The sequence below is a fragment of the Macaca mulatta genome, chromosome 9 (assembly GCF_049350105.2).
Source record: "Macaca mulatta isolate MMU2019108-1 chromosome 9, T2T-MMU8v2.0, whole genome shotgun sequence".
Taxonomy (NCBI): Eukaryota; Metazoa; Chordata; class Mammalia; order Primates; family Cercopithecidae; genus Macaca; species Macaca mulatta.
This window is the reverse complement of record NC_133414.1, coordinates 109,863,030-110,151,387: the sequence shown is the minus strand read 5'-3', so window position 1 is coordinate 110,151,387 and position 288,358 is coordinate 109,863,030. Positions and strand designations below refer to the sequence as shown.

The window sequence follows — 288,358 nt, the reverse complement described above, 5'->3', positions numbered from 1 at the left end:
GTACAGGTCACTTCGCTTCTACAAACCTCAGTTTCTTCATCTGTGAAATAGGCCTAATAACCTGGACGAATTGTTCTGAGGATAACATAAAATAATGTGAATGAAGGCCTCCCAGAGTGCTGAGTAAGCCCTCACTACATGCTAACTATTATTTTTATTAAGAACTGTGCTTAGTTCTGTGGGGGATACAGAGGAGCAGGAGACAGCCCTCTTCCTGCCAGAACTCCCTGTGATGAGGGGAAACATAGACAGAAACAGAAACAATGGATTACACCCAACCAGAATATAGTGTGGTCGTAGTTAAAACAGGAGCACGCCTGCTATGGGAACCAGTGGAGGGAATAATTAGTTCTGCCTGGAGAGGTCAGAGAGGGCTTCCCCGAGGAGGAGACATTTGAGCTGGGCCATTAACTGGATCACCTGGCAGAGAAGAGGGGCAAGGAGCTGCAGGCAGAGCAACCGCCTTGGGCAAAGCAGGGAGGCAGGCAAGGGCACTGGGGTTTGGAGAAGAGCAGTGATGCTCCAGCCTGCAGCCTGACAAGGGATGGGGAAGCGGGCTGGAGGGGCGTTTGCGGCCAGTCTGGGAAGGGCCTTGAACCCTGAGCTGATGTGTGTGAATGTGTTCTTGCTGCAGTGAGTGATCTCCAAGCGTTTGTAAGCACGGGGGTGACACGCTCAGGTGAGATGAGTCTGGTGGGACGCAGGACAGAAGGGAGGAGGCCAGAGCTGGTGCAAGGACACTGGCGAGGAGGCTGTGCCCCCACTGCTTCTTGTTGAGGGGTCCAAAGCCCCTCTGCAGCAGTCAGTCATCACTGGTACCCACAGCATCCAGACATCCCCTGCAGCAGGGGAGAGGTCCCTCACGCACACAGTGCCAAGATGCCGAGTGTCCATGGTTTCCCATCCACCATTCTGGAGCAGCTCCGTGAGCCCCACACTGGTTTGGGGGCTGACGGGTGGCAGCCTTGGTGTGTTTCATGGAAGGAGCAAAAGGACAGTCCCCACCTGTTAAGTTGATTTTCCTTTCCAAAAAGAGAGCTTTGCTGATGAAGAGCGATAAGTGTCTTTCACTGGTGAGGAAAGGATTTTAATAACATCTGCTGATGACTCTTGCCCTGCTCTGCCGAGATACAGACGCTCATTCTTCTTTCTTTTAATAACCCTGCACGACTGGACTGTGGTGGAGGCAGCTCCAGCTCTTCCTTGCCCCAGCGGTGCGCTGCCTGCCCCTCCACTCCCAAAGTGATCCAGGTCTGCCTGTTTCCTCAGTTTCCTTCTCTGCTCTGCTGTCAGATTCCTCTCCCACTGTTATTTTCTTCCTTCTCTGACTCCTCATTTCCCTGAGTTGGTCATGGGGCTGAAAGGGACCTTATTAACAGGAAACCTGGTCCAAAGAGATGGATGAGCTGGCCCCAGACGGGAACCCCTTGTCACTTTGACGGTGACCACATAGGCCAGAGATCTTGCCAAGGAGATTGGTGTTAGCAGAAAAAAAATGTGGTTCTCAAACTTCAGTTTGCAATAGAATCACCTGTGAAGCTGACTAAAAACAGTCTCAAACCCCACCCTAAGCAAAGAGCCCAAAGCACTGCAGTTTCCACAAGTCCCCCAGGAGACCCGGGCAGGAGGCTGTTGGCCACTCCAAGAAAGACAACGGTGAGGCGGGACAAATCACTGCCCCAGAGTCTCTGGCTAACCGCATCCGACAGCCTTTCCCCCAACTCCCCTTTGTTTTTCAACAATCCGTGTGAGTAAGTCCTGAGCCATTGCGGTGGTTTGGAAACGTGAACCATATGCTGGGTTAAAGTGGTTTTGTAATAACAGCAGCTAACATATGAGTACAAGGAACCCGAGTAGGCACTTTACCTGCCTCTCATTTCATCTCCTGCCAGGGCCGTGAGGTCAATCTTATTGTCTCCTTCATTGCCTTTATGTGACGTGCCCAGGGACTCCAGGCCGGTAGCAGCAGAGCTGGGACTGAGATCTGAGCTGACAATCTCCCAAGCCCGTGCCCCTGACCCGACTCCACACAGCTCAGAAGACGAGCACACTGGAGGGAGGCGAAAGGAGAGGAGACATTTGTTCCATGTTATGGAAACTTCTTTTTCTTGTAAGCTGTCCAAAGGAAAATGGTCCCCAAGAGAAAAATGGCCATTGCCCCAATTGTTTCACTTTCCCCCAGGCCTTTTTGTGTCTAGTCCTGCTATCCCTCCTCAGAAAAAACTCTCTCTCCCTTCCCCACCTCACTCACAAACTCAACTCACAAAATTACCCGCTTTGCCACCGTGCTCCCTGGCCTTGTACCCGATTCCATTTGATGCCTTCTCACGCTGGGCCCAGTAGCTCACGCCTGTAATCCCAGCACTTCGGGAGGCTGAGGCAGGTGCATCACCTGAGGTCAGGAGTTTGAGACCAGCCTGGCCAACATGGCAAAACCCTTTCTCTACTAAAAAAATACAAAAATTAGCCAGTGTGGTGGCACTCCTGTAATTCCAGCTACTCAGGAGGCTGAGGCATGAGAATCGCTTGAATCCAGGAGGCAGAGGTTGCAGTGAGCCAAGATTGCACCACTGCACTCCAGCCTAGGTGACAGAGTGAGACTCTGTCTTGAAAAAAAAGACAAAAAAAAAAAAAAAAAAAAACTGGACGCCTTCTCTCCTTCAGCCCTTATGCCAAACCCTGGTGCCCTCTTCATTGCAGCCTCTGGGCGTCATCTCTTGATTACTTTCTGGCCTCCTCACCAGCCCCCACTGCCACCACTATTCATGCCTAGATTTCCCTCATTACTTTCCTACCTAGAATCCAATCCCTCAACCTCCAATATTCTGAGGTATTTACTGTCAGTGACGTCTTCGTAAACCCATTGCTGTCACCTTGCTGCCCCTCCTTAACCACCTATATTGGCTCAGCCTTGCCTTGCACACTGAGTCTGAAACTCTTGCCTCTCCAACCCATGCCTCCCTCCTTCTGCAGAATAAATTCTCCTTCCCTGGAGGTCCAACTTGATATACTATGTTCTTTCTAGCCACTGGGCCTTGGCCTTTGTGGTTTCTACCATCAGACAAGCCGTTCTCTCTAATTTTCTCTAATCCCAGTCCTTCATTCCTTTACCAACTCAGGTCCACACTCTGCCTCCACAAAGCCTTCTCGAACTGAGGCTGCCTTCCTTTTCTTTTAATTCCCTGATGCTCAGTGTACACGGTTGGCATCACACACGCTCACACTTATTTATTTGTTGTCTTGGAATTATTCTAAGGTTATTTCAGGTCTGTGTGGTTTTTCTCTCCCCAGCCAGATGCTATAGGTGTTTAAGAACAATACCAGACCTTCCTGCACTTCAACACCTACTCTCCCAGAACACAGTAAGTGGCTTTAGTAACTTTGCATTGAATTGAAACAATTCCTAAATGACCATCCCTTTAATTACAATGAATGACTCTGAAGTCCAAAGCCAGTGGAGTGTGTGCTTTGTGGATGGAAATGATAGGATGATATAATGGGGACAAAGAACACAGGACTTAAAGGTAGAACACCTGCTTTATAATCTCACATTTTCTACTGTACAGCTGTATGATCTGGGGCAAGTCACTCCACTTCTCTATCCTGAGGAGTCAGGCCAGATGTGCCATGAGACCCCAACTTCTCCACATTCTATGATCTGAGCGAATCCATCCACTCTCTCTCCTAGCCAATGATCAAGGGCACACATATCTCCCTGGACCTCACCTTACTTACATGTGAAATGGAAACTACAGTAATAGTAACTGATTTATAGAGTTGTTGTAAGGATTAAATGCAACAATTCAGAGAGCTCTCAGCCTAGAGCTGGCCCATAGAAAGTGATCAATAAATGGTAGCTGTTATTAAGCCACTTGGCCACAGTTAGGAGAGTGTGATGTACCCAAGGGAGAGAAGAAGGCCATCCCCTTGTGTTCCTGTCCAAGTAGGAAGCCCCAGAGTCCATGAAGCCATTTGAGCTCTGAAGAGGCCAGGCTGGGTCCCCAGTGCTAGGGTCCTGCCCAGCAGTCTTGCAGTAGCTGGAGCACCAACTGTCCCATTAATGACAGCACTGCTGGCAGTTGGGATGATCCTGTTGTATAGTCCCATTGATTTTCCCATTACCCTTTAATGCTGCGTATTAAAGGCTTTGCAGATCCACTCTGTTACCTTCTTTCTTTATTATCTCCAGGGCCTGCCCAAATGCTTGGTAGGATTAAATTCCCTGGCCGCAGTAAACCTCTCCGCCTTGTGAGACACCTCTTCTTGAGCAGATCTTGGAGCCAGGAGCCTTGGAGGCCCTCCTAGCTTGCTCCTCAGGTTCAGGCATACCCTGATAAGGACGCTGCAGGGAGCACAGACTGTGCACCTGGGGCCAACTCACAACCCATTGCCAGCTGGAGAAGGAGATCCCAGCAGAGCCGGGTCCTTACCCCTCTGCTAGGCGCATCTTCTGAACTTAGCTGGTCTCAGCCTGCTCCTGGCTAGTAACTGCCTTTGCTTGGTCCTCTCTCCCCTGTCTTTCATCTTGCTTCCTGTTGGCCTTGTATGTCTCTACTCAGATCTCAAGATTTATCTTCCAGCCTGACCTCCCGGCTGCTCTCTTTATTCAGTGATTCAATTTAATATTCTGGATCCCAGTACATATGTGGCTTCACTAAAAAGAACTCAAGTTTGCCTTGATTTTCTTATTTGTGAAATGGGAATATGAGTCCTCTCGTTGAGACAAGAGGGCGATGAAGTCCATATGTTTCTCTGAGCAAAGGAGGCCAGGGGAAGAAGCTCTGCTGTTTTGTTGTTGTTGTTTTGAAGTATGACCAAAAACAATGAGGTTGATCTTTCATACTGCAATTCACCTATGCAAATTAATTTTCTCCTGTTCACCTTGAAAAGCAAAACAGCAATTCAAAGATCCAACCCATTCTCAGCTGGCGTCCTGGTCAGCAAGTCTCCATCCTCCATGGGTAGATTTGATTTCAGGACATTGTCAATCAGAGTTGGGCCTGATGAACAATCTAAGCACTCAGATAGACTACAGATGGTCCTCAGTTTATCACGGTTTAACTTATGGTTTTTTGACTTCACAGTGGTACAAAAGTGGTATGTGTTTAGTAGAAACTGAACTTCAAATTTTGAAGTCTGACTTTTTCCCAGGATAACAATATGCAGTGTGATACTCAATTGTGATGCTGGGCCCCCAGCCAGGCATGCAGTCACAAGTTAAACAACCAGTACTCTACAGTATACTGTGTTCAATAAATTACATGAGATATTCAACACTTTATCATAAGACAGGATTTATGTTAGATGACTTTGCCCACCTTTAGGCTAATGTAAGTGTTTTGAGCATGTTGTAGGCTAGGCTAAGCTATGATGTTCCACAGGTTATGTGTATTAAATGAATTTTCAAATTACAGTATTTTCAATTTACAATAGGTTTATCCAGATGTAACTCCATGGTAAGTTGAGGAGCATCTGTAATCCTCTCCTCCCTCTCAGTGATACAAAGTAAGCAGATGACTTTATTGTTAAATTGGTACCAAGGGTTATCTCAATGAGGAGTTCTAAAAAATACTTTGAAATAAGTGTTGCTTCCCAAGGTGACAACTTTGAAGGGAAACGTACTTACATGATGTAGCTTTGATCTACTTGTAAATTAAGCAGAATTTTTTGGTGGAAGGTGAGAGAAATCCGACTCAAACTAGCTTAAAGATTTAAAAAAATAATAATTTATTGGCTCAGTGACTGAAACATCCAGTTAAATTTTGTTTCAGGCATAGCTAGACCCAGGAGCTAAAATAATGTGATCAGGACCTAGCGGTTCTTAATCTCTTAGCTGTTTCCTGTGCTTTCTTTTCACTCTCAAGCAAGCCCTCTGAACATGATGGCCCCAGCCGCTCAATCTTCAAATGCGATGGAAAGAGAAGTTCCACTTTCCCACCAATTTCAACAGAAGTTCTGTGATAGAGGGGCCAGGCGCGGTGGCTCACGCCTGTAATCCCAGCACTTTGGGAGGCTGAGGCGGGCGGATCACAAGGTCAGGTGATGGAGACCATCCTGGCTAACACAGTGAAACCCCGTCTCTACTAAAAATACAAAAAAAATTAGCTGGTCGTGGTGGCAGGCGCCTGTAGTCCCAGCTACTTGGGAGGCTGAGGCAGGAGAATGGCATGAACCCGGGAGGCAGAGATTGCAGTGAGCTGAGATTGCACCACTGAACTCCAGCCTGGGCAACAGAGCAAGACTCCATCTCAAATTTAAAAAAAAAAAAAAGTTCCGCGATAGAATCTCATTGGCCTGACTGGTGCGATGCCTTTCCCTGAGCAATCACCTTGGCCAAGGAGATGGAATACTCTGAGTGACCATGACTGGGTCATTTGAAATAAGTGTTGCTTCCTAAAGTGACAACTTTGAAGGGAAATGCATTTACATGATAAAGCCTTGATCTACTTGTAAATTAAGCAGAACTTTTTTGGTGGAAGGTGAGAGAAATCCGACTCAAACTGGCTTAAAGATTAAAAAAAAAAAATGTACTGGCTCAGTGACTGAAACATCCACAGTTAAATCTTATTTCAGGCATCGTGTGCATTCTTGGAACCAGATTGACTTTATAGTGGTACAAAAGTGGCATGCGTTTAGTAGAAACTGAACTTCAAAGTTTGAAGTCTGATTTAACATCCACAGTTAAACCATGCAGGTGCACACCTGTGCATTCTCGGAACCAGACTGACCCGACATGTACCAAGAATAGGAAAGGGGTGGCTCCACAGAGGAAGAAATGAGGTTCTGGTGCCAGGGGAGAGACAAAGGCATGGCTGGCAGACAAGTACAACAGACATCCACTATGGCTTTTTTTAAAAAAATGAGTTTCATAGTTGCCACATTAAAGTGATAGAATCTTGAAAGGTTTTCTTTTAAATTTTTACTTTATTCCTGTATTACAGTTCACTAAATAAATAGAAATGTAGATGTCTCTAAAAAGCAATTTATAACTTGAGCAAAGTTAAAAAGAAAAGAAAAAAACTGTTTCATTCATTTGATGCATCTTATGACGTCCTTGGCCTGAAGTGTAGGGCGTTTGTCTGGAGAGGTTTTCAGGAAGTTCTAACCAATTAACATGGGTATATTTTCACTTGTTTTCCCCCTTATGAAATATCTGATTGGCCTGTTGGGCAACACTCTGTGGTTACGGAATGGAATGGTGGTTTTCACATTATTTTTAGAAGCAGAACTCTTTTTGCAAGTGCCCCCCACCCCTGCGCCCCGCCAAAAAACTTACCAAAGGGATGAAAGCAGAACTGCTCTGGTTGACCTGGGAAGAAACTCAGATCCCATCTGCAAAGCTTTCTTCTTCCTCTGTTACTTGCCCCTTCCTCTCAGCCTCTGATTCAAGACCAGAATCCCGAGGCTCCAGGAAATGCAATTTGAAAACCACTGGAATATAGCAAAGTAACTGGCTCTCTAGGACAAAGTCTGGGATCTTGGCCTCAGCCCCATAGTTGGGAGGGGCACAGAATGAACATTTCTTCACTCTAATGCTTTGTGATGGCTACAAAGGCCCTTCCTGGAGATAGGGACAGAGCACTGGGTAAGGCATGGGTTCAGAGCCAGCAAAGGCATAAGAAGAGAGATTGTGAGTAGGTGAGGGAAGTGGAGCTGGGCCTTCCCAAATGCAAACAGGGCCACTTTGTCCCCTGCCAGAAGGCCTGTCCCTTATGTTCAGAGCCTCCTGGGACAGTCCCCGTGTTCCCCAGAGAGACCTCCAGCACTTATTACCAGGGGCAATATATTCTTTATCTCATTTAATCCCCATGACAACCCCATGAGGTAGCAATTGTCCCGTTTTACAGATAGGAAGATGGAGGCTCAGAATGTCACACAGCTGGCAAGTCATAGAGCTGGTTTGGAAGCCAGGTCTTTCCCATTCAAACCACCCCATACCTCCTTAAATACTCACCAAGTTTCTACTGTATCCCAGGTCCTGTGCTAGGTGTTTTAGTGTGGACTATTTCATTTGATCCTTACACCCCCTGCAAGGGAACGAATCCAGACACCAAACAGCACACACTATAATTTCAAAAATACATCAACCTAATCAGAAATAGTGGTTACCAGCAGTGGCTCATGCCTGTAATCCCAGAACTTTGGGAGGCCGAGGTGGATGAATCACCTGAGGTCAGGAGTTCGAGACCAACCTGGCCAACGTGGTGAAATTCTGTCTCTACTAAAAATGCAAAAATTAGCCAGGCATTGTGGTGGCCACCTGTAATCCCAGCTACTCAGGAGACTGGGGCAAGAGAATCGCTAGAACCCGGGAGGCAGAGGTTGCAGTGAGTCGAGATCGTGCCATTGCATTCTAGCCTGGCAACAAGAGTGAAACTCCATCTCAAAAAAAAAAAAAAAAAAAAGAAATAAAGAAATGGTGGTTACCCTTGGTGGGGTGGGGCTGGAGTAGGGGTGGTACTGACCGGGAGGGAGCCAGAGGAAGCCCTGTGGCATGCTGGCAACGTTTGTGTCTTGGTCTGGGTGATGGTTTTGCAGGTGCATACATATGCAAAAATTCAGTGAGCTGTACACTTATGATTTCTGTGATTTATTATGTGAAGTTATGTCTCCGTTTGTTTATCTTTATTTTTAAATCCTACTATTAATATTTTTAGGTCTTGTGTAGTGGCTCACGCCTATAATCCCAGCACTTTGGAAGGCTGATGCAGGCAGATTGCCTGAGGTCAGGAGTTCGAGACCGGCCTGCCCAACATGGTGAAACCCCATCTCTACTAAAAATACAAAAATTAGCCGGGTGTAATGGCGCATGCCTGTAGTCCCAGCTACTCGAGAGGCTGAGGCAGGAGAATCCCTTGAACTATGGGAGGAGGAGGTTGCAGTGAGCCAAGATTGTGCCACTGCACTCCAGCCTGGGTGACAAAGCAAGACTCCATCTCAAAAACACTTTTTTAAAGTTTTTCATTGTTAATATGGGAAGATGATGGTTCAGGAAGGTAATCCAGGATCGTACTGTCAGGACTGGAACCTGCTAGGGAGTGTGTGATGTGGTCTCCTGGCACGTGGGCCCATCTGGGGCATTTTCAGTGATGTGTGGATGGGAGCAGGAATGTCCAGGACTGTCAGCCAGAGAGACCTGTGCTGTTCGAGATGGTGATGTTCACTTCAGACACTCTGGGCGTCTTCACCCGGCCCTCCCCTCGCTGTGGCCCCATCCTCTTCTCCCCTCTTTGACTCTGGTTTGATAGCTCCTTGGCTCTCTCTAATGCTTCACTCTAATGCTTTGTGATGGCTACAAAGGCCCTTCCTGGAGATAGGGACAGAGCACTGGGTAAGGCATGGGTTCAGAGCCAGCAAAGGCATAAGAAGAGAGATTGTGAGTAGGTGAGGGAAGTGGAGCTGGGCCTTCCCAAATGCAAACAGGGCCACTTTGTCCCCTGCCAGAAGGCCTGTCCCTTATGTTCAGAGCCTCCTGGGACAGTCCCCGTGTTCCCCAGAGAGACCTCCAGGGAACACTTCCATTTAAACCTTGCCTGGGCCCTTTGCCTTTTCCCCTACACTATAAAAGTGGCTTCTATTTTTAGGTCCCATTGTGAGGGAGACCCTGGGATTCAGGCCAGGGATCCAGGCAGTTGGGAAACCACACTCCCAGGGGCCAGATCAGCAGCAGAACTGAGTGGATAAAATGGCAGCGGCCTTGGCACCAACTAGGTGTAAATCTCTAAGTCTGATGATGAATCACTGTGAGGCCTTGAGCAAGCCCCCGGTTCCACAGACGTGTAGGCACTGGGTGAGCGTCATATTCAGAGCGAGAGGTCTGCCTCCCTCCTGCTACCCCTGATTCATCCCTATGAAGCTTTAGGAACACTCAGCCCAAACCCAAATCAGGGCAAATCACTCTTGCCCTTAAAACTCTTCAATGTTCCTTTATATCTTATAGCAAAGGGGAGGCATCAGTGGATTTTAAGCAAGGAATGAGTACCATAATAGAGCTGGCATTTGAGGCAAGTCTCAAAGGATGAGTAAGATTTCAGGAAGTGAGCAGAGAACCCGCTGAGATAGGAAGTTGGAATGACTGAGCAGCATAGATTCCCAGAACCAGGACCAGGCTAGAATGTTTGGGCTTCGTGTACAGCACTGGCAACTAGTGATTATTCCTGAACAAAAGATAACCTGGCTGAGGAGTTAAAAACAAAACAAAACAAAAAACACAAAAACTGCCCCGTGTAGGATGATCCAGAGAGATAAGAAGCTAGTGGCAGCAAGACTTATTCATTCGACGAACACTTATGGAGCACCTGCTGTGTGTCAGGCACTGTGCTGGGCTCCAAGGAAGCAGCAGCAAAGATGGTTTGGATTTAGGCTTTCTGAACTTCATTCTCAACAGAAAGAAAAACTATTGAACAGGAAATTACCAATGAGATGAGTGATATGAAGGGGCAGTGTCATATGTAATAGAGGTACTTATCAGGGAAATTTTATCCAGACTTGGAGTTCGCGGGAGGCTTGAATCCAAGGACCTGTGGGAAAGCCCACCTATGGTTTTAAAAGTCACTCTGGCTACAGGAGAATGGAAGGTTGTGGGGTGCAGGGTAGCCCTTTAGGGGGACATTGCAATACTGAGAGAAAAGTGATGAAGGCCTGAACTAGGCTGCAGCTATGGGCAAGAGTGGCTGGATTCTAGGGCCCTGGGGGAGACAGAATCTACAGGACCCTGTGGAGAGGGAGAGGAAAGAGTCAGGGAGGCCTCCAGGGTCCCTGGCTTGGAGGTGACTACAATAGAAGAGTGAAAGCCTCTTTTTCCTTTAGTCCCATCTGAACACCCAAACATGTGTTCCGAGTTTTGCTCTATAACTGCATCATAAACATCTTGAAGCAAAATACCTTGGACAGCGCCAGTCCCAAGACCTTCCAGCTAAGAGATGCTCAGTAAACGAATGAATGACAGCTATTGAGGCAGCATTTGCATTGATCCCAACGGCAGCCAGTCATAGCCAGACCTGGCTTTCCGTCCTCTCACAACCCTCTCCTCCCTCTGCCCTGCCCCACTACTGTGACAGGCTGAGCTCAGGGGCAGGGGGCAGAAGTGGCTTGTGGGCACAGTGCCACCTGGAATACTTAAAACATGAATTGCGAGTCAAGTGGCCCCTCTCACAGTTAATCGATGGCAGCATATCCTGATCGCTTTCATTATTATTATTTTCTTATGCATGTGTGATCGGGAGATTTATTGTTGAGGCTACAGAGGCAAAATCAATTATTCATGTTATAAATTAGAAAATGATTTATGTCTACAGGAGATGGGGCCTCAGCGAGCCGAGCCCATTACAGATAAGCTTTGCTGAAAGGACCAAGATTTATCTGTAAACTTCACAAATTGCTGCTCGCCACTCCAGCCCTGTTCCCAACCCCTCCCCCCAGGGCACCCATCCCTCTTCCTGAGTCATTCTGTCTTTTTCTGTTGTCCACCATCCCCTTGACTCCTGTTTCCTCTCCCCAATTCCCACTGACTTCTCTTTGTTCTTTTTTTTTCTGGTTTTTACCTTTGACAAATGCCCCCATTGCTTGCTCGTATCTCTTTTTTAGGGGGAAGATATTCTTGGAACTTCTAAATAAACTTTCTGGTCTCTGGGCATAGCCTGTCCTGTACAGGGAAGAGTTAGGTAACAGATTGGGGAAGAATTCCTCTTGGTTCAGTTCCTCTGCAAACCTGTTGAGAGGATGACGGACTGAGTCACATTTCTCAGAGCAGCTGACCCCAGCCTCCAGCAAGACAGTCATTATCCAGCACCTGCATTCTGTCTTTTGGGCTCTTCCCAGAGAACATGGTCATGAGAAGCAATGTGATGATGTGGAAAGCCCTCAGGTTTTGAAGTCAAAGAGACAGGAAGCTGAATCCTAGCTGTGCTGCCAATGGTGTGACCTTGGGCAAGTCACTGGTGCTCTCTGGGCCTCAGGTTCTACATCTGCAAAATGGGTTTTCAGCATCAGCTCTAGCTCATGGGATTGTGGAAGGTCTAAAGGAATAACAAGGATGACAGCCTCAGTGCTGTGCCTGGCACACAGGCAGTGCCCCTGACATGTTAGTTTCATTTGGGTGGGCATAAGATTGCAAGTGGAATGTTCCTCTTCCTGTCTCTCACTCCTCTCTGCAGGCAACACAGCTGCCCTGGACATTAGGAGGACGCAAACTGGGTTTTGAGAATAAGGGAGAAGTATGTCCCAATGATGGCCACTTCCAGTGAAGGCACCATGGGCAAAGGGGAAAGGAAACCACTCAAGGATTCAGAAAACAAGGGTTACAGACCTACCTCCCCTAGGAACCTGTGACCAGGGCAAGTCCAGAGCAAGACACAGCCAAACCATATCAATGGCCATAATCAAAACATCAAAAACAGTAGATGTTGGCAAGAATGTGGTGATCAGGGAACACTTCTATACTGCTGGTGGGAATGTAAACTAGTACAGCCACTATAGAAAACAATGTGGAGATTCCTTAAAGAACTGAAAGTAGAACTACCATTTCATCCAGAAATCCCACTACTGGGCATCTACCCAGAGAAAAATAAGTCATTATTCGAAAAAGATACTTGCACACGCATATTTATAGGAGCACAATTCACAATTGCAAAATCATGGAACCAACCCAAATGCCCACCAATCAATGAGTGGATAAAGAAACCGTGGTATATTTATATGATGGAATACTACTCAGCCATAAAAATAAGTGAATTAACAGCATTTGCAGCTACCTGGATGAGATTGGAAACTATTATTCTAAGTGAAGTAGCTCAGGAATGGAAAACCAAACATCATACGTTCTCACTGATATGTGGGAGCTAAGTTATGAGGACCCAAAGGCATAAGAATGATATGGTGGACTTTGGGGACTTGTGGGGAAGACTGGGAGGGGGGCAAGGAGTAAAGGACTACAAATATGGTGTAGTGGGCACTGCTTGGGTGATGGACACACCAAAATCTCACAAATCACCACTAAAGAACTTACTCAAGTAAGAACTTACTCATGACCTAACTACCTCCCAAAGGCTCCACCTCCAAATACCCTCACAAATACCACCTGTACCCCAATGACCAAATGTAACCAAATACCACCCTTACCCCAATAACTTATGGAAAAATATCTGTGACCAGGGCAAGTCACTTTCCTCTCTGAGTCTCACTTTCCCTTCCTGTCGAATGGGGATGATAACACTTGCCCTGCCTATCTCATAGGTTCTTGTATCCCATGAAAGGAGGACAATCTCAATAACAATCACCACATCCTATAGCACTTCTTACTGGATATTGTTATAGGAGAAAATTGGCACAAAAAAAAATTTTTTTGGTCACTTGGAGGGCAACCACAACAGAAGTCCACTTAAGAAGAATCAGTCTCTTTAATGATTGAGTAAATGCCCCTAGAATGCCCTGAAATGGTCCCAAAGCCTTCTGTGGCTTCTTCACACTTCACCAGGGGCTGTGATGGCCCTGCCAGCCCAGTGATGCCTGTGTCCTGGACCCACAGACTCACAGCTCTGAGGCCAATGTGATAGCACAGGGCACTCTTGTGTCTGACTTGGAGCTGTGGTGGGAAACGCGGACCCTGGAGAGGTGGGTCCTTAACAAAGTGTCTGCTACATGCCAGGCACAGGGGATGCTAGTGAGCAAACCAAGCTCAGAGGCTGATGCTTGGGGAGCCTACAGTCTAGTCGTTGAGACAGATATGAAACATACACATAAATTGCAAACTGAGAAGAACCTATGGTGAAGAAGTACAGGAAGCTGTGAGATCCAGGCAGGGGACTGGCTGAAGGCTGGGGAGTCAGGTCAGTCTCCCACGAGGAAGTGAGTCAAGGCCAAGACATAAAAGACCAAAGAACAAGTAAGGTTTGCTATGGTTTGAATGTTTGTGTCTCCCCCAGAAGTCGTATATTGAAACCTAATGCCTAATTGAGGGTATCTGGAGGTGGGGCCTTTGGGAGGTGGTTAGGTCATGAGGGCAGGGCCCTCATCAAAGGGATTAGTGCTGTTATCAAAGTGTCCCCAGAGAGCTTCTTTGCCCCTTCCCCCTTCTGAATAGACAGCAAGAAGGGGCCATGTGTGAACCAGGAAGCAACCCTTAGACACCAAATCTACCAGCCCCTTGATCTTGAACTTCCCACCTTCAGAACTGTGTGAAATAAATTTCTGTTGTTTACAAGCCCCTCACTCTGTGGTGTTGTGTTACAGCAGCCTCAGTGACTAAAGCAGGGCTGTAGGGAAAAGGACAGACAGGGCAGGCTGTGTGAATTCCCTGCAGGGAGGAGCAGAGGCATTCAGGGACCATAGCAGGCCGGTGTGGCTGGGTGCAGAAAGCCAGGGGGCTGTGATTTGAGGCGAGGTGGGGGGTATGCATGGGTCAGCTTTTGGAGAGAATCCAAAACCACCTTCAGCTCCATGCCTGAGAATCCACCTGCTTTTTGACAATTGTCTTGCTGAAGCCCAGGAGCCTGACCCTAGGGGCATAGCCCTGGCCTGGGAGACAGCCACATCTTCTTCCAAGGAGCTGGAACCCTGGTATCTGTTGGGTCTCCTCCTTGAAAGGATCTAATGTTGAAAGACAGAGCTCCCTCCCCTTCTCCCTGGAAGATCACGGGAGACCAAGACCAGATCCCAGGTTCCCTAAGTTCCATTAAGCCCACTCAGCCCTGCCTCCGGGAACCCTTTCTCTATTTCCATGGGAGTCTGCCTCCTTGGAGCCCAAGGCCTATAAGTAACTTTTCCCAGCCCTTCCTGAACCACATGGCTCATTCCTGAAGTCCTGACACTTGCTGTTTCAGCTGTGAGGAACCCTGTGAACTCCTCCTGTCCCTGTCCCCATGAGACAGTCCCTAAGCCCCCTGTCTCCTCCAGGCAAGAGCCACATCACCCAGAGTCCACTTCCAGTGCCTCTTGGAACACACAGATTTTATTATATCTCCCCTAGTGTTGACCAAGAAGCCTCAGACTTGCCCCAGCACCAAGAGCATTCTCACTGGACAAAACCACTAGATTCAACTTTAATTCTTTCTGATTCTTCAGAGACTGAAGTGTCAGATATTTCCCTCAGAAACTCCACCTACCTTAAATCTTAGATGAGATGAACCCATTTTCCTCTTAAAACTTCCCATTGGCCATGACTGTGACGAGGTTCAAAGTCATTAGCCTGGCAGAGAAAGCCCTGGAAATGGGACTTCAGCCTCCTTCCATGTCCCCTGCCTTGCTTGTCCTCCAGCAGGACCTGCTGCCACACACTGTCCCACTTTCAAGCCTTTCTCACACCCCTCCCTCACCGTCAGAACGCTGCTTGTGCATCATGGCCCAGTTCAAACATTACCCCCATGACTGCTCTGCAGAGAAAGGGAAAACACAGTGTAGCAGAGACAGCCCTGGGCTCGAATCTCTGCTTCTCTACTTAGTAGCTGGGTAACCTCACTCAGGACAACCTCTCAGAGCCCCAGTCTCTCCGTATCTTAGATGAGGGTCGCAACATTTTTCTCCTGGTAGCTGTGGAGTCTACCTATTTTGGCAACGAGCTGGGACTTGAGGTTGAAACCAGCTAAGGTGATGGATAACGTGAATCCAGGCAAGGAGGCAGGGATCAGCGCTTCAGAATGTGGTCCAGGCCCTGCAAGGACCATGAAACTCGCACCAGAACAGGGTCTCATTACTAACGTGACATGGACTAAACATACCAGATGAGAGGATGCCTGTGAAAATACATCATAACTGTTAGACTGCTGTACATATCACGGCCATCCTCATCTCTGGGTTATCAAGGAAGGAAATTAGGGGCTTTGGAGAGAGAGAAGGTGGCAGACACAGACTCATAACAGGAGCCAGCAGCTGCCTCTGGGACGTCAACCTGCTTGGATCAGGATGGGAGCTTCGACTCCTGCTCGAGAGGAGAGTGCAGGAGGTTGATGAACTAGCTTGGCAACGCTTGGTTACCTTGTCCTGCCAATAAAGTCACCAGGATTGAAAAATGGAAGCGACTCCCTCCCTTGCCCTTGTCCTCAGGTGTTCTATGTGTCTGAGCTCTGTCCTTTTTGCTGTCAAATTACCTTTGCCTCCCCTCTCTCTGAAAAGCTGGTGGTGAATGATCCCCCTATGTTGGTAACACAGTTACGCCTCAATGTATTAAGGATGTGGATGGGGCTGGAACTGAAGGTGGCTGGATGCACAGGGGAGGAGAAATGGGTCTGAGGGGAAGGGGCCCATCTGGTCGAGAGTCATCCCTGGGGAGAGACAACCTATGACTCTTTGTTTAAAGACTAAAGGGAGTCAGTCTAATGTGTTCATTAGCCCAGGTTCAGAACCAGGCCAGCCTGGAGTCAGATATGAGTTCTGCTACCGAGTAGCTGTGTGACCTTGGGCAGGTTAACCTAATCTCTCTGAGCCTCAGTGTACCATTCTGAAACTTGGGGAAACAATATCCGCCTTACAGAGTTACTGAAAGCATTAAGTTAAGTGGCTTGTCTAACACGGTGCTGGCATTTTAGTAACTGCTCAGTAAGTGCAGTAAGTAGTAGCCATGACTATTCTTACTCCTATTGTTATTGTCCTCCCTGTTGAACCCTCTTGCTTTCTCTCAGACCCATGAGAGGAGGCCACTAACCAAAGTTAAGCAAACTGGGACAAAGAAGGTAAGATTGGCATTAGCAAGATAATTATGACTAAGAGGAAAATAGGCTTGTGTGAGGAGCAGACTTTACCCAAGAACTTGAGCGCCCTCCCCCTCTCAAATTCCCTTTGGGAGGCCATCCATGAGAGGACTGGGCTTAGGACGAGAGCAGCGGCAAGATTCATCCTGCTCAGCCTCTGTGGAGCAAGCAGGGGCTTGCAAAGACTCTGACAGGCTAAGTGTGACTGGAACTGGGTCTGAGATTTTCCTCTTTAATAGATCTCTAAGCCTCTGTGCAAAAGAAAGCCTAGTACCAATGTAATCAGTGCCTAAGAAAATTTTGTTGAATGGAAGGAAAGGTAATAGGGAGAATGAGAGGGAAGAGGAAGGGAGTAGGGCAGGAAAAGGAAGTCAATCACTCAGGGAGGCAGCCAGTGGGAGCAGCGTGAGGTCTGGGCTCTGCACCTGGTCAGTACCTGCGAGGTAGGCAAGCTGCATCTGGCCAGCCTCACTGCTGCAGCTTGGCTGTATATGTTATAGTCTGCTCAGCCCCCGTGTTGCTCAGGGCCTACAGCTGTCCCACAACCCAGCTGTGCAGATTCTGGCAAGCCCTACGGCCCCCTCACCGCCAGCCCCAAGCCCCAGGCAGGGCAGCATAGGTAGGAGCTAAGAACTCCCGGGCCGCTTACTGCCTCCCTCCTCTGACCCCATGTGTCTTTTCAGCTGCCATCCCAGCTCCTTTCCTTGCTTCACTGCCCAAGCAGCTCATCAGCGCGCTGTCCCTCAGGCTCTGGAGCCTTCCACGCCTTTGTGGTGTTGGCCTGCTTCACCTTCTCAAACAGCTGCGCTGTCCAAAGCCTCCCATGCCCGCCTGCTGCTTGTAACTGCCTCTTCCCTTGCCTCTTCCTACAGCTGACACCCACTCCCCACCATCACCAAGAGTAGCTTCTCCTGTCCTCTGGATGTGGCACCGCTTAGTTTTGAATTAAATCAGAGTTTCTGTCCTATGTGAGCACTTGGACACCCAGAGTTGTGCTAGAAGATCCCTCCCAACAAGTCTCCCCACCCAAGCCACCACCAAATTTAATTATGTCCTTGGCCTGTAACATTCTCCAAGCCTATGTCATTCTCCTCCTGCCAAAGCCTGTAGATGATACTTCTGTAAGCCCCTACATTTTGCTTACCTCTTTCAATACAGATTGCCCATAGGGCCCAGCTTAAACATCACCTCCTCCCTGAGGCCCTCAGAGAGCCTGGCCATCAGAATTACTCACCAGCATGATGTGTTAACACTGTTTTATGTCACAGGCTTCCTGCATGAGTCAGTTGTATGTCTGCCTCCCCACGCCTACTCTAATTTTATGAACAGAGACCCTCTCCTATTCATCTCTGCATCTTTGGCACCTAGCCTATTGACTGGAACACGGAGGGAACTAAAATAGTGTTTATCAAGTTGACTAAATGGTGGGCACTTATGGTTTGGCTAGGTTACCCTGCACTCGGCTCCTTTAGAAGATGAAAAACTGTGTTTGTGGAGAAGGACAGCATTTCAGGTTCACAATCCCTCAGGGATGGAAAAATGACCTGGCAATTTTCCTCTCCAGTCCTGAACCCTCCGGGGCACGTGGAGAACGGCACTGTATGTGCAATTCCCACTGCTCATTGTACCTCCATATTACCAGTGTCTTCTCCCAGCAGTACTCATTTCTGGTGTGGAGTCAATTTATCTTCTACTAGGACCTCTGGATCTTTTTCATCCATATGCTTATATAGTCAGTGAGCATCTCCTGCCCCAAACTCTACACAGACACACGAACACACACCTTTTAATTCATATAGTTTATTTTTCCTTCTTTGGAGAAAAACATAGCTTTGACCCACCTTCTTGTATAATTACTAAGAAAGAATTTGTTCTAGCATTCATCTTTTTTCCTTTCCTAATTTCCTTTTCCTTGTCAATGACACCTTCAGGTTAAAAACCTCAGGCATTTTTGCTGCTTCGAATTCATTCCTTCCCCATAGCTGGTCAATCAGTTCCTTCTTGAGGATGTTTCTGGATTCATCCCTTCCTTTCCATGTTTAATGTTGCACTGTTATGTTCTAGGTTCTTCTTACTCCATACCCAAGAGACAGCCCCTATGGAATGCTAGAGGAAGAAATGACATTAGAAGAAATCATAGCCCAAACTTTGTGCTTTAAAGATGGGGAAACTGAGGCTTGAGTGAACTGTGTCACCCAGAGACAGTGGACACCCCACGAGGGCAGTGTCCTTGTCAGCCATATGCAATTCTATCCCCAGCATTTGGCAAAGTGGCACACAGCGTCATACTCAATATGCACAGGGCTCAATTGACAGAGCAGGTTCATGGCTAGGGCTTCTGACTCCTGGTCCAGGGCTCTTTCCACCTGCCAGCACAGTGCCTGCCTGGCTCATCTCCCAGCCACCAGCCCATCCTTTTGCAATCTAAACTATGCTTCAACATCCAACAGATGCTTCCTTTGACAGGCTAATCTCCTGCCTCAGAACTTAAAATGGGATCTTATTCATTTCCTGGTAATGAAACATACTTTCCCTTCTTTCTCAAATTACATGGACGTTAATTTTTTTCTGAAAAATGACTGAATAGTATACATTATTGAGGGTGATGGGAAGAAAAGAATGGGCTTTGACATCCTGAATTCATGAAAACCCAGATCTCATCTCCTGGCAAGAGAATTCCCCGCTGGGAAATGTGGAACTACTTGAACTGGCCTGATGGGGATGAAAAGGGAGGTATAGAAGGGGGTGCAGGGCCAGGCAGTAGAGGGTAGAGGACTCAGAACTGACAGAACCTTAGCCTTGTCTGGGGAAGCAGGGGTCAAGGGTCAGGATCTACCCCACACTTAGTAAGCTCTGTCCAGGGATGCATCAAGAAGGAAGGTCAGGGTGTACTCAGCCTTCAGAATGGAAACCAGGAGGTGGATTCACACAGAATGGTGTCTCCCTGCATTCTTTCCTACCTCAGGGTCTGGAGCTCTGGGCTGAAGGGAAGACTATCTCCAAGCATCCTGGTGTCTTTAGTGGAATATCCAACACTAGGCCTATCCCTCAGTATTTGTTTTCTAGGGCTGTCATAACAAAGCATCAACAGAAATCTGTTTTCTCACAGTCCTGGAGGTCAGAAGCCTGTGGCCAAGGTGTTGGAAGAGCTGGTCTCTCCTGAGGCCTCTTTCTTCGGCTTGCAGATGGCCATCTCCTCCCAGTGTCTTCACATGGTCTTCGCTCTGTACTTGTCTGTTTCCAAACTTCTTTTTCTCATAAGGACACCAGTTTAACTGGATTAGGGTTCACCCTACTTACCTCATTTTAACTTTATTATCTCTTTAAAAACACTGCTCCAAAGACAGTCATATTATGAGGTACTGGTGCTTAGGATTTCAACATATGAATTGGTAGGGTGGGACAGGCGGACACAATTCAGCCCATAACACCCTTTCAGAGGACAGAGTCAGGTGGTATGGACACAGGATAGAGGCTGCAGAGGACATCCTACCTGGTTTCTCCTTGACATACACCCATGGACAGAGAGGACTTGGAAGTGAATGGCAATTGATCAATGCTCATGGGTTTAGGAGTTCCCAGCTCAAGGGTTTTAGAGGGTACTGCTTCTGGGAGTGTCCTTGGAAAGGCAAACCCAGCCTGGATGGACCCTAAGCAGCAGAGAGCACTCAAAGCATGATGGTTGAGGGCTGGAGAAGCAGTTCACTCAGGAGGACCAAGATGGTGGGAAGTAGAGCAAGACACCAGAACTGAAGACCCTGGGAAGAGAGGTGCAGTGGTAGATTGATTGAGCTCATGGCTCCAGTTAATGGTTTCACTGAATTATGTCCTTTATCCTATAATTTGGTTGTTCTGCCCACTCTGATTCTAGACTTGGCAATGTTATTTGTTTTGGCTATGACATGTTAGCAAACATGTTTGCAAGCAGAAACTTGAAAAGTGCTGGTATGTTTCCATTCCTTGCACAGTTGAACTTGTTTGTCATGCCCCGCTGCCATACCATGAGAATATGCCTGGTCTAGCCTGCTGGACCCTTGGTAAGGGACTGAGTCATCTCATTTATTCCAGTCATCCAAGCCATCCAGTAAAGGCTTCCTAGATCAGCCAATAGCAAGCCAACCTCCCCATGAATATGAAATACTCCAGCCATTATAGGAAACCCTCCTAGCTGAGTTCAGTCTCAATAACTGACCCACAGCAAGCTAAATAAATGAGTATTGGTTTAAGCCTCTGAGCATTGGGGCAGTTTATTAGACAGCATTATTGTGACAATAGAAAACTAATGTAAGATACAATGCAAGACATGAAGAATTCAAGTGCTAGACCATACTCTATATGATCCAAAGACTCTGGGATCTGAGGGAGTCTGAGACCCTAAGACCCTGGAAAATCAGACTGATAGAGTAATGGAGGCCAAAGCCACAGCAAGACTCAAACCCTGATGTCAAGGCAGATTTCTCTTAACCTTGAATCTCCAACCCTCCCTAAGTCCTGCCTTTTACCCTGGCTTCAGCCAAGGTTATTTGTGTACTTACACTGGATTTTACACCTCAGTTTATCCATCACTGTTTCTCCCCTTCTCCCCATCTTCCATGTGTGCCAGAAAGACACACTGCACTGAGAGCCAGAAGCCTAGGGTCTAGTCCCAGCTCTGCCAATACTAAAAGTGACCTTGGTCGGCTCATCCCGCCCCCACCCCCCATCACTGATATTCACTCTCATTACCTGTAAAGTGAGCATGGGGCCAGATGACGTCTAGGGTCCCTCCAGACCCTAAATGTGACCCCAGACCTTTTGTTCCTTGTGGGTGCCGTGCCTTCACCCTCTGCACTCTAGTTGTTTTCCTTGCCTTCTAGTCTGTATGCAGTTTGTTCCAGCTACCAGGGGAATAGAGCATTAAAAACCTATGCATTTCTGTTGTCATCCATTATCAGCTTTCCCTCATCATCTATTAGGAAGAAACATTCCCCCTTATCTTTCTCTTGTTCCCAGTGTATTTTAAAGAATGTTTTTCCATTTCCTTTTATGTGTTTTGCAGGTTGCATCTCATTTCTTTCTTTGATTTTTCTCTTCTCATGCCTATAAATTCTGGCTATTTCTTTGTTCTCTTCTTGGGCAACCCAGCCAAGCTTCCTGTTTTTGCCTTTCCAACTGGCAGATCTGTTCCCTCTGCAGCTTTTTGTCTGGCCAATGAGACTTCTCCCTTTCTCACTTTTCCAATCTTGTTCATGTTGGAGTTTTTTTAATAGGACTTTAATTAATTCAGTGTGCTGGAGAGTGGATTGATAGTCACAGCTCTGCAACTTACCCAACTCCGTGACCTTGTGCAGGTCACTTAGCATCTCAGAGCCTCAGTGTCTTTACCTGTAAAATAGGGAAGTAACACTTGCCTGCTACCTGCCAGTTATTATGAAGCTCTGAGAAGATGGCCAGACAGTCTGTACTAAACTGCAGAGAATAGAGAGGTTATCGCTTTTGTGGATATGCTTATAAAGGTGAACTCTGCAGGTAAAACCAGGGACCAGAACTGCTTCTGTCCCCAAAAGTTCACTGAACAGGGCCACTCACCTTTCCCACAAACTGCTTCTCAAAGCCTCTGCACTTCCCTCTCCGCAGATAGGGAGAAGGACCTATCTGACCTAACTGGCTGGGGCTCTGCATTTCTACACAGAGGGCCAGGGTATTTACTTTTGTTTGTCCAGCTGGATTCCCCATTGTCTTTCTTCTGGTTCTTTAGGGAGCTCCTCCCTCACTTTGGGGATGTGGTCAGAGCTCTCATTCTTGTTCCCTGTATGCTCTTTTCTCTCCTCAGGTGAGGCCATGCCACTGAGGTTGATCAATCAGATTACATGCACAGGACCTAGGCAGAGTCACTCAGAATCTCTGCTGTGACTGATGAATGGAAATTGGAAGGGAGATGGTACCTTTCTGCTTGTGCTGCAAATCAGGGATGGTGGGATTCTGGGTCTCATGGCAGCCACCTTGTCTCCCATGATGGAAGCTGATCTTCAGAAAAGCAAAGTGGAAAACAAGGACTGGAGAAAGGGACAGAGTTATGATGACAGTATATAATAACACCCCTCCCCACACACACATACACAAATTCAGCATCTCTGAAGCTAGATCTACACCCAAATTTCTTAGTCTTATGAACCAATAGACTTTCATTTATTAGGCTTATTCAAGTTGAGGAAACTTATTATCTTACTGAAAGATCTCTGACTAATGCACCTCACACGTTTCAAATAGCTCTGGAGTCTCTTCACTCCCTCTCACCCCAAGCTAGTGCCATCCCAAGGCCAAGATGGTAAGAAGACACTCAGGAGGAAAAGGAGCAAAGGAGCTGACTGTTCTCTCTATAAGCTCCACAAGCAAACTGTACAGACTAGTATGTTTCTTTCTCCCATAGTCCCCTAAGGGGGGAATCATAATGATATAGGAAGAATCCGGACTTTGAAGGAACACAGGCATGGTCTTAATCCTGTTCTGCTACTTACAAGCCATGTGATTCTGAACTCATACTCTCTCTGTGTCCCTATCTTATGGAGCTATTTAGAAATAATGTATGTACAGAGCCTGGTTTATAGTAGGAACTCAATAAATTGTATCTATTATGATTTTCCTAATCTTTCTAAATACAACTTTTTAAACTTAAATAGTCTTTCTTTTGCGTTTCCTTTCCTGTTTTTCTTGGAAACCTGTGTTGTAGTAGTTTCTGGTCATTTCCTCTAAGGTTATCTTCAACTTTAAAATACTCAAAGACTGCTTCTTCCCTATTATATCTAGATGCTGCCTGCATGTAATGGGCCCTCGGAGAATGTTTGTGGGATGAGTGAATTGACGGACACTGAATTGGAAACTACATTCCATTCACCTCATTACAGCTCTACCTTCAGCACCACTGAGCTGTCCACAGCACTCTCTGGAACTGGAGAGTATGGTCAGAATTTCAACTTAAATATGGATTGTCTAGCAGACTTAAAAAAAAACTACTTCAAAAGTATTTTCTGATTGCTCTAACCTAGAAGTAGGCTCTTTTCATATGTTTTATTTATTCCTCACTCATTTATTTTTTCATCAACAAAACTTTATGCAACTTTATGCTAAGAATATATCTATTGTCCTCAGAGTCTATAGATTTCCAAAAGTAAAACTAAAATTAAAGATCCTAGCACATTTCTAGGTACATAGTGACCACCCCATGGAAACAGAAACGCATGATATTAAAGGTGGGAAAACCATTATAAATAATTAAATACCACACTCAGCACCTCATTCCACCTTCCCCACAATATATTTGTATATAGATGCAGAAACTGATGCCTTGTGCCTTTCTCAAAGCCATAGCTCTAGTTTGTTATTTTTCACTTTATCTTATTTTCATTTTTTATTTTTAATCAACAAATAATAATTGCATTTTATTCATAGGGTATGTAGTGAGATTTCATTATATATATGTCATGATCAGATCAGGGAAATTAGCATATCTGTCATCTCAAACACTTATGATTTCTTTGTATTGGGAACCTTCAAAATCCTCCTTCTAACTATTCAAAACTGTATAATATATTATTGCTAACTATAGTCATTCTATAGTAGTATGGAACACTAGAACATATTTCTCCTATCTAGCTGTAATTGTGTATCGTTTAACAAATTTCTCCCTATCCCCCACACTCCTATTTGATTCTTAACAAATTCCATATGCCTATATTCAGTATTAAATTTCTGTCCTTGGAGTTCTGAGAGTGGATAAAAGTCCTTCCTGATTTTCCCTCTCATCAAGAGCCCCCTGCACCTCTTCCACGGATCTACATGCTCCTGCTCCTCCATCTTCTCCTGAGATGGCCTGTGGCTGGGTTCAAGGTCGTACCACCACCCATTTCTCCTTTTCATCTATTCCTTGCTCTCCTGGTCTCTCAGATTCATTTGGCTGCAGAACTGGCTCAGAATTTCAATCATACACATCACATCGTAGTCACCAACTCCAGGTACCCCTCTGGGGAGGACATTTTACAGATTGCCTCTGATAAGTCAGGATTCTCCTGCCAGAATATTCTGTCCTCCTTCCCATCATCTTTGGATATAGAATATATTTACCATTCTCCTCCTCCTTGCTTAGAACAGAATAACACGTCCATCCTCCTATAGTTCATGTCATCCAGTGAGGGGTGTTATTCAGACATGGGACTTTTATCTGACCCTTAGAAAGGGAGACAGGAATTACCTGGCGGGATTAAACAAATGGGAATCCAAGTCATATTTTCAAGACTGCCTCCTACACATAGAAACCACCCATAATTCTTCAGTCAAGCACCCCCAGGTATGCCTAGAGCCCTCTCTTTTTAATAAATACATCAGCCCACATTCCTTCGTCCATTTTTGGCAAAGGCTTCCCGAAGGAGAGCTGTGCTTGGAGAAGACGGGAAGTATGTGTATGTTTGTTAGTTAACTTATGGTTGGCTGTCTCCTCCTCCAGACAGTAAACTCCATGAGGACAGAAGCTAAGCCTGTTTTGCTCACATTGTTTACTCGGCACCTGACACATAGTAAGTGTTCATTTAATACATGTTGAATGAAGACAAACACACACACAAAAAAAAGAAGAGAGAAACCAGAGAGGCAACAGAGGAGAGGCATTTTCCAGCTCTCATGCCTCTGTCTTGTAGCTAATGCAATGGGGTGGATGAGAAGGCAGCCTCTCCCTGGAGACTTGCTCAAGGGGCTCACATGCTCCCCACAAAACCCAAAGGCCAGGGTTGCTCCCTGTGATTTCTGATCCAAGGCTGACATTAGTCCTCAAGGAAGACACAATGGGCAGCTGACTCTTTCTCCTTAGCTTTGTCCAATCATCTGTAACTGTGACAGATGGTAGCCAGGGAAAGCATAGGCAGTCAAAAGACCAAGGCAGAGAAAGGAACTGCCTTGGGACTTCAGAATCAGGTTACTTTTTAAAATTTTATTTATTTATTTATTTATTTTGAAATGGAGTCTCACTGTGTTGCCCAGGCTAGAGTGCAGTGACACCATCTCAGCTCACTGCAACCTCTGCCCCCAGGTGTTCAAGCAATTCTCCTGTCTCAATCTCCTGAGTAGCTGGGACTACAGGTGCATGCCATCACACCTGGTCAATTTTTGTATTTTTAGTAGAGATGGGGTTTCACCATGTTGGCCAGGCTGGTCTCAAACTCCTGACCTCAGGTGATCTACCTGCCTCAGCCTCCCAAAGTGCTAGGATTGCAGGCGTTAGCCACTGCACCCGACTAGAATCAGGTCACTTCTGCATTCTGAATAGGCAAGGTGGACAAGTTTTTCTTTGCTTCTCTGACAGGTTGAGATCTCTCTTCAGCCCGCCATGCAGAGCTCTGGAGACATGGGTGTTCTGGCCAGTCTGTAGCAGTCTACGTGCAAGGCATTACAGACAAATTTCTTAAGGGAGGGGCCTGGATGCCAACACTTATCTCAGCTCCTTTAGAAATACCCAGAAGTGCTGTGGGCTCTGCATGTCTTGGCTGGACAATCGAAGTCTCCATCATTTGACCTTCAAACTGCTTTACCAGCCTCATGGTCCATTACACTCCTCTATGCCTCACGGCATTCCTTTCATGCCCCCTGTGATTTTTCAGGGAATTTGATTAGCAACCTCTAAAATTCACATGGAGAAATCAATGTACAAGAATAGCCATAACTATTTTGAAAAAGAACAAAGAGAGGGTCTTGTCCTACCAGGTGTCAAGACATATTACAAAACTCTATGAATTTAAATAATGTGGTACTGGCTCAGATACAAAGAGGTCAATGAAATAGAAACAGAATTCAGAAACAGACCCAAGTCTTTAAGGAGTTTGATGTATGAAAAAGGTCTTATTTTTAATTAGTTGGGAAACGATTGACAATTCATTAAATGGTGCTGAGGGGAGAAAGTATAAAGTCATATCCCTACCTCACACCACATAAAATGTATTACACATGGATTGCAACTTTTAAATACCCTCCATTCTAGTGCTTACACATCTTTAAATATGGATTTTCTTAAAACATGTACTTCCACATCTCTCTGCCTTTGCTTACATTGTTCCCTCCATCTGGAATATTATAAGTTCTAACAAAACTCCTCTTCTCTTCCAAACAACTGTACTTTGAAAGCCCAAGCTGAACTTCCACATTGAAGCCTTCCCTGCTTTCCCAATTGGATTGAAAACTCTTCAAAGATAGGAACTATATTGTACTGCTTTATATCTATTCCAGAATCCAGAAATGTATCTTGCAAGCATAAAGATCTCTGTACCTATATACTGGTGGTGATGATGATGATGGTTGTGGTGGTAGTAGTAATGAAGAAGCTTAGCTGAATGCCCTGGGAAATGAAATGAATGATCCATAGTCTATAAACAAAATCATCATCAACTCCCTAATTAGATCAAGAGGCAGGAGCTCTAGTTCAGCTCCTTCTCTGACATCTATCTATTAATTCCTCATTTGGAACCCAGAACTTAAAATGATACTTGTCAACAAAGGCCATCCTAGATCTTTAATGATTTATACTCAGGAAGGCTAAAATGCTACTAGTTGGAAATAAATAATAAAATCATAGGAATCAAATTAAGAAAAAACCCTTACCACTAATGAACTAATTAAGAGGCATTTATTGAGCTTTTTCTACATGCCAAGATCTGCAGAAAATACAAAGAGCTAAATTCAAAGTAGCAAGTTACACAGGATGTATAACAATACATGCCAAATGCCAGTTCTGGGATAAAGAACATGAGTTTTGAAAACAGAAATATGTGGGTCTAAATCCTAACTCTACCACTGACTCTCTATGTGAACTTGAATGAATTCTTTTACTTCTCTAAGCCTATGTTTCCTCATCTATAAAACAGAGATAATACAGATATCTATTTTCAGGTTGTCATGAGAAAAACAAAACTGATCTAAGGTGAGAAAAGAATGTCATGCTTCACTTAATCACTTGATATTGTACCAACTTCTAAGCTACAAAAAATTACTCCAAAGGCAGCATGAAGGTTTTGCTTATTTTTCCCTTGGAAACTCAGACACTTGTGCATGATTGATGAGCAAAGGACTCTAAAAGACCATTCTCAGCATAAGAGTTTTTTCAGAAAATCCCAAAGTTAAGGATTTGAGCTGAAGCTTGTGACTTTCTATCACTACCTTTCCTTTAGTTGTAATGACTTCCAGATGGGAACCAAATGACAAGAACCCTTCTTGATACCAGTGCTCATCCCAGGGTGGCTGTCCCACTGCCAATCCTCCAGTTTTCTCATAACTTTATTAGAAAAAAGAAGAGAAAGCCCCAAGGCAAAAACAGGTCTATCTGGGGAGGGTTCTGGTGAACAGAGACCCAAGGAAATGTTAAGGGCCACTTCTTAACAGCACATAGGGATTTGGAATCATGAAAGGCAGCATTAAGATTGATTTCTCTGCAAAGTGCCTTTTTCGTAAATGCTATCTTTGGATGTTTAAGTGAATAATCTTTATTTTCAGTAACTTTTCTGAGGGAATTGGACTTGAACCTTTTAAATGCTAAGTTTCATTTATTGAAATCCCTGTTGGTCTCTGGTGGTACAACATTTTGGTCTCCTCTAAAGTTTGCCAACTTTAGATTTCCCAACTAAAAAATTCAGGCATCTATTGGGAGGTATGGCTGAGAGGACATGTATAGAAAGCAGGGGTCAGCCCAAAGAGATTGTAGACATCTCACAAGGCAAGACCCAGACACTGAGGCCAAGTGCTCAGCCTTCCAAGCCCTGGACAGTACTTCATTCCATACACACACACACACACACACACACACACACACACACACACATACATACACACATACATACACACGGGAGGGGATTGCTTTATCATCAATTCCCAGAGTTATAGAATCAACAAGCCACTGAAGTTTAGAGAGGACTGACTCCCAAGGGCAAGGAATGAAAGTCTTAAAGAGCTAGGATTAGATCCAAATCTCCTGGCTTATCAATTAAACTCTCTCACTCGGTCATGTAGGGAGCAAAAGCTATGCTGACTCACCTTTTCCCATGAATCTCCTGATTGGTGCCAGAGTGAGGACTGGGGGAAGTCATAAGATGGAAAAGGAAGGAGACTAAACAAGTTTCCTATGGGATGCAGTTAGGAACCCTAAAAAGAGCAACTATTGACTGCTGATTCCTGTTCCATTACCCCCAGCAATACTTAAGGCTCAGGCTTATTAAATGTTCAACTTATTTCAGCCATGGAGACATCCTTCTCCTTCCTTTATACAGGAGCACGGCATCCAGATATCCAGATATAGACACTAGAGAACAGATTCAATAAATTTAACGATAGAAGAAGAAGTGGCTCCTGGCTCATAAGTTTTTAAATACTAGGTGTCCTGAGCTTGTTTGAAATGGAATGTGGTCTCTTCTGGTCAGTATATGGGAATGACTCAATGACTCAAACAGTTGGATTTACTTTGGAAGACAGGGTCCCCGGGCAGGGCTGCTCCACGAGGTCATGTATAATTATGGGATAATCCAGGATATACTGATATGCTTATAAAGCCCACTACTCATCTCTCGTACCAAGTTAATTCACCTCCATAAAAGGCAGAGTTGGAAGAAAGGTACCAACAACTTTTCTCACTAAATTTAAAGATTTTAGAAAAATGATGAAAATGGGGAATGTTGTCTCTGTTACACATTCTGAGTCCAGCCTCCTGGGAAGGCACCCCAAATTTTCATCCCTCCTCATCTTGTCTTTCCCCCTGTTATGGTTTCATGCATACCCTAAAGTTCATGTGTCAGGAAATCCCCTCTATTGGGAGACGGAACCTAATAAAAAGTGGTTAGGTCATAAGGACTCTGCCTCTTGTCATTTCAGGAGTGGATGAGTTATTGTGAGAGTGGGTTCATCACAAAAGCACTTCTCTCTACTCTCTCATGCCCTCTTGTCTTCTGCCATGGGATGACACAGCAAGAAGGCTCTCACCAGATGCCAATGACATGCTCTTGGACTTCCTAGCATCCAAACTTATGAGCCAAATAAATTTCTGTTCTTTTTAAATTGCCTAGTCTGTGATATTCTGTCATAGCAACATAAAATGAACTAAGACATCTTCCTTTGAATGGGCTTGACCTCTCTATCAAATGCCAAGCTGAAGATAATGACTTCTGTCTCCAAAATCCATCCAGTTACCTCCCATTTGCTAGTTTTGACCTCTGGGCACGCATTCTTGCTTTTTCTGGTTTTCCAACCCTCATTTAGTTCTGCATCTGATCTCTGGGTACTAATATCAGTACTCACCCACTCTTTGTTGATAATCACTGTGGATCTCTTTCCCTGGATCAAGCACCACTCTCTTCCATATAGTCCATCCTGATCTTTTCCCCTCAAGCCCTTTGCACAATGGCTCTGAAAAGATGCATATCTCTTCAGTTTGCTTCTGCACTAGGAAGCAGAATAGGCCATCTTGTTGTTCAAGGCCAGCTTGCTTAAAGTGAACACTCTTGGCATCTTTTCTCTTTGGCTGCTACAGTTCAGTACTGAAATTCTACTATGCTAGATACTAAGTATATACAGACGAATAAGACAAAAATACCTGCTTTTAGGAAGCTTACAATCTGGTGGGAGAGAGAAAGCAGCAAATAAGTAAAATATATCAATCAAGATTCAGTTTCAGGACAAGCTTAGGTAAAAAAGAAAAGAGAGGGTGTTAAGAAAGATGAAGTTATTAGTTCATTATATCATATAACTTAAAAGTTGAAAAGTAAATGTTTTTAGGCATGACAAGATCCAGGGCTTCTAATGTCCTGAGGACCATGTCCCTCTCCTCTTTCCAGTCCCCTTTTCTCTGCCTTGGCTTTACTCTCAGGCAGACTCTTGCTCCATTATGTCTTTCACTCCCACCCAGGTGTTCCAGCCTTACATTCCACCAGCTTGGCAACCTGCAGGAATACAGCTCTGTCCCAATAGCATCAGCACAATTCTAGATAAGGCCTCCTATTGGCTTGAATCAGGTAACATGCCTATTCTTGATCCAATTACAGTGCCCAAGAGAATGCAGAGCTCTGACTGGCTAAGCCTGGGTCACATGCCCACTGAAACTCCATGGATTAAGCTTAGAGGAGGGACGGTTCCCCAAATTAAAAATCAAGATCCTATGTCTAGAAAAAATATGCTGCCCGGCACAGTGGTTCAAGCTTGTAATCCCAGCACTTTGGGAAGCGAGGCGGGTGGATCACCTAAGGTCATGAGTTCGAGACCACTCTGGCCAATATGGTGAAACCCCTTCTCTACTAAAAATATTAAAAATTAGCCTGGTGTGGTGGTGGGTGCCTATAATCCCAGCTACTCAGGAGGCTGAGGCAAGAGAATTGCTTGAACCCGGGAGGCAGAAGTTGCAGTGAGGTGAGATTGTGCCATTGCACTCCAGCCTGGGCAACAAGAGTGAAACTCTGTCTCAAAAAAAGAAAAAATATGCTGGGTGGACAAAAACAACAAGACATCGCTCCACAACCAAACCGTAGCTTATCACCTGTATTCCCCAAGCTTTCCCAGGGCATCAGCTGGCTAACTTGACACCTAAAATGACTGAGTGTCATTGTGCATGAGTGCATTAATATGCTACCACTTACTCATCACCTATGTGTACCCCTGATAAAAGGCCCAATGTTATATCTTCTACTAGTGACCAATGGTGAAAAGTCACAGCCCCCAGAGCAGAATTAGGGTGGGAGGTTTTTGAGAAAGAACAGCCTTTTAGGTGCCTCTCAAAAACCATGCCCCTTTAGCAGCTCTTCTTATGATTCTCAAATAGGACCCTAGCTAAGGCCACACTCTACTTATCCTCAACATTATTTTAATTGCATCATTTAAAGGCAAACACAGCTGTTTGTACAATAAAGACTGAGGTTTTTCATCACAGGGTGTTTGTGTATTTGTGTGCATGCCTGAGTCTTATTTCAAGCACAAACAGCCCAGCTTGGATTGTTAAAAGACATTCTTTGCAGTTTACAAATATACCCCCTCTGTCTTCCACCTACCTCCACCCACCCTTGAGATTTTGAAAGCATTCTGCAAGGATTAAAGAACTGCCACTGCTCTTTCAAACACTCCCTAGAACAGAGTTAAACTCTGTGCTGTGTTTAAAGAAAACCTACAGGTTAGAAAACTAAGCCATTTGGCTTACACCAATTGTCCCAATTGCCACAACATTGGCAATGCCCTGCCAAGCAATGACTCAACATTGTCAAGAATTCAAGAGCAGCTAAAAAAAATTAAGGGAGGTCTACCTGCCAGCCAAGGATGATTCACCCAATCTGGAAAAGAACGTACTGGCAATAAAAGTCAATGGGCTAAAGGCACAATGTTTGTGAAGCCATACTCCCTCCCCCACCACTGAATCTGAATACCCTGATACTTTCTATAACCAGGGTACCAGATGAGTCCTGAGACCACCATGAGTTTGTGCCTGCACCTGGGCTCTCCTTTTGCATGAGGATAATGTGAAAGAGCCACCTTCCTCAGGAAGCTTCCTAGAATAGAAAACTCTCAGGTTTGGGGATCAGACAGGTCTGGGTTTCAGTCTTGGCTCTACCACTTATTTAATCTGTGACTGTGGGCAAGTCTCAGTCTCCACATCTGTAAAATAGGAATGATACCAACCTTCCAGTTGGCTGTGATGACTTCACAATGTTGACCGAGTACCTACTTAGCATCAGATCCTGGGGGCATAGCAGGGGACCAGATACACAGTCCCCATTATCATACAGCTCTAATTATTTAAGTTGTATAACAGTGTATGCAAAGCAATTATCCCACAGAAAAATGATAGTTATCATTATGATGGAGACCTAGAGTTAAGGAATTCCAAAACCTTACTGCTATTTGGGCAGGGGGAATGACTGGTACTGAGGAAGCATAGGAGAAGCCCCAGAGGACCCGGGGAAGTAGGCAGAGCTGAAGTTCTCTCTCAATTGAAAAAATTGTTTGTCGATAAACAATTAGTGAGTGCTGACTCTTAAGTAAGGAAAAGTCTTCAATAAGGCTTACTTGGGGTAATCAGAAGCCTCTCAACCTTAAAACCATTCTGAGTGGAAGATCTTTTGTCCTCATTTCACCGATGAGAGAGCCCTGGCACAGAGAGGTTAAGTGCTTCGCTTAAGGTCACACAACTTGTAAGTGATGGATCTGGAACCAGTACTTGAGTCTGTCTAATGCCAAATCCTATGCTATTAATCCTTGCACCATAGCACCTACTCTATAGCTCCTGGAAGGAGGTGTGAATTTCTCAAGCTCTAAAGAAGGGAGCCCTTTTCCTGAGGTCCACACAGCTGCTGGAGACACTGAGCCCAAAGATGACCCTGAACAAGAGTCATTCTTTATTCATTCAACAAATAGCTATCAGGTGCCAGGCACTGTTTGGCTTTGGGAATACAACATTGACCAGGATAGACAAAAATCCCCGCCCTCATGGAATGCTACCTTAGTAGGAAAGAGAGACAATAAACACAATAAATAAAAACATATGGTAGGTTAGATAGTGATAAGAGCTGGGGCATATATGCACAGGGAAGGAGGCATGGATATTTCATTGGACAGAAAGCCATAGTTGTTGTTTTTTTTCTTTTTCTTTTTCTTTTTTTTTGAGATGGAGTCTTGTTCTATTGCCCATGCTGGAATGCAGTCGCGTGATCTCCGCTCACTGCAACCTCTGCCTCCCAGGTTCAAGTGATTCGCATGCCTCAGCCTCCCGAGTAGCTGGGATTACAGGCATGCATGACCACACCTGGCTAATTTTTTTGTATTTTCAGTAGAGATAGAATTTCACTATGTTGGCCAGGCTGGTCTCGAACTCCTGACCCCATGTGATCTGCCCACCCTGGCCTCCCAAAGTGCTGAGATTGTAGGAGTAGCCAGGAGAGACTTTGTGGAAAAGGGGATGGTGGAAGTAAGTCATGTGGCTATCTAGAGAAGACCAGATAAAGAGTCAGAGTCCATTGACAAAGGGTAGAATCCGTCTGTGGATTGGTTTCAGTCTTCCCAATGCAGACAGGGTTATGGTGGCCATAAGAATGTGCCTGGCAGACCTCCAACTGCAGGGAGCAGAAGTGACCAAGACTCTCAGTGCTGGACTCTGAAATCCATCACCTAGTTTTCGCCGAAGCCATACTTCCTAAGTTCTGTTCCTCGCAGAAGACTAAGCACAACAGGGATACGAAGCAGGCCCCTTCCTTGGAGACATCGGACTCCTCTGATAGCCAACTTTGGCTTGAGGACTCTACAATCGCCTTGCTGAGCCTTCCTCAGACTGCAAGGCGGCCAAGCATGCCCCTACTGGACCTGTTTTCTTCCTCTTCTTCACTCGAGATTGGACTTGCATTGCTTCTTCCAGCCTTTCATAGTTCCCTCCCCATTTTCTCTCTCATAGGTATTTCCCCTAGTAAAATCCATGCTCCTTTAATCCCATCTTGGCATCTGCTTCTTGGTAGACCCAGGCTAACACAGAGTGGAGGCAAAAGAAAGAGAGAAAGAGAGAGAGAAAGATAAAGAGAGAGAGAGAGAAAGAAAGAAAGAAAGAAAGAAAGAAAGAAAGAAAGAAAGAAAGAAAGAAAGAAAGAAAGAAAGAAAGAAAGAAAGAGGGAGGGAGGGAGAAAGGGAGGAAGGAATGAAGGAAAGAAGGAAGGAAGGAAGGAGAAAGAAAGAAAGAGAGAGAGAGAGAAAGAAAGGAAGAAAGAGAGGGAGGAAGGAAGGAAGGAAAGAAGGAAAGAGGAAGGAAAGAAGGAAGGAAAGAGAGAAAGAAAGAAAAGAAAGAGAAAGAAAGAAAGAGGAAGGAAGGAGAGAGAAAGAAAGAAAAAGAGAAAGAAAGAGAAAGAAAGAAAGAGAGAGAAAGAAAGAAAAGAAAGAAAGATGAAGAGAGAAAGAAAGAAAGAGGGAGGGAAGGAGGGAGGGAGGAATAAAGGAAGGAAGGAAGGAAAGAGAGGGAGGAAAGAAGGAAGGAAGGAAGGAAAGGAAGAAAGAGGGAGGAAAGAAGGAAGGAAGGAGAGAGAGAAAGAAAGAAAGAAAAGAAAGAAAGAAAGAGAGGAAGGAAGGAATGAGAGAAAGAAAAAGAAAGAAAGAAAGAAAAAGAAAGAAAGAGAGAAAGGGGGAGAGAGAAAGAGAGAAAATTAAGAGCCTGGGCTACTTTTTTAAAAATTTGTCTTCTTTTTTATTGCTGAATAATCATTTCACAAGGCTTATGTATAAGAGCCTGGGTTTCTAGTAGGCCCTGCTCACTGAGCTAATCTTGAGTTATCTGGGATAGAAGAATCCCTGCTCTATGCATCAATTTCTAGGGTTTTATACTTTGTTTTCCTGATTTGTTTTTGTAATTTACTAGTGGAGTTCCTTTTAAATAAGTGACAACAACAATAAAAGCTCCAGTGTGTCTCCACTAACCCAAGAGGGTGAAGGCGTTCATCCACATCCTGACACACAGTGGAGGCCTTGATGACAGCTGCAAGGGGGAATTGAGATCAGATGGTGGTGGCAGCAGCAGCCAGCCCAGTGGGAGGCTGAGGAAGCCATTAACGCTGGAGGCCATCCAAGGTAAGGAGTGGGGAGGGAGGAGCAGGGGCGGCTGGGAGTACCTATCCCATCCTCCAGACCAGGGTTTCAGTGGTGTTGAGATGGCTGGGCTAATGTGTAATTGGTATTTCTGGGAGGGAGGGGAGAAAGGCAGGGGACATGGAAACCCTTTGCAGGGCTTAGCAAGGTCTGTCCTAGGCTCATTGACTTCAGTTTCCCTATTGGTTTTGAAGTCAAGTAAGTCATTTCCGGCTGTTCTGCAAACATCAGCTCCAATCGATAGCATCGGAATCGTTTCTTTGCCCCATTTGTTTTCAACAGCCTGCCACTGGCGGTCCCCACGCTGACTTCCTCCAGCGGCAGCTGTGCTCTCGGGGCTCCCTGTTGATGTATGGCAGAGATCTCCAGCCGAGCAGCAATCACAAGTTCAGACCTTTAATCTCTTGCTCAGAGGGATAAGGCCCCAGGTTCACCTCCCTGAGCAGATTATAGGCACTTACTGTGCAAGCAACAGCCAGTCTTCCTTTCTCTGGTCTGTCCTTGCTCTTGAGAAAGCATTTCTGGGTTTAGCTGGACCTTCCCTCACTCACAGACACTCCCAGCAGCTGCAGAGGAGGCTAACAAATAGGCTTCTGGGAGGAAGAGACCCAGTAAGAAGAAAAGGGCCATGCTTTGTCCCCTCATGTGAGGGCTCAGGATTAGATCTGCTCTAGCATAAGCCCTGCCATGGCCAGACCTCCCAGATCAAAGCACACCACTAGACTGCCTGGTCCTGCCCTCACCCAAACAGTACCAAGAGGCTCTGATTGTCAGTTTATCCATTTACACATATTTATTCAACAAATCTTTTTGAGCCCCTACTGTATACCCAACCCTATTCCCCAGAGAGCACACACGGCCCTGCCCCCAGTGACTCCAAAGAACAACAGAGGAGAGGGCCATGTAGACAGCTGACTGCCACCGCTCTTTATCCAAACTGAAATGATCAAGTCCTGGAAAACAGCATGGTCGGTCTGGGACCTGGGGAGGAGAGTCATTGGCTTTGCCACTTATTCTGCTTTCTTTTGAGTGTCAACCAAGTCTTACTACACCAGACAATAGAGTTGAGCCATGGTAGGGATGATTCTATGTGGAGGACCACTGATACACACATGTGTGCGTGCACACACACATACACACACCAGCCAAGGAAGAAAGCAATAAAAATAGAAACTAAATATATTCAGTGAGGGATGTGGGTGAAGGCGGGTAATTATCCCTCTAGAGGATAAGTTCCACATGGGCAGGGAATTTAGACTGCTCTGTTCACTGCTATATCCCCAACTCCTGGCACAATGACTGGCACATAGCAGATGCTCAAAAAATACTTGTTGAATGAATGAGTATTGAATAAATTGATGAAGGGGGTGGGTAATTTTAAAATTCAGATCAGAGGCTATAGGATATTATTCATTAAAAACAGAAAGTCATGGTGAATGTACTTTTATTTATGGCTAAGTAAGAGTGGTCATGGGAGGAGATGCAGGAAGGAAAGTCATCAAGACAGTGAGAAGGAGACACTAAAATGAGAGCGCAAAGTGCACCAGCAATGGGGAAAGGTCCATATTCCTTTCCTGCTTCTCTGACCCATCTGTGTTCTCTGTTCACTGCATAGGCTCTGCTACCCAAATGCTTGACAAAATCCGCCCTCAAAACAACCCAGATTATGAATATTTTGAGTTTCTGGATCCCTTGCATGGTAAGGCTGCCCAGCCTGGAAGACTGATGAACGCAGTGGAAAGGACACAGATGGAGCATCACCCAGTGCTCATTCAGTCCTCAAAACAGCCCTACAGGGTAAATATTATCATCTCCAATATACTTATGGGGAAAATTGAGGCTCTGAGCATTAAGGAAGCTGTCCAAGGCCACACAATCAATAAGCATCCAAATTCCTAGTTATTTCAAGCCTGACTTGAAATCAAGTTCTAGTTTTAGTTCTGCCGCTACCCATGTGACCCTGGCCAAGCCATTTTACTTACTTGGGTCTCAGTTTTCCCAAGTAAAATGGGAAACTCACAGACTACCCACCCAGTATAGCTCCACTTCCAGATCTATCTTTCAATCCAGGCAGGCTCCCATCAGTCCTCTTTCTGCTGCCTGGATACCCCACATCTCTCTGCAGCTTGGAACCCCAGCTAGCAAACAGTGAGTCCAGTGATCTCAACATGGCCTTTTCCAATCCCTGCTCACCCAACTCCTAGAACTACTGCCCCATCATGAGTTTCCTCTTCTCCACACCTCTTCTTCACTGAAACTACTTCCCCTCTCCATCTTTTAAAACCCAACCAACTAGGAGCCCCTTCTCCCTCTAGAAGCCTCACACCTCAGTGAGTGAAATGCCTGGCGGAAGCTGGGCCTCCTCAAGTGCTGGAGCTTTCTTTTGTGCTTCCATTAGAGCTGTTGGCCAAATAAGCAGATGCTCAGTTGAACCCGCCACTCCAAAGAGTGGGAGGCGGGCAGAAAGGGACAATCTTAGAAACACGACATCGGAGGGCTAACCATTTTCTTTCTTCTTCACTCCTTTTTCTTGTACCCTGTGTCCCAGGACCTGGAGTTTGGACTTCTCATAAGTGCAGTACAGCATCCATTTATGACAGACACTTCGACTGTGTGGCAGGATGGGGTAGAGGGCAAGTGAAAATAGAGATGGGGAAATGGCAGCAAGTGGCTAGTAGAGGCGGCGAGGATTGATTGCCAGTGTTAGGAGCTGTCCAGGGCACCTGGGCAAATATGTTGGCAAAACAGCTCAGTGTCTTGGCACATCTTTTCCTCCTGGGATTTGGGTCACGTTCTGGGCTGGAAGACAAAATGCCTTTTCTTGACTCTTCTTTTTTATTCTTTTGAGACCGAGTTTTGCTCTGTCACCCAGGCTGTAGTGCAGTAGTGTGATCTTGGCTCACTGTAACCTCCACCTCCCAGGTTCAAGTGATTCCCCTGCCTCAGCCTCCCGATTAGCTGGTATTACAGGCACACACCACCGTGCTGGCTAATTTTTGTATTTTTAGTAGAGATGGGGGTTTCACCACGTTGGCCAGGCTGGTCTCGAACTCCTGCCCTCATGATCCACCCACCTCGGCCTCCCAATCTGCTGGGATTACAGGTGTGGGTCACCATGCCCGGCCCCTTCTCTTGACTATTCTCAGGGAAAACTAGGAATGAAGGGGATCTGGGCCTTGGAAAAGCAGGTGAAGAGGTCTCTAATCACAGCTCTAGCAGAGTCACAGGCTGTATATCACCCCAAGCAGCTGAGACTCTTAGAGCTGCTCAACCAGTAATAATAATGATGATGCCTCGTATTGGGCAATACTCAGTGTTTACAAGGCCTTCACACCCAAGGGCTCATTTGATCTACACAATAATTCTGTAAGAAAGTAGCATATGAATAGTCCCCGCTTTACAAATGAGGAAACGGGCCACATTTACCATTCAAACTAGCAATACATAAATTCTGCCTTGGCCCAGGAACCTCCCTTCCTAGCAAGACCCTGGCATAGATATATGCAGAAATGTGGCAGGGCCAAGGAAATGGTGATTTCCTCTTAGAGAGGCAATGTGTGTAGTGATTAAGCCTGTGGATTTACTGAACCAACTGGGTTTGAATCCTGACACTACCAGTACTCACTGTGTGACCTTGGGCAAGTCGTTTGCTTCCTCTTCTCATGCCTCAATTCTCTTCTCTCTTAGGAAGGAGTTTTAATAGTATTTATTTGATAGGTTGTTTGGGAGAATTAAATGCATTTAATGCTGGCAAAACACTTGGCACCATGCTACATTACTATATAAATGTTAGCTATAACTGCCATGACTAGCTGGGGTTTGAACTTATATCCCAGTATGCTGGACTGTGCAGGAATACTCCTTCTTTGTACAAAAGGAAACCATCTATTCTTCTTAATATCCAAACTCAGGTGTAAGAACATGATGCTCCTATGGGATACAAGGCCACCCCACATCAAATGAAGGATGAGACAGCAAGAGAGGGAGCTTGTCCCAATGCCTAGAGTGAAGCTGGTCTAAGCCTCCTCCCCAAGGCTCCTTAAGCATGGGCAGTAATCCACGTGTGACTGCTTCGTGGAGAAGTGAAGATGGGGAAGAGATAATGGCATCGTCTGCTGCTGGACCATTATTCACTTCATTATCCTCAGGGGTGAGTGAAGAAGTGAGGTGACTAGGATCAGATACTATCATCTGACAAGGGACCCCTAACTGTCCCCAGCCTCCTCACCAATACCCCGCAGTGGCAAACAAGAGTCCTCGAATTAGCCTGTTCTATTAATCACATGGCTGGGGGTTGGGTAGGGGGAAAAGAAATTGGTCTCTAATTCAGATCCTCCAGCTCTTGTCCTGACTGCCCACGTGCTAATTCTGCTCTGCACATAAACTCTGCTGGCCACTGTCCCAAGCATTGCTGAACCCTTTTCACTGTTGACAAAGTAAGGGTCATAATTCTAAATGAACTCACAGGCTCGTTTGCAATTACTCAGGAATGGCATGAAAGGCCTTTGCAAATGGGCAGAACTATTAACAGTGAATGAATAGCTAGTTCAGGCTCATGTACAGTGCTTCAGAAACAAGCAGACCAACAGGGTAGGACCTTGAATTCCTGCGTGCTAGAGAAAGACCCAAGGGAAATGAACCCAGATGTGGAATTGTCCCAGATGGTCACAGTACTGACTATTCATTCTGAGGGACTTCCCATACCCAGACTTAACAATAATATTGGAAAACTATAGCTTTCCTATATTTTCATTATCCCAGGGCCATGTTTCCTGACCTTTTAGGGAAGATGGACCGCTTTGAAAATAGAATTAAAGTTATAAATTATCTCACCAGGAGAACATGTTGTGTGTGAATATTCACAATACCTTGCAAACAGTTTTGAAAGCATGACAGAGCTCCGTGAAGGCTGTCCCTGGATCTCTGACTCAGGGCACATCTTTGGGCTTGGTGGGTATATAAAATAGCGAGACTTTCCTACGCTATCTAAGCAACCTGTAAGTAATAATAATGTTTTATGTTTATTGAGTACTTCATACTTTGCAAAATGTTTTCCATCCCATATCCTCACAATTCTTATAGCCATTCTGTTCATGATGAAATGAGGGTCAGAGGAGTTAAGTGACTTTTGTCCAAAGTCACACAGTTAATAATGATGGCTACAGTTTATGACAACTACCTGCCAAGCATTTTAGATATGTTAAATCTAATTTTCCGGCAGTACCATGAGGTAGAAATTATTACTTCCAGTCTGCAGGTGGGGAAACTAAGGCTTGGAAAAGCTAAGTAACTTCCCCAAGATCAAACAGTCACAAGTGTCAGACCTGAGATTTGAACCCAGGACTGCCTTGGTGCAAAGCCCATCCTGGCTTGGAATATTAAAAAAAGTATTTTTGTAATAACAGGCTGATCAGTTAACAAAGGAAAGGATTCTGTTTAAAAGGAGAATTTGGATAATGCAAATGTATCGGCATTTCTCCAACACATGAGCGGGGGAAATGTGTATTTAGATGCATCTAACTGTCATAACAGCCTACCCAGATCTAGGTCTTCCAACCTAGCCAAACCACCCCAGGCCGCATGCAGCTGGCCCCAATAAGAGCAAGATCTGGGCATATCAGCCACATTTGCAATAAAAGTCCTGGCCCATCTCAGAGCATGTGCACTTCCGCTCCTTGCTTTTTCTAGCACTTACTTGGCACCTGCTTTCTTGGATTGTTTCCGACTTAGATCCCATTCCTACTTCTTGGACCTAAGACCAACAGAACTTTATTTCATTTGGAGCCCTGGCCTCTCTATCAAATGTTCTTTGGGCTCATCTCTGATCCTGCTCTTGCCCTCTCTGGGATCCCCTGTCCCTCTCCCAACACCTATTCAATTGATCTACATCCTCCATCCAGATGTGCACTATCTCCCCTTGAGTTACGGTCAGACAATAGTTCTCAGAGCAAATTAATACGTCGTATTCTGGTTTGACAATTGACCTCTTGTGAAGTTGGTTTGGTTGACATGAATCAGACATAAACTGATTGAATTCAGTTCAACTATAAATCCATGTACCAGGTCTCCTCATGTAATCATTCCCATGCCTTTACTATTTCAGTCTGAATGCCAAGGAGATATGAGATGTCCACACCCACTGCGGTCCTTCAAGCACATGTGCATCCATTTACCCATTTACTGAGCACATGCTGAGTATAAGGCCCTGAGCAATGCTGTGAGCACACAAAGGAAACTAATACTTTTTAGACTTCTACATTGGTCCAAGCTCTGGACTGGGTACTTTTCATATATTCTTATTCAGTTATTAAGATGCAGTCTTTGACTTAAGGATGGTATTTTTAAAAACGTTTGGTAACAAGAGATATAGAGCTGGCTTAAGAAAAAAGAGAAAAGATTTAAAGGTTCATGGGGGAGATAAAAATGTATGCAATAATCACAACAAATGATAGGCTATTATAAGAAAACAATATGCATATTTGGGAAAGTAAAATGATACTTTCTAGGACAGGTTTATGTATCAATCCTTCAACTTTAAATGTCTATTTTCATAGTGAATCCCTATTTTCTCAGTCATTTACACATTTATTTTTTTTCTCCGTTCCCCCCCCCCGCCCCCCGGCCAGGTAAATATTTTGCCCATTGCATGTCAGCAGCAATTCATTCACGCAGAAGATCAAACCAGTGATATGGACCCAATGTATCTTGATTCCAGCATGGCATTTGACAAATGCTTTACCCGGTGCCCTTGAGAACATGATGGGGAAATGAGAATTGGGTCAGAGGACAGGAAGTGGAGTCATAGCTGGATGAGCACCACAGTCAAAGCATGTTGATTAGTTTTTCTGTGTCAACCCGAAAGAGGTTTGTAGGGGCAGGCCATTGAGCTCTGTCCTTGGTGCTGACCTCATTGGCATTGTTACCTGTGACTCAGAAGACGACGTACAAGGTGTTCTAATCAAGTCTGCAGCCGACGCGAAGCTGGGAAGTATAGTTACCACTACAGATGACAGAATGGAAATAAGAAATGACCTCAACAGGAAGGAACACAGGGCTGAAACCAACATGATGGAATGAAACAAAGAGAAATGCAAAGTCTTACATTTAGGTTAAAAATTAATTGCACAAGTACCGGATGGGGTAGGCCTGGTTTGGCAGCAGTCCATGTGAAAATGACCTATTTGTTTGTTATTCTGTAAGTTGGCCACTAGCTCAGCTTGGTCCAACTGTGTTATGTGGTTGATACATGATACATAAAGCAAACACAATCTTGGCCCACAATTAAGGGAAGCGAATGTCTCTAGTCTAGACTACAGCATGGCCTCAGTGTGCTCAGAACTGGTTAGTCCTGTCTGAAACACCACGCTCAACCCTGGGCATTATAGGATAAGAAGGATATTGAGAAATTGGAGCATGTTCTGAGAATGGCAGCCAGATGATGCAGGCGCTGAAAGCCATGCCCATAGAAAGTGTGAGGGGGCTGGGAAACTTGGGTCCAGGAGGATGCAATTCAGGGGAATATGAGTGCTTCTGCAAACATGTGAAGGGCTGTTGTGTGGGAACTAGAGTGAACTTCCTCAGAGGATTCCTCTAGACCAGCCATTCCCAACCACATTTATTCACTGGAATCCATGTGACAGATAATGTTCACATACTCAACACATTCCCATGACAGAACCCTGATTTTAGACACCCCCTGCCACAGCATACTTGCAGGAAAGTAAATAACTTACAGTAATGTGTCATTGTCGCAACAAAGTCACATTAGTTGTGGAGACTTGGTGTTCTCCAGCAGGGGCCTGGTGACTGAGAAAATGTCACAGCTTCTCTGCCTGCCACCCCAGCTGGCATCCTAGGAAGGGCAGAGCCTGACTGGGGTGGGGATAAGTAAATCCATACAGCACACATATAGCATTCTCTTGGTCTTTGGTGCTTTCATCTACTTCTTGCTGGTAAGTGTGGCTTTTCCTCACATTGAAATGTTAAAAGCCAATAATTGGCTAGACACTTTGGCATGGACGTCAGCAGAGCAGCCCTTTCAGCTGGCCTTGATTCTAGGCTGTCCTCTTTGAAGTAAGAGTTCTCCAAGGGGTCCAGGACAGCTCCCCAGCACCCTGCACTGGGTCCCCAGAATTATAATGTGTTCCTTTGCCTCACCTTGGTCCTGTTTTATGTCCCTGGGGTCCTCTTAGGGAGAGATGGCAGCATTCCCTTATCAAGGTCCCTGGAAAAGGATTATATAAATCTCACGCCATCTCTAATTGTCATGGAACAACTAAGGTCTAACAAGATAGACAGATCTACTTACCTATCAGGGTCTTATTCTGTTTCGTTTGTTTGTTTCCCAGCTGGGTTAAGCAAGTTACCTAACCTCTCTTCTCAGTTTCCTTCCTTGGAAAATGAAGCCAATATTGGTTCCCCCTCTAAGGATTAGTGGGAGAGTTACATGAAATAATATACATAAAGTTCTTAGCACATTGCTGGTTACAAAGTCAGCCTCAATATTAGTAAATTGCTGACCCATCCATCCCTCCTTGATTGCTGACATCCCTAGGCAGAGATAAGGTATGGGTAAGCACAGTGCTCATTATGGCAGTAACACCACACCCTTCTCTTCTAATCAAGAAGGTGTCCCAGAAGGCAAGTGAGTAAAAGCAATACTACTAGAGGAATAATCCTGAGTCTATGCAAGTTAATTTAAGAGATAAATAATTTTAAAATTTAGTCACTTTATTTTTAGGAAAAATTACTGGCAGCACATGTCACAACTGATCACAGTATTAGGCACTGTGACACCAAGACTGAGAGCCCTTGCTTTTGTCTGTGTGTGTGTGTGTGTGTGTGTGTGTGTGTGTGTGTGAGAGAGAGAGAGAGAGAGAGAGAGAGAGAGAGAGAGAGAAACAGGCTGAGAGAGGGAAAGATGCAAATTCCTAGACTTTCACTCCAGGAAATGTTAATTCAGCAGGTCTTAGGGAGTACTAAGCTCCTTGCCATTTTTTTCTAGAATTTTGAAAAAGCACGGTTCCAGAAAATAGAACTCAGAGTTATTTTTAGAATCTAAGCATTCTATAAAGGGTGGCTCAATAAAAAGAAGAGTTTTCTAAAAAGTAGAACTGTCCAGCGGTGGGGCAGACAGGGTCATTGAGCTCCCTGTTATTGGAGGCACTCACACAGGAATCTACCAGAGAACCCTCGGGCAGAGCAGATCGCGCTATCCCGAGGAAAGCCAGTCACAGGCTGAGAGCTTGCCTCCCTCTCCCACCGTGGGGATCTCTGAGCAGCTGGTCGGGATGTCGGTTCTACTAAATGTGAGCCCTCATCCTACCCAGGGTCAGAACTGAGAAGTAAAAATGTGTCTTGGACAAGCTCTCTTTCCTTTCACTGCCTCTTCCAAGTTTGGGCAGCAGGAAGGAGAGTAAAGACTCAAGGTCAAAGACTTAGTCTTTGTGAAGCTCTTCCTAGACTGGTCTAGAGACAGCCTGGAATATCATTCTCTCAGAGGTGTCTACACTTTAGGAAGAGAACCCCTGATATTGACAAAACCCCAAGAACCCCCATTTAGGAGCCGGTGGTGACTTTACTCTCATATAACCTAGCACTTCAGTATCTACACATCCTCACTGCTGGCCACAGTATAGTAGGTAGCTATGAGTGGGGGCTCTGGGCCTTGTGGCCCAAAGAAAAGATAATGCAAGCCACCTGTCATTTTAAATTTTCTAGTAGCCATGCTAAAAAATCAGACAAAGAAACAGGTGAAGTTAATTTTAATAATACATTTTATCTAACTCACTACATATCCAAAATATTACCTATTTAACATGCAGTCAATATAAAAGTTATTACTGAGCTATTTTACATTCTCTCTTTCTTTTTGAAATAAGTCTTTGAAACTGGATGTATAATTTGCACTTAAAGCATATCCCAATTCAGCCACATTTCAAGGGCTCAATAACCATATCTGGGAAGGAGCCACACTATTGGACAAGACAGTTCTGGACCCTAAAAGACCCTAAAAATGTCCTACCTTTCCTACTTACTAGCCCATGGCCTCAGTCATGTTATTTAACTTTTCTTTATCTGATTCTCCTCCTTCATAAATAGTAATGATAATAATAATGTCTCCATCGTAAAGTTGTTATGGGAGTTAAATGAGTTAATATGTATAAAGTATTTAAAATAGTGGCTGGCACATAGCAATTGTTCAGAAATTCCACCCCCTCAGCTCTGTTACATACAAAGGGCAGGAATTTTCATCTCTTTTTTATGGATAAGATATGAACATTTATTAAGCACCTACAGTGTATCATGCTTGGAGCCAGAGATATGATCTCATTAAATTCTCCAATATCCCGAAGAGGGAAAGATTATTGCCATGTTTTAAGTGATGAGGCTCAGAGAGGTTGTCTAACTTGTCCAAGTCTGCACAGTAGATGTGGCAGAGCAGGGATTCAAACCCAGGTCTCGCGACCCCCAGACCATGTTATTTCGCTGAACTATGTAGTCTGAGATGAAAAGAAGTGACCTAAGGTCTCACAGAAAATAGCGACAACTCTGGGTCTTGAGTCACCACCTGACTCTTCCAGCGCTCTTCTCCTCCGCAAGCCTCCTCCCTAAGGTGGAAGTATGACACCATAACAGGACGAAGAGAACATTTTTGGTAGGCGGACCCTTCCAGGATGCCTTCAAATGACATCTCTTTGGGTGGCTCTCCTTGTCTGCCAATAAAAATGGGTCTTAGCACCTGAGCTGAAAATAGAGAGAGAGTGGAAAGAATGGGGGTTATTTGGATTTCACCAAAAATACTTCAGAACGTTAGAACCCAGTTCTCACCCAGATTCTGCACAGTTTCTATGCCCTTGAGTCCTCAGTGCTTTGAAAGAAGGAAATGGGTGCTCTGGTCAGAATGACTCTGCAAAAGGATGTGTCCAGGTGCATATCCCTGGCTGCTCCTTGCCCCAGGACACCCCAGCTCCCCAGCCTGCAGGTGAGAGGCAAGCAGAGAAAAGGACCCAAAGAAAAACAGAAGACCCAGGAACCAGGATCCAGTTACAGAGAGAAAAAGGGAGAAAGAGAGATAGTGAGAGCAACTGAGAACAGCAATGCAGCAAAAAGGGCTTTTAGTGATAATTAATAATTAACATTTCTAATGATGTCGTGGCGACAGGAAGAGGCCAGCACAGGGCTCCGGGACATAACTGGGGGTGACAGTGACCTCCATGAGGACCAGCAGCCTGAACCTCATTAACCTTCAGGAGCCCCCCACACCCATGCAGCCAGTGGGCTGCCCACTGCTGAGATGGACACTGTTGTGGCAAATCCAGGAGAAGGGGTAGATGGGGGAGTAATTTCAGGGGGAGAAGCTGTAAGAGAGGGTTCTAGGGGATTCCTTTTCTGGACAGGCAGATCCAGCTCCTTTGAAAGCCTGGCTTTTCCTTGGTCATGCCAGGTACCTGGCTTTCCTTTGGCCAGGCAAGCAGCCTGGAGAAGGCATGTTCAAAGACATACAACATTCCCAGGCAGCAGCAACATGCTAAGAGCTCAAGGAAGAGGATAAGAGAGCAAAGGCAGGGAATGCTCGTGAAGGTGGGAGTTATCCCAAGAGGGGCAGGTGCAGCCAAGCAGAGAGCCCCAGAGACTGGCTACACAGTTATGGTTGTAATGGTGGTGGGCAGAGTGGGTGGTGGTTGTTGTGGACTGAATGTGTCTCCCCCAAAATTCACATGTTGAAGCCCTAACCCCCAATGTGACTGGAGAGAAGCCCTTTACAGAAGGAGCTATAGTTAAATGAGGTCATAAGGCTGAGGCCCTGATCCGCCTTATTAGAGGAGGGGACACCAGGGGTCCTTTTATCCTTTGTGAGCAAGAGGAAAGGCCATGTGAGGGCACAGCAAGAAGGCCACCATCTACAACAAGGAAGAGAGCCCCCACTAGGAACTGAATCAGCCAGAACCTTGATCTTGAGTTTCCCAGTCTCCAGAACTGTGGGAAAATGAATTTCTGATGTTTAGGCCCTCCAGTCGATGGTATTTTTAATGGCAGCCTGAGCTGACTAATACAGTGGTAGTCAAAGTGATCATGGTAATTGAAAGGGTATTAACAGGCTCTGGGGTGACCAGCCATCCCAGTTTATCTGGAATGGAGGGTTTTCCTGGAATGCAAGGCTTTCAGTGTTAAAATCAGGACAGTTCCAGGCAAACCAGGATGGCCAGTTAGTAGTAGTAGTAATTGCAGCAGTGGAGGTGATCTAATAATTAGCCGACGCTTTATATTCTACATCTATTCTGTGTATGCGTTTATTCACTTTTAAGCTACCTCATTTCCAGAGTGGGATGCTTTTGCCCTTAGACATATACAGTGCTTTACAGATACAAAGCATGTTCACAAATACATCTGCCCCATGACTTGAGCCAGTTCTTCTCTAGCCAAACTCAAGCCTGGCCGATTTTCCTCTGAAGGCCAGTGTGGACTCAGCCAGATGAAGGGAGTCCTCTCCCGCCAAGGCCCATGGCCCTGAGGAACCCTGGCTCCCTTGCTGTGAGCCAAGTGGATGCCCAAAGCTCCACCACTGGAGCTTCTGATTCTTGTGAGCTGGGGCAAGGCCTGGGCTTCGGCAGGGTTCAGAAACTTTCCAGGGGTTCTGAGAAAGGACAGTGTGCAAAGTGCCCAACAATAGCTCTACTGGCTGCGCTTAGGTCAATTTGCTGTAAGTTTTCATTTTGGTACAATGTTAATCTTACAGAAAACTTTCAAGAACTGTACAAAAGAACTCTCGTATTCCCTTTACACCAGTCCACCAACGGTTCTCATCTTGACCATTTGCTTAATAATTTTCTTGTATTTATTTTTATCTGGAAAAAAAAAAAAACATGAAGTAAGCTTTCCTAGTGAGTATGATACAGACTGATAGTGGGGCATATATAATATATATTATATAACAAATGAATACATATATTGGGAGACATCCATATATTTTGGCAGCCCAGCAAATGCACATCAATAGAGATGTGCCACCGTAACCTTTGGTGGCAAGTGTCATGATCACCTGGAGCTAGGGATAAAGGTGGATTGACCGGGATAAGGGACAGGAAATAAGCTTTGGGGGTGATGAAAACATTCTGTATCCTGATTGCGGTGGTGGTTACACAAATACATACATTTACCAAAACTAATTTGTCTGAATGCACAATTACAACAGGTACAAATTATTACATATGATTGCTTATACTTTATAATTTGATAAAATTGATTTTTTTTTTATGTAACATTGTTTTCAAGTGTAGTGGCCTGTTCTGAAGAATCCAGCAGAGGAAAACTAACGCCTGAAGAAGTATGGATTTTATTCCCTGAATTGTCATACATTTGTATGGCATGTATTATACATCAGGCTCTGTTCTATGCATTTTGCAAAAACGAACTCATGTAATTCTCACAAGCTTATAGTGCAATGGCGTCACGGACCCCACTTTACAGATCAGGAAGAGAGGTTAGCTAGAGGCCCAAGGTGGCACAGCCAGGAAGTAGAACAACATGACTCTAAACTCTGGCAGTGAGGCACCAGTGCCCCTGCTCTCAGGCACTATGCTAAGTTAGTTCTTTCCATGATAGCCAGAGACCAGGCTCTGCCTTACCGTGCACCACTACCCCATGGCAGAAAAGCCCCCTGAACTCCAGGGACCAGCCAGTGGACAGAGGGAAGCCGATTGTCCTTGAGGCCTCGCTGCTGAGTACCCAGACCACCAGACTCTCTCCTCTGCTTCCCGCTTCCCTCCACCCTTGACTCACCAGATCTGCCAGTCCATCTCTGGAGAGTTCCAACTGCCCAATTTTAGGAAGCATCCAGAGGTGCCATATAGCCTCGCACTGGAGACAGAGTTGGCTGTCTGAACCACTCTGTCTGTCCCTGAGAGATATTCACACAAAATAAATGTGAGCAGGTGACATCCTGAAGTTCTGTGTTCCCGGGAGCCAACACTGGTTTCCTCATATTCCATGTGCTTCCTGTAAGTCAGGGGTCTGTGGCGGGAGAGCACGGGACCAGATCTCAGGCATGGACTTTGCTACTGACTTGCTGTGAGATGTAAGACTTCTCTTCCCTCCTTTGAGTCTCAGATTTCTCACCCAAAATAATGGGAGGTTAGCCCAGATGTGAGGTTCTTGGCATATGGATTGCTAGGAAGTCCACAAATAGGCTTCAAATATTCTAGGAATCCCCAGCATTTGTATGCATAGTGTTTTGTATATTTAGATAAAGGAGTCTATATCTCATTTGATTTTCAAAGGGATCACTTTCCCTCTAAAATTTCACATCACTTGCCTGCCAAAGTCTTTTCTAGTTCTAAAATTTGAAGATTCTATGTCTTAATCTAAGTCTTTGCATTACATATCAGCCTGGAAGCTTCATTTACAGAGAATGGCAAAGGAGACCCAAGGCATCAGTGTTAGAGTCAGAGCTAGGACGTGGTGTGTCCTGACTCATTCATTTATTCAGCACATATACATTATAATAAATATATTTCATTCTAATGATCACTTTTGACCATAGTCCCACATGTGCCAAGAGCCTCTGCAATGACCCAGGGCCTCACACAGGACATAGCGCATAGTAGGAACTCTATAAATATTTGATGAATAAAATAATAATTAGGGCAGGGGCCTCACGCCTGTAATCCTACCATTTTGGGAGGCCAAGGTGGGCAGATCACTTGAGCCTGGGAGTTTGAGACCAGACTGGGCAACATGGTGAAGCTCCCTCTCCACAAAAAGTACAAAAAAATAAATAAATAGCAGGGCATCGTGGTGCATGCCTGTAGTCCCAGCTACTCAGGAGGCTGAAATGGGAAGATCGCCTGAGCCCAGGGAGGCCGAGGCTGCAGTGAGCTGTGATCATGCCACTGCACTCCAGCCTGGGTGACAGAGCAAGACCCTGTCTCAGATAATAAAAATGATGAATTGGGAAGCCAACTAAGTGTGGGGAATGGAAATAGAGGAGGAACGGCAGAACCCCAAATCAGGAGATCTGACTTTTATTTTCATCTTGGCTACACACAAAGCCTCTTCTCCTCTGATCTCTCTTTTTCCACCGTAAACTGAGGGAACTGGACTAGCTAAACTCCAGGGCCTCTTCTAGATTTAAGATTCTGGGATGTCAAGACGACCTCTGGCCGCTTAGATAGAGTGATGAGAAAGAGCAGTGCCCAAGGCTCCCCATGCCAGGGAGGTCTCTAGCTAGTGCATTAGTTTCCTATTGTTGCATAACAAATTAGCCTAAATTCGGCTGCTTAAAACAACACATATTTATCATCTCATACAATTTCTGAGGGTTGTGAATCTGAGAGTGGCTTAGCTGGGTAGTTCTGGCTCAGTCTCTCTCATGAAGTTGCAGTCAAGATGTCAGCCAGGACTGCAGTCATTTAAAGGCTAAACTGGGGCTGGAGCCCAGGCCTCCAGGCTCACTCACATGACTGTAGGCTGTTGGCCTCAGCTCCTTGCCACTTGGGCCTCTCCATAGTGATGCTCATGACATGGCAGCTACCTCCCCCGAGAGCAAGTGATCTGAGAGAGAAAACTGCCAGGATGAAAGCTGCAACGACTTTTTTTAACTTGACCCAGGAAGTGACATGCTATCACCTATTTTATTAGCTATACAAACCGACCCTGGTGTCATGTAGGAGGGGCCTGTACAGGGTGTGAATATCAGAAAGTGGTAATCTGGGGCAGCCGGCTACCACATCCAGGCTGAAGTCAAATCTCTTGAGGCTCTCATTTAGATAAGGCCACTATTCACACTTTTCTGTGGGCAGGGGTCCCAGTGGGAAGAACTTGTCCATGAGCCAGCCAGTATCATCAGTGAAATGTTCTGCCTGCTCCTTTTCAAAGCAAGCCCAGGAAGTCAACAAGGCTCCTTGCTGAAGCCCCAATGCCTGTGCAGCCCTGCAAAGAGCGAGGGCAAAGATATGTGGGGGCTCAGCAGGGACCACTCTAATGACCCAGCAAAACCTCAATTACCCAGAGCAACGTGAACCAGGGCCCTCATTTAATCAGATTTCTTGATTTAACTATCCCACACTGATAAATAAATCTGTATACTGTGGTTGACGATAGACAAATAGCAGGCAAATATGTTGCCATTAAAGATTTTTAAAACCCCTTCAAGGGTCTCTATCTGTAAATTTGCATGTTCTCTGCAGCTAAAATAATTGCAAGATACTGCAAGATCCAGACTTATCAATGGCCTAACCGTGGCCTTCATTTTGCTTGCTAAGGCAGGAAAGCAGAATAAAACATTTTAGGAAGTTTTTTAAAATTTAAAAACATTTCCAACAAAGCAGCCTTTCTGCAGAACTTCCATCTAATTAGGAAATTAAATTAACCAGACCATTTCACTTCCTCAGTAAAAGCGATTGAATTTCTTGTGGCGACTCTGACCCCTTTCACCATTTCCCCGACATATCCGGCACTTTCCCACCCACTGCCTTTCATCTGCCCTCAGCCTGGAATTCTTGGTGAGCCCAGAGTTGGAATGAGAAGAGATACATTCCGCTCTCTATTCCATCACTTGCACGTAGGATGTTTGGCCTCTCTAAGCTCCCTTTCCTCACTTGTAAAAGGAGGCATTTAAAGTACGTGATTCTTCAGTTCTCTTTACTCCTAACGCTCTAAGTTGTCTGATCCCACCATCATCACTTTCTGAAATCTGACTGCTTTTTCAGGATGCAGGTAAAGTGCTATATTCACTATGGAGCCTCCCTTATCTCTGTGGACTGAAGTAGTTTCTCTTCTCTCTGCAATCCCACAATTAAGTAAATAGAGGTTAACACATGATTTTGTGGATTATGTATAATATATATGCACAGTTTTGTCTCTCCTAGCAGACTCTGTGCTCTTTGAGGACAGCTGCCTGGCCCTTCTCATCTTGATATCCGTTAGTACTGCACCCAGCACATTGTAGGAGCTCACACCTGTGGTTTGGAGGGAGCCCAAAAACCAGGTTTGTGATTTTGCAGCACACCTGTGTATTGGCTGCCCTCATCCAGCAGGGGGAGCACGTTTGCTCCTTAAATGAAGCTGCCAGCTCTGAACCGTGACACCCTCTGAAGAGCTGATGGATGGATTTACCTCGGAGGGTGAGACAGGCCCAGAGGACTAGCGTGAGGGCAGGGGTGAGGACGGATCTGCTATTTCTGACTAAGAAGCCACCACTTATTTGGTAAACAATAACATCCCAGGAACAGAGAGCACCCTCATGATAAATTCAGAGCACTCCTATCTCTAAGGCCAGGAAACTGCATGAAGTTATAATAGGGATACATTCTTGATTAAACCCTGTAACTTGGGGAATTAAGTCTATGATAAATTGGGAGATAGGGACCTGCAGCCTCGTTTCTTTTAAAGATATTTAATTACAAAATTCTGTAACGAAATTACAGCCTTATTAAAATGGTTTCTCACTGAAGAGAGGGTCTCGAAAGGTGAGACAATGCCAATAGGAGAGGGGCTGTAGGGTTTACAAGCACTCTCCCTGTGCCACTGCATTCTGATCAGAGACTAGAAAGAGGGGATAAGACACTTCCCTTTGAAAATCAGCCCATTGGAGAGGTTGGTCTCTCTCTCTGTCTCTCCACCTTTCCCCATGAGACTGCCCCCATGAAGCCTGGTCTGCCAGGCAGCTAGGATCCTATTAGAGAGAGCTGTCTGGTAGAGAAACTAGCTTCTCTTTAAAACGACAGACACTTGCTTGTGATAGACAGCTTGTCAGTCACTCACACCTTAGTATGAATTACACCAATCAGCTGTTAGGGTTTCCTCCACCAGAATAGGTTGGGAATTGTTTAATCTGAGAATGGTAAATTTGGTTGTAGATTAGAGGTCACAGTTTTTGAGCATTAGATACTCTGGGAGGCAGGCCAGAGTGATGAGCCTTTGTGGGAGGGCTTTGGGCGGCCAGAAAGTGATGTGGTGGATGTGGAGCAGAAGAGGAGGCACAAAGAGGCAGATAGCTATGCTGAGACCCATACTGATTGCAACCGCCCCTGGGGTTTTTAGAGATCCTGCTGATCACCAGCCAGTGTATCAGACCATGTGCCCCGATTTCTAATTCAGAAAATATAGCCCCTCGATTTACCTAGCGAGTTAACACCTTCTCTGCCATATAGTAGCAGAAGCATGTTGATCTTGGCAGTTCAGCCATTGGTGTACTTGTTTCATCTGTCCGAGATTGAGACCCATATCCTCAAGCAGAAAATAGGGAGAGTCATCTTACACCCGTCATAGGTGATACGCTTGTAAGTATCTTACTGTGCCCAGTGCAGAATGAGCCCTCAGAAAGGTCATTGATTGTTGCTGTTGCTGCTGTTGCTGCTGTTGTTAATGCTGCTGCTGCTGTTGCTGTTGTTGCTGCTGTTGCTGTTGTTGCTGCTATTGCTGCTGCTGTTGCTGGTGTTGTTGCTGCTGTTGCTGTTGTTGTTGCTGCTGCTGTTGCTGCTGTTGTTGTTGCTGCTGCTGTTGCTGTTTTGCTGCTGTTGTTGCCACTACTGTTGTTGCTGTTGCTGCTGCTGTTGCTGCTGTTGTTGTTGCTGCTGCTATTGCTGTTTTGCTGCTGTTGTTGCCACTACTGTTGTTGCTGTTGTCGCTACTGTTGTTGCTACTGTTGTTGCTGTTGCTGCTGTTTTGCTGCTGTTGTTGCCACTACTGTTGCTGTTGTCACTACGGTTGTTGCTACTGTCTTTGCTGCCGCTGCTGCTGTTGCTATTGCTGTTGTTAGTGTACAGCACATGCATGACCCTCAGTGAATACTGGATGGTGTAATTACAGAATCATTCAGTGTCCTGTGGGGTCAGCCTATAACGCGAGTTCTACTGCTCATTACTTACATCAAGGGCAGCTTTCACCCCTGAGCTGCCTAATTGGGAGCCAGAAGATGATGTTGAAATAAACCAGGAAATCTGACAACCCAGCTGACATCTCTCTTTCCCAGTCACTGTGTGGATCAGAGTCATGCTCCATAGAAGGTGAGTGCTACTTCTAGGAATCAGATATTCCGGAGCAGCAGGTAGAGATGGTTTTTAAGTGGCCAGATGCCTTGTGGCAAAGTAGAAAGTATGCTGGCTTGAGTGTCATGGTCTAGCTATGTGACTTTAGACATGTCACTTAGCCTCCTTTTTTTTTTCCTCATAGGCAAAATAGAGACTATATTAGCAGGGCTGCTGTGAAGATGTGATGCCACTGTGCTCAGTTCAGTGCCTGACTGAGAGAAGGAACTCGATAAACGTTAACCTCCTTTCCTCCAGACCTTCCTCCTGCTTCTACCCCCAAATAAAGGGCTAGACCATCAGAACTGCAGGGAATATGAAAGATCATCAGCTCAGTTTTATCTTTCCAGATTAAGTAGGGACATACAGTGGAACAGTGGCAGTCCAGATGAGAGGCCAGGTTTTCCAGTTCCTCACCCGCTGGTCACCCTGGTACCACTCTGCCACCACATCACAGTCGTGGCACTGTCAGCTCAGAGCTAAAATCTCCTGGTATTATTTAACTGGGATTGTGGCTGTCCTCATTCTCTGAAATTACATCAACTAAGCTTTAATGACCATTAGCTACCGTGGTTTTTCCTTTCTGAGGCCCCTCATATCTTTGGCTAGGAACTCATCTCTGTAAGCATTTGTACTTTGCTCTTGTTTTCGGCAGATCTTAAATATTGTGCCTGGGTCTGAGCTTCCCCTTACAAGTGCAGGATTCTAAATTCAAATTCACAAGCCAGTGTCTGTTTTCTGGAGCACATCCAAGTGTGGGTGAGTGAGAACAGGCAGTTTATAATCCTGAGATGCTAATCTACCTTGCCAGGTTCTGAATGTGGTGGAGGAAGTAATAAAGTTGGAAAACAGAATAGGTTCCAGGCCTGAATGACCAATTAAACCTCTTTGTAAATGGACAAGAGCAATATCTATAAGATACAAGCTAATTACAAGAATTAACAACAACCACTACCAAAAAAAAAACCCAGACTCTTCAACTATATCAAATACCAAGGACCAGAAATGCAAGCCATCTTATATTTGTAACATCTATATTCCTAGCTCTGGCCTCAGTTCACCTCTGGTCCTGGATACAAAGAGGTGGGGTCCAAAAAAGAAGGAGTCTAGGATGATACCAACCATGGGAGGAATGAGAAGGCCCCTGAGTTGTTAGTAGATGGATAAAATACCAGTCCTAGGACCTTTTCTCTCCTGTCACCTTCCTTCTGATCATTCATCCAGTACACATTTACGGCAAGCACTAGGGTAGGCACTGAGACGCAACATGGAGCTGACATTCCCAGTGGGGAACGCAGACAAGCAAACAAATAAGATACCGTCAGAGAATGCTAAGCCCTCAGAAGGACATGCAGTTAGGTAATAGGGTGGTGAGGAACTGGGCTTGGGGAGGGACAACTTGGATAGATGGGTGGAATGGCATCTTTGAGGAAGTGACCCATATAAGCTGAGATCTGTAGGACGAGTAACCAGCCACAGGCAAACCCGGGCGAATGTTCCAGACGTGCAAAGAAGTGCAAAGAAGAGCACTTGTTGTGCCCTCCACCTGGAACATTCTCCTTGTGTGAGACAGAGCCTAAAGAAGAGAGGGATGGTTGGAGTGGCTGTGGCTCAGTGAGCAGGGCTGGGGGATGGGCCATGGCCTGATGGAGTAAGGCTGCGGGGGGGTGGGGGTGGGTGGGTAGGATAAGGAGTAGTTAAGTAGAAGCAAGACCCAGAGTCAGAGAAATCTGGATTTGAAGCCCAGTTTCAAGAGTTATAGGCCGGGTGCAGTGGCTCACACCTGTAATCCCAGCACTTTGGGAGGCCAAGACAGGCAGATCACTTGAGGTCAAGAGTTCGAGACCAGCCTGGCCAACATGGTGAAACCCTCTCTCTACTAAAAACACAAAAATTAGCCAGGTGTGGTGGCACATGCATGTAATCCCAGCTACTCAGGAAGCTGAGGGACAAAAATCACTTGAACCTGGGAGGCAGAGGTAGCAGTGAGCCAAGATCTTGCCACTGCATTCCAGCCTGGGCGACAAAGAGAGATTCCATCTCAAAAAAAAAATAGAAATAAAAATTTAAAAATAAAGATTTATTAACAGCGTGGCCTTGAACTGGTTACTTCGCCTCTGAGCCTCAGTTTCCTCATCTTTGAAATGGGGCCAATCAGAAGAGGACCAACCTCCCTTGGTTAATGCAAAGAATAAATGAGAGGGAGCCCTTTAAAGTACTTAGCAGAGCACCTGGCACATAGTCAGTGGCCATAAGCTCCAACGTCTACTCTTCAGACTCACCACTGACCCCCAAGACCAATGATCGCAGGTCAGGGTCAATTTCAGTCGCCACCACCGAGAAAGCCACCAGGTGGCGGTCTTTCAAGCTTTTCTGGCTTAAGCGTGGTCAAGACTGTTTTGAGCTTGTTTTCACCCAATAGGAAAATGCAAAAACAAATCCTCCAAAGACTAGGTGGGTTTAGGGCCACTGGAAACATACAGGGAATATTTTCTGGTTTCAACAACAAAAATGTAATGGAAAGAACACCAGCTAAGAGGCAGACCTAGGTTCCCGTGTCCACTTTGCCTGTAGATCAATTGAGCTTGGTAGTAATACATTTGAGCCTTCTGGTCTAGATTTCCCCATCCGCTTACACAGAGTATTGCTGTGAGGCCCAGAGGAGGCACTGCATGCAGAATGGCTGGAGAACACCTGTCTAGAGTGTGCTTGAGTGACAGTCCCAGCTTTGCCACTTACTTGCTGTTTACTTACCCCCAGCTTTTTCACCTATAAAATGGGCATAAGAACAGAATCACAGGCTTTTTAGGATGATGAAAACAGTTAAGCAGTTGAACAGTTCTGAGCACCTGGACGTACAGTCTCAGTGTGTGCTGCCATCATCTGTAAAGTGCCATTAGGTGGATGGGCTATGACCACAGGCTGCCCTGGCTTTGGTTGAGGTGGCTGCTGGGAAGCTGCAGAGAAAGAAGGTGAATGTTTGACTAAGGATGAAGATGAGACAACTATGAATAAGCAGAGAAGGAGGAGTTCCACTTGCAGATGGGGAGTGAAGGTGCACACTAACCAAGGAAATGTCTCCTGCCCCCACAGTGCCTTGGAAAGGGAGCTCACAGAATGTGGGAAGAAGGGACATCACCTGGTAGCCACATCTCTCCAGCCCATTTCTATTCCTTCCCTCTCTGTGTGTGTGTGTCTCTCTCTCCCCCTCCCTCCCTTCCCACCCCCTCTCTTTTTGAAACAGGATCTCACTCTGTTGCCCAGGCTAGAGTGCAGCGGCATGATCATGGTTCACTACAGCCTGGACCGCCTGGGCTCAAGCAATCCTCCCACCTCAACCTCCCAAGTAGCTGGGACCACAGGCATGCACCACTAACCCTGGATAATTGTGTGTGTGCGTGTGTGTGTGTGTGTGTGTGTGTGTGTGTAGAGATGGGGGTCTTCCTATGTTGCCCAGGCTAGTCTAAAACTCCTGGGCTCAAGCGATCCTCCCACCTCTTCCTCTCAAAGTAAGTAAGTGGCAAAGCTGGGACTGTCACTCAAGCATACTCTAGACAGGTACTCTCCAGCCATTCCACATGCAGTACCTCATCTGGGACTCACAGCAATACCATGCTGGGATTGCAGTCATGAGCCACTGTGCCTGGCCCTATTCCTTATCTCTTTCAGCACAACTTGGGCACCAATTTCCTGCTGTATGGTAAGCTCCTTGAAGGCAGAGGTTGTGTTTATCTTTGTTCTCCCAGCAGCCTAACACAGAGCCCACACCTAACAAGCCCAGGACAAATGCCTGTTGTTGAGCAATCCATCCTGGGCTATCCAGTGCACTGATCACATCCCAGATAACCTAGGGCTCTGCGCTGAGCTGTGACTCCACCAGCCCAGCCACAGAATTGGATGCTCTGCCTGTGACCTGAGGATGTTAGTTACTCTGTGCTAACGCCCTTACCTGTAAATGCGTGCAGACCATGTCATAATCACAGGCAGAAGGAGAAAAGGCACAGGCACCAGCTGGTTTTCCTGGGTTTCCCATTTGCCTGTGACCTGCCCCTCCTGCCTGGAAATCTCTCAGGAGGATGGCACGTGGCGGTGAGTGCTGTGTAATTGCTTAATGGCAGGAATGGGTGTAGGAGGAATTGCAGAGATATGGAAAGGGCAGCAGGCATGACAGAAAGGCACAGCATGCCAAGAAAGACACCCACATTCCTAGCTCTGCTTTGCCCCATGAGAACTTCGGGAGGTGATGGGAGTCACCCCGTCTTTCTAGTTCCTCTTCTCCACAATAGGGGAAATACAAATACCCGCTTCTTTGTCATTAAGGGCACAGCGCCTGGCACACAGAAAGTGCTTAAATGCTTGTTGAATATCCCAATAAGATGTGGTGTGAAACAATGCTTTGTAAATACTAAAGCAGCACTGTTAAAACTTTTTACTACTCTAAACGCAAAAGAAAAGGTTACACGTATCCCCACACGGTTGGGGGAGTCTGAGAATCTTACCCAACAGGAAGCCTGGAAGGTCTTTTCAAGGCTCATGCTTTGTTTAAATTATGCTCGCACAGTTTTACATTCAGCTCCATGATATATGCAGATTTATTCAAATCATAATTAGGTATTTTTATTTCTTTTCCTTTTTTTTTTTTTTTTTTTTTTTTTTTGAGTCGGAATCCCACTCTGTCACCCAGGCTGGAGTGTGGTGGCAGGATCTCGGCCACCTCCACTTCCTGGGTTCAAGCAATTCTCCTGCCTCAGCCTCCCAAATAGCTGGGACTACAGGCATGCGCCACCATGCCTGGCTACTTTTTTGTATTTTCAGTAGAGACGGGGTTTCACCATGTTGGCCAGGCTGGTCTTGAACTCCTGACCTGAGGTGATCCGCCCACCTTGACCTCCCAAAGTGCTGAGATTACAGGTATGATCCACCACGCCCAGCCAGATATTTTTATTTCTTACCAGTTAAATTACCTACCACTCCTCCTCTTTCTCCCCACCCCTGGCAAAGTGGGTCTTCTAGTGAAAGTGGATCTTCCAGAGTGGGTCTTCTAATAAAAGTGGATCTTCCAGAGTGGGTCTTCTAGTAAAAGTGGATCTTCCAGAGTGGGTCTTCTAGTAAAAGTGGATCTTCCAGAGTGGGTCTTCTAGTGAAAGTGGATCTTCCAGAGTGGGTCTTCTAGTGAAAGTGGATCTTCCAGAGTGGGTCTTCTAGTGAAAGTGGATCTTCCAGGAAGGAGGAAAATGTGGCACTTTTATCTGGGGTATTTTGTGTTCCCAGAATACTTCCAGCATACTTGTTTAACAAGCATTGTGTAAGACTTCCCTTCAGATTTAGTTATTTGTGTTTAATATTTTACACTTGATCTTAGCCAAAAGACCAAGAAGCGAAGTGTGTTTAATATTTTGATGGCCAGCCTCGGTACCTTGCTTTACTCAGAGGAAAATAATTGGCTTTTGTCCATTTGGGTCCAATCAATGCGAGGGTCCAAAATGCACCTTTTCCCACCCTTTACTTCCACGCTGCCTCACCCACAGCCCCGCCAGCAGGCAGCAGTTGCACATGCCGGAGAACAAACAGCCTGCGCGGCTCTCCACCAGGAACCGAACTCGACAGCCTGTTGCGACTCTTGACTCTTCGTGCTGTCTGCCCCTCTGACCTCCTGCCTCCCCGGGGCCTGCTCTCTCCTCCCAGCCCTGCCCCGCCTTGCCTTTGAGTTCCTACCTGCCTCCCGCTGCGGAGGTGTCAGGTCAGGCCTGTTGCATCCTGAGCCCTCCTCCAGCTGCCTGTGCCCTCGCCTGCACACACAGCCTTCAGCCCCGCATCCCGCTGGAAAGCGAATAGCGCTCCAGCTCTTAAAGACCTCCAGGGGAGCAGTTTCTACAACCTCTGCAGGAATCTCGTTCTAACATCTCACAACTCTCACGCAGAAAAAGCCCTTCTTTTCATGAAATCTCAATTCCTTTCTGTTGCAATGAGCATGGAGTTGCTTTTATTCTCTGCTGGTTTGAGCTATACTTAAACAAGCCTAATTCCTCACGATATTCTCCCTGCCTCACCAAAGGATGGAATATTGGCTTCGGGTCTGCTCAGCCCTCATCTACGGTGTGTGCGAGCCTTGGTCCAGGCTGGGATCCTGCCTCTGGGGTGTGAACGGAGCAACACTGAAGCAGAGAGTACTCTTTACCATGGAGGTACGGCTAAGCCAAGGGTAGCTCTGAGCTCTTTTGGGTGCCTGGAAGTAAATAACTGACACTGACTAAGGGCCTCTTGTGGGACAGACCTTGAAGAGGTTTATGGGAAATGTAAAACCAGGTCTCTACACTCAATAATAGCATCATAAAAGAATCACTTGCTGACTCAACTCTGTGGATAGTGGAGAATGCACTGATTTTGGCCCAAGAGACTTGCATTTGCATCACAGCTCTTTTTTTGTTTGTTTGTTTGTTTGTTTAGATGGAGTCTCTCTCTGTCGCCCAGCTGGAGTGCAATGGTGCGATCTCAGCTCACTGCAACCTCCACCTCCTGGGTTCAAGCGATTCTCCTGCCTCAGCCTCCCAAGTAGCTGGGATTACAGGCGCCTGCCACCATGCTCAACTGATTTTTGTAGTTTTAGTAGAGACAGGGTTTTGCCATGTTGGCCAGGCTGGTCTCAAACTCCTGACCTCAGGTAATCCACTGGCCTTGGCCTCCAAAAGTGCTGGAATTACAGGCGTGAGCCACCGCGCCTGGCCCCAGCTCTGCCTTTTATTCGCTGTGCTGCACTGGGCAAGCCACTATACCTCTCTGAGCCTTCATTTATGTGTCTATCTCATAGACGTTAATGAGGATTTTTTTTTATTCTATAAAGTGCTACACAATTAAAGGATTATCATAGATTGGAGTGGGGCGAATATGAAGTCAGGGGCTCTACATGTCTGCAATAGGAAAAATGCACATGTGATGTGCTAAAGGGCTTGGAGGAAGAGAAAGGGATGAAAGTGAGTGGCATTTCACAGGAATGACAGGCAGAAGGAGGTGACAGTTGGGTACAGAGACTGAGGAAAAAGAAAGGAAGAAGGATGATAGCTGTCATTTATGGAATGCTCACTATGTGCCAGGTGTTCTACTAAGGGTTTTGCGTACATTATCTCACGTATTTCTTATGAAATCCCCGTCAAGAGGTTTTATTATCCTCATTTTACCCTTGCATATGGCAGGTCATAACATACCTCCATACCCTCAAGCTGAACCCAGGAGAGATCCATCCTATCTATAATGGAATTTGGGTGAGGATGAGGATAGGGCTTTGTAACAAATCAGAGAACCAAGCAAGAGGTGCAGAGATAGGTGGTCGGGGCAGAGGGTCTTCCACAAACCCTGGTTAATGACATCAGAAGAGTAATCAGAAATGATGGCCCTTACAAATTTCAAACATGGATTCCTTTCTCCAGATGCCATCGATTTTTGTCCAGCTTGTTAGCCCTCCACTTCTATCTTCTACTTCCTGGATGGCCCATTTCCTTACTCTTCTCTTTCTCTTTTTCCTATGTCTCTCTCTCTCTCTCCCCCTCCTCACACATGCACGTACACACAGGCTCAATTACCTTTTCCATCTTCTTTTGTGTCAATGTCTGACTCTGTGGATGACAAGCTCTCCATGCTCAGCTTACACATTGAAAACAGGGTACAGCTACAGACACTCTTCCTGCCCCACTTTGCTTCCTCTCCTGACATCCTCCCTTCCCTTTCTCTCTTCTCCTGATTCTTCCCCTCCTTTTATTTACTCCTTCCTGTTCCCCTTCCTCTTCTGTTCACTTTTCACCCATTTCTCTCTCTTCCCTTAGGATGGAAACTGACAAGGGCACTCCTAGCTCAGGAGCTCGCTGGCATTTGCTGCTAGTAAGTGTGTGCTACCACCACCCAACTGCTGACAGGGTTTTTTTTTCTTTTCTTTTCTCTTTTAAACCATGACCATAAGCTCATGTCTGTCAGAAACCTGGGTGGGTTGGCAGCTGAATATGCCAGACCTGGAAGGGCTGGAACCTGAAACAGGACCTGTCCACCAAGGCAGGGCCAGGGTCTGGGGAGGCCCTGGCTGCTGGAGACAAAAGTGAGGCCAGGTTGGGGGCATGTTAAAGGAAGTTGGCATGAGGCAGTTGGCAGAGGTTCAAGAGGACAGTTGATGCCTGGAATGTGGAGCAGCAGGTGGTAAAGACTCAACCTCAGGGAAGAAAGAAAAGTATCCAGACCCCAGAATCCTAGGCCCTGAGGTCCTGGGTCATGGAGTAGGGCACCAGGAGGTGAGAATGGGATGGAGACCCAGTGACTGGAGCTGGGGGTACCAGCAGGAGCTCTGTCAGAAGAAAAAGGTAACAGTGTGGTACTAGGACCTGAGAAGAAAGGCAGAGCAGGACCAAGGTCAGCAACAATGATGAAGATCCAAGATGAAGCTTCCTTGCTGTTGACTTGGACTCCAGGGAGCCCCTTTATCATAAAGACTGCTGGCTGAGCATCTCAAGCAGGGGTAGAGAGCTGTGTGGTCTGGGGCCCACGATGGCTTCCCTTTTCCCATCTCCGTCCCTATATCACATTCTTAACCAGCCCCTCAGATTGCAGAGCCACTCCCACGAGAGTATGGGAAAACCCCATAGCTCACTGGACACACAGGCAGGTGAGTTCCTGGAACCCAAGCTATTTTGGCACAGGTTAACATGATGAGCAGACACCTGCTTGCATCATTACCCTCAGGCTTCCCCTTGCCCCACAGCCTCTAAACTTTCTAACCAGACTTCCCAAGATTCCATCATGTCCTCCTTCCTCCAGCATCCCTTTCCTGGGACTGCTGTCTGCCTGGAAGAGCTTCTCTGCAGCATGCGCTTGCAGCTCAAGGTCTTCTGAACTAACTCTCTGGCCATCTGGAAGACTCTGTTCTGCATCTGTGATGGCTCTGGCCCTGACTGAACCATCCCCCAAGGTTTGTGACTTCTCTAAAAGAGTTCCTGCCGGGCACCGTGGCTCAAGCCTGTAATCCCAGCACTTTGGGAGACCGAGATGGGCAGATCACGAGGACAGGAGATCGAGACCATCCTGGCTAACACAGTGAAACTCCGTCTCTACTAAAAAATACAAAAAAAATAGCCTGGCGAGGTGGCGGGCGCCTGTAGTCCCAGCTACTCGGGAGGCTGAGGCAGGAGAATGGCGTAAACCTGGGAAGCGGAGCTTGCAGTGAGCTGAGATGGGGCCACTGCACTCCAGTCTAGGCCACAGAGCAAGACTCCCTCTAAAAAAAAAAAAAAGAGTTCCTGTCAAATTTACCCCTAACCTACCTCCCCTTGAAAGTCCGTCTTGTACATCTGCCACTTACAAGCCACTGTTAACACAAGTGCATCTGAAACTCATCAGCCATGTGATAAATGTGTACTCCTTGCAAAAAAGGGACAACCCTTCCATATGACTTGGTCTGAGAAGGGGTTATTTCCTCACACTCCCTTTAGCTCCTCATTTCTTTCAGTTTGTGGTTTCCCATTTTCAACTATTACTGTTTTTCCACCCCCTAACAAAAAGATTCATTTCTTTTGGGACAATCAAGGCTAAAATACACAATCCCTTTTCTACAATTCCAAACCCTCAAATCTCTGTAAGTCAAAAGGATTTTTGTTTTGCAAGTTTGATGCCAAAACTCATCTGGTAGCAAAATCTGACCTAAACTGATGTGAAGTTACTTTATCCTCACACCTGCTTAGTGTAAACTTCATATATTTTGCTGCAGAAATATTAATCTGTCCGATTTCAATATGCTGCTCAAGGTTTCATGAGGATGTTTCGAAATGTGTGGTACCTTTCTGAATTCTAAAATGCCTCTGGCTTCAAGGGCTTCAGATAAAGCTGTGAGGAACCGTACCAGCCTCTCTGTTCTCCCATGACAGACCTCTTGGGACAGAAGAATCTCTAAGATCTGGGATCTTGACTTCTCATGTGAGAAGATAGCGAAGTGGATCAGTGAGGGCCACAAGGAAACCAAGAATTGCAAATCTTCCAATGTAGAGAGAGAATTAACAAAGTCATTTGTCAATGAAAGGATGTGGGGGCTGGAGGTTGTCTTCGGTGTTTCCTACAGTTTTTGTCCTGTCCTTGACTTGTGTGACTGTTAGCAACCTGTGTAAAGTCCAACCTCTCTGAGCCTAGACTTTAGGAGAAAACTAACTCCTAAGAACTCCTGCTCCAGTGATGTTGATGATGACTAACACACACAATACGTCTTGAGTTTTTAGAAAATGAAGTACTGTATAGCTTTAATAATGTTTTTAAGTAAATAAGTTTAATTGGAATAACTCAGCAAATATCTACTGTGTGTTCACTCTGTGCCCAGTTTCATACTGGGCTCTGTGAGGTAGTCAACTGTAAGGTACAAACTCTGGACTTCAAGGGGCTCATATTCTGATAGGGAGGCCAAGTATCACTGAGTGAAACAATCAGAGAAAAAAGCAAATGTGCATACAGGTGATAAGATGGTGTAGACCTGCAGGAGAGCTGAAAACTGCTGGCCAGGGCAGTTTTGGAAGGTGGTTCAGGAGGGAAGTCTTGGTTTGGATATGAGCAGACGAGAAAACACTTTAAGCATGTTTCCTAGGTAAGAATGAAGAAGTTTGTGGGGGAACACTCTGAAGAAAAACAACTTCACTGGGATCAAAGGACCGGAGCCTGAACAAGATTCTTGGGGTAAGGATGTGCTGAAAATGTGTTTATTAGTCAGCTCAGGCTGCCACAGCCAATACCAGAGATGTGGAGCTTAACCACAGAAGTTAATGTTCTCACAGTTCTGGAGCCTGGAAGTCCCAGATCAAGGTGCTGGCAGATCTGGTTTCTTCAGAGGCCCTGCTCCTGGCTTGCAGATGGCCTCCTTCTGTTACTTACGCAGGCTTTCTCCTGAGGACATACAGAGAGAAATGGGAGATCTCTGATGTCTCTTTCTCTTCGTATGAGGACACTAGTCCTATTGAATTAGGGTCCACCCTTATGACCTCATTTTGCCTTAATTGTCCCTTTAAAGGCCTTATCTCCAAATGCAGTCACATTAGGGGTTGGGGCTTCATTATGTGAATTTGATCCGGAGAGGCACAGTTCAGTCTTATAACTGTGTGCATGTGCCTCAAGAAAGCTGGGTGTGTCTGGGCAATGTGGGAGGACAAGAGGTCTACCATGGGATAGGGAGGGTGGCAGGGCTGGAGCTCTGAACAGACACTGACATGAACTGAGCAAATGGACATAGAGGACATCAGAGAAATGAGAAATTTTCCAGCCAGGACTTCCTGGCCCACTGGGCTCAACCCTCACAAGTTCAAGTGCTAAAGCCAGATTGTATTCCCTGGAGCACTTCCTGGCTGGAACATCTCCATCATTTCCTGCATTTTTCTGTCCTTCCCTAGCACCTTTGGTCTGTTGTAACCTTACCTGGCTAGCTGCAGGAAAGTGTGAGATTATTATAGAGTTATTTTGCACAGAGCATCTATTCACATCTGGTTGGCTAATGCTGATAATTACTATGCTGGTTACTAAATCTGTCGGGTCTGGGTGAGGTGAGGCGCTACAGCTGGGGCTGCTGTGCACAGCTTTGCCGGCGGAGAGAGAGGTGAGAACAAAAACCAAGAAAGGTGTGCTCAGATGCTTGGGATTGAGTGAAACTGGTTAATTACCAGTCACTTGCTGTCTCCCTGAGTTGGAGTTTCTGGCTAAGGAATGCTCATAGATCAGACAGAATATGACAACCTGCAACTTATTTCCACATTAAGAGGGTGGCAGGGACCAAGATGCAGAGAAAGTGTGGAGATAGCCTCTCAGGTGCCAGAGCCTTGGCCAGATGACTCAGATGGCCTCAGAACAAGGTAGTGGCATTCTCCAGCAGGGTGCAGAACCAACTGGACTGCTTATGCAGAGAGCTGGGGATCAGATACTGCCTTGGAGCAGAGTCTATTTGCCAATAGATGAAGGTTCTTAATCAGGGCCCTAGATTAAGTTTTAATGATCCATGAACCGTCCTAAAGTTGCATGTCAACATGTCTGTATGTGAGTAAGCATTTTTATAAGAAACAGATCCATAACATTTATGAGATTCTTAAAAGGTTCTAAAGGGTCTGTGATCCCCAAAAGGAGCGTGATTATAAACTACTGTCCTAGACCCCTGAAGAAACAGGTTGACATTGGACAGAGCCCTAAGAGACTCAGGGTTCCTAATGATCCTGAAAGTATACTCAAGGGGTGTGTGTGTGTGTGTGTGTGTGTGTGTAAATGTGTGTGTTTGTATATTTTTCTGCAAAAATGATTTAGTAATTTTTGCCAGATTTTCAAAGGCGCCCACAACCCTTAAAGGCTTGATGGGGGTTCAAAAAGCCAGAAAGTTTGTCTATGCCTAGCTCTTTCTTTTCAGAGGAAGAGCACAGAGACCTGAAAACAGAGCCCAGAGTAGGTCCTGGTAGTTCTGCTCAAAATCCAGGGATAACAGGGGCCAGGGACTGGCTGACTGGCCCTCTATAAAAGAACACATTTAAATCATTTTAAGAGTCAAGGGCCCAGAAGCCAGACTAGTGGGTGATGGTCACAAAAGCGTCAACAGATGGGAAAACAGTCCTAGCTCCTTTCCTCTCCGATGGTGGATTCCCAAGTCTTTCTCTTCTGTAGCCCTTTACCCAGCTTTCAGAAACCCAAGACCTCACTAATGGAAACTCCGAATTCATTCAGTAAACACTGAGCGCCTACTATGTGCCAGGCTCTATTCTAGGCGTAAAATAAAGGATTTGCCTTCAGAGTGTGACCCACCAAGGCCAGTTTCCTGCCTGGACAGTGGTATTTTGAGTATTGCTGATCAAGTGTGTTTTTCTGGCGCTTAGCACCCCCATTCCCCTGGTCCAGAGAGGCAGAAGCTATCCCCCCACCACGGCAGCGGGTTAGGGGCGAAGAGAGGGGAGCAGTACCTGTGATCAAAGCGGTGAGGGAGGCTAGTAGGACGCGGGCAGCAGGAGCAGGAGGGCCAGGCCCGACCCGGCCACTGCTGGGGTGGGGACTAGGTGGGACGGGGTGGGGGCACTGCCCGTGGGGACGGGGGTGGGGTGGAAGCGGCACTGCCGGCAGCCGCCTGGGCCTCTGCGCGCCTGATCTCGGAGCTGCGCTCGCCCGCTCCCCGCCTGCGGGGTCCGTCGCGGAGCCCTGCTCTCCATACTCAGCAGTCCCCGGGAGGTGCTTGGACACGTCCCCAGGTTGGATAAAGCTCGGCTCCGCGTTAGATCCGAAGTCGAAATCTCGCCATCAGCGCGGCTCGCGCGGCCGCTATGGCCCGGCCCGGCGACGCCAGATCGCTATCCTGGGGGAGAAACGGGAAGGCAGCGACGCCGCTCTCTCCGCCACCCTTGGTCCTGAGCGCAAGCGTGGCCGCGAGGTCCTGGGGCTCGCCGCTCTCTCCTCCCCCTTCGCATTCCTTCCCTGTGCGGCCTCCCCAGGGACCCCCGCTTCCCTCCCGCCCGGGGCCCCCAATGCCCAGCCAGGCGCCCTCTCCCCTCCTCGCCAGGCCCCGCTGCCTCCTGAAGGTTACGCGACGCAGTGGCGGGGCGCGGGGGGGCGCCCGCCCTCGCCGCCGCCTGCGCCGCCTGCGCCGCCGCCCACCCCAGTGCCCGCCGCGCCGCGCCGGGCCAGCCTGGCTGCCGGCTGCTACCACCGCAATCCCGGCTCCTAAATCAGCGCGGGGAGGCGCTCCCTCCCCCCGCCCGGCTCCCCGGGCTCCCTGGGCCGCGATTGGCCGCACGGGCGCCCCCCAACCCGGGCCCCCGGCTCCAGCTGCCGCGCCATTGGTTGCGGGCCTCCGCCAGCCTTTACATAAGCCCGGGCGCGCTCGAGTGGAGTTGTATAAAGCGAGCGCGCGGCGTCGGGGCGGGAGGCTCGAGGCCAGCCCGGGACCGGGGCTGGGAGCTAGCAGGCGGCGGCGCCGGCGGCAGAGGCGGCAGCGAGCGCCCGCTTCCCACGCCCCCAGGCGGCGGGGCCGAGAGCGGGAGGATGGCTCCGAGCGCTGACCCCGGCGTGAGTACCCGCACCGGTGCCCCCCACCCTCAGGCAGGGAAAGTTTCTCCAGCTCTGCGTGCCCCCCGGATCCGCCCGCGAGGATGGCGGGGACGCCGCCCGGGAACCGGGGAAGACGGAGATCGCGAAGGCGGCGGCTTCGCTCCTAACTTGCTGGGAGGAGCTGGACTCGATTGGCGCGCGGAGCCTCCCCTGCGGGCTGGGGGGCGAGGCGGGGGCCGGGTTGGAGGTGGCGGAGAGGTGGGAGCCGAGGTGTGGGGGCAAGAGCCCGCAGCTGACAGAGAAGGTGTTGGGGGCGCGCTGGAGGTCAGCTGTCAGGGGAGGGGGCCTCCGGGGCCGGGAGGGGGCGGAGCGGGTGAGGAGGGACGTGCCAGGGTATCGGGAGAGTCTCCCAGTCAGCCAGGCTGAGATCCGGGCCGGGGAAGCCACTGGCCTCGGCCGAGTGCCTACGCTTCTAGGCTGGGGAAGAGCCCTGGGGGCTGGACTCTTCCTCCCCTGGGAAGCCCAGTTCCCGGGCACAGCGCTGGGTGGCAGAGAGCTCCGGGAGCCAGCCCCGCGCGCGGCGTAGCTGCTAGCCGCCTTGTGCTGGACGAGGTGTGGTCTTCCCTTCAGGCTGCCTCAGGCAAGCCAGCTTCAGGCATTCCAGGGAAACCGTGAGTCCTCCTCGACCCCGTGGGGGCACTTGGAGGCTTTGATGGGGCAGCCAGGCCGGGCTTGGGGGCATGCCCAGCAATGCAGCGCGCTTCTTTGCAGTACAGTAGTTGGGAGCCCTGGTTAGTCCCGCTTCTGCAGAAAGCAACTCAAGAATCCAAAGTCATACCAGCCTGGATGGAAGCCTCCCAGAGTGGCGGGGAAATTCTCCTAGGGTTGAGAGCCTGGGGGGGCTTCCTCCGGGAATGACTAATGAATATTGCTGCTGCTGCTGCCGCTGCTGCTGGTGATGGTGGTGGGTGCACCTAGTGTGGCTTCTGCACATCTAGGAGATGCTTCAGTTCTCCTGACAGGACACATTCTTGAGTCGTACTTGAGATATCTTCTCGGATGGGTGCAGGACTTTCCACGTGAAGCCAGGTGGAAAAGAAGGGAAGAGGGTTCCAGGACAGGGGACAGTTCTATAGTGTTGTCTTGAGTCAGGGGAGAACTCATGTGGGAAGAGATAAGCGATTGACAGAAATTTGGAACCCAGATGACTTGGGGCTGGAGATGTCCAAGACTGAATTAGAGCTCATTGAGAGAGTCACACAGTACCTCACCCTCAGCCATGGGGGAGAGGTGGAGGCTGGAAAAGTGGGAACATGGTGGCTGTTCCAGCATGGTTCTTGAGAAAATGTTGTCTCTCTCTCTCTCTCTCTCTCTCTCTCTCTCTCTCTCACTCTCTCTGACTTGGTTAAGAACATCCTTCTGGCAGTAGGTCCTAAAGTCAATTTAAGAGGTAATGAAGAGAGTTGAGGGTCTTGATGATGACACAGAGGACCACAATTAGAACATTCCACTTTCCGGTGGGTACTAATGGACTCTGGAGAAGGTGAAAACTGTGTGTGGGGAGTCGGGGAAACCTGCTCTGTGGCTGCTCATTTGGGGCTGAATCCTCCACCTTATCCCACCCCTGAATGTGGGTGGATGTTCAAACTCCTAGGGTACCTGCTTCAGCCTGGAGATATTTTATGGGGGCCATCAATCCATATCCCAACCCCCAGCTCCATCGTTGTCTGCCTGCAGTCAACATTTTTCTGCTGCGTTTCCCAAGACCTTCTCTCCACTGGGGATTCGTGCAGCGAAATACCTGCTTGTTGCTCTTTCTTCCCTTCTCCATCTGGGCAGCACCTGGTATTCTGAATCCTGGTGTTTATTCCTTGGCACCTTGATGTTTGGTTAAGACGTCCTATGGCTGCACAGGGGTGCCCCTGTGAATGTGTGGACCAATTGCCTGTGTAATTCTAGGGAGTGAAATAGACTCTTTTAGAAAGAATACCACCAACCAGGAAGGCAGTCCTATTAAACAGCTTTTGACAGCCTCCCATGCTCAAGCACTCCCTTGCTTCCGATGCTGAGGCGGTAGAAGCATAAAGGTGGAGCAGACTCCTTGGTGTCCAGTAGGGGGCGCCAAAGGTACCTAGCTCAGGACCACTGACTTTCTCACTTCTTGCCCTTCACTGGCTGTAGCAACTTAATGCTTTAAGGCAGCTCAGCCTACAGCCTTCAACCACCACCATCGTAATTGGAATCCTTCTACCACATGCTTCCTGGACTTCAGGTGGTCCTGTGACCTCAGGTGCAATGGGGCAGGTGCAAGCACAACGTTCCAAGGAGACAGAGCTGGTACACAGCTCCACCCTCTCTCGGGGATCATTCCTTTGTGCTTGGAGCCGCTGTGTTATTTGAACTCTTTAAGGGTTCATGGAGTTCCAGAACATGAGAGCCAGAAGCAAGGAGACTTGGAGAGCATCTCATCCAACCCCATCCCATCCCAACGCTCACATGCATTTAATTCACAGATGAGAAAACTGAAGCTGGATAAAGCCAAGGTCACATGACTATTTGGTAGAAGACATGGAACCAGGTCCTAGGATTCTCAGTGCTCGATTCAGAGCTGTTTCCACTCCAGTGGCCTGCTTCCTCTTCACTATAAAGATGGACATACTTTCTCTGTACAGTAGTCACTCATAGTTATTCACTGACCAGGCTTTGGTAAATGAATACATCCCATACAGTTGGGGAGATTCTCTTTGAATCTGTTTTTCAGAGTGAAAAGGGGAGGAGAAAATACAGTTCTTGTCATGGACATACACAGGTCATAGAAAGTCCTAATTATTCTTTCCCTCCCTCTACAATCTCGTCTCATTATTCCGAGTGGTGTTTTAAGCAAAAGCCATGCAAGTCCAGGTTTCTGTCTGTGCATTTGGAGTCAGAAATGCTGAGTCCCCCACTGTGGTCTTGGAACCCAGGTCTGGAGCACCAAGGAATGCTGGCGTGGGGTTTCTCTGTCTTGCAGTCACACCATTGCTGGTGAGACCTCCCACATTCATTCTAGATGGATTGGAGAGTTTCCAAAGAGCATTTGCCTATTTCCCCCACCCTTGCTGCTCCTAGCTCAAGGTCAGAGTGCTAGGACATTCTATTTTTGCAAAATCCTTATGTTTGGGCTTCTTGGGTGACCTGCAAGATACTACCATTTCCATTGCCCTTTCTTCTGTTCCAAGAGCCTGCTGTTGACATCTGAGCTGGGCTCTGGGAAAGAGGTTTGCTGAGTGGCGTGTGGGCTGCCCCCTTTGTTCTTGTCTCCCCACCTGGCTTCTTTGCACACTGAATGGACTTCCTCCTGGTTCTCCTTGGAGCCTCAGCAGACTTGGCGGCCTACCCTCATAAGAAACCCACTGCTGCCAAGCCAGAATTCTGAGAGGCGGAATCCTCTTCTCTCCCTAAGTCTCACGAAAGGGATGCCTGTTGCCAGGGAAGATGCTTGAGTCCCCTCCTTCCCTCATGCTCACAGAAGATGAAGTTGGGCTTCATCTTCAGCGGGAGGAGGGAGGTGGCAGGATCACATGGACTACCTGAGAGCAAAAGCCCCTCTCTTTAAACTGGAGTCTTAAGAGGCTGTGCTTGAGATCTCACCAGCTCCTAGCTTTACCTGGTGAAATGAGCCTGCATTCTCAAGACTTGCTCTAGTTCTGGATAAGACCAGAGGAATATACTTACATAAATTGTGGTTATAGCATAAGCTCTCTGGACTTTTGTTTGAATGCGGGAGTGGGTAGAGAGCTTGAGAAGTGGCATTAGATTATGAGAAACAGGAAGTTGTCCAGTGGGGCTTTTATGAGCCCCACCGGATGACTGACCCGTTCCCCTCTCATTGTAATGGTAAGGACACAGGCTTAGAATCTGGTCTGTGCTTCCTGGCTTAGAGACCTTAAACAAACCACTTAACCTCTGCAAGCCTCAGTTTCCTTCTCTGCTAAATGATGAGGCCGACAACTGTGTGATGAGGGTAGGGGAGCGAAGCTGGAGGGAGACAGTCTTTAGTATTCCTCTGCCCTTGGTTAGAGGTAAAGAGGTATTCAGTTGGAAGGCGATATTATTGCTGAATCACTGGGAACCCCCGGAGTCTTCTTTTTCCCAGAGAGTGAGCCTGAGTGCCCAGGTTTGCATATCAGCCTCTGCTCACAGCAACATCTGGGCTGATGGGCAAGGCCTTCTTCGCAGGGCTCCCTCCTTGCCTCTTTCCCTCCCCCACCTCAGGGTTTTCACTTTGGGGTTCTGCCATGCTTGGGAAAAAGAAATTTTACAGGTCCCAGGATAATTCTGAATGTGATGGAGGGCCCTGAGCTATTGATTCCTAAGGAAGGATCTTTCTGCTGGGAGAAGCCTTCCTCGGAGCCCAGTGATTTAAGAGTGCTGACAAATTCATGCTCACCGAGCCTCCTGCAGGCTGCAGATACAGGCTTCCAGGCCAGCCTGGGCTCTGCTAGGGATTTCTGGAGAGCCTGGCTGGTTGCTTAGGGGACATAAACCTGTGAACTTTCCTTAGGAGAAAGTATGAAATCAATTGGTTCATTATCACACCAAACACACCCTGGACCACTTAGGGCATTTAAGAAATGAGAGGTAGCAAAGGACTGAGAGGTTGTCTTTGAAAAGTGTGCAGAAAGGTGTGAAAGGGTTGGGGAAAAGGAAGGGAGAGGAAGACCTTTTTTCCAGTGAACCACTCATGATTTTGACCTTATCGAAGTCCTTGAATGGTGACTACAGGGGTTATTTTGTTCCCCCTCCCAGATATTTGGCAATGTCTGTAGACGTTTTTTCTTGTTACAACTGGGGAATGGGGTGCTACTAGTATTCACTAGGTAGAGGCCAGGGATGCTGCTGAACATCATACAGTGCACAGAACACGCCTCATGACAAGGAATTATCTGGCCCCAAATGTCATTGACACCAAGATTGAGAAACCCAGGACTGGAGCATCGCAGTACAGATTCACAGCACATTAGAGGTGGGAGGGATTTTGGAAGTATTCTCCTCCAATTCCCCCATTTCACAGCTGACAGCACTGAGATCCAGAGAGGAGAGGGAACCAGCCAGGATCACACTGCAAGCAAGTGGCAGAGCTGGTCTGGAATTCAGATCTGCTCTCTCCTGAGACCGTTTTACCCAGATTTCCCCAGAGTTGTTGTGAAAATTAAATGTGAGCTGTGAAAACAAAAATAAACAGAAAATTATAGAGACTATATTAATGTTTCTATTATTAAGAATTGGGAGTTTGGAAAGTTGTATTTCTGGCTATGCCACTGACTCATTGTGTAATATTGAACAAATCATTCTCTCACCCTCATGCCTCTGTGAGTGTGTGTGTGTGTGTGTGTGTGTGTGTGTGTGTGTGTGTGGTGGGGAGGTGGTCTTAGCAAAAAAATATATATATATATTATAATCATTCTCTTTAGAGAAAGGTCCAAAGATTTGCCCTTCAAAAACCCTAGGCACTTAAAAAAATAAAAATTTTCCTTGAAAGAAATCATGTTGACTTCGTAAGAAGCAAAGCATTTACTTCTTGGAAAAATTCCAGTACCCTGGCCCTGTAAGCTGGTTCCAGCCCAGGAAATCTGATCAACATCCGGAGGAGAAACTGATAGCTCCACAAATGACAAGAGGCTGGACATGTCCCCTCTCCCTCCGAGAAAAGGAGATGGCGACTTCTCCTCCATCCTTTCCTGCTCAACCCTCCTGGCCCAGAAGTTCTACAAGGAACTTCAATGAGGGATGGGAAGGCGTGTCATTAATTAGTGAAGCCTTGTTTACTTAACAGGCATATTCTTAAACAACTCTTCCAAGGGACATTTTGACATATTACTTTAATTAGCTACAGAAGAATTGAGAGTGCAGAGAGTGTAAAATGACCCTCTCTGTTGTTTCCAGTTACTCTTATCTTTGTTTGCACCCAACAAGTACAGTGACAAGGTCATGGGAATCACTGCTGAGCTCTGGGAGTGTCCCGGTGACCTGAGGAGGGACTGCAGGGACTGCTTTCTTTCCTTACATCAACCTTCACCTACCTAGGGAGCAGCCACCTCGGTGGAGATTCCTGCTTTGGCATTTCCGACCTCTATTGATATAGACCTGTCTTAAAGGAAGCATCATGTTGTACAAATTTTAACACAGCTCTTAGGAAGGGGAACAGGCCTGGGAGCTGGAATTCCCCTCCCAGAAGGGCAGAGGAACTCTTGTAGGATTGGTGGGAACAGCCTTAGTTGGTGTTTTTCACATGAGGTCTGACCCTGGTCTCGTCCTCCTTGTGCTCAGGATTGGAGGTAGGAAGTCACTTGAGGCTCCCCTGAGAGGACTGAGGTGACATCCCTTCCTTCCCACATGGGAGCGTCACTGTGTAGATTCCTGCCATGAATCTTCTACTTGTCCTGAAACAGGTCCCTTAGCCACTGGAGGTCAGTCACTGTAATCAGAGGAGCTGGGTGGCAGGCTCTTTCCATCACCCGCAGTCTCTTCCTCTAAGGGGTGGCACATTCCCTTTCACTCTAGTCTCTAAGAACAGGCTCTTTCTTAGAAATCATCATCATGCACCTCTCATCTGAGAAGCTGTGTATATCCAAAGAGGCTTTTTCAGGTGGGGAAATAAGAGTCCTCAAGGAGAAATGCTGCCTTGTAAACAGTATGAGGGAGACACTGTCATTTGTTCTCAGCCACAAATTCAGTGCCTAGCATGGCACTTGGCATGCGGAGGGGTTCAGTAGGTGCTTGGTGGGTGCACAAATGAGTAAGTGAATGTTGGTGGCCATTCTGGGGCAGGGGTGACCCTTGGTATTCGATTGGATCTCCAAACCTGCCTTCCATCTAGCTCCTTCCCAGAGCCGGCATGAGGACTATGTAAACCTCCAAAGGTCCCCTAATCAAGCAGCACTTGAAGACTCCAGACAAGACCCACTCCATGAGATGGTGGCTGGCTCTGAGCCTGGAGCAAGGCTGTTTCTCTTCCTCTTTACCTCCCTTTGCTGTTCTCCCTCTCCTTCCTGCCCCCTTCCCACCTGGCTGCTGCGGGGAAGCTCAGTGCAGGTTTACTTTGCTTGAAGCTGATAGACTACATGGAAATTTGGACTTCCACTGGAGACAAACTAGGAAGTGAATCACAAAAGGATATCTGGGAGGATGCTTTTAAATAGCAGGGTCCATGAATGCATTTTAAATTATTTAGGGAAAAACTTGACCCATAAACTATTAGGCCTGGAAAAGGATTTTGGAGGTCATCCAGTGCCCCACCCGACCCCTGCCCCAGGATGTTCAGATCCTCTCTGTGATACTCTCACTCACTCTTCAGAAACACGGTCTATCCATCCTGCACACTGCTGCTTGAAGTCTAAAACGCCCTTTCAAAAATGCAAGTCTGATCCTGTCTCTGCCCGACTTCAAAACTTCCCACATGTTGTGACTCCAGGCTCCTTACCGTGGCATGGCAGGCTCTCCAGATCCCAGCTGCTGCCCCACACAAGACTGCGTCTCCACCCCGTCCCCACTGTCCCCTCTTCTCTCTCCCTCCACCCCATATCCCAGACATTGCACTCCAGGAGCAACAAATGCATCCACAGCATGTACCAAGCTGTCTCACATGCATGTTGTTGATCCATAGGTCTCCACCATCTACAATCCAATTCACCGTCTTCAGGGAGTCTTTTCTGCCTGCCCTTCCCACCACCTCCCTAGTTAATCCCACCCTCCTATGGCCTATGTCTAGGCTTTGTACCTGTTTCTTTTTTTCTTTTTTCTTTTCTTTTCTTTTCTTTTTTTTTTTTTTTTTTTTTTAGATGGAGTTTTGCTCTTGTTGCCCAGGCTGGAGTGCAATGGCATGGTCTCGGCTCACTACAACCTCTGCCTCCCAGGCTCAAGTGATTCTCCTGCCTCAGCTTCCCGAGTTGCTGGGATTAGAGGCATGCACCACCACGCCTTGCTAATTTTGTATTTTTAGTAGAGTTGGGGTTTCTCCATGTTGGTCAGGCTGGTCTCAAACTCCCAACCTCAGGTGATCTGTCTGACTCAGCCTCCCAAAGTGCTGGGATTACAGGCGTGAGCCACAGTGCCCGGCCTACTTTGTACCTGTTTCTACTCTGAGCTTATCCCACTGACTTGTGTCTTACCCCTGATAGACTGTAAGCTCCTTGAGGTCAGGGACTATGTCTTTTTCATCATTTCTAACCTGGCCCCTAGGCATCTTCTCAATGTTTGAAGAATTAATGTGTATAGCATAGCATGCTAAGGGGTTCTGTGCTTACGAAGCAGTATTTAAGGAGTCAAATAACTCCATCAGGGTCCCCTAGACAAATTAGTTACAGAAGCAAACCTATTCCTCAAAGTCTTACAGTCCAGAGCATTCCATTCAACATCTGGCAACTACTCCTGGAAGGGGAGCACCAAGCAGGCCTGGACTCTGTCACCTGAGACGCATTCATGCATCCCACAAACATTTATCATTAGTGGTAATAGTGTGATTATTGGTACTGTTACCTACCACGTGTGGACTTTCTCTCTGCCAGGCATTACGTTCAGCACTTAACACACATTCATCTCATTTCATTCTCACAACAACCCGATAAACATTATTTCCCATTTTACAGAACGGGAAGTCTGAGCAGTTAATAGTACCTATTAAGAACCTGCTGCGACTTCTGCATAAGGCTAGGAGACTCCATTTGTCCTCTCACTTTCAGAAATACCATTTCATTAGCCCACTGGCTTCTGTGGCACTTCCTCAGCTGGGTCCCCTGAGGTTTTGTCTGCCTTTTTCTGGAGCAAGCCCAAGTCTCTCGTCTATGAGTGCTGCTGCAGGCAGTGTCTAGAACTGTCTCCAGGTAGAGGGGAGGAAGAGGAATTCTTACATTTTCTTCATGCTGGGAAAATGCATGAAACATGGCACCTTCTGCAGGGTAGGGAGTTGCAGAGGTCTGGAGTTTGTCTCTTAGACTGGCAATACAGAGGACAAGGGTGGGGGACAGGGTAGAGAAATAGAAGCATTAGAATGTATACTAATGCCATACATTACCAAAAACTTCATCTTGTTCTCAGCTGTTTTCCTAGTGCCCAGAGTAGTACCTGACACAGAGTAGGTGCACAAGAAATAATGAATGAATAAATGAATGAATGAATGAATGAATGAATGAATGAATGAGTGAGTGAATGGTGGCCTCTAGTGTTCTCGCTCACTTGGGCCACGTTATTTGCCACCTAACTGGCTTCTTTGCTTCCAGCCCAGCTTTCTCATGACTTTCTCCACACTGTATTGACAGAGAATTCCTTCTAACACACCACTCCAGCCATGGCATTCCCTGGCCCAATGGGCCTGTGTCACTCACGAGGCTTCCAAGATCTTTTCCAGCCTCCTTTGCTGCACTCCTTCCCACCAGGTGTCCTGCCCCTGCCCTGAGTCTGCCCTGCAGAGCCTCACTGCACTACACAAACCTGCGCATCTCCCATGCACCTGCTCCTCTCAGCCTGGAACACTCTCTCCATCTTGTTCCTCTGGCCTGCTTGGCATTGCCTCTCTTCGGCCTTCCCCAGCTTCCCCAGGCAGAGATGGTTGCTGCTTTCACTGTGCTCCCATCTCACTTGGTTAAGACAAGTTTGATATCATGAGAGAAACTATTCAGTATGGTGTTGAAGAATTCTGGAGCTCGTTTGCTTGGACACACATCCTGGGTCCACCAGGTACTAGCTGTGTGACCTTGGGCAAGTTACTTACCCTCTCTGTGCCTTAGTTTTCTTATCTGTAAAATAGGGACAGTCATAGTTCTTCTCTCACAGGGTTACTATGCAGATTAAGTGGGTCACTCATGTGAAGGGTTAGAGTAGTGTCTGGCACATGGTCAGCGGTAGATATGTATTATTATTGTTAACTATCCATTCTTCGTATAGTACTTGCTATGCAAAATTGCAATTACGTGCCTCTCTGTGTGCCTGGTGTACAGAGTCCATATGAAGATCCACACGACCCATTCTGAGATTTAGGAAGGAAGCTCTGACAGCATGTGGAAGTGGGAGGAGGGGAGAGGAGAGGCAGAAGCAGTTAGCAGGTATTGCTATTGTTCAGGTGAGGGAGAAAGGGGCAGATCCCCCACAGGAGGGGTGGAAAGACTGAGCAGCTTTGAGAGAGATTTGTGAAGCAGAATTGACTCGGGGATCCAGTGGGTGCGAAGAATGAAGAGGCAGCAGAGATGGTGCCAGATTTCCAGCCTGAGTGACAGTGTTGGGGTTTGAAGGGGCCCAGCGAATAGCGTCCCACTCCCCGACTCAGATTCAGGGCCAACTAAGAGAAAGGACAAGAGAGGTGGGGCGCAGGCAGGTGGAGATGGAAATGCCGCCTTTATTCCAGAGGCAACTGCCTGGCAGGCCAGGCTCCTGTGTGGGGTTCCTGGGGCTTGCTGACACCTTAGCCCTGCCCACTGCAGGCTTCCCTGTGGGTGAGGGCAGGGTGGAGCCTGCCTGGCCAAGCTCCACACACGGCACAGTGGCCCCTGCAGGGAGGCAGGGCCAGAGAGGGCTCTTCAATCCCAGTTCTTTCAAACTGGCCAGTTCTTTCAAACTCCCTCCCTTGGGAGAAGGGAGCAGAGTAAAGAGGGAGGCCCAGGATGTCACTCTAGCTAGGGTTTCTCCATCTCAGCACTGTTGATATTTTGGGCTGAATAATTGTGGGGGCTGTCCTGTGCATTGTAGATGATCAACAGAATTTCGTGCCTCTACCCACTAGATTCTAGTAGCACCTCTTCCCTGGCTGTGACAACCAAAAGTGTCCCCAGATATTGCCAAATGTCCCTGGGGCCAGAGAGCAGCAAAATCGCCGTAGTGGAGAACCACTGCTCTAGTCTGATGGAAGGGCCTTTGACTGGAAACACCCAGTGTGGGAAAATGGGTGCTGCCTCCCAGCTTATAAGCCAGGTGGTGGGGTCTGTAGATAGGGAAGGACAGATTGGGTGAAGGCTGGGTCTTCCTGACCTTTGCAGAGTCGGCTCTCTCTGTTTTTCTTTCCTTCCTGCTCCTCCTCCTGCCTCTCCTTGCCCACCTAACTTCATGGCATCCTCAGAGTCCAGCTACAACCCCTCCCTCTAGGAAGCGCTCCCCAGCTCCGCCTACTAGCTAACTTAGATCTCTCTGTGCTCCCTCCTCCGCAGCACCCCTCACCCTGTACTGCAAATGGTGAGCAGTTTTCTTGCTGTGACCCTAGCACCTAGCACAATGCCAGGGTCATCGAAGGTCTGCAAGAAGTGTTGTCGCAGGTGAAGACCCAGGGCAGCTCCTGTTAGCTCTTCTCCAGTGTTGCTTGAGTGCCAGGAGCTCTTTTGTGGGTGTCTTTGTGGAGCTGGTGGCCCAGCCTGTGCCAGGCAGAGTGTTCCTGTGGCTGCCTCTCTCCTTCATGTCTCAGCCCTCCTACAAGTGTCTGAAAGGCTGTGTTTTCTCTGCTTGTTCCCAACATCGGAAACATTTAGGCATCTTGTTTTCGTGAGAGCTTGGGGTGTGACCTTGGCTCTTTCCATAGTTGCGAAAGAACTGCTTGCCCCGAAAATTGCCCTGGAGGCCTCTCCCCACAGCTGCCTGACCTCACATCAGAGAATCCAGGTTGCTTGGTTACCGGTTTCCAGGCCCAATTCAGGAAAGTCCTGAGGCCACAGAAAACTGAGTTTGGCTACATGGAACCCACAACTAAGGTCTAAAGACTATCTCACCTTTCAGCTCTCTGTGTCAAAGAAGGGGAACATGCAAGTTGGCTGCCACCTGCCTGGCCCTGGAGAGGCCTTCCTTGTCACTGACTTAACCCTTGAAACCGTGGCTGGTCATATGATCTCCATGGCACAGATGAGGACACCAAAGACCAACAAGATCGAGGAACAGGTCCGAGGTCATGAGCTAGGCTGTGGTAGGGTTGAGATCCAAAGCCAGGTTGCTAACTCCAAACGTTGGTCTCACTCTTGTTTTTTTTTTTTCTTTTTCTTTTTTTTCTTTTTTGAGACAGCGTCTTGCTCTGTTACCCAGACTGGAGTACAGTGGCACGATCTTGGCTCACTGCTGCAACCTCCACCTCCTGGGCTCCAGCGATTCTCCTGCCTCAGCCTCCTGAGTAGCTGGGATTACAGGCGGTGCCCCTTACCACACCCAGCTAATTTTGTTGTATTTTTAGTAGAGACAGGGTTTCACCATGTTGGCCAGGCTGCTCTTGAACTCCTGACCTCAAGCAATCCGCCTGCCTCGGCCTCCCAAAGTGCTGGGATTCCAGGCATGAGCAACCATGCCCGGCCTCTCTCTTTATCTCTCTGTCTCTTCACCTTGCTGGGAATTGTTCAAAAAGTTTGCTTATAGAGCATTTTTAAGAAATTATTGCCAGGTACGATGGCTCATGCCTGTAATCTCAGCACTTTGGAAGGCCAGTGTGGGAGAATTGCTTGAGCCCAGGAAGTTCGAGATCAGCCTGGGCAACAATAGCAAGACCCCATCTCCACAAAAAAAAAAAAAAAAAAAAAAAAAAAAAAAATAGCCAGGAGTGTTAGCACCCAACTGGAGTCCTAGGCTACTTGAGAGGCTGAGGTGAGACAATTGCTTGAGCCCAGGAGTTTGAGACTGCAGTGAGCTATGATCGTGCTACTGCACTCCAGCCTGGTTGACAGTGAGACCCTCTCTCAAAAAAAGCAGAAAATAAATTATTATTAAAAAACAATTCTTCTCACAGCTTGAAACACAAGTTTTCCCATCTCTGGCCTTTATGAAGTCCCTTCTTTTCCCCCTCCGCACACCTCCCCTGCAGGAGAAGCTCACATTCCCTTACTGAGGCACCCTGCGCTCTGGCCCTGTGCCCCTCTGCCTTTGATATTTAGCCTTGCCTCGTCTGGGCTGCTTTACCTGGATAGCCTCCCATTGCCCTTACACGGGGTGTTATACCTAAGATCACATGGCTGCTCCACTGACTATTGGGAGAGCTCCTTCGAGGAAGGCAAAGGCTGGGTTTTATTCATCTTTTCACTCCTAGGACCTTCCGCATTTCTGCATGGAGTAGCATGTACTATGTACTTCTCTAGTGCTACACCTGCCGGGGAGTGCTATTCCCAGTGCTCTAGCACATAGTAGGTGCTTGATACCCAAGCATTCAAGAAAACAAAACAGTTCAGTTCAAACTACTTTTTCATTCTATTTTTAATCTTTCTACCTGTTCTCCCCAAGGATTCAGATGTTCACAGTGGTGTGACAAGAGGCTCCCTGAGTCAGCCACACAAAATGCGAGGTCACTCCGGGTGCCAGCTGCTCTTCTGCTTCAGGCAGTGTCATCCTGCTCTGCTTTTCCCCCAAAACTCTATATCTCCCCTCCTCCTCTGACACTCCCTAGATAAATAGATTTTCTTTATAGACTTCAACCAGCCGATGATGAATTTTGGTAGCAGAAACATTTCTCACTTCAAATCAGATTGCAGCTTCCCATCTGGGGACCACGAAGCTGGGGCAGTGGTTCTCAACCCAGACTGTCCATTAATATGATCTGGGCAGCTTCTAAAAATACACAGCACTCAAACTCCCACCTCAGACCAGTTCAATCAGAAGCTGGGTAAGGGACCTGGGTGGTGGCATATTTCTAAACACCTCCACCCCAGGTGGTTCTGTTAGGCACCTAGGGTTCAGAGCCGCCAGCCTAGAGTCTCGTATCACCTGACAGCTTCCTGGGAATGCAGGCTCTCAGGGGCCACCCCACACCTACCGAATCCGAATCTGTATTTTCAACATGACCCTCAAGTGATTGGTAAGCACACTGCCTTTTGAGGAGCATTTCTTTAGAGGAAGAACAGTTTTTAAACAACTATGACAAATTGCAAGCAGTTTCTGTTGATTCATGTTATCAATTGGACATACTCATTCCCATGCTTACTTAACACATATTAACAGAGAACCTGCTAGGTATCAGGCACTATGATGGTTTCTGGGAACACAAGGGCATATGTTTCTATCTTGGCCTGCAAATTCCTGCCCAGAATCCCTTCTTCCTAGGCTCTGCCTTTGATGGGAGCTATCCTTCATCTCCTTGACCTGACCCTCTCTCCAGCATCAACCCTTTCCCCTTCTCACCTCTTCATAAAAATTAGAGTCAGAATCCCTCTTTGTCACTTCTTGTCAATTGTGGTACTTTGATCCTGAGCTGAAGACAGCAAGCTCTGAGTGTGTAAAGATAAACTGAGCCTGGGCAGCTCTGGAGATTGCATAACCTAGGATTGATTTCAGCTCCTTAGATCCAGAGGCAGAGGAGAATGTTCTTAAACCAATCTTGTACCTTCACTGTAGTATATAGCCTGGTTTCAGGACTCTGGGAGCTACAGTATGGAGCCTTGCTGTTCGATGTGTAGTTTATGGACCGACATCATCACCACCACCTGGGAGCTTGTTAGAAATATAGAATCTTGGACTCCACTGCAGAGTTATTGAATCAGAATCTGCATTTTAACAAGACCACCAGGTGATTCACACACACATTAAAGTTTGAGAAGCACTGATATAGAACAGTGCTCATCAAATTTTGCAACATATTAGAATCATGTGGGAGCTTTTAAAAATCTGATATCCCATGATTATATATTAACAGCAACAAAAATTTGGTGCCCTTACTACACATCCTGTGCCAGTTAAGTCAGAATATCTTGAGATGAGACCCAAGCATTCGTATTTTTTTATTGTGATGCAATACACAGAACATAAAATTTGCAATTTTAACCTTATTTAAGTATATACTTTAGTGATGTTATGCATATTAACATTGTTGTACAACCATGACCACCATCTATCTTTAGAACTTCTTCATCTTCCCAAAAAGAAACTCCATAATCCACTAAACACTCCCATTTCCCCTATACCCACCCCATGGCAACCACCATTCTGCTTTCTGCCTCTATGAATCTGACTACTCTGGACACCTTGTAGAAGTGGAACATACAGTATTTGTCCTTTTGCGACTGGCTTATTTCACTTAGCATAATGTCTTCAAGATTTACCCACCTTGTACTATGTGTCAGAATTTCTTTCCTTTTACTTATTTTTTATTTTTTCTTTCTTCCTATATAAAAGCAATTCCTCCATGTTTAAAGCTGAACAATACTCATTGTATGCATAGGTCACATTTTGTTTATCCATTCAGCTGTTGACGGACACTTGGGTTGCTTCTGCCTTTGGGCTATTGTGAATAATACTTCTATGAACATGGGTGTACAAATATCTGTTCATGTCACTTTTTGCAGTTCTTTCGTGTATATGCCCAAGTGGAATTGCTAGATCATATGACAATTCTAATTGGAATTTTTTGAGGAATTGCCATACTGTTTTTCACAGCAGCTGCATTATTTTACATTTCCACCAGCAGTGCACAAGGATTCCAATTTCTCTACATCCTCACCAACACTTATTTTCTGTTTTTGTTTTTTATTATAGCCATTCTAATGGGTGTGAAATGGTATCTCATTGTGGTTTTGATTTGCATATCCCTAATGATTAGTGATGTTTCATGTACTTATTGAGCATTTGTATATCTTTGGAGAAACGTCTATTCAAGTCCTTTGTTGTGAGTCAGGTTGTTTAGTTTTTTTGTTGTTGAGTTGTAGTTCTTTATATATTCTGGATATTAATACCTTGTTACATATATGATTTGCAAATATTTCCTCCCATTCTGTGAGTTCCCTTTTCACTCTTTTGATAGTGTCCTTGGATGTACAAAAGTTTTAATTTTGATGCAGTCTGTTTTAGCTATTTTTTCTTTTGTTGCCTGTGCTTTTGCTGTCTTATCCAAGAAACTATTGTCAGGCATGAGAATTTTTTTAAAGCTCCCCAGATGATTCCAATGCACAGCCAAGATTGAGCAGTGTTTCTCAAATTTTAACATGCATTGGAATAATCTGAAATCTTGTTAAAATGCAGATTCTGATTTATTAAGTCTGGAGTGGGATCCAAGTTTCTGCATTTCCAACAAGCTCCTAAATGACGCTGATGCGCTGGTCTGCCGACTGCTCTGAGCAGCCAGGGTAGAGAAGAGCATTTAAATGATTTACTTTATCTGAACCCCCCAAAAAGAGGGTAAATATTATATTTACAGACCGTCTTCTAAGCTTCCTCACCATAACCATTGCCCAAAAAATACACCATCAAGACAGCCCACTGCTTATCCCTGACTTTCAAACTGGTACTGAGCAGCCCGGTGGGTGCATTGGGTGTGTTTGGCGTGGCAGAGGAATGAAATGTAAAAGACTTATTCTCCCCCCCCCAACTCTCTCCCTGGTCTCGGGGGGAGGCCAACCACTGCTCTACTCATGCTGGGTGAGTTCAGGATCCACATGATGGCTTGCTCCTCTCTGGCCTTGGCCCTTGTGAGGCAACTACTGTAGAACCCTGCTGAAAAGCTTGTCTTGTTCAAAATATGTTTCATATCCTCAGAAAGGAAAACCACATTGGTTGGCCTGAAGTTTATAGAAGCAGCTCAGGAGGGAAAAAACTGCTGAAGGTCTGCATCTAAAAAAAAATCCTTTAATTCATCATAGAATTTTAGAGCCGGAAAGGACCTTTAGAGAACTCCAAACCTTCATTTTGGAGAAGAAAACTGAGACCCAAAGAGGTTGTGACTTGTTTAAGGTAACCCAGGCAAAATAGAGGTCAGCCAGTGGGTGCATTATTTCTTTCTCATCTTGCTTTAAGTTATTTATCTGGAAACGGATAACACAGAGCAGCTACTTCTTTCGTATCTCTCCTTTTCATTAAAAGAAAAGGTAAAACTAAAGAGGCTAGATCATGGTTCTTGACTCTCAGGGCCTTCATTAGAAAGGTTCTAATGATTAGAACTTTTAGGCTCATATTACCCCAATGGGACCAGCCTCACTGGTGGCCATGACCCAAATTGCAGGTGTGGTGCCTGGGAGGAACTAACTAGTTTCTAAAACACATGTCGGATGCCACTTTTCTCTTCCATGCCCATTGCTGATGTTGTAAGCTGATCACAGCACTCTTTCCAGCCACTGCCAATCAATTGGATTTGGCCTCAAATTGAAACTCCTTTGCCATTCACTACAATAGAGGTCATCCGTTGAAAAGTCCAATGACCTTCAGATCCATGCTACATTTCGGCATGTCGACACTGGTTATTAAATACTCTTTAGTTTCTCATTTCCTCCCCCATCCCCACCCAGCTGCTCATTAATCCAATTATGAGTTTCCTTTATCCAATCAAAGTTCCTGCCAAGTTGCAAAGCTCTTCTAGTGATTCATGATGCATTTGTCTTTAGTGATTAGAAAACCCAGCAGAAGATGCTGTCTCGTTCAGACGTCTCTGTAATTTGGAATGACCTCAGTTTGGTAGTGCCACACCCCACATGTGCCCTTTGAACACACTACAAGAACCTCCTTCCCAGTTTTTGCCCTGCAATTGGAGCCTTGCCCCTGTGTCACTCCCCAGCCTCTCCAGCAAAGCATTCAAGAGGCTCCTGAATCACGTCTGACTCTGAAGGCAGTGCCCAGGCCCTTCATTTTGGTCTCTGGGTCCTTGAACAGCAAGCTCATTTGCTGGCAGGAGCATCTGTCTCCATATGGGGAGACAGTCTTCAGATCTTCCTTGCTCTTCCCTTCATTAAGACATCAGCCTCACTCAGCCTTGCTCTTGGCTGCCAGATGCACTGACAAGCCAGCAGGAAAAGTTCCATCTAGAATAGGTCTGCTACCTTCTGAAGGCAGGAAAGTATCGCTTTGCCTGCTGGGACTGGACCCATGCAGCCTTTGTGGGCCTCCTTCCAGCAGAGCCTTTAAAACATTCCATGAGTGCTGATTCTAGGCCTGCGGGGAGAGTCTCAGGGTGGTGCCATCTACAGCGTTCCAAGTGTCTCCCTTACTTTCACTCAAGGGAGGTGGAGTCCCTCCACCTCCTTGGCCATTTTCATCTGTCTCCTGGGTGTGTGCCACTGGCTCCCATGGCACCAGGCTACTTGGCAACACCCCGAGTTATGTTAGAGATATAATAATGAATTATACAATGCATTATACATAATTAATTTATAATGAAACATGCACGCAGTGGTTTAATTTCTCCAAGTGAATGATGTGCTACCCGCCAGATCCTGCTGGAATGCCTTCCCTAACTGACTGCTTCTTGGTCTGGAGGTGATGGCCAGCTGCCCTAGGGAGGGATCTTGGCTTGAGGAACCTGCCAGGTTGCATATTCCCCCTGGCTACCTCTGGAATACGTACCACAGAAGAACAGCCTTTCATTGCATCTACTATTGTTCTAGGTCTGGATACTCATGAGGGTCTCACCCAAACTGCATTGTTTGAGAGCTGTTATGTTCTTCATTCTCCCAGTCTTTCTCCCAGAGTGTGGGAAATGCCTTTGTATTTATACCTTTCCCTCCCCATCTCCCTCCCTTCCTCCCTCATTTCCTTCCTTCCACAAATATGAAATAAATGAAGGAAAGAAGTGCCTATTATGTGAACTACCCTTGGCTTGCTGCATATCAGTGAATAAAACAGAGATCCTTGCCCAAGTGGAGCTTACACTCTAGCAGAGGGAGGCACACAATAAATTATAAGTGTAATAATAAGTAAATTACACCATACGTCATACAATGATAGGTGCCATAGAAAAAGACAAAGCAGAGCAGGCTAAGGGCGATCAGCCATGATGGAGGCAGGTTGCAGTTTCAAGGAGGATGGGCAGGGTAGGGCAGGGTTTGTGGAAAAGTAGCAGCCTAGGCACTGCCAAGCTCTCCATGAATAGGAGAGAAAGGCACTCTGGGCCTACCCAGGACTTTAATGTTCTGGGGTTGCTTTGGTTACAGGTTCTTTCAGTAACGTTTGTCACTTTTGGTTTCAGATGTCCAGGATGTTCCTGCTGCTGCTCTGGTTTCTGCCTATCACTGAGGGGTCCCAGCGGGCTGAACCCATGTTCACTGCAGTCACCAACTCAGTTCTGCCCCCTGACTATGACAGTAATCCCACCCAGCTCAACTATGGTGTGGCAGTTACTGATGTGGACCATGATGGGGACTTTGAGATCGTCGTGGCGGGGTAAGTGCCTCCCACCCTCAGCTTTTGCTGTAGTAAGGCTGTGCGACAACTCCAAATCCCTGTGACTTGCAACAACATACGTTCTCGTAGGTCTGTGGTCGTCTGCTGGGCTCAGCTGGGGTTCTGGGATGCTGTGGCCTCGCCTTTTGCTACTGCAGTGAGTCAGGATGGAAGGAAGTTTGGAAGAAGGGTGTTTGATCCACAGGCTTTTCAGGGAGAAAACTGGAATGCTCTGCTTTAAGGCACTCTCTTCTCTTCATATTTAAGCCTCCTTGATTATGCAGGTATTACTTCTTTACCAGTGGGGCTGTAGGATCTCTGTACAGGAAGGCCTTAAGGGTGACGATTATGGTAGAAGGGGATGCTCAAAGCTGCCTTTGCACAGCACTTTACGTAAGACTAAGAAAACATTAATTAACCATTTCAAAGAGGGGGGCAGATGGAAATTAAGACGGACAGCTAAACCTCTGCTGCACATGCCTTGGTGCCCACGGCTCCCTTCTCTCCTGAAAACCAACATTGGGTTGCAAAAAAAGCATAAGACTAGGAATCCAAACAGCCTGAGTTCATGCCCTAAGATGTAAACGTTCTAGTTGTATGACCTTCAGTCTCTTACTCACTGAGATTCAGAGATATCCTCTGTAAAAAGGGGAATAACTGTAATGGCTTGTTGTCTTGAAGCCTTCATAGGCTATTGCATGTGACAGTGTATTGTAAATTTCTGCCAATCACCATTGACAATTACTGTGCACTGAGGGTGCAGTGGCTCACGCCTGTAATCTCAACACTTTAGGAGGCCAAGATGAGTGAATCACTTGAGGTCAGGAGTTCAAGACCAGCCTGGCCAACATGGTGAAATCCCGTCTCTACTAAAAATACAAAAATTAGCTGGGCATGGTGACACACGCCTGTAATCCCAGCTATTCAGGTGACTGAGGCACAAGAATTGCTTGAACCCAGGAGGCAGAGGTTGTAGTGAGCCGAGACGGCACCACTGCACTCCAGCCTGGGCGATAGAGCAAGACTCCGTCTAAAAAAAAAAAAAAAAAAAAAAAAAGATTGTGCATCGAGCACTGATATGTGCCAGGCACTATGCATCATCTCATTTCACATCCCTCATTTTGTTTCATTCCCAACAGCACTATGAAGTAAATGTATTGTCATCCTCATTGAGAGAAAAGGAAGGTGGGGTTCAGAGACAGTAAGCAGCTTGCTCTCTGCTAAGTAAATAGTAAGTAGATGAGTCGGGATCTGAACCCCAAGGCTTACTAACTCTACAGCTGCCAACAGCACTGTACAAAGTTTCGTTATCACTTCAAAAATCAGTCAATCAATAAAAACACTACAGGGGCCTGTCGACCTCATTCTGGGAGGCCCGAGCTTTTTTGGTAGCACTAAAGTAACTGGCGGGTAACATTATTTGCAGCAATTGCATGTAACAGTAGAAAGCTTTGACCTTGGAATTGGAAGACCTGGTTTTAATTCTAACCGTAGCCAACCCAGTATTTATAAACCTTATGCAATTTACTTTACACAGACCCACTTTCCTCATCTAAATAAAATGGGCATATTGAAATCTACAGGGTAGTCATGAGGGTTCGTGGTGAGATGTATAGAAAAGATTCTTTGTAAAGTACAGTTTTTATTTTGTCTGTTCATTTCTTCTACCCTGCAAAGAGTAGAGTTACTCAATTCTAGGCCTTCTAGCTCTAGATTGGTGTGCTGTCCAGAAGCACTTTCTGTGATGATGTAAATGTTCTGTGTTGATGCTGTCCAGTATGGAATCCACCAGCCACATGTAGCTACTGAGTATGTGAAATGGTAGTTAGTGTGACCAATGAACTGAATTTTTAAATTTTCTTTTATTTTAATTAAAAATAGTCACTTTTGAATTGGACAGTACAGTTCTGGGCTTTTAGAAGGAAAAAACTAAAGAGCTGAATATGACAGAAAAGGAGAAATGGAATCATTGCAATGACTCTTTTTACCTTGGGTGACCTGAGCAGATTTGCAGTCAATCAGCCTTGCCTGTGTCCAGTTCTGTGACTGTCCAGTTGCTCTCTGAATCAGGGAGACACCCTCCTCACTAAGTCCATGCCCAACCTGACTCCCAGAGCCATGTGCCACTCTGCCAGAATCTCTGGTTAGAGGACTTTGATGCATCTCTGAGACGTTCTGTTTGGATGGTTGCCCTGCCTCCTATTTGGCGACCCTGGCCTCCCCTGATAGACCCTGGGGACTGAAAAAGGACAGAGAAAAGCAGGGCAACCGTCCTTCTCTCCTCCTTCTCGCCCCCCAAGTTGCAACTATTATGCCCTCCTTTCATCTTGGAAGATGGTATACTCTTGTATTCCCACAAGTTAATATGGAAAAAAGTAAGACCTGAGATATGAACAGAAAGTGTCTTCACCCTATTTTCTTCTCCTTCTGAGACCTGGACATCTGGAAGCAGCTAGCCAGATCCCAGAGCATGAAAAGCCTCTCCCTGTCTCCACTGGGAAGCTGTCTCTGATTTCCGTACCTTGCACCCCTCTCCCAGCCCCTGCCCCTACACTGAGCAGCCAACGCTGCTTCTTATGGTCTGGCTTTCCCTCCTTCTCCCCTGGCTGTTGCAGGAGACCCATTGGGTCCCCCCTGCTCTGTTGCACTCTTTTCCCACGGTTCCAGATGGAAGGAAAGAAAGGGTGCGAAGGGCCGAGCACACCCCCTAAAGGAGGATGCAAAGAGCCTCTTACAGCATACTTCATTATTTTTGCTATCATTATTTTTGCTATTTTGCTATCTGTGGAAAGATCCCCTTTCCACAGCATCTCTCTGAAAGGCATGCTGAAATAGTAGGCACAGGTTGCATTGCTCTCCTCATGATTCATCTTTCAGCTGCGAAGAACAGAACTAGCAGAGAAGGTCTTGGCCCCAGGGCTGGTGCTGGCCTGGGTCTATTTGGGAAGAAGCAGAGCTGTTTGGTAGCAGGATTTTCAGTTTGCCTGTCCTTTCCAGGTCAAACGGAGTGATATGTGCCCCCATGGGCCCACTCGCTGAGGTCAATTCCCTGAGCCTGTGTGTAAATGTGGGCTCTGTGTGCAGGTCTTTATCCCGCCAGTCCTTGGATGTGCAGGGGATTGCTCCTGCACCTCCTGAGCCTTCAGTTTCTTTCTTTCCAAGTGTTGGACATTCATTTCATCTTCCTCTTCAATGAAGTCTTTTTCACGTTCTCCTTTCAATAAATGTGCCTTTGTGTACTCTGTGGCAGTGAAGCTAGACCATCATTTGCACTGACAGCAAGGTTTAGAAGTCTCAACCTTGTGTAGCTTCCTGTTTATATGGGTCCTGTAGGACTTTGGAGTCTCTGGAAACAAGAACTAGACCGTCCTGGGTCTTGATGTGGAATCAGCCATTTAGAGAGAGCCCTGTCTCTTCTAGGGCAGGGTTGAGCCACGCAGCCTCTGTCTGAGAAAGCTTGGGCTGCTGGATGTTATTCTGAAAGATGATATTTATTGCTCACCCCCAGGAAAGAACAAGAGTTACACAGAAGACAGGATGGCAAAATTGGGCAGTCTCCCAGCTCCAGGTCAGGCTTTCTTTGTGGCTGTTGTGAAGCATTGTGAATTCTCAGAGCATCAGAAAGACACATTCTAATTTGAGTACCAAAATACATTCCAAAGGCAAATATAACTTTTTATTATCTTCAGCTTAGGATGATTTGTCACTGTCTCCTTTTTGGGGCTGGATAACCAAAAATGGACTATACAGACATATTTAAATCAGGATCTTGGGAGGTCATTTGGTCCACCCCTTGCCTTACAATAAGGCCACACATACAGTATTCAGAGGCTCCATTTACTTTGAGCCATCTGAGGGAATGTGGCAATCCTATTGTAATCCAGCTCGATAGTTACTTATGTCAAGAACCAATTTGACTAATCTGAATCCCTCATATTAGAGCTTAATAAGCTATTTCTTTTAGCTTTTGTTTTGTTATTGCCTTTGAAGATATAAACCAAATGATCACTATCTTTTCAAACAATGAAAGCTAGGATCACTGCCCTGCCTTTCATCCCATGTGGACTTTTTGGCAACATTTCTGATTTTGACCCTTAGATTTCATCCACCCTAAACCTATATTTAATTCTGTTTTATTATCTGTCTGATTGTCACCTCTCTGTGTAAGAATCATGTAGCAGGAGTTGAAATTTTGAAATATTGCATTTGTAGCCTTTATCAGGGGTACCTACGGTTCAGTTCATAACAGGTTCACCCTCTATTACCTTATAGACCTTTCCACTACCTGGCCCCTGAAAGCATTTACTTTTGCCACCCCTGGTAGAACAGCCAGCTCTTCTGTTTATAAAGCACTCCGTACTTGAACTTGTCTTGAATGTGTTGACCTTGTAGTATGTCTGACTGGAGCCCTGTTGCTTTGAGTATTTACTCTTTGAATAGGTTTGTTTTGTGTTGCTTTTTCGGTGTCCTCGTTCTGGGTATTGACAGCATTGATTTTGAGCGTGTTGCGGGTCGGTTTGTGTTGTGTTTCAGATTCTTGAGTTAATTGTGATGGAAGGCGTGTGCATGTCTCTGACTCTGGGAGGAGCAGGAAATGACCGCCCTTTGTTCTGCGGGGATGGGGGAGGGCCTGGGCCGGCTGAGATCCTCTGCACATCTGGGCGAGTGCCTCCGCATATGGAGGGCTTATCTGTTAACCGGCAGGTGTATGATTGCAGTCTGCTCCCTGCGGGGTGAGGGGAAGATTTGATCACCTCTGGCAACTTCCACGCACGCACAGACCATTGAGGATCTTCAGTACTAGTTTTCCAGTAAATAGAAAGCCCAGTGGCTTCTCCTTTTCTCAGTGGAACTGAACACCCAATCTACAGTCTCACAGAGTCTGGAAAGGAATTCCTGTTGGTGTCAATCTTGTACAATTCCTTTAGAGCAGCTTTTGTTTCCTGGGATATCCCCAGAGGTCTGAGATAACACCCCTACCATCTCAGTTTCCAACAGGAGTTTGCTCAAATGGAAAGATTGTAGTGGTTGTAAAGTTTAAATCATGATTTAGATCCATTTTTCTACCCAAAGATTATTCATTTGATAAAACCGTAACACATTCTTCACATTTGGAAGGGTTTCATTTAAAGGGATGCTACATACTGTAAAGCAGTGTTTTAGGTTTTTCTTAATTTTGCAACTATGTCAGGAAACTTTTTAATTTACTAAAGTTAATTGAATTATTTAAAAGGCAAATTGTATTCAATTACCAAATTAATCACAATCATATAGGAGATAAATTTGCCATTATAAATAATAAGAACAATGATTTTTAAAAAGACACATTTATCCATGATTTAGCCAAAGCAGCATTTATGCATTTTATTATAAGTATGTATACATACATGTAGTATATAGATATATATAGTATTTATAGATAGATATGGTAAATAATAGGTAGATGTAGTATGTATATAAATATAATTAGATACATATTAAAATATATACATATATGCACACATTCACATATGCTTTTAACAAAATCAGTACAAATATTTTTGAACTTTCAGTCTTAATTGTTGTTTTGTATAACATTTTAATAGATTTGATAATCAGTTTTGATATTATCTTAAAGTGTTACATTATTTCATTCTGTTTCTTTTTTTTTACTTAAAATATATTTTACTTTTGGCCAGGCACAGTGGCTCACGCCTGTAATCCCACCACTTTGGGAGGCTGAGGCAGGCAGATCACCTGAGGTCAGGAGTTTGACACCAGCCTGGCCAACATGGTGAAACTCTGTCTCTACTAAAAATACAAGAATTAGCCAGACGTGGTGGCACGTGCCTATAATCCCATCTACTTGGGAGCCTGAGGCAGGAGAATTGCTTGAACTTGGGAGGCAGAGATTGCAGTGAGCCGAGATCATGCCTTTGCACCTCAGCCTGGATGACAAGAGCAAAACTCCATCTCCAAAAAAAAGAAAAAAAAAAAAAATATATATATATATATGTATTACTTTTAATTACACTTAAGCACATTTTGTTGCAAAAAAAAATCACACAACCTAGGTGAAGGTAAAAATCCATTTTTACCAATCCACACTCCTTCAAGACCATCCCAGCCCCCTCCCAGAATAACAACTTTTTCGGTCTGCTGTTTATGCTTCCAGAAATTTCTATGTCATGTATATGGAAAGAGTGTGTGAGAGACAGACAGAGACATAGGGAGAAAGAGTCTATGTTGTGTACATTTCTACTGTGTATATATATTATAAAATACATAATTTATGGAGAAATCACACTGATACATATTGTTCCAAAACTTGCTTTTTTTCACTGTATAATATGTTCAAACATATAGATGTAGCTTTTTTAAAAGTTGCTTAGTATGGATGTACTGTATTCATTTTGCCATTCCTCAAGTGACGTTTAAGCTGTTTCTAATCTGTGACCATTGCAAATTCCACCACACTGCATGTACATCCTTACACACGTATGCAAATATTTCTTTAGGATGGATACCAAGAAGTAGAACCGCAGGGTCAGGGATATGTTCATTTTAAATTTTATTAGATATCACCAAATTGCTTCCAATCTAATCCTTTTGTATTTACTCATAGCCTAGAAATAAAAGGCTTTGGATTATTCAGCTCAACAGCTGTTCAAGCACCTACTGTGTGTACAGCCAAGTATGTTCCAGGGTCTGAACTTTGTCAATGTAGATTTAACAATCCCAAGAAGGAAAAGAGCGCCTCTTCTACATCTGCAAAGGAAGCTGCTGCTGTTAAAACTGGATTGAGGAACTTCAGTACTTTCTGATTCAAACTGCTGAAAGGGCCTACTCGAAAGCCTCTTCTGCAAAAATATATTTCTTAAATGGGTCACCCTTAACCCTGAGATTTCATTGTTGTTGGTATCATGGAAGAATGATTGCAGTGTGCCAGCTCTTCTGCTGTGGTTTTGGATGGACTGCCCCTGATTCTGAACACTAATAAATACCAATTAAATTAAATACTAATTAAATGCTAATACATATGAATTGGAGCAGGAGCCAGGGCTTTTTTTAGCCCATTCTTAAAACTTTTCTAAAAAACGTTACTCAGCAGTGCCTGGCAGGTTTGCCAGAGCTGTCTCATTGCCACATCCATACCTCCTCCCCAGTCCTGGGCAGCCAGGAGCAATGGGCAGAATTCCACTTCCACCCCCTCACCCCAAATTACATACTCTCCTGATCAGCTCAAAGGTCTGAGGCCCCTATGTAATTACCCCAGACGCACACACAGACACACACAGACACACACACACACACACACACACAGAGCAACTGAGCCAGTTGGCGTGGTAGACAGAATAATGGCCTCCCCAAAATACCACATCCTAATCCCCAGAACCCACCAATACGTTATCTTACCTGGCAAAGTGGACTTCACAGAAGTGATTAAGTTAAAGACCTTGGAATGGGGAGAATATTCTGGATTATCTGAGTAGGCCCAATGTAATCAAAGGTCTTTAAAAGTGGGGAAAAGGGAGGCAGAAGGGGAAGTCAGAGTGATTCTATGTGAAAAGGATTCAACCCACTATTCTGGCTTTGAAGATGGAGGGAGAGGCCAAGAGCCGAGGAATGTGGGCGGCCTCCAGAAGTTGGAAAAGGCAAGGAAACAGATTTATCCCTCGAGCCTCCAGAAGAAAACGCAGCCCTGCCAATCTTGATTTTAGCCCAGCAGGACCAATGCTGGACTTCTAATGTACAGAACTGTAAGATAACCCGTGTGTATTGTTGTAAGCCATTAAGTTCATTGTAATTTTTCAAAGCAGCCATAGAAAACTAAAACACGAGATAAAAGGTTGAATGCTTGGTGTCATTTTTCAGAGAGGTGATGGCCATTACTTCAGAGAATTTTAACTGTGCTATTGTATAATTTCACAACAATAAACAAAATATGCTACCAACAAATGTATTCGTTTTAATCAATGTCAATCCCTGTCATAGAGACATGTGAGTTTTGGGCCGGGCACGGTGGCTCACACCCGTAATCCCAGCACTTTGGGAGGCCAAGGCAGGTGGATCACAAGGTCAGGAGATCGAGACCATCCTGGCTAACATGGTAAAACCCCATCTCTCCTAAAAATACAAAAAATACAAAAAAACAAATTGGCCGGGTGTGGTGACGGGCGCCTGTAGTCTCAGCTACTCTGGAAGCTGAGGCAGGGGAATGGCGTGAACCCGGGAGGCCGAGCTTGCAGTGAGCCGAGATTGTGCCTCCGCACTCCAGCCTGGGCGACAGAGAGAGACTCTGTCTCAAAACAAACAAACAAAAAAAAGAAGGCCGGTCGCGGTGGCTCACGCCTGTAATCCCAGCACTTTAGGAGGCCGAGGCGGGCGGATTACGAGGTCAGAAGATCGAGGCCATCCTGGCTAACACATTGAAACCCCGTCTCTACTAAAGAATACAAAAAATTAGCCTGGCGTGGTGGCGGGCGCCTATAGTCCCAGCTACTCTGGAGCCTGAGGCAGGAGAATGGCGTGAACCCAGGAGGCGGAGGTTGCAGTGAGCCGAGATTGTGCCACTGCACTCCAGCCTGGGCGACAGAGCAAGAGTCCATCTCAAAAAAAAAAAGAAAGAAAGAAAAGAAAAGAAAAAACCATGTGAGTTTTGTAAAGAATTCCTAAAAGCATACTTTGTTCCTCGGTGACTATCCGAATTAATTCACTCGGCAACTCACTGTTTGACACCTAGTGCTATGAGTGGCTGGAGGTGGAGAGAGGGAATTCAGAGCTTTTAAAGATCTCACTGTCTTTGGTGGGATAAACACACCCAAATTGGGTGAGGTCATAAGTGACCAGTGCCACCAGAGAGATGCAAGCATTCCTGGAGGTCAGAGGGGCCGAGAGCACTTCCAGCTGGGAATCACAGAGGTCTGGAGGTGGCATTTCGATGGCCGTGGAAAGACAGGTAGCCTGTAGATCTGTTTACCAAGGGGACAGAGGCCTCTCTAGGTCAAAGAGAGTTTTAGGCTTATTTGTTTTTGTTCGTTTGTTTTTAAATTTATTTTTTAAAAAGGCTTTTAACAAAAAAACCTGATTTTCACAAAGTAGTGAAGAGTATTTATATAAAAAGCCATTCAAAAATAGTGATATAATTAAAACGCTAAAAATGCCTCTGCTGAAAACGGCAAAGCTACATTTAGTAGTCTGAATTTTTCATCCATTTAGAAAGTAGACGTATGCCGTGTCTCCAATCGCTTTCCTTGAAGTCTCTCTTCTCCCCATTTTTTTAAGCCGTGGGCTGGCTGAAGGACCTTCTTAGTCCCATGGGCCCCACTGCAGGCTGCAGAGGCCCAGGCCTAGGGCAGGAGAGAGCTGAGGTTGACCCTCCCCGGCCTTGCACCCCGGGCCTTCCTCATTCTTGCTCTGCTCTTTGGAATATACGCAGCTCCCACTCAGCATCACTGCTGCTCTAGGGGGCGGATCTGACGCCAGCCTCCCCATCCTGTGTTTTACTTCACACATCCCTTCTCTTCTCCAGTCCTACTGACCTGGTGAGCAGGTGGTCTTATCATTTTGCTGTGATTCTGACTTAATTTTCCCTCTAAGGAAACTTTTGAGGTTATTTTTGAGGTGCGGGTATCTAGAACACAAAAGGATGTGCGGAAGCTAAAAACGAACATTCCCACTTCAGATTTGTACCATGCTCTTCCCTAGTTTACCTTCACCTGCTTGCAGCCTACAGTTATGGAGGCATAGAGAGCAGGAAAAGCACGTGTCTGGTATTTTACTGATGTCTCATTTTAACCATCAAGCAGTTCATATGAGATGCAGCATTTAATTGATCCTAAGTCACAATTTTTTTTTTTTACATTTTAATATCTCTAAAATTGAGATGGGACTTAGAATTGGCAGCCTGCGTTTACTGGCAGAGTTCTTCTTTGCCTAGAGATATGTAATATCATGGTAAGTCTTATTGCCAATGACACTTTAGATTTGACGAAAACACTGTAAATAGTGTCGTCCCTGCTTTGCAGATGAGGAACCTGAGGTCCAGAGACCTGCTTGCATTCGCAGAGATAGTAAAAAGTAGAATAATATTCTATTTATGCCCATTAAATTAAGCTTGTTAATCGTGTTATTCAAATGACAATCTTTACTACATTTTTTTCTGCTTGGCCTATTAATAACTGAGGGGCTTGCTTTGTAATATCCTACTATGGCGGTTCATTTCTCTCAGTAATTCTGTCAATTTTTGTTTTATACATGTAGAGGCTAATTTGTTAGGTGCAACTTTACCAATTGTATTTTCCTGGTGAATGGACCCATTGTCAAGAAGTGATCTCATCCATCCCTAAATACACATTTGGTCTGATAACATGATATCTATTCCAGCTTTTTTTTGGTTAGTATTTGCCAGGTTTATCTTTACCATACTTTAACTTTGAACTTTTCAAAGTCCTTATGTTTTATGTGTGTTTCTGGTATGCAGCCTATGTATAGCTTAAGTTTCTCCAAATGTTTGACCATGTCTACGTCCCTTTGCCAATTAGTTTAGTCCACTTCCATATAATCAGAACATCAATATGTTTAAACTTGTTTCTGTTATTTTGTTTTCTCAATTTCCGTGTTTTCAATGATCTTCTCTTCCTTTCTTGCTTTTTAAAAATTTGATTGGTTGAAAGTCTTTTTTATTGAAGGTGGCAGCGTTTCAGGATCTCTAGGGTGTCACTCTTCTAGCCAGACCCCTGTGGCTGGTGGCGCCTTTGCCCAAGTCTTGCTTGGGCCTGATGGGCTCGCTCCGCCCACTTGCCATGGCAGGCTGCGCTCAGCTCACACCACCAGCCTGGATCCCACACCTCCAAGGGAGACTACAAGTCAGACGTGGACTGGCAAGGGGTGTGTGAGCCAGTGCAGGGCCCAGCCACTGTGCAGTCAGACACGCTGGCTGTTACCACAGGGCGGGTAACTCCAGGTGCTGGCATGGGTGCCTGCTCTCTGCAAGGCTGCAGCTGGACCAGGTGCAGGTAGCTTCTCTGTCTGGCACTGGGGAACATGGTGGCACCTAGAAGCTTGGAGATGCCGGGAACTGCAGGGTCTCAAAGAGGGAGTCACAGCCCTGGCTCGAGGAGATCCTAGGTCTGAGCTCCCTGAAGGGTCACAGCTCTTCTCTCCTTCTCTCTTCCCACAACATAGAAAACAAGGGGCATGTTTCAGCCTTCTTTGCGTTACTGCTCTTTCAGCCTTGCCATTCTGCAGGTCCCAAGTTCTTGTCCTGTGACCAGGAAGAATGAGGTAGTCAGACAAGTGAATGGTGAGCCAGACTAAGAGGAGCTTCACTGAGTGATAGAACAGCTCAGTCTCCCATGGGGCAACTCCTTTCTGTAGCCAGGGTGTCCTGTCGACTGTTCAGCTCCTAGCAGAGAGGGTAGCTCCTCTCTGCAGCTGGTCATTCCATCATCTGTGCAGCTCTCAGCAGAGAAGAGGCCCTAGAGTGGGTGGTTTCTCTCTGCAGGCAGGCATCAGTCATCTCTGCAGCTCTCAGCAGTGAGGGGGCCCTGCAGTGGGTAGCTCCTCTCTGCAGCTGGTCATCCTGACGTATGCCCAGCTCTGGCTGAGCCTAGGGCTTTTATGGGCCTCAGAGAGGAGAAAGTGCACACCAGTTGGTCCATGGACAGCCATAGGTGGGCCAAGAAAAGGCACCATAAGTTCCCACTCCTGTCCATGGTGCTGGCAGCCCAAACCCAGCCATCAGGCCCTCCCTGGCCTGAAGGTAGGGACTAACTGTGGACCTGCCCCCTTCTTCTCAGAAACCTGTCTGCCTCCTGCTGCCATTCATGGCATGCAAGTTGTAGGTGCCAAGGGGCATTTGCAGGCCAGCGCTGAGCTGCCCTCAGCACCCCTTTGGCTTCCCTTCTATGCTTATTGGCACCCAAAGTCCAGAGGGGGAAGAGGCAGCAGGGGGCTGGCATGTCAGCACTGCCCTGAGCCTGTGCACACCTGGCTGGGCCACAACAGTGCCCAGGCTTGCCCTAACTGCTCTGAGATTGGAGCAGATGCCAACAGCAGGGAGAAGCCAGGTCTCAGGGGCAGGCACTTCTGAGCCTGTGAGGGCAAGGGGGACTTCCCAGGCCCCCAAGAGCACAGGGATGCCTAGGTCTGCAGCTGGGGTTTGAACAGCCGCAGCTGTGCTCAGGATGGCGGGGCTTCTGCCTTCTTCCTGGAGTGGGAGGCCTGGGTCTGCAGCTGCACCTCCCTGCTGCAGCCGGCGTGATGGCAGTGGCCACTCCAGATGGCCTGTCACTGCCATCATCAGAAGGTTCTTGTTTTCTAAATCCCTTTTTTTTTTTTTTTACCCCTATTGATTTGGGATTTATACCTCTACTTTTGTTTTTTTAGAGGTTTACTTTGAAACTTTATATACATTTTAACTTAACAGACTCTGAAATTATCTTAACCCCCTTCTATAACAATATAAGGACTTCAGGACATGTTAACTCTGAACCCCTACCCTTGGCATTTGTGTAGTATTTTAGTCTTTGCCCTTTGTTAGCCCTGCCAGTTATAATAATAATAATTAATAATAATAGTTGTTGTTGTTATTGTATAAAGACAATGGTTTTACCTTTTTTTTTTTTTTTTACCATTTTATTTGCTCATTTTTCCTTCTTGCATCTCAGAAAGACCTTCTGGGATCATTTTAATTCCAAAGATGTTACTTTGCTGAATGCCCCATCCTGATAAACTCAGTTTTTGTTTAATCTAAAAATATCTTTACTGTATCTTCATTCTTGAAAGAAACTTTTTCTGTATTCACAATTTCAAGTTGATGGCTATTATTCCATTGTGTAATGGTTGCCATTGTTTCTTTTCTGATGCCCATTATTACTAATGCCATTCCTTTGTAGATCTATCTCTTGTCTCTCTCTCTCATCATTCAGTTTGGCAGTTTTACTATCATGTATATGGATCTCTTTTTAAAAAAAAAACAAAAAAAAAAACCTGGTCTGTGCTTCCCAAATTGGAGGAGTCATGTCTGTCATCATTCTGAGTATTTCTCAGCCATCATCTTTTTAAGTCTTTCCTTGGCCAGGAACAGTGGCTCAGGCCTGTAATCCCAGCAGTTTGGGAGATGGAGACAAGCAGATCAGTTCAGCCCAGGAGTTTGAAACCAGACTGCACAACATGGAGAAACCTCATCTCTACTAAAAATACAAGATAAATTAGCTGGTGTAGTGGTGTGCACCTGTAGTCCCAGCTTTTCAGGAGACTGATGTGGGAAGATCTCTTGAACCTGGGAAATCGAGGTGGCATTGAGCCGAGATCACGCCACTGCACTCCAGCCTACTGTGGCAGAGCAAGACCCTGTCTCAAAAAAAAGCAAAAGTCGTTACTCCATTCTCTCTACTCTCTCCTTTTGGGACTCTACTCAGACGATGTGAGATTTTCTCATTGTAGCCTCCAAGTCTCTTAACTGTTCTCACATTATTTCATCTTCTGTCTCTCTGTGCTGCTGCATTCTGGATAATTTCCCAGTTACATCTTCCAGTTCACTAATTATTTCTTCAATTGTATCTAAACTGCTGAGTTTTCATTTCAAAACTGTTTTTTATTTTTAGGAGTTTTATGTTTTTTTTCAAATCTCCCTGATAATTTCTGAAAACGTCTTACTGCTTATTCACTTTTGTGAGTTCATCATTTCATTCTTTAAACATTGCATGCATAGTTATAATCTGTATTTGACAGTTCTAATATCTGCAGTACTTGGGTGTTAAATGTGTTCTTAGTTGTTTTCATTACCACTAACTTCTGGTGGCTTACTTCCTTATTATATTTGCTTGATCTTAAAATGTAGGAGTTCTGTGGGCCTAAATTGAAAACACTTTTTTTTTTTTTTTTTTTGAGACAGAGTCTCACTCTGTTGCCCAGGCTGGAGTGCAGTGGCACGATCTCGGCTCACTGCAACCTCCACCTCCCCGATTCAAGCAATTCTCCTGCCTCAGCATCCCAAATAGCTGGGACTACAGGGACATGCCATCACGCCTGGCTAATTTTTGTATTTTTAGTAGAGACAGAGTTTCACTATGTTAGCTAGGATGGTCTCGATCTCCTGACCTCATGATCCACCCGCCTCAGCCCCCCAAAATCCTGAGATTACAGACGTGAGCCACCGTGCCTGGCCGGAAAACACTTTTTACCAGAGAGGATTTGTATCCACCTCTACTGAGGGCCAAGGGGTTCTACTGACCTGAGAATACCCTAGCTCTCTCCAAGGGTCCTGGCTTAATGTAGGATTCTGTAACCCTATCTTGCCACCAATTCAAGGATTAGTAATATTCTTTATGATGCTCAGAGTCCTTCATTTCAGTGTATTTACCATTCATTGCTGCCAGGTCTAATTTCAGCTCTCACTTTTCTGTGGGATGGGATGGTTCTTGGAGATTTTCCTCAAGTTTGTGAACCCAGTAATACACTAAAAATATAGTTCATTGGGGATCTACGTGTTCTGTAGTGGTAGGGTCCTTCAGAGGTCTGCATATCATTGGAAACAGAAAAATAGACTTAGGAAATCCAAAGCTTGTGTTCTTTCTGTCACCAAGAAGACTTTGGAGGGTTTGTGTAACTAAAGGAAGTAGAATTTAAAAGGTCCTTCCCCTTAGCTTTTCAGAGATGCTTGAACTCACTTCTTGCAAAATACAAAGAGCTCTATAGCATGGAAGACTTGAGTATAAGACAGATGAGGAGGTGTGTGTGTGTGTGTGTGTGTGTGTGTGTGTGTGTGATTTGGAGGAGAGAAGCATGTGCAGGAAGCCCCATGTACTCAAGAAAAACCAGGCCAGACGGTGGTCCTTGGACTGTGCCTCTCTAGAAGAGCATGCGAGTTCAAGATCAGAATCTGTTTACAGCACAGATGATACCATCCACTGGTGTTTGGCTATGCCAAGCAAAGAAACATGAACTGTGCACATCAGAAGATTCCTTCCCCCTCAGCAGCCATCTTCTCATGTTGTTTATAAAATGCCTATAGCCATATGAGGTCATGGACAACTACACAGTATCCTTTGATGTGCCCAGCTGTTGCAGTCATTCTGTATGCTGTCCATGAGTGGGCAGTGGAAGGAGATTCTCCCTGCTTGGGAGCAGCAATGCATTCCAGAGCTCCTCACACAGGATAAGGTGGCCAGATCTGCTCCTTGGGCCTCCACAGGACCTTGATTCCTTCTGAGAAGAATACTCCTCCTCGGGAGAACTGTTCCAATCACAAGATCCTGTGGGGCTGCCACTCAAAGCAGCCCTTTGGCCACTAGGGATTAGTCCAGTATCTAATCAGTACCTTGATCTGAAATTTTCTATCTTGAAGGAAAGTTCTCCCTTTGCTGTTGAATCATGAGTTGAAAAGGTATATCACAACTACCACCTGTTCTGTCCCTCATCTCATGGAGGAACCTGAGAGAATGCCGATGACATCCAGAGAAAAAAGGAGAGAATCCCGGGGGCCTGTCCCTGAGGTCCACAGATCTATGCGTCCCCTGAAGCTCTCCTATAGTTCTGGGAACACCCTGGCATACGCCTCTAGTATGTCCTCTCCCTCCTTTTCTCTACAGTTACTTTCCTTATCTTATACCAAAACTTATGGCTTTTAAGTCAGACAAGAGACGCCCTTTTGTAGACCAGAGTGAGCACCCTATCTGGTGCTGAGTTGCAAACCAGAGAGTAACCATCCCTAACCCCAAAGGAGATGCTTTGGGAAAAATCTTAAGAATACATAAAAACAGTTGGCAATCTGTGATCCATGTTAACCTAGGTTTGTGAAGGATTTTTTGCTATCTGAATCAGATTTAAAATAAAACTCAAACCAAAAATATATCCCAATGTTATGTAATTAAATAGTAAACATTCTAGGCCAGGCACGGTGGCTCACGCCTATAATCCTAGCAATTTGGGAGGCCTAGGTGGGCAGATCACTTGAGGTTAGGAGTTCAAGACCAGCCTGGCCAACACGGTGAAACCCCATGTCTACTAAAAATACAAAAGTTAGCCGGGCATGATGGTGCATGCCTGTAATCCCATCTACTTGGGAGGCTGAGGCAGGAAAATTGCTTGAACCCAGGAGGTGGAGGTTGCAGTGAGCCAAGATGGCACCATTGCACTCCAGCCTGGGGGACAAGAGCAAAACTCTGTATCAAAAAAAAAAGTAAAAATTCTACATACACATTTTGATCAATAATTCTTTTTAAAATTTCTCCTCTCACATTAGATTGCAGACTTCTAAAGGCAAGAACTTTATCTTTTTCATCCGTGCGCCTATAGTGCCTATCACATAGTGTTCAGATGAAACAGGCAGGGGTCTCATGGGTGGATGGAGGATTTTAGATAAGAGGATTAATGAAAATAATAAATATTAGCTATACTCAGAAGTGACTGATTTAAGGACCTTCGTCTTGAGAGCAACATCAATCAATTCAATAAGCAAATTCTACAAGCCTACCTACCATGTGCATAGTCGTGTGCTCAGTGCTTTGGAAGATACAAGAATATGATCCCCTCCTTCAAGCTATCTTAGTCATAAGAGAGATAAGGCACATATGGAAATAACAGAGCAGAATGTCATATGTGCTACAGCAAAGACACTCATTCCATGTTCAGCACACTCATCAAGTTCATGTCCCCAGTGAATATTCTAGCTTCTTATAAACACTGCATTTCATATGAGGTTGTAATCATAAGGTTTTCCCCTCTGTGGAACTTTTCTATGATGAAAAACTTCTCTATGGGTTTGATCTTTTTTAAAGCCAAGGTCCTTATGTTAATTTCCCTTTCATTAAACTGCAATAATTTTTTGTTTGCTGAATAGTCCCAAGGGACTGACAGTATCATTGAGCCTCCAGTCCTGGTTCTTCTCCGTTCCCATCTAACACCAAGACAGGAGAGGCAGTGAAATTCTCAAAATGCGCCAGTAACCAGTTGTACTAATGTCAACCTGGCTTTTGTTTTAATTGGCAGATAAAAGTTGTATATATTTATCATGTACAAATCATGTTATAAAATATGTATACACTGTGGAATGTCTAAATCGAGCTAATTAAGATACGCATTACCTCACTTTTTTGTGATGAGAACATTTAAAATCTACTCTCTTAGTGATTTTTGAGAATACAATTCATTGTTATTAACTATAGTCACCATGTTATACAATAGATCTGTTGAACTCATTCTTCCCATCTAACTGAAATTTTTGTATCCTTTAACCAATATCTCCCTTCCTCACTCCTAGCCCCTGATAACCATCATTCCACTCTCCACTTCCATGAGTTCAACTTTTTTAGATTCTACATGTAGGTGAGATTATGTGGTATTTGTTTTTCTGTGCCTGGCTTATTTCACTTAGCATAATGTCTTCCAGGTTTACCCATGTTGTCACAAATGACAGGATTTTCTTCTTCTTTAAGGCCAAATAATACTTTATTATGTATTATCACATTTTCTTTATCTGTTCATCCATTGATTCACACTTAGGTTGATTCCTTATCTGAGCTGTTGTGAATAATGTTGCAATGAACATGGGAATGCAGATACCTCTTCAACATACTGATTTCATTTCCTTTGGATATATACCCAGTAGTGGGATTGCTGGATCATATGGTAGTTCTATTTTTAATTTTTTGAGGAACTTCCATACGGTTTTCCATAATTAGGCTTATTTTTTGAACATACATTTTTCCATCAGTAACCTGTTGTCCATATCCTTCCTTCCAAGCTAAAGCAAAGTATGGAAGGAGTAGGAGGGAGATAGCTAGCTATTTCCCTCAACCCCCTCCAAATAAGATGGGCTGTAATTCTAGTTCCATCAGGATCTTTTAAAGTTGCTTCCCTATTCTGGGAAGCAGCTGCACCAGGCTATAGTCAAGGCAGCACTCCCCCAACTCCCATCAGCTATTGCTCCATCCGGCTGGCCTGACAAGGCTTTGGTTAAGCCATTTCAGCACCTGATTCCTGGACAGCACCAGAGCCATGGAACAGGCTCAGAGATGCTGCCTGGCCTTCTTCCCTGTCTGCATCCCCACATGCAAAACATTTTGCTTAGGAAAATTTTAAAAAGTATGGTAAGTCTCATTATAAAAGTTTTTTCTAGACAATGTATTAATGTCAAAAAGCAAGAGATAGTGAAATAACAGATCTCAAAGTTTCCAAGGGTATATCTAAAATCTAAATCAATCTTTCAAACATGCCTAACATTTCATAGGAAAATAAATCTTTAATTTAAAAACCAGGAAGTAAAAAGAAGACAACCAGGACTCATTCTTGGTTCAAAAAGCTGGAGAGCTAAAGAAATTTTCAGAGAACACTGGTAACTTGCTGATGCCTGTCAAATAATAGTACTTCCTACTGTTGTGGTGAAGACAAATGAGATAAGTCATGTAAATTGCTTAGCACAGCACCTGACACATACTAAGTGCTCAATAGTTAGTGTGTTGAGTCTGAATATGTTTCTTTAATGCCTAACATAACAGGAGTAGTTTGCCTGGACCAATCCTTGTCTTAGAAATGTGTCTCTCTATCCCTCTTTTTATCAAGGGCATAAAATGACACTGTGTAACTTTTTTTGTTTTTATTTTACTTATTTATTTATTTATTTATTATTTTTTAAAGACAGGGTTCTCCTCTGTCACCCAGGTTGGAGTGCAGTGGTGCATTCATAGTTCGCTTCAGCCTCTGATTCCTGGGCTTAAGTGATTCTTTCTCCTCACTATCCCAAGTAGCTGACACTACAGGTGTGTGCCACCACACCTGGCTCAGTTTTGTTTTTGAATTATTTCTAGAGACAGGGTATCACTATGTTGCCCAGGCTGCTCATCTCAAATTCCTGGGCTCAAGCAATCCTCCCACCTCAGCCTCCTGAGCTGGGAGTGCATGCCACAACACCGAGATAATTTTTTGTTTTGGTAGAGATGGGTTCTCACATGTTGCCAAGGTTGGTCTCAAACCCCTGGCCTCAAGCGATCTTCCCACCTCAGTCTCCCAAAGTGCTGGGATTACAGGCATAAGCCATCATGACCAGCCATATTTTTTGTTTTTTAATTAGAACTATATATCTTTTGTTGGTAATTTTTAAAGCAGTCCTTTAAACATTGTTGAATACTGTGTTGTCTGCAGACATGCAACATAAAATAAGTTATCTTGTATTTTACTTAGTTTCCTATAAATCAATGTCTCACCTAGGAGAAAGTTTATTTTCCCTATTATATTCATCAGCTCTTATTCGTTCATTCCACTCATTCTTTTATTAAGCTACCATGTGCGAGGCACCTTGCTGAGCCCTGGAGGTTAGTAGTGAATGAGAGCAACACCTGCCTTCACAGAGCTCAGAAAGAGAGTCAATATGCCTGATGGATTAAAGAAATTCTTACTTTGGGAAATAACTTCAACTTCCTCCAACGAAATCTTTTATCAGAATTCATAATTTGTAACCAGAATCATTTCTCATCCCCACTGTCCATGCTTGCTAAAAGACGCTAATAGGAAATGGAATGATAAAACAAAATGGGGTTAGAAAGGAGAAGGACTCGACTTGGGCAATCCATGAATTAATCAGCCCCCTGGATAATCAAGAGGTGATATATAAAATGTAAGTATCACAGTTCATGCCTTCTTAAATAATTAAACATATTAAAGGAAGGACAAAAAAACCACATTTCAGAAGAAATTGGTAGCCTTAAGGCACAGGGTGAGCAAAAATGAGCTCTATAGTAGCATTTATAAGCCTTTTCTATATTGCAACAAGCCAAGCAGGTAGGAGTAAGAGGGATGATTATCTGGATTCTCCCATATATTTTAAAGTAGGGAATGCCAACCCAGAGGTCACAGAGTTATTACACAGCATCTGAGGATCCATCTGTGCGTGGGCATTTTATCAATAGATGCTAGTACAGCTACCATTATATGGAGATTCTTTAACATTAAAAGGTATCTTCACACCTGAAAAGAGTTCAAAACCATAGTCTTAAAATATATGCTATGTACTGTCATAAAAATGGGATTAAAAGGAGCCGGAGAAGGGTCATTGAAAGAAGAGAGAATGAGAGATTTCAGACAAGATATGGAGAAAGAATGAGAGAACAGAGGAGTGAGAAAAGAACAGAGAGAAGAACTGTATACAAGATGTAGGAGAGAAATTATGCGCTCACGCAATCTGTGGTTACACAAATCTGTGGTTAAACTCTAGCTCCTTCTCTTCCTAGCTGTGGGACCTTAAAACGAGTTACCTAGCCTCTCTGAGTTTTGGTTTTCTCTATAGAGTAGAGACAATAATAGCTAAGAGCCTACTTCATAGCACTATGGTAGTGGTGGTATTAAAGCTCTCCAATGAGAGAAAAGAACCAATAGGAGTTATAGCATGCAACGCATAACAACATTTTGGCCAAAGGTGAACCACATGTACAATGGTGGTCCCATAAGATAATAAAATTGTGTCTTTATTGTGCCTTTTTTATATTTAGATACACAAATACTTACCATTGTGTGATAATTGCCTGCAGTATTGAGTACAGCAATATGCTGTGCAGGTTTGTAGCCTAGGATCAATAGGCTATACCATCTAGCCTAGGTGTGTAGTAGGCAGTTTGTGTAGTAGGCAAGACTAGGTTTGTGTAAGTACAAGCTATGATGTTTGCATAAAGACAAAATCACCTAACAACACATCTCTCAGAATGTATCTTAGTTAGTATTACATATGACACTGTGTGTGCATTGGGTGGGGAGAGAGAGATTGATTTATTTATTATGAGGAATTGGCATGTGATTATGGAGGCTGAGAAGTCCCATGATCTGCCGTCTGCAAGCAAAAGGCTCAGAAAAGCCTGGAGTGTGATTCAGTCTGAGTCTGAAGGCCTGAGAACCAGGGGAGCCAATGATGTAAATCCCAGTTCCAGGGCAGGAGAAGATGAGAAGGGATGCCCCAGCTCTGCAGTGAGGCAGGGGATGAGGGGCAAATTCCTTCTTCCTCCGCATGTTTTTCTACTCAGGCCCTCAACAGATTGCATGATGCTTCTTCACATGGGAGAGGGCAATCTACTTTACTGAGTCTGCAGATTGAAACACTGATGTCCTCTGGAAATACCTTCTCAGAAGCACCAGAAACAATGTTTAATCTGGGCATCTGTGGCCTACTCAAATTGACACATGAAACTGACGCTCACAGTAGTTAAAATAATGCACACAAAATGCTTGGTCCTATGTCTGACATGTAGACAGTACTCAGGTATTAGCCAGCACCACCATCATAATTTCTTTTTTTTTTTTTTTTTTTTTTGTTTGTTTGTTTGTTTGTTTGTTTTAGAGACAGAGCTTCTCTCTGTCACCCAGGCTGGAGTGCAATGGCGCAATCTCGGCTCACTGCAACCTCTGCCTCCCAGGTTAGAGCGATTCTCCTTCCTCAGCCTCCTGAGTAGTTGGGACTACAGACGCTTGCTGCCACACCCAGCTAATTTTTATATTTTTCGTAGAGACAGAGTCCCCCTGTTGGCCAGGCTGGTCTCAGAATCCTGACCTCAAGTGATCTGCCTGCCTTGGCCTCCCAAAGTGCTGGGATTACAGGCATGAGCCACCACGCCCAGCCACCATCATCATTTCTCACTGTCCCACCTTGTGTGTACCCATGAGATCTTTCAGAGTCTTACCCATCCGCAAATATTTGAGTGCTACTTTTTGGGTAATCTTCATCTTTAATGAACTGGATTCATCAGAACTCTTTTGATTGCAATAGAAGAAACTGTTTGCTACCCACCCCTCCCCACCCAAAAAAAAAGGAGGATCTAGAGGAGGCATACTGGGGCACACACAGAACTCAAAGTTAAGACCAGATTAACTGAGTCTTGAGAAAGCAGCAAAGGGACAGCAGGGGCTGTCAGGACAGACAGGAGCCAGAGACCAAATGTGGCCAGGATCGTTCTCTGTGTCCCTGCCTCTCATCCCCATGTCTGTGCCTTGGCCTGTCCACTTAGTTATTTCAGAGCATCTTTCTCTATAAGTCTAGCACCAAAACTGCTGTCAATCCTGGCACATATCTTCCCAGCCTGACCACCAGAGAGAAAGTTCCAATTACAAGAAAAGAATTCTGGGTAACCACATGCCCATCCCTGTGTTTCAGGGAAATTGTGTGGTTGGGAAAGGGGGTAGGATTGATCTTCAAATGCAAAGGGGGTCTGTTCCTAGATCCAAGAAGGAAGAGTGCTGAGCAGACACATCATCATGACATAGTCACTCATTCAGCAAACACTTATTGAGCACCTATGTGTATTTAGCACTAGAGACACAGGGATGGCCAAGAGGTACATGGTCCCTGCTGTTATGGAGCTGACATTCCAATAGGAGAGACAGCAATAAACAAAGAAACAGGACATTTGAATTTCTGTAGGAAAGTAAGTGCATGTAGATGATGCACACTCGTGCACATGAACGCTGCTCACAGGGAAAATCCTGCAGCCTGCTGTTGGCCTGCCTTCTCCAGCACGGACCCCTTTCCCTTCCTTGGTTGCCTGGAATCCCCTGGTTAAATCATCCACCGCAGCACCCATTTATCTTTCCTTCTAACCCTCAATTTTAGTCCTTTTGAAACCTATTGAGATCTAGTGATGCAAAGAAGACACCAGCTAGATTTCCAAGAAAATTTGCATGCTCAGAATTATGAACTAAAGGAAGGGAGGCCTAGAGAAATGTTCCACATGAACCCCAGTTGGGAAAAGAACAAAGGAAAACAGATGAGTAAAGTCAGTGTCTCAGAGTGTGTCATCCATGAGAGCCATGGCTTATAAAGGAGCCAACCAGGGCCTGTCTCTGGGGATGAAGGGGCTACTGGGCTCCAGCCTTACTCTCTCAAATGTGAGATTCATAAGGCTGTATATACAACCATTGTATTTGTGTGTGCATGTGTTTCAAATAGTTTTTCTCGTGATATTTTTAAATGATGTGAATGATTTTGGCAACTCTGTTTTGGCATTCCTTCATTTCTTAATATACTGAGAGTCTCAGAATCTGGAAGTGACCCAGCCCTCTCTCAAACGTCAGGACACTCTGGCATTAGTATTTAATGAGCACCTACAGTGTACCAACTCTGTGCTTTGCCCTTTACACATAATCTCATTTATGATGGAGGTACTACTGTTTCTGATTTATAAAAGAGAAAAGTGAGAGCAGGAGGGCAGATCTCTCGCTGAAGGTAACCCAGTTAGTAAGGGGCAGAGTCGGGAGGTGACTGTGGCCTATTTAGCACCAAGGCCCAGACTTTTCCTTCCTGCTGCTGGTTCCCAAAGCAGGGCAGGGCCAGTCTGAATGAAATTGTTGTCACTTTGTAGCAAAATTAACTAAATAAGAATAATGTACTAATAATATTTTCATAACACTAAAATTATTTAAAGGACTAATTTTTCAATTCTGAGATTTTATAATTCTTGTTTTTCTGGTGTTAAAAAGTATCTTTAAGGTTATATCATAGATGATGGGGGTTTTGCTTTGTCTTTTATATTGTTCTCAGTTGGCAAAATAAAACACTGGCAATCCTACATGAGTGCTCTCAAGTTTGTTTTTGAAAGTTCACTGTACCATGACATCTTAACGTTGGAAAGCACTGCTCTAGATAACAATGGCATCTCATGAAGGAAGGGCTGCCCTTCATTGAGTGCCCATGGGCCCCAGGCTGGACGGTTTGCATGTGTTGTCTCTGATACATCAAACCACTAAAGGAAGGTCTCCCCTGGTTTCACAGGCTAGGGAATTGAGGCTTAGAGGACCCCCTGGGGGTGCTTGCAAGGGTCTTGTGTTCAAATGCTACAGCTCTCCTCTCCCCCGTGTGGTGGCAGGCTGCTTGGGAGCCCAGTCCCTGCCCTTGGTGCATTTCATCCCCAAGCAGCCTCCCTCCCAGTCCTGGGCCAAATGAGACACAGCCTCATTTTCCCTTTACCCTTCCTCCTTCCCAGAGCCCAGCCCTTTTCCCACACATTGCAGCTTTTATTGCTCTCAGAACCTCCACAAACAGCATTTTAGAGGCTGTTGTAGCTATTGTGGCCCCCATTGGTGCTCTGGCTTGGAATAACTTCTCAAAGATCCTCAATAGGGAGGTTGTGACCTTCTGTCCCTTGCTGGCCAGGGACGCTGAGGTGAAGTGGGTTCCCCAGAGCTCTTGGCAGTTCACAAAGTGATCTCTTATTTCAGTGCACGACGGGCTGGGATGGGTGGGCCAGCTACTGCCTCAGGACCTGGCTTACATGTTAATAATGGTCCGGATGCATGTATATGGCTTTCCCTCTGTGTGCAGGGGTTGAAGGGTGATTCTTCTCTGCATAGGCCGCGGCTGGTTTTCTTGGGAGCAAGCACAATTGGACTACACAGGAGGCCTTGGCACTTTGCAGAGGCAAGCGCACCTCTGGGATGACCAAAGGCTGTTCTCGTGCATGCCCCGGCTCATCCACAGTGATAGATGCACAGTTGGTCTCCATGTGGCTGCCAGAGGTGGCTGTGGCAGGCATTTCGCAAGCAGGAAGATCACCTGCTCTCTTCATTAGGACAAGGAGAAAAACGAAGCTGGCTCCCTGGCCTTATCAGTGATCTGAGGGAAAGGGGCGGGGTCTAGTTCCGTCTGGAGAAGATGGAGCAGCCCATAGACTGGTGTATTTTTTAGGAGCTATGCGATAAAAGAGAAAGATTCCATCAGCTCAAGGAACTGGTGATGGCTAATGAGGCCAATGTAATTTACAACATGAGAAAAATGTTGACAAATAGAGCAAAACTTCTTATACATAATATTATACAGTAGTAGGAAGAAGAATAACAGGGCTTAGCTGTGGTTCGTATTTGTCATTTTTTGGTGCCTAGCATCTACTCTCTCTTCCTTTCTTTCCTAGTAGGTAATTGCTTCTCCCCTTTTGTGGGCAGTTTCAGAGAAATGGTAACCAAGGAATACTGCCCTTTACTCTACACAAGCCAAAATGATCCCTGGAGGTTCTGGCTAAGGGATAGAGCCACAAGTCTGACATGCATCCAATTATAGTCTCCCCTGAGTCTTTCATTTTGGGGCACAGCAATGCAAGGATTGAAGAATTGTTTGAAATTTAGTTATTTTCACTGCAGTACCTGAGCTGGGCTGTCAGAAGTTTCTGGCTCCTCCTTGAGCTGCCTGTTCCTAGCCTGGTCCTTCAGCCTTCCCTTTGAACTCGCGAGCTCCCCCATAGCCCTGCCAGTCAATTTCCTTTTCACATAAATCAGACAGACTCAGTTTCTGTTGCTTACAATCAAAGAATCCCACTGAGCTTCACGTGCCCAAACAAGTTCTCTTCACAGAGGGGTCTGGAAGGTCATGTACCTGGTTCGGTGGTGCTGCCAACCCTCAAAGAGTGCAGGAGTTTTGCATTTGAGATGACCTTGGGAGCTTTGTTTCCATGCCATGCAAGAACACCAGACCCTGTAACCATGCTTCAATTTGGACCCAAAACATTACCAGCTCAATCAGCTGGTTATTCACTGAGCTTGGCTACAAATGCCAAAAAGCCTCTTGACTGTTTCCAAAAATAAAATTCAGCTCCGCAGGATGGGGATCTGCTGCCATTGTGCTTATTCCAAATAATGTGGCATCGATTTGAAGAAAATTCTCGAGAGAGGCCCCAAAGTGTCTGGAACAATGGCAGCAACCTTGGGATAAATATCTGGCATCTCTGATGACTGCTCAGAAGGGAAAGGGACACTCATTTGGACGGACAGATTCCAATATATTTACTAAGTAGCCCATCTCATTATCTAGAAGTCACACTCCATGCTGGAGACACGTTTCCAAGCCTGAGAGCTAGAGTGTTTTAAGAGCCTTTGGAAAATGCAGTCTGAGAGTCTTCCCCACCCCTCAGATATAGCCATGTAGGGATTTTCGCCTTCACATGGGAAGCTGATGAGGTTTAAGAAGCAGTGGCTATTGTCTCTTGCTCTTAAGCAAGATGTGTGTCCTCTGCCCAAGGATGAGTTGCAAATCTAAAATAAGAGAACGTGTAATGTCCATCAGCAAATCCCTGGTTAAAGCCCCTTGTATATGCATCATGTTTCCTTGCTTCTTAACTTTCTTTTAGATTAGAAAAATATTTGCCATTAGGTTTCCCAAAATAAAAAAATGTGTGTATGCTGTGTGTTATGTGCATACATATTTTTGGACGACACTACGGGCCCCAGATGGAAACACGAGAGTGGGTGGAACACACGCTACTTCACCCCCATCTTGATATGTTGATACTTATGACCTGGCCACACCCACACACATAGGCCAGAGGAACAGATGAATCTTCTGTCTTCTACCACTATACCATTGCCAAGCCTGGGGTCCTGGACCATTTCAACAGTAGAAGAATTCCACTTTCAGGCATGGGGAAGAAGAAATGTGGTAGTTCTTGATGTGTCTTTTGATAGAGAAACAAAAGAAGAATGGAGCTCTCAGAATTGATTTCTGTCTCTTGGTGTCTTGAAATTTCTATCTCTTTGTGATCAAAAGAGCACAGCCCAATGAGGGAAGGGAGAGGAGAATCTCTACTTTTGGCAGGCTCTAAGACAGTCTTGGATTATTTATTTGTTCTGTAACTCATTTCTGTCAAACATTCTTTTTCTATCTCTTGTCATAAAAAATTGAAATGCTAGTTTTTCAGTAGATGTCTTGGCTTTAACTATCTGTCTGACCTTGGCCAGATTATTTAACCTCTCTAAACCTGTCTTCTTGAATGTAAGCACAGTGCTTGGCCCAGTGTACGTGCTCGCTAAGTATTTATGGGTGAGTGGGATGACTTCTAAGGGCATTCCAGGGCATTCCATAATTCTCTCTATGGCTTCCCTGATAACTGAGGAGAGTCTACTGGTGGGCTTTCTCCAAAGGTGGGCTCCCTCCCTGTAGTGGGCATCACCACTGTCCTTTGGCATGTTTCATATTTGTTGGGTGCTTATTCTCTAAAATATTGTTTTGCCATTCTTCTGAGAACACTCAGTCACCACGTTAGCATATCAGAGTCATTTTGAGAGTCTAGAATTGAAGGTTCACATGGTTTACCCAGCAGAATTGCTAGCAACTGACCATCACTCAATGCTGTTGGCTTTTGCTCGTCAAAAGTTATTTGTTTTAAAAAATTAAAAAGTTGTTTGTTCTTTTACTCTGTGTTTTTGAAAATCTTTCCATAGGCAACAACTTTCCCACTTTCTTCAACTCTTAGTGGTCTGTGTCAGGTCATCCATAACAGGCTAGACCACAAACTTTGTTCAAATGTTGTGATGCTCCTTCAATTCCTGTTTTTCAGTTGGCCAGTACCTGAATTCACACAATTGTGGTGCTTCTGGGGTTAATATTACTCTTTTGTGACGTTGATTTACAAAATATGTCCCCTAGAGACTCACCCACTAATCTGAATTGTCAACTGGGGACCGCTAGAGATTGATGATGGGGGATTATGATTGTCTACGTGTTGCACTTTCATCCAATTTTCTGATGTGTTTTGGTAATGATGTTGACAGTTGTGTGAAGATCTGTTACTGAAATTAAAGCAGCAGCAGCAGCATTTTTGAGCTTGATGATTAGATTTGATTAGATCAGAGTGGGTTTTACTTCTCCCTCAGAGTCAGCAGAGATTTACTGTCCACCGACTGATTTAACTTCATGCTGGAAGATGGTTAGGGACATAACTTTCCACAGAAAAAGAAATGTCAAGGAGTGTTAGACTGAAACCCAACCTTGTTTGACTTTGTGTTGACCTTGAAGGGTCAGAAAGTGTTAATATTATCAAAGATTCCCGTCTAGATCGCACCATAGAGAAAATAACTCTATCTTGACAGATTTTGGTGGACATTTGTATTGATGAACATATTCTAACAGTAGATATCATTTGGTGAGTCAGAAGCTTTTATGAAATCAGATAAGGTATGAAAGAATAGGATTATGGTTTCTAAATTTTTCTTGCCACTGGCAAGAGGTGAAAGTAGCCATTTATGAGGCTAGGGGTACATGACTTAAAGCCACAGTAAGATGCTGGAATGGACAGCTCATGTGCAGGGATTTCCTGTAATGTGGTAGGTGCAGTTTCACTTTGTATATGAATTCTTAAAATAATCATAAGCAGTAATTCACAGAAGAGGAGATGCAGATGGCCAATAGACATGAAAACAATACATGACTTCAACTAAGAATTTTCAAGATGTGGCATAAAATCAGACTCTGGTTTTAATTAACAAAACTAGCAAAAAATTAGGTAGATTATACTACTCAATGTTGGCAAAGATGTGATGAGATGGACATTTTCATAAACTATTAGTGGGAGTTTGAAAATTTGGGAAGAAATTTGCAAAAGGTACAAAGAGCCTAAAAAATATACAGCCCTTTTGACTCTATAATTCTACTTCTATAACTTTGTCCTAGGAAAATAATCAGAAATAGAAGATCAGAAATTTATGTGCAAGATTATTTGTTGTGCATGTTTGTAACAGCAAAAAACCAGAAGCAACTTTAATATCTGTTAATAACAAAATGGTTAAGTAAATTATAGAACACCAATGTGATGAGATATTATGGGGTCATCAAAAATTATTTTCAAGTAATATTTAAGGACATGGAGAAATATTTATGATATCATAACTAAGGGAAAAAAGCATAATATAAAACTTGATACCGTACAATCCCAACTTCACAAAACATTTAAATATTCACAGGAAAGGGATGAGAAGGAAATACACCGAAGTATTAAACACTATCCTAGGTGGTTGATTTAGAGGTTATTTTTATTTTTTTCCTTATGTCTTTCTGTTTGTTTCTAATTTTTGTAAAATGTGCACACTTTTTCTTATAATCAGGAAAGACTTTTAATGATCATAATTATAGCATCCATAGGGCCACCCAATAATTTTTTTTTCAGCATTTCAGGTCTTCAGAATGAGAACAAGGAGAACAATTATGTGTTTCTCTTCACCTAATTGGGAAAATTTTAGCAGAAATTCCACTGGCTCCAGGTGCCTTATTTTTTCAGCTGTTTGATGATTTTCTGCACCTTGTCAAGAATCACAGGGATTCTGCAGATTCTTATGTCTGATATTGTAGGGTGGAGTTGGAAACATGTTCCTCAATAATTGTCTTAACTGAGAAGGTTTCTGAAATGTGCTTTCCAGAGTTCAGCAATGGATTCATTCTTATTCAGCCACTCTCCATCCAGGAATAGCAAGGGAGCCAGTGCAGACTTTGTGCATGTGTGTGGCACTTAAATCTATGCTTTTAAATATTCAGGGAATACTAGACACATCCGTGGGGTCATTTTTCCATCTCTTATTTGTGCCAGACTTCTCTGAGCCTCTGCTCTGGTGCATAGGTGCCCCATGTCTAAGTTCACGTCAGTGTGCTGGAAATTAAAAGCCTTCTTCCTCTACCTCTGAGCTGTGGCATGAGGAGGTTGAACTACATGATCGAATGTCTTCAACTTCAACCTGGTTTGCTTCTATGACACTACCCCCTCATTAGTCCCAAGCACCCAAGTGTGACATTTTGTGGAAGTGGATCCCAGGACTTCCTCACAGGCACTACTGATGGTGAATTAAAACTCACCCTACAGTTGGCAGGTATGGGACTCTTGGAGTGTAGAATATAGTATTAGAGGTTTTGGAGGCTTAGAAGCAAATTGTAAGCATGTCCCTGATTTAAATGGACCATGTCAAAAATTTGCCCAAAGCTAAAATAAAAGCAAGTGCATTATTAAAAACAGCTTCTCAGAACCCACCTTATATGAGGGTGGGTGTGCCAAGTAACAGTCACTGAGCACCGACTGTGTGCCTGGCATTGCCCTGAGCACTTTACATGAATCTTCTAATTTAATCCTCAGCAATCCTTTGAAATTGTTATGATTGTTTCCTCCATTTTATGAATGAGCAAACAAAGATTTAAGAAACTTTCCTGGGGTTGCTTTAAACTGCAGAGCTAGAATTCAGTCCCAGAGCTTACACAGGCCATTGGACCAGTGTGTTCCAAGCTTGGTTAAAAGAGTAACCCTGGGCGTTTGTTAAAGAGACAGCCCCCAGGCCCTTGGAGCTTCTCTGACTGGGTGGTCTGGGGAAGAACCTGGGAATTGGTAGTTTTACCAAGTGTCCCTGGTGATTTTTATCATCAGGCAAGCTTGGGAGAGATGGTGTTTGACAATACTGCGGTGCTTCTCAGCTTCTGCTGCAGGTTAGAATCATCTAGGGACCCTTCAAAAAAAAAAAATACTGGTGACAAGCTCCACCCCAGAGACATTTGGATTTAATCGGACTGGGGTGGGACCCAAGCTTCAGTAGTATCTTAAAGCACTCCAGGTGATTCTAAAGTGCAGCCAGGGCTGAGAGCCACCGCTCTGCTGCCTCACTGATTAAAATTAAATCAGCCTGACTTACTCTAAAAAAACACTGGTAAAAGAAAAATCACTCAGTGCCCACCAACTGTCTCCCACTTCCAGCCCAGCAATCAGGGGACTCATGTAAGGGCTGAAAGAAGAAAGCAAAATGACCAGCAATGTGTGTCATCACAGTCCTTGCTTCCATTCACTCTCCAGCTCCTTATGGGATACCAAAGCCTGACGCCCTTAAGGTGCTGCATAGACCAGAGCTTGGGCAAAGATGAGGATTCTCTTGTTCCTTCCCCATGGTGGTTCAGGTGGGGTATATCCGAATCACACGGAGGGTTTGTTGGAACAGATTGCAGGACCCTATCTACACGGAGTCTAACTGAGCGTGTAGAGTGGGGCTAACACTGCTCGTCAAATCACCCTTCAAGGACCATGCTTTAGCAGTTTGGGTATCATGGAACTCACAAACCACATAAGCATAAGTATGAGCCCCGCCCTGCTTCCTGGCCAGTGCAAAATAGTGCTTTGGAGCAAGAACTTCTCTGGGGGAGCTTCCAGTTGGGTCTTAGACCCTCTGATCATAACATTTGCAGGGGACACCACTGAGGCACATCCACACAGAGTCAAGGACCAGCCCTGCCCCTATCTCCTTGCTCAGTCATGGGTCATCACAAACACTTCCAGACAGCAGTGTGAATTTATCAAATCATTGGGCAAGATGCATGTGATGCCTGCTAAATGCCAGGCTGTGTTCTAGTGGCTGGAAGAAGAACGGCAGACGAGTCAGCCCAGATTCTTGCCTCCACGGAGCTCTTGTAAGGAACCACCAAACAGACAACAAATAAGCAAGATCATTTCAGAGGGGGTAAGCGATAGGAAGACAGCAAATCAGAGTGAGTGACAGAAAGTGTAGCTTTGGACTGGGAGGAGCAGAAAGGCCCTTCTGAAGGGAGGACATTAGAGCTGAGACTTGAATGACAAAAGGAGGTAGCCCTCAAGGACCTAGGAGAAGAGTCCCTATGTCAAGAATGTTGCAAACCTTGAGAAGCCATCAACTCCAGTGGCATGGGAGCCAGCAGCTTGTACAGAAATTCCTAGGGCAGGAGCGAGCTTGGTGCATGGGAAGAACAGAAAGCAAGGGTTGATATGTACACAGCAGCCACTTGCGTTTCCTAGCACTAGAAAGTTATTTACATCTGTCGTCTCATTGGAGTAATGATGTACTATGTAAGATATAAGAGGAAAGGGGGATTTATTCCCATTTTTTGTAGGAAACAAACTGAGGTGGAGAGGGAGTAAAGGAACACTACCAAGGTGACAGGGCTGGTAAAAAATGGAGCTCAAAGCCATGCTTCTGAAGCACTCCTGTGTACACAAGTCACCAGAGACCTTGTTAAAATGCAGATTCTCATTGGCTAGGTCTGGGAGTGGAGCCTGAGATACTGAATTGGTGACAGCCTCCCAGGTGATGTCACTCCTGCTGGCCCATGGGCCACACTTTGCATAGCAAAGTCTTAGGTCATCACGGGTGCCAACCATGGCCGTTAGGTCAGAATTAGGGGGTGAGGGTCTGGTGATTATTTCTGCGATTTGATCAGGTGGACTCTGTTGGAGTTGACCTTCTGGCACTCCACCCAGCAGTCCAGGATCAGAGCCTGAAGTTCTTTCAGATACTGATATAAAACCTCAGGAAGAGGTGGTAGAGGCCTCCCCTCCCCCTCAGGAACAGCGGCTGGTGTGAATCCCTGCTTTGTCTTAGGCACAGCCTCAGCTCAGGCCATACATACTGATGATCACAGCATATTGGTTCCCCGCCACTCTGATTTACACTCGTGAGGTACTCATCAATTCCAATAGGGAACTTGTTGAGTTATTTCAGGTTTCAGTTTTGATAGCAAAAACCAACTCCATAAAGCCAACGTTTCTCAGTTATGTTTCCAAGAATGGCATATAATTCCTTGCTAACCAGATCTTGTTCCTGTCTGGGTCTCAGAGCTGACATCCCTCCCCAGGGTTCTCCCAGTCTCAAATTTGAGTTGGTACCCTAGTGAGTTGCTATTGTGATTATCCCAGAAAAAAAAAAAAAATCAGCATAGACTGTAAACAGCTGGCTTTCTTTTTAACAGCAGGAATATCATTGCAGTAGCCACTGTTACCAGAGAGGGGAAAAACTGACAAGACTTGATTTGGGGGACCTTTCACAGTGCCTTGCCCCATTGGGTGAGCAGAGCTGGTCCTAAAAAGAACCTGCTGAGATGCAATTATAGCTCCTGAGCCTTGCTCCTGTCTTGCTCACGTGCCAGACAGTGTTCCTGGAGCTGCCGCTCTCCTCCCTGGCCATAGTATTCCAGACATCACAATTCAGCTCCTGTCATGATGAGCAGCTTGCCAAAGGACTTATAGAACCTGTCACAAACGATGCCTGAGTGGAGGCCCCTTTATCAATTACCCTGGGCCCTCTTATGTATCAGGGGCCCACCTGGTCCAGCTGTTCAGAACTTACCCATAAATTCCAAGCAAGCCCAATACTAATTTGGCAGTAAATAGCACATGAATACCAACTGCATAGAAATGCTTAGCAAATACTCCCATTTTTCCTGTGACATCTTGAAGGTCCAGCAAAGACTCGGAGGCTCTAAGGGAATACGTACTTCACACCTTTGGACGAGATGATCCCTGGGCCAAAATGAACAAAAATGACTGACCTGGCCTATATTTGTCTACATTTTGTTCAATTCAACAAACACTTACCGAGCTGTATGAAGGAACTTTGCCAATCACTCAAGGAGAAACAAAGATATATAAAGTGCAGTCCTGTAATCAAGAAGATTGTAACCTATTACAGTTGAACCTGCAGACACATCCACAAATAACTAGTACGAAAAATAGAATGTGATGAATTCTGGATTAGAGGCTAGATCAGAGTGGGGTGGGAAAGGATAAATTCTAACTGGAGAAGTCTGGAACAATTTTGTGGAAGCAGTGGCGATGGATCTGGTTTGCCCATGAATAGATAGAATTTCAACTGAGAGATGAGCATTTTTAGTAAAACTAAAAACTGCTGCGAAGTAGTAAGGTCTTTCCATGTATCCCACGCTATTCCAAGTGCTTCGTATGTGTTAGCTCATCTGATCATCTCTTTAACCCCCTGTGGTTTGATGCATGTGATTCCCACTTTATAGGTGAGACAGGTGAAGACTAGCAAGATCAGGAAACCTGCCTCAGGCCAAATACTACTCTATGGGGAGCTGGGATTTGAACCCAGGCAGCCTGGAGCCAGTGCCCATGCTGTTAACTGTGAAACACTTTTGCTTCTACATGCAAGATATTTGGTTTTCTTTCTTATTATCCTCACTTTAAAATCACTAATCAACTCTGTTAAGCTTTGTTAGAAGTGGAATGAGCGCGGAGGACCTACTGAAGATGTTTGTTTATTCCTCACTATGGGCTTTGGAGTCACCTATAATCAGTGAAGGTCTGGATGAGAGTAGCTGCCGCAGCCTGCCTTTCTGAGCTCTAGATGGCCAAGAACAGACTCTCCAGGCACGCAGCTCCCTGACCCTGGAGTGTCTTTCTGGTCCTCAGAGGGCAGCTAAGCTGTCTCTCTTCCTCTGGGTTTTGGGACTCCATGTCAGTGGTCTCTATAGGGGCCCTAAGATGTAAGATGTGGTTCGGCGAAGGGGTCACACACCAGGGAGATGGTTCCTCTTTCTTCCAAGGCTTCATGACCTCAAGGGGCAGCCGGGAGCCAGCTCCTCACTAAGGGCCCAGGAGCACGCTCACCGAGTGTGCCTAGCTTCCCTGGCAGGTGGAGAGGCTCTTGGCACAGAGGGCGGAGGAGCATTTAGACAGGGGCCTCTGTGTAGGAGCTGGGGGCTGGAAGCCCAGCCTTCCCTCGGCTCCCCCAGCCCTACCCCCGTGTGAGGCTGTGCAGGCCTGGAGGAAGGGGCGCCTTTTTGTCATTCACAGGGAGGGTCCATCTAGAACTATGCAGAAGACGGGCTGCCAGTTGTAACAGAAATGGTGCCCCACGTCCTTGAGGAAATGGTGACTCCATTCCGACCTGGGCCAAAGTGCGGACAGGGTACTCCTCTTTCTGCTCTTGGATACCAAGAGATGTTGAGCCTTCCAGCTACTTCTCCCCTGAAGAAGAGGAAGAAAGCGAGGTCTGCGGGCTCCCCATCCCGCCCCTTCACGCCCTATGCAGCCAGCATCTCTGTGCACAGGGCCCCGGAGGTCTGAAGTCTTTTGAACCTTCCAGCCGGGAGGCGGGTCAGGACCCGGCGCTGGCGCCTTCCGCACCCGTGCTCCGTGAGGGGACTGAGGGCGGCCGCGTCAGTCAGCCGGGCCCCGGGTCCCTCTGCGCCCTGGGATTGGGCAAAGAGCATTTTGTGTTAAATGCCGACATATAAATTTGTAGACGATCCTCGTGCGCAAATTAGATTTCTTCGCAGGGCCCTTAAATGCTGCCATTTAGCCAGATTTAATGGTAGGCTCCGGCCCCTCCGCCGCTCCTCCCGGGCCGGCCCTCCACTGCCTCCCGGGGTTCGATCCAGGCCGGTCCCTGCCCGGGCCCCGGCCTCCTCCCGCGGGCTCCACGTTCTCCGGTCTCCTCCTCCTCCTCCCCCAACCTCCCGCTCCCTTCTCCCCAGCGTCTCCCTCCGCCCGCCTCCCCTTCCCCTCCGTCTCTCCCTCCTCCTGTCTGCGCCGCGGCAGCTGCTTCCAATGCAGCGAGATGCACCAATTCATTCAGCCTCACAGACTCTTTAAGGTCGTTACTAAATATATCAAGCAGAAGAAAGGGGTCTTTTTTCCTATCTCTGAACAGGGAGCATAAATGCTGGCCTTAGGATCCGAGCCTGTCCTGGCTCCTCTGGGCTCCCAGCAGAGGCAGGGGTGACCCCGAGCGGAGGGGCAGAGGGGAAGCAGGACTGGGGCGCAGAGGGGACCCGGGGAGCAGAGATGATATCCGTTTGATATCTTCAAGGAGTTAAACAACCCTGGAGAGTCAGAGGAGAAAACAATTTCCACCAGAGCGACTTCTCCTTCTCTAGATTAGTATTTTTTTTCTTTATTTTTGAGGATATTGGGAAGCGTTGAAAGAGGCTGACTTGCCAGTCCTGGATGCGCAAATCTATTCAGATACTCTAAGCCGTGTTGTCTCTGATTTTTTCCTAAGTTGTAAGCAGGTGACCTTGCTGCTTGAGCGGTAACCGGAGGTGCCTGAGTGCACGTGAACCGCAGACTTCGGTGTTGAGATGAGACGAAATGTACAACAAAGTGAGTCCGCGTGTTACGCAGCAGGGGGGAGCCTGCTGGTTTCATGGCAGCTTCTCTGTACCCAGTCCTCCCTACTACACACCGACAGGCGCTTCCTGGGCGTCTCCCAGCCGTCTTCTCTTCCTCCTAATGTGTGTAGGCAGAACAGGCTGAGTTGTGACTTAAGAGAAAACGCCTCCTCCCCATGCAAAAATATCTCCCGCACACAACACAGCATGCAGCGCCCATCCTTTAGAAGTTCTTTGAGGGGAGATAAAAATATAAGTGGTATTTTATCTTAAAATCAAAAGTAGATGAGGTCACCAGAGAATGTGTAGGGCAGTCATTTTCATTTTTAACCTTTTTTTTTTTTTTTTTTTTTTGTATGGGATATTTTATGAGACAAAGAATGTGATGGCTGTCTCCCCAGGCGGTGTGCATACTATTATAATCACAGAATTCTGCAAACAGTTTTGGGAGGTTCGTGAACCCCTAGGGCCTATCCACAGATCCCTGACTTCGAAGTAAGAAACATGGAACCAAAGAAAAAAGGCATTTCAGCGACTGTCTAAAAAGAAGGGTCAGTGACAATGGTAAGGAAGGAGTTAGGTGGAGGAGAATATTCTAGAAAAGTTGTCACTGCAGCAGCAGCAGGCCAAAAGGGGTTCAGGAGGAGGAAGTGGTGCCCATCAGATGCCTCAGAAAACTCAGAGAACATAAGGACTGGGAAGCGTTCCCTAGAATTAGAAATCAGCCGGTTGGTGGTGGTGGTGGGGCCCTAGGAGAAAAGTTTCAGTGGGGAAGGGGAGGAAGTTTCGAGGTCAGGCAACAAGTGCTTTGGAAATGCAGAGGCTGCTCTGCTCCTTTTGGGATAGGAAGTAAACAGGAAGTCCCCACAGAAGAGTCCAGTTTTGAGATGGGCTGTTGAAACATAAGTAGGAAATCACTAGGCAGAAAAGGGAGCCAGGGATGGGGGGCATTTCAGGCAGGAGGAAGAGCATTTCCACAGAGATGATGGCATGGAGGCCCAGGAGTAATTTGTTGGTGTGTGAATGAGGGTGGGAGGGAGACACGGCCCAACAGTGAAGCCGGCCTCAGAGGCACGGGGGCTGGGGAGTTTGTGCTTTGTCCTGTCAGGCAATGAACAGCCAAGATGAGATGTTTTTAACTTACTTTTTTTCTGATTCTAAAAGTAATACAAGCTAATTATAGAAATGTCTTTAAAAATATGGAAAATTAGAAAGAAATACACACACACAATTAGTTGGCATTTTGGCATATTCCTTCCTTTAGTCTTCTTTCCAGGCCCTGTTTCATTACATCTAAGACACCATCATTTGGGAGCACATCACTACTTTCTGTGCCTCTACAAATGCACAATTACACTTGACACAGTGCTTCTTATCAGAGGGAGTGAGACACATTCCATTTCAGAGAGGTTAAAATGTGAAAAAACAATCCTTGGATTTCCATCAATGTCTTGGAATTGATGAAATATGGCTACGTTGTTTTTTGAACTTGAGTTCTCATCATATTTCAAACTTTGTGTCTTGCTTCTTGACTCAGGATAATGCCACAATAATTCTCCAAGTTATAAAAGCATTTACAAAAGCAATTTTTATGGCTGTGTAATATTTCATTACATGGATATTCTATAATTTATGCAACCAGTTCCCTATTAATAGGTACTACACTGATTTCTTTTTTACTACTATATATAGTATCTTAGTGAAAGACGCTTTGCATAACCTTTTTAATTTTTTTTGTTTTTAACATTTTATTCAGAGATAATGTAGCAGATTCTGATGACTTTATGTTGCCTTGGCATCCATTTCGAGTACAGGTTTAACTTTCTCATAACAGAAGCAGAGCCCAGTTTCCAGTCCTACACCACACCCAGAGGGCATGGGAACATAGAGTCATGTCTCCTGCCTGGCAGGCCGGGCTCCCTGCTTTCCTGCAGCTGCTTGTAATGGACCATTCAGGCATTTGCCTGTGAACTTGAAGTGACCCACACCCTGCTCCCTTATAACATACACTGCTAGTTGTAACATGCACTCTCTCTCTCTGTCTGACTCTTTCTTTATCCCTGCCTCCCATGGCCTGGAAACAGAGGACTGCCCTCCTGACTCATGGTGCTCTCTTTGCTCAGGGTCTGGAAGTAAAAGGTTTTTGAACTTGTTTCTTGTTCTGGTGGTGTATTGTACCTTCCATCTGAAGAACCAGGGGCTGCCCCAGGCCGGGTTTTCTCTGGGCACCTGGTCATTCTCCCAGTGTCAACACAACAGTCAAGTCAGACGAGAGCCACAAGGATGTCTGCCAGTAGAAACAAGTTTCCTGGGCGAGGGACCCTGCTCTCAGATTAGACAGCTAGGCATTTGGCTGTCCTCCAGGTAAAAGAAGTATCCCGTGAAAGGCATGCTGGACACACCATGTCCAGCTCCCCTGCATTTCCTCTTAGGGCAGGGTTGCTAGTCACTCTGGTCACTGAAACCTCAGTGTAGCTGGGGGCTCTCAAAACAGATAAATGTACACTTCAAGCCAAACATTGATATGATGTAATAAGACTTATCTTCGAAAAACATGCATCAAACTTCCCACCTCTCCAAGGTATATAAATAAACCGTTGGTGAACTTAGCTGCAGCTCTGTGTTCAATCTTGTAGCTTTAAAAAAACAAAATTATGGTAAGCTATGCATAACATAGAATTCCCTTTCTTAACCATCTTTAAGAGTACAGTTCAATGGCATTACGTGCATCCACGTTGTTGTGCAACCATCATCACCATTTATCCACAGATCTCTTTTCATCTTTCCAAACTGAAACTCTGAACCTATTAAATAAACACTCACTCCCCATTCTCTCCTCCCGCCAGCCCCTGGCAGCCATCATTCAACTTCCTGTCTCTATGAATTTGACTACTCTACCTATTTCTTATAAGTGGAATCATACAATGTTTGCCTTTCTGTGGCTGACTTATTTCATTTAGCATAATGTCCTCAAGGTTTATTCCTTGTAGCACGTGTCAGAATTTCCTTCCTATTTAAGGCTGAATAATATTCCATTGTGTGGATATACCACATTTTGTTTATGCATTCATCCATTGGTGTGCATAAGCTTTTATCTGAATTTTGGGCTCTCTAGAATAGATTCCTAGTTGTCAATCAGAAGGTATGAAAAATATGTTAGACTCTTAATACATATTGTGAAATTGCTTTCCTTTTTACAAATTTTTACTACCTCTATCAGAGTATAAGTGTGCTTGTCAGCATTGGATATTATTATTTGGTTTATCTTTGTTACTTTGATACTAGCGATATAGCATGTCATTGTTTTAACACACACTTCTTTGATCATTCCTAATAAAGTAAACTTTAAAAGAAAACCTTCATTAGCTGGGGTGTGTTTCCTCTTTGTAAACTGTCTTTTTATGTACTCTGATCATTTTCTTATTAAAGATGTGTTTTACTTATTACTTTATAGGCACTTGTTATAGATGAATGATTCATTTAAACAGTCACCGACATTCTTGTAGCACCTCCAGTCTGTGTCAGGCACTGTCTAGGCATTGGAGAGACTGCTGCGAACCATCAGACAGAAATCCCTGCCCTCATGGAGTTTACCTCCTAGAGAGGGAGAAAGATGTTACACAAGATATTAATATGTTACATGGCATAAGTACTAAGGAGAAAAGTTAAAGTGGGAAAGGGAGGTAGAAGTGTCAGGGGTGGGTGTCAGGGAAGGCCTCTCTGAGGAGTTTGAGGCAACCCGAGGGAGGGAGCCCTGTGGTTAGTTGGGGAGAGCTGGCCCGAGGCAGGAACACGGGAGCCTTCTCTGCTGGAGCAGAGTGAGGAAGCAGAGAGGAGTGACAAATAAGAACCGAGTGTAGCCAGAGCAGCAGACCACGCTGGCCCTGAGGGCGGGTTGCTCAGAGTCCGGCTTCTTTCTCTGAGTGAGAAGAAAGCCGTTAGGAGAAGGATTTTGAGCCAAGGGATGACATGATGCGACTTGCACTTTAAAAGGATGCTCTGATTTTCATGTTGAGAAGAGACTGAAGGAAGGAAAGGGGAAGCTGAGAGCTGTCGGGAAGTTCTCGCAGTAATCCAAATGAAAGATGATGGGCTTAAACCAGATTAGCAGAGGTGTGAGAAATAACCACGTTCTGTGTATTAATATATTGTAAGGTAGAGCCAATAGGATTTGCCAATAGGAATTGGGTATGGGATGGGAGAGGAATCCAGTTAGACTTGGAGCTTTTGGCCTGAGCACCTGGAAGCCAGAAGTTGGGAAAGGAAAGACAGCAGGAGTAGGTCTAGAAGGGCTACTGGGAGCTCAGTTTTTGACAAGTTAAGTTTGAAATGTCTATTAAACATTCAAGAGCAATGTCGAGTAGGCAGTTGGATATATGAGTCTGGAGTTCAGGGAAGAGGTCTGGGGTGGAGATATAAATTTGAGAGTTGTCAGCGGGTAGATGGTATTTAAAGCCCTGAGACTGTGTGAGGTCACCAAGGAGTGAAAAACTGATGCAAGAAGAGATACCCACTGACTAAGCCTGCTGCCTCCAGCGTCAGCAAAGATTTGCACCCTTTGCTGTGGTTTTGGCATTTTGAGGGTTACAAAGCTGGGAGTGGGTCTGGGTGGGGAGATAAGACATGATCAGATCTATGTTTCTAACCAGTGGCTCTGTGGGGTCATCCATGGTCTATCTCATTTCTCCTGAGCGTGGAGGGAGTATGAGAGCTTCCTATCTGAGGTCCCCAGCAGGCAATGGTTAATGTCTCAGATTTCCATGGTTACAGTTGACCAAAGATCAGCTAAGTCTTTAATCTCAAGAGTCATCATCAACAGGCAAAGCACATTGGCAGCCCTTTGATACTGACAGGGGAAAATGCAGACTTGGGAGAAAGAGAGGAAGAGAAAGAGAAAGGAAAGGCAAGGGGCCCAAAGGAAGGCTCGGGCTGGAGTGGCAGCCCTGTCCCCACCGGCTGGCTCCTTCTTTACAGTAGTGATTGTCAAGGGGCTGGGAGGGGACGGAGCATCAAAACACCTGGGAGCTTTGCCAATCTATTCTTCCCTGGCTCCCAAGTCCCTGACCCCAGGAGATTCTAGATCCTTCTCCTCCCCAAATGAGAAGCTTCACTTTCAAGTGTGGATACACTCTCAGATTGGAGCTGGGATGGTATAGGCATCGTTGGCCAAAAAAGATGCCTATCAACATGTGACTTCTGCTGCTGCTTGGAGACATATCAGTGTTAAGAAGGGAATGACCATATAATTTGTCACCCAAATGAAGGCACTTTTGACATGGGGGGAAAGGAAAGCAAACCAACCGGGAGTGTCTTGGGCAAACTCTTGTATTAAGACCACCAGCAGAGCTCCAAATGTGACTGAGAAATTCCAGTATCAGCATCACCTAGAGATATGATTTTAAAAATAAATCTCTGAGCTCATCTCCAGATGTACTGGCTCAAAATCTTTGGGGATAGGACCCACGGTCTGCATTTTTAGTGAGCACCCGCTAGTGTAGGAATTCTCTTTGTCCTATCATCTCTATTCCTTCCGCAAGAGGTGATTCATGGTCTTTTCAGACAAGGCTTCAGGAAGAAGGAAGAGCTGCTGGTTGAGAAAGATCATTTCTCCTGCAGTAGGGTGGCCATCCTATTTCTAACATGTCCTAAATCTGGGGCAGCACTGCCTTCCTGGGGAACTCAGCCTTGCTGAGTGTTCAGGATGGTCAATTCCTTATTACCTTCTCAAACTCTGGCCTCCCCCATTTACTCCGACTGGGCTGCTGTAGTAAAATATAAAAAATTGCAAGCTGGGCGTGGTGGCTCACACCTGTAATCCCAGCACTTTGGGAGGCGGGCGGATCACAAGGTTAGGAGATCGAGACCATCCTGGCTAACACGGTGAAACCACATGTCTACTAAAAATACAAAAAAATTAGCCGGGCATGGTGGCAAGTGCCTGAAGTCCCAGCTACTTGGGTGACTGAGGCAGGAGAATCGCTTGAACCCAGAAGGCAGAGGTTGCAGTGAGCCAAGATAGCACCACTGCACTCCAGCCTAAGTGACAGAGCGAGACTCTGTCTCAAAAAAAAAAAAAAAAAAGAAAGAAAAGAAAGAAAGAATTGCTCCTCTGTGCACACCCAGGACCTTAAGGGAGCAGCAGAATTACTTCCTCAGATGTCAACACCCTGGCAAGTGTCCTTTCCACAAACCAGCATCATTCCCCTTTCATAATCCATTCTGGCTCTGTCATCTGTGAATTTAAAACCTTTTTGAGCTTCATTTATATTTTAAGCCTGTTTTCTCTTCTTTGGATTGCAAATCCCATAAATTTCCTACCTGTTGAATGGTGTATCCTTTATTTGTCTAAATGCCAGCTCTTTCTCCTTGCCCAGATCTCAGACTTCTGAAAGACGGAAGAAAAAGAATGCCCCCGGGAAGCCATGTGTACCTTGGATGTGCCTTTTCTTATATGGCACTTCTGTTTCAACAACCACTGGGCTGGAAGGGACCTTGAGTATAGTCAAATGGGACTTTTCCAGTTGTACCCATCAGATCTCTCCTTTCCTTATTTCTTCCCAATCTGCTTGAATACACTCAGTGATGGAGCACTCACTACTTCCAAAAGCAACCAGCTCCAGCTTTGCAGAATTTTTTTTGAATGTTGTTTAAAAATCAGTCTCCCCTAAGATAGGATGATTCATGTGGTAATGGATTAGAGTTGGAGACAGTGTGAACATAATATAGATACAGATGGTTACATATAGAAATATTTATAGATAAATGTCTATACATGGGTTAGTATACACATATCTATTTCCTTGATCTGTCGTCTCAGAGGCCCTAGACGCAACTGACACTCCAGTATCAACAAGCACACCTAGCCCCCAGATCTTGGTTTCTACTACCATTCTCCAACAAAAGGAACCAAGGCTCCTTGGAGAAATGGCTGATTCTAGGAATGGGACAAGAAATATACAAGATGAGCCTGGAGCATCTGGTAGTGCAGACAGTAAGGAGGTGCTTGAAAAGCCGCCATGATGGGGTGTATGAAAGAGACAGAGGAGTTAACTGAAAGAGCTCCCAATGGCTAATGCTGCAGCAATTTGAGCAACAACATAAATAAAGTTGTATTGGATTATAACCTAAAGTATAAATAAATATCAATGAAACTATGCTGATATAAATAAATGATTGTATAAATAAATAAATGAAGGAGAATAGACAAACCTCCCAGATAGAAGAATTCCAAATAACTGATGTTAATACACCGCCCCAGAGGAGCTGAAGCGTAATTCCCTACTCCTGCGTAGGTGCTGCATAGTGACTTCTTTCTGACGTGTGTAGAATGTGGGGGGGAGTATAACTTTACAATGGAGAAACACAGCAAACACAGCCTCAACCAGGTAATCAAGGTCAACATCAGCAGGGACAAGTCATGATGAGAGTGTGCCCTGGTTACAATGTGATGAAAATGGCAAGGTGCCTTTGTGGTCTTCCTCCCGAAAACCCACTAACCCCAGGCTAACCCTGAGAAAAACATCAGACAAATCCCACTGAGGGACGTTCTGCAAAAATACCTGACCAGTACCCCTCAAAGCTGTCCAGGTCGTCAAGACCAAGGAAAGTGAGAAACTGTCATGGCCAAGAAGAGCTAAAGAGATATGACGATTAAATGTAATGTGGTATCCTCGGTGGGATCCTGGAACAGAAAAGGGACATTAGGGGAAAACTAAAGAAATCTGAATGAAGTATGGACATTAGTAAATAATCAATACATTGATACTGGTTCAGTAATTGTGACCCATGTAAGATACAAATGTAGGATGTTAATGATAGGGGAAACTGGGCAGGGCATTTGTGGGAACTCCCTATACTACCCTTGCAACTTTTCTGTAAACTTAAGACTACCCTAAACTAAAATGTGCACTTGAAAAAGAAAATCAGGCTGGACACAGTGGCTCTAATTCCAGCACTTTGGGAAGCCGAAGGGGGTGGACCACCTGAGGCCAGGAGTTCGAGACCAGCCTGGCCAACATGGTGAAACCTGGTCTGTACCAAAAACACAAAAATTAGCTGGGTGTAGTGGAGTGGCGCATGCCTGTAATTAGCCACATATAGTGGCGCATGCCTGTAGTGGCTACTCAGGAGGCTGAGGCATAAGAATTGCTTAAACCCGGGAGGTGGAGGTTGCAGTGAGCTGAGATCATGCCGCTGCACTCCAGCCTGGGTAATGGAGTGAGACTGTCTCAAAAAAGAGAGAAAATCAGCTTTCCCTACCTATGTACTGGCCTTGACTCTATCCTTGGCCTGAGTCAACTCAGAAATGACCTAGAACAGGCCAGCCTTGTGTCCCTCCAGGCCGCTCCCAAGTGGCAGCCATCACACTCACCTCTCCCCTGCCCTATCTATCATGTCATTTCCAAGTCAGTTATCTCCACCTCCATCAGAACCTCTGAGTTCTGCTTTCAGCTTTTCTCACTGACTAGACCACTCTTCTTCAGGCACAGCTGTTTGACAACTGTCTGCCCAAGTACATTGAGGTGCCCAGAATTGAACATGACACTCTGAGTATGGCTACACAGCCCAGGGAAAAGCAAGCCTGTCACCTCCTTCAGTTCATGACATATGTCTCTATTAATATAGCCCATAGAGGCTAAAGTGACTTTACTTTGGGGGGCAGTCACCTCACATGAGTATCTCCAACTCAACTATCCAGTTTTTTTGAAAAACAACAACAACTCCATTACAATCAGTATAGAGAATAACTTTCCACAAAGTAAGAGCTTACCAAAAAAGAAGAAAGAAAGAAAAAGCGAAGGGTTGCCTCTGGTGGTAGTAAGTGTTCCAACACTGGGAGTATTCAAGTATACCTGGCAGCTACAAAAAAAAAAGGGGGGGGGGAGATTTCATGGGTGGAACTGAAAAAGGAGGCTCAATCCAATTATGTTTACAGTCCCCTGAACAAGTTACTTAACTGCTTTTGCCTCAGTTTCCTCATCTTTAAAATGAGGATACTAATAGAACCTACCTCATAGGATGCTGGAGATTAAGCGAATTAATGTGTGTAAAGGTACTTGGGCTGAGTTGGCACACAGTGAGTTCTATACAAATGTTTGCTATTATCTGCTATTATTTTAATATTTGTTCTGAGGGTAGAGACAGTCCAAGAAGAGGGCCTTCCACCAGCCTGTGGTCAATCACTCCTGACTACAGGTCTCTTTTGGATCCCAGCTCTGACACCCAGCACTCTGGCTTCCTCTCCCAATTTTATGTCATGCACTCATTTGATCAGCCAGCCCATCAACGTCACCTTCCAATTCATCTGTGCACATGTTGAATAGAAGAAGACAGAGAGCACAGCCCAGTTGCAAGTGTGATGCAGTGATAAGGCCGGGTCTCCTACCCCCTGGGCTGGTGTCATGCCAAATAGAATGAAATGCCCTCCTTCTTGGGACACCAGATTAGCCTTACCACAAATCATGACAAGCGCCTTACATATGCTAATGACCATCTTCCTTTGGTTTTAAAGACTGATCATTTCAGGAACATCAGGGTAAATGATGGGCTCAGCGGCTATCGAGAAAGAAGTTAGAGGTGCTGACGTCTGAACTTAATTGGATACCTGTGCCCTTTATACGGCCTGATAAGGTCAGGTGAATACATTCAGCATTAATAACATTATCAGCACTGTGTGGTCGACAAGCCTTGCCAAAGTCAATAAGTCAAGTTTTTGCGGCTCAGAACATGTGTCCTCTTTTCACACTCAAGCTTGTTTCTTACGTGCCAACAGCTGGTGCCACATCTGGGAAGGCTGTTTCTGCTGTGGCTTTTCTCCCGTGAGTGTTTTATGGGATACCCCACCCCACCTCAATCTTTTTAAGAGAAAAGGGCTTATTCATTCATTCTCTGATGGCCTATCAAGCAGCAACCCCTCTGCATTTGCTGCAGGGGACCCACGTGAGTAAGACAAACTCACACTGCAGGGCGGTGGTCCTCAAACATTACTGAGCAGAATAACCATGGAGGAGGGGGTGCTTAGGCTCTCATTTCTCACATGCTTCCCCCCACCATGTGATTCTGATGTAGCTGATCTAAGGACCACATTTCAGGAAATACTCATCTTAGGGCTTTTAGGCCCCCACAAGCCACCCAGCAAAATGCACTGGCTCACTGGTATAATTAGCAAGTAGTTCATTCTGTCTTGGGTGAGGATCAGAGCAGTTTCAGGTGGTTCTCTGATTGCCAGGTAGGAGGAGGAAAGGATGTGCTGGAAAGAGGGGACAGCACAAGCCAAACCGTGGAGCCCTGAGACAGCATGGTAGGTGGGGCGAGTGTAGAAAGCACATCAAGATCTGATTTTGAAAGGATGTACATTTAAGGCATGAGTCCTGGAGACAGACAAACCTGGGTTTGAACTCCAGCTCATTGCTTGCTACCTATGTGTCCTTATATAAGTTACGCAACCTCTCTGAGCCTCAATTTCTTCTTCTGTAAAAGGCAGCTACCTACATCTACCTCTCAGGGCTGAAATGTTTAAAAAGTAAATAAATATCGATACATAGTGTTTACCAAAGCACCTGCAGCAATATAGATACTGCTAATAAAATGATGGCTACAAATAAAAATAGTACTAATAAGCAATAACAATCAAATAAACATTATTCTACCTTACTGAGGAATTTCTACTTTAATTTTTTATAGGCTGTGAGTAACCCTCAGAGTTTTAAAAGCAGAGGTCATATTTCATTTAGTCAGTCAATAAGCATTTATTGTACACCTACAATGTGCTAGGCTCTGCCAGGCCCTGAAGCTGGTGAGGTTTGTGTTTGAGAAGGTTGGCTCTGGAGGCAAGAGACCATCACAGACTGTTGCAACAGTCCAAACCAGTGGTTCTCAAAATTGAGAGTGCATCAGAATCACCTGGAGAACTTGTCAAAAACATGGATGGCTGGGCCTCATCCTCAGGGTTTCTGACTCTAGAAGTCTGGCGTGGGGCCCAAGAAATGTACATTTTTAACAAGCCCCCAGGGGATGCCGGTGCTCCTGGTCAGAGACCACACTTTGAGAGCTACCAGTCCAGGAAAAAGAAGAGGGCATCAAAACAAAGATGACACAAGCATCAAGCAGGGAGGGCGGGGATGCCAGTTCTAAGCAAGGTTTTAGGGGTGCACTGGACAGGAAATGACGACAAAGGACCCAAGGACACTGGAGCCAGGCTGCATCTAAGTCTGGCCTCATGCTTTGCTTGTGCCTAGATTTTGGACACACCTTTCGGGTCCTGCTAGCCAACCATCTATGGGGGAGAGGAGGAGCTGCTGTCGTGTGGCCTGGCTGTACTTTTGGAACCTTTAGTCTCATCATCCCAGCTAGGACTGAGTTTCTCAGTGCAGTCTCTTTTCTCAGTGCAGTCATCCATGGATGTTCAGAGAAGAAGGTTTTTTTTTTTTTTTTTGCTATTCTTTTCCTCCTGGGATGTTGATGCCACCAAGATGCACAGGTACCGTTCTGCAAGAGTGCCTGGGGTGTGTATTGAATTTCAGTCCTGGATCATTTAATGCGTGGTGACAGAGAGAGCGGATGTTGTTTGGATTCATGTGGAATTCTCCGCCTTTTCTATTTTCTGTACCGAGAGACCGCAGAGCCTTGCTGAGCAGCGGCCCCTGAATTCCCCACCTATAAGAACCTCATGGCACCAGTCGCCCTGGTCCCCACAGCATTGCCAAAGCTCCTTGTGAAACCCAGTGGAAAATTGGAATGTTTCTGCCGGTATTCAGAGCATCTGTTTCATTTAAAGCTCTCCACAACTCGAGTTGTTACTGAATTAAACATCTAAACAAACAACAATCAATAGCCTAATAATATTATGTTCTGAAATGTGTTCTTTAATAATGACTGTGAAGCTCTTCAAGGGAGGAATAAGGCTGCGTGCACACTAGATGGTGATCTGCGTTAATTCCTTTACAGCTGCTGGTTTTGAAAAATGGTTCTGGGTGTTTCTTACTGACGCAGAGTGTCCTGTTTTCTGTGGATCAGAAACTTCAAGGTAGTTGGCTGTGATCTCATCCCTGTAAGTCTTATTCAGGAAGGCTGCTTCAGATCTGCTCACCTTCTTCCTCCCTTTTTTCTGCCTGGAGTGTTGACTTAGAAACTGGCAGACAGCCCCAACCCTCGTGACCCGAGACCTATGCATAGACAGGCACTGGATGAAGAAGGAAAACCGTGAGCACAGAGGCTGCACATCTGAGAACAGGGATTTGCTGGGCTCCTGAGCACAGTGATGTTCCACGGCTTTCTGAAGAAGTTAAAGACATGGAAACTGTCTTCTGGGATCTGTGTTCTAAAAAAGACACCTCTAAAAAAGACAGCAGACATAAAGGAGACACAAGCACCAAGTACACATAGAAACTCTGTTAAAATTAGACGCTAGCCTGAAGTAGGTGCTTATCCTAGAGGAAGAAGTGAGATCAATGCATGGAGCATTGGTCTTGAACTCCTAGCTGCAAGCAATCCTCCCACCTTGGCCTCCCAGACTGCTGGGGTTTTATAGGCACGAGCCACTGCATTCAGTCAATGCATAGAACATTAGAAGTCTTTGCTTAAATTGAGTCCGGAATTATCTTCCTTAGCCATCACCACCCTAAGAGGAGGAAGAACTAGGAAACGGTGTATTTGAGCCTTGGGGCTTAGGGTTATAAGGCCCTATAAAAGCTAATTTCTCCAAGATCCTATGTCTTGCTCGGTCCCCTCCCTGTTCACATGCTGAGTCTCTCCCCTCCTTTCACTCTGACCCAAGATCCAGACCCATAATTTGTGTTTTCTAATATAGCTCACATATTTTGGTTGATTTTTGAAAAAAATTATGTTAAAAAGTTTTAAACATATACAAAATAGACAGAATAGGATAATGAACCCTCTGTAATTTTGGTGAGGTTTTCATGACATTTTCCCCCCTAAGTAATGATGTCCTGGGGTGCAGTGTTGTTATACTTCTTGGAAGTAACAAAGGATGAGAAAGAGGATAGCTAGGTTGTTTGGGGATGGAATATCATGTTGCTAAGTGAGAGAAAGAAGATAGAAGTTACAACTTCTGTTGACTTTCATCTTCTCCATAGGGTTGGGGGTGGGGTCTTCAAGCAGGTGTAACCAATAACCTACTAAGGGAACTCCAGCCTAAGGCATGTGAAGCTCACACATGGCCATCTGAGATAAAATTACAAGACCATTCTCAGGCTACTATTGCTAAAATTAAAAAAAAAAATTACAAGACCGGTTGCACATAATGACACAATGGTCCTGGAAAATGGAGCAACCAGGGAAGAGAACAGTCAAATTATATTTCAAACATGAAGAAAAAAAGAGTGGATCTGAAAATAAAGAACAGTGAGTTCAAACAAATGGCTTATACGTTTTTAGGACATAGTGCGGGGATCAGGAGCTAACACTGGCTGCCTAAGAATAATCTGTACACACTACCCTTGTTTCCTTGCAAGGAGGCATTTGGCTGGTAAATTGGCAGGATGCTGTGGACATAGTTTATTTTTGTTTTAGCGAAGCAGTTAACAGTCTCCCTACACATTTTACATCGAATATGTTGACCCATAAGCCAGATGATCATTCTCTTAGCCAGAATTATGCCCCAAAGGTGGATTCTAGAGCTGGAAGAAAGGCTATGTCCAGGATCCTGCCCTGTTGAACCCTTTTTTATTAATCACTCAGCTAAAGACTAGGAGGGCATGCTAATCAGAATTGTAAAAGGCAAACCAAGACCAGAGATGGAAGAATAATGATTCGACATTTGGAGAGGAAAAGATTTATTATGTAAGCAGTTAATTTATCATAGATACACACGTGTGTGTACAGAGAGGCCATCATGGAAACATGTGCTATATATACACACATGCATATGTATGTATGGAGGCTTTTTTTTGCAAGGAGGTTTCCAGTTTGACTTGGAGGGGGCTGGTGTTTATATGATGGTCTCTCCTTGCTGTAGAGAAAAGATACAAATATGTGATGCTGCCAACAAGAGGTGTTACAATTTATTGAGTACCTATTAATACTATTAATCTATTAATACTATTGCCAAACAATGAAGGAGGCTGTGCAGAAAACAGTTATAGCAGGGCTGGAACTGCTGTCCCTGGGGCTGGGACCGCTATCCCCAGAAAGACCTGCTTGCAAGGTTGCCCTTTGGCTGATGTCTGGGAACTTTGGGAGCATTCCTACCATCCCCAGAACGGATGCCAGGGGCTCACTGTACCTAAACTGTTTATCCATACAATGTGGTTCATTCTGAACACCTGTTTTCCTTCTGGGAGACAGTAATTTTAGTACATGCTAGGCAGAGTGTGCCTATGGGGCCAGTCCCCAGTAAAAACCCTGGGCACTGAGTCTCTAATGAGCCTTCCTGGTAGACAACATTTCACACATGTTGTCACAACTCGTTGCTGGGGGAATTAAATGCTGTCTGTGTGACTATTAGGGAAGGATTTTGTGCCAAACCCCTATTAACCTCAGTAGGGAAGGCACCAGGTTCAAGAAGCTGAAGAAGAGATCTAGAGCCAGCAAATGAAACATAGGGTTTTATTAGGGGCTTACATACAGAGGAGAGAGTCCAGTGGCAGTGGGCTGGACCACATGTCCGCCTTACCTATGGTCCGGTGGTGGTGAGCTGAACAGTATAACCACATGGCCCATTGGCGGTGGGCCAGGCAGTAAAACCGCACACCTTGCAAACAGCATGCACTTTATATAGCACTTTTACTTAACACCCTCCCCTTAACAGCCTCCACCTGGCCACCTTCATCCAACCCAAAACTCAGGGCCTCAAACCCCTGTACAGCCCATGTTCCGTGGGATGAGCCAGGGGCTCAGATATTCCTTATAGACAAGGAATGAATTTTCCAGTCGGGCACTCCCAGATTCCCTAGCTTGGGACACACATTCAGGTGCATGTGTCACACGGTGATTCTAAGTTGTGCTTAAGTTGTTGCTATCAGATATGTTTACCCTATAGCAGACTCTTGGAAGCTTGTGCCTGGTGACCTTCAGACTTCACCCCACATGCCTTTTCCCTTTGCTTATTTTTCTTGCTATTTTTTTACTTTAATAATCTTGGCCAGGAGTATGATTCTATGCAGACTTGCGTGTCCTCCCAATGAATCACTGTGTCTGGGGGGGTGGTCATGGGGACCCCTGACCCACATGAGTATGTGATACTTATCATATCATTTACCTATTACTGGTAACTCACAGACCTGTTACTTGAACCAGGTCTAACTCCAAAGACTGGCTTGTCCCACAGAGTCTCATAATGGCCAGGAGCTCTTTCACACTCGCTGCTCCTGCAGGCCCAACACCTGAACCGGTAGCACTCAGATTTCCAGAGTGCCCATGTCTTGTCTGTCTCATTGTCTTCTGGGATGAGAATAAACCACCAAGCAGATGGCTTTAAAGCAGCAGGGATAGAGAGTGGACCTTATTTTTTAGGACCTGTGAAATTTATCCCCATTAGTTTCATCCTGTTGGATTCTCTTCGGCCCCTGGGAGAGCAAGTGGTTGTATTTTCTGGCAAAGAAGGCGTATGTGAGCTAATCAGGGGTTAAGGACTAATATTGGCTGTGGCCTTTTATAACCCTGCTGGGTGGCCACCAGCCAGTCACCCCTTCCTTTTCCTATCAAGTAAGAAAGGGTGTGCTCCAAAACGCCTAAAAAGTACAAAATCAATAGTGAACCCTAATATTCTCTATGGACTCAATGATGTGTCAATGTGGGGTCATCATTATAACAAATTAACCACTCTGGTAGGGGATGTCAACGATGGGGGGGTATGTGGGAAATGTCTGTCCTTCCTGCTCTAAAAAATAAAGTCTGTTGGTTAAAAAACAAAAACTCAAGGAGATTCACTAGCTCTACAAGGAGATTTATACCCTACAAGTGTAGGGTATGGATCAGGGCCGTGAGAGAAGGCCACTTTCTTCAAAGGGTGACTAATTTCTAACATTCCCCACTGCTTCTCCATTAAATGCACTGAGGTATCTTTGAGAGAGATGACATTGTCCCTTTCTTTTGCCAATTGGCATGTGATGCACCCTCCCTCTCCCCCAGCCTGAGAATGCACCGAATGCCCAGTGCTGTTTTTAGACTGATTCCTTCACCTAAGGAGCCCTGGGGCTGAGGGAGCCAGGAGGTTACTGTGGGACTACCCTTTTACCCTGCGTGACTCTATTGGGAAACAATGTTGTACCAAACCCCTATTAACCTCAGTACAGAAGGCATCAGGTTTGAGAGGCCAAAGAAGAGACCTAGAGCCAGCAAACGAGATGTGGGGTATCCTGCTTACAAGACCCTGGCAAAGGCTAGAGGAAGCTTTAAAAGAAAGAAGGAAGAGACTTTCCCCTGTGCAGCCCTGCTGGTATTGGTTGGAGGAGGAGCTCCCCCAAATTCAAAGCCACGTCACATAAGTTATGATATGTGTTAAAGATTGTCACTGCCGTTTTCTGTTTCCAAGTCCCTCACCCACCATCTCCTTCGCCAACTCCCCATTCAGTGTGTCTTTGATATTTCATGCACTTTAATCCTAGCCTCCTAGGGGTGGAGGGTCCATTGCATTCCAGTATGATACACAGACAATGCCAGGGGACAGTCCCTGCATTTTTGATACACTGCATCACAAACGTGTCTACTTTCAGAAGACTGAAGGCAGGGAACGGCCAGGTGAAAGGCAAGAAGAAAACTGTGTTAAGAATGTGAGCTCAGGCCGGGCGCGGTGGCTCAAGCCTGTAATCCCAGCACTTTGGGAGGCCGAGATGGGCGGATCACGAGGTCAGGAGATCGAGACCATCCTGGCGAACACGGTGAAACCCCGTCTCTACTAAAAAGTACAAAAAAAAAACTAGCCGGGCGAGGTGGCGGGCGCCTGTGGTCCCAGCTACTCGGGAGGCTGAGGCAGGAGAATGGCGTAAACCCGGGAGGCGGAGCTTGCAGTGAGCTGAGCCTGCGCGACAGAGCGAGACTCCGTCTCAAAAAAAAAAAAAAGAATGTGAGCTCTAGGATCCTATGGGGCTGGGTTTGAATTGGGCTCTGCTACTTTCCAGCTGTGCAGCTGCAGGCAAATTCCCTAACCTTGCTGAGCCTTGGTTTTCTCATCAGTAAAATGGAGATCATAATGGGCCGTGCCTTGCCTTACAGAGCGTGAGGATTGAATGAGATCATTCAGCTACAGTGCACATGGCTCATAGTAAGCCCTCAATAAACATCAGCTTGGACTGCTCCTGTCACTGATGTTGCTGATGTTGTTGGTGCTGTCCCCGGCCCACCTCCTCTGGGCCACAATAAAAGCACACGGCTTTTATCATCACTCATTCCCTTTCTGCACCGCCCACCTCTGCACCTCAATTCTGTTACCTCTCCCTCTTTATTCTAAGAAGTCTACCATTACCCCCTCCAGAGAGACTGCCAATGCCAGACACATCCTTGTCCCAATGTCTTTTTAAAGCATTGCCCTCTCCTCCCCAAAGAGAGGCCCTCTTCTCTTAACATAAGTGCCCCAGCTGGGCACAGTGGTCCACACCTATAATCCCAACACTTTGGCAGGCCAAGGTGGAAGGATCACTGAGCCCAGGAACTCAAGAGCAGCCTGGGCAATACAGTGAGACCCTATCTCTTCCCAAAAAAAATACAAGTATTAGCCAGATGTGGTGGCATGTGACTGAAGTCCCAAATACCTGGGAAGCTGAGGTGGGAGGATCACTTGAGCCCAGGAGGCTGAGGTTGCAGGGTGCCGAGATCACACCACTGTACTCCAGCCTGGCTGACAGAGAAAGACTCTGTCTCAATTAAAAAAAAAAAAAAAAGTGCTCTGCTTCTCAGTGTGTACTTTCCAGAGAGTTCTCCCTGCCCCTGACACCTCTGAGATCATTTTTGTGACCCCAGCAAAGTGCTGTGCCTTGAGGGAAACTGTCTGGGTCTGTGTTAGTGTTTGTTCCTTTTGAGAACCTACAGTTGTAGATTTCAGTGATTTAAAAGAGGATCAGCCCAAAGATATTTTTTGTTCATTTGTTTGTATTTTGTGGGTGCTAGTAGTGGGTTCTCTGTTTTGTTTTACTTTGCTAAATCATCACTGTTACTGCATATACAGTTTATTTTTAATGAGAAGGATAAGATCCTTTCCAAAATAAAGATGCCCAACAGCAGGCAGTGCAAATTCTTCCTCAAGAACACTGACCCTAGAGTATAAGCATGTGCCGGATTGAGAGCACAGCCGCCAGGGGCTCATGCAAATCCCAGTCTGAACTGTGCACTGTCACTTTATAACTCAGTGACCTTCGGGAAGTCACTTGAGCTCTTACGCCTCATCTGTAAAAAGGGATAACAGGTTCATTTGGGAGAACATGAGAACATGCATATAAAGTGCTTAGCCCCGTGCCTGGCAGGCAGTAAGCAGTCAATACGTGCTAAGCTGACATTAGGATGCATTCTAAAATTCTATCAGAACCTGTGTGCTTTAAGCAGCTGTTTTGGAATATATGGAAGAACTTGGTGTCAGTCAACTTGCCTCCTGGAAGTCACATGTTTCATCCAATCTGGAAGCAACTGTAATCATAGGCCTTTAACAGAAGTGTGTGTGGTTCCCTTTTCTTCTTACATGGCCTTTATGGTGAGTTGTGCTTGGCCACTGAAGCATCAGTTGCTTATTACAAGGTCATGTAGAAGCCCACAGATACCAATAAGTAAATCTGTGTGATTATCAAAGATATCAAGAAAGACCCACACCTCCCTGTGGGGCTCAACCTTTGCAAGTTTAATCATCATGGCCTCTTTGGGACTCCTGTCTGAGGCAATGACTACACCTTGAATTCCTCACCGTGCACCCATGCATATGATGTGGCTCCCTTGGGCACAGTGTGGATAACAGTGTCCTCCTATATGAGCCAAGAAGAGCATGTCATCACCCTGGGGCTACCAGCTATCTCCTCTGGAAGGTCTAGCGAGAGAAACACAGCCGGAGTTGCCTGTTCTGGGTAAACACTTTAACTTTCATGACATCCCAGATTGAATATAAGAGAACTGGTCAGTAGAGGCATGCACAAGACAATGAATATGGGAGTGAAAATGATAGTTATTCATTCTTGAGCACTTTTTAAGCATAGGTGCATTATCTCATTTGATTCTCACAAGAACCTTTTTATATAGTTACTATTATTATTTCTGTTACACAGATGAGAAGCGTGATACTCAGAGAGGTTAGGTTAACTTGCCCAAGGACACAGAATAAGGAAAGAATAGAGAAGAGGTTTGGGGCCAGGTGTGTCTGACTCTAGAGACGGGGCTTCTTAACCCGGGCTCCTGCCCAAGCATTGCTAAGCAGTGCGGTGTAGAGGGGTGGTTTTAAGACTTTATTTTCTCAGTGTAACCCTTTGAAACAAAAAGAAAATCTTATGCAGTATCCTAACACAGAAATCAGATCCAAGTGGAACGACTGGACTGAAGGGGTTTAGGGGCCCAGAGCCCATCTCTTTCTCCCTCTCTTCCACTCAGGGTTCTTGAGGACTCTCTGAGAAACCCTTGGACTCCACAGGACACAGACCCAAAACCTCTGGTGAAGATGAAGGAGGGTAGACTTCAGAGCTTTTGTGTTCTCTTTGTGAAAGAAAATACAAACATTGTCCTTGCAGAGTTGTTGGGAAGATTAAGTGAGTTGCATATGAAGCATCTAGTACACTCCCTAGCTGCTATTATTATTATCCTAACTGTTAGGTTTTATGGGAAAATAGGTGTCAACCCAGAGAGGATGTAGTGGTTGAATGGTGGTCCCCCAAAGAGCTATGTCCATGTCCTAATCCTTGGAACCTGTGAACAGTACCTTTTATGGCAAAAGACATGATGAAGGTCAAGATCCTGAGAAGAGTTTATCTTGAAGCGATGCAGCCATAAGCCAAGCAATGCCTGTAGCCCCCAGATTGTAGAAAAGGCAAGGAACGTCTTCTCTCTGAGCCTCTGAAGGGAGTGCGACCTTGTTAATACCTTGATTTCAGACTTCTAGCCTCCAGAACTGTGACAAGATAGGTTTCTGTTTGAGCCAGCATTTGTGGCACTTTGTTATGGCAGCCCCAGGAGACTAATACCCGGGTCATTGCCCCAACATGGCCCCAGCTCACGCGCTATATATGGCAATTATTTCACACAAAGATGAAGGCCTAGGGCATGTGTCAGAGTCCTTGGAAGAATGCGTTCATGGTGCCCTCCTCATTCCTACACGTAGGTAAGCGGGATCTGGCAGGAATCCTCTCTGCTCTTTCAAGACCCTTCAAAGGGCAGAATCTGGGTCACTACTCAGGCTTCCTCTTTCCTCCTGAACCCCAGCTCCAGCAATCACAACGTCGAGTCAGTTATTTGTAATGCTCAGATTGGCATTTCTGACAACAGGTCTGCATTTATCTGTGGAGTCTAATGACGTTGAGGACAGGAGGTTTATTTGTGCTGTCACTGTCCCACTTTATCACCATCTACATCCAGGTCTGGGGGGTCCTCTCAAGATGAGCAATCATGCCTCCTAGATACTATTCTTGCTGCATATCCTCTTCCCTCATTTTACTTCAATATTAGCCTTCTCCAGTAAAGTAGAGCTGAACCAAATTAGTAGGAATGTGCTGCCACAGAGAGACCAGGAGGCTTGTGTGGTCTGGGGTTCCTCAGAGACTTGCCACGCTCCTCAGCTGCAAAGATGTTCCTCCCAGGGCGACGCCACGGCAGCTCGACTGTAGAGACTTCTCCACGACAGCCATCTGGCATTGATTTTTCAGCTACACCTCCCGAGAATTTGCCAGAGTCGTAAAGTAAAGAAGCAGTAACTCTTCTTTTTGGCCATCACACCTGCCGAGGGGGTATCACATGCTATTTCTGCACTCACTGGTATAATTTAGAGCAAGCTTTGCCAAAAGGAATCCCTGGTCTAGTTGAAATAATACGTTAGCTCATGAATAGGACGAAAATAACACATTATGGTTGGGTAAAAAGAAACTAGAATTTGGAATCAGGGAACCGAGTTCAAAGCCCAGCCCTACATTTTCCAGTGGTGTGACTTGGGCATATGACTCACCTCAGGCTTTAGTTTCTCATTGAAAGGTGGGGAAAATAAATAATGACCCCACTGGATTGCTGAGAGGATTAAGCCATCAATGTGCTATGCAACTATAGACGCAGACGACGACGCCATGAGGATGGAAGGAATGCTTTGTCCCTCTTTAGTTCTGTGTTTTGAGTTCCAAGGTCAGGCTGGGTTAGACCAACACAGACACTGTTCCTCTAAGGGACCTCCGTTGAGGGCCTGCTGGCCTCCTGGCCATTTATCAAGGCTACGAATCAACAGAGACCTCCGGCCAGGCTGCTATCACACCTTGTTGCATCTCTGCTTGTCGTACACTGAATTTCAAAAGATGCTGGCTGGTTTCTCTTATCTCTAAAAGAGAGTGTGATGGTGCATGCCATTCTCTTTCTGAAGGAACCAAATGCACATATCAAAAGGAAAAGAAGAAAGGTAGTGCCATCCCAAAGGACTGAGCGCTTGCAGATGCCTAGGCTTGATCTGACCCCTTTCTGACCTGTGTCTTGGGAGCTGAACTTGGGCAGAGCTGCAGAGGGATGGGCCGACTGGTCCTTGGAAGGGGTGGCAGGTGCAAGGAGGAAGGGGGAGGGCTTATAGGAAAAAGCTAATGAAATAAAATCGCTGGCTTCCTGTCTGCCCTGAGCAGGATACTAGAGTGGCAGAGGCATGGGCTTAAGAGAATGAATGGTTCCTGGGAGTGGGAATCTACTCAGCTCCAGAACTGGGAAGGATGGAGGCAGCATGTTGGTTACTCTCCATCCTCAGGGAGGACGTAAATTCACAGGTGTGGAAGGGAGAATCAAATGCATTGTGAATTGTGAATTAATCAATAATATAGTCCTTCTAGGTATTCACACCATAGCTTGTTCTCTATCTGTTCAACTGTAGTGATATTATAAACTCCTAAATGGCAGAAACAAGATTTATCCAAGTCTTTTCTGTACTAGACTCAAAGCACCATGTGTCAACTGGTCCTTAATGGATCCTGATGAGATTGGAAGGACCAGGGATGGGTCTCACATTTTGATGAACATAAAAACCACCTGGGGGTTTGTTTGGAATGCTGATTCCTGGACTCCACTTCTAGCAATTCTAATCAGTAGGTCTGGATAGCGTTCTAAAATTTGCATTTTTTATTTTTGAGATGGAATTTCACTCTTTTCTCCCAGGTTGGAGTGCAATGGCATGATCTTGGCTCACTGCAACCTCCACCTCCCAGGTTCAAGCAATTCTTCTGCCTCAGCCTCCTGAGTAACTGGGATTACAGGCGCCAACCACCACGCCTCACTAATTTTTATATTTTCAGTAGAGACGGGGTTTCACCATATTGACCAGGCTGGTCTCAAACTCCTGGCCTCAGGTAATCCACTCGCCTCAGCCTCCCAAAGTCCTAGAATTATAGGTGTGGGCCACCAAGCCCAGCATAGAATTTGCATTTTTAACAAGCTCTCTGGATGTTTTCATTGCAGGTGATCTACAGGCTATTTTTTGAGTCGGGCTGATCCAGGCCAGCCCTTCTGAAACATTAATGTGCGTGTGAATCCCCTGGGCACCTTTTTAAAATGCAGATTCTGATTCAGAGATCTGGGGTGGGGCCCAAAATTTCACACTTTTTGACATGCTCCCCAATAATGCTGGCACCACCAGTCCCCACTCCACACTTTGAGTAGCAAGAATCCACTTTTGCTATTCTTTTCCTGCAGGTGGGAGGCATAGCTCTAGCAGGGGCTTTGTTCTAGATGGATGAATCAAACCATAAAATGTGTGCTTACCTAATATCTTAGATTGTAGTCATGTACCTTTCATTTGTAATTAAAATCACTGTTTATCTTAACTGGCAGTCAGGTAGGTAATTTTTATATAGCAAGCACTTCAAAGAAATAAATGTCTAGGTACAATTTGGTACTTTCTCATTAGTACTTAACACACAACATTTTCTATCCCTAAACTTTAAGGCACATTTGCTCCAACATCCAGATTCTGATCAGTGTCCATGCTTGGCTGAGGAAATTCAAGGCAGCCTGCAACAAAGACCCCTCTGAATGACCGCTTTTAGTACATGGCAGCTTTATATATTTTTAAAAGCAAGAATCTCTTCTAGAACTATTTTCTTCAAATCAAAATGAAGAGTTTAACTCATCAGTTAACACTCCATAGCAACTAGAAGGCTTTTGCTGCTTCCTCCAACCGTTATTTCTCAAGACACAGCCCGTCCTACCCCCACTAGCTGCAGCAGGAAAGAGACAACTAGAAGGATTTTGTTGTCTTGATTTTGCCATTGGGATGGGATACCCACAGTAGGGAGTAGATCCAGCAGGCAGAAGAGGTATGGACAGAGAAGGTGGAGATGCAGGTGAGCAAAGGGTCCAACACCACATGGCCCATTTGTCTTGACAGATACAGGGCACTCAGTGACTTATATTAAAAATTCCAAGCAGATAGTCATTGTGGGGGAATTTCACTATCATGAAGAGGAGGCAGTCACCCAGGCAGAATCACCTGGCCCCCCAGCCAGCTTCTCAGTTGCTATTCCAACTTCTCCTTCCTCAAGCCGTGACTTCACACCCTTCTCTCAGCTGAGAACCTCACCACTTATGTACCTATGAGAAGGCCAAGGTCTCTGGGTGTCACTGTCTAGTCACTGTCTTCTACCTTGTCCTATCTTCTTGCCCATCTTGACTTCCTTTCCTCTTAATTCCAGGCCTACCTTTCTGTCTGGTTGGACAGAGCCCTGGGGTAGCAGAATAGGCCTTTTCTGATTTGAAAATGGCCTTTCTGTTTTCTCATCCATTCCCCCATTAGCAGTGACCAGCAAGAGCTCACCTGGTCTATCTTTATATGATAACCCTGCCCTTCACCAGGCAAGTCCTGTCTGCTCTCTGCCCCGACAGGGCCCATGACCTGTGTCTAGTGACCTGTGTCTGTTGGCCTGTCCAACCCAGACTTCAGGCCACGCTTGCTTACAGCAGCCTCCTGCACATCTCTAGTCCTGTGCTCAGCCCCAGACGTCCTCCCTGCTGGAGAAAACCACAAAGCTGCCAGCTGACTAGATCCTCAACAAATTCCCATCTTCTCCTTTAACGGGGCATTCCTGCAGCTCAATGGGCCTATCATTCAGTTCCTGTCAAATTGGGAAGAAGACCCAGGGCTCCCCGGGGCCCAGGCAGCTGCCTCTGCTACAGATAATAGCCATACACTCTCTCTCTCTCTCTCTCTCTCTCTCTCTCTCTCTCTCTCTCTCTCTCGCGCTGTGTGTGTGTGCATGTGTGTGTGTGTATGCGTATGCATACATGCAAAACCAATAGCTGTGTCATGGTTTACATATATTATCTCATTTGACCTTGGGGTAGGACAAATATTGTTAGCCCCACTTTATAGATGAGGAAACTGAATCTTAGTGAATATATGCAGGTTCCTTCATCAAACATTGTGTTAAGGGCTGGAAGAATAAAATATAGTCCAGAACTCCATGGAGCTCAGAGTCTTCTGTGCTCAAGGCTACACAGGTAATAATAATAATTCATTCTTTCAAAAATATTTTTCGAGCTCCCATTATGTGTCAGACACTGAGTATATAAGGAGAAAAATACAGACATATTGACCAGTGTTTACTGAGCATTTGCTCTGTGCCAAGCCCTGTATTCACTACTTTATAGATATTATGCTAATCCTCTGCACAGCCCTATGGCCTGGGAGCTGATCTCAGCATCCTCACTTTACACATGAGGAAACTGAGGCTTGGACAGGTTAGGTGGCTTGTCCAGGAGCACCCACACAGCTAGAGAGTTGCAGAGCAGGAATCTGCCCTCAGACGGTCTGACTGCCCAGCTGAGTGCCTCACCATGGAGCGATGCTGCCTCTCAGGCTTTATGTCTGACTTCAAGTCCAGGGCTTTCTCTGCCACTCTGTGCTACCCCCACAGAACTCACCTCATTCTGGAGAGCAGATGCTTCTACCACCTTTACCAAGCCACTCCCTAGGGTTGGGGGAAGGCAGCCCTGCCTCTGTTCCACCTCTGTCTGTGCCCTCTTGTCCAATTTGGCTGCCTGGCTCTGCCCAGGACTCTCTGCACAGATCGCTCCCCTCCTGGTGCAGGGTCTCTCTTCTCTGTGGGACCAGGGTCCCAGCACCTGTTCGCAGCAGCGTACATTCCTTGAGTTGGCCTGACTTCCCCCTCTGAGGTGGCTGATCCTGCAGGCCCTGTTTACCATGGCAAGTGGTCATGTGTAAGTCTCTCACTTGCTAATCTAGCTTCTCCTTCAACAAGCTCTCTGGGTGTGATATGGTTTGGCTGTGTCCCCACCCAAATCTTATCTTGAATTGCAGTTCCCATAATCTCTACGTGTTGGGGAAGGGAATTGAATCATGTTGGGGGTAGTTACCCCCATGCTGTCTTTATGATAGCGAACGAGTTCTCACGAGATCTGATAGTTTTAGAAGGGGCTTTTCCCCCTGTATTCGGCCTTGTCTCTCCTGATGCCATGTGAAGAACGAAGTGTTTCCCCTTCCCCCATGATTGTAAGTTTCCTGAGGCCTCCCCAGCCATGTGGAACTTCAATTAAACCTCTTTCCTTTGTAAATTACCCAGTCGCGGGCAGTTCTTTATAGCAGCGTGAGAATGGACTAATACAGGGTATTACCGTCTAGTTGCTCTCTTCCACCTCATCCTCTCTTCTTGCCCATCCTGGCTTCCTTTCCTCTTAATTCCAGGCCCAACCCGTCGGCTGGTACATGACACTCTGTTCTCCCGACCTACTGCACACCCTGCCTAGATGCCCGCAGCATCAACTGCCTCTCCTAGGTCTTTTCCTCTTGCTCACAAACATGTACAGGCCCCAGAGTTTGGTGAAACCCTTGCTTAACCACGTGTTCCCCAGCACATATCTTAGGACTTTCTGAGCACATTTTGTCCTCAATGACCCATCCACACTGTGGCCCCATCCACTCCCATGCACCCTCAGTCTAGCTCTCCTCTCCTCTCCTCTCTAAGGAAACAGCTTTCTTGAAAGTCATTAGTGGCTTCTAAATTGCCAAATACACTTGCTTTTTCCACTCCTTGGCCTTTTTGACCCTTAAAAGCATCTGACACTGTTGGCTACCCCTCTTATTTTAACCCTTGCCTTCTTGATTTCTGTGCTTTTTTGACACTATTTTGTCTTAAGAGTCATTTACTTATTATAAGGAACAGAAACCTAATCACATTAGCTCAGAAGAGTTTTTTGCAATAATTCAGGGAATGCCATGGAATCCAATTGCCATTATTCTGCACTATCATTTCAATTTTCTTCTGTGGCCAGTCCTTCACACATACCAGACAATACTCTCCGAAACAGTGTTTGACATAACAGTACATGGAATCCCTGCACGGAATCCTTCAGTAGCCCCTATTTCTTAGCAAATATAATCTTCATTTATTTCTTAATTATTATTTTATTTATTTATTTTTAGAGATGAGGTCTCACTATGTTGCCCAGGCTGACTTCAAACTCCTGGTCTCAAGCGATCCTCCCAACTTGGCTTCCCAAAGTGTTGAGATTACAGGCATGAGCCACCATACCTGGCCCAGAAAATATAAAACCTTAGTTTCATGCCACATCTCCCACAATCTTAGTTGCCCAGTACACCAAGACCACGCTTCTGTCTTTAAGTTCCCCCAATTAAAGACCCTTTACCAACAAACTGGATCTGTCTACCTCATTCTTTTATTTCTCGGCTCCTTTAACATTTGGGGAATGCTTTGCATATACAGCCCTTTCACGGAACGTGTACTTTTCCAATTTGCTTTTCACTATTTTTCACTTCTGTCCAACACACACTTCTATGTTGTCCAGCTAGTCTACCCCCTATTCCCTAAACATATTTTTCTGTTCCTTGTTCACACTATTTATTTCATAAATGCCTGACCCATATGTTTCTTACTAAAATCCTATATATCTTTCAAGTTCCGGATCAAACAAACTTTTATTAAAACTTTTACCCCTACAACTTTTGGCCCTCTTTCCTCTGAAAGTTTGAGATTAGCACCACTCTTTATTTGCTATACTAGGCTGGAGACTCTGAGCAGAGAATTACATCATATGCCATGTGCGTCCATCACAGTACCTCGCAGTGTGCCTGCCTAGAAATAGGATCCCAGAAGGGTGGAATGAAGTCAACGGCTGACTTATCTTTTTACTCTTAAAGAAGAGTGAAGCATCCATTGGCTCCTTGCCCCCACTGTTCTGTCCCTAAATTGGCCTACCTCCTCAACTGAAAGAGCGACAAAGACCAATAGCTTTTTAGCTAGAAGCTTCTGAGTAGTTATAGCATGAAGGAGAGAAAGTTTGAATAGATATTTAAAGTGTTTTGTGACCAAGCAGTTAGTGATTTGCCTGAATCCACAGCAAGTGGGTGAGCTCTGGCCAGACTCTGGGATCCACTTGCTGATCTCATCGCTGCCAACTCTTAGTGTCCTCCTGCTTCTCTGGAGTCCAGCTTTGCGGCTTGGAACACAGGGCTTGAGGATCAGGCAGGAAGTCAAGAATCAGATCATTTCTAGGACCTAGTGACTCAAACATTGTTCCACTTTCTGTGTTTACCTCTTTCTGGGGCTTCTGGAGGGGAATAGTGGGCCCTTGAGATATGTCTAGAGGACACGGTGACTTGCTGGTCCCAGGGAAGCATTTGTTGTCTTCCATCAGGAGGCCTTGATAGGTTTGTCTCCAGAATGTGCAGACCCAGATGAGTCACTCTCATCTAGAACCACATCCTTATCCTTTCTGGCACTTCTCTTCCTGCATCTGTATAGGTGGATCCCAAGACGCCACTTTCACTGGCCTTGCTACTAGTTGAAAGCTGCCAACCACAGGCTCCCAGCTCCTGCCTCTGGGGATGAACAGGTGACCCACCTTGAGCCAATCGGTGCTCTTTTCTGGGGTTTTTTACATGCAAACTAAAGAGAGAACACACTTTCCCTTCTGGTCCTAAAGCTGAGATGTGAGTCTGGGAGTGCTGCCATAGTTGAAGTCTTGGGAAGGAGGATCATGTGAGAGAATGAGGCCCATAGGCAGAGAAAAGAATGAGAAAGAAGGAAAAGGAAGTGCTCACCACATCCTGGTTCCAGTCATCTTGAAGCCTAGCTGCACTCTTGCTGTTCCTGCGTTCGGACATCTAAGCCAATACATTTCTCAGTTAGTTAACTTGCAACCAAAGAATCCTGATTAACATAGCCTCCGTCTGTCACCTGAATCCCTTCTTTGACAGTTTATGGGAATTCCTGACTCTCTGTCTTCCTCTTTTCCTAGAAACATGCATTGAGGAATGGAGTTATGGTTTTCGTCATCATCAGCAAACATGACTGAGCACTTGCTCTTTCCTGGCACTGGCCTAGGCATGATGGGGAATAGATCTGCATAGGATAGTCCCTGCCTTCTGGGTGCTTCTATGCTCATGAAAATATAAGCAATTCCAAGGACATCGAGCACATGCTGAGCACAGATCTTTTTAAGAACAAGGCATAAATCAATCAGTCTGAGTGGAGTTTTTACCGAACACAGACACTCATCACAGCAGATTATTCTGACCTTTTGGTGCCAACCATCCCTTTCTTGAAAAACCATCTGCCCCTTAGGACAAAAGGTTTTTCTCTTTTTTCTTAAAGTTACCTTCTTCAGTAGAGCACTCTATTTGTGGAGTCTTCTCCACTCTGGCCAGCTCCTAAATCAGGATCAAATCTGATTTTGTTATTGTTATTTTTCCAATCTTACCCAATTTATTCCCTAGCGGAACCCTGCCCCAGATTTCTCATCATGCCCAGAACCTTCCCATTACCAAAGTCTCCATTCCTTTAAACTAATATTTGGCCTCTGGATATATCCTATTCCAGGATACAATCTGTGAATCTCCTGTTTGAATGTCTTCCCATATGTTTTCTGGTCCTACTTAACTTAAATGGCTTTCAAAGAATAAATGTGTAAAAAGGAACAAAAAAAAGAGCATTACACACATTTCCAAAGAAATGATCTATTCTCAAGAGTGTGCATTCAAAATGGGAAACATTTAGATATGGTTAGAAAGGAAAGAAGAAAGAGAAGGAGGAGTAGAAAAACAGGAGTTTCTGGGATCCCTGTATTCTTATTACCCTTCCACTCTCAGGCTCTGCACAGTCCTTCCCATATCCTGAGATCCAAGTACCAACACAACCGGTCCAGGCCTCCCTTGGGGAGACCTGTCTACTGTGAATTCAAATAGCCATCCTAGAGAATTCCACTGATTTAGGAATAATCCTTTTTCCTACTTGCCAGGGATAAATTTTTCCTCTCCTTAGGTCTGAGATGATAGGTCATCATTATCTACTTTCTTTTCCAAAAACTTAGGGGCTTAAAAACAATTTATTATTTTTCACAATTCTGTCAATCAGGAATTTGGAAAGGGCTCATCTGGGTGGTTCTTCTGCTCCATGTGACATTAGCTGGTGTCACTCACTTAGCTGCATTCAGCTGTTGATGAGCTAGGCTAGAAAGTTTGAGAAGTCCTTGCTCACAAATCAGATGCCTTGGTGCTCTTTCACATGGCCTCTCCATGGAGCTAGCTTTGATTTCAGTGCATGGTGGTCTCAAGGTAGCCAAATTTTGTATCTGGTACCTGGCTTCCTCCAGAGACTAAGTGGAAGCTGCTAGGTCCCTTACAGGCTAGGCTCAGAACTGCTCCAACATCACTTCCACCATATTCTGCCAATCAAGGCAAATCACAAAGCCAGCCCAAATTTAGGGGGAGGAGAAATAGACTCCACGTCTTGATGAGTGGAGTAACACATGCATACAGAGAAGAAAGGAAATGATGGTGGCTATTTTAAGAGACCATCCACCACATCCTTTCTACCCCCTCACTTAGAGCACAAATGCTTTTGCTCATTTCTTAGCCTTGGGTTAAATCCCTATTTAGAGAACACTATTATCATCTTAAGCAACTCTTTTATTATTATTTTTTAGATGGAGTTTCACTCTTGTTACCCAGGCTGGGGAGCAATGGAGTGATCTTGGCTTACTGCAACCTCTAACTCATGGGTTCAAGCGATTCTTCTGCCTCAGCCTCCTAAGTAGCTGGGATTACAGGGTGTGCACCACCTCGCCCAGATAATTTTTGTATTTTCTTTTAGTAGAGATGGGGTTTCACCATGTTGGCCAGGCTGGTCTTGAATTCCTGACCTCACGTGATCCACCCACCTCGGCTTCCCAAAGTGCTGGAAGTACAGGCGTGAGCCACTGTGCCTGGCCCTTAAGCAACTCTTCTCAGTTTCTTTTTCCCCCAAAGGTTATCTCGCCTTACAGTCGCCATCCTAAGACCTAAAATCTTTCCTACATTTAACCTTCACTCTCCCTGAAATACTTGCTTCAGGAAACTATGTATTCCCAAGTACTGAACCCAAATTAATTTTTACTAAACCTTATTCTAATTTTTTGTTAAGTTATTATAATGATCATTTAAAACTTATAATATACTCATAATATAAGGCTGACAATCCTGGATACCAGGGGTTGGCAATCTTTTTCAGTAAAGCGCCAAATGGAAAGTATTTTCAGCTTTTGGCCATACAATCTCTATTGCAATTAATCACCTTCAATATTTAGCAAAAGCAGCCATAGATAATACATAAGTGAATGAGTATGTCTGTGTTCCAATAAAACCGTATTTACAAAAATGGGAGCAGGCCAGATTTGGCCCACAGGCCATAGTTTGCTGATCCCTGCTTAGACTAAGGGATAAGTTTGTCTTTCCATTTATTTTATCTAATGACTAGCTGTTTGACTTTAGAAAGTCACTTTTCTCAGAAACTTTGTGTATCTATAAAATGAGAATATCAAAGTGACCAACAATAAAATACTCCTTTGTGCCCATAGTTGTGAAAATGCAACACATCTTTAAAAACGTTTAGAGGAAATGCCCCAAATGGCCACAAGATGGCATTATTTCTCTGTGATCATATCTCAGAGTCCTGTTGATGTGTCTGTGACTTTGAGACTTTCTAGGGCTCTCTCCATTTTTCTTTGTAGATATGCAGATGCCCTTTTTCATGGGGCTCCCTTTATATGAGTAGGTGTCTTTATCTCTGTATCTATGTTTACTTAAAAGGTTTTAGGTATGCTCTGATATCATTTTATCTCTGCTTATCAGCTTCATTTTCCCTTTTTGTATATTTCCTCATTTCCATTTTTGTATATTCCATGTGTCTCTGGTCTCGGTCTTGCACTCTTTGTATATTCGTACATCTGTCTCTTCTTTCTGCCCTGACTCTCTATCTTGACTATACTACTGAATAGATATATTCTTTTCACTTTTTTTTTTTTAAGACAGCATCTTGTTCTGTTGCCCAGGCTGGAGTGCAGTGGCATGATCACAGCTCACCACAGTCTCGACCTCCTGTGCTCAAGCAGTCCTCCCACCTCAGCCTCCTGAGTAACTGGGACTACAGGAATGCACCACCACACCCAGCTAAATTTTTTATTTTATTTTTTTGTAGAGATAGGTGTCACTATGTTGCCCAGGCTGGTCTGAACCTCCTGGGCTCAAGGGATCCTCCCACCTCAGCCTCCTAAAGTGCTGGGATTACAGGCATGAGCTACCATGCCCAGCCTTTTTTTTCACTTTTTAATGGAAAAAAAATTAATGAAAACAATTTCTCTGTTAATTTTCAAATAGATAGCATATTTTCTGTATCTTTCAAATCTAAAAAATGTTTCTATGTATATAAAATGGAATGTCATATGTAAATTACTTAGCACAGTAGCTGGTATACAATAGGTGCTCACATCCTTCTATCTGGCTTCCCCTTATGTGACTCCCTAAGTGATTTTTTTCACATAGATCAATGATTCTAAGCAGAAAAGAAGTTAATCCTCCATAACTACAGCATTTGTTGTTTTCTCTCCCCCTTACCCAGGACACCAATTGTTTGGTGCTGAAAGCTCTTTTTCATGACTATGTTTGTACATGTATTAATATTTTGGGAACTGATGAAAGTGTACAGTCAAAGACCAAACAAGAGATTGGCGGCCCAATCAAACTTTTGTTCAGCTCTTTATACCTTCCACGGGCTTCGTCTCTTCCATTCGCTCTGAGGTGGTTTATTGAGTGCTCACTATAGACTGGATGATGGGGAGACAGGAATGAAGAAAACAGACACAGTCTTTAACTCAGGAAGCTTATAGTTTACTGGAAGAGACAGGCAATAAATAAGTGAAGAAACAGGAATAAGTGCTGAATGCAGTGATAAGAATACCAGTGAGGGAGATCTCTCTGAGGAGCCTCTGAAGAGGAAGCTGAAGGATGAGAAGGAGTGTGCTGGGTGGCAGGAGCAATTCCGCAAGAGGGTGCTGGGTTGGGAAGCACCTGCCAGAATTCAAGGAGCTGAAAGGAGACCCTGTGGCGGAAGGAAGCCAATGAGGTAGGGGAGCAGACCAAGCGGACTGTGAGGCCAGGAGTGATCACAGGTCTGGGTTTCATTCCCATACAATGGGAAGCCACCAAAGGGTTTTAGCTACGATCTGATTTATGCAGTAAAAAAGATGCCCCTGGCTACAGTGTAGGGGAATTAAATTAGGGGAGAGTCAAGTGAGAAAACAGAGAAGGGTGTCTGCCCAGAGATGGTGGCAGTGGAGGAGGAAAGAAGAGAAAGGATTTGTGAAACATTTTTGGAAGTAGAAACGACAGGATGGGCCTATTAATGAAAGGCGAAGACAGAGGGGAGGGAAAGCCAAGGCTGATGCAGGTTCCTGGCCTTAGTACTTGGGTGTTCCTTTGTGGGAGGGAGGGGTGGAGTGGTCCACTTTGAACATGTTCTATTAGAGGTAGCAGTGGACGTCCAAAGGATGATGTCAGGTAGCCAGTCAGAGATATGCATTTGACCTGGGACTGGGGATTTGGGTTGGAGGTATAAATTTGGAATTGTCAGTCAGGGGAATAATGTTATCCCCTAGTGAAAGGGGAGAGAAAGAAGAGAAGGCCCAGGACCTGGCCTGGGGACTCCAACATTAAAAGGGAAGGGAGAGGAAGAAGGAATTATGGTGGGGAAAGGAGAGGAAGCCAGAGAGAGAGCAGGAAACAGAGGAGGGTGGCCTCCTCGGCCTAGAGGGGAGAGTGCTTTCAGAAGACAGCGGTGGGGAAAAGGCAGAGAGAGCAACAACTATGCCAGATACAGCTGAGAGGCCAAGGGGCATGAGGACAGAAAAGGGCACCCCGAGATGTGGGTGGGGTGCTACCCATGACAGTAGCAGGAAAAGCTGTGTCAGAATTGGGGTAGGAAAGTGGATGGGGGTGGGGCAAATAGGCAGCAGGAAAGTGGAGAGAGAAGTTTGGTTTTACATGGGAATAAAGAAATATACCTGCAGGGGATGAGCTACCGAGGGTGGGATATTTGGGGACAAGAAATGCTGGAGTGTGTTTGGAAATATCAACATGATCACTGGAGAGTGAGAGATTGTGCCCCGGGTTTGTTGTTTTTCTAAATAATGATAAGAACTTCTGATTGTGTAACTCCTCACAGTTTACAAAGTGTTGTCACACACACTCTGGCACCTCATCCTCACAGCCATCCTGCGAGGTATGCAGCAGCCCCCTTTCCAGATGCAGAAGCCAAAGCTTAGAAGAACCGAGGGACAAGCTTGGGGCCAGAGCCAGGAGGTGGCAGGGCCAGGACCCCACCCCCAGGCTGCTCTCGGCAAAACCCAGGACCCTGCTGTCCCCACAGTGATGCTGTCCCAGTGAACTGGCACCAAAATGGGATGGTTCTCACAGCACGGGTCGGTTGTGCCTTTGATGGCGTCTCTCAAGCAGATTTTACAGTTCCAGTGAGCCCGTCACCCCTGCCTGCTGGCCCATTGTTTGGGAAGCCATAGCTGCTTCAAAACATGGGACTTTGCCCCACTTCCTGGCTCCATTTAACTGAGCTTTGAAATCTTCAGAATTTATAAAAGTGCCCAAAAGTCTCTGACAGGTGTCAGAGAAAGTGTGTAAGCCCACATAGCTCACACCCAGCTTCTCAAGCTCGTCAGCGTGGGGACTGCCAGCAGCGTGACAGTGGGCAAGTCATCTAACCTCTGAACCTCAGTCTCCATGTCGTGAAATGGGGTGTTAATAAGACCCATGTCCTAGGATCGTTGTGAGGATGGAATGAGACAGTGGGTACAAAGCACTTAGCATAACTCTCAGCACGCAGTGGCTGCTCTGCTAATGCTACCCATGATTATTTTTATTCATTCATTCATTCACCCACTGATTCACTCGTTCTTGCATCAAATAGACATTTGTTAAGCACCTACTCTGTGCCAAGCATTGCTCCAGGCACAGCAAATGCAGAGATGCATCCACTCCACATGCTTCCTGAGCTCAAGAAGCACGTTTTAATGAGGAAAGTGATGTTGGAACACAAACAATTCTGGCCGCACAGCAATAACCAAGGTGCAAAATGCTGTGGGTTTCCAGAGAAGAGAAGGTCACATCCAGCAGGGGCAGTCGGGGCAGGCTTCGTGGGAGGCTGAGAAGGTGGGAAGAGCATTCCCTGTGGGAGGGGACCGCTGCAGCTGAGCAAAACCACAGGAGCTGGAAAGGGCAGAGCACACTCAGGGGATGGTGAGGAAGCAAACAGGAGCGTCAGCCTCAAGAAGAAGTGGGGGAGGGAAGAAGGCTGGTTCTTCTGGTTTTCTTGGGGGATTGTGAGAGGCTCTGAGTGTTGGTCCAGCAGACTCAGCAGAAAGCAGCCTGGGTGAAAGGAGGGAGTGGCAACTCCAGGCACTACGGTGGCCTTGCACCATGGGGTGCCAAGAACCCAACCTAGGAGCTGTTGGTCTGGCTTTGTATCTGTAGTCCTGGGAGGCAGTGGGGGCTGGGGGAGATGAGGGGCAGAGTGTCAGGATGCATCCCAAGCTACCACATAGGTTTAGGGAAGCCATTGTGGCGTGTGCTCACTCTGTAACAGATCGAAGAATTTGACCCAAACTAGCAACCTCACCGCTGGAACTGGCACTCAAAACTCTTTAAAGAAGAGAGAGCCAGGGCCAACTGCCTTTCCGGGGTTACTACCATGGTGCAGGGACCTTGTGTGTACCCCAGCTACTCCAGATTCAGGGCAGAAGGACTGGACTCCAACATGTGAGGAGGCCTTGATCCCTCACCTCGCACTGGGAGCTGGCTTCAGGGGGTGGTGAAGACATTCTAGGAGACCCAAGGGGCAGGGGCACAGAGGAAGGGTGTCAGTGCTGGGTTTATGTGGTGGTTTCTCAGCCACAGCCTGGGACAGGGGGCGCCTGCTCTGATCATCTCATAAGGTTAGTGAGACTCACGGACCCACAGAGTCCAGGGGCTTTTAAACTCCAGCTCTGGAATCCCTTGTTCAAACAACGTATTGTGGAATGTGATGCATAAAACAAAATGCATTAACACACAGATGCTCTAGTTGAACAGAGCAGCGGGCCCCCGGGGCTGCCTTTTACCACACATGTCATGACCCTCAGATTTTGTCCAACTCTTGCATTTCACAGAAGAGAAATGCAGAGCCTAGAGAGAACTGACCAGCCCAAGGCCACCAACCTCATCTCTGGCAGAGCTAGGAACTTTAAGAAGTAAATGAGCCCAAGGATGAGAAAGTGCTTTGTAAAGTGTAAAGTGCTATTGAAATGTAAGACTACGGTAATCTTCGCCAGCTACATCTCCATGAAATTCTCAGGCATTTCTCAGGGGCACTACTTTGTGGGAGGCAGCCAGGGGGAAAAATGAACAAGCCTGAGAGTGCTGGCATCATAGGCAGTACGGAAAGAACTTGGGGTTTGGACCCTGAAGACACAGAGGCCCAGCGCTGCCACTAACAAGTTGTGTAACCTTGGACCTCACTTCAGTTTCCTTTTCTGGAAAAATGCTTTGCCTGCCTTCCTTCTGAGATGGTGTGGCGCTCAAGGGAGACCGTGCACGTGAGGGTGCTTTTAACAAGGCCAAGCACTCCACAAATACAGCCGTCTTACAAGGTGCAGTAGTGATGGAAAAGCAGAAGACCCCAAGGCTTGCAAGACTCGTGTTCAGCCCTCACAGGCACTTCCTGTCCCCGAGCACTGGAGCCAGCTGCTGACAGTTCTGGAACCCAAGTGCCTGTCTCCCCTGGCCCTTGGCTAGACACATCTCCATAGGTCATGCTACACCCTGGACATGCAGCCCTCAGACGCTCTTCGTCAAGGTGTCTAAGGCGCTAACTCCCATCACCGGGCGCTGACTCAGCCCCCAGGAGCTCTGTCTCTCCTTTCACACCCTGTGGGGGCCAGAAGGCGCCCAGCCAGCTGCTCAGCATCCCCTAAACCTCACTGGCTTCTGCATCTTGGGATGGTGCAGCGGGCCAGACTGGATTTGTTTCAGGAAAGAAAGAAGTGATTTCTCTTGAAGACCTTGGAGAGCTCTTCCTGCCCTCCCTGGGTGTTCCTAGCTGGGGGCCCTCCAGAGCCAGTGTCTGCATTTCCCTCTGAATGTGCACATTCAGGCTGAAGCATAGGAAGAGGTGGGGGGACCCTGTGGATGCGGTCTGTTCCATTCTTTGGGAGAATCTGGCAAGCTGGTGCTCCCAGCAGGCAGGAAGAGGCCTCAGACATTCATTTCTGTGCTGCCTGGGGTGTGACCCTGGGCACGCTGACTTCCTGCAGGGCCCTTGTTTTCTCCATATGGGAGGGTGATGCAAAGAAATCGACCATGGGACACCTGAGTTTTTATGATTCAGACATGAGCTCTGAGCTTTCATTCATTCAATTAGCCAATAAATATTTATTGAGCACCTGTTGAATGCTAGGCATGGTTCTAGGCACTGGGGAACAAAACAGACGAGAAGTTCTGCCTTCATGGAGCTGACATTCTAATGGGACCAGACAGAGAAGGAAGAGGTAAATGAGAATATGGAATTGTCAGCTGTTGGTCAGAGCTCTGGGAAGAGAGCATTAGTGAGAGATAGAGAACAGGGTGGTGGTGCAGTGGTGGGGGTGGTTGCTAATTTTTGGAGCGTGTGCAGGCAAGGCCTCACTGAGAAGGAACAGGGGGGCAAAGGTTTAAGGGAGATGAAGGTGGGAGCCAGCAGTGTGGATGTCTGGAGGAACAGCATCCTAGGCAGAGAACAGCATGTGCAAAGTCCCTGAGGCAAGAACGTGCCTGGGCTTCAGTACAGCGAGGAGGGAGTTGCAGGCGCAGGAGAGTGAGACAGAGGAGAGATAAGTAGTGATGGCTTTTAACCTTTTGTCTTGAGTTCTTAGAAAAAGATCCAGCAGGTCTGTCTAATAACTTTAGACATGTTCGTGTTCTCCCAACTGAGAGGCTAATTTCATCCCTCTGTTTAAATGCGGTGACTTTGTCAGGAGAGTTGTTCAAACCTCAACAACAAAGCCTCCTGCTCCTCCAGGGCTCATTCACACAGGGACTCGGGACTCAGGATAGAAAGGGCCTTGGTTCAACTCCTAGCACCTGACACTTCCTAGGCTGTGTTACCTTGGAAAGGGCATTCAGCCTCTCTGAGCCTCAGTTTCCCTGATAAACCTCATCGGTTGCCTCATCCATAAAACGGGTTACTAATACATGCCTACCTCTCTTGATTGTTAAATTTAAATTAATGAGATCATAAATGTGAAAGTGCCTTTTGCATTGAAATGGGCAAGATGAGCGTCAGGAAGTTCTTTGTTTTCCTCAGTGGAGCCTGTGGGAAGGGTCTGTCCGTGGTTCCCACTTCCCTCCACCACCAAGCTGCTTATATGGTGTCCCACATGGCCCCTGCTGACTATCACTGCACCCGAGCCCGAATCTGATTCATGGACACTCATCCAACACTCAGGGCTCCGTGAGGCAAGGCTGGCTGGGTTCCCCAGGAACACTCTGGGGCTGACTTGCCTCATAGCGTGTCCGGGAGGACTCCCAACCCATTGTACTGGTCGGATGGGACTGGGTGGGCCCAGCGGCTCCTCTCCAGCATCCCCTCCCCATTCCTCCTCCAGGTACAATGGCCCCAACCTGGTTCTGAAGTACGACCGGGCCCAGAAGCGGCTGGTGAACATCGCGGTCGACGAGCGCAGCTCACCCTACTACGCGCTGCGGGACCGGCAGGGGAACGCCATCGGGGTCACAGCCTGCGACATCGACGGCGACGGCCGGGAGGAGATCTACTTCCTCAACACCAATAACGCCTTCTCGGGTAAGGGCTGGGGCTCAGGTCTTTTCCTGCTTCCCATCTTCTCCCTCCCAGCACCAACTTGGGGAGGGCCGTGGGAACCCTGGCCCTTCCTCAGGCAACTGTCATCGTCCCCCTAGGCACTGCCCCCTGCTGCCGCAGGACCTCTCTGGGTCCCAGAACAACTTCTTCTCTTGCGTCTGAGCCTGTAGGTCTCATCTCCTGAACTCTGGGCCTGGAGATGGAGAGGGTGAGCAGAGACGGAGGCTCTCCCTCAGACTGAGTATCCCCACCACCACCTCCTAATGTGAGCCCTCCTCACCCCTCTCCCCAAATTCTTGCCAAGCACCTACACTATGCCAGCCTAGAGGTGCTGAGGATACAACTGTATAGAAGAGAGACCTTGAATTCATGGAGCCTTTTTTTGCAGGAGCTTCTCGAACTGAAGTATGCATCCGAATCCCCTAGAGGTCTTGTGCAAATGCAGACTGATTCAGCAGGTCTGGGTGGTGCCGAGACCCTGCACTTCTGACCCGTTCCCAGGCTATGATGACGATGCCTCTGGGTCAGAGACCACACTTTGAGTAACAAGGTCCTGCGTGCTAAGGAATGGATGAGGGAAATTGATGCCCAGAAGGCTAAATGACAGTGACAATAATAACAGTTAATACTTAAGTAGCACCTATTGTGTGTCAGACCCTGATATAAGCATTTACATTAATTATCTCATTTAGGCCTCACACACCTCGGTACTGGTAAATGCCACTGTACAATTGAGGAAACTGAGGCACAAAGAGGTTACCTGACTTGCCCAAGGCCACGCAGCTTGTAAGTCCCAGGATTCAAACCCAGGAGTCTGACTCCAGATCCATCCTCTTAATCAAGATGCTCTACAGCTTTCCTCAACCCTGTGTCCTCACTGCCTCTTGGAGAGCCTAGCTTGCAGTGCTTGCTCAGTGTCTCATGATTTGGGGGCTGTGCCCTTGTGGCAGCAGATCAAGGTGGTTTCCCATCCCTGATGCTTGCATTTTCTCAGGCTCAGATCTCAGGATCTCAGCCCAGGCCTGTGGGGCTGTAACATCTCTGTGGAAGTCCCAGGCCACAGTGTCCCGAGATAAGGGACACTGTGAGGGATGTAGGGCCCTGTGTCCCTGTGGGGCCAGGCTGAATATGCAGTGGGCTCCTCCAGAAGGCAGCCCTCTTTCGGGTCTGCTTTGGATGAAGCTCTGTGGTTCAGACTTGAGCAGTCATCATCCTGGACCTCCCAACCTCCTGGAGGCCGGTAACTGCCTGGCTATGAGGACCACCTTCCTTGTGCTCCACTCCCCACCCTGACACATATACACTGGCTTTCCCCTGAGCCACGACATTACCGTTATTGGTTGTTGAGCCCAAGCCAGGATCCAGCCCCTAGACTGCCCCCGATGTTGAGTCCTGCAGTTGCATGAATGGGAGGGGAAGAGGTTAGGGCTCATGCCAGGGGCAGGGGCAGGCAGTGCTGTCTGGCTGGCAGCCAGCCTCATGCAGCCAAGAAACAATGAGCCACAGCCCTGAGTGGTGTTTTATGGGTTTTCATCTCATCTTGCCACCAAGTGAGGCCTGAGAGATAGTAATTATCCCTACACAAATATCAGGGCATGATTATGCAGCTGGATTTACTGCCCTCTCTCCAGCCAAGCCAAGATTGGATTAGGACACAATTAATTGATGGGCTGATCAACTCTTTAATGTGGGACAAGGTCAGAAAGGGAGCAGTGTCAAGGGATGCCTGCAGAAGGGGTGAGTCCCCAGGAAGTCTCCCAGAGGCTGGGAAGCTGGAGCAAGGAGAACTGTGGAAGTGTGGGCTCAGCAAGCAGATGCCAGAGGAAGGGGACAGACCATCCCCTATTCACCAAGCACAGAGCACCTGCTGTGGCAGCCACCAGGTGTCTCTGAAGCAGCAGCCCCTCCCACGCTCTTAGAGTGCTGCATTGTGAATCCCAGAGCCCTGGTTCCCTGCCCAGGCTGCACATTAGGGTCACCTGGGGAGCTTTCAACAATCCCAGCTAAGCGGCACTCCAGTCAATCCCATCAGAATCTCTAGGAGTGGGATGCAGTCACCAGATGGTAAAGATCTCCAGGCAATTCCCCATACACCAAGATGGAAGGCCACTACCTCAGAATCATGCTAGTTTCATGCTCAGCCTCACAACAATCCTACTCATTTATTAATGCATTCATCCATTGGACAAATATTTACTGAGCACTTACTATTCTAGGGACTGAGGATGCCTCAGTGAATAAAACACAAAAATCCTGCCCTCATGAAGTTTACACTCTATCCTCAACACAGCCTTGCGTTTCTCTGGGTATCTGAGTCCCCTCTCCCAATCCCCTCCCTGTACTCAAAGCTCCTTGAAGGCAAAACCTTGTATCGTTCATGTTGTGGCCCCCTTCGGCCCCAGTCAGACATTACACATCCTAAGAGCTAAGTTAAAATTTGATAAATAAATCCCAGGAAGAACAGACAGGCGTGAGCTGTTGGGCCTGAGAGAGGGTTTGCCAACTGAGGGAAGTCAAGAAAGGCAGGCACAGTGGAGGCGCCAGAAAGGCCCTGAGCTCCTGAGATCAAGGCCATAAGTGTGCACTGGGAGAGGCCAGAGCCGGCCCCCGGGGTGGGGGTAAGGCAACAATGCCCAGCAGCCTCAGTGCTGGCCACCTTCTATGGGTTTCAGGGATGTCTGTGGGTTTGAGTTAATTTTTCAGTTGAGTGATCCCATTGATTCATCGGCAATGGGCAGGGTGTGGAGCAGGGACATTGTGCTGTGTCAGCACTTCCTTGGGCCCAGCTGGCATGGCACTCAGCCATTGCCACCCTGCCCACTCTCCAGGGGCCCCCAACCAGCCCAGGCATGCCCATGGCATTTGGCTGTGCCCCTGGCATGTGCCAGGATGTTGGAGCAACCTGTGGAAGCATGGTCCCTCTCTCCTCCCTTGGCCAGCCTTTGGGATGGTAGCATTGGAGTTCCTGGAAGAGGGCGAGCACCCTGCATTCCAACAACATCCTGGGGGAGTCATTCTGTACAAACCTGGGGTCTGCCCCTTAGTTACTGTGTGACCTTGGACAGGTTACTTGACCTCTCTCAGCCTCAACTCCCTCGTCTAAAATCACGCCAACTTCTTAAGCTCAATTCCCGCCAGTGGCTCCATATCCAAAGCCCTTCCCATCACCTCCAGCACCCCTCCTATGTGACCCAGGTTGCCTTTCTGATCTTCTTTCCTCCACTGTTCCTCTTACTCACTGCCTTCCCACCTGTGGCCTTCGTACTTGCTGTTCCCTCTACCTGAAACGCTTTTCCCACTGATGTTCTCCAGGCTCACTCCTTCATTCAGGCCCCTCCTCCAGTGAGATCTTTCCTGAGCCCCTTATCTAAAATTGTAGCCCCATTACCCTCTGTGCACTTAACTGGCTTTATTTTCCTTCACAGTACTGACCACTATCTGAAAATAAGCGATTTTTTGTTTGTTGTCCATCTCTCCTACCAGGGTCTTAGTTCCATGGGAGTGTCTTGTTCACTGCTATAGTCCAGATCCAAAGGAGTGCCTGTCACTTAGTAAGCATTAAATACATATTTTTGAATGAACACCTGAGATAGTGGATGAAAGCACTTATTACAGTGCCCAGGACTTAATAAGCACTCCACACAATAGCTGTTTTAGTCCTGTGGCTCTGAAGAAAGCCAGAGCCACTCAAAGTGTCATGGGCAGAGGTCCACAGGCCTTTCTCCTGGCCTGTGGGAAGGAGAGACCGTGGGAGCAAAGAGAAAAGGACCGCAGTATAACACCATGCAGATGAGGGGCCCAGTGGGCCTGGGTCAAGGGCTGAGAATTGGCAAGTGGGTAAGGGAAAGGAGAAGGAGGAAGACTGACCACCATCCCAGGACAGCCTGGGCCAGGAAACCAGCTTATGGCTTCACCAGCCTGGAAAAATACAAGCCACTGAGTAGCATCTCAGGCAACACTACTCAGGGAAACCAGGTAGGAGAGTGTGTAGGATGCAGGGGGACAAGAGGCAGGTGCCGATACCTCACCTCCATATCCAGGAACCTAGGATGTTCTGCAGCTCCTGGTCAGAGCCCATCCCCTGGGGGATCACACACTAGCTCACCCTTGCTGCTTCACTGAATAGCCCTGAGCACTCCCACCCACATGGGCTGGCCTGGGGTAACGAACAGAAGCATGGGTAGCAAATGGCTCAGTGTGAACTGTGAGCCCCTACAGGATTTTCATGTATTTTCATGCATTCAGTTCCACAAAATGATGATTGAAGATCTGCTATGTGTGGGGTACTGCTCAAGTAATTTATGTGTCTCCCTCCTTCCTACATAAACAGCATGCCCAACTCATGGTTCCACTCTTTGCTCTTTTCATTTAACAATGCAGTTTGGATTTGATTTCATGGCAGTACACAGACAGCTTTCTCATTCTTTTTATGGTTGTATAGTACTCCACTGTGCCATTAATTTAATTGGTCTTCTATTGATGAAAGATTACTTGCAGTCAGGTTTTGCCTTTCGCCTTTACAAAGCATGCTACCAAATGAGTAAGTTTGTACCACATGCCATTTCCCACAATTGCAGGCATGTTTGTGAGTTCGTAGAAATAGAATTACTGCCTCAAATGAATATACGTGTGTAGTTTTCATAGCCACTGCCAAATTGTCCTTCCTAGGGCCACTGCTCAGGACGTTCCCATCAACCAAATATGCAAGCAAGCCCTTTCCAACACCCCCAACACAATATTTCATCTATTTTTACAGTATTTGCTAATCTGACAGGGAAAAAATGATATCTAAGTACAGTTTTAATTTTCATTTTTGTTAAAATGAAGGAGACTGAGAAGATTTTTATATATTTGGATCTCTTGTCTGCTCATAGCCTCTGCCTATTTTTGTATTGATTATTGGTCTTTTCCTTATTGAGTTGTAACAGCTCTTTATAAATTAGGGAATTAGCCCTTTGTCTATAGAACAAGTTGAAGATACTTTTCCCTTGTTTGTCTTTTTTTTCTTTTGTCTTTGCTCTTGGTGGATGTTGTAATGTGGAACATTTTCATTTTTATGGACTTGGATTTATCACTTTTTTGTGGGGGGGGCTCTGTGTCATACTTAAAGAGGCCTTCAGCAGAGGTTCTTGTAACTTCTTAGAGAGGAGAAGGAGCGTCAGTCACCTCGATAAAGAGAAGGGTGTTTGGATGGGTGGTACTTCCAGCCTCTTCTGCCTTCACAGCAGAGGAGCTGACTGATCTTGAGAGAAGCACCCCTGGTCGGGCAGCTCCTCCACCTAGTCCCAGTTCCAACTGTACCCAGATATTCTGCACCTCACTACTCCAAGTGTGACGCATGGGCCATAAGCATGGCAATCAGCCAGGCGCTCTTAAAAATGCAGACTCTTAGGCCCCACCACAGACCTCCGAAACCAGAATCTGAATTTAATCTCCAGGAGCTTCCTGAACCCAGCAAAGTCTGAGATGTATGGCCCTATGGCTCCACCCTCTTTTCCTAGGATTCTCTAGGTCCTAAAATGGATTCTAGGGTCTCCTGATCCCCCAGCCAGATTTTACTTGGATGCAAAGTCCTGATTTGCAGCTCTCCCAGCATGGGCCAAAGCAGCACAATACGGAACATGGGACCCCAGAGGCCATTCCCATGGTCCTAACAAGGACCCTTGGGAGCTGGGACTGCCTCCCATGAGTGACCCAGCTCTTTAATAACATGAGAGGGGGCTCTGCAACAGACAGACCACCTCACAACAGCTGTGCAACCTTAGGCAAATGACCTAACCCTCTGAGCCCCAGTTTCTCTCTGTGAAATGAAGACTCCACCTTCCTGGCACTGCTGCGGAGAGCACTGAAGGAGCTGATGTGGGCAAAGTGCCTGGCGGGAGCTGATCGGGTTTCCCTCTTCACCTTGGGATGGGGGAAGGAAGGCTGGGGTCAGCATTTACATCAGGGACCCAGCACAGCCTGGGCTCCTCTTTGAAAATGTCCTTTGACTGAATGTGTTCTTTCTTCCCCTGGAGCCATCACTGTCTTGCTGGTTTTCCATTGACTAAGTCTTATAAAGCCTTTTATACTTAACATCACAGTTGCCTCCTGAGTTGAGGATCTGCTGTGGTCATGTGCTGTGATTTCCTGGATGATGGTGGTGATGGTGATGGTGTTGTTACTATTTATTTAACTTACCATGTGCCAGGTATTGTTCTCAGCACTTTACGTACATTATCTAATTTAACCCTCACAACAACCTGATGAATAGGTGGCCATTCTCATTCCATTTTACAGATCAGAAAAACACAAGTTCATGAGTTGCCCAAGATCCACCTAGAGGGAGCGATGTTGCTGGCTACCTCCCCAGCCCTGCTGTTTGCCTGATGAATGAGGTTGGAGGCTGAGGCCTCTGTCTTGCCACAAAAACCTGCGCACCCTTCTCTCTACCACCAATACCAGACCATGAGACAGACCATCTCCCAGGTGGGGAAAGCCCCCTGGGGAGGAGGCATTCCAATCCAGTGATCCTTAGGGAGAATCCTTTATGACACAACCTCATGCTCCCAGTGGCTCCAGGTGCCCTCTTATTCCCCTTTTCTAGTCTTCTGATGCCTCCTTCTCTGTCCCAAATGTGGTTTCTCCCCGGGACTCAAGCGACCCTGTTTATGGCCTGGCCTTTCCCTTCTCCCTAGCTCCAGACTCACTACTCTGTAAGGAGTCATGCCTCATAGCCAGTGACCTCTTGGCCACCCTGTGGTCACTTTAAATCAAAACTGTCTGAAGCCAGGCTCCTGCTCACCGCCAGCGAGCTCGGCATCCCTGCTTGGGTCACTGTTTCCACATTTTGGACAGCTCCCTCACTCTGCCGGCCACACTCAGCCAACCCCTCCTACACCGGTGCTTCCTCCCCATCCTGATCAAGCCTGAGCTCCTACAAAAGTGGCCACTCGTTGCATTTTCTCCCTCACTAGCGCATTCACCCTTCACTCCCCTGCCAACTTAATCTTCCAGAAACACTGTTTTCCCCTGACTTTCCCCATATCAGAAGCCACCAATGGCCCCTTTGCCTTCAGTACTGGGTCTCCCCCACCCTGTCATGCTTCTCCTCCTCCACCTGCACAAACCCCCCTCCCCAGGCAAACTCAATGTCCCCTCTGTGCCTTTTTCTTGCCATCCTGCCTAAACTGTAGAGTGCAGTGCTGTTACTCTGACCCTTCAGTCTCAGTTCAGGTGCCTCCTCCCTTATGAAGCCCTCCCTGATCACAGCGACCTCTTCCATCCTGATTTCAACGCATCTCCCAACATACTGTGCAATTCTGCCCTGCTGGGCTCTGCCAGCTATGGAATCTTAGGAAAGTCCCCTTCTCTCTCATGCCCCAGGCACTTCATGTGTAAAGGGGTCATGAAAATAGTACCCACCTTGAGGGGTTGTGGTGAGGGTTAATGAGTGAATATATGTGAATTTCCTGGCACCTGGCAAGTGCTATAGACATGGCAGTATCATTCATTTCATGGCTGTCTCCTGGTATCTCCTTTACCTGTCCCTGATGGTGTGGGTGGACTCTAAAAGCCCCTAGTCAGGGACAACGGCATACTTCCCCTGGCCTCCCACGGCATCTGGTGTAGCACCTGGCCCCCTGCAGGGCATGGTGGGCACCTGAGCCTCACCCACAGACCCCTCCCTCTGGCCTCCTGGCAGCAAATGGTGGTTCTACTGGACTCTGAGACCTTCAAGGCTCCTTTAATGCCAAGATGCCAGAATCGGGGTGGAAATGGGAATCCCCAGACTTGCCTCTCATGGGGGCTGTGACTCAAGGGCCCCCTGCCCTGCCCCAGATGCCCTCCTGTTTCTCCCAGGCCTCTACCTTCTCCGTGTCTTTCCCCAGGGGACTCAAGAGAATACCTCTCTCCTGCTCCTCTTCCTCACCTCACCTCTTCCCAAACAGCTGCCCCCACCCTCTTATGAGGGACCCCAGGGCAGAGTGCAGTTCTTGTGCAGCTACAAGGAGCCAGAAGGCAGGACTGCATGCTGACATGGGCCAGGGGCCAGTGCTGGGTGTTTATTGCCTGTGCCATCGACCCGCACAGCTCGCTGTTTATCTGTCTTCCTGACACACCTAATTACCCAGGTTGCAGCTGCCAGAGCGTTTGCTCTTCCTAAATCACAGGCTCCCATCTCTCCTGTCGCCCAGGCCTCCGGGCCTCTGCCTGCAGAAGGGCTGCCATTGATTTTGCCGTTCCCATTTATGATCTACAAGGCTCTGCATGGCTGTTGCACGTTTTACCTTAATTAGTTTATTCTTCTGGGCACCCCTGTTGAGCTCAGGAGCCAGGAGGCTGAAGAGTGGGAGAGGCCAACAGCACAGGCGCCCTAACACCTCCGGCTGAAAAGCTCTGAGCCTGACCAGACATCAGCACCTTAGGACAGCAACTTGCTAAGGACAGCACCAGTTACACAGGGCACTACGAGGTGGTCTACAAAAAGGGGTTCCATGGCCAAGGAACATTTGGGAAAGGCTGGGTTAAATAAAATTAAACAGGTAATTCATTGCAGGAGTTCTTGACATTCTAATAGATCAATGTCCAGGGGGAATCTCCAAGAGGTGGGTGAGTGTGCCGTCTTTCCCAAGCTCACATGATCACAGAGTCCTTTCTCCAGGCTCCTCATAGAGACCAGAGTCCCACAAAGCACACTTTGGGAAATTCTGCCTGAGGTGGACAGGAGGAACTGGAGGTGAGAAGTCAAACAGAGGGGGACAGAGTCACCCTAGACCTAGTTTCTCCTCTAGATAGCTAAGGCGGGAACTTGGGAGCTTGAGAAATTTCTCTCACTGAATCCAGAGGTGTCCATCAGAGCTCTGCAGAACCCCAGCTGCCACACCCATTTTCTCCCCGACTCCATGCCGGCCCAGGCTTCAGTGGAGTGTGACCCAGGCATCTCAGGGATGATGCTAGCTGGAGGTACAGCATGTAAAGGGGCCCTGGTTGGGCAGAGATGGGCAAGGGCTGCTTGCTGATGGTGAGGGCTGGAGACCCGGAAGCCTGCAGGGGCTATCTGCAGAGGCTCCCAGGCATCTGGAAGCAGTAGCAAGCCTGCCACTGCCTCCAGAACAGCCATGATGATGGTGGCCTAAGTCCAAGTCCCTTCTCGAGAGCCCTGAATTCCAGAACCCTCTGAACACTTCAAGTCCATTTTTTAAGTTTTGTGGGAAATTCAATTGATAGCAAAACCTGTCTTGGGCTAATCTGAGCTATTTATAGGCTTTATTTATCCCACTTAGGGTGAATATTCATATAATTCACTGCAGAAATATTAATGTGTTTAATTACAGGGTGCTGCCTCCATCCCTGCTGGGGGTGTTATGTAATAAACGGTGTGTGCACTGTGTTACCTTTCCAAAATCTGAAGGAAAAATATGTAAATTCCTGCACACATTTGACTCCCAGGAATTTTGAGGAGGGGCTGTGGACCTGGGGTCTCAGAGCTGCCCCTGAACTCTCTCCATGTGCGTTTCTCATGTAATTCCCACAACGATGCTGGGAGGGAGGCAGAGCTGTTATCCACAACTTTTAGATGAAGAAACCAAGACCTCGGGCCTCACAGCTAACGAGCCTCAGATGTGGAACGCGACTCCGGTCTACTGGGTCGGGGCCCTGTGGTTTTGTCCGGGTAATCCGCAACCCAGTTTCCCCCACGTGCATCCAGGCCACAGCAGCTCTGTGCAGGTCCCTTCTGGGCTCCACAGAAATGGGCCTGTGCTGAAGCCTCCATCTGCAAGCCCTGCAGGCCTCCTGGGTCTGCCTCCACTCAGCGGAAGGGACTTTTCCTCCTCCCTGGGTCAGGCTTCTCTGGAGAGAAGGCAGGAGAGAGGGTGCCGGTTCCCTGCTGTCGGGTGAGGACCCTTTGGGCCAACTCCAGACCCCACCGATGATGCTTCTGCTCCTGTGGGTCCTGCAGTCTCAGGGGGTCGCAGCATGAGGACCCCTCAGAGACCAAACCTTTTGTTCTCTCCTGGGTGGAGCCACCTGAGGGGTCGAGGGTCACTTACACACTCCCCTCACCTATGCATACTCCCACAAGTACTCACGCTCATCTGCTCACTTCCACACACACACTTGCCTGTTCTCTCACACTCTATGCTCACACTCACCTCACTCGTGCCCACACTCATCCTCACTCTCACTCACCCCCTCACTCTCACCCCCTTCTCACACTCACTCACCCCCTCACACTCTCACCCCCTCTCACACTCACCCCCCCACACTCACTCTCACTCACCTCCCCTCACACTCACTCTCACTCACCCCCTCTCACACTCACTCTCACTCACCCCCTCTCACACTCACTCTCAACCCCCTCTCACACCCCCCACACTCACTCTCACTCACCCCCCCTCACACTCACTCTCACTCACCCCCCTCTCACACTCTCAACCCCCCACACTCACTCTCAACCCCCTCACACTCTCACTCACCCCCCTCTCACACTCTCACTCAACCCCCTCACACTCACTCTCAACCCCCTCACACTCACCCCCCCACACTCACTCTCACTCACCCCCCCTCACACTCACTCTCAACCCCCTCACACACTCACCCCCCACACTCACTCACTCACCCCCCCACACTCACTCTCATTCACCCCCTCTCACACTCACTCTCAACCCCCTCACACACTCACCCCCCACACTCACTCACTCACCCCCCCACACTCACTCTCATTCACCCCCTCTCACACTCACTCTCAACCCCCTCACACACTCACCCCCCACATTCACTCTCACCCTCACCCCCCACATTCACTCTCGCCCACCCCCCTCTCACACCCCCACACTCACTCTCACCCCCTCTCACACCCACCCCCACACTCACTCTCACTCACCCCCTCACAACCCCCACATTCACTCTCACTCACCCCTCTCACACTTACCCCCCACATTCACTCTCACCCACCCCCCTCTCACACTCACCCCCACACTCACTCTCACTCACCCCCCTCACACCCACCCCCACACTCACTCTCACCCACCCCCCTCTCACACTCACCCCCAAACTCACTCTCACTCACCCTTCTCTCACACTCAGTCCCACACTCACTCTCACCTCCCCTCACACCCCCCACACTCACTCTCATCCCCCTCTCACACCCACCCCCACACTCACTCTCACACACCCCCTCTCACACTCACCCCCCCACACTCACTCTCACACACCCCCTCTCACACTCACCCCCCCAAACTCACTTTCACCCACCCCCCTCTCACACTCAACCCCCACACTCACTCTCACTCATCCCCCCACACTCACACTCATCCCCCCACACTCACTCTCACCCCCCTCTCACGCTCACTCTCACTCACCCCCTCTCACACTCACTCTCAACCCCCTCTCACACTCACCCCCCACACTCACTCTCACTCACCCCCCTCACACTCACTCTCACTCACCCCCCCTCACACTCACTCTCACTCACCCCCCTCTCACACTCTCAACCCCCCACACTCACTCTCAACCCCCTCACACTCTCACTCACCCCCTTCTCACACTCACTCACCCCCACACTCTCACCCCCCTCACACTCACCCCCACACTCACTCTCACTCACCCCCCCCCACACTCACTCTCACTCACCCCCTCTCACACTCACTCTCAACCCCCTCTCACACTCACCCCCCACACTCACTCTCACTCACCCCCCCTCACACTCACTCTCACTCACCCCCTCTCACACTCTCAACCCCCCACACTCACTCTCAACCCCCTCACACTCTCACTCACCCCCCTCTCACACTCTCACTCACCCCCTCACACTCACTCTCAACCCCCTCACACTCACCCCCCCACACTCACTCTCACTCACCCCCTCTCACACTCACTCTCAACCCCCTCACACACTCACCCCCCACACTCACTCACCCCCCCACACTCACTCTCATTCACCCCCTCTCACACTCACTCTCAACCCCCTCACACACTCACCCCCCACATTCACTCACCCCCCCACACTCACTCTCATTCACCCCTTCTCACACTCACTCTCAACCCCCTCAAACACTCACCCCCCACACTCACTCACCCCCCCACACTCACTCTCACTCACCCCCTCTCACACTCACTCTCAACCCCCTCACACACTCACCCCCCCACACTCACTCTCACACACCCCCTCTCACACTCACCCCCCCAAACTCACTTTCACCCACCCCCCTCTCACACTCAACCCCCACACTCACTCTCACTCATCCCCCCACACTCACACTCATCCCCCCACACTCACTCTCACCCCCCTCTCACGCTCACTCTCACTCACCCCCTCTCACACTCACTCTCAACCCCCTCTCACACTCACCCCCCACACTCACTCTCACTCACCCCCCTCACACTCACTCTCACTCACCCCCCTCTCACACTCTCAACCCCCCACACTCACTCTCAACCCCCTCACACTCTCACTCACCCCCTTCTCACACTCACTCACCCCCACACTCTCACCCCCCTCACACTCACCCCCACACTCACTCTCACTCACCCCCCCCTCACACTCACTCTCACTCACCCCCTCTCACACTCACTCTCAACCCCCCTCACACTCACCCCCCACACTCACTCTCACCCTCACCCCCCACATTCACTCTCGCCCACCCCCCACTCACACCCCCACACTCACTCTCACTCACCCCCTCTCACACCCACCCCCACACTCACTCTCACCCCCTCACACCCCCCACATTCACTCTCACTCACCCCTCTCACACTTACCCCCCACATTCACTCTCACCCACCCCCTCTCACACTCACCCCCACACTCACTCTCACTCACCCCCCTCACACTCACCCCCCACACTCACTCTCACCCACCCCCCTCTCACACTCACCCCCAAACTCACTCTCACTCACCCTTCTCTCACACTCAGTCCCACACTCACTCTCACCTCCCCTCACACCCCCCACACTCACTCTCATCCCCCTCTCACACCCACCCCCACACTCACTCTCACACACCCCCTCTCACACTCACCCCCCCACACTCACTCTCACACACCCCCTCTCACACTCACCCCCCCAAACTCACTTTCACCCACCCCCCTCTCACACTCAACCCCCACACTCACTCTCACTCATCCCCCCACACTCACACTCATCCCCCCACACTCACTCTCACCCCCTCTCACGCTCACTCACCCCCCCACTCACTCTCACTCATCCCCCCACACTCTCACCCCCCTCTCACGCTCACTCACCCCCCACACTCACTCTCACCCCCCCACACTCACTCTTGCCCCCCTTCACACTCACTCCCCCACACTCACTCTTGCCCCCCTCACACTCACTCTCACCCACCCCCCTCTCATGCTCACTCTCACTCACCCCCTCTCATGCTCACCCCCTCACACTCACTCTCACTCATCCCCCCACACTCACTCTCACCCCCCACACTCACTCTCGCCCCCCTCACACTCACTGTCCCCCTCACCCACCTCCCTCTCATGTTCACACTCACTCCCCTCTCAGGCTCACTCACCCCCTCACACTCTCACTCATCCCCCCACACTCACTCTCACCCCCCCACACTCACTCTCACCCCCTCACACTCACTCTCACTCATCCCCACTCTCATGCTCACTCTGACTCATGCCCACACTCACTCTTACTCATGCCCACATTCTCAACTCACTCATGCCCACTCTCTCACACTCACTCGTCCTTGCCCACTCTTATTCTCTGACACACTCTTACTCTCGTGTACTCACCACACACACTCACACACCCACTCATGCTGACACACACTCATGCTCAGCCATTGTCTCACTCTCACACCTACACACTCATTCTCATGCTCACTCTTTTTCTCACACACTTGCTTTCACAAACTCGTACCTTTTTTTTTTTTTTTTTTTTTTTTTTTTTGAGGCAGGGTATTGTTCTGTCACCCAGGCTGGAGTGCAGTGGCGCAGTCACAGCTCATTGCAGCCTCCACCTCCTGGGCTCAGGTGATCCTCCTGCTTCAGCCTCCTGAGTAGCTGGGACTACAGGCATGTGCCACCACACCTGGCTAATTTTTTTGGGGGGTGTTCTGTAGAGATGGGGTCTTGCTATGTTGCTTGACTGGTCTAGTACTCCTGGGCTCAAGTGATCTGCCCGCCTCGGCCTCCCACAGTACTGGGATTATTGGCACGAGCCACCGTGCCCAGCCCACTCACACACTCTTACTGTCACTCACGCTGGCTCTTACTCCTGCACATTCTCACTCATTCACACATCCACACACACAATTCACTCTCACAATGCTCACTCTCGCTCATGCTCACACTCACACACTTCCCACCCTCACACACACCCACTCACAGAATCACTGGTTTTCATCGAACCCCTGCAGTGCAGGGCTGATGTCTCTAAAGAACCTTGGAAAGTAGTTCATCTATAACATGAGAAAAATCATTTCTGTCGAAAAATAGCTACCACTTTGGTGGGGGGACTATCTCAAACCTTTAGTGTGCATCATCTCATTTATTCCTCACAGTAAACTTTCTGTAACTACTATCATCCCCGCTCCCAAGTAGGAAAACCGAGGCTCAGAGATACTGGGCAGCGTGCCTCAAGTCTGGAGCCTAGAAGTGGAGTCCAAGCAGAACCAACGCTGGGGCTCCAGATCATTTCCATCACCCTGAGCTCTTGGTGCCCCTGCGCCATGCTGTCTCTCCTCAGTCTAAGCCTGCTGCCTTCTCCCTGGTCCAGACAGTCAAGTTCAGGGTTCTGTCCCCAAGCCCACTCTTCCTCAAGCTCACCTTCCCCGATTCCTTCAGCTGCTCCTCTCCCTGTGTTTCCTCTCCAGCCCAGGGGATAGAACGAGGCCCCCCCTAAACTATGAATACTCGGGGTCTTGCATTAACAAGAAATTAACTAAGGGTGATGGTGGAGGAGAGAGCTCTGCCTTTCAAGTGGTCACTTGAATGGGCTTGCGGCCTCAGCCACCAGCAGTTATTCCCACATCCCCAGAACAAGGCTTCTTAGTCACGAACGAGCTCCAGAGGGCCATAGACCTGAAATGACGTATGGCATATTGTGTGGTGCAAACCTTCGACTCCCTGATCTGAAGGTCCTTCACCTCCCTCCAGTTCTCAAAGGGGCCAGTAATCCAAAAGAGGTGAAAACCACTGCCTTCTGGGGCTCCCCAGTCCTGGGACCAGGGGCCTCCCAGGGCTGCCCAAACTCATCACACCCCAGGCGGAACAACCCCTCACTTCTCACCCCGTCAGAGCTCAACTTCCAGCCCCTTCCTCAGGGAGGACTGAGACCTACTCATGAACCAGAACCATTTCTTCTGAGACCCAAATCAGGTAGGTCCTGTGATCCAGTAGAGAATGTAGGGACAGCACCTGCAGAAAGAGTCATCTTGGGTTGAGTTTGGATATTCCGGTATTGCAGTCCCAGGAGCTCCTTGATGCTGTTGCAGGAGAACGGGGCAGGGCATGAAATCCAGCTGCTGAGAGTCATCTCGGTCACACTGCAGCAGTGGCACTTCTTCCCTAGTTCCTGAGGCCTGGGCCAGCCATCTTCATGAGGCTCCGAGTCTCTTCCCTCAACTGGAAACATCTGAGTGCTCCCCAAACACAGAGGAGTCTCACCTGCTTGAGGTCCTCCTTGCCGCAGATGACCCATCCTCCTCCCGTCCCAAGAACCTTGTGGCAGGTGCCATGAGACATACCCAGAGATCAGAACCGAGACCCTGATCCACTGTCCACCAGCCCTCCCTTTCCTCCTCTCTCCAGGGGTGGCCACATACACCGACAAGTTGTTCAAGTTCCGCAATAACCGGTGGGAAGACATTCTGAGTGATGAGGTCAACGTGGCCCGTGGGGTGGCCAGCCTCTTTGCCGGACGTTCTGTGGCCTGTGTGGACAGAAAGGTGAGTACAGGGGTGCATGGGGGACCTGGGGAGAAGCCATGTGAGAGCCAGGAGAGGAGCCACTGTGTAGACATCCCCTGACAGAGTGGCAGCTCCCACGGTGTCTTGGATAGATTGGGTGCTAAATACCAACAACTAAGACTTGCAGAATGCATTGTTTTGTACCTTTCACATCCTGTCTCCCATGCAGCCCTCCCAGAAACCAGTGAGGAAGCCAGCCAAGGGATCATTGTGTCCTCAGGACGCTTGTGGGGATGGAAGCCTAGCTTGGAGCAGTGACTTGCATGGGAGCCCAAAGCAGTTGAGTGGTGTGGCTAGGACATGAATCCACCTCTTCTAGCTGTAAATCCTGCCTGCATTCATTCACTCAACGAACATTTACTAAGTGCCTCCTGTGTGCCAGGCACTGAGCTGTGGGGCCCTTCGTAAATATTTACGGAGTAAATGAAGGCCCAATGGAGGGGTTCCTAGGTAGGTGAGGGGAGGGTTGCCTCAATATACAAGTACTTTAGTTCATCAATAGCTCCTCCAACGTTTTCATGCCCTGTAAGTGCACCCTACACAGAGGTGCCCCACCCAAACTGGACGGGGAGGAAAGATGGAGTGGGAAGGGGCATGAGCCGCTGCAGCCATCTGCCCAAGGAGGGGGCAGCCGCCCACCCAGGCTTGGGTCCCAGCAGGCCTCGCCAGAGCCAGCAGCTTGCTGCAAAGGTGATTTATCCCTCCTGTCACCTGCTCCCCTGCCGCCCACCTCCTTGGCTTTGTAAACAGTCATCACTAAATCAGGGGCCCAGCTGCTGCCCGGCTGCCACAGGAGAGTCTATGGCCCCCATTCTGGGGGCGGGGGCAAGAGGCTTGGCTCACTTTGGAATTGAGATGGCACTGAGGGGATTGGGGATTCAGTGTGAATCTTTACAGCAGGGGCCTCCAGGCCTTGGGAGAAGGCAGGTGCCAGGTATAAATATTTATTTCTTAACAAGCTGGTGCTGGGAAGAGAAGCCAAGCTGGGCTGTGAAGCCACATTTAGCCTGACCTGAATCTGTGCCACCTGGACTCCTGCCTGGAGGGAGGGGATGGGGAGGCAGCTCTGTGAACAGCCCCAGAGTGTGGGGTGGAGCTGGGGGGTGCCAAACTTGGTCACGGTTAGGGGCCTCTTCCCAGCCTCCTCCTGGTTTCCCATCTCACCCGTTCAGGACCAAGGCTTTTGACACTCAGCTAACGTGGGCAACTTCTCAGAGAACTGGAGGGAGAGGCATGCAGGTTAATCACAAAGAGATGCACTCTGTCCTAACAAGGTCATCTGCACACCCACGCATTTAACCACAGGACAAAGGCACTATGTGAAATGCAAAAAAAAAAAATAATAAATTTAAAAAAATGACCTGGCATGGCAGCACAGGAGGCAGGAGTCCAGAAGCTTGCTCACACCCTGCTCAGCCCCTGACTTCAGTCTCCCAGGCCTCAGAGAACTAGAAAGAAGCCCTACAGTCAATCTGCCAGCAGAGGAGGGTTGCTCTCTGAGTCCAGCCACCGCCTCGGCCATTCCTGGGGCCTGAGGACTGCCAGGGGAGGAATGGAGAGAGGCCAAGGGCAGCCTGGAAGTTGAGAGAGGGTAATGCAGCACGGTGCAGGAAAACACAAGAGCAAGGACAACAGTAACAGCCAATACCTCTTACACTAGGGACATGCCATGCCTTGTGCTGCACGCTTTACCTCCCTCGTCCTACTGAGTCCTCATAAGACACCAACAAGGTAGATGCCATCACTATCCCATTTGACAGATATGGAAACTCGGGCTTTGAGAAATTAGGCAACTTGACCTTGATCACACATGAAGCAACAGGCAAAGCCAGGAATTGAACCTTGCCTGCCTGAAAATGAAGATGCCTTTTAACCCTCAGCCGCCCTGCCCCTGGGTGAAATGATAGCAGACACAAGTTTCTAACTTTATTACAGCACTCACCCTAGTCATCCTTCCTTAGCCCCATAGCCCCTACCTGGGGCAGGCCTTTTAATCTAGCTACCTGGTCAGTGGTTCTCAGTGTAGCCTCTGGGCAAGCGGCAGCAGCATTGCTAGAAATGCACATTCTCAGGCCCTGCCCCACTCCACCCTCCAGACAGACTGAATCAGAAACTCCAGGGGTGGGGCCAGCAATCTGGGGTTCAGCTAGCCCTTCAGGTGACTCTGATGCATGCTCAAGTATGAGACCTTTTGCTCCATAAATGCCTCAGCCCCGCCCCCACTCCGCCACGTGCTGTTCTCTCCCCTTCCACCCCTCACTCGTTCTCTGCTCCAAACCCGGAACATCCGCTTATCCTTTCTCGCCAGCTGCCTCATCACTCACCCACCTTTCTGGATCCAGCTCAAAACTGATCTCTTACAAGAACGTCCTCTGATCAATAATGATTATGCCTCATGTTTATATAGCATTTTTATCTTTTCAAAGACTTTTCACATACGTTGTCTCATTTAATCTTCTCAACAACCCTGCCAGGAAGCAGGGGAAATATGATCCCCATTTAACATCTGAGGAGATGCAGCCTGGAGGCAGCCAGGGATTTACCCAAGGACAACGAGCAGTTAGAGGCAGGCCCTAGACTAGGACCCGGGCTAATGGCCCTGGATCAGGGTTCTCAAAGTGTGGTTCCCAGACCAGCAGTGTCAGCATCATCTGGGAACTTGTTAGAAATGCAGATTCTCATGGCTCACCCCAGACCTGTTGGTCAGAAACTCAGGGGATGGGGCCAGATGTTAAAAAAAAAAAATCTGTGTTTTAACGAGCCCCCCAGGTGATTCTGATGTAGGCTAAAGTGTGGGAACCACTGCATTGGCCCCAAAGCTGCAGAAACATCTTCCTTCCCTTGGAATCATCTCACCCTCCCAGAATTACCGTGGTCAAGTTCACATGTGATTTTCTGCAGTCTTCTACAACCGTAACACATCTGTGTTTGTCAGTTTATCCCCCTGATAAATCAAAGTAAGGAACTAGGCATAACTGAATTTTGTAAATATCCTAATTTCTGGCAGAGTGAATTTCAGTCCACTGAACTTATTGCTCATTTGTTGATGAGACTGCTGCCAGCTGGTAGGGTTGGGAACGGTTTGTGATGGTGCACTTTCCTCTTTGGCCCCTTCATTCACTCTTCATCCAGTCATTCTGCACAGCCTCGGATGGCTGAGAACTTCTCAAAGTTCTCCCCTAATCAAGAAACCTTGTTAGGCCAGGTGTGGTGGCTCAAACCCTTAACCAGCACTTTGGGCATCCAAATCAGGAGGATAGATTGAGACACCAGGAGTTCAAGACCAGCCTCAACAACATAGGGAGACTCTGTCTCTACAACAAACAAAAAAAAAAATTAGCTGGGTGTGGTGGTGCATACCTACAGTCCCAGCTACTTGTGAGGCTGGAGTGGGAGGATCGCTTGAGCCTAGTCGAGGCTGCAGCGAGCCTGAGTGACAAAGGGAGACCTTGTCAAAAAAAAAAAAAAAAGGCTGTACTGTAAAGCAGTGCATCTCAAACTCAGTTTTGCACAGGAATCACATGGCAGTCTTGCTACAATGCAGATTCTGATTCAGCAGATCTTACAGGGGGCGGGGGGGTTTGCTGAGGGTCTACACTTCAAACATGATCCCAGAGGTCACCAGTGCCACTGGTGTAGGGACCACTTTGAGTAGCAAGATTTGTAAAGCACAGATTTCTAGGTAGCAGCATAAAGACTCAGATAACCAAAAGAGAAGGAGCAGAGCAATCTGTAGGGAACAAATTTACCACCTTCTCCAGCTTCACCCCTTGACACTCTCTGCCTTGCATTTTATATTCCAGCAACATTGAACTAACTGCTGTAGTTTCTCTACATACATCCTTCTCTTTCTCATCTCTACTTGGAAGGTTCTTTTCCCTCCAGTTCACCTGAATGAGGCTCCTTTAAGGAAAGCTTTTGGGAACTTCCCATGGTTAGGTGCCCTTCCCCTGGGTTAGGAGCTCCTCTTCTGGGCACCCAGGAAATCCTGTCCATGCTCTCTGCCATATGCTTGTATCATTGTTGATACATCTGTGTCACCCAGGAGACTCTTAACAGGAAACTCTAAGCTCCCTCCTTGGCCTCACCCACCAGTTAGACAGACTCGTGTGGCTCTTCATCAGCTTCCTCAAAGAAAATGATCCCTTCAAAGATTGGCCAAGCACGGTGGTTTACGCCTGTAATTCCAGCACTTTGGGAGGCCCAGGGGGGTGGTTCACTTGAGGTCAGGAGTTCAAGACCAGCCTCACCAATATGGTGAAACCCCATCTCTACTAAAAAATACAAAAATTAGCCAGGAGTGGTGGTGCACGCCTGTAATCCCAGCTACTTGGGAGGCTGAAGCAGGACAATCGCTTGAACCTGGGAGGTGGAGGCCGCAGTGAGCCGAGATCACACCACTGCACTCCAGCTGGGGCAACAGAGCGAGACCCAAACAAACAAACAAAAAAAAACACACACAAAAAAAAAAAACCAAAAAGATATAAAGTTGCTGACCAGTTTGGTGGAACAAGAATTGTGCTCATGGTGCCAATGGATGAGAAATTGAAGCAAGGAAAGGGAACCACCAGTCTTGTTGCCGTGAGCTCAACAGTTTCTCTTAGGTCCTTTTAGGTTTATGGCTTGTCTTCCAAACTAGACTATAAGCAACCTACAGTCAGAGATTTTGTCTTAAGTACATTTATAACACAGCACTTGGCACATCGTTGGAGCTTAAGAAATATTTACTGTCTAATTAATTGGAGGGAAGTGATGAAAAGGATGAGAGAAAAGCCAGAAAACTGATTTAGAAAGTGTGTGGATCTCTTGGGAAGAAGTCATCCATTGAAGAAATAGCACCATTATAACAACAGGCAGAAGAGAAGAGTGTTTCATCAGCGCTGTTTTGGACTAGTGAAGAGAATGACTCTTGCACAGAGGAGCTGGTGCCCAAGGCTGCTCCTGGATGCAAAGGGAAAAGCGAATCTTTGAGACAGTGTTATAAAGACGGAAGTGATATAATATTTCTTCCTGGTAATACGGGGGAAATAAGGGAATGGAAGAGGGAAGTAGGACCCCTGCAAATCTGTGCCTCTTGGGCTACCAAAACAGGGGAATGAAGAAGCGCGGGGTGGGAACAGGGGGAGGGAGATGGCTCAGGAATTTGCTTGTCATCTTGGCTGGAGTGAGCTTGAATGGGAGAGAGAGAGACTGAGAATAATGGGAATTGGTAGATCAATCAATCAGCAAATATTTATTGAGCAGCTACCCTGGCTGGCAGCTGGAGAGAGCTCAGCTGGAGGGAGGCACATTAGAAAATTGTCTATAAAAAGGTGGTTGTGGGGGAGAGGGAGGGATGTATTCTTCTGGAACAGGATGGAAGGAGAAGCAGCCTGCTTTGTTGTACGACTCCCAGGAGTGTCATTCACACGGCAGCCTTTGTGAAAAGCCCCTCTGGAAGTGCGCCATGCACAGCCTGCAAGGCCATTCGCAACAGACCTGGGGAGAAGAACCCAACCCTGTGAAAGAGCTACGGTCCTACCTGGGGTGGGGCGGGGGCGGTTTCTGGGATGAGCCAAGGTGGGCCTGCTCACCGCTTCCTTCCCTTCTTCCTCAGGGCTCTGGACGCTACTCTATCTACATTGCCAATTACGCCTACGGTAATGTGGGCCCTGATGCCCTCATTGAAATGGACCCTGAGGCCAGTGACCTCTCCCAGGGCATTCTGGCTCTCAGAGATGTGGCTGCTGAGGCTGGGGTCAGCAAATATACAGGTACGCAGAGTGACGTGGGAGGCGGTGTGCTGGAGGGGCTGGGGCTGGGGTCCAGGGCCCTGCAAGGCTGAGTCTAATTCATCAGAGACCACAAGGAAAGGGTGGCCTTATGTCCCTGGGGAGGGGAAATAAAGGCTCTATGCCGTCCTGCCACCCACAGAAGGCCTCTCCCACACTGCCTCTCCAAGCGTTGGTGAGATGTCTGGCAGGTATGAGTTTCAGGGCACCCAAGAGGGGACATCTGGCTTGCTGGAAAATGGATGTGAGAACCACATCATCACAACATCGTTCTCTCCCTGGAACCTCTTGCCCCACTCCCTCTGGTAACCTCAGTGATGGGTGAGCAGGTTCTGTAGGAGAAAACTGACAAATCACAAAAGCCAAGATTTAAAGCATTCTTTATTGCCAAATCGCAGATGAAATTATTTACTTACACATAAGCAACCAGGAATTGAGTGCTAAATCCCTAGGCTTCAGCTGGGTCCCATCTCGGATAACTGAGCTCAAAGAATTGTGTTCTTGTTCCAAAACCTCTCCAGCACTTTTTTTTGAAGGCACGCTCCCCCCTCATCTTTCTGGATGGGGGACCTATTGTCAGAGTCTCTGACAGGGAGATCTTTCTAGGCAAGGCTGTTTTTCTAATTCCAGCACGGCTGCTGACTAAACTCTGATAATCTGCCAATAGACTGCTGATGGCAGAGCAATCCAGTTCCTGTTTTGGGTGCCAAAAATCAGGAAGCCAGAGCTGTACATAACAACTTGTCATGTGAACTTAAGCCACACTCACACCTGACCTGCACTTGGGACAGACAGATCCTCTTGTTGGTCAGCCTTCCCGACATATCCATCCCAAAGTGTGCAGCAGAGGCTTCCAAAGTGGCAGCCTTCCTCAGTCTGAATCCTGGGGCTGGAAGGATGGTTGAGGGGTCCTTTGGGGCACCCCCCTGCCTCCAGACACCTGGGTGGTGGCATCATCTCAAAGTCCTGCCCAGAAAGGGTTGTCACTGCCTCTCCTGAGTTTACGATGCCTTTCTCTAACCACCTTTCACCCTGGTGAAAGGGGGGAGATTAATGTTGACCTGTCTGACAAAGTTTCTGGGAACAAATGACTAGACAATAAAATAGTTAGCACAGCTCAAGCCCCAGCTAAGTGCCTGAGAGCTCTGCGCGTGAAGGTACCATGGAAAGGCTGTGTCAGTAATAAACCATGTTTCCCCCGGAAAAGAAATAAACATGCAGGCGCTTCAGCTTAGATTTGTACAGTCAATTTTTCTGAATAGTTCCCAGTTCTGTGCACTGGGCTGGCTTGGCAATTAAGTGCCTTGATCTTGCAAGGGAAGGGGGTGCACTGGGGGAATGAAGCACTTGAAAATGACGAGGTGGAAGGGAGGTAAAGACTGGGAGAGCAGGCTAGATGCAGAATAAAAGAATTTGGAGGTTGCGGCTGAGTTTCAGCACGAAGGGGGCATTGTTCACGCTGATTGGGCTGGCACAGAACCGAGGAGGGGGAAGGAGGAGACCCAGAGGGGGCAGCTGAGGAGCACGGTGGGGATGGAAGCACCAGCCAACTGTGCCGGCTGGGCTAGAAGGACAGGCGGTTCAAGGAAGAAGCAGCAGCTTCGGTGCGGAGGGAGGCTGGGGCAGCTGGCGTGCCCAGAGGACACGTTCGAGCAGCTCTGCAGACTTCCAAAAGCCATTTGGCTGACAAGAACCTATTTGGCCCACCATGTTACTATTCTGTCGGCCCGCCTTCTCCAGCCCACCCTTTCCCTGCCCGCCAAGCCCCCCAACACTACCCTGCAGTCCCCCTTGTCACTCAGCTAATGACACATGGACATCTGGCTGGAAAACCAGCCCAGAGTTCCCCCCACCCCCGAGCCCCAGGAATGGACCCCAAATGTAAGGGCCGCCATGCTGAGCCCGGCCTGATGGCTGAGGCTCTGGGCGCGTGGCCAGCGCTCAGCACCACTCCAGTGCCAGGGGTCCAGAGAAGCTGGGAGGGAAGCAGGCGGAAGGGGCAGGTCACGTCCAGATGTGCACTCAGGGAGCTGGGAGGTCCCTGGAGCCAATACACACAGCACCTGCCTGCTAGACAGCTGTACGACCTGGGAGAACCTCCCATTTTACAAAGAACAGAGCGAGATCCAGGGAGAAGGGACTCGCCCAAGGTCACACAGGAGGTTTGTAGAGAGCTGGCACTTAGAGCCCATCTCCTCCTGACGCCTAAACTGCCACAGCCCTCTGACCTTTCCGATGACCTCCAGCTTGAGAATGCTGCCATCCTGCAAGACAGAAGGGGCTGTGAGGGGAGGCCCACACCCACTGGGAAGACAGCCCCAGGCTGGCACCCGGACTTGAGGCAGCCCCACCCAGGTGGTTGTGGCTGAAGCAGCTGCCTGGCTGAGTGTTCAGAGCAGCGGGGGAGGTCCAGCCACCCCGGGGCGGGCCGGGCAAAGGTGCTACCCAGGCACCGGCCCTCGGCACTGCGGGAGGGGGAGGGGAGGCCTCCTCTCCAGACATTATCCATTCCCGTGGCTGCAGCTGCTCTGCTGGGTCACAGTGCCATCTAGTGGCCAGTGTGCCGGCTCTCGGGGGACTCGAGGGCCCCGGGAGGGTGGCCGAGCGAGAGATTGGGAGAGAGACTGGGGCAGCAGGAAGACCGCTCTCCCATCCCCTGGTCCCCAGCTTCCCCGGCTGCTTGAGGCCTCTTGAAGCCAGGACAGTGCCTGTAGCTGCCCTGCCTGGGAATCCTGGAAATTGGGCTCTGGCCATGGCCTGGGCTCTGGCCATGTCCAAGGCCCTGGCATGGAACCAGATGGAACCAGAGGAGGGAAAGGTGGGAGGCAGGAGTCCTGCACTGCCTCTACAGTCCAGGCCCCCGTGACCTTGGGCATGCCCCTCAGCTTCTCTAAGGGCATTGAGCTAGCAGGTGAGGGGACGGGGTTTGGAGCCAGGCCACAGGTGCAGGTTCAGCCTACCCCGTGCATTACAGCCTAGGCAGTAGTGGGCACACTATTCTCCCAGCCTCAATTTTCTCGCCTTCAAAATGGGACTGTTGTGAGAATGAAAGGAGGTGCACATGGGACATGGCTGGCACATGGCTTGGCACACGGATGGTGCCTACGGAGTATAGCAAATACCAATACCTCCTGCTCTGAGGCTCTGCCAGAGCGATGCCAGGGCCCTCTGCTGGGCATCTCCTGGGTACAGGGAGCACTGTGCAAGGCACAGGGGGGTGCACAAGAGAAGCAGGCCCAGCCCCTGCCTGGGAAACATTCTCTGTGTGTCCCCTCAAACCTCCAGTCCTGGGCATGGCCAGTGGGATCTTCATCCCCATCCCCCATGGAGTTCATCTCTCTGCTCTCCTTCCCGCCTGCCCGGCCTCCCGCAGGCCTTGCCTCCTCCCCAGGAACTCTGCATTTTGGCCTCACCCTTTGAGGCAGCATCTGTCCAGGCTGCAAGGTGGTGATTAAAGAAGCCTTAAAAGAAATTCAGAAAGAAAATGAAGGTGGATTTATGATGTCGGGTGGGGAGTTTTGCTGTTGGCTGGGAGCGGTGTGGAACAAAGCGGAGGGCAGACCTGATTTATAGGAAGTCATTATTGAAGGAGACGGAGATGCCTAAAGCCCAGCTGAGGCCTTCTGGCAGATCCTCACCAGCGAGCTCAACCAGGGGCCACAGAGTGGGGGCCAAGGGGCCTCCTAACTTCCCAGGCGGGCGCTGGCCTTTCATCGGGAGTGAAGCCAGATCTGACAGCCAAGGACCAGGCAGGGCTGGAGTGACAGGCTCCCAAGCCAGGGCCCGGGACCCCCAGGGAGTGCAGCATGGGCCTGCTAGGGGTACTCAAAGCCCAGGACACACAGAGACCATTTTCCAGGGGTGTCAGATGCATTTGATGAGTATCAGGGGGAACATTATGTTTCTTTTAAAACAAACACAGATATGTTACAGAATTGAAATGTAATTTTTGTGTGCATTTTTCTCAGCTAACACAGGAGATTTTAAAGAAATGTCAAGCCTGTGGCTAGCCACTCCAGGTTATACCCCCAGGCTACACCCCCAGCTTTGCCACTGCAAATCCCTCCTCTGTCAAGAGGAAACAAATGATGGGGCCTGTCCTGCTGCCCCACCCCTTGCCGTAACATTCTGCAGACACAGGGCAGGAAGGACGAGGGTGGGTGTGTCCTTGTCTAATACCCACCACACAGAATAGTCAAGTCCTGCCCAGCTTCTGAAGGCTCCCAGAAGGCTTGGGAGTGGCAACACCAGCACCTACATAGTTACCTTGTCTTATAATTTTTCAGGAAATTTAGGATGAGAGACCCTGTTACCATCCCGTACTTGATCCTCACACCCCATTCTGCAGCATGTGCACACACACACACGCACGCGCACACGCACACACGCACACGCACACACTCTGCCCATTCCTGCACCACGTTTCCAGCATCTCTGCCCTACTCATTTACAATATCTTGGATGCTCTTGGCAGCCTGCAAATCATGGCGTCCACCAGAAACATGTTTCTGTTAAGGTTCTATTCAGCAGATGGCCAAGTTCCCTGGCTGAGGGGGCTTACCTCAGAGTCTCCGCTGATGCAGAGGGTGCAGGGCTAGATGGGCACAGGGATCGGCCCCCAACACGCTTATCCTGTGTCCACCCTGGAGGATTCATTCATTGCAAAGTAAGCTAGTAGCAGTCTTGGAGATCTTCTCAATTCCCACCCACTTTACAGGAAGGAAACTGAGGCCTGGAGAGCATGCTTCCCGTGATCCTGCAGGAGGGGAGGCGCAGAGGCCAGGCAGGAGCCAAGAGGCTTTACCTTAGCACCGCGAATCCGTGTGCTGCCTCATCCCTGGGTCCTCAGACCCACAGCTTGGAGAAGTTCAGCGGCATGCACACACCCCCTCCTCACCACCTTTCCCTGTCTCACCCCCCAGTCCCTGAGGGCTGGCCTAAATGCAGTCTGAGAGATGGATTGCCTGCACCTGACTTGTACTTTGGTCTGCATTGCCAGCGTGCCAGGGCTCAGAGGTAGAGGGATGGTTCTTGAGGACAACCAAGGCTGCCCTATCAGGGTTGGGCTCAATGAACAGATCATCAGAGTGCCAGAATGTGGCTGGAGGAAATGGAGACCTCAAAGGGGCATTTTTCCCTCTAACCCCACCCCCTACCCAGCCTGGCGGGCAGAGTGAGCAGAAGCCTTCAGCAGGGATGGGCAGGGAGGAGCACTCACACCCCAACAGCCGAACAAGGAGGCCTTTGAAGCTTGAAAGTGCTGGGAAAAATAAAGGGATATTATTCACCCAGCAGGTGGTAAATAGTCCCAGCTAATGACTATGTGGCACCTGACATTTTCCAAGGCACCTTCCAAAGACCAGCTCACTTAATATTTATGACAACCCCGAGAAGGAGCCATTATTATTACCACTCTTATGTTCTAGCTGAGAAAACAGAAGCCCAGGAAGGTTCAGTAATGAGACCAAGGTCACACAGCTCAAACTTGGACTTTCTGACCCCCGGTCCTGTAGTGTCTCCCACCACCAGTGCTGCCTCTCCAGCCCTAAGAGAATGCGCTGGCCTCAAATTATAAAAGAATTAATTGATGCAAGGTGGAGTTAATTCCCTGTTAGAACATCATTCTCCAAAGCTAAATAAAGATGTTCCTAACAGCCCCCTGGGTGACCAAATTTGGTGTGTGCTAAACCTTAAGAGATGGAGGAGAGGGAGGGTGTGACAAAGGAGAGAGGAGAGGAGGGGAAAGTCCTGGTAGAAGACATTTACTGAATAATTGGCCTTTGACATTGGCCTGGTAGGGAGTAGGCATGGCAGCCTACATAATGATGGGTGGATTCTATTGGTTTGAAGATTTGCTTGTCGACCTGGGAGTCATCTCCCTGTGGCATCAGTGAGGGGTGCAGGTACCTGGCTGCCCCACCTCAGCCCCCAGTTGGGCCTCCATCGTTAAAGCTGCTGGGACTGGCGCCCAGGAGGCCAGCTTCCTGACTGTCGACTCACCTGCTCCCCAACTATGCAGCCAACTTGCCGAAAAGGAGGTGTGGGTAACATCTCTGTTATGGTCCGGTTGCCATGGCAATAAATTGTGGCTAATTAGTAGTGTGGTTACCATGGCAATTTTCTAGTAATTACAGGTTACAAATGGTACAAGGCTTCAACCCAACCCAATTAGTTAATTAGAAAGATTTAGAAATTTGTCCAAAAGGGAAATAACCTGCTTTGTAGAAAATGAAGGGAATGTGTCACAGCTTGGGAGCCAGAGGCAGAGAGGAAATTGGAGGATGTGGAAGCGGAGGAAGAAGGATGAAGCTGTGTGGAGGCAAGTCCCTGAGTCCCACCTGGAATTTCCAGGGGCCCGGGCAGGGCCAAGGGATTCTCACAGAAGCTGGTAAGACCAGGGCAGGGACAGCTGCCAGCAACCACTTAGTGGCACCTCTTTTAATGGACAGAGGTGGTGCCCAGGTTGTGACCCCACATCCTTTCCTGCTAGCTTTAGGACAGGCCTCTGGCAGCCACCCATGCCACTCCATAGCTCCCATCATAAAGAGTGCATGCTGTGTCTTGGAGGACATTCCAGAGGAGCAATGTGAATTCAGCGGCTTCATTTTCATGTGGCTTGGGCTCTCTTTGGCAGCTAATGAGATTATCTGGGAGGAATCTGGGAGGCATCCAGCCCAGAATGTGTTAACTATGAGCGCAATAAGAGTGGCAGTGCCATCGCCCCACCCCATCTCCCTGGCCCCAAATGCCAGCTCTGATGGGCAGGCTCCATTTGCATAGGCGAAAAAGGCCCCATGATTTCCCCTGGGGGCATCTCTCAGAGGATGGGAGGCACCTAGAGACCAAGAGAACCCCTGTCTCAAATAAGCATGGTCACTTTGGGGAAAACCCTTTGCCCCATCCAGAGGCGGGTGGGGGTGAGGGAGGCCTGGCCTTTCTTTACATAGGTCTGCTTGAGCTTTATTTTTTTAAAAATCAAGTTCTTCTGGAGTGCTCTGATAACTCTTTTTATTATAGTAAACAACCTTTTAGAGCAGTATTTTCAAACTTTAATGCACACATAAACCACCCAGGGGTCTTGTTAGAATGCAGGTTCTGATTCCATTGGGGGCCTGAGATTCTGCAATTCTAGCAAGCTCCCAGGTGACACTCCTGCAACTGCTTCTCAGACCTGGCTCTGAGCAGCAAGCTGCTGCAGCATCCACAGAGCCCTTCATACAGCTCATCGTACAACATGAGGTTTTGAAATAATGTAGACACTGTGGAATGGCCAAATTGAGCTAATCAACATATGCATTACCTCACATACTTTTTTAATGTGGTGGCAACCCTTAAAATCTACTCTCTTAGCAAGTTCAAGTATATAGTGCATTCTTATTAACTAAAGTCACCATGTTGTACAATGGATCCCTTGAACTTATTCCTCCCGTTAAACTGAAATGTTGTATCCTTTGACCAACATTTCCCCAACACCCCTACCCCTAGCCCCTAGTAAACACTATTCTACTCTCTGCTTCTATGAGTTCAACTTTTTTAGATTCCACGTATAAGTGAGATCATGTGGTATTTGCTTCTCTGTGCCTGGCTTATTTCACTTAGCATAATGTCCTCCAGGTTCATCCACGTTGTCACAAATGACAGGATTTTCTCCTTTAAAGCTGAGTAATACTATTACGTATATATATCACGTTTTCTTTTTCATTCATCCATTGATGGACACTTCATATCTTCATTCCGTATCTTGGCTATTGTGAATAATGCTGCAGTGAACCTCGGAGTGCAGATATCTCTTCAACACATTGATTTCATTTCCTTTGGATATATATACCCAGTAGTGGGATTGCTGGATCATATGGTAGTTCTATTTTTAATTTTTAAGGAGTCTCATGCTTTTTTTTATAATGTCTGTACTCATTTACATTCCCACCACCAGTATACAAGGGTACCCTTTTCTCTACACCCTTGCCAACACATGTCATCTTTCATCTTTTTGATAATGGTCATTCTGACAGGTGTATCTTACCTCATTTGGTCCTCTCAAAACCCCAAAGTAGAAAAGGCAGGTCGGACTCTCCCCCATTTTACAAATGAGGAAACTGAGGCTCAAGGGTAACGTAAATTTCGCAGGGCCACAGAGCTTGTTAGAAGCCAGGATGGGGCTAGAATCCATGTCTTGATCCTGGTCAAGCCATTTTCTGCACAGTATTTCCAGTGTTTGGGGGCGTGGCTCAGGGAAGGCTTTCTCAGGGCAGATTTGTGTTCCTGGGAGCTGCAGGTGGGGCCTGGCAAGCAGAGAGCCTTCATTTGAAACCCACTGGGTGGGGGTGGTTTGTTCAGGACGTATTAAGGTTAGACTTCTTGACATGGATAGCTCAAATTTGATCTTAGAGACTTCAAAGCCCAATGTGGAGCTGGCTTGATTTCTTTCCTTTTTGAAAAACATATATACTTTATTGGATTTCTTCCTTTCAAACTACAGAAGCAGTTCTTGTTGCAACAAGTCAAACACCACAAAGACATTCAAAGAAAAAAGGCCAACTATCGTTTCTCTTTCCCTCCCCAAATCCTACCCCATCAAGGAAGGTAGCCAGTGTTCACAGCTTGGGGTGTGGCCTTTCCCGCTTTTCTCCAAACTGAATAAGCCTGCACAAACATGTGTATCCAGAACTAGCATGTATTTTCCTATTTTAAAAAATAAAAGCAAGATCACCCAATACCATTACTTGGTGAACTGCTGATTCTTTCAACCATATATAAACAGGCATTCCTCCAAGTCAATCCATATGGATCTATGCAGTCTTTTTACTGCAGAATGGTTTGTCATATGGATGCTCCGTAATCCATTCAACTCCTTCACTATCAATGGACGTAATTGTTTAACGTCAAACAAAGCAAAGTAAGCATCCTCGTACCTACAGCTGGGACCTGTTCCTACAGGTTCTTAAAGCTAGGACATACCCAGTGGTCTGGACCAGCATACATATGACTCAAAGCGGGAGTCAGGAGGCTGTCGGGGGATCTGTGACTTCACTAAAATGGCATGCTTAGAGCTGGGTTTAGGATTATTGTGGGTTTAGGATTTAAGATGATTGTTCAGCCACTTAGAAGGGGAAGGCAGGCGCTGACCTCTGTGTGGGGTCCCCATGTCCTGTCGAGCTCCTTCCTTCCCTCTTCATCAGTGTTGTCACCTTCCACGCAGGTTCATGGAGACCGTGAGCCCAGATTTAGGCTCAGGAAAGCACGGGAAGGAGAATTCCCTCCGGGATCCTCTGAGGAGCCTCCGGTGCAGTTCCCCCCAGGCCTCAGAGGCAGCCCTGTCCTCCAGGTGGGCCTGGGGCTTTGCTTCTGCCACTCACTGTGGGTTGATGTCTTTTCCTAGGGGGCCGAGGCGTCAGCGTGGGCCCCATCCTCAGCAGCAGTGCCTCAGATATCTTCTGCGACAATGAGAATGGGCCTAATTTCCTTTTCCACAACCGGGGCGATGGCACCTTTGTGGACGCTGCGGCCAGTGCGGGTAAGTGGAGGCAGCCATGCCCTGTGCGCCCTGACCCCTCACCCCAGAACCACAGAGGACTCCAGACCTCCCTGCCCCCTCCAGCATGGTCTCTTCTGGCTGCAGGGAGAGCAGGACAAGTCATCGTCTGCACCACACAGGAGAAACGCTGCTTGTCACTTCCTATTCCCTAGCTCCCATGGCTCCAGCCACAGGGAGTGTTTGCTGCTGGGGAAAGGGGTCTGAAACTCCTGCCCATTGTCCTGCCCAATATCTGAGATTGCCCACAACCCTCCAAGTCCCGCTTGTGTCTCTCAGCATCAACCTATCCTCCAAGCTGCCTCTCCCCACCTTGCCCCCCTCCCACATTTATCTTCAACATTCAGTTCAATACAGTGAGCATTCATGGAGCCCCTGCTAAGCATCAGGTTGGCGCTGGGAACCAGGGATGCCCACTTGAATCAGGCTAAGACCACCCCACACACAGAAAAGGCATTGACATTCTAGAAACAGAAATAGACAAAAATATCCTCCTCTAATAAGAAGCAGGATAAAAGCCACACAAAATAGTGCCCCAGGCCCCCAGCTCTGCTTCTCCTCCTTCCTCTGCACTCATCCCCCACCCACCTCAGGGCCTTTGCACCTGCCATGGCCTCTGCCTGGACTGCCCTCCCCCTTCTCTACCTGCAGAATGTCTGTTTAGCCTTCATCGTTCACCTGAAATATCACCTCTGCAGAGATTTTCCTGACTCCCCTGTGCCACCTAGCAGAGACTGGCCCTTCCTCCTCCTGCTGCCCCTGGCATGCACACCTCACTCAGGCTCCACATTGCCATCATGGTCTGTCTATGAGCTTTACAAGGACCGGGTCACGGTTCTATTCATTCTTGACACAAGGCTTGGCACCCAGTGCCCACCCGGTAAATTCTGCTGAATGGCAAAGTGGACACCCTGCAAGTTTTCGGACGTATGATTACATCCCACGTGCCCCTGACCATTTCCCCCCACCTTGCCAACGAATGGGAGGTTTGATTTCACCTCCTTCTTGGAGGCATGGGGAAGAGTTCCGGCCTACAGGAGTGGTGAGTGGGATCTAGACACGTAGATCAAGGGTCCTGCAAGCTCTGGCTCTTGCCGGCAGTTCACATCACATCCCTGCATGTGTGCCAGTCCGTTCTCTTGGATTCTTGGACTTACGAGTACCTACCACCCCAGCTTTCTGCCCAGGAGCTCCATTGTGGGGACCTACTGGCCCAGAACACACACCCACCCCCAGCTTTTTGCCATTCAGCCCCCAATCTTGCCTTACGTCTTGTCCTTCTCTGGCAAGGCTGAAGTTGGGCTCCCCTGGCCTGTCCTCCCACCTGGCTCACCCCTCCTAGTGCTATCCTTTGGCAGCAAATTTTCTCATTGCTGAAAAATCATAAAGCAAAGGGGAGGGGATAGTGGAGAAAATCTAGAGGATTTGATAAGGTGTTAAAGAGATGGAAGCAGAGGTGAGCGAACAAGTTGGAGTGGGAGAAGGTATCAGGCGGGAGGAGAGAGGAAAGGTGCTAGGCCCGTAATTGAAAGTCAGAATGATTGCAGGGGTTTAACAAGACATGTCAAGAGGGCATTCATCACCCAAACAGATGCTGCTGTGAAATGCAGCCTGGCACCGATTATTCCCGTGAAAGGGAACCAGCTCCTTGTCAAGGTGCCTCATAGATAGGAGAGAAATGGGCCAATGCAGAAGGCTACCGATATTTGGGCCAGGGAGTTTGGCAGAGAATTAATGGAGTGTTAATCCTAGAGATTGGAGGCTGCCCCTAGTCTCTGCAAACCCTCTTTCTCAAGCCCAGGTCTCACTGCCTCTTCTCCCCACTCCTCCCCCCAACTCCTTCCCTCCCCCAGGAGGACACTCAGCCTCCAGGGTTCTCAGGGGGCCCCACCCTGCCTTCTGGCAAGAGCTCCCTGTGTCCTGGGGTCTCTGATCCCCACAGCCTATTACATTGTCCTGTGGCCTGCCATCCCAGAGAGCCTGACGACCCATAGCTATTTGTCCTCTGAGAGTCAACGTGGGTGGGTGCTTAGAGTCGCATTCACCTTTGTCTCTCAGCTATGCGCTGGCCAGTGGGCCGCTAGGAGGTCAGGCCATCGCTCTGGGCAAAGCCACCCTCTGTCCTCCCCCAGGACCCACTCAGTGGATGGTATAAGCAGGTGGCATTGGGCACAGAGGCTTCACTTTCCAGATCTCGCCAGGCATGCTGTGGGCTTCTCTGTCGTGGCTGTAGTATTTCCTCTGCTGTCACCCACGTCCCGGGTTTGCCTTCTGTCATGTTATTTATGTCTGTGCACTCATTCAGCAAGTATTTACTGAAAACTACCAGGCAACCACAGGCCCTGAGATAGACTTGGCGTGTACCCAAGTGAACTGAGAAGAGAGTCCTGACCTCATGGAATGTCAGGGCTAGTGGGAAAACCAGACCCTAACAAGTCAGCCACAAAGGAACATAACTGCACATTGTGATCAGCATGTTGGAGGAGAAGACTAGAAGGCTGTCAGGGAGACTGACAGGGTGGGCAAGATGAGCTGTCTCAGATGGGTGGTCAGGGAGGGCTTCCTGCAGGAGGTGACATTGTGGCTGAGAGCAGAATAATCAGGAGCTGGGTAACCTAGAGCTAGAGGGAGAGCATCCCAGGTAGAGTGACCAGCTTGAGAAAAGGCCCAGGAGCTGGAAAGATGGGGAGAGTGGGACCAGATCAAGACCAGATAAGGTGGACAGGACCATGGTCAGGCAGAGCCCTGTGCTCCCCAGGCAGGAATTAGAAGAATTAGAACTTTGCCCAAGAGGATTGGAGGGCGTGATCAGCTTAAGCAAAAGAGTGGCATGATCAGCTTAATGTCTTCCAGTGGCAGTGTTAGGGGAAGCTGGGAAGAGCCTTTGTTCCTCCAGAATTTCCCCCAGTCTCCCTCCCCCAACTCATGCCGCCCCCAAACAGGGTAAAAATAATATGCATGCTGGGCAAACACAGCTTGAACACAAGTCTCGGGTCTTCTTTCAAACCACATGACTGTCCCACCTCCTGCCCCTATAGAGAGCTAGAGAGCTTCTGAGACTGCAGCTGTGTCTCCCGTATCTCCTCCCAGGAATAAGGTGAGAGTCACCCTCCCTAGTTGCTTGTCACAGAGCTAGAGCAGGGTGTTTGTGGAGTGTACAGGGGATGCCGCCCTGAGAGTTCCTGCCTCTCCTCCCCAGGTGTGGACGACCCCCACCAGCACGGGCGAGGTGTCGCCCTGGCTGACTTCAACCGTGATGGCAAAGTGGACATCGTCTATGGCAACTGGAATGGCCCCCACCGCCTCTATCTGCAGATGAGTGCCCATGGGAAGGCCCGCTTTCGGGTAAGAAGGGGCCTCACCCCTGGAGTTCAAGACCAGCCTAGCCAACATGGCCAAAGCCTGTCTCTACTAAAAACACAAAAAATTAGCCAGATGTGGTGGTGCATGCCTATAATCCCAGCTACTCCAATAGCTGAGGCACAAGAATCTTGAGCCCAGGAGGTGGAGGTTGCAGTGAGCTGAGATCCTGCTACTGCACTCAGTCACCAGGCTGCAGGCTGGCATGAGCAGGGCTCAGGGCTCTCAGGGCCCAGGGTGGGGGTGGTGTGACAAGGAAGGTTACACCAGGGGATGAGGGACTACAGCTGGGCTGCTGTAGGAGCTCTGGAGCCAAGAGTAGGAAGAGCCAGGTCAGCAGAGGGAGGCAGGAGAGCAGCCTCCGAGGGGGGCTGGAGCCCTGGGAGGTGGGCTGCACTATCTGGATCCAGGCCACTTTTCCCGGTGGCTCCTGGAATGGATCCAGGAGCTAGAGCAGGGTGAGTGTTTGTGGAGTGTGCAGGGAATACAGGATGGCGTCCCCTGCACACTCCACAAAAGCCCAGCCTCAGCTTTTCAGACCTTTTCAGACTGACGTTCAGACCAAGGGCAAAGTGGTGGAGAGAATGGAAGATTGAAGCCACGGAGTTCCCAACAGCTGCCCCTAAAGACAAACAGCAGATGGCAGGCAAGGTGGCCTCCGAGCCCCTCTGTGCCGCTCCCTGAGCTGTTGATAGAACAATGCCAAGAATTCTTCAAAAGGGCTGTTAGTTACAGTGATGGAGGTGCCACCAGCATGAGGGGCATGGCTTTGGGACTTTCTCAGGGAGGACAACAGAGGGAGTGGGCTGGTTGAAGCTGATCTCAGGGAGCCAGGACTGATCTCAGGGAGCCAGGACTGATCTCAGGGAGCCAGGACTGCTCTGCAGGTACCTAGGTCTGCCAGAAACCCCTGAGGAAACGGGAAAGTTCCAGGATTTCCCTGAGGTTTGATGATCCCAGGGAAGTCCCCAGGGACCTCATTTCTGTGTGACCAAGAAGAGGCCACCCCTACCAAGTCCCTTCCCTGTAGGCAGCCACCTTGGGAGGCCCAGGCCCAGCCACTCCCTCCCTGCTAAGGCTTGAGACCCAGGCTCTGTGAGTTGGGGGGAGGCATGCCCTGAACCCAGGGCGGCTGTTGCTGGGATCTTGGACGATTTCCATCTTTATTCCGCTCTTGTTCTCACCCAGCTTCTCAACAGGGATGATCTTGCTGCCCTCCCTCCAGGACATTCGACAATGTCTCGGGACATTTGGGTTTGTCACAGCTGGGGAAGGGAGTGCTCCTGGCATCTAGTATGCAGAGCCCAGGGATAGGGCTGAACACCCTGCAGTGCATAGAGCAGCCCCACAGCAAATAGTTATCCAGCCCCAAATGCCAGTGCGCTGAGGGCGAGGAACCCTGTTAACTCGGCCGATGGCCCCTCCCCAGAGCTCTCAGGAGCAATAATAATAATTAAATAAAATATGATAAATAAATGCCCCATTTATCAAGTGTCTTCCATGTGTCAGGAACTGTGCTAAGCTTAACATATATTATCTCGGAAGCTCAGGCATCGAATAGGGCAACCCCAAGGGGGCTATGGGAGGTTTCCATTTTTATAGAATCAATAGAATCATAATGGCTAGAGATCCTGAGATCTTTTTGCTCCCTGGCTCCTCAGGCCCAGCTCAACCCACCCTGACCAGCTGGCCAGGCTTATTCAACCTCATTACTGCTCTGATGGAGACAGCCTCCTTCCCTGGCCTCCCCAGAGCAGACAGCTCGACTGCTGACCCAGCCTGCTCATCCCTGTGGCTGCCAAAAAGGACCTGCAGCAGGAGGCCGATAGCAGACCCAAGCCTGGGGTAGAGGAGACTCCCAGAGACACCACTTGCACCTTTCTCAGCCCTCTCCATGTGGGTTTTGGGACTTGGACAGACCCCAAAGTCTTTAAGGGAAAAACCCACCTACGATGAGGATATTACACTCAGAAATAGAAGGTTGCCCTTCCCAGCTCTCCTTCTGTTTCAGAGGCAAAAACACACCTGGGACCCTTAGCCTGGTCCCCCAAGACCCTCCTAGCACTTTGGAGTTCCAGCTGGGCTATCCCGGGCCTGGGGTCTCCCCATTAGTCCTGGACAGGTGTAGCTGATAACACTGGACAGATGCAGCTGATACCACAACCCCCTCAAAGCAAATGTCTCAAAAAATAAAAATAAGAAGGCTCCCAAGAAACAACATAAGGTAGTAGAAGCAGCCAAATCCACAGCTACAGGTAACCTCTTTTACCTTCCCTGAGGTGGGTGGCAGGTAAGGCAGGACAGGCTGCCGGCGATCTGTCTCATGCCCACTCGGTGCCAGGCATTTTACATGCAATCCTCACAACCCAGGCAGCTATTATTATTCCCACGTTACTGATGGGGAAGGTGAGATCCGAGGGGGTTAGTAACTTGCCTAAGATCACACAGCTAGTCAGTGGTGGAGCCTGGATTTAGATGCACAGAGATTTTCAGGCCCACCCAGCTTCTGACTCAGCGCGGAGGAGGAAGGATGCCTAGGAGAAAGGGCACAGCATCTGGAATCAGAAGCCCTGGCCTCCCCACTCAGTAGCTGTGACATCGCAGTTCCCCTCCTTCTCCAGGACTCAATTACCTCACCCATCAAATGGGAACGCTAATGTCCGTACTGCCTCGAGGGATGGACAGGAGGCATGGACAGGTGTGATCCAGACTAGGGAACGGCTAAGCGCTTCACTGGTGTCTATCACGACTGTTATTCTTCCCTCCTTCTTCTGGTACAAGCAGCCTGAGGTCTGTGTGATCCTAAAGGCAGCCCCCAGGTCCTTTTGAGGAGGCAAGAGAGGAGCTGTTGGGTTGGGCTGCCTCTTATTTTTAATTGCCCCCACACTCCATAGAGGAGAGCTGGCCTCCTGCCCGAGCCCACTCTCCTGCCGCTGACCCCCAGCCTTGTTTCCTCCAGGACATCGCCTCGCCCAAGTTCTCCATGCCCTCCCCTGTCCGCACAGTCATCACCGCTGACTTTGACAATGACCAGGAGCTGGAGATCTTCTTCAACAACATCGCCTACCGCAGCTCCTCAGCCAACCGCCTCTTCCGGTAGATGCTCCATCCTGGCTCGTGGCCCTTCACCCTTGACAGCTGGTGGGAGGAATGGTCAGGGAGAAGGTTTAAGAATCAGAAGGGGAGGGTTCCTAGGGCCAGGTGGTCAGGCCAAGGTCAATGCAGGTCCCCTGATGAAGAAACAGAAAGGAGGGAAGGACGAGGACTGGGCAAGAGGCTGTGGGAATGCAGGGCGAAGCCTGGTCAAGGAGCTGGCCTCTGCTATTGCAGGGAAAGGGAAGAGGAATGTGGCCCAAAGTGTGCCCAAAACCCAAGTGCCACAAGATAAAGCCACACTACCACGAAAAGGGGCTACGGGATCCAATCACTACCACAAAAAGGGGCTATAGGGCCCAAGTAAATACAGGTTTATTTACTGCAGGACTTCTCAGTGCCTTTAACTTGACCATGAATATTTTAATTTTCCAAAAGATGGATGGAGTATTCCAAATAGGCCTGATCACAGGGCACTTCTTTCACAGATTTTTCTGTTGAGATTGGTGTTCTGCAAACTATCCTTTGGGAAATTCTGGATGACAAGGGTTCCTGGTAGACAAGGAAAAGGGTCTCAGAAATGGAGGGAATGTGCAGGCCTCTGAGCAGTGTGTCTAGGGAGGAAGGGCTGGATTTGCTGTGGCAATATTTCTCCAAGGGAACATCCAGAGACCATTGGCATCAGAATCACCCAGAGGGCTTAAAGTACAGAATCCCGGGACCTGCCCCACATCTCCTGATTTAGAATCTCAGGGCGTGAGGCCCAGGAATCTGTATTTTAACAAGTACAGTAGGCACCAGGTGATTCTCATCACATTGAAGTTTGAGAACCACTGTTGGGGAACTGAGCTCAGGGTCTCCCCATAAGTCCTGGATAGGTGGAGTCCTGGGCAGGCATGTGGCCTGAGATGTCCCTGTTCCTGGCCTGAAACATTCCAAGAGGTCTCAGGACCAGGTGGGAAAAGGCGGGTGGGCCAGGGCCTTGCATCCAGGACTGTGCCAGATCATCTGCTTGGCCCCCCAAGACCCCTACCCCATCTCCCGGGAGGGTCCAACTATTTATACTAAAAGGCAAGAGTGTGACTACGCGTGTTTTAAAATATAATTATTAACAAAGCATCAATTCTGACTGGATGTAATCACCCCCTAAAGGCGCTAGATTTACTAATTAGGTGCCTTGCAAAAAGCTTATTCACAACTTCCAGATTAATTGCAGAAGATCAATTGCTAGTTAACAGAGACACTGCTTTCCTTCTCTGGCTAATAAAGTGTCACTCGCCAGGAGGATGAGGACTGGGCACTGAGGAATCTAGTGCCCCTGTCTGTGGCTCTAGAACCTAGGTACCTCCCCCGTCTTCCTGCCCATCCAGCCTGCTTCACATCTCCCAGCGTCCCCTGCAGCCGGGAGACAGGGCTGGGAGGGAGTACAAGCAGGCTGGCCCAGAGCTGTCAGTGGACAGAGCAAGTCACCATGTGGCTGCCCAATGGGTTAGTGTGTTTGCTTCCACGCAGCAGCAGCAGAAGCCACTTCCCAGGTACGTGGCTGTGCCCCAAGTCCCCGTGGCAGATGGCTGGGTCCTGAGCACACAGCAGAGAGGAGAGCAAGAGGGGCTGCAGCTGGGACTGGCACTCAGCTGGCAGCTCTGGAAGTTTAACCCCCAACTGTCCCACACCACAGGGGCTTTTCACCTGTCACTGAACAGGCATCGTCGGCTCGTTAGCCCTGGTGCTCTCCAGGAACAGGCCAGGCACTCTGTGGGGACACAAAGCCTCAGTGTGCTTGAGTCTGCACGTCCTTTAATGATACCTGCAGCATCCAGGGAACTCATCACCCAAACAGTCACTTAATGAGAGTTTAAGGGAGCCCTCTTAATAATCACAGCACAAAAAAAAAAGAAGAAGGAAAAAAGAAAAAGAATCACAGAGGCAAAAATGCATGAACAGGGACACTCCTAGGCCAACCGCCGTGTGCAAGGTCACCCCCTTTTGCATGTAGCCATGTCTCCGATCTGCTCTTAATTCTCCACCACCATGACACCACTCCTGGTCTCCCATGGAGATTCCTGCACCTCCGCCAGCTGCTCTCCTTGTTTCTAGTCCTGCAGAGAAAATGCAAGTCTGGCCACACCCCTTTCCCACCGTAGATCCTCTAGAAGCTCCCCATTGCCTTTGGATGAAGTCCAAACTCTTTGACACAACCCACATAGCCCGGCTCCGTCTCCAGCCTCGTCACTTTCTACTTCCCTGTTTACATCTAAGCAGCAGGCACAGCAAGCTTCCTTCAGTTCTGGGCTGTGCCAAGCCTCACCCTCAGGCTGCCGACTCCCTCTAGCCCCCAATTCTCCCTCTTCATTTGAGCGACATGTGTTCACTCGCCATGGTGGTCTCAGCTTAGCTGACCCCTCCTCTAGGGAACCTTCCCTAATTGCCCGAATCTGGGTGAGCTTTCCCAGCTCTGCACTCCCCACATCCCACTCTCCCTGGGCCTTCAGCCCTCTGAATGGTGGTTCCTGTTAACACGGACTCTGAGCTCCATCCTTTCTACTGTGCACCATACTTCATGCAGGGCCCCATACACAATAGTTGCTGCCTAAGAATGTGTTCAAAGAACACAGAAATGCAGTGGAATTGCTGGGTGTTATCCTTAGGACTCCTTAACTGCATTGTCACCTGAACCAAGAAGTGTCTCTGCACAGCTGTGGCAGAGGCTGCAGGACACAAATGGTCAAAGAGACTGTGGGCATCACACCCATGCACACCAACACACAAGCCCACCTCATGGGGCATCTGCCAGCTCTCTCTGCCACCCAGCCACCAAAGGCTCCAGCTCAGGGGACCCCAACCCCCTCCTGAAGCTATGACTGTATCACAGCCCTCTGGTGTTTCTCACAGGCAACAATGTGGTAGGAAGTGCGATGCCAATTCTTCCTTACGCCCTACCCTCCCATCATTGCCCCACACATCTAGGGCAGAGCACCCAAGGCTGTGAGAATACGCCAAGTGAGAACAATTCTAGAGGAAAGCTCATGGCCATCATCAGCTAAGTGTAGAGAAAGAGCAGGACGTCCCTAGCAGACGTTTCTGAAACAATGCCAAAATTCAGAGTTCCAAACAGACAGAACCACTGCAACCCAAAGGGACCCCTTTCCTCTCTTTGCCTCTGGAATTCATCTTTATATCCTGCAGACACGTGCTTGGAACTTTCTGAGAGCTGAGCACTGTGTTAGATGCTGCAAGAGATGCAAAGATGAATAATGCAAGGTCCCAGCCTGCAAAGAGCTCACATTCTCCCAGGGGAGATCAGATGCATTCATAGAGAGCTGTAACACAGGCAGAAAGTGATAAAGCCCATGAAGAAAGAAGAGATTGCTTCCAGCAGGATGGTCCAGGAGGGCATGGAGGAGGTGGCACTGAGTGGGGTTAAACCCTGGGTAGCATCCAGAACTAGGAAACCCAGGGGCCACTTGAAGGACAAGGAAGGTCGGTTGAAGGAAGTTCTGTCCCTGCCCCTTCTCCATCCATCAACTGCCCTTCCCTAGTCTGCCTATAATTCATCCATTAGAGAAGGAAAAATCAATATTTACCAACATAAATTAAAACCCAGGCAAGGAACAGGCAGAGTGTAGGCAGGGTCTGGGAGCAGAGAGTGACTCCGTGGGCAGCCAGGTGGCAGCCCATGCACATTGGGACATGGGGATGTTCAGGGGACAGAGCGGAGCAGGTGGGTCTTCAGGTCCAGGGGCCTCTGAGACCCCACCAGAGCAAGCCTGTCTCCTCTCCTGCAGCGTCATCCGTAGGGAGCACGGAGACCCCCTCATCGAGGAACTCAATCCTGGGGACGCCTTGGAGCCTGAGGGCAGGGGCACAGGTGAGGGGCACCTGGGGTATCTGGCCTGCAATGCCCCCTTAGCACTGTTCATACCCTGGGACGAGGGCGGGAGGGATGGGGCAGCCAGTCCCACGGCAGAGTCCCTCCTGTCCCTGCCACACTGAGGGCTGAGACTCAAGAGCAAGGGAGAGAGTGGAGATGGGGGAACCCTGGGGACAGGTAGGCAGGAAACAGAGGGGAGGATGGTCCACTCCCCCAATCCCAGGCTGATGGGGGCGGGGGAATGAGAGTCTATGGGTCTGTGGGCAGGAGCTTCTCTGGCCATACCTTGCCAGGTGGGGACGGAAAGGAGAGGAGTGAGCCCCTTCTGCTCTCAGGCAGAGGATCTTGCCATCTGACCCCTCCCCTCTTTGCACTCAGCTTGTCAGGCAGAGCCCTGGGCCAGGAGTCCCAGAACCCAGCTCTGACATTGCCTCACTTTGTGGTCTTGGAAAAGTGGTTTTACCTTTTGGGTGTTCTCCACATTCATAAAATGGGGATAATTATATCTGTCCTCTTCACCTCTTTGGGTTGTAATGACAACCAAAAGGAGCCTGTGTATATGCAAACACTTGATAAATTGACAGAAAAATCTATGCAAATATAACAGGCATGTATTATTCAAACCATAATAGAAAGACCAGAAAGAAGCCTATGTGGTCTGAGTAATTTGCATGCACTGTCTCCATGCAAAGACCGGGGGAAGGAAGGAAATGTCTGTCCCATGAGTCCTATCATGAGTCGGCTGTTAGGAAGGATAGGAGATGGGTGCCGAGCCCCAGCCTTCCTGCCCCGGTGCTGCGCTTTCTCTGACCCCGCACCCAGGTCTGTGGATACTGCACTTGGTTAGGAACATCTCTCCTCTGTGGGTCTCCTGGATGGCGGCCAGAGGTGAAATCTGCATTGTTTGTAGGGGGTGTGGTGACCGACTTCGACGGAGACGGGATGCTGGACCTCATCTTGTCCCATGGAGAGTCCATGGCTCAGCCGCTGTCCGTCTTCCGGGGCAATCAGGTGCGCTCAGACCTCAGGAGCCACAGATCCCAGCCCTGTGTGCTCTTGGGTACCTTAGGTTGGTGAGGGCAAGGCACTGGGGTGCTGGCTTGGCCAGCATGGTGGGTAATGGAAGCCCTGGGCCCTGGAGGAGGGAGGTAAATTCCAGCAGCACCAGGAAGCTCAGGAAGGGCTGCCTTGGGAGAAGCCCTTGCCTCTCTGCCTTCCACTGTCGTTTCTCTGCCAAACACTGTGCCCTGAGTCCCTCGGCTTTTGTCTCCTCTATCTACAGTGCCTCTCTTTCATTTAGCCAATCTGTCTTTGCCTCATTTGTTTTTCTCGCCTGGCTTCCTCTTCCTCTCTTTTTCCTCTGCCCACTTTCTTCTCTTCCTCCTTCTTCTCCCTCTCCCCCTCCCATCCTCCCTGGCTCCCTGCTCTTCCCACCCACCACGCTGACACCCACCGGGTGTCTACCTCTCACTCTCCCTGCAGGGCTTCAACAACAACTGGCTGCGAGTGGTGCCACGCACCCGGTTTGGGGCCTTTGCCAGGGGGGCTAAGGTCGTGCTCTACACCAAGAAGAGCGGGGCCCACCTGAGGATCATCGACGGTGGCTCAGGCTACCTGTGCGAGATGGAGCCTGTGGCACACTTTGGCCTGGGTGAGTAGGGGTCCGGTGGGGGATGGTGATCTGTTGTCAGGACAGCGGGATGCTGACTGATTCAGGGACTCACAGCCCGAGCATCCTTGGGCACCGCTCTACTGTGACAGCCATGGTGGACACCAGCTACTGGGGACAAACCCTGCTCTGAGATGAGCCTGAGCTCAAGAGGAGGCGAGTGGGAAACGCTGGTTAGATTTTCATGCATCTCACTTGCAGGAGTCCCCACCCCAGTGCCTCCGTGGAATTAGTTCACCTTGGGGTCAGAGTGTTTAATCTTCCATTTGTTCAAGGCTGTAGCCTTGTTCAAATGCTGGGCTGCACCAAATGTGTCCAAGCCAGCTGTTTCCCTAGCCTCTTGGGAGCTGGTTCAGTCTTGAACAGGCTTGGGAAACCATGCATTCTCAATGGGAGTGAAGTCACCCCAAAGAGGAGAGAGTGGGTTCTTGGCAGGAGAAGGGGGATGACAAAATCCTATCTTTTTTTTTTTTAAATATGTAAAAGCATCAGGGGCCAGGTGCAGTGGCTCATGCCTATAATCCTAACGCTTTGGGAGGCTGAGGCAGGTGGATCTCTTGAGCTCAGGAGTTCGAGACCAGCCTAGGCAACATGGCGAAACCTCATCTCTACCAAAAGTACAAAAAATAATAATAATAACCAGGCGTGGTGGCGCATGCCTGTAGTTCCAGCTACCTGGGAGACTGAGGTGGGAGGATCACCTGAGCCCAGGGAGGTAGAGGCTGCAGTGAGCTGTGATTGCACCACTGTACTCCAGCCTAGGCTGGAGTGAGTGAGACTCTGTCTCAAAAAGTAAAAAAGCATCAACAAGCATATAGCACATAAACTGATATACAGTATATCAGTGGCATTAATGGAACTATCACTACATACCTATTTGAACAAAAATTAAAAATAGCAACAATACCAAATGCTGGCAAGGATCCAGGTAGCTTCTAGAAATCAGAGAAACTGGATCTCTCCTACATCCCTAGTGAAAATGTAAAATGTACAGTTACTCTGGAAAATCTTTTGGCAGTTTATTTTAAGAAAACAAAACAAACCTAAGCAAACAACTGCTACTCTATGACCCAGCTATCATATCCCAAGCCACTTATTTCGGACTAATAAAAACTTATATCCACACAAACATCTTTACATCTGTTCATAGCATCTTTATATTAATAACCCGGAACTAGAAACAACCTAGGTGTTAATAGTTCAAGCAACTGTGATACAGCCCTTCCATAGAATATTACTCAGCTATGTGATACGTGCAAAAACTGAGTAGATCACCGGGGCACTGTGGTGAGTGAGAAAAGGGGAGAAAAGGCTCATCTCCAAAGGTCAGTATGGTAGATTTTTGTTTACATAACATTCTCAGAATGACGAAATTATACAGCGGAAAACAGATTGGTGGTTGGCAGGACTTAGAGATGACGGAAGGGAGAGGAGTGGGTGTGACTATCATCAAGGGCAGCCCGAGGGGATCTTTGTGGAGCCTCTGGTGGATCCCTGGGTAGGGAACCTGCAACCATTGGGTGAAACTGGGTGAAGGGCACAGAGGCGCTTTTTGTACTATCTTGGCAACTTCCTGTGAATCTATAATTATTTTAAAATACAACATTTTAAAATAAATGTATGGGGGGAATTGGGGAAAAAGTCTAAAGAGTCTTCTGGCAGGGTGAGGGGATTACAATGATGGAAAAAACATTGAGAAACACCAGTAGGAGTAGAGGAGCCCAGAGTGTCTTCACTGAAACGCAATGGTTCAGAAAGTGCTGGAGTCAAACATTCCTAGGTTCAAAATCAGACGCCTTCCCCAGGTGTTCGCACCTCATGAGATGTACCATTTTAATATAAAAGGAATAGGCACTATGGTCTCAAATTACTGAATACAAATGTTAATATTATACACACATCATATGTGCAGAAAAAACCTGAAAGGAAATGCAAAAAGTGAGAACAGTGATTCTGTCTGAGTGGCTGGATTAATATAGTAACTCTCACTTATTCCAGACACAGTGCCAAGCACTTCACTCTTATTACTTCATTTAATCCTCATGACTACCTTGTGAGATGAGCAATATTATCCCCATGTTACACATGGGAAAACTGAAGATCAGAACAATTAAGAAACCTGCCGAGGTCACATGATACTATATGGCAGCACTGGGATTCAAACCCAGGCTTCCTTGAGCGTGTGGTTTTTATTTCCTTCCATATGTTTTGTTGTGTGTGTGTGCTCCAGTTTTTATAGGGAACACATAATATTTATGTGTAGTCTGAAAAAGAAGCAATAAATATTTAGGGGACCCAGGTCCTGGTTATATGATCGTTTTCTTGGGCTATTTCACCCTGGATAAGTCAGCCTGAGGTTGGAGTGTTTATCACTCCTAAGGCAGCTATGTACTAAGCTGGCCCTAAAGGCACAAGACACCTTTTAAATACATAGTCCTGTCTCACAAAGTAGCAGCAGCCGACACTTATCAAGCAATTAGTATGTGCCAGGCACTGGGCTGAGTGGTTTGCCTGTCACTTCATTTGATTTTCACAACTTGAAGAATCAGGTATCATAACCCACATTTTACAGGTCAGAAAACTGAGACTGAGGTCAAGTAACTTGCCCCAAACCACACCTCCACAGAGTAAGGAGAGCTAGATTTGGACTGAGTTCCTGACTGTGACTTAACACCTCTAGTAGCTGCTTTGTGCAGCCAGACAAGCGGCAAGGTGACCGCCATGGTATCATAGGTGGCTGTTTATCCAGGCTTCTGGTTGGAAAACTCCCCCACTCCATTGTGCCAGTAAGGACATTGAGGCTTACCTTGTAAATCAATGGCAAGGGCAGGATGGGGGCTGAAATTCTCCTTCCCCACATCTCAGGGGCTGCCTCTGCTATTTTAAGTGGTGTATTAGGGACCTCACTTGGTCCCTTCTCTGGCCAGAATCTGCCCTGCCAGGAGAATAGATTGCTTTCTTAACTGGCCAGGTCATATGATGGGGAGAAGGGGGCTCAATAGTCCCTTCTGGGCACCTGCTCCCCACACTCAGTATTATGCACACTGCATCTCATTGGGACCTCCGCCTAGTGCCAGTCCTTGCTATTTTGCAAAGCCCTGGGATTTGTTCTTCGTCTGACCTCTGGCTCAAAATGCTCTAAGGGGCCTCCCGGCAGACTCCTCTCTCTATTGACAGGATCCATTCCCAGCGGCACTGGAAGGCAGGCTGCTCTAGGGACAGGCCCCTTGGGTCACGAGGCGCCTCAGCAGATGGCCAACCCAGCCGCCAGGGACACAGTGAGAGGCGGGCAGTTCCATCCCTGCAGCTCCCAGGCCCCTCTGGATCTCTTATGAGTGGAGCTCAGCACTGCTCTTCCTGACTGATGGGGGAGCTGGCAACGGAGCAGGAGCGAGGGCGCCAGTGGAGAAGGCCAGATGGAGGGAAGGACTGGGAAGAGAGAGAACAGGGGGAGACAGAAAGACAGAGATGGGCCTGTGGAAGACCAGGAGAGGCAGAGACATGGGGAAAGAGGCAGATAAGAAATGCCCCCTGCCCTCCAGGCTGGCAGTGGGCGGAAGGCAGATGGACACAGGACTCTCATGAGAGGCAGATCTGGACACACCGCCACACTGGCCCCGTGGCCATGAGAGGACGCAGGCGAGGGAAGTCAGTTTTGTTCTGGGCAGCTTCCCGGAGGAAGTGGGACTGGAATTAGGTCTAGAAGGACAGTAGGAGCTTAGAAGGGGTAGGCGAGGGCCTAAGGAGAGCATTCCAGAGGTTGGACTGGCTTGGCCAGAGGCCCAGAAGTGGGAAGGTCCAGTCCAAAGAATGGGAATGTTTTGGAAAACTTTTTTTCTCATTGTAAGAACAATGCATATTGATTATAGGAAAATAAGAAAATTATTTTTAAAAGAAGAAAAATTACTCATCGTTTCACCCCTGTTTGGAATATTAAGGAAAAAGTAAATGTTTCTTCCTTCACCTTCCCTCAATATCATTTGATTCATTTAGTGACTACATATTTACTGAGCACCTACTGTGTGCCAAACACAAAACTGAAGATCCTTGCCACAAGCCATCCTATGTTCCAGTAGAAGGAACTTATATACATAATACACATAGTAAATAGGTAAATAAATAAAATGTTAGAAGATATAATGGGTCGAGTGCAGTGGCTCTCGCCTGTAATCCCAGCACTTTGGGAGGCCAAGGCGGGCAGATCACCTGAGGTCTGGAGTTCGAGACCAGCCTGACCAACATGGAGAAACTCCGTCTCTACTAGAAATACAAAATTAGCTGGGCATGGTGGTGCATGCCTGTAATCCCAGCTACTCGGGAGGCTGAGGCAGGAGAATCGCTTGAACCCAGGAGGCAGAGGTTGCGGTGAGCCAAGATTGTGCCATTGCACTCCAGCCTAGGCAACAAGAGCGAAACTCCATCTCAAAAAAAAAAAAAAAGAAAAGAAAAGAAAATGCAGAACAGAGGAATGAATTAGGAGTGCAGAGGGGAAGGGACAAGGAGCAGTTTTCCAGCACAGTGGTCCGGGTTGGACAGGTCATGCTTGTGATATGCTTTTATTACATGTCATATACACAGGAACACACAGACACGTATTTCTTGGCAATTTTTAAAATCAAAAGAATGATGCTTTCCACTTGTTTCTGTAAGTTGCTTTTTTCCCCTCTTAACCATATGTCCAAGGCCGGGTGCAGCAGCTCATACCTGTAATCCTAGTGCTTTGGGAAGCCAAGGAGGGAGGATTGCTTGAGGCTAGGAGTTCAAGACCAGCCTAGGCAACATGTTGAGACCCCCTCTCTACAAAAATTAGCCCAGTGTGGTGGTGCAAGCCTATAGTCCCAGCTACTCAGGAGGATGAGGCAGGAAGATCGCTCAAGGCCAGGAGTTTGAGGCTGCAGTGAGCTATGATCACAACACTGTACTCCAGCTTGGGTAACAGAGTGAAAGCCTGTTATATACACGTGTGAGTGTGTGTGTGCATGTGTGTGTATACACATCCTGGACAGCATGCCAGGTCTGTGCATATCTCCTGTTTCCTTTCAGGGCTGTGAAGTATTTCACTGTGAGGCAGCACTCACCCTCACCACCTATTTACCTAGTCCCCTCTAGATGGACAGTTAGATTGTTTCCAGTTCTGAGCAGTTGGGGTGAGAAGTGGGGATGTCTACAACATGAATCTGAGAAAGGCCTGCCTTGAGGTCCCCTATGACTGAGGAGTAGAGGAGAGGGGCCAGTGGGAAGCTCCCCTGCCGGCACTCACAAGACTTCAACTCACCTGCCCCCAGGGCCCCTGCCCCCTTCCTGCCTCCGTGAGTCCTGCACTGCCTCCTCCTGATTTTGCAGCAAGGTGCGGTGCGCATGTGTGGGTACACGAACGTGTATGTGAGTGTGCACACGTGTGCCTCTCCCAGACAGCCTCAGCCTTGCCCCATGCACATCGTGTCTGCTCTCACTGGAGCACACCCCGAGGACGCAGGCCCTCACCTGTACTCCCCACCTCCGTCCACAGGCAATGAGTGTCCGCATGGGGGGCTCCCAGAGGGCCCACTGTGTTGTGCAGAGCTCTCATAGCGACATCTTGCTGTGGGGTCCCTTCTCAGTGGACCCTGCCTTGCTCAGTGGAGCCCCCCACCAAGTTCCGCAGTCCCTCTCCACCCTGGCCTTTCCCTGCTGTTCCTCACCTCCTGCTGAAAATAAGTGTTTCTGCTTATAGCCCTTGTCGAGGGCTCCCCCACCACCAACCTGGTTGCTCGGAACCCACCCCTGAGCCCCACATGCCCACCCTCCACTTCCCAACTGGTAGCGGGCCGAGGCAGCTCACTCCCAAACCCAGAAAATAAAAACAACACCAATCATCTATTTGCCTCTGCCAGCTCCACTGGGAGTCACCGGCTCAGGCAGCTACCCCCACCATTCTCCCTCCCCTCTTCCCCCTCCCCCACAACCGGCATTGCCCATGCCCCAGCCCCACCTACACATGCCACCGTCCTTTCAGCTAATTGCTTGCAGGTGACTCAGAGCTGCCTCTCCGCACCGGCTGATGCTCATTTACGGAAGGGAAATTCAGTGGCCCTCATAAAAATTGCTTTATTAAAGTGCAAAAATATTCTACCAACTGTATTCCCACCATCTGTTTTGTTTGTAATTCTTCTGAAAAGTGCAATTCTCTCTGCCTCCTTGGCCTCTGTCCTTTAAAAGCTGCCAGAGGTGACTCACTGCTGCTCCTGACCTCTTGTCTCTGCTGGTTAATGGGGGGCGCTCCTCTGCTCAGCCCTCCCCTACACACAGGCCTGGCAGGACTGACCGGCTTCGAGGCTGCTGGTGTGCGGTGTCTGGGAGCCAGTCCCCCTCGGCCATGCAGCCCCAGGAAGACTTAAGATGTTATGCAGATTGCCTGGGCAGAGGGATGAGCTGCGCCTAAGGACAGGAGACTGGTTTCCAGTCCTAGCTCAGACACTTGCAAGTCACTTCACCTTGTCAAGCCTCAATGTTGACATCTGGAGAATGGGGATAAAATACCCACCGCGTAAGTGTGAAGGCTCTGAAGCCCCTCCCCGGCCTCCTCTGATACACATTCCCACCTGATACACATTCTGACACTCTTTCCCACTCTGAACTTCTTCCTGATCTTCAGCTACAACTTACCCTTTCATGCCGCTGTACCTTTGCCCTCACTGTATCCTTTCCCTGGAATGCTCCTTCCTTGCTTCTTCGCTTCACAAACTCTTACTCCTCCTGCAATGCCCAAATGAAATGACCCACCTCTCTCACCGCATGGTAGCAGTGCTGTTGTGGCACTTTCCCAGCTTATAATATAATCACTTGTATTCGTTGCTCCCATGGGAATCATGAGAACGGGGCCTGGGTCTGTCTCATTCTCTGTTGAATCCCAAATCCCTGCACAAAGCTTGGTATAGGGTGGCTGCTGGGCGTGGGATAGGGTGGGCGGTGTAACAGGGGCACAGTAGATGCCGGCTCTGGGATCTGTCCGACCTCTGCTGGGCAACTGGGCGATTCACTGCACCTCTGCATGGCTCTGCCTTCTCGTCTCTGAGACAGAAATGATAACACCGGCACCTTCCTTGTGGAGATGTGAAGTTTCAATGCATTAGCATCATAAAGCAGTTGGTACAGCTTGGGGCATGTTGTCAGTGTTCACTGTTGTTACCAACACCAGAAAGCCCTTTGGAAACTGTAGGGAGACCCCATGTCCAAGAGCTGATGGTGCCAGGGACGCTGAGGTGAATGATTAACGGCGGGGCAGGACTCCTGCTCCAAGGGTAGAAAGGCTCTGCTTCCTAGGAGTGGTAAGGCTGTCGGCCAGCACCCCCATCTTATAGATGAAGAAACTGAGGCCCAGAGAGGATGCCCAAGTTAGCAAAAAACAGCGGCAGAGGAGGGAGTCCTGCTGGTTGTGCTTTCTGAGGCCTGCTTATCTCATAGCCCCAGGCCCCCTGCACCAGCAGCTGTCTGGAGGAAGCTGCTGAAGCAGAACTCAAAACTAACTCCCCTTGGGCGTGGTGGCTCACACCTGTAATCCCAGCACTTTGGGAGGCTGAGGCGGGTGGATCACCTGAGGTCGGGAGTTCAAGACCAGACTGACCAACATGGAGAAACCCTGTCTCTACTAAAAATACAAAATTAGCCAGGCATGGTGGCGCACACCTGTAATCCCAGCTACTTGGGAAGGCTGAGGCAGGAGAATTGCTTGAACCTGGGAGGTGGAGGTTGTGGTGAACCGAGATCCCGCCACTGCACTCCAGCCTGGGCAACAAGAGCAAAACTCCATCTCAAAATAAAAACAGAAAACAAACAAACAAAAAAACTAAGTGCCGCAAGTACCACAGGCAGATCTGTGACTGTCTATGAATATTCCGCGACTCTTTTGAGTCCTTTGTGGCCCTTCAGTCAGGCTGGAAAACATATTCATGTAGCTGTTCTGCAGTCTTAGGTAAGAAACGTTTGCTGTTCTTTGTCTCCTTCTTTTAATGGCAAATATTTACCTTTTATATATGCCACTTAATTTGGGAACTGCACACCCTGAAAATGCCAAATCTCTCGCGCCTCAAGATTCTACTTCAAATTAGAAAAAAAAAAAAAAAAAGTCTGGCCGGGTGTGATGGGTCACACCTGTAATCCCAACACTATAAGAAGCTGAGGTGGGTGGATCACTTGAGGTCAGGAGTTTGAGACCAGCCTGGCCAACATGGCGAAACCCCGTCTGTACTAAAAATACAAAAATTAGCCAGGCGCGGTGTGGTACATGCCTGTAATCCCAGCTACTCAGGAGGCTGAGGCAGGAGAATCACTTAAGCCTGGGAGGGGAAGGTGGCAGTGAGCTGAGATCCCACCACTGCACTCCAGCCTGGGTGACAGAGTGAGACACCATCTCAAAAAAAAAAAAAAAGAAAGAAAGAAAGAAAAGAAAATCTGTAGTCGGCACCCCCCAGTCCCATTTTCACCCCTCTTCTGCAGAAGGGATTCTTGTAGATTGAGGGACTGATGAGAAATAATTTCTTGCTTGATAAAGCAAAACCCAGAACAGTGGGGCTGGACCCAGAAGGAGAGGATTTCCCTGTGGGAAGAGAAACTGAGCTGTGTGGGAGAGGAACTCAGGGTGTGAGGACGAGCCTCTGTCTCCGAGCGTCTCTGTTGCTGCTGCCTGCCGTGCCCATGAGGGCAGGGGCTGCTTCTCCATGGACTCTTCAGAGCACAGCTCTGGCCCTGGCCCTCACAGACTCACAGCACGGCAGCAGCAAGGCTGGGACGTTCCAGTGAGACTCCCCTGGAGGCCAGGGTGGGAGAGCAAAAGGAGACCAAACATGGGAAGGATCTAGAAGCTGGGGGTTGTGGCTCGCAAGACGTAACTCCCTCTGGAACCCCCTCATCATGGGCCCTCCCCCCAGCACCTGGCTCCCTGCCTCCATGCCCCACAGTGGTCTCTACCGGAAGTCTACACAGAGATTCTCCTCCAGGTCTGCATGTGGCCTCCAAACACCCTTTTCTAAAATATGGGAACCCCCTTTATACATCAAGATATTTTGCCAACTACCGTCCACCCTATAGTAGCTATCATTGTAAAATTCACTGGTGGATAGCAATGACCAAAAGTGAATATACATTCAACAGCAATTTTAAGTTTAATTTGTTTTCTAACACTATCTACATATGTTAGGAAAAATAATAGTGCATATATGTGGGTGATATATTATTTAGCCCAGGAATGGTGTTTGGGGGAGTGTGTTGATTTCAAGGCCCCCTGCAGGACCCCGTGTCCCCACATCTGCTCAACCCTGATGGTGATAGAGTGGGCTGTGCGCTCCCCCTGTCTGTGCTGGGCACAGCTCTCCTTCCCAGGGGCTGACCTGAGAGCAGCCTCTCCCGGAATGTGAGGCCCAGCCCCACCTCCTCCCCACCCCCATCCATCACCATTAGCCTGACCTTGCCACAGTGGCGGGCCTGCTTCCTTATGCGGGGAGCTGGGGCTGGCTTTGATGGTGCCTAAACATCTGACAAATCTTTCCAGCCTGCTTTCCATCAATGATGTAGCATGTTGCTTTAGGGGTGTGTGCAAATGGAGTCACTGTGAATATCTCTGAGCTTCCCATCATCTTCTGTAAGCATCTTAGATTTGTAGAATGGTCTTTCTCCCCTGTCCGCCAACTGCCAGCTGTTTATCACTCCATCTTTTTTAAGTTGTTGTTTGTTTGTTTTTGTTTTTGTTGTTTTTTGTTTTTTTCAGAAGCAGGGTTTCACGATGTTGCCCAGGCTGGCCTTGAAGTCCTGGGCTCAGGCGATCCTTCTGCCTCATCCTCCTGAGTAGCTGGGATTCCAGGCATGAGCCACCATGCCCAGCTCTTTTTCCAAGTTTTTATGTGGAGCTCAGTGCAAATGCCCCCTCCCTAAGAGGCTGTCCCTGACTGCCTGACTAGACAAGGCCCTGGCAGCCCCCAGCTCCTCCTTACCTACTTGCCCTACTTTTGTCAATATCTGACATGATTTATTTGTTCACCTGTTTGCTTGTCTCCCCAACTGGAGCAGGAACTCCATCAGAACAGGGGCATCCCCAGTGACAAGAGAGAGCCTGGCCCTTAGCAGAGCTCAATAAATAGAAACACAAGAAGCATTCCTGGGATGACAAAGCCAGTTAGCTGCAAAGCTGGGATTTGTCCCCAGGTCTCCCACCCACTTCCCGCCATGCTCTTTCCAACATACCAGGTAAGGGGTAGAGCCAAGATTTGAACCCAGACTCCAAAGACAACCTGCTTATCACAGGCCTTACTGTGTCCTCCAGTACAGCCTCCTGATGCTTGGCCTCTCCGCTAGAATGTGAGTTCGAGAGCTGCACTATCCAACATGACAGCCACCAGCCATGTGTGGCTATTAAATTTAAATTAATTAGAGTTAAATAAAATTGAAAATTCACCTCCTCAGTCAAACAAGTCCCACTTCAAGTGCTCAACAGCCACATGTGACCAGTGGCTACTGTACTGGACGGCACAGATGCAGAACATTTCTGTCCTTGCAGACAGACAGGTCTATTGGACAGCATTGTTCCAGAGAGGAGGGACCTCAAATCTGTCTCGTTCACCATTTCCGTAGCACTTAGAACAGTGCTCAATTCATGCTTTTATTCAATGGATGAATTCGTTGATGCTGATGCTTTCTCTGAGAGCCTCCTGCTCTCCTCTGCTGCTGATGTTCTCTCCTTCCATCCCTCAGGGAAGGATGAAGCCAGCAGTGTGGAGGTGACGTGGCCAGATGGCAAGATGGTGAGCCGGAACGTGGCCAGCGGGGAGATGAACTCGGTGCTGGAGATCCCCTACCCCCGGGATGAGGACACACTTCAGAACCCAGCCCCACTGGAGGTGGGCAAAGGCATCTGGGCCTCATAGCCAGAAAAGCGGGCACCACCCACAACCCCATGGGCTGAAGCTGGGTTCCCAGGAATCTGCAAACTCAGCCTCTAGAGTGATGGAAATCTTCTTGGCAAAGCGAAGGCCTCATACTGATCCCTCCATTTGTAGTTTGCACAACACTATCACGCCCACATCTTTTCTGCTCCTCAAAGAATCCCTGCTGTATTGGCAGGGCAAGCATTTTTGCACCAGTTTTACAGAGGAAGAAAACCGAAGTTAAGAGAGGAAACCCACCAAGGCCTACCTAGGCTGCACAGTCAGTTGTGAGCAGAGTTAAAAAATGACCCCAGGTCTCCTGCTGCCCTCCTGGTTCTTTCCGAGTCTCTGACGAGACCTCCTGTTGCCCTAGGATGGTGCTGAGAGCCTGCAGCAGGACTTCTGGGGTCTCTTTGAGGAGCAGCTCTGGACCCATGTCAGCAGTGTCATTCCAACTCTGATGGGGTTCACTTGGTGGCGAGTAACAGTAACCCACCGAAACTCACACAAATAAAGGGGACTTATAAGGAGGATCGCTCACAAAACTCAGGGAAGCTCAGGATGAGTGGAAACTGGCAACTTTATGGCCTCAGCCATAGGAGCTCAAGGACCTTTGTCAGTGCACTGGCTTTGGGAGGAGAGGGGCCCCTCTTCCCCAACAATCCCCATCCACCCACCTCATTCATCAGTATGGTCGATTGACATTTTGTGTCATGTGTGTTACATTTTGAGTCCCCTGCCCCACCCCAGGCTGCTGTCTCTGAGACCCCCATATGGGCATGGTAGAGCCTCCACAGCCTGGCAGGACCAGCTCCGAACTCTCAAGTCTTTGAGTCCATTTGTTCAAATTCTTGCTGCAAAGCCTTGAGTCTTCCCTCCTGCTAGGATGTCCGCCCATCAGCCCTGGCCAGAGAGACAGGATGGAAGCACGGCTGCAGGCACCCACCCATGTGAGGGGGAAGTTCTTGGAGAAGTGCGTGTGGGCAGTGATCAGACACTTCAAAAAGCATCTCCCAGCCCTCGTTACTCTTTGCCCTGACAGACCCAACTTCAGCCTCAAGGCTATGCTACAGGAGGGACGGGTTCTGTTAGGCATCCCATCGCGGGCACGTGGATCCCCTGCACAGGGAAATGAGCAAGAGTCTGAACTGTATCCATTCATGTCCTCCCTGCCAGGCTTCTGTTCTCAGTGCAGAGGAAGGGTCTTACAAGGGAGGGGGCTCCCCCCAGGCCCAGAGCATGCCTCACGCTGTGGTTAGGATGACAGCTGCTCTGTGGCCGTGACTAGGAGGGAACCTGGGATGGGACCTTCTCAACTCACTCATGTCTCTGCTTCTGCCCACCTTGCAGTGCGGCCAAGGATTCTCCCAGCAGGAAAATGGCCATTGCATGGGTGAGTTGCCTTCAGTCACCAGGACATGGGGCAGAGGCCGGAATCTCCCTGGGGAATGCCCGCCTGACTCATGGCAAGGTCCAGGGTGCAAGCAAGGGGTAGAAAGGAGGACAGGGGAGGGTGTTGTTTGTCCTGGGACTCCAGATGCCAAGACAACCACCACATGACTCACCAGGGTGGGAGTGATATTAATGACCCACAGGCTGAATCACTACAGTTCTGGGAACTGGCAGTGTTTCCCTGCCATGAGTACCAAGAAAGTGCACATGGGAAGGAGACACACCACCACTCTGGCACAGGGGGAATAGCCACATGCCATGGCCAGCAAGTCCATGTGGAGCAGCAAGCAAGGGGACTGGCAGCCAAGGGTGGGCATTGCCAAGGCATTGGGGCAAAATAGTGTATGGAGTATGGTCACATTGTGGAAGGGAGACTGCAGCCTGGTGCAGTACTCGGGCAGGCAGGTAGCTGCAGCACTACCAGGATGGCAGCTCCTTGAGGGTCCAAGAACCTTCTGAAAGTCCCCAAAGGCCTGGAATGGGAAGGGGCAGCCTAGAAGTTCAGTGTCCAGGAGACCTTCACCCCCAACACTTTCCATCCCAGTGACCAGCAATGAGGGATCAGGCCAAGGATCCCTCCTTCCTTGAACCCTCATCCAGCATTCTTCCCAAGTCTACTCTGCAGCCGCTCATTAGCCCTTTGCTACTGAGATACAGGAGTAAACAAGACAGATACCACTTTTAGGAGCTAAAAGCCAATGGAGAGCCACACAAGTAAACAGCTGACAGCCACACAGTGTGATCAGGGCCCAGATGGGGGAGGGCAGGGGCTTGGAGACTACAAAGCAAGGGCCCTAAACCAGCATAGGGAGGGTCCTAGAAGGTGCCCTAGAGAAAGTGAGGTCCAAGCCTGGGCCCTGAGGGATGAGGAGGAGTTTGGCAGTCACAGAGAGGGAAGACAGGGTTCTGGTGGGGGCACTGTCTGGACAAAGGAGCACAGATTGGGAGGCGGAGGAGCAGTGGTGCCAAGGGTGGCTGGAGGAGGAAATGACTCCCCTATGCTCTCCACATCCCCACCTGGCCCCACTCCAAACACACAGTGCAGGTGCATAGAAATTCCGGAGTCTTCTCTGCCTGCTGGAAGGACCCTTTGAGATCAGCCTCCTCTTCCTTTTCATCACCCAACAGGCAGTTATGTGCCTCATACACAGCAGTGTCATGCTGGGAGCTGGGGATGTAGGCCAAGTGCCACCCCCACCCCCAGCCTCCACAAGAGGGGCATCCATTCTAGTAAAGGGAGATAGACCACACAGCTGGACAAGATGATTTCGGAACCCTCTGAGCAAGGTGCTCCCTGGAGACTATTCCAGACAGAGTGGTCAGGGAGGGCCTCAGGAGAAAGACTTTGAACTGAGACCTGAAGGATGAGAAGGATCCAGGCCCAGAAAGAGCTGAGGGAAAGGCAGGAGTGAAAAGCGGGAGGCAAGACAAAGGCTTCGTGTGTCGAAGGAGAAGGAGGGAGGCCAGTATGGCCTGGAGATGATGGAGAGTCCATGAGGCCCCTGTAGGGAGTCTGAATTTTGCTCTTAGGGGCCTTAGAAGCTAAACTGGAGAGTGATATGATGTGATTCATGTTTTTAAAGGCTCACTTCAGCTGCTGAATTGCAGAGTGAATTGAAGGGAAGAGGGGAAGACAGGTATTCTGTGAGGAGGCAGCAGCAGAAATCCAGGCAAGAGGTCACGATGGCAGGAAATTGGGTGGTGGCAGAGGAATGAGAAAGAGGTGACAGAGAGAGGTGGACTGGTGGACTGTGGGGAAAAGTGGACAGGCTCTGCTGTGAAATCGCACAGGGGGCAAGAAAGACGGAGGAATCGGGGTCACTCTGATTTCTCCTTGAGCAGCTGATAGATGATGGGGGCATTGATTGAGCTAGAGAAGACAGAACAGAGGGCAAGAGAGGTTTAAGGGCAGGGTAGAATCTGGAGTTCTATTTTGGACATATTAAGCACGAGGTGCATCTTAGACATCCAAGCGGAGCTGTCAAGTAGGTCATGGGTTATTGTATTCGTGAGTCTGGAGCTACAGGGAGAGGCTGTGACTGGAGATAGAACTTTTGGAATCATCCATGCATGAAGAGATCACCTAGAACGATTGTGGTAGATAGAAGAGAGGACCCAGGACCAAGCCTGAGTGCCCCCCAGCATGTAGAGACCAAGTACAGGAGGAGCCAGCCAAGGGAATTGAAGCAGGGAAACTGGAGCTCTGCGAGGAAGACACTTTCCCAAAGCCAGGCAGTGTATGGGCAGGCAGAGCCTGGGCTGGGACTTGCTGCCCCACACCTTCATGGTGAGTGGTTCCCCTCGCCTTGCAGACACCAATGAATGCATCCAGTTCCCATTCGTGTGCCCTCGAGACAAGCCCGTATGTGTCAACACCTATGGAAGCTACAGGTGCCGGACCAACAAGAGGTGCAGTCGGGGCTATGAGCCCAACGAGGATGGCACAGCCTGTGTGGGTGAGTGGGGCCCCAGCCATAGTCCAGTAGCAAAGGGAAGTTGCCTTCCATTGGGGAGCTCTGGGTAGGCCCCAGATCAAGGTCCCCACCCCTTCCTTCTCCTGGCTGGATAGAGTCTCCTTTGACCCACACTGGGTCTCCAGGGAAGACCATGACAGAGGCTTGGAGAAGCCCCATCACTTCTACCATCACCTGAAGGGCCAGGGGATGCTGTGTCCTGGCCTGAGGCTCTCATTCTTCTTACCTTTCCTAAAACAACTGTTCCTACCTTGAAGTCAGCCCATATTTTCATAGCTGGGATATAAACTAACTCCTACTACTCATCTTTGGCTGAATTTCTAAACTGGTAATTTCTTCTTCCCAAACTCCTTCCTCCACCCCCACCCCATCCCCACCCCCTTTCTCTTTTTCCCATTTTCTATCTCCCTGTCCCATCCTTTTTGCAGCTCAAGTGGCCTTTTTAGGTGGGTATTCTTCCGCCGCCTTTAGAATCTCTGAGCCTCTCTCTCGGGCCTCATATCTTTCTCTAGGCCTTGGACTTTGCCTTCAGTTATATGCACTTTAAATCCCGTCAATAAAGGAAAAAACAAAACAAAACTAACAGCCTTTGTGGAAAACTAAATCTCTCTCCTGCTGCCTGTCTCTCTCTCCCCACGCCCAGTAGATTCTGCTGCGTGCTCCCTCTGAATGGACAACAGGGGTGGCCATCTTTGAAAAGGGAAGGTTGGGATACTGATGCAACCTTAGTTGTTTGTGAAGACTTCCTTTGCATGTTTTCTGAGAAAACAGAAAGGAAAGTCTCCCCATTACCCCATCCAGCCTCCCTCACTCCTTCAGAAGAATCAAGATAGTCTTGTATCCTCCAGTGTCTTGTGAGCTCCTTATTTTGCCCTTAACAAAGATGGCTCCCAGGTGGTTGCTTGCTGGTTGATCTGATAATGTACCATGTGCCTGCTGATTTGGCCTGTGCTGTTTCTGCTTTTTGCCCCTGACTTCCTGTGCTAGAGAAAGCCTTATTGGTGTTGGTGGTGGTGATGGGAAGGAAAAGGGTGGTCCTTTGGGACTCTTGATAAAAATGTTATCATTTGAACTTGCTAAGCCTTCCAGCCTCTTTTATGAAGATATTATGCCAATAAACTCTCTACTAGATATTAGTGCCAAGCTGGTGATAAAAAGGGTCTGTGGCAAGTAGAACTGATTGGAATGCTGAATTAGGAGCAGCCCTTCCACCATGGGATGCTTTGAAAGCAGATCATAACACAAAGCAGGTATCACCCTCAGGCACCAGCAGTGGCTGGTTGTGTACAACACTGTTCACATTTGGGGGACCAGGGTTTGGGCCAAGTGAAGGATGTGTGATGAGTAAGGGGCAGAAATGGAGTATGTACTCTGGGCCTTTTACCTGCAGGAAGTCACTTCTCCATGCTGGGCCTCAGTTTCCCTAATGTAGATGACAAAAGAGTTGGGCTGGTATATCCCTAAGGGCCTTTCCTTTCTAAGACTCCTTAATGTCTGGCTGGACATAGGCATGGCTCATCTCAGTTTACTCTGATTTCTAGAAAGAACCTTGCTGCTTGGTCTCTGCATTCTGCTTGGAAAATATAACACTCCTGTAGCCAGAACACCCTTTGGGAATGATGTAACACCATAGAATATGCTCACAACCAGCCTCGGTAGTGAAGGCTTGTTATAAAACATAGATCTATTCTTCATGGGGAAAAAAAGTCATCCCAGGATATAATAAAATTACACTTAAGAATGCAGGAACCCTTTAAAAAACATATTTAACAAACAAACAAAAAAAAACCCTGCCATTTTCTGATATCATAGTAATACTCCTAATAAATCACAAAATATGAATTCCTTATAGCTAGTGCTGTTTTTACACTCAGAACAGGAGCGTAAATGAAAAGTTTTTAAATGAAAACAGCTACAATTTCCCTGAAAAGCAGACACCAACTTAAAAATCATTCCACTTCTAGAAAGCCCATTCCTGTGTATTGACATAGAATTAAAGATCTGAAAGGGCTCCAGAGATGAGGCTCAGAGAGCTGAAGTATTCAAGGTCACTGTGCCCAAGGTCATGGAGCCCACTGCTCCCCAGGCCAGGGCTGGAGCCCTTTCCCACTACACCATCTTGTCAGAGGGGTAAGAGGCAGCTCTGTCACTGTTCAGACTATTCCCTAGTCCTTCTGGAAGCTGCTGCCTTTTAAAAAATGAACAAAGTGTATCTAAGATAGCGAGATAAGTAAAACCCAAAACCCACAGAGGAATGTTTCCAAATGCAGTGGTAAATGACAAGATAACAGTGCCCATGACTGTCCATACACAACAACACAAGAAATAAGGGACAAGACAACTACAGAGACAGCCTGCCAAGGACACTGGGGGTTCAGGGTGACAGCAGACTTCAGATGATGCCTTATAAATGATAACCATGAATGCCTTTACGTTGAGTTTTATATAACAGGGTATGTCTGCGTCATGTGACCGTGTTGGGTGAGTGGGGTCCAGTGAGTTGCAAAGAGGAGTTCTAAGTTCCCACAACTGATAAGAGCACCACTACAGCACTCAGACTCCAGGATAAGGCTTCCATTTGATTCATTCATGAGTTCAACAAATACGGATTGAGCACCTACAATGTGCCAAATATTTGGCTAGGCTCTAGGCACACAATGGTAAGTGAAAGTAATATTTGTTGAGCCCCTACTATGTGCCTAGTACTGAGCTAGGCTCTAGGCGTATGATGGTAAGTGAAAGTAATATTCGTCAAGCACCTATTATGTGCCAGGTACTGAGCTAGGCTCTAGGTATGTAATGGTAAGTGAAGGTAATGTGGTTGCCACCCCTACACTGCCTTCCCTCCAGCCAGATAGAGGAGCCAAGTGCATGGGATAGAAGTGGGACACCAAAGGGCTTTCTAAAAAGTCGAACTGAATTCTCAGGTTGCTATACCAGAAAGCAAGCTCTCTGCATTCATTCATTTACATATTCATTCAGCAAGCATTTATTGATAATATCCTGTATGACAAGCACTAGGTTCCTCCCATGAGGAATGTGATAGGGACCCTCTAATGAGGTGGACAAATCCCCTGCCCCCAAGATGCTTGTGTTGCAAGAGATACAAGGCTGAAAGATACAGAGGACAGGTGGATAGTGAACCCACTCAACGTTACCTACTCCCCACCGCCAAAAAAAAAAAAAAAACAGAGCCTCCTCATTGAGCTAGCAGTACAGGCTTTTTGAGCAAGTGCCTCAAATTCAATGCATCTACTGGTCTGTGCTATACCAGGCACAGATTTGTGGGTGCAAAGCCACCCCCAAGCTACCCAGGCTCAGCATTCCCGTTCCCCTCTTTCTTCTAATCCCTTTCTCTGAGACCCGTGGGAGCCCAAACCGTTCCGTCCCCTCCTGTGCAGATAAGTCTGTCATTTCCTTGTCCCTTAGCCCCACCCGGGCTCCTGACATCTTTGTTGGCTTATGCTACACTTTAATTTGTAACAAAAATAGCAGATGCCTTTAGGGGCAGTCAAGTAATGAAATGGACCCGGAAGGGATTATGCAAATGGAGGAGCTGGTGCCCCACCTGCCTGCACCAGGCAGCCGCAACTCACTCCAGCAGGAAGGTGGGCCAGTGCTGCCACAACTCCCCATTTTTCAAGAGAAACCAAATAATAAGAATAATACCATTTTTATTCTGCTCAGGAACTCCCTCTTCACAGGCACGTACGCCTTAAAATGACAATAATAGCTTACATTTAGTGGGCTCAACGTGTCTGGGTTGAATCTAAAGTCTTTACAATAATCAACTCGTCTAACCCTCACAATAATCTCAAGAGGAAGGTGCTGTAATTATCCCAGGTTTACAGATAAGCTAAATGGTTTGTGCAGAGTCACACAGCCCGGACAGACGAAGGCAGGATTGGATCCCAGGAGTCTGGCTGTCTGCTGGCACTCTCAACTACCACTCCCTTCTTCATTTGGGATGGTGAATTGGTTTAAGCAAAAGCCACAGTCACTCATGCTGCCCAGGATCAAGAGCAGGATTAGGAAGGGGAAAATGGAGCCCCTGGAGGCCCAGTGATCTGAAACAGTCCTCCCCACGGTCACGTTCAAGTCTACAAGAAGAGGTGGCAGTGCTCGCTCATGTCGAGAGTACCCTCGCCAGGCAGGCTCGGCCAGCCTTCGCTGAGGCAGAATGGTAAACCAACCACCAGGCCTCTTCAAGCATCTACGTGGTTGCCAACCCTACTCTGGGAAGGTGCCATTCTGAGGGCCAGGAGTTTGATTATGTGTCACTCTGGCTGCTATGGCCCCCTCCCAGGGTCTGGGCATCACACCCAGACCAGTGCCACTGAACCTCAGCCCAAGCAGGAACTCCGCTCCAGACTCCAAGAGCCCCATGGAGACAGGAAGATGAGCGCTTCATTTTTGCAGGGAGCCAGCAAAGTTCTTCCAACAGATTCCAGGCTGATACCTCCACCCAGACTTCCAGCCCAGAAGGCAAACCGAGCCCCTCCCTGCCTCCCTGCCTCCCTGTCCCCAGGGCCAGCCTTCTCTGAGGCCAGAATCCCAGCCACAGGGGCCAGGAACCTGCCAGGGGTTGCTGTTGTGTCTCCGTAGCAACAGGCGCATCCTGGAAGGAAGGAAAAGAACATGGGCTGGTTAACGCCACAGATGACACCAACCCCTCCCACGGTGACTTGTCCTCTAAGGAACTACTGTTGACAGTGAAGTGGTCAAAAAATAGGCCACCAGAGGGAAAATGAGACACAAGAGAGAAGAAAAACATCCTCCAGGAAAGCAGCTAACATTATGCAATGCCTGCCATATGCCAAGAACTTTACATCCATGTCTCCATGAATCCTCACACCCATCCCAGAATATAAATGCTATTAGTCTATTTTATTACCCAAGAAACTGAGGCTCAGAAACAGTAAATTATGCAAAGTCATATAGCTAGCTAAAGTGGCAAGAGCTGTAATTCAAACTCTTGACTAGCTCCAAAGCCTGGGTTCTTAAGCCTTATGCTGTGCAATCTCTAGGTAACTGACACTGAGGAAGTTATTTAACCAGTTGTTCATGTGATGTACAGCGACTGAACACTTACTGTGTGCTGGGTGTTGTTCTAGTGGCTTGGGATATATATCTGTGAACAACACTGACAAAGGTCCCTGCCCTAGCAAGACGTGGCAGGCACTAAACAATACCCAGAATAAGGAAAGTCTGTAGCGTGTTGGAGCATGATACGTGCTATGGAGGGCTGGAGAAGAGTAACATCAAGGCCATCTGGGAGGGCCAGGATGGAGGCGGAATGCCATTTTTAATAGCGGGGTGAGGGCGGGGCTCCCTGAGAAAGAGGCATTGAGCAAAGACTTAAAGTAGGTAAAGTGTCATTGAACCTCAGTTTTCCCATCTACAAGATGGGGATAATACCTCATAAAGTTATTATATTAGACTTGACATGGTGCCTGACACATAGAAAGCCCCCAACAAATTAGAGATATAATTATTATTAAGTGGCCATGTTCAGGATGGAGCCCCGGGCCCATTCAGTGCCAAAGCTCCTGTGCTTCCTGGTGCACCCTGCTGCCAGCCGGGACACCTGCGATGGGAGAGGTGGGGAGGATGGGACCACCTCCGGGGAACTGACAGATTCACCAGAAAAAGATAGCAAATGACCATAAGGGACAGAGCCAGCCTTCCAAGGGCCTGGACTGTGCTGTGTTCAGCTGAATTCTCATGCAGTGCCATTCCCAGAGAGAATAGTCATAAAACAAGGTGAACTGAGCTGGGCAGGCATGGCATGAACTGGGCCACACAGAGTGGAGGTCACCGGGAGCTAGTGAGCTGGCCTGGGAATTTGGCCCTCAACAATCACAGAATCCTAGAGCTTTAAATCCAGGAACAGCTGAGAAGTCATCTAGTCCCATCCTCTCCTTTTCAGACATGGAAACCAAGGCCCAAAAAGAAGCTGTGACTTTCCCAAGGCATCTGCGCCCCTGTCTGGTCCCTTTCCCTGCCTGGGCTGCCGGCTGCTCCTCAAAAGAGCTCAGCACCAGGCTGCTCCCAGCACCCTTCTCCAGAAAGCTCCAAGTGTTCCAGAAGCCCAAGTATATGAACAAGTTCAAGAATAAGAGAGGCAGGGCTTGTCCTTCCTGCTCTGCTGACATGGAAACTGAGTCAGGATATGTGCCCATCAAGTAACAGAAGAACCACACTTAGACCTTATAACTCAGCTGGGATTAAATACAGACCTGAATGGAGGTCCCGAATGCAGAGACGAGCCTGCTTAGCTGTGAGGAGGAAGGCAGGGTCAGGAGAAGGGCGCGGCAGATGGAGAATCTGTATCACCCGTTCCCAGAATGTCCCGCCCAGAACCTCATGCCCTCTGCCTGTCTGCCAGCAGGAAAGCAGTCTGGGGCCAGAATAATTCCGCTAAAGGTAGCTGGTAGCTGGTTCTCGTTCTTCATGGCCAGCCCCAGAGCAGCCAGGAAGGATCTCATCCCCTAGAGTCATTAAAGCACCCTCCCCACAAATCTAAGGATTAACCTCCCTCCCTCCACCCCAGAGCTGGCTGTAGAGCCCCTGGAATAGGAGAAAAGCACATCCTCGTTCCCCAACTGCTTGTGGGGACCATGGCAGAAGGACAAGTTTAGGCCAAAGGAAGGAAAGTGAGCCAGACATACACCCTCTCTACAGTTCAGGTCCCCAGACTCAAGGTTGAGAGCCCTCGAAGGCTGACACAGAGGAAAGAGAGGGAGAAGGAAGCCTGGGGCTGCCCTCGGGGCACCCGGTCATTGGAAAGTCTCAGCGCCTCTTCCCACTGCAGAAGGTGTCTCGCATGTGCCAAAATGCCATGTCTTTTCTTAGAGCGGTGCACAAATCCTATGGCCCTCCCCTCTCCCTTTCACCTGTCCTTAAAGTTTTCCCTTCACACTGAAACTCTGGGATCAAATGGGCTTGAAGGTCACACCCTCCACCCAGGCATTCGGAAGTGGCCTCAAGAAGTTTTTCCATCTCTGAGCCTCAGTTTTTTCATCCACAAAATGGAGGCAGTGATAAAATCCTCATAGAGTTGTTGTGAGGCTTCATCGAGCCTATAAGGTACTTGCTGCAGTGCCTGACTGAGGAAATGCAGATATTGTCATAAAATCTGTACCAGGACCTTTAACCTCCTGGCTTCACTTCCAGCAATGCCTGACTTTACAACAATCCATAAGCCATTAGCTGGGGCAATATTAGACCTATAAGGATTCTTCCCAACAAGACACATCCATCACTCAGAGTTACAAATGTGGAGTTCATGTGGGGACTGGGATAACACAGCATCTTCCCTTTGAAGAGCTCCAGCCCTATATTAGTCTGCACTGGGGAGCCCAGGGGCGATCGGTACCCATCCATTCACCTGCCTCTCCAGGGTCTGCGAGCATCCATCTCAAGCCAGGCAGGCCTCTCGCTCATCTCTCATCTATCCGTCATCTCTCTACACCCATCTTCTCTGTATCCATCCACTTAGCCAGCCAGCCAGCCATCCAGCCAGCGATTCACTCACAGTAATTCACTCTCTAGGGCCTGAGGCCCAGATCTCTCAGGTAAAACATTCAGCACCAGAAGGATTTCCCCACCTCGAAATGGTGTTTGGGGAGTGTCAGGCAGGGCTGACTGGGGTGGGACACACGCTTCCTCCCCTCCTCTCCCAGGATAGGTAGAGGTCATGAGCAGAGTCACAATGTCACAGCCAGGGCAACATCACTGAGAGTTGCTGCCCAGCTCAGGGGGTGGCCTGGGGTCACTCATCCACCCTTTAACTGAGTTATAAGGTGACCACTTGCAGGTGAATTGTATCCTTCAGTGACCACTGCCTGTCTGCATGGTTCCGAGCTGCTTCTCAGTGGCACATTGCCCCACTGGTCTGCAGATGACACATCTGTATATGCTCGCCTCTTCCTGCCAGCCTGAGATGGGCAGAATCTTCCATTCACCTGGCCAGGGCCAGGCCCTGTGACAAGCACTTAGGACAGGAGAGGTGAGAGTGAGGGTGGGGGAGTGAGTAAGACAGGCTCCCTGCCCTTGAGGAGTGTACTGATTAATTGCAGGCAGCAGGGAAAAGGACCCTCGCCATCTCTGAGGTCTTGTAAGCTGTGTGTAAGCTTGTGTGTAATATTTCCCCCGTCTTGGGGACTCACTCAGCTATTCTCAGGTGGTAGCTGGTTCCCAATCACTTTTCCATTACAGAAATCAATAACTTGAATTACTCTAAAATAACTAGCACCTTCATGCCCCTGCAAAGCTAATTTTTCTGGGGATGCATTTGCCCACGAGTTTCTCTCAGGTCTGGAATCTGTCTTCTATCTTTATGAGTCAATCCAGGTAGAACAGAGTCTCTCATCTCCCACATCTCACTCTTGTGGCAGAGTGAGAGTGGGATTTGGAGTCAGAGACTTAGGTTCAAGTCTTTGCTCTGACACTTACTAGCCCTTGTCAAGCTACCTAACCACCTAGAACGTCAGTTTCCTCATCTGTAAAATAAGATTTCAACACCCCAGTGTTCGAGAATTAAATGGAATAATAATGTACATGAATGTTCCTGGCATTTATTAGGGAGTTAGTGAACCCTTGGATAAGTATCTGTTTATTCGATGCCAGAATCTGAAGCCTGCTATAAATCTATATCATGAGGCCATCGTATAATGAGATCCTAGTATCACTTCTGCAATAACAATAATATCTTACATTGGAGAAACAGATGATTATTTATAAATATATGTATTCTCATAATGACAAAGCTGAGACTCAGGAAAGTTAAGTGAATTGCTGGAGGTGGGAAGGGGGGCAGCTGGCACAGCCCTCTGACTCCCTTCACACCTTCCCACTTATTTCCATTGTCCCTGATTCAAGACCCAACGCAGCTCCAGGATCTTGCACACAAAGTTCTGCTGTCCGGCAGATGCTGAAATGACAGGCCCTTTGAATATCCTCTTGGAGGAAGAACTGTGAGCTTGGTGCAGGCTGCCCTCGGCACTGCCAGGAGAATAAATCCTCCTAGAAGTCTCCCGAGAAGGGTCATGCGGAAACCCCCAAAGGCTGGGCTCTGAAAGGAAAGAAAGAAATCGACATTACCAAGCACCTCTTTCATGCCAAGCACATTCACAGCCAGTTTCTCACTGACTCCTCAAAACCAATTGTTCTTAACCTTTTTAGGGGGCTGCATACCCTTTTGAAAATCTGCTGAAAGCTGTAGATTCTCTCTTCAGATAACGGCACATGAATGCAGTCGGGTCGAGGTTAAGAACTCCTGGTGTGAACCTGGGCTGTTTTCAGATTTTCTTAGGCATCAGGGACCTTCCCTTTTGGAGGCCCCAACCTCCACAGAGCAGTGGGGTCTTACATTTTCACACACACACACACACACACACGTAACATAGAGTTGCAGTTGTCTGTTTGGCATATGTGTTACATTTCCAGATATTTAACAAAATATTAATTTCAAGTCTGTCCTTTCTTTTCCTATTTTGTAGCCAATAGGCTTTTTTGGGTGAATTTTATTGAAATATATCACTGGTACAGACAAATAACGCAGCTCCTAAGTGTACAGCTCAGTGAATTCTCATGAAGTGAGCACCCCTGTGTAACTGGCACTCTGGTCAAGAAACAGAACATCCTGAGCTCCCAGATGCCCCCCAGGTCCCCATCCATTTGCTACCCCCCCACCCAGGGTAATCTTGATCCTGACTCCCAATCAAAGGCTAGTTTGGCCTGTCTTTGAGTTTCCTGTAAGGGCAGTCACATGGTACATACTCATTTTTGTCTGACTGCTTCTGTGGAACCATAAACTTCTTATCCAGGTCTCAGGCATTTTCAGAGGTGTATTAAAGGCTTATAGGCTATAGGTACTGTCAAAACCAGGGATTGTCAGCCTTACCTTCACATTAGAATCACCAGGGAAACTCTTTAGAATCCTGACACCCAAGCTGTCCCCCAAAATAATTAAATCAGAATCTCTGAGGATAGGATCAGGCATTGGTCATTTTTCATGCTCCCGGGTGACACCCATTGCCACCAAGGTTGAACACCTTGAGTCTAAACAACTCTGGAGGTATTAGTCTCCCTATTTTACAACTGGGGAAACTGAGGCTCCAAGAGTCTTCATGTGTTAATGTCATGCAGCCAGAGCTCAAATTCAGATCTGATGTGGAGTGGTGTCTGTCTTGCCTTATCCCTGGGTGAATAGTAAAGCCCAAACCCGGTGGTGATGCCTGGTCCCCCCTCATTGTGAGTCCTTCTAGAGGTGTGGAGAGGGATGTGGAGTTTCCCAGGCTACTGGTGCCGTGAAGACAGCCCAGGGGCTGGCCCTAGGGAGAAAGTTGCCGGACTCCACCTTTGCCCTGCACCTCTGGAAGCCACAGAAAAGTCTCTGCGAGTGGCAGTGGCTGCCAGCTGGGCAGCCGTGGGGGACGTGTCACAACAGCCATAGTTCTTTCTGCCTCCACCTTTGGTTCCCTGAGTGCAGTGCACAATTCTGCCACTCAGTGGCACCTCGAGCTTCTGTAAACCCTGTAGTTTCACACACAGCCCGCCTGCGGCCAAAGGAAGGAAGCCAGACAGCAGGGTGCTGGCACAGGGAGAGGAGCGTGTGCAGCAGGAGCTTCCTGGGGCATGCCTGGGTGGCTGGGACCTCACTTGGGACCTGAGGGACAGTTTGTCTGAGGCTGGAGCTGCTCCTGGGTCTTGACAGGGCCTGTCCCTGGCTGGCAAGGTGGGTGCAGGGATATGGCTACAGCCAGACCGCAGAGAGGCCACTGCCTGTAACTAAGCCAGCAGAGAGAGACCACACCTCCCCAGGCCCACAGTGAGTCGGGTCCCCCACTACCCTTCACCGGGCTGCCTCTGGGTCCCGCATGCCTGCGAGCACAGCCCATGCACACGTCCGTGATGCCCTGGAAGTGGAGGTGCCAGCCCTGCCTCAAAGCCCAGGCATAGCTCCAAGTCCTTCCCTGGGAATCTGCCTGATCCTAATCCCAGGATGGCTGAGGCCCTCAAGCTGCTAAAGGGTCTCTGAGGCTGGGTCTGTCTTCTGCCCTGCAGTTTGGAGTCAGATTGCCTAGATTCAAAGCCAAGATCTGCAACTTCCCAGTTACTTAACTTCCATGAGCCTCAGTTTCCCCATATGTAAAATGGGAAATAAGAATCCATGCCATGGAGGGTTGCTGTGAGGATGGAATGACTAATTATATAGAGAGTCTTAGCCTAGTGCCAGGCACACAGGAAGTGCTAAATAAACATCAGCTACTATTATTATGATGATTACCATTTGAAAATGGAAGGGTCGAATGCCTGTCAGTCAGATAAGCACCTGGATTTGGTTTTACCCGTTTAGTAAATCCTCATCCCTTCCCAGGACCTCCTCTCTCGAAGAGCTGAGCTTGGGTTCAAATCTGGCCTCGGGGTAAAGCAAACTTCCTAGCCCAAAACAGAATGAACCCGCCCTCATGTGAGAGAACACCCTCACTTGTGGCAACCCACACACGGCCCAGGTACCAGCAGAGGGAGTGAGTCTAGGCTGCGCACAGCTCAGGCAAGCACCAAGCTGCCCTAAAGGGGGTAAGAACAAACATGAGACTCACCCAGAGGGGACTGCCCAGCTCCCACCCAAGAGGCTGGAGCCATTGTCCCCACAGTCTGATGAGCTCCTCTCCGGGAACAGACCTGAGTGTGTGACCCCAGTCTCCCTGCAGCCTCGGGCAGCTTCCCATCTGGGTGCCATCCCTGTGGTATCAGAGTGGGCACTGAGTCAGGAGACCTGGGTTCCAAGCTTGGACCCTGTCATCAGCAACCAGCTGTGTGGCCTGGGGCAAGTCACCCACCCTCTCTGGACCTCTGTGACAGGATTCAAGTGATCTTTAAATCCCCTCCCAGCTCTAACATATGGCTATAGCAAAGTATCTGGCACATAGTAGGTGCTCAATAAATTATAAAATTCAAGACACAACTCCGCTAGGTTCCAACATCCAGCTACTTTCTCCACACCTGATCTTAGCCAAAAGGCCGAGAAGTGATCATCCAGCTACTTTCTCATCTTCAGTACTGAGTGACCTGTGTGATCCAGCTCCCAGCAGGACCCAACCCAGGGGAAGAGCTCAAGAAATGAGCATTTATTGATATCATTGATTACTTTTGGCCTGGCTTTCAGTCCCACCTGTTCCCCCACCCAAGGCTACAGGTGCCCCAAAGATTCCAGATTAGAGGCGCTGAAGTGTCTGCCTCCCCAGTAGACTATAAGCTCCAAAAAGGGTTCATCCTGCTCCCCATGTCGGGTCCGGTTCAGGCAGCCGAGTATCCCCTCATGTGGTCCTGGGGCATAGAACAGACCCTCCATTGTCATGGGGCAGAGAAAGCATCACAGAGCCTCATGCTGGGCAAGTTCTTTTATTGGAAAAAGAAAAAATAAAAGGACATGGCACTGCCTGTGCCCAGCCCTCCCATGGGAGATGCACAGGTCGGACACAATGCCCAGCCCCACAGGGGCCCAGGGTGGGCATAGGCTGTGGCCAGGGGCTGCAGTGGAGCCCACTGAACTGCAGCTCTCCAGGGGGATCCTTGGACCAGGACTCACGTGGGCCCAGGACTTCCTGAGGCTGCACGGACTAGGCGGACTCTCTCTGCTCTCTGGGTAGGCCCTTGTTTCCCACATGCTGCTCCCATGTCTGGTAGAAAAGCAGGGCTCTCTTTGGTTCCAGAGAGCTACCTGCAGTGGCTGGTCTTGCACATCCACTTTTAGCACCTCCCGCCAACTGAGGTAGGCAGCCCCCTTCATTTCATCTTTGGGATACCAGCCCCAGGGGCTGCTCCCATCCCACCTGCTCCCCAGGCATCACTGGCTGGACATCTCCTTTCCTTGCAAGGAGGGAGTTTGCCTTTCCCCTGCAGGCTGCTGGCACCTTCTAGGTCCACGGAAACCTCACCTACCAAGCCTTAAAGAGCCCCAGCCCCCGGGCAGGCTGAACACACAGTGTCTGTAGCCCCATTGTCTTGTCATGGGGAGCTGAAAGGGGGCACCAAAGGCCACCAAGGTTTGGCTCTTCTCTCCTAGAACCCCAGCTTCTCTTCCACTAGAATGTATGCAGTAGAGTACGTTCCCTGGTAGCCCTAGGGGAGGGGCAAGGGGCTTTTGGACATTTATTTACAGGGGGCCAGGCTGGGCCCACGCAGGGAAGAAGTCACGGACCCTCAGGTAGTGAAGACAGCAGGATGCAGAGAAGCAGTCATTGGCCTAGCAGCCAAGGGGAACACACAAACACACTCACACACACATGCACTCACCTGCATACACACACACACTCATACACATGAACAATCATACATACATGCTTTTGCACATGTGCTCATGTACATGTATGCACTCACACTCATATAAAGGCACACTTGTGCATGCATGTGTGCCCATGTATTCATACACACACAGGTGTGCTTACAAATGCACCCACATTCATACATTTGTGCACTGATGCACACACAGGCGCTCACACACAGGCATGCTAACACACGCATACTCACACATTTATGCACACTGCACTTACACACATGTGCACTCACACATACATTCACATGTGCATACATACAGGTTCTAATCTCAGGAAACTGGCTCCAGTTCAGGAGGTTCGGGCCCCGTATGGCTATGTCTCTCCGCAAAGTTTCTCCAGACTCCCATATTACCTCCCAGAGCCCCAGGATGTGTGCCCCTCAACCAGCACCTGGCAGCCTGCAAAGTCTCAAAGTTGGATGCTTCTGGCAAGGCCGTGCTGGCCTCCAGCTCTGGCTGCAGGACAGGAAAGCCATAGGTCTAGAAGAGGTCAGGAGTGGGCTGAACAGCTTCCAACCACGGCACTCGTCTCCCCACACCTTCAATTTGGTGGAGGCGGGATCATAGACAGGCCGGGGCCCTGCAGGGCCATGAGAAGGAGCAGATACTGGGAGACAGCCACAGGACACGGGGCCCAAGAGAGAGAGTCCTGGTGGACATGGGTTTGGGGATGAGGGGTCATGCAGTGTGGGAGTCCTCTATGTGGCAGACCTGGGCCCCTCTCGTGGGGTTGGGAGAGGGGCTGTGGAAGAGAGGGGCCGCCTAGGTTGTGTTCTCCCCACCCCAGCCTTCCTAGGAAGATCTGTCTCTGTGTGGCCCAGACCAGCCCCATCAGGAAGGGAAAGCCCCCAGGTCAGGAAATGGACTGATCCAGCTGGGGGTGAGGGATAGGGGTCATAGGTTGATGGCCCACAGGAAATATGAGGCCCGTCACCCTCCCTCCCACCCCGGGCAGCAGGGTGGGCCCAGAGAATGACTCAGAAGCGGGTGCTCTGGTAGCGCAGCCGCCGCAGGTCTGCGAGGCCCTCACTCCGGCCATACACCTCCCTACAGGGACTCTCGGCCAGTCACCGGGCCCCCGCCCCACCACCCCCACCGCTGCTGCTGCCACTGCCACTGCTGCTGCCGCTGCTGGAGCTGCCACTGCTGCACCGGTCCTCGTAGATGGAGATCTCAATCTGGGGTCGGCGGTTAAGGAGAACTGCGAGCCCAGCTGCTGAGCAGGGGTCGGACATGAACCAGTGGATGGAGTCCGGCAAAGGAGTGGGAAAGTGGGCTTGTGCTGCTGCCTAGACAGTAGGGATGTAGAGGCCTGGGAGCTAGACCCTCCCCAAGCCCATCCATGCACATTACTTAGCTAACAGTTAGGGAGACTTGTGAGGCCAAGCCCTATGCTGGGCACACAGCCGTGATCACAGCAGACAGGGTGGCTGCCCTGATGGAGCTTACATTCCAGTGGGTCTAATGACCATATCTTAGGACACAGATGTGCCCAGGAAGGTTACTGCACAGGAAGTATGAGGACTTTGGTGTCCCGAGTTTAAATCCTGACTCAGGCACTCACAAAGCTATGTGACCTTACACCAGTCACTTAACTTGTTAGTCATCCATTATCGCATCTGCAAAATGGGGATTAAAATAGAATCTAGGGGTTAGTGTGGAGATTAGATGAAATGTATGTAAGGCACTTAGCACAAAACCTGGCACATAGCAAAGGCTCAATAAAAACAAGTGCCTCTCACTGGGCTTTGTCAACACATGATTCTGGGTGTTTGTGGTTTTTTGACTCTGTTTCTCCTCAGTTTTCCAGTAAACTTTATTTTTTAGCAATTCTACTCGTGTTGTTGCTGCCTGGGGGGAGGGATGTGTGCACACCCAGATCACACTATTCCAAGTGGAGGTGGAGTCAGCAGAACCATGCCCCACCCCCTGTCCAGCCTCTCACCAGGACTGAGAACTTGGGGGAGTCACCTCATCCTAGACCTCACGTCTCTCATCTGCGAAAGGAGGACAATGGGACCTGCCACGGGAAATTCCATGAGGACCGCATGAGACCGAGGACCTGTAAATGAATGTGGTGATTTGCATATTCCTGGAGGGGTCTTTGCAGTTAAGGGTGAGCCTGGGCGCAATTCCTGGCTCCCACATTCACCAGCTGCACGACTCTGAGCAGGTTGCTGGGAATAATCAGAGCAACCCACCTGGTAAGATTGTTATGAGAAGTACATGAATTCATATTTTCAAATCACTTCACATGATAGCTGGCATATTCTAAGCACTGATTACATGCAGCCCAACAAGTGCAAACCCTGAAACTCACAAAGCCTCCAATAACTTATGGTGGCGGAGGAGGGCTGAGGACCACTGATGTGGGGAATCCTGGGAAAACCTGAGTGGAGGCCCCTAAGGTGGCCCCGTTTCCTGGCAGCCTCACCGGGATCTCTACCGGTTGGCAGTCCTATGCCCTCACACAGAACAGCCCGGAAGGATACAACCCTCATCCCACGCTCCACGGGGTCTGTGAGTAGGAGGCCTCGAGGCGCAAAGATCTTCTCATTCTGCTCCTGGATGTAGCGGGAAATCTTCTTGAGAACCTGCAAAAAGAGGAGCCAGACAAGGATGAGCGTGCCGCAGGGCAGCCCTGAGGGAGGGGACGCACGGTGGGGCGGGAGGGGCCACCTTCTCATAGTGGGTCTCCATGCAGAGGAAGATGAAGTAGGCCGTGGCGCAGGCCAGGCAGCCCTCAAGATAGGAGCTGCCCCCAATCTTCTCAGCCTCTGCATAAAAGCCATTGAGGGTCTTCACAGTCTCTTCAAAGAGCTGCCGCTCGATCTGGAGGGAGAGAGGGACAGAGCCAGGCTGTGGTTAGCCTCCCTGGAGTGCGCACAGTCACAGGTGGGGCAGGGGGTGACAATGGTGGGGCCATGTAGATGGGGGAGATGACACTGGCACACAGGTAAGACCAAAGAGGCTGCACGCAGAGCAGAAAGAGCACTGGCCTGGGAGTCAGGAGACTGGGGGGCCAGTCCAGACATGGCCATCAACTAACGGGCTGCGTGACCTTGAACTTACAGCTTAACCATCTAGGCCTCAGTTTCCTCATCTATAAAATGGGAATAAGAATGGCTGCTTGTCCTCCCTTAGAAACAGGAAACTCCCATGATATCCTAGATGTTTTCTGCAGAAGATCAGAACAACTTTTCTAGTGATTTTGACACGTCCCATCTTGCCGGTTGTGAGAGAGCTCAGGACTAAATTCATAGGGGCTCTCCATGTTTGGATGGGACTGCATGAGACTGCTTCAGTGAGACCAGGAAGGGGCATTTCTAGCTCAGAGGTCACCCGCAACACCACAGCCCTGTGTGTTTGGACACCTAAGAAGCTGTCCTGCCCGTATCCATAACAGGAATAGCTAATATGTATTAAGTACTTTCTATGTGCCAGGAAATGCACTCTTTCATTTAACCCTCATAACAATTCTGTCAGAAAAGTACTACTGTCATCCCCATTTTACAGGTGAGGACTGCTCTGTGGGCCTAAGACCACACAGACCACGAACTGCTCTGTGGTTCCAGCTGCCACCATCTCTGGCCCCTTCACCGGCCTCCCTGCCCCTGCTCCTGCCCTAACTTCCTGTTAAAGTCAGATTACGTCACAGCTGTGATCAAGAGCTCCCACAATCTTCCCATCTCTCTGCAAGTAAAATCCAAGAAGTCCTTACAATGCCCGCTAGGCCCTCCATGGCCTGACCCTGCTACCCCTGGGCCCATCTCCTCTCCTCCTCACTCAGTACACCTGCTTCTTGAAATTGCCTCAGGCCCTTTGTGTCTGTCTCCTCAGCTGCCACACTTTCCCCTGCAGGCTGCCATGACACCCTTAACACCCACGGGTCTCACCTTATTCAACAGCCTCCCCCTGTGCCCAGGATCATTCACCTCTCCCCAGCACACCCAAACCGCCTAACATCCTCCCCTTATTCTTCTAGTATTTGTTATCTCCTGAGCGAGGTATATTTACAGTTGGCCCTGGAACAACATGGGTCTGAACTGTGTGGGTCCATTTATATGTGAATTTTCTTCTGCCTCTGCCACCCCTGGGACAGCAAGATCATCCTGTCCTCTTCCTCCTCTTCCTCAGCCTACCCAATATGAAGATGACGAGGATGAAGACCTTTTTGATGATCCACTTCCAGTTAATAAGTAGTCAATATATTTTCTTCTCCTTATGATTTCCTTAACATTTTTTCTCTAGCTTACTTTATTATAAGAATACAGCATATAATATACATAACATGCAAAATGTGTGTTAATAAACTGTTTGTGTTACCAGAATGCTCCCAGTCAACAGTAGGCTACTAGTAGTTAAGTTTGTAGAAAGCCAAAGGTTATATCCAGATTTTTGACTGTGCAGGGGATGGGCACCCCTAATCCCGTGTTGTGCAAGGGTCAACTGTATTTGCTTGCTTTTTTATTTTCTACACCATCTAATAAAAATAAATGCCATGAGTTTACTCCTGTATCTCTAGAGCCTAATACATACTCAATAAATATTTAGTGAATGCTAAGTGCTCAATAAATACGTAGTGACTGCTAAGAGAACTTGTCCAAGGTTACAGCTCTGACCCCAGTCTGTGCTTTTCACTGTGTAACACCAGACATCCGGGAAGGTCACATTCCAAACTCAGCAGGTGTCAAAGTGTCAACATTGTAGCCCTATTTTTCACATTCTTTACGGTAGCTTCCTCCCCACACATGCAGCAGGACCAGAACTGCTGATCACACAGTTTAGGGACCTCCCTGCCTCTCTAGGACAAAAGTTTTGTCCAAGAATAGTTAGAAGCTTAGGATTTCCCCCTACACAGACCTGGGGAGAACTCAGAGAGAAAATCCTATGAAAATCCTGCCCATCTAGTCCATGCCACAAGCCCTGCTGCTCCACCCTGGGGGTCACCCCGCTTTACAGGACAAGCATGCCAAGATGAGAAAGAGACCCACATTCTCTCCAAAAGCTGGCTCGGGGTCCTATCAGTACAGACCATCCCTGCCCCCACTTCCCAAACCCATTCAGATCTGCTGGGCTGCTGAATGAAAGGTCGGGATCTGCCTTCTGGCTTCCGCAATCCCAGGCCCACTCTAGGGCAGCCTAGGATGAAAGCTGTGGACACTCCTGGACCAGAAGCAAAACTCAGCAGCTGATGCCTCACAGCAGTCTGAGGTCCATGAGTCACCCAACTAGCTGAGTCTAGAGGCAGAGGCTGTGGGCAGAGCCCTTGGCTGACTGACTTTTATGCCACCCAGCAGACTGTGGGATGGTGCATCCGGCTCTCCCCTTTGCCCGAGGCAGGGAGAAGGGAAAAGCAGCCTGCAGTTCTTCCTTTAAGTCTCTAAGCTTTTCCTGCAAGACTGTGATCACAAAGGCATCCAGTTTGATCTGTACTCATGAAAGATGCAATTGTGTCAGCAAGAAAATAAGAGTCCTGTGAAAAAGCAGAGAGGCAGGGCACTTAAGCCCGTCTGGTACTTACTAACTCCCGTAAGTCACTTCTTTCTGGCCCTCAGTTTCCTCTGCTAAATGAGAGGGATGGACTAGTGTGGAGCTTCTCAAAATTTCATGCATATCTGAATAACCCAAGGAATAGATTAAAACCCAGATTCGGATTCAGTGATCCAGGGAGGGACCCGAGAGTCTGCATTTCTATCAAGCTCCCAGGTAATGTTGATATTGTTGATCCACAGGCCACAGTTTTAGTAACAAAGGCTTCACGGTTCTCAGCTCCAGCTGCACACTTAAATTATCTGAGCAGTCTTTAAACCCTATGATGCCCAAGTCCCCCCGCCAGGAGATTCTGAGTCAATGGTCTGGGAAGAGGGAGGATAGGTCAGAGCAGCAAAGATCACCACTGCCCTGCCCTACCCAAGCTGACGCCCTGCAAGGTTCCTTTATCAAATTCGCAGGTGCCTCTAACGTGCAGCTGAGGATGAGAAGCTGCACTGTTTCTGAAGACCAGCTGAACGAGACCAGCAATTCTCCCAGTGTAATCTATGAACCACTTGATTCTGAGTCACCTGGGAATTCCTCATTAAAAATTAAGATTTAAGAACTGGCATTTGGTCTGGGCATGGTGGCTCACACCTGCAATCCCAGCACTTTGGAAGGCCGAGGAGGGCGGATCACTTGAGCCCAGGAGTTTGAGACAAGCCTGGGCAACATGGCAAAATCCCGTCTCTACTAAAAATACAATTAGCCAGGTGTGGTGGCACGAACCTGTAACCCCAGCTACCTGGGAGGCCGAGGCAGGAAGATCACCTTAGCTGGGAGACAGAGGCTGCAGGGAGTTGCACTCCATCCTGGATTTCCATCAAGGAAAAAAAAAAGACCTGGTATTTGATAGCACAACGGGGTGACTATAATCAATAATAATTTAATTGTACATTTTAAAATAACTAAAACAGTATAATTGGATTGTTTGTAACACATAAGATAAATGTCTGAAGTAATGGATACCCCATTTACCCTGATATGATTATTATACATGGCATGCCTGTATCAAAATATCTCATGTACCCCACAAATATATACACCTGCTAGGTACCCACAAAAGTATAAATAAATAAATAAATATTAAAGTTTAAATAATCATGATTAAAATTCATTTTAAAATTAGGATTTAAAACTATTCGGATTCCAGAGCCCCACCCCTAGAGGGTCTAATGTAGTTGGTTTGGGCTGCAGTCTGAGCATCGGGATTTTTTAAGCTCCCCAGGAATGTCTAATATACAGCCAAGGTTAAGAACAGCTGCTAATAAATAGAGACTCCTGAGCCACAGTTCAACAGCTGAATCAGCACCACTGGACAACACCTGTATCATCCAGTAGGACTCAGGAATTTCCATTTGTTTAACAAGCTCTCTACATCATTCTTAGGCAACTGAAACTTGAGAGCTGCCAGACCAGAAAATTCCTGAGATCCCTTCAGCTCTAACTTTCTATGAGGAGACAGTAAGACAATATTAAGAATCATCCTTTTGATTTTTTAAAACTCATCCTTTTGAAGTGGCCAAACAGGTTATGTGTCCTATGATATTATGTGTCATATGATCCTGGAAAAAAATACATTCCAATAAGAACCTCAGTTCCATCACAGCCCTGGGTTCCAAGTGTAGAAAAAGGCATCCTTACCCGGCTGTCCAGCTCTGGGGGGAATTTGGTCTGGAACTGACAGATGGTCCCATCGCTGTAGTCTCTCTGGATAAAGACCTTGGTGGCCAGTGAGGCGCTTCGCCGGAGCTCCTGCAGATTGTGGACCTGAGGAGACGTGCGGGCCGCAGGTGCTCAGAGTGATCATCCATCTCAGCATATCCCAAACGCAGGGGTTTCCCAGAATGCGGGTCTTCCAGCACTAACACCAGGAAAGTTCCCAGCATGCAGAGACAAGCTGGGCACACTACAGGTGCTCCAGGAGGCCAAGGGAGGCAGGGCTGTGGGGTCTACCCAAGAAGCTGCCCTGAGCTATCCAAGAAAGATATTTTAAAAGCCTAAAGCAAGGCTGGGTGCAGTGGCTCATGCCTGTAATCCCAGCACTTTGGGAGGCTGAGGTAGGAGGATTGCTAGAGCCTAGGAGTTAAAGGCTGCAGTAAGCTGTGACTGCACCACTGCACTCCAGCCTGGGTGACAGAGCAAGACCGCAACTCTAAGAAAATTTTTAACAAGCCTAAAGCAGGGCCAAAGTTGAGCCAAAATGAGAAGTTCTGGAACCAACATATTTTAACAAAAGGAACAAGACCTCCTGGTGGCCGATCCAGTCCTCTCTTTCTCTCTCTCTCTCTCTGTCTCTCTCTCTCTTTCTCTTATTTTCTCTTATTCTCTTTCTCTATGTCTCTCTCTCTGTCTCTCTCTCTTTCTCTTATTTTCTCTTATTCTCTTTCTCTCTCTCTCTCTCTCTGTCTCTCTCTCTCTTTCTCTTATTTTCTCTTATTCTCTTTCTCTCTCTCTCTCTCTCGCACACACATACACGCACACACACACAGCTGAACCTTTCATATTTTCATTCATTCACCAAGTACCAAGCGTTCACTTGTGAGACCCTGTGCCTGGGGAACCCAGCACTGAACAAGACCGATGCTCCAATCCTGCCAAGTGGAATTCACAACAGAGTTGGGGGCAGGTAGCATGTGGGACAGAGGAATACCTGATGCACCCCTGAACTCAGAGACTGGGGTCCAGGCCGAGTTTTGTGGCCCCGGCCAGAGAGCACCCCGGATGCTTTTCACATCCAGCGCTTCTCACCACAGGAAACAAAGGGCCCATGAACAGTGTGGGCCCTTCCCCAAACTTCCCCAGAGAATAGTGTGGATGAAGTGGACTGAGGCCAGAAATGGAAGAAATAGCCTTCCCTGGCAGGAAGGAGAGGGGAAATTTCTGTCCCTTGTGCACATCTGTGGACTTGACATTGACACAGACTCCAGTGTTTGAGGGGAATGGGCTCAATTCCACAGAACACGGCCACTTTTTCCACCTCTCCAGCCTCAGTCACCCACATTCAAGACAAGAATCCCACTGGTTGAAATATGACCAACATTGAGACCACGTGGAGACCAAGCCCCAAAGGCAGAGTGAACAACAGCCAGTTCATCCCATGTAATTAAGCTGGATCCATTCAGTCACTCGCCTCTCATTTATTGAGTCTCTCCTAGTGCCAAGCTCTGGGGGTGCTGAGCAAAAGAGTCTGTGAGCTCCAGGGAGGAAGACAAGTAAATATATAATGAATTAGACAGTGACAAATGCCACAGAGAAGTAACATCTTACCCAGAAATGCTCACTCAGAAAAGGCCTCCTGAAGCCTGTGTTGAGTCATAAAGGAAGGCCAGGGGTTACTAGTAGTAGGGGGCAGGCAGAGAGTGTGGAGAGGGAGGAAAAGGCAACCCAGGAAAAAAGAGAAGCTTGTGCAAAGTGACAAAGACAGAGCACATGGTCTACTAGAGGCAGATTTCAGCAAGACTGGAGGTACTTTGCAGATTAGATAGGAAACAGTGGGAGATGAGACTGTAGAGGAGGCAAGAATCAGATCACAAGGAGCAGGAAAGGTTCCTGCTGAAGGGGAGGATTTAAGATGAAAGATACTTAAACTTGCTTAAACACTGGGGAAAAACTTTGTTAAAGATCAGTTGGTTGTAGATATGTTGCTTTATTTCTGGGTTCTGTGTTCTGTTCCTTTGGTCTATACGTCTATTTTTGTACCAGTAACCCAGACAAAACCTGCTGTTTTGGTTATATAGCCTCGTAGTATAATTTGACATCAGGCAATGAGATGCCTCTGGATTTGTTCTTTGCATAGGATTGCTTTGGCTATTCAGGTTCTCTTTTGGTTCCACATAAACTTTAGCATTGTTTTTTCTTTTTTTTTAGCATTGTTTTTTCCAATCCTGTGAAAAATGATGTTGCTAAATTTGATAGGGATTGTGTTAAACCTGTAGATTGCTTCGGGCTGCATGGTCATTTTAACGATGTTGATTCTTCCAATCCTTGAGCATGGGATGTCTTTCCATATGTTTGTGTTATCTACAATTTCTTTCATCAGTGTTTTGTAGTTCTCCTCATAGAGATCTTTCATTTCCTTGGTTAAGTGTGTGTGTGTGTGTATGTGTATGTGTATGTGTATGTGAGTGTGCGTGTGTGTGTGGCTATTGTAAATGGGATGGGGAAAGGACTCCCTATTCAAATAATGGTGCTGGGAAAACCGGCTGACCATGTGCAGAAGAATAAACTGGACCCCTATTTCTCACCATATACAAAAATTAATTAAAGATGGATTAAAGACTGAAATTTAAGACCTGAAACTGTAAAAATTCTAGTGGAAAATCTAGGAAAAACTCTTCTGGATATTGGCATAGGCAAATAATGTATGATGAAGTCCCCAAAAGCAAATGAAATAAAAACAAAAACAGACAAATGCGACTTAATTAAATTAAAAAGCTTCTGCACAGCAAAAGAAATAACCAACAAAGTACACAGACAACCTACAGAAAGGGAGAAGATATTTGCAAATTATGCCTTTGACAAAAGACTAATATCCAGATTCTATGAGGAACTCAAACAACTCAACAAGAAAAAAAAAAACCATTAAAAACTGGGCAAAGGACATAAACAGACATTTCTGAAAAGAATAAATACTGCCAATAAACGCATGAAAATGATCAACATAAATAAGCATCAGAGAAATGCAAATTAAAACCACAATGAGATATCATGCTACACCAATCAGAATGGCTACTATTAAAAAAACAACAACAGATGCTGGCATAGATGCAGAGAACAGGGAACACTTATACACTGTTGGTGGAAATGTAAATTAGTTCGACCTCTATGGAAAACAGTATGAAGATTTCTTAAATAACTATAAAGAGAACTACCATTCAACCCAGCAATCCCACTACAGGGCATCCTCCCAAAGGAAAATAAATCACTATGTTAAAAAGACACCTATACTCGTATGTTCATCACAGCACTATTCACAATAGCAAAGTCATAGAACCAACTTCAGAGTGATGATCAACACTTGACTGGATAAAGAAAATGTGGTATATATACACCATGGAATACTACACAGCCATGCAAAATAATAAAGTTATATCTTTTGCAGAAACATGAATGGAGCTGGAGGCCATTATCCTCAGTGAACTAACTTAGAAACAGAAAATCAAATGCCACAAAACACACCTTCTCACTTATAAGTCTAAGCTAAACAATGGGTATACATTGATATAAAGATGAAAATAATAGACACTGGGGATTCCAAAAGAGGGGAGGAGGTGAGGGTTAAAAAATTACCCATCAGGTACAATGTTCACTATTTGGATGATGGGTACACTAGAAGCCCAATCACCACCAATATGCAGTATACTCATGAAACAAACATGCACATATACTCCCTGAATCTAAAATAAAATAAAATTTAAAAACAAACAAAAATCTTGGGAAATAATAAATACCTAGGAAAGGTTATCAATAAAGTAGAAGGAGCAGTTAATTGGTAGATCAAGGTCCTGAAAAGGTGGGAATCCAAAAACACTATGTGTGACTTTCCTAAATCCAGGTGAACCTTGCTCTATGTACAAAATGTACATAATCTCAAAGTATTGTGACCGAATTAAATAATGTCTAAGCCCTCCTCTAGGCTTATATTCATTGATTCCTCTAATCAAGGTTTTCTTTGAGGAAATCCCCTTGATATCTACTAGGAACCTATGAAAACTTGGAGAAATAAAGAATTCTTTGGTAATATAAATAAGTTAATTGTTAATGTGTCTGCTCTGGTTAAGGTTTTATAATGTATTTTCAAGAGTAAAGAACAGGGCTATGGCCTTCTTCTGCCCCTGTAAAACCAACTTACAAAAGTCAGTCAATCTGTGGACTCCCCTACCCCTAGAAGACTCATTCTAGCAGTTTTGTGGGAAGAGGACAAGACTGGGGTGAGGGGCCAGTTGGAGGGATGATTCTCTTTCTAATAGTCCATGGGAAAAACTAAAGAGTGGTGAGAAAAGCGGTGGTGAGAATGGAAAGAAAGGAGAGAAACCATTCTGACATAGACTCAGCTTCCTCTCCTCTGACCCATATAAAACCTGCTGTTTTCGTTACTATAACCTTGTAGTATAATTTGAAGTCAGGCAATGTGATGCCTCTGGATTTGTTCTTTGCATAGGATTGCTTTGGCTATTCAGGTTCTCTTTTGGTTCCATATGAACTTTAGCATTGTTTTTCTCTTTTTTAGCATTGTTTTTTCTAATACTGTGAAAAATGATGTTGCTAATTTGATAGGGATTTTGTTAAATCTGTGCCTGAATGCACACATGTGTACACACATATATGTGTGCTGTCCTGAAGGCATGTGTCTCTAGCAACTGGCTAGCTATTGACCAAAGCCATTTCTTCTTGCTCCTAGGCACACAGCTATATTAATTCCCAGCCTCCCATGCAGTTAGGTGGGTCCCTATGACTGAATAGAATGTGAGAGGAAGTGACGAATGCCATGTGTAGGCTTGACTCATAAAGATGTACCACTCCTCCCTGCTTTTTCCCCTTTCATGGAGGCTGGTGGAGCCCTCTGTTGAAGGTAGTGACGCTACAAGTTGGGGAGAGCCTGGGTCCCTGAATCACTGCCAGAAAGATCAATACCTATTGATCAGGAACACTTACCTGGAACTTCACTGAGCAGGATACAAACTTCTATTGTATTAAGCTATTAATACATTAAGATTTGGGGGTGCTACCTTACATAATAAATTCCCATTTCCTCTTGGCTTTGATCCACGGGTTCTCAAGTAGACAGAGGAAGATAGGTCAACACCCTTTTCAGTACCAACAATATCCTGAGCCTTAGACTACTATCCAGGCTCTGGGTGACCAGAGATCTGCTTCTCTCCCTGGAGAGTGTTTGTGAAGGAGCAACTCTTGAGGAGTTGCTAAAGGATATCAGACACATTTTATATGGCAGAGCCTTAGTCTCCCACACCTACATAGAGTACATATATTGCAGACCCATCTGAAGTTGGTGAAGAGCAGGATTTAAGGCAAGGCAGGGTCTCCTGGTTTTCTCCATTCATGGTGGCTTGAGTGTGAAGTGCCAGGAAGTCCTGGTGGAAAGATGGCCCACTGACCTGGGAGCAGGAGACTTGACCCTGGGCCACATGGCCCTGGGAAAGTCTTCCCTTCTCTGGACCTCAATTTCTTCAGCTGGAAACTAAGAAACTGGAACTACATCATTGCTCAAGCCCCTTTCAGCTCTGACATTTTAGAGGTTTTATCAGGGATTATGAATGCAAATGTTTACAGGGGTGAACAATAAGTGGGCCAGGTGGGGCGTGGGGGGCTAATTAGAAAACTGGTACCCCATCTCCAGGAGGCAGATGACTATTGCCACACGGGAATGTATACCCAGGTTGCCAGCACTTCTGGTGTCTCAAAAGAAGCCACAAATCTAGATCTTCTTAACAACAAATATCCTGATTTTTGTATGTTTCTAATACATTTTTTAAATGTATAAGCACTCAACAGACTAAATAAGGCACACCCATGGACCAGACTCATTTCTAGAGCTGCTAGTTTAGGACCTCCAAATAAAGAATCCCATGGCTGGGGCCCCTTGGGCAAGAGCTAAGCCAGGCTCCAGGCCTCTGGCCAGCTACTAAGCTTTCAGCAAGCTGGTGGGGCTTTCAGCAGAGATCCATGATGCTCTGAAATCCTACCGAGGATCTCAAAATATGTGCACACCTCTCTCTGAGGCTGCAGTTTCTGAGTCTCCCCTGGGCATCTCCCAGGAGGTTCTTAACTGACCCAGAGACCTGAGCCTCTCTCCACTTCTCACCTTCCTCAACCCTGCCCCTCTCTCCCATTGCCACCCCTGGCCCACTGGCAGCAGAGTGAAGACAGGGCCAAGAGGCATTTCATAAGGAAGAAAATCAGTGGTAAGACCCATGGGACCAATTTTCAAACTTCAGTGTGAGAAGGAGGGGGAGGCTTCCTGGAGAGTGGGTACCACAGGTCACATATATGGCTCCTGTTCACCTGACAGTCAACCAGCTGGGGTACAGTGGAACAAGCTCTGGAATGCAAATGAGCTCCTTGTCCAGTCTGCCCAAATCCAACAGGAGTGCCCCCCTGGCCCCATCTTCACCCTCATTAAAAACCATCTCATTCCATAGGATGCATGTGAGGCATCAAGAATCAGGAGGTTCCGCTGATGCCAGCACTCTGCTTCCTGGCTGGGGTGTGAAGGAGGAGTGAGGATTGTGAGTCACAGACAGCCAGGTCAAGCCTAAGGATAAAACACCAGCCACAAGGCCTCCCTTCTTCTCAGCCTGTACCAGTGCTCAAGCCTGACCCAATGTCTACTGGTCATTAATTCCAAGCCTCAAAGATCAAACCTCCAAATACCCTGCTTGAATAATGCTACTTGGATGCATTTTAAAATCTCTTAGAGGCCAAACCCCACCACTTGGAGAAGCCCCTCCCAGCCAGGCACTTCCCAGTTGTCCTTGGTCACCTGGACTATTTCCCAGGGCAGACCCTGCTCCCAGTGACACACATTTGCAAAGGTTTGCTGCTCAGAAAATGGGCTCATTGCAGCTTTCCAAATGAGGTCAGTGTATCGCTCAGGAGGCTCCATCCCTCCTCTGAGTTCCTCACAGACACCTCTCCCCTAATGCTAACTCCTAAACAGAAATTAGGGAACAGAAAAGACCCAGTTTCCACCCGTGAATCTCTTCCCTCTCCCTCACCCCTCCCTCTCTGTCCCGATCCCCACCCCTTTCCTCTCCCTCTCTCCTCTCAATACAGCTTCTCCTAGAGCTGAGGACTTCCTATTGAGAATCCTAAGAGAATAATCATGGGAACTGAAAGCAATGTTTTCTCTCTCCCAACAAGTTTGTCCTGGTAATCTCAACTCAATTCTAATAGTAAAAACAGCCTCAGGAGAATGACTCACCCCATAACCCAGAATATGTGCATGTCCTGTGCCCTGGCAGAGCTAAGGCTTCCTGCCTCAGTTCTGCCATCAGAGTCCACCCAAGGCCAAATTGTGAAGTGAGGAATGTTTGTCCTCAACTCCCCATCACTTCTGGACTTTTCTTTGCCCCTCTGTCCCTCTGCCCTCAAACCAACCCAGCCAGGCCAAGCAGGGGGCCTGAGTCGCCACACTCCAGCCCGTCATGACTTCCTTTTCTCTCCATCAAAGCTTCACATCAAGACCTGGAGGGCCCTCCTCTCTATCAGGTGACACAATAGGCTAATTGGATGCAGGAAAGAAAAAAAAAAGCACTGGCCAAAGAAGCAGAAGACTCAAGTTCTTATCCCATCCTTGCCACCTTTTAGCCATATTTTCCTGAATAAGTCTCAGCACTTCAGTTGCATCATCTGTAAAATGGGATAATGATGCTTCTTTGGCTCCTTCACAGGGACCAGGCAAGCTTCTGAACCTTAGTTGTCTCATCTGTTAATTGGGCATAATAATACCATCCTTACCCACTTCACAGGGCTGCTCTGAGGCTTGAAAGAGATCATGCATGCGATAGTGCTTTGTACACAGGAAAGTGCAATATTCTCAGAGGCGTTATGAGCAGAGCCCCTCCCAGGGGAGAGTCATGCATGTCTCACAGCAGCCTCCTGGAAACACCGCCTCAACCTAGAGATGTAGCCTGCTGGTTGGAATCTGTGGACCATGGCAGACCTGTGAGGGAGATATCCTGGGACAGATAGGCCTGTTGGAATCTGTCAGATCACATCGCAGAGGCAGCTGCCTTCTCTGCCCACACTGCTGGCCCAGCCATGCCCATGTAGCTGAAGTTCCCCTTTTCCATCCAACACAGCTCTGCTGCAGTCTGGCAGCCCTATCTGGAAGATAACCAGCTCCTTCGTTTCTCCCTTTATTATTCCTGCCCTCTTCTGTGTCTTTGGTGCTTTGTGAGTACTCTGGGTTCCTCTATTCTAGAAACCAAGCTCCCAGGGTCTGCCCAGGGCTTGCCCCCACACCTAGTCCTGAGAGGCAAGCTCTCCTCCTAGGTAACCTTGTGCCTTGTCAGAACGCCAAGCAATGCCAAGCAATGACACCTTGTTCTGTGGTGGAAACTTGAGTGGAATAACAACAGCCACACTTAGTATTAATGTCACACTGCTCACTAGAATGCCCAGAAGCACTGCATTGAATCATTCAAAGGCCTCTGCGCTCCCCTAGCTCATGCCAGCTGGATTGGAAATGGGGAGACACCACAAAGGAAGTCAACATCAGAACTGGGGAGACCCTGATGTCCTGAGTTTCACTCCAAAAATTCAAAGGCAAAAACTTTCAGCTCTACTGCTGACATGCTGTGTGGAGTAGCAAATCAGTCCTCTCGTTTCTCATCCATCACCTTTACTACATATAAAGTGGGAACATAAACAGCCCAATCTCTGTCCTGAAATGAGGGGGGAGAAGGGCAATTCCTAGGGGTAGAGGGAAATCCCTGACCTCAAGCATTACACCAGGATTCTGCCCTTAGCTAACAGGCCCCTTGGTTCAGACTTCAAGTGCTTGAAGGTGACACATCTATCACTGCACCCTGAAGAAGGCAGAACCTCCCATCAGATGGAGGGGAAATTTGGACACCCTGGGGAAAAAAAAAAAAGAAAAAGAAAAAAACCTCGAATGGGGTAAAAACTCAAGAAGGGTGATATGCAAAAGTGGGGACCAACCGTTTGGGTTCTCAGCCTGAGGATGTCTTTGTCCCCTCCCTCCCGCAAAGGAAATGCGGATATAGAGGTAAGTCTGTCATCCCTTAGCCAAGCTTTAGGGTTCAGAAGCTGACTGCATAGCAACGGCGGCCAGCCGCCTTCCCTCCCCTCACACACGCGCACACACGCGTCTCCAACCCTCTAGGAAAGCGGTTTCAGGACTTGTGAAGTCCAGGGAAGGGGAAAGCCCAGCCTGGGGCCCTGAAGCAACCCTGGCACTAATGCCAACAAGTGTCGCGGACAGCTTAGGGGCTCAGGTGGGGCGAGAGGAAGATTGACACGCAAGGGGGAGATGAGCCCTCACTAAGCCCCTACCTCCTCCCTCCAGACCTGACCCGGGGAATCACCCATCCCACCCCCAACTCCCGCCTCCCCCTTCTGCCCAGCCCGCCCCTAGGGCATTTGGTCCTGCGGCAATCAGGCACTGCCTGCGAGTCGGGCGCTCGCCCCTACCTCAGTGGCCATGATCAGGGGGCGCTCGGAGGCTGTCGCGAGGCCTGGCGAGGGGGGCTGTCCGCGGTGCTGACCCCGGGAGCAGGTGGGCGGCGGCGGCGGCGGCGGCGGCGGCGAGCTGGGGCCCGGGGCGCTGTCCGCAGTGCTGATGCGGGCGCCGCGGGCCCGGGCACAGGTGGGCCGGGGGCGGGCGGGCGGCGGGGTCCGGGCAAGGGGCGCGGCGCTCTCCGCGGTGCTGAGGCAGGCGCCGGGCCCAGGAGGCGAGGCCGCGCCCGAGGCTCCTCACGGCCCGATCGCCCGCTGCCGCGGCTCCTGCAGGCAACGGCCGGGTTTAGCTTTGGCGGCGGCGGCGGCAGCGGCGGCGGCAGGGGTGGGGGCGGCGGGGGGAGGAGGGGCCAGGAGCCGCCGCGGGCCAGGAGGGGGAAGCCGCGGCCCCCAGACTCCGGCGCCGCCGGAGAGGAGCCCCGCCCGGGCCACAGGCTCGGCTCCCGCCCCGCGCAAGGCCCCGCCTCCCCTTCCTGCCCTCCCCCTCGTGAGAGCCCCGGAGCTCTGCGCTCGCTGCCGCGGCCCCCGGGACATCCAGCCTGAAGGAGAGTGGGGCAGGGATTTTTCTGGGGCAAGACGCTTCAGCCTGCGAAGGCTGACTGCTCCCGAGCCTCTCGCAGGCCCCCAGGTGCGACCTCTCTACCTTTCCAGCCACCCCCAGTGCCCCGGCTCTACCCCTCCCCCGCCCCGCCCCCGGCTTCCTCTTCAGAATAATTTCTCTTCTTTCTCTCCCTTTTCCTCGCTGTGTGCTCCCCCCATATACACACAGCCAGGCTTGCACGGACGGCCCCTCCTTTCCCTCTCCTTTGCAGTTCCTGAAACCCCACTAGCTAGACAAAGATCCTGCTGACCGCAGAGAATCATTTCCTTTCTTTAAATACGTGCCCACATTTCGTTCACAGCCATAGCCTGGGGTCACTTCTTTCAGGGAGCTCCAGAATTGAAGCCAGTCTCTCCTTGCTGATCTTCCTGGACCTGGGCCCCACCCTTTTACTCTTCCCTCTCTCCTCTGCAACCCGAGTTTACACACACGCACCACCACTACCACCACCACTCAAAACCACAAGCAGATGGTGCCAAACCGGTATGCTCACTCTCCAAGGATAGCAGGTCTGGCTCTGGTGCCACCTTCACACTTTTGACATCATAAATTCCAACTAAATGAGCTATTTGTTTAATAAAAAGGAGACCAGGCGCAGTGGTTCACACCTGTAATCCCAACACTTTGGGAGGCTAAGGTGGGAGGATTGCTTGAGCCCAGGAGTTCGAGACAAGCCTGGGCAAGACCCTGTCTGCACAAAAAATGAAAACATTCGCCGGACGTTGATGTGTGCCTGTGGTCCCAGCTACTCAGAAGGCTGAGGCAGGAGAATCACTTGAATCCAAGAGTTCAAGGCTGCAGCTAGCCATGATTGTGCCACTACACTCCAACCTGGGCAATAGAACAAGAGCCTGTCTCTTAAAAAATTAAAAATAAGACTGGGTGCAGTGGCTCATGCCTGTAATCCCAGCACTTTCAGAGGCCAAGGCGAGTGGATCACCTGAGGTCAGTAGTTCAAGACCAGCCTGGCCAACATGGTGAAACCCCATCTCTACCAAAAATACAAAAAAATTAGCCGGGCATGGTGGCACATGCCTGTAGTCCCAGGTACTCAGGAGGCCGAAGCAGGAGAATTGCTTGAACCCAGGAGGCAGAGGTTACAGTGAGCTGAGATCGCACCATTGCACTCCAGCCTAGGCGACAAGAGTGAAACTCTGTCTCAAAATAATTAAATAAACAAAATAAACATAAAAAAGGAAACACCAACACAAGTGCCTTTTTACACACCCATAGTACCCCTTGGTCTCTTTGAGGGGTGGCGGGGTGTGCTCCTCTGCAGCTCACTGCTGCCTGAAAGTCTGAAGCCCACACACAGGGAGAACCTGGCAGCCAGGAGACCTGGATTTCTGGCCCAGGCTTTTCCAGCTATATAACCTTGAGCAACTGTCTTGTTTTCTGAGCTTATGGTTCTCTTTCTGTAAGGTATGAGTGTTGGATTTCACTAGACTGTTTCTAGGGCCTTTTGTTTTTTCTCCAACCTTTTATTTTGAAATTTTGAAACAGACAGAAAAGTTGAAAGAATAGTACAATAAACTAGGCCATCTACCTAGCTCCAACAATTGCTTTTTGCCACATTTGCTTTATTGATAGATATAAAAACAGAGATATATTTGCTTAGATTATTAGAAGGTGACAGACATCATGAGGTTTTATCTGTAAGTACTTCCATTCACCATGCATCTCCCAAGAAGAAGAGCATTATCCGAACTAGGCACAATACCATTCTCATGCTTTATTTTATTTTATTTTATTTTATTTTATTTTATTTTATTGTGATAGGGTCTTGCTCTGTCACCCAGGCTGGAATGCAGTGGCACTATCTCGGCTCACTGCAACCTCTGCCTCCTAGGTTCAAGTGCTTTTCAGCCTCCCGAGTAGCTGGGACTGCCTGCACACACCACCGTGCCCAGCTAATTTTTGTATTTTTAGTAGAGACAGGGTTTCGCCATGTTGGCCAGGCTGGTCTCAAACTCCTGAGCTCAGGTGATCCACCCAGCTCGGCCTCACAAAATGCCAGGATTACAGGCGTGAGCCATCACACCCAGCCAATTATCATGCTTTTAAAATTCCCATATCATCTAATATTCTAGAAGTTTGTCACCTCTAAAACACATTAATAGCAATGACCCCTCAAAAATTCCCCCAGAACTTTTCATTTTTAATAGCTAACATTTAGTGAGCACTTACCATGTGCCAGTCCATATGCTACACACTTTACATGTATGATCTTATGTAATCCTCACAATTACTCTGAGTTGTGTTCTTGTGATCTTTTTACTATTCCCACTTTATAAATGAGGGAGCTGAGTAAGTTGCCCAAAGTCACAGGGCTTGTGGGGAATGGAGACAGTTTTCAGACACGGGCAGTCAAGCTCCAGAGCCTGTGTGGTTGATCCTCTTAACTGTGCTGCCTCCCTCTAGCATCTGGTAGACCATACACTAGCAGAGCAATGACCACATCTCCAGCTGTTTAATTTGCAGATGAAAACACGGGGTCCCAGAGGATAAGTGACATGCTAAAGAAGTTAAAGATAGGTGTCTCATTCTACCTTATAGTTTGGCATAGGATTTGGCATAAAGGACCAAACAGAATATCTATGAATCCTGCAGTGGTCACTGGTAATAAATGAGCACATAATCTGATTACCCTCATGTAAATTTCATGGTTCCTCCCACTTGATTTTGATCACATCAATTACACAACCTTCTGGAAACCACTCTCTTAACCTGATGACTAGATATCAGGATGAGGCCATTCAACAAATCTATTCATTCAACATCTATTTGTTGAATGCCTACTGTGTATCAGGCACTCTTCTAGGAACTTGGGATACAGTCATGACTAAAAATACAAAGCCTCTGTCCTTATTGAACTTATATAGTAATGGGGGTAACAATCCATGGCATAAGCAAATATGTGTAAAATATGGCAAGTTGTGATCACTGCTAGGAAGAAAAATGGGATCACTGCTAGGAAGAAGACATGGTAAGGAGATAGTGATAGAGAGGGCTTATTTTAGAAAGGAATAGTCAGGAAATACTTTTTTTGATAAGGTGAAATTTGGGTAGAGCCCTGAAGGAAGAGAGAGACCTAGACATATAGGTACCTGGAGGAAGAGTGACAAGGCAAAGAGGACAGAATCCAAGGGCCCTGACGCAGGACTGGGCTTGGTATGTTCAAAGAACAGCAGGAGGCCAGGCCCGGTGGCTCACACCTGTAATCCCAGCACTTTGGGAGTCCAGGGTAGGTGGATCACTTGAGGATAGAAGTTCAAGACTCAACTGGCCAACATGGCAAAAGCCCATCTCTACTAAAAATACAAAAATTAGCCAGGTGTGTTGGTGGTTGCATGTAATCCTAGCTACTCGAGAGGCTGAGGCTGGAAAATCACTTGAACGTGGTAGGCGGAGGTTGTAGTGAGCTGAGATTGCACCACTGTGCTCCATCCTGGGTGACAGTGTGAGACTCAGTTCCAAAAAATAATAATAATAATAACAAAAAATAGCTGGGAGACCAGTGTAGCTAGACCTGAGGTGAGCAAGGGGAAGAGAGTTGGGAGTTGAGTTCAGAGCGGTAGCAGGAATCAGGTCTTCCAGGGTCTTGTAGGCCCCGATACAGACTTTAGATTCTACTCATAAAGTGAGATGGCAAGCCTAAGGAGGTTTAGCATAGGGGCGTGACATCATCTAATTGCAGTTTTTAAAAGATTCCACTGGATGTCAGAGGGGAGGCAAGACTAGAAGCTGCAAAACCAATTAGGAGGTTGTTAGAGCAGCTCAGGCTTAGAAGATGTGGTGGTGGCTTAGAATTTGGTAGTAGCAGCAGAAGTGGGAAGAAGTGGCCAGATTCTAGAAATAATTTGAAAGTAATGCTGAGAGAATCTTCTGATGGATTGATGTGTGGTATAAAGAAGACAGGCCGGGCATGGTGGCTCATGCCTGTAATCTCAGTACTTTGGGAGGCCAAGGCGGGTGGATCACTTGAGATCAGGGGTTCAAGACCAGCCTGACCAACATGGCAAAACCCTGACTCCACTAAAAATACAAAAATTAGCCAGGCATGGTGGCACACACCTGTAGTCCCAGCTACTCAGGAGGCTAAGGTAGGAGAATCACTTGAACCCAGGAGGCAGAGGCTACAGTAAGCTGAGATTGCGCCACTGCACTCCAGCCTGGACAGAGAAAGACTTTGTCTCAAAATAAATAAATACATAAATACATAAGAGATAGTCAAAGATGATTCTAAGTCTTGAGATCTGAGCCATCAGAAGAAAGGAGTGGTTGTCTACTGAGAGGGGAAGACTAGGGACTGAGTAGGCCTGAAGGGTTGGGGTACACAGCATTTTGGTTGTGTTTTGTTGACTTAGGTTTGAAGTTTGATGTACATGTTATAAGTAAGTTATAAGGGAGGAGGAGGAGTTGGAGATATAACTTCAGGACCCTTCAGTATGTGGATAGCATTTAAAACCATGGGACTAGAGACATCAAGGGAGTAGGCATAACTAGAAAAGCTGTCCAAGAACTGATTCAGGACACTTGGTCACTGACAGGCTGGAAGACAAAAGACTGAGAAGAGGGGCCAGTGAAGTAGGAGGAGACCCAAGAGAGAGTGGTGTCCTGAAGCCAAGCAAAGAAGGCTGGAAAGAGAGCCTTGCCTGCCATATTGAACACTGCTCGCAGGTGGAATAAGATGAGAACTGAGAAATGACCACTGGACTTGGCAGCAAGAAGGTTCACCAGTGACCTTGACAAGAGTTGTTTTAGTGGTGCAGGGATAAGATCCTGATTAAAGTGGGGGCCTGAGAGTTAGCATGGAGGAAAGGAAGGAGAGGCACTGAGAGTGTAAACAACTCTTTCTGCTGCAAAGGGAAGCAAAGACTAGCATGGGGATCCAAGGGAGACATGGAAGCAAGGGAGGTTCCTTTCAAGAGGGAAGACATTAGGGCATGTTTGTCTGTTGACAGGAATCATCTAGTAGAGAGGGAAACACTGATAGGTCAGAAAAGAGAGGGTTAATTGCAGGAGCAAGCCCTTAACAGGCCAGCAGGGAATGGAACACAAGGCAAACAGAGAGGGGATGGCTTGGGAGAGGAGCACAGACAATTTTCCACAGAGGTGAAAGAAGCACGGTAAACGGCCACAGATGGGAGCTGGTTAGGAGGTTTTGTCACATAAAGAAAAACCTGAGCTCCACTCCTGCTCCCCTTCTACTAGCCAATGGCTTTTCACACATCATCCAACCATTACCTCTAGAAAGCTTGGTCCATCATTCAACCAGTACCTATAGAAGGCTTGCTCCATGCCAAGCATGGAGCTGGCACTTCCCGGTGTAGCCCAGAGAGAGTTCTCCCCATTGACGTCACAGGACTAGAGTCTACAGAGGGCTTTGAGATCACTCACGCAAGGACAAATGATCCCTTTTAATATCCAGCTGCTCTGATGGGAAAGAGGCTTTCACAGCCTCACCTTATTTCCCCTACATTGCCTCCAGGGTTGTAACAATCTGGACAGACCTGAAGTCTTAGTGGCCTCAAAGTGGAAGCCACAGACAGAGACCCACGTTCAGAGTGGGGAGCGGTCCATGTTGCGCTGACTCAAGGCTGTGATGGGATGCTAGAGGATGGGATGTTCCCAAATGCAGTCATCTGGACTTTAGCCCCTATATTTGAGGCAGAGAGCTCTTTGAGATTTAATCTGACTAATCATTATTATCCAGCTGCCTTGGGACAATCCAGTCCTATGCAAGAGCCTAACTCTTTGATGTTTTTTAATCATAAATTAATGAGTTCACCCACAAAATAACATCAAAGAAGATCCACTAACTAATTCAGTGTTATCATCCTCCGATCTGCGGCTGCATTGGAAAGCCTCCCAATAAAGGACCACAGCCGGAAAAAGAAACCAACAGAAAGATTTGGAAATCATAATATCTGGAAAGAGATGAGAGAAAAACGAACTCTTGCAGACTGCAGAGAAGCCAGGGAATGAGCTAGCAAACCTCAGGAAGATGAAGAAAAAGCAGGGGAGACAAGGAAATTCTCAGCACTTGGGTCTGGATGGAAAACAATCGCATGAATGCTTGAGGGGGAGCTTGTGGTCTGGAAAGTCTTAAACGGTGTCATCTCACAGCACATTGCGGAGACTACTAGGAAGTGTGTGGCAGGAAACGGCGTCCCTGGAGTCAGATGACACAGGTTTCATCCTCTGGCTCTGCTATTTACTATGTAATCATTAGCAAATCTCAATCTCTCTGAGCCTCAGATTTCTGATCTGTAAAATGATGGCAAGAATTCCCCCTCACCAGATAGAATTCATCCAAATATTAGAGGCTTTCTCTAGATGTTACCTGACTCTTCCACATCTTGTCTTTCAAGAAGAAAACAGGAAAAGATTTATGGTGATGCCTTGAGAGAAATCTTCCCACACTGACATTTCTTGCAGGCCCAGTGGGATTTCCTAAAGCATAGAAGAGATATCGGCAAATATACTTCATTTCACTCGGCAAGCAGTTATTAAACATCCACTGTATGCCTCAGAGAGACGACCATGGGATGTTTCCAACCCCCCAAGGACACCAACATGCAATCGAGAGATGGCCGGGGTCTGTGATAAGTGCTAAGGTGGAGACAGACTCTCCAGAGTTGGGGGCCCAGAAAGGTTTTACAAACTACATGGCATTTGATCGTGGCCTTCAAGGATCAGTGTCAGATCCCCCAGACACCAGATGAAAAACAGTGTGCAAAGGCAAGGGTGCGTGAAAGGTGCCTGGAAACACAACCTATGGAACCTCGAATTCAAGAAAGCAGTTGCCAAGCAGAAACGGCAACAACTACAGAGGCCCAAGAAACATGAATGGAGTGGACATGCCCTAAAAATAGAACAAGAGCAAGAGTAGGCCGACTATGACACATGTCTGGAAGTGGAGTCACTAGGAGGTGACTAAGCTAAAGGGGAGTTGCCTCCCTCCCTCCCTTTCCTGACTTCATTCACAGTCTCTCTCTCTCTCTCTCTCTCTCTCTCTCTCTCTCTCTCTCTCTCTCTCTCTCTCTCCCCCATCCCCAGGAAGTGGAGTAGGAGGCAAGGTTCTATAAGTAGATTCTATAAGCAGATTCACAGCTGCACAGGAGATACTGCAGATACTGAGATGACATTGGAGAATTATTGGCCAAAACGTTTACCTGTTGTTACAATAGCCACTGTGCTGGAGGCCAGACAGAATGCCCATGGGACCTTTGTTCTAACAGTGGCTCCAGAGGCCCTCTGAAGTAGCAATCAGGAATGACCGACTGCACGGTCTCACCTCTACACCAAGCAAACTGGCAGCAAACTCACCAATCGTATCACACCGTAGCCAACTGGGGGAAGACTGCAAGGCTTCTGGCTAAATTAAGGAAATTATTTCAGGAAGTAAATAGACATGAGCACAAAGGGTAACAGGTGCTTATAAAGCATCATTAATTACGAGAGCCAAAAGGGATCATAGAGTTCAAACCAATTTTAGCTGCAGAGCCCTTTGTTCAAAGCTCGCATGAAAGTCAGACACATAAAATAAATAGAAGAAGGTGGATTTGGATGAAATGAGGCAGAACTTGCTTGCTCTACCACCCTCCACTCCCTGCAGAAGTCCCAAAGGTATCTCCCATCATCGTGGACCCCCTCAAGTGCTCAGCAGAATTTTTTTTAATCATCAAAGTAACACATGCCTATGAGTTTAAAACCCCAAACATACAGCAAGGCTTATTTTGAAAAGGCAAGAGTCCCCCACCAACTCTGTCCTGAGCCTTCCCAGTCTGTCTTCTTTCCTTTAGAAGAAATGACTTTTCACTGTTTTCGTGGTTTCTGTTTTAAATTCTTCTGATAATGATCTTTACTTTCTAAATGGTATACCTGTACTTTTTTTTCAAGATAGAGTCTCGCTCTGTCACCCAGGCTGGAGTGCAGTGGTATGATCTCGGCTCACTGCAACCTCCGCCTCCTGGGTTCAAGTGATTTCCCTGCCTCAGCCTCCCTAGTCGCTGGGATTACAAGTGTGTGCCACCATGCCTGGCTAATTTTTGTATTTTTAGTAGAGACAGTTTCACCGTGTTGGCCAGGCTGGTCTTGAACTCCTGACCTAAAGTGATCCTTCTGCCTCAGCATCCCAAAGTGCCGTGATTACAGGTGTAAGCCACCGTGCCTGACCTATATACCTGTGCTTCTATCTCTTGATTTATTCACTTTAGAAACTTTGTCCTGTTTTCTTCAGCGACAGAAGAGAACTCGGGTGACACCGATGCCCTCGCCTCCCCATATAGTTATGTCACTATTTAAACTTAATTTTTATCAAAGTAATACATGCAATTAGTTTAAAATTCCAACCAGGGACAAAGTCTTATGCAGGCAGTAAAACACAGACGTTGTGTCCTCTCTCTTCCTTCCCTCCGTCCTTCCCATCCTCCTTCCCACTCAGGTAGGTTGGCTTGTGGAAAAGAGAACTCTCTGTTTAGTCCCCCTTCTAGTCCTTTTCTGTAGCACTCATCACCTTTTCTAGCAAACTGTATAATTTCCTTATTATGTCTTCTGTTTGTCTTGCCTGCTAAATTGCAAGCTTAGGTAAGGATCTTTGCTATGTTCACTGATGTATCCCAAATGCCTAGAATAATGCCTGGTTCAATAAATATTTGTTGAATTAATTAAAGCAGAGTTCTCTGGAAAGGGAGCTTCTTGGAGATACTGTTAGAATCTATCATTTTGTATCTGATTTGTTCTATGGGAGGGTGTATAAATGAAAATTTTATTTTGCAGATGATACTAAATTATAGACAATAGGGGTGGTGCCATAATAGATAAAGACTTCAGTTCAGGCCCACTTATTGGCTTTCTATGTTTGGACAAATTGGTCCAATTACCTTGGAAAGAAAGTAGCTATTTGCTTAGCTTGGTAGAGACTGGGAAGGACATGAATGATGAGGAAGTGGCCTTTGCCAACCTCACTCTCCTAAGGTCAGTTTCTGCTTTGGAAAGGAGAACCAGAGGTCCCAGGAGTAACTGGGCCACCAGGGTCCCCAGAGCCAGAAGCCCTTAGCCACAGGCTAAGATTGAGCATCTCCTATGCTCCAGGTACTGTTCTGGGCACTGGCAGGAAGGAGAGAACACCTTTCTCACCACACCGAAGCCCAGCACTATCAGTCCCACGTTGCAGACGCATCTTGAAGTCCATCAGGGCCAGGAAGCCTTTCTTGAACCATTCCACTCCCAAATACAGGGCTTTCTAGACACCTCCCTCATGGTTTCTATCTTACCATGCTTTGCCTGGTAAACTCCTTAGAGGTTTTGGAATTCCTGACCATTGCCCAGGTCACAGGGCAAGTTCCGGCAATTGGAACATTTCCAGTCTTCCGAGTTCTAGCAGCCATTTCACCATTTCCTGCCTCCACATCATCTATTCCTCCTGCTGGGCCCCTGATATGCCCCTGGACCTAAAGCTTCCTTGGCCAAAAAGTGCTGGGGCCAGGCGCGGTGGCTCACGCCTATAATCCCAGCACTTTAGGAGGCCAAGGTGGACAGATTGCTTGAGGCTGGGGGTAAAACCAGCCATGTTGGCCAACATGGTGAAACCCCATCTCTACAAAAAAATACAAAAATTATCCGGGTGTGGTGGTGTGCACGTGTAGTCCCAGCTACTCAGGAGACTGAGGCGGGAGAATCACTTGAACCCAGGAGGTGGAGGTTGCAGTGAGCCGAGATCATGCCACCACACTCGAGCCTGGGAGACACAGAGAGACTCCACCTCAAAAAAAAAAAAAAAAAAAAAAAAAGTGTCATCCCTCCTCACCAAGGCCACAATACCCAGGACACCTCTCTCTCCTGGGTCCAGCGCATCTGGCCCCCACCCACCACCCCTCCTAGCCCTTCTTACCACTTCTCTTCTACACACACTCCATGCCAGCCACAGCCAGAGCAGACTTTGGTTTTCCACTCTCTCAAATGTGCTGTGCTCTCTCTCACTTCTGAGCTTTCACCTGTGCTCTACCTTCCCTGGGATGAAGCCTTTCCTGTCACTCTGGCCTTGGTTATGTGTACCCCTATTACGAGCACCCTATACTTTCCCTATAAGTCATTCTTTCTACAGTTTATTTGTTTGTCTTCCCTATTACACCATAAACTCCTAAAGGCAGGAACTTTGTCTCCTCAACTGCATTCCCAGTGCCTAGAACAGAACCTGGAACATAGTAAATGCTCAGTTAATATTTATACAGGCAGGTGAGTTGACTTACAGGAAAGGGAACATCTCCATTCAGTTCCCCAAGGTTGAGATAGGGAGAGGCATGGTTCCAATCGTAAAGAACTTTATGGTCTTGTGTGGGAAATCTGGCTCAGACACCATGACACAGTGAGCATCTGACAGGTGCCCCAGGAACCTGTAGAGACAGCAAGAGTTATAGCAAAGCTGAGGGGGGAGAGATCCCAGCAGTCTAGTAACAGAAGTCTTTCCCTCACCCATAGGACTAGAGGTGGGTACTGAAAGATGAGGTGTTTTCTGCTTAGAGGAGGAAGATGCCAGACAGTGTGGGGGTGGAGAGTGGGCAGCTGGAAGTTAAGAAAGGGGAAGGTATGTCCGGAAACAGCAGCCCATGCTGGCGGATTTGAACTACTCTGTCAAGAACCAAAGCTGGAGCCAGATCATGAAGGGCCATGAAAGCCAGGACTGGGCCATATAAGCAGTGGGAGCATGTGAGGGCATCAGGAAAGCAATGTATTGGAACCACCCATCTGGGAGCAGTCTCAGGGATGGATGAGAAGGGGAAGGGGAGGTGGTGAGGCATGGGGCATGGCCTAGGAGTGAGGACAAAGGGACAGATGTGAGAAACATTTTCAGTGGGGTCACCCAGGGCTGCTGCTTCTGACTGAGAATATGAGATGGAGAAGGGAGGGGTGGAAAAAAGAATGCAGGATGACCCATCCATCTCCCTGGTTGAAAGATGCTGTGGTCAGAAACCACAAAGGCAGACCAGGTGAGAATTACACATGGCAGATGTAAGGGGAGAGGAGAAGCATTCGTGGTTTTTCAGGACTGAAGGGATCATGTAAGACTGTGGGAAAAACGAGAGGCGTCTCTAGAATTGATGCAGTGAGTGATATCGTTTGTATATTTGTACCCACCCAAATCTCATGTTGAACTGTAATCTCCAGTATTGGAGGTGGGGCCTGGTGGGAGGTGACTGGACCGTGGGGGTGGATTTCCATGAATGGTTTGGCATCATCCTTTTGGTGCTGTCCTCACAATAGTGAGTGAGTTCTCGCCAGATCTGTCTGTCTAAAAGTGTATGGCCCCCATGTGACATTCCTGTTCCCCTTTTGCCTTCCACCATGGTTGAAAGCTCCCTGAGCCTTCACCAGAAGCCGAGCAGATGCTAGGACCACGCTTCCTGTAAAGCCTGAAGAACTGTGAGCCAATTAAACCTCTTTTCTTTATGAATTACCCAGTCTCAGGTATTTTTTAAGACAGGGTCTCATTCTGTCACCCAGGCTACAGTACAGTGGTGCTATCGTGGTTCATTGCAGCCTCAATCTCCCAAGATCAAATGATTCTCCCACCTCAGTCTCCTGAATAGCTGGGACCACAGTTACAAGCCACCACGCCTGCCTAATTTTTGTATTTTTGGTAGAGATAGGGTTTCACCATATTGCCCAGGCTGGTCTTGAACTACTGGACTCAGGCAATCTGCCCTCCTTGGCCTCCCAAAGTACCGAAACTACAGGCACAAGCCACTGCACCAGGCTGTGTCTCAGGTATTTTATTATAGCAATGCAAGAATGGCCTAATACAATAAGAATCTGTCATTTGACCTCAGGAGAGCGTTAAAAAGAGCTATGAGAAAGAGACTGGCTGTCTAGCCTTGGGCGAGATGGTGTAATTGAAATTGAAGATACCTCAGTTCAAATCCCAGCTGTGTGTCACTTACTAAGTCCACCACTGTGGATGAGTTAATTACCATCTCTGAGCTTAGGCTCCACATCTGTGAAGTGCAAATTGTAATACCAAAGTCACAGGAGTTTTGTAGGGAGTAAAATGACCTCTGGAAAGAACCATGTTCAGCTCCTGGTCTGTAGCAGGTGTTCAGCAAAAGTAACTCATGGAGAGAAGGAGAAAAAGATGATGGCAGCTGAAGACCCCGGACCCTGGAGCATCACAGAAGCCCAAGAGGGAAAAGCCTCCAGAAGGTGGATGAACAGTGTCAGTATTATAGAAAGTTCGGGATGAACTGGATTGGCAGGAATTACATTACTGAGTCTTTAGAGAGCATGATTTGGAGTACAAAAAGAGTCAGTGAACACGATGACAAAAAAAGCAAGACAGAAATTGCTACAAAGGCCAAAGTCAGGATTTTGGAGCTGCAAATAGATTATCCTATGAACATCATTTGAGAATAAAGACATCTGATTAACATAACAAGCAGTCTATAGGGTGGCAGCTCCAGAATGAGCTCCCTGGCCCCCCAGTGTCCCTAAGAATCCAGGCCTTTTTCATCCTTTCTCTACATCCCAAGCATACTGGCTTCTCATCCTCAGACTTACTGCTCGGACTTGCAAGGTGGCTGCTGCAGTTCCAAACATCATGTTCTCATGTATAAACATCCATGGCAGGCAGAAGGAGGGAGAGCCTACTTCCTTTTTTCAGGGAGATAAATCTTTCTCAGAAGCCTCCCAGTAAACATGCCCCTGTATCGCATTGGCCAGAACTCGGTCCCATGGCCATGTCTAGTTGCAAGGGCAGCCAGGAAGCTATCCAGCATTTTCAGACTCTATAGGAAGAGGAAGGCAAGGAAGAAGAGGTTGAAAATAGCCAGAGATTGGGTATGTGACCAACACTACCTACCACACTACTCATTTATGAAATCTGGAAATCATAAATATGGGGACACTGGAGATGATGGGGAGGAAGGGGAGAAGTAGGCTTCTACGTTAGAGAGAAAAGAGCCCAGGCTTGAGAGAGAAGGAAGGCTGCATCCTTTTCTGCCATAGTCAAGAAGGGTAGAGGGTGGGCCTGGAAACAGACTCTGAAGAGGAGAGAGTAATCTTAACCTTGGCGAAGACAAAAAATGGCTGCTTTGAAGAATACACTGGAACATTGAGGGCGACCACAATGAGATACCACCCTCTAAATCAACAAAACTTAAGAAGATATCAAGCATGGGCTGGGAAGGCTGTGGATCAACAGGAATACTTCTATACTGCCAAAGGGAATATCAGCAGGTACAGCCGCTTTGGAAAACAATTTAGCCTTACTCCATAACGCAGCAATTCCACTCCTAGATCGACACCATTGCATCTGTGGGTCCAGTTACGAACTGGAATGTTCTCAGCAGCACTGTGAAAGAAAAAACCTGAAAACAGCTCCAAACATCCTTAGGTCAGAGAATGAATAATTAAATCATGATCTACTCCCATAATGGAATAACTATATAACAGTAACCGACCAGGCGCAGTGGCTCATGCCTGTAATCCCAGCACTTTGGGAGGCCAAGGTGGGCAGATTACTTGAGGTCAGGAGTTCGAGACAAGCCTGACCAACATGGTGAAACCCTATCTCTACTAAAAACACAAAAATTAGCCGGGTGTGGTGGCGGGCACCTGTAATCCCAGCTACTCAGGAGGCTGAAGCAGGAGAATTGCTTGAACCAGGGAGGTTCAAGTGAGCCAAGATTGAGCCATTGCACTCCAACCTGGGGGACAAGAGCAAAAAAACCAGTTATAACACGGATCTCAAAAAAACCAGGTTGAACAAAAAAGGCAAATGAAAGATATATACAGTGTGGTTGCGTTTATCTTTACATAGAGTTCCAAAGCATGCAGAAACTAAAACAATATGTTACTTGGGTATGTAAACATAAGTGCAAAACTATAAAGAAAAGAAATGAAAAGATAAACACAAAATTGAAGAAAGCGATTAGCTGTAAGCAAACTTGGGGAGACGCAGACGCGTAAGTCCAAATAGGAAGGAAATGCTCTCCTTAAACCGAGCGGTGGGTACGCAGGTGTTCGCTGTGTTCTCGTTCTTTATACTTCACACAGATGCCAGAAAAATTATTTTGTACCCACTGAATAACTAATTAAAACAATTTGAAGATTAAAAAGGAGAGAGAATGCAAGTGAGATGAAGGCACACCTGCGAGCCCACCGTGGGGGCAGAAACCCTGTCCGTTGCGTCACCATCTGGGACCGGCAGAGCTCAAACAACATGGAGTTGAGACAACTGGGCGTTATGGCTGAAGTCCGGCCAGTTCTGTCTGGGTGTCACTTAGAATGGGAGAACCTCACATTTGGGAGGGGAAGGACGGTGGACAAGAGTGGGTTGGAGAGAGAGAGCCGAGACATTATAATGTTTTTCCTTAAGGAACTAGGGGTGAAAAAAAGAAAAGAATTGCTCCCTGCATGCAGGGCTTGCCCTGGGCCTGGAACAGCCTGGCTTCCCATTGAAGCCTCCTGACACATTTAGGAAGGGGGAATTATCGTCTCCATTTCTTTTTAAGAGATAGGGTCTCACTCTGTCACCCCGGCTGGAGTGCACATCATAGCTCACTACACTCTGGAACTCCCAGGCTCAAGTGATCCTCCCACTTCAGCCTCCTGAGTACCTTGGACTACAGGCTCACATCACTGTGCCCAGCTAATTTTTTTTTTATTTTCCATAGGGACAAGTTCTTGCTATGTTGCTCAGGCTAGTTTTAAACTCCTGGCCTCAAGTGATCCTCCTGCCCCAGCCTCCCAAATTGCTGAGATTATAGGCATGAGCCACCGTGCCTGATCTTCCTTCTCCATTTTACCAAAGAGAAGACCTAAGTTAGTGACTTGCTCATGCCACACAGCAAGTGAGTGGGAGAGGCAGGTACTTGCAATCATACATAACCTCCTCCCAGTCTGGGCTGCCAGCCCTCCAGCCTCAGCTCATGCCCACTGCCCTTCCATCCATCCTTCCATTCAGCCAAGCCTCTCCTGCCCAGGGCTTTGTATATCCTGTCACCTCTTTCAGAAACCGACCGCCCACATCTTTCCCTAGCAGGGTCCTTCCCATCTTCAGGTCTCAGCTTCAGTGCCACCTGCTCAGAGGCCCCTCTTGACCACCCGCACGTCAGCGGGACCCCTTGTTACTCTCCTTCCCTGGACTCTGCCCCTTGCCCTCCTTGTGCCTCAACTGTCCATATGCATCAACTGCTTTGCTTGCTTACTGTCTTTCCCATGTACTGGAACCTATGTCCCTTGAGGGCAGGGACTGCATGCCTCTATTTACCATGGCATCCCCACCGCCCAGCTCTAGGTCTGGCATGTGGCAGGTCTTTGACAAATGGTTGTTAAATAAACGCACAGCTGAACGAGACTAGTGAAAGAAGGCTGAGGTGAGAGACATGTAGACAGACTCAGACCCATGTCCCTGCTCAGAGAGGGGTCTATCCACACCCTCCGTGCCCAGAAGAGCAATTGGTAAGCCCCTTCCGCCTTCAGACTAGCGTCTGGGCAGCCCTGGATGCCCAGGAATGGAAGAGGTAAGACCCTCCAGATGGCATTGTTACTGGCAGCTTGGGCAACCCCTGCCCAGTGGGGATGTTCCCTCCCTCCATCTGCTCCTAATGAGAGCTTTCCTGACTGCAGCATTGGGCTCTTGGCAACCACTGTTCCAGAGGGTACCCTGCAGTTGGAGGGTGTTCAGAGATGAAATATCTGAAACAATGCAGGAACAAGGGAAATGGAATAATTATAACAGATGAAAAGACCCACACTCTGGGCTTTGCCAAGTTAAGCAGAATAGGATAATTGCATGCAAGGCTCCAAGGGGTGTGAAGGCCTTTGAGGGAGGGGAAGTATTGGGGATGACATGAGAGGGCATAATTATGCAAAATGGTATGAGATGAATCCTTGGGAATTTTAGGCCTAGTGGCAGGAACCATTTTCTCCTGGCGAAGCTCTGAGGTTGGGCAGCAGTTTCCTAATGGAAGGAGTGGAGTTCCACCCTGATGGCATTTAAGCCCACGTTAAGCCGAACCTGGAGACTCTACGAGTACACTGGCCTTAATCTAGAAAGCTGGGATCAGGTGTTAGGGGGCAGAGGTGACCTGATGGCAGGGTGGTACAATGGTCATTTGCACAGGTTTTCTGGTCAGCAAGAGCTGGATTCCAGTCCCAGCTGGCAGCCTTCTAGCTGTGTGTGACCTTGGGCACATGGCTCAACATCCCAAGGCCTCAATTTCTGCATCTATGAAATGGTGACAATATCACCTGTGCTTTAAGGTTATCGGGATGATTACATGTGATAACATAAAAGCTCTTGTCACAGTGCCCGGTATACAGGAAGAAGGCATTAAGTGTCAACTACAAAGTCTGCGTGGAGCCAATCATCGGCTTTTGCTAGGATCTCTGGTCCATGACAGGAGGAGGATACCGGCAGATCCCTGGAATCCCAAGGCTTTGATTGGCTCTGAGGTCCAACTTCCTGCAGGAGCTGCTTGGGAGGTGCAGGTGATAGCAGGCCCCAGCTCAGATATGATAGCTCTTAACCATGTGAGATTTCTGAGAGCTGGAAACCCTCAGCAGGAGAGCCTGGTTAGGCGGATGCCACATCTTCCTTTCCTTTATTTTCTAGGCAGGGGAAACCAACCAAACTCCAGCCTTTTGCGACACTGTGGGCACCAGGCCATCTGGTCTCGGGACCCTACTGGAAAGATGAGTGTTTGTAAGCATCTGTGCCAGAACAGATTTACAGAAGGACCCAATGTCTAGTTTAAAAGTGCCTGTTAAGAGTATTTCAGAGATGAACAGACTGACTTCCCACAAACTGAGGGAAGATGACAGTTTGGCCGGGTGGGAGGAAGCCAGGCCACCCAAGCCTCAGCAGCAGAGAAGCTCCTGCTGAGTGCTATGGTCGGGACGCAGGTGATTCCTGGCTTCCTCTGAAGCTGACTTGGCTCCCAAATGTCTTAGAATGAAAGCGGGAAAGGGCCATTTCCTTCAGCCAACAATGAAAACAAGAAACTATGTGATAAAAGCAGCATAAACAAAGTGCTATATGGGGCACAAAGGAACAGTGCACAGTCCTTCCTTTTCTGCACAAAGCTTTTCGGGAGGTGTGGGATCTGGGAGGGGTGGGAGCTGGGGGGGTGGGATCCGGGAGGGGTAGGACCTAGGAGGAGGGGGAGCTGGGAGGGGTGGGACCTGGGAGGGGTGGGATCCGGGAGGGATGGGATCCAGGAGGGGTGGGACCTGGGAGGGGTAGGAGCTGTGAGGTATGGGACCTGGGAGGGCTGGGATCTGGGAGGTGTGGGAGTTGGAAGGGGTGGTACCTGGGAGGTGTGAGAAGGCTATTTTGACCAGCAGAGTTGGGAGGAGAGCAATCCAGACTACAGAAAAAGCACGGACAGAGGCGTGGAGAGGAGGCAGTCAGCGAGTTCTTATAACTGGCCCATTTGGAATTAGAGACCATCCTGATCCTCACCAATCCCTACGCTGTCAGTTGCTCCCTGTGACTTTCTACCTGATCCAGTATGGGGATGCGGGTCAAGACATGGAGACAGGAACTGAAAGTGGGGTTCCCTGTGGGGTCCCCAGCACACTGATGGTTCAGGCTGGTGGGGTGCAGTGGAGAGAGCACTGGGTGGGGAATTAGGAAATCCAGGTTTGAACCCTAGCTCAGTCCTTTACAAGCTGTGTGACCTGTGACAGGTAACAGGCCCTCTCTGGACCTCCGGCTCTCCATCACTGACAGAGCAGGTGGGTCTCACGACCCTCAGAGCTCTCCCAGGCCTGACACCCTGGGATTTGCAAATTCTCCTGTGTTCCAGCTGTTCATATGTGTCTGGGTTTCTGTCCCTCATTTGAGTCATTTTACACACAAGACAGCAGGAAATCAGGATCCTCGAGAGGTCTGTGAAATAGAAGTCACTGAGTGTCAGAGGATATACCAAACACAACAGGCAGAGACTTCCCTATGGCTCCAGGGTGGCCAGCTTCATCAGCCCTGACTGCCCAGACAGAAAGAGCAAGGTGGGAGGAGCAGGTCCTGCATGGAGAGCCACAGCCAGAGAGATGCTGGATCCCAGGAGGAGGAACCTTCGCCCACGCCCAGGGCAGGTTCCGGGGGACCAACTGGCTCCCGCATTGCTTCAGATAGCCCTGGGGTAGCTGGGTACTATTGACGGCTCAGCACTTGGCAGGGAGAAGACCTGACCCACATCCTGGTGCAGCAGGACCCCTCCCATTTGTTGACCCTTACTCTGTGCCAGGCCCCACGCCAAGGGCCTCATATCCATCATTTCACTTAGTCCCCCCAGCCCTCCTGGGAGGAGTGGTACCTCTGCTACACCCATTCTACAGAAGGGCAAGGAACTTTCCCAAGAGGACACATCCAAATAAGAAAGACAGGATTCCAACTCCAGTCTATCTGATACCTGATCTTGTCCTCTTTCCAGGGAGTCTCCACTTCCCTAGTGGGAATCCAGAGACGGGAGGCCAGCCTATTCCAAAATCCCACCACCGCCAGCCTGCAATTCCATTTGCCACTCTCTGAATGAAAGCACTGTTGTCTCCTGAAGGTCCCAGAGGGACTCAATAAATGAGGAAGGTATCGGACTGTCAGTCACTCCAACAGGCCAGGCAATAAGCAAATGGGACATGGGCCAACAAGGTTTGACAGGGGATGAGGCTGGGACTATTGGGAGGGGAGGGGATCTGAGAGACACCTGCAGATGCTCCAGGAGGTGTGCCTGAAGAAAGAGGAGCTTGGTGCAGCAGAGTGACCGAGTGACTGCCGTATCTTACTCCCACACTTGGGTGCAGCCCAGTGATCTAGAAAGAACAGCTCTCTGGGGCAGAAATGCACAAGGCCAGAGAGCCTTTAGAGGAAAAACCTCTCTGGCAGAAGGAGTTTCGGCTGGCTAGGGAAGACTGCAGCTGGGGCCCTGCTCCCAGCATCTAAATCAGGCCACCCAGGCTCCGGGGCCCCCAGGCACTGGACCGCTTTGGGAAGTGGGGAAATTCCTCCGGAATGAGATGGCACACAGGCTGCCAGCCATCCTCCCCGGATGCTCACTGAGCTTCTGGCAGGGAGGGAGCCCAGAGCCAGCAGAGGGGCTGCATTTTGCCATCAGTGGGATGCCTGCGGGTGGGAGGGGCTGTCAGCAGGAATCCTGCTCCTGGGCTCCCGTGGAAGAGATGGGAGGGATGGAGGAAGCGTCTTTTCGAAGAAGCACAGCGAGCTTAGGGACCCTGGTCATGGCCCAGTCACACCAGCAGGGGGGCGCTGGCCCAACCTATCCTCCAGAGAGCGTATAAAAAATAGTAACAATGCAATCCCTCCCCCCTCCCCCTCTGATGTAAATGACGAGTTGATGGATGCTGACGAGTTGATGGGTGCAGCACACCAACATGGCACAAGTATACATATGTAACAAACCTGCACGTTATGCACATGTACCCTAGAACTTAAAGTATAATAATAATTAATAAATAAATAAATTTTAAAAATAATAATAATAACATATTGCTGAGCACCAATTCTGAGCTAGACGCTGGAGATACCACAGGGCACAAAACAAGCAAAAGGCCCTTCTCTCATTATGTTCTAAAGGGAGTGACAAGCAATACAACACGAATACATAATAAACTAGAAGGCAATAAACACTTAGAAGGGATATAGAGGAGGGAGAAGAGATGGGGAGGGGGGCGGAGTGCTGGCAGGGTCCAGGGGGCAGTTTGCAATTTTAGGCAGCACGACCAAAGACCTCACTAAAGAGGTGATGTGGCCGGGCATGGTAGCTCACGCCTGTAATCCCAACACTTTAGGGGAACAAGGCAGGAGGATTGCTTGAGCCCAGGAGTTTGAAACCAGCCTAGGCAACATGGTGAGACTCTATGTCTACAAAAAATTTTAAAAGACTAGCTGGGCATGGTGGCACATACCTGTGGTCCCAGCTACTTAAGAAGCCAACACGGGAGGATCGCTGAGCCCAGGAGGTTAAGGCTGCAGTGAGCCATTATTGCACCATTGCACTACAGCCTGGGTGACAGAACAGGACCTTGTCTGAGGAGAAAAAAAAAAAAAGGTGATATGTGATTGAAAACCTGAAGGAGGCTAGACAGGGCAAGCTGTGTGGACACCTGGGGAGGAGTATTCCAGGCTCAGGAGCAGCAAGGGCAAAGGCCCTGAGGCAGGAGTAATCTGGCAAGTTCCAGGCATGGCGAAGAGGCCAGCAGCTAGAGCGGAGTGACAGGAAGGGAGCAGCATGGGAACACTTGGGGAGTATGCTAAAGGGCGAATTAGGTCAGGCAGAGCCTGAAGACCGTCACAAGGATTGCGGCATTTCCCATGCATGAAAGGGGAGTCCCTGGAGGCCTATGAGCAAGGGAAGGATATTATCTGCCATATGTCTTAACAGAGCTACTCTTGCTACCGTGTTGAGAATAGATAAAAGGAAACTGGGAAGCCCAGTTATTATTATCCCCATCACCATCACCATCACCAACTACAGCAGCAACAGCCAGTTACTGCCACCCACTTCACTGTTACTATCTAGTTTACATCTCACAACAACCTGTACAGACAGAGGGCCTTAATTCTCCCATTTTATAGCCTAGGAAACTGAGGCTTGGCCAAAGTCAGAAGGTCACACTAATAAACCCTCTCCAGAATCTGGCCCACTGCTCTGGCACCCCTGCCCAGCCTTGTCTCCCACACCTCCCTTCTCACCTGCACCCAGCCTCCCACCCCAGGGAGCTACTCCCAGTTTCCCCAACTCCACACATTCTTCCAGGCCTCTGATTTTTTTCACATGCTGTTCCAGCTGCCTAGAACTCTTTTCTCCCATATCTAACTGCCACGTGTATTTCAACCATCTTTTGAGAGACAACTCAAGCTCTGCCTCTTTGGGGGACCCCTCCCTGATTGCCTCCAGCACAGCAGCTCATGGCCACCTCCCCAGAAATATGAGGCATGGCAACTACCCCGCAGCCGGCCTCCCACATACCATGTGAGCACATGGTCAGGGGCTGGAACTTATCAACCTCTGTTTCCCCAGCAATCAGTTTTGCAACCTGATAGGTCTCAGGTTCAAATCCTGCTGACACTCTGTTTGCCTAGGTGATTTTAAATTTCTCTGTTGCAATTTAATTCTGAATCACACTTCCTTCATGCATGTCCATTTCTGTGCACATACCCCTGTCCTTGGACAGATACACGCAGAGCCTTGGGCTGATGGGTGCCATCGCGCTTTAGAAGAATGATACTTGTAACAGAGGAGGAGGTGCATGGTGCAGAGGGAGCCCTGTGCACTTTAGAATCAGCCAGACCTGAGTTCAGGTCCTGTTCTGCCTCTCACTGGCTGTGTGGCCATGAGCAAATCATTTAACGTGGGCCTTCCTATCTTTGTCTATAAATGAGGCAAGTGATATCCACTCATGAGTTTTGTGAGATCTGAAAATGGTACAAATGCAATGTCTTGTATACTAAGCCAGAAGCCCCCACTTCTGGCCCAAGTCCTCTCTCTGAGGCAGGGCCTATAGATTCCTGGCAGTTTCCCCTGCCCTGGTACCTGGCACCCTGCCCCTGGCCAGCCCCACTGCCTGGCAGGTCCACATGCTCACTCCTTCCCTTCCACCACATGCTCACTCCTTCCCTCCCACCAACTGTCCTGCCTCCATTGCTACCAGGCCTTCCTGCCTGATTGGCCAGGCCAGCTACACTTCCAGCAGACAGTGGGAAACAAGTAACTAAGGAGGGGTGACGCCACAGCAAGGAACAGGTCAGAACAACATTTGATGCCAGCCACTAGGCAAACACCCCAGATCCTGGTCACTCAAGGTATTGTAACATGCCAGGTCCGGGAGGATTTGAAGGTCCAACTCTCTCACTTTACAAATGAGAGGCCCAGAGAGGGTGAGACACTAGCTCAAAGTCACACAGCGAGAGAGGAGGAGGCTTTGGACTTGTCCCTGGCCACACTCTTCCTACTGTACCTGCTCCTCCTCATCAGGGACCACATTTGTTTTCTGTTTTTGTTTCTTTTTTCTCGAGATGGAGTCTCGCTCTGTTGCCCAGGCTGGAGTGCAGTGGCACAGTCTCGGCTCACTGCAACCTCTGCCTCTTAGGTTCAAGCAGTTCTCATGCCTCAGCCACCCACATAGCTGAGATGATGAGTGTGCGCCACCACACCCTGCTAATTTTTGTATTTTTAGTAGAGAAGGGGTTTTGCCATGTTGGCCAGGCTGGTCTCGAACTCCTGTCCTCAAGCAATCCTCCAGCTTCGGCCTCCCAAAGTGTTGGGATTACAGGCATGAGCCACCGCACCCAGCCAGAGACTACTATTGAACTGGACTGACCGCAGCTTGTTGAAGGCCCTGTAGCTCTGTTTCCCTTGAAAGATATCAAAACACTTTCAGCATCTTAATCCCCAAAGGCATGACACCTGACATCAGTCTCTTGAGTGGCCTGCAGGGAAGCCATTGTCCAGGTTCTGTGCAGCCACCAAGTCCACTGACTAAGCTCCGAATCCGCGGTCTCCCGAGGTTGCTGTTTGTTCTCTGTCTATGGACTGCTACTACATCTGCGGCTGCACTGTGCTTGAAACCTCAACAGCGCATCTCAGGGGTGGGTAGAGGAGGCTGGGATAAATGGAGCCCCAGCCTCTGGAGGCCTGACATGGAGGTTGCGCAGCTCAGTCCCTGGGCCTCACCCCTGGAGAGCCCCATCCAGTGGGGGTTCGGATGACTCGGGGATCTGTACCATAAGCAAACTCCTCCAGGGATTCTGATGTGCTGCCGTGTTGGGGACCACCAGCCTAATGCAGCCCTTCCCTCAGGGAGTCCCCTCCTCCACACCCTCACAGAAGGCCACCCATCAGGGGACTGGGAGCCCACCACCTCACAGGTGGCAATGCCCCAGCAGTGAGCACACAGACTGTGCCACGCTGAAATCTGCGTCCGGGGTCCTCGTCTGCCTTCTGTGACTGACTAGTCAAATGTCTCTTCTTCCTCAGGAACAAAATCAGGCCCTATTGCAGCCCTGTCCTCAACCCCCGGCCTCCCAGATGCTGTTCCTGCCCTGGAGGCTCCTGGTGTCCCCTTAGGCCTGACAAGGGAGAGACTCTCCTTGTCCAGCACTCAGGCTCCATTTGCGAGTAACTGTGCCTCCTCCGGCCCCACCCACACACGCCCACCTGCACCAGACACCGCCGAGCACCAGGACACAGTGTCCTCCCCGGCCTGAGACCAGAGCAGGCCTGATCAGGAACACTCAGGACCCTACCTTCTCTGCCCAGTGGCCTCTGGCTCCTGGTGCCATCATGTCTACTTGAGATATTTCCAAATAGAGAAGATGGAAACAATGAGAATTCCTCCCAAGAAACCGGCTTGAAATCAGAACACCCAGGTCCTCCCAGGACCCCACCACTTCCAGCTGTAGGACCTTGAGCGAGTCCCGGGGCCCATCTGATGACTGGGTCTGCTGAGGGAAATTCGGACACGCATCAGAGCCCACCGTGCCCTTCCCTCTTGGTGTCAGGGGTTTTCTGCCTTTGCCTGAGCCGTGGCCACACTCCCTTCCTAATCCTTCAGACAACTGACACACATACAGCTGTCGCCCTGGCCTGAGACCCTGATGTGGCCTGAGCGGCATGGGCCCCTACCCAATGGACTAACTAGCAGCTGATGAGCCTTATTAAAAAATATTTGAGGCCGGGCGTGGTGGCTCATGCCTGGAATCCCAGCACTTTGGGAGGCTGAGGTGGGCAAATCACTTGAGGTCAGGAATTTGAGACCAGCATGGCCAACATGGCAAAGTCCTGTTTTTACTAAACAAAATATATATACAAAAATTAGCCAGGTGTGGTGGCGTGCGACTGTAATGCCAGCTACCTGGGAGGCTGAGGCAGGAGAATCACTTGAACCCAGGAGGCAGAGGTTGCAGTGAGCCAAGATCATGCCACTGCACTTCAGCCTGGGCAACAGAGCAAGACTCTGTCTCAAGAAAAAAAGAAAAGAAAAAAAGCCGGGTGCAGTGGCTCTCACCTATAATCCCAACACTTTGGGAAGCTGAGGAGGGAGAATTTCTTGAGACCAGGAGTTTGAGACCAGCCTAGGCAACACAAGGAGACCACATCTCCACAAAAACTTTTTAAATTAGCCAGGTGTAGTGGTGTGCGCCTATAGTCCCAGCTACTCAGGGGCTGAGATGGAAGGATTGCTTGAGCCAGAGGTTTAGGCTGCAGTGAACTGAGATCTCTCTACTACACTCCAGCCTTGGCAACAGAGCAAGACCGTCTCTAATAAAAAAATAATAATAATAATAATTAAATAATTGCATAGAGCTGCCTAGCACAGTGCAGGGACATGAGGGCTCAGTAAATATTTGTGGTATCTAATTTAGGAACACCAACCTGTACCCACCAAAGAGAACAAAAAATGTACCTTAGTACTCACCTAGTTTAACCTTTTCATTTTACCACTGAGGGCTTCCAGAGAAGGGAAGTGACTCATCCCAGGTTGCCCAGCAACTTTAGTCCATAGTGGCTCAGTTTGCCCAGTCAGAAATCCCTGATGCTCTCATCGAAGGCTGTGGCGCTGACAACATCACAGCAAGAGGAGGACTCCGCGGTGCCCAGAATCCCCGCAGCGCCATTCACCAGAGGTGGACAATGCTCCCTCCCGGCATCCCCCTGGGCCTGGCTTCTGACCAGAACCCTGCCCTGGACATCTCAAAAGCCCTCAGGACCTCAGTGCTGCCACCTGCTCACAGAGCGTGGCAGGTACGGGGGTGGACAGCCCACGTCCCTCTGCCAGGTTATTTATAAAGTGTTTTCAGATGAGTCAGGCATGGAGCTGCCCAGCACCACCACGGACTATCCCCTGGAAATGCTAGAATGATCCTGAGCTCTGGAAACCCACCACACCCCTTCATAGCCTGCTTCTCATGGAAAGCTAGAGGCAGGAAGCTGAGGCCAGGGCTGTGGGGCTGTTGTGATGCCCCCCATGATCCCTGGCAGGCCAGGCTTGGGGGACAGATGGGGAGGCCCCAGGAAGGAGAGGAAGGGCCTCAGACAGGCCCCCTTCCGGGCCACAGACCACATGGCCCTTCCTTCCCCTTCCCACTCCCAAACAGGAATGACAGACAAGCCCAAGAAGATAGCCCCCACCCCGTGCCCCTGGCGCTGGCTGCTCGCACCTCCATTCCTGTGTGTACTGCTCTCCGCCTCCACCAGGAGCCCAGCTATTTCTATCTCTCTGGAAAGGGAGCCCAAGCCTCCAAGCCTCCCGTCCCCTTTTCCTGCTCCTGGCAGTGCTCTAATTACTTCCTCAGCTGGATGCTGCCTGCCATGGGCACCCTGGCCAGGGCTGCCATGAATAACTGCACCTGAGCTCACACTCAGCTTCCCACAGAGGCTGGGCCCAGTGCCCCTGCAGAGAGTGTGACCACTGGGAGCCTGGTCCTGGGGGCCTGGACTCCCCCGGCTGTGCACTCTGCTTTGTAAGCCTGAGCTGAGGGCATATGGGGGTCTTTGGGACTCACCCTCTCCTCTGCAGCCTCCACCACAACCCTGCAGGGGCTACTTGCTTGTTCAGCAATCCTGCCGTGTGCCTGGCATGTGGCTCAGCCCTGAGCAGGGGAGGAGTTGGGAGGGCAAGGAGATAAATAAGCCTGTCTGCCCTCCAGGGAGGCAAACATATAAACAACTCATTATGCAACGAGGAGGAATGAAGTTAGTGCTAAATTAAGGTACAAGCTGGGCACCAAGCCTGCAGGCCCTCAATTCTTCCCTACTTTTTTTTCTTATTATAAAAGCAATTCATACTCATTTTACAAAGAATTTGTATATGCAGATAATAAGAAGAAAATTATAATACATTCTTTATCCATCCACTCAAGGACAACTTGGTCCATACCCGTGGCCCAGACTTCCAGACTTTTTTTTAACAGAGCAAGGACAAGTCACAGATCTGAGGGTCTCTCTTCCAGGGACCACCTGCCTGGCTCTGAGACAGTCTTTCCAACTTGAAATTCACAGGAAATGTATAGAAAGATTTCAAAGCAAGATAATATGGATAGCATGACAAGTTCATGTAAAAAGAAAAAACCCAAAACTCTATCAATGCCTGGAAAATGTCTGGAAGGATACATACTAAAGGGTCAACATTTATCAGTTAGGGGGAAAGTGATGGAGGAGCAGATAGACTTTTTTCTGCTAGAAATGTCTTTGAATTGTTATAGTAAGCATGGATTTACATAAACTTCATGATTTTTTAAAATGAAAACTTTTTTTTAAAATTGCTCAATGAATAATTTCCAAATTTTCTATGGTATCGTCTTATCTTTGCACTTAGAATAATATAATATGAAAACTAAAAGGAGGCACAGCCACTGCGGAGAGCAGTTTGGCAGTTTCTCCAAAAGTTAAACAGAATTTCCATATGACCCAGCTACTCCATGCCTTGGTATATGCTCTAAAGAACTGAAAACAGGGACTCCCCTTGTTCACAAATGTTCATCACATCACTATCCACAGTAACCAAAAGGTAGGAACAACTCAGTGTCCATCAACGACTGAATGGATAAACAAATCGTGTTATATACATGCAAAATAATATTATTCAGCTATTAAAAAGTACTGACACTTGCTATAACATGGATGAAACCTGAAAACATTACGCTAAGGGAAGGGAGCCAGACACAAAAGGCCACAGAGTCTATGATTCCATTGAAATGAAATGACCACAATAGGTAAATCCATAAAGGTAGAAAGCAGATGAGTCGTTGCCAGGGGCTGAGGGGAGGAAGGGAATGAGGAGTGATTACTTAATGGGCAGAGGGTGTTTTTCTGAGGTGATGAAAAATTTTGAAACTAGTGGTTTTGAAACCGGTGGTTGTACAACATTGGGAATGTACTAAATGCCACTGAATTGTATAATTTTATTTATTGATTGACTGATTGATTGAGACAGGGTCTCACTCTGTTGCCCAGACCAGAGTGCAGTGGGGCGATCTCAGCTCACTGCAACCTCTGCCTCCCAGGCTCAAGCCATCTTCCCATCTCAGCCTCCCGAGTGGCTGGGACCACAGGCACACACCACCACACCCAGCTAATTCTTCTACTTTTTGTAGAGACAGGGTTTCACCACATTGCCCAGGCTGGTTTCAAACTCCTAGACTCAAGTGATCCTCCCACCTTGGCCTCCCAAAGTGCTGGGATTAGAGGTGTGGACCACCGCACCCAGACTGAATTGTACACTTTAACATGGTTCCTTGTATGTTATATGAATTATATCTTAAAAAAACAAAAAAACCAATGAAACATTTTTAAAAATAAAAAAATAAAAATAAAAGCTTTGTCTCACTCAGCTTTCATGTCCCCCAACCCCTAACCACCTGGCCTTCGAGGGTCGTGAAGGAAAAAGCTTCAACCTGCCCACTGGCAGGGCCGAGCCACTTGGCTCCCAGAAGGCCTTGAAGAGGCAGGGGAGTCCAAGAGAGAGAAATACCCCCAAGCAGGAGAAAGGAGAGGAGATCAGGGGCCAGAGCTAGGCCAGGCAGACAGAAGAGGGAAAGCAGCCATCCTGCACCAGGAACCACACTCCCGAGGAACCCTCAGATATCCCAGAGAGGTCAGAACTGCTATCCCATTCTTCAGATGAGAAAACCAAGGTTCAGTGTGGCTTGGAGGCAGGGCTAGAAATGTCTTTGAATTGTTATAGTAAGCATGGATTTACATAAACTTTATGATTTTTTAAAATGAAAACTTTTTTTAAAAATTGCTCCTCCTGACTCCAAGGAGTAGAGGCAGGGGAACCTGGCATAGTCCCAGGCCTGCAGCCCAGCGACAGCTCCTTCCGGCTGGCTGGTCCCCACTCCTCACCTGCTGGCCCCTGAAGGGCAGGTGAGGGGCATGGGATGGGGAAGGGGGAGCCTGAGGGACGGGCAGGGATGCACTGCATGGGCTGGAGGGTGAAGGAACTTACCCTAGCTCTACCCCTCTCTCTCCCTGCTTCCAAATCTAGATGTAACCCCTTGGCTGCCCGAGGCCTCCCCATCCCTCAACTCGTGCATGGTTAAGGTAGTGGTTAGGGCTTGGGCTCTGGTCTAGACCGCATGGGTCCAAATCCTGGCCCAATGACTAAATGGCTCTATAATGCTCACTTCCATATCCCCATCTGTCAAATGGAGATGATGGCATCAGTCCCAACCAAATAAGACCAACGAAGGATAAAATGCTCAGAAAAGACTCGGCATAGTAACTCCTGGACATCTTACTTTTGTTTTAGTCAAACATTTGCTAGGATTACCAAAGCTTCTGGGGTTATGGGATTCAGGTGTGCTCTGGTCTCATGTCTCCTCCTGCTGCTCAGGGAAGCCCCCTTGCTATAGTGGATGCTGGTAAACTTGCCGGGGCTCAGAAGCACTGGCCGAGGCACCATGGCACTGACATTTCTGGGCCCTGGCTCCTCCAGCCAGCCCTAGGCTGCCCTCCTCAGAGCTGCTATCTGGGATTTCTTTTTTTTCTCTCAAGAACCCAACAGTTCAAACCCAGCTACCCAGCTCCTTGACTCTTTATAAGCGTTCAGATGGTCCTGCTTCTAATCATTAAGGCCCAATTACACCTGTATCCTGTTTTATAGTCTGTGGAACAATTTGCCAGGTATTACCTCACTCAGTTCTCACCAAAACCCAGTGAGGCAAGGATCATTGTTCCGTATATTATAAACATAGATTTGATATAAATATATAGATATAGACCTACCAGGTAGTGTCTGTTCTGAAACCTACTTTGTCTTATATTGACATAGCCATTCCGGCTTTCTTTTGATTAGTGTTAGCATGGTATATGCTAACCATCTTTGTACTTTGAATATATTTGTGTCCTTATATTTACAGTCGGTTTCTTGTAGGCAGCATGGAATTAACTCTTGCTCTTTTATCTGACAATCTCTAAATCGTGTTCAGACCATTGACATTTAATGTGATTATTGACATAGTTGGGTCTCAGTCTATCGTTTTGCTATTTGTTTTCTATTTGTTCTGTTTTTTTCCCCTTTTCTGCCTTCTTTTGGACTATTTTTGATGATTCCATTTTATCTTCGTTGTGGGCTTAGCAGCTGTAACTCTGCTATTTTAGCAGTTGCTTTAGTATTTATAGTACACATCTTGACCTTTTCACAATTTACCTTCAAGTGATGTTGTGCCACTTCACACCAAGTATAAGAACCTTACAGAAGTTACTTCCATTTCTCCCCTCCTGGCCTGAGATCCCCCTCTCTGGGTCATGGCTGGAAAACACTCTCCAGGCAGGGACAACCTGCTAACTCTCCCCCTGCTTAAAGTCACATAGGTCCCTGAACCTAAAGTGAGTTCACTAGTGTGAACTAGGGACCCCTGAATCTTGTAGCCTGATGTCTAGTGTCTTGAAAACCATTATTTCATATGTTCTGTCTGTTTTTAAAAAATTGTTTCAGGCAAGAGTGCAAATCCAGTCCCTGCTACCCTGTCTTGGCCAGAAGCAGAAGCCCCCAGCATGCATAGGAGGAAACCAGGACTCAGAGGCTAATCCCCTCACCCAAGGTGAGGGAGCCCGTAAGTGAACAGGCAGGAATCCAACCAGCCCTGGTGCTGTCTTCCCTGGCCCACTGCTCCTTCGTGAACCAACTGAGAACGCAGAAACCGCTCTCAGTAGGGGAAAGTGGACTTTTGTCACCACAGCAAAAAGCTGCTCACAGCATTGTTACTGCTTTGGAAGCCAGCGGGACAATGGGATTGTCTCCCCACTTACCCTCCCATGAGTATTTTCTGGCTGAAACTAATCACCTAATTGGTGGAATTGTGGTAACTCTGAGTGTGTGTATGTGTGCATACGTGTGTGTGTGTGTGTGTGTGTTAATTTGGAGGCAAGGAGTAGGCCCCGTTTTTATCACACTAGTAAACTCACTTTAGGTTCCGGGACCTATTTGGCTTTAGGCAGAGGGAGAGGTTTTTTTCCTTAAAATCACTTGGGGCAGCTGGCTAAGGCCAGATTCTGATAGAATCTGATGGGGGATGGGGCCTAAAATAGCCTTCAGCTCCTCCCCACCCTCTATCTTGCAGGCAAAGAGGAGTCGGGGCCCAGTTCTTCCCCAAGCCCTCTCCTCCAGCAGCTGACCCCAGAAATACTTTGTTTAGAAAACCAATCCGAAAGCAACAGGAAGGACTTTCATTCCTACCAGCACCTTGTCACACATCAATTTCATTTAAGGCTCTTTACTATTCCACAGCTGTGAGGCACAGGCAAAGTCCTTACCCCAGCCAAGACTCCAGCTCCCAGGGCTGATCGTTAAGTGGCAAACACAATGCATGTGGCACAGACTGGGAGCTTGAATCTTAGACTTCTTTCCATCCTCCTCATACTCCATTCACTTTGTTGAATGTTGACAACGGCATACAGCTATTGGTGTTACCAGCAAAAGTGTTACCCAGGCCGGGCATGGTGGCTCACTCCTGTAATCCCAGCATTTTGGGAGGTCGAGGCGGGCGAGGATCACCTGAGCTCAGGAGTTCGAGACCAGCCTGGCCAACATGGCAAAACCCCATCTCTACTAAAAATAGAAAAATTAGCCAGGTATGGTGGTGTGTGCCTGTAATCCCAGCTACTCGAGAGGCTGAGGCAGGAGAATCGCTTGAACCTGGGAGACAGACGTTGCAGTGAGCCGAGACTGTGCCGCTGTACAATCGGAATGAGTGAGACACCATCTCAAAGAAAAAACAAAAAACAGCGTTACCCTTAGAAGTCTGTGTCCTGCTTGTGGGTCTGTTGCTCACAACTAAAACAGACAGGACGAAAAGCCACACACAACACCCTGCCTGCTCCGTCCGGGTCAGAGACTTCCAAACTTCGCTGCACACTGGAATCCCCTGGGGAGTCTTAAAAACCCCAACACCGGCTGCACCTCAGATTCATTAGATCCAGATATCTGGGGATGGGGTCCTGGCATCAGGAAATGTTAAAGCTTCCCCAGGGCTTCCTGTGTGCAGCCAGGGTTGAGAAGCTGTGGTCTGGTGTGAGAGGTCCTGAACGCTCTGCCTGTCCCACCCTCTCCGTCACCTCCAATCCCAGCACATCCCTCGTGCTCCCTGAGTGCAGTAACCAGGATGCAGGACCAGACAAGGGCAGGCGAGTGGGACATTGAGGGAGCCCGCATTCTCAGGCTCTGGCAGCAGTGGGTGGGGAGTGGGCCCTTCACTACCCTGAGAATGAGAATGAGGGCCTCCCATATTTTGCTCCCCAGGAACCTCGTTCTTAAGGAGACACTCCCTCGCTGGGTCACTTCAAGAACCTGAGCATAAGTGCTTCCTTACGCACGCCCTGGCCACCCCCAGGGTGCCTCCCTACCCCTGCCCCTCCTTACCTACAAAGGGCCATGATTCCAGCCCCCTGGCCAGAGCCCAGCAACTGTCAGGCCACCTGGCTGAGAGGCAGACACACCCATCAAAGGGAAGAGGAGACAAGGTGTCCCTTACCAGCCGGCCAGCCGCCATCCCATTCCCCAAAGCTGGCCCACTGCCTGGGTGGCAGTTCAAAGATGCTGGAAAATGACAAGACTTGGCAAAGCCAAGCATGACCTTTCCTCCAGGTGCAGGGGCCGGAAGGCTGGAGAAGATGATTCTCATGCCCTCAGCCTGGTGAGGGCCCCAGCTGTGCCCGGAAGGAGGGTCTCCAAAACAAGGCTCCATCAGCAGACTAGAAGGAGGAATTGGGTCCCCAGTCTTGCCCTAGAAAACATGGTTTGTGTCAGACCCACGGCCCGCTAAGCCCCAGCCTCCTCTTCTCATACTTGAATGAGCAGGATGTCACTTGGGGATCTACCCTCCAGGCTCTGCTGCAGCGGGGCTGCGTTTTGAACCAGCACCCCCAGGTGATCCTGATCCAGGTAGTCCATACTTTGAGAACCACTACCCTGGGCCTTGGTGGGATGATATCTCAGCATCTTGCTCTCCCGCCCATTCCCCCTGCCCACACTATCATCCTCTCCAGAGAGCAACTGCCGAGGAGAGCATCAACCTGAGAAGGAAGAGCCTGAGTAGGTTTGGACAGGCACTCTCCAACCGGTGACCAAGCCTCACTGCCTCCCCTGTGAGGCCTTCACCAACTCTTCCCATCCTTTCAAATTAGCAGAGATGTCTACATTTCTGTAGTAGCAGAAATGTACATACCTAGGCCAGCAGGTATGAGGCCCGAGGAATGGTAGGGAATGTAGCAAACTGGAGAAGGCGTGCTGTGCCCACTCCTACCTGCTGCTGTGTAGCAGGCTGGGGTTGCCAGATCTCCTGATTTGTCAAGAGAAGTCAGGAATCTAGTTTTTATAAGCAATTTCCAGCTTCATAAACTATGGAAGCCAAAGCCGGCACATCCGAGGTCCCAATCTGGCCTGTGGGCCACCCGTTAGCAGCCTGTCTGAGAAGTGGGCCCTCGGGATGAGAGGCCCTGTGGGCATCCTCATACAGTTGGTGTTAGCACACTGCCTGCATCCCCGGGGTCCCAGGAAATACCCCTGACATGAACAAGTGGGTGAACACATGGTGTTGGCAGGCAGGAGAAAGGGATATTTTTGTAGGGAAGGGGGACTCCCACCATACCACACCTAAAGTCAGCCTTGTCAGCAGGGGTGGGGCCTGTCCCCCCTCACTCTCAGTGGAGGGCCAAGCTAATGCCTAATTCACCACCCCACACTTAACCGCCGCTTCTAACATCACTGGGTGTTCTGTGAGCACCACCCCCATCATGCAGACCTCTCTTGAGTCTGTAGCTTTATCCACTCCCTCTCTGAAGCCCCCCAACTTGACCTGACTTCATGCCACTTCTCAGAAACCTTTGCCCAGGGCACCCCGCCCCCAGTCCATTCCCAGCTCCTCCAAGACCTGCAATGCAAGAACCAGCAAAGCCACAGAGCTACCCTTGGGAGCAAAGGCCTGGTCTGGGTGCCCACAGGAATATCCCAGGACACACCCTGCCAAGGGAGGCACATCTGAGGCTTCTGCCATCTCAGGAGACGACAGTAGGCTGTCACCAGTGATGTGCCAGGAGGGAGGAGCCCAGCCCATCAGAGAAAGGGCTGAGAGGTTGCTTAAAATTGATCAGAAAAAGAAGTGAAGGTCCTGAGGGAACAATGTAAAGCCCATGGTGGATAATAGCGCCCCATGTGAAGTTTAGTGGCAGCTGCTGTGTGGTGCGAGCACAAGCTGGGTTAATGGGGAAAGCGGGTGGGGGGATGGGGAAGCCTCTGGAGTGATGGAAACAGTCCATATCCTCATTAGAGCTGTGCTTGAACTGATGTACAAATATAGAAAAATTACACCGACTATACAGCACATGTAAAGATTGGTGGACTTGGCCAGGCACGGTGGCTCATGCCTGTAATCCCAGCATTTTGGGGAGCCGAGGTGGGGGAATCATTTAAGGTCAGGAGTTTGAGACCAGCCTGGTCAACATGGTGAAATCCCATCTCTACTAAAAATACAGAAATTTGCCAGGCATGGTGGCGCATGCCTGTAATCCCTGCTACTCGGGAGGCTGAGGCAGGAGAATTGCTTGAACCTGGGAGGCCGAGGTTGCAGTGAACTGAGATCACGACACTGCACTTCAGCCTGGGTGACAGAGAGACTCCATCTCAAAAAAAAAAAAAAATTGTGGACTTTACCGTGTGTAAATTTTACCTCAATAATAAAAGAAAAGAAAATAGCAATGGACAAAAGGAAGGGAAAAGTTCCCCACATATACCTACAAACCCAAGAAGCTGGAGATCTGCTTGCCAATTCCTTGGGGAAGTTTAAAGAGAGACATAAAGGCCAATGAGATATAAGATCCTTGCTCCCAAATAAGCCACGGTCCTGATTTCTAACAAAGTGAGCCAGCCAGCAGGTGGCAAAGTTCAAGTGCAAATACGTAACTGAAAATCTGCTCACAGTAGAAGCCTCGAAGGCAGGAAGTAACACCACATTTAGAGTCCTCCAGCCTTTTCCCACTAAAGCCCCAGTCCATCTTCATGCACTCCCTGAAGCGGCAATCATGTCTCCTATTCAGAGGGACACCAACAGAGGCCCAGGGAAGTTCAAGGACTTACCCCAGCTCACACTGTCAGTGCCAGGACTCAAACCTGGGCTCCCAAGTCTGTGCCCTTCCTTATACCTGCAGAAAAAAGCATGCCCCTCCTAGGCCACCCCGCATTCGAAAGCAATGCAAATGCGCGGAATTGTCTGTAACAATAGCCGATTACTAGGGATAGTCATTTTACCCAAACTTTATTTGGGGAATAATTTTGTGGTGGGGGGCTAATGGTCAGCCTTTTCTTCAGAACAATCTCTGTTCGCAGAGACAGCAGTCTTTGAGATGTGCCAGGGTGAGAGCTGTCTCTATCTCGGTCATTTGTAACCTACAGACTGGCACAGAACACAATTCCATGAGATTTGATGAAAGAGGACATATCTCCCCTATGACAGATTTCAAGACAAAGTACGAAGAAGGCCTCAATAGCTACAAAGGAGGGTCTGACAAAGAAGGGGGCATTCTCCTGAGGCTCCTCGGGCAGGCCAGGGGTGGGCCTGAGAAGTTGAGGGTGACACAGGAAATTAGAAAGACTGGTGGACACCGTTAGTGCCTACCCTTAAGACACTGCCTTCTCTTTATTGCTACAGACTCTGATATTTCTTCCAGCCTCAGAAGATGAATCAGGATTGGGCTAAACAAACACAGTAATCTCATTTGCTTTTCCCCAATTCTTGCTTTCCCATTTTCCCTTGCTGTCAAGATACGGTTCCAGCCAATGAAAAATAAAGACAAAGCTGAAGGGCTTCTTGCTTCTTGATAAAAGAGATAGACATTTAATGGAAGAAACTGTCCCTTTCTCCTCCTTCTTGCCTTGAATGTGGTTGAGTGAGGGCGTGATGGCTGAAGCTGTGGCAGCCATCTTGTCATCAAAAGGTGACAAGCTTGTCCAGGCACGGTGGCTCATGCCTATAATCCCAGCACTTTGGGAGGCCAAGGCGGGCAGATCACTTGAGCTCAGGAGTTCAAGACCAGCCTGGCCAACATGGCAAAATCCTGTCTCTGCTAAAAATACAAAAATTAGCTGGGTGTGGTGATGTACATCTGTGGTCCCAGCTACTCAGGAGGCTGAGGCAGAAGAATCGCTTGAACCCGGGAGGTGGAGGTTGCAGTGAGCAGAGATCGCACCATTGCACTCCAGCCTGGGTGACAAGAGCGAAATCAATCTCAAAAAAAAAAAAAAAGTAACAAGCTTAAGAAAAGCAAACACAGTGAGGATGACTAAGCAGAGAGAAGGAAAGAGCGTGGATCCTTTCAACATCTTCTATCTGCTCATCAGCTCCGGATCAGACTCCTGGGATAATTCGGTATCACTGTGGTTTAAGCCACTGTGCACAGGATCTTCTGTTGCCTGTGTCCTATCTGACTCAGAGGACAGAGGCAGACAGATCCAGGCTTCAGGATTCAAGTCACATGAACGAGACCAGGTTTAAGAAGCAGGGGCCAGCCAGTTGAAGACCTGGAGGGCGGCAAGAGACAGAGTTCTGCAGCTTCACCAGGTCAGCGAGAGTATTCCCATCATTTTCCAGGCTATCCAGCCTGCCAACAGAAGCCTGAACGTGCTACACGGCCCCACTGCTCTGATGGTATTCCAGACGTCTCTCATCGGGGATTACCCGAAGCTGCCACACAAAAAACTGGTACCCTTTATAGCCACAGAGTTATGTGGATCTGGGTTTTTAACATACTCTAACCTTGGACAGAGGAGAGAAGCTAATCTGCGAGGCAATGTGATCTCTTTTCAGTTCAGTGCAATATAAAAAAATAGCTAGATTCACTGCAGCTGCATCCCATGCATTAATGCATAGGGCAGCCGCTCTTTGTATTCTTTCCTGATGGTAAATTATCTTAAACTTTTTATATCATAATGACTTGCTCAAGTCAGGAAGTGCTGCAAAATCCACATGAATTAAAGATCAGACACAAGGCTTTAGACACCCTTCTCACTTGGAGCAGACTTGAACGGTGTTCACACACCTCTGTCTCCAGGGATGCTCTCAGGCAGAAGCTGGAGAAGCACCCATCCACAACCACCTGTGAGCCAGCTTATCAGCGAGGAGGTGCCAAGCTTAGAGCATCAAACTGGGGCAGGTCAAAAAGCGTAGCTCAAGATCTTCAAGACCAGGGAGCCCAAACTCATGGCTAGAAAAAAGACACAATTCTGGGGACCAATTTAGAATCAACGGGAAGCCTGAAGTCTGGGTTCCAGGTCAGAGCTGAACCCTAAAGTCCAGAACCACATAGAACAAGAGTATAGCACAAGTAAGAAGAAACAGAAGCGTCCTGGAGGAAGATCTTTGCTAAAGAGTTTCTTCATGCCCACCTGAGCCCGCACCTGCAGTGGGAGGAAAGTGCTTCAGCTGGTTCCAGACAGATGGCAGGAGTGAGGCTGCAGCCAGGGTCCTCACAGTGGTTCATGTGTCCGGAGTAATCATCACAATGGCTTTCATTTGAGTTTGCCATGTATCAAGCACCATGCTCAATGGCTTTTCAAATCCTCACAAAGCCCCATGATTTAGGCCCTAGTATTATCCCTACTTGACAGATGAGGAAACTGAGGCCAAGAGAGGTTAAGTCCATTTCCCAAGCTTCACTGCCATTAAGCGGTAGAAGCAGGTTTCAAAGCCCAAGCTCTACGCCAGGTGTGGTGGCTCACACCTGTTATCCCAGCACTTTGGGAGGCCGTGGTGGGCGGATCACTTGAGGTCAGAGTTCAAGACCAACCTGGCCAACGTGGTGAAACCCCGTCTCTACTAAACATACAAAAATTAGCCAGGTATGGTGGCGTGCACTTGTAGTCCTAGCTACTCAGGAGGCTGAGACAGGAGAATCGCTCGAACCTGGGAGACGGAGGTTGTAGTGAGTCCAGATGGCGCCACTGCACTCCAGCCTGGGCCACAGACCAAGACTCCTTCTCAACGACAACAACAAAAAGCCTAAGTTGTAAGCCATTTTGAATCCCAAGCCCACCCACGCTTCACCTCCCCTCTTCCTTCTCTCAGATCTCACCCTTCTCTCTAATGTCGTGCCTGTCACTGTGTGGTTGGTGCTGAGGTACCTCCTGCTGCCATATAGTGACCTAATGATACCTGAGTGTGTTCCTTATCTCCCCAGGAACCCTGTAAGCTCTTTAGGGACCATAAGCATTTAGGTTATGCTTTTGGCTGCAAGTATCAGAATGCCCAACTGAAAGTCGCTTATGTAATAAGGACACTTATAATCTCATACAAGAAGCCTGGAGGCAGGAGACACCCAGATTATGTTAATTCAGTGGCACAACAAAATCAGGGCTTTGGGTCACCTTCTCTGGCATTCTCTGGGCTTTATCCAACCCAGTCACTGAGACCTGTGACAGTGACAAACATCTCATTCGCACACAATAATATCCAAAAGGAGAGGCCTTTGTACGCCTTGCCTTAAAAGTCACTACAATTTTCCCAGTGCTCTCCCGATGCACACATCTCCTAATGTCTCACTGGTCAACTGATAGACCGCTGAATACCTATCACATGCCCAGACCTAAGGCAACCATTAGCAAGAGGACTGGAAATATGTGTAATCAGAGATAAGACAAATGGTATGGGCTTATTAATATATGGCCTTTGGAGCTGGAGAAGGGGTCATGAAATACAGTTGCCTGATACCAGGACAAAATCTCATTCAGTCTACAAGGAAGGGGGTTTGACTGTGAACGGACAGCTATAGGATCTGATTCAGGGGCCCTTTGCATCTGGTCCTGTGCAAGGTGCTCAGCAAATACTTCTGGTAGGCCTGGCATGGCAGCTCACCCCTATAATCCCAGCACTTCAGGAGGCTGAGGTGAGAGGATTGCTTGAGCTCAAGAGTTCAAGACAAGCTTGGGCAACATAGCAAAACCCTGTCTCTTTTAAATTATTTTCGTAATTTAAAAAGCTAAAAAAAAAACAAAAAACAAAAAAAACAAACTACTGGTGGTATTGGATGGTACCAGTCACTCCCAGGGATGTTTTGAAACATCTTTCTGCACCCAAGCAATAGCAATTTTGGTCATCTTACAGTATGTCAAGTTAAAAAACACATTCCCTTTGATATTAGACAGGTATATTTGTGTGTGTGTGTGTGTGTGTGTGTGTGTGTGTGTGATATTAGGTGGAAACAGTGTCAATCTCTAAAAAATAATATCAATAATCCTATTATCCAATATTTCTTTTGGTTGCTAACTATGTGCTTAGCAGCCCCTGTGTTGAGCAGCGAAGCT

At 47.9% G+C, this 288,358-nt stretch overlaps 3 protein-coding genes and 1 long non-coding RNA gene across 10 annotated transcripts; 2 read left to right on the top strand and 2 right to left on the bottom strand.

Moving 5' to 3' along the window:
- The first annotated feature begins 68,174 nt into the window (after window positions 1-68,174).
- CRTAC1 (cartilage acidic protein 1) lies at window positions 68,175-234,442 on the top strand. Of its 7 annotated transcripts, none has more exons than XM_015147883.3 (15): window positions 68,175-68,347; window positions 87,201-87,394; window positions 161,094-161,290; window positions 177,064-177,200; window positions 182,818-182,974; window positions 192,372-192,506; window positions 195,724-195,869; window positions 198,844-198,980; window positions 202,763-202,845; window positions 203,759-203,859; window positions 204,331-204,499; window positions 215,240-215,385; window positions 216,763-216,805; window positions 219,177-219,320; window positions 233,737-234,442. In XM_015147883.3, the coding sequence occupies exons 1-15, from the start codon at window positions 68,324-68,326 to the stop codon at window positions 233,901-233,903; spliced, it is 1,980 nt and encodes a 659-aa protein (XP_015003369.2). In that variant the 5' UTR covers window positions 68,175-68,323; the 3' UTR covers window positions 233,904-234,442. The 7 variants fall into 7 exon arrangements, 5 of the variants coding, with proteins under 5 accessions (XP_015003369.2, XP_015003371.2, XP_077803193.1 ...); XM_015147885.3 differs by lacking the exon at window positions 233,737-234,442 and adding an exon at window positions 219,767-219,917; XR_013398205.1 differs by lacking the exon at window positions 216,763-216,805 and having other exon boundaries at window positions 215,240-215,420; window positions 219,157-219,320.
- GOLGA7B (golgin A7 family member B) lies at window positions 233,636-249,465 on the bottom strand. Its single transcript, NM_001260720.1, is given in 5 exon segments — window positions 233,636-233,861; window positions 235,176-235,277; window positions 235,363-235,515; window positions 239,863-239,988; window positions 249,397-249,465. Coding segments are annotated over 5 exon segments (504 nt in total). The 5' UTR covers window positions 249,409-249,465; the 3' UTR covers window positions 233,636-233,750.
- LOC144331233 (uncharacterized) lies at window positions 249,405-268,637 on the top strand. Its single transcript, XM_077947119.1, has 3 exons — window positions 249,405-250,069; window positions 267,392-267,526; window positions 268,483-268,637. Exons 1-2 carry the CDS (start codon window positions 249,545-249,547, stop codon window positions 267,488-267,490), a joined length of 624 nt encoding a protein of 207 aa, XP_077803245.1. The 5' UTR covers window positions 249,405-249,544; the 3' UTR covers window positions 267,491-267,526; window positions 268,483-268,637.
- LOC144331236 (uncharacterized) lies at window positions 257,374-275,602 on the bottom strand. Its single transcript, XR_013398223.1, has 6 exons — window positions 274,484-275,602; window positions 269,972-270,092; window positions 263,312-263,393; window positions 262,601-262,827; window positions 260,299-260,442; window positions 257,374-257,423 (listed from the first exon to the last, which is right to left on the bottom strand). It is a non-coding gene; the product is annotated as an uncharacterized LOC144331236 (long non-coding RNA).
- Window positions 275,603-288,358: the final 12,756 nt, after the last annotated feature.

Bases quoted from the DNA above. Each gene is read 5' to 3' on its own strand.
- LOC144331233 (XM_077947119.1), top strand. From the start codon at position 249,545: ATGCGGGCGCCGCGGGCCCGGGCACAGGTGGGCCGGGGGCGGGCGGGC. The intron at 250,070-267,391 runs GTGCGACCTCTC...TTTGACCAGCAG, and splicing joins AGCCTCTCGCAGGCCCCCAG to AGTTGGGAGGAGAGCAATCC.
- CRTAC1 (XM_015147883.3), top strand. From the start codon at position 68,324: ATGGCTCCGAGCGCTGACCCCGGC. The intron at 87,395-161,093 runs GTAAGTGCCTCC...TTCCTCCTCCAG, and splicing joins TTTGAGATCGTCGTGGCGGG to GTACAATGGCCCCAACCTGG. The intron at 177,201-182,817 runs GTGAGTACAGGG...CTTCTTCCTCAG, and splicing joins TGGCCTGTGTGGACAGAAAG to GGCTCTGGACGCTACTCTAT.